The sequence below is a fragment of the Nipponia nippon genome, unplaced genomic scaffold (genome assembly GCF_047370975.1).
Source record: "Nipponia nippon isolate SJK-2023a ecotype South Korea unplaced genomic scaffold, ASM4737097v1 scaffold_2, whole genome shotgun sequence".
Classification (NCBI taxonomy): Eukaryota; Metazoa; Chordata; class Aves; order Pelecaniformes; family Threskiornithidae; genus Nipponia; species Nipponia nippon.
Genome location: NW_028262336.1, coordinates 19,491,388 through 19,779,745, shown reverse-complemented (window position 1 = coordinate 19,779,745; position 288,358 = coordinate 19,491,388). Strand labels below are relative to the sequence as shown.

The 288,358-nt window shown below is 37.9% G+C and overlaps 1 protein-coding gene across 4 annotated transcripts; it reads right to left on the bottom strand.

The window, feature by feature from the left end:
- Positions 1–84,317: 84,317 nt before the first annotated feature.
- Positions 84,318–250,082, bottom strand: GBE1 (1,4-alpha-glucan branching enzyme 1). Of its 4 annotated transcripts, XM_087758415.1 has the most exons (20): positions 249,885–250,082; positions 212,665–212,834; positions 203,058–203,173; positions 187,978–188,103; positions 185,926–186,061; positions 183,420–183,510; positions 182,065–182,274; positions 169,679–169,760; positions 166,462–166,515; positions 157,131–157,162; positions 154,677–154,792; positions 154,307–154,434; positions 150,856–150,954; positions 148,593–148,703; positions 145,415–145,586; positions 113,091–113,275; positions 111,845–111,973; positions 95,912–96,031; positions 94,063–94,125; positions 84,318–85,534 (listed from the first exon to the last, which is right to left on the bottom strand). In XM_087758415.1, exons 1-20 carry the CDS (start codon positions 249,986–249,988, stop codon positions 85,478–85,480), a joined length of 2,301 nt encoding a protein of 766 aa, XP_087614541.1. In that variant the 5' UTR covers positions 249,989–250,082; the 3' UTR covers positions 84,318–85,477. The 4 variants fall into 4 exon arrangements, with proteins under 4 accessions (XP_087614541.1, XP_087614542.1, XP_087614543.1 ...); XM_087758416.1 differs by lacking the exon at positions 166,462–166,515 and having other exon boundaries at positions 249,885–250,081; XM_087758417.1 differs by lacking the exon at positions 94,063–94,125 and having other exon boundaries at positions 249,885–250,080.
- Between the last annotated feature and the right edge of the window lie 38,276 nt (positions 250,083–288,358).

The following is a 288,358-nucleotide window of genomic DNA, read 5'->3' as shown; positions in this document are numbered from 1 at the left end:
TTAACCAGGAACATCCCGTTGTCCCTTGTTAGGCACATATTTAAAAGCAGAGAGCTGATTCTTTTGCTCAGACACAGGCAGTGCATGGCATGCAGAAATATGTTCCATGTATTTCATTAGTGTCAAGTGTCTAGCAGCAAAATTTTCCACTAGGTACAGACATTTGATCGACTTGCAGGCATGGACGCATAAAAACAGCTTCATCAGTCCAAGTGTGCTGCTACAGAGGTCTGAGATTGTATCTTCAGACATCACTGAAAACGGCAGACAAATAGTACTGGAGTAACAGCACATGATTAAAGAGGTCATCCAATCTGAATACACAGGCTATGCCACAGACTGTCACTTACATGAAGAACAGGAAGCATTTCGCACAAACCAGTTCTCGAAACATGCCCATGGCTCAGGATCAAACAAACAAACAAACAAACAAAGTCACAGTGGCCACTCAAGAAAGGGTGGAGAAATGGCATTAAGAAGCTGTTTAACAAGAAAGGGAGATTTTGTGTGATTCACACAACATTTTAAAAATGGAAGAGCCCAATATTTAAATATTACAGAAGTGTAAGGGGCACAACTTTCACAGAAATTATTTCCAGTTCCCGTTTTCATCTCTTTCAGAGAAGATGCTGATGTTTTAATGCCCAGAAAGAGAGCAAGCTTTTTATTTCACTGAAAGAAAGTGGTAGGTGAAATGAAGCACAGTGAGAAGCGGCTATTTCCAGTTCTAGCACTGAGAGTACCAGTGCAATCCTACTGTTCTTCGCCCATATTCTCAGAGAGAGCCCCTTGATCACAGCCATCTACAGCTTTATCGCAGGGAGTTGAAAACAAGCAAAGAAATACAGGACATTTAAGGAGCAAAGAGTAAGTTACAGAGAAGCTAGAGAAATTTTTGAGCCAATCTTTAAGTATCAAGCAGTAATAACATTTCCTCATCTCCAAGTGATTCTGCTTCTCTGCATAAGAAGTGGTACAACGAAGAACAGGCAGCCAGCATGTGCCAGAGCACAGAAATGCTCATGTTCACACCCAGGAGACGAAGAAAAGCTTGGGTCACACACACTAGATCCAGGAGTTTAAGTTGATGCTTCTTCATCAAACAATTTGAATAATGCTTCTTTTGACATGTAGATTGCTTCTTGAAAAAGAGCTGCCATATCCTTTTTTTTCTTCTTTTCACACCACCAGAAGTGGAAGAGCAATTTCATATCTGATTTTCTATTGAATTCTTTTCTTAGTTTAGTAACAGCAGCCAAAAAGATAAAGCACTGAATTACTCAGTTCCTCATTGCTTATCATTGTTTTGTAAGGAAAAGGTTGTTTCTCAAGCTACCCCAGCCCATCCTCTTTTCTGAAGAAATACTGGCTTCTTTTGGGCTGCTTTTTTTCCTCATTTCTTTCTCTTAGCATGAAAAAGAGCCTGATAACAAATGTTCAGGCAAACAAGCATTTTCACAACTATAAATATAGAAGGAAAATAGTGCATTTCTCTATAGCAAGATACTGAAAAACTCTGTTTACGTGTATACAGAACAATATAACTAACAAAAGACAACATATCTGACTTTTCAAATTTCTTTACTAATAAAGATGGGTATCCTGTTTTTTTTTTTTTTCACATGAACACATGCCTCCGGAAAGTTACATCTTTAAAATACATCTATAAATCACCATCAGGAGCTGAAGTACCTGCCCTTTGCCATTTCTAGGGAAGAACCTCTAGCTGAAAGAAATAAACAAAAAAAATGGTTGTTGGGAAGTTGATATCCTTCTAGCTATTTCAGTAAGTTATCTGGAGAGACAAAGACCTGTTTGCATTAAATATAATGTTTTGTGCAAATAACTTCAGAGAACCTTATCTTAGAAGTCCATACACTTTGTACAAAGTCCAACCTACAGAAATAGAAGGGAAAGGAAAAAAATGCTTTCTAAATAATCAAGAACTTCAAGGCTGCATCTTTGAAACATTGGATGGAAAACGCTGTTTGCTTGCATAAGAATCTGTCTAGTCTATAAATTTCAAAAGTATTGTTTCTTATATTATTTGCAACTATAAAATGTAAAGCTGTAGCTGAAGGTTTTTACAGGAAGCTAAGAGTTACTGAAGTTTAAATGGCCTTAAGCTCAATTAGATGCTTTGGAAAATTCTTCATTTGATATGGTTGTTTCACACTAGCTAATCAAACTACCTGTTATCAAGGTTTATTTAATTAATTACTAGTCATGTACTTGTTTTTGTGCAGCTCAGGAAGCTTTGGCAGTTGTCGAAATTAGGCCAACTTCCCTTGCTTGAAAAGTCTGAAATAATAAAACCAAACTCTACCAAGTATGAACCTCAATGTCAAGCTGTGAATTTATACTTGTGTAAAGTGAAAACAATTAGGACCACTACTTGAACTGCCTAAGGCAAGAGGGGAAGGAAAAAAAAAAAATAACTAGAGCAAATAAGAAGAAAATCATAATGAACCCTGTAAGGAAAGGATTAAAATGATTTTAGATTGTTGTTCTTCACCTATGGGCCACAGTCCACCACCATCAAGAGGCTTTCTGTGCCAGACAACCTGTGTGGTTTCCCACGCACAGCTGCAGGGACCTCCTGCAGTTCTGCCTCGTTCCCCCTGCCCGAGCAGCCCGGCACGTGGGTCCTCCCTCTGTATCGGAGCCGCGGGCAGGGCAAGAGGCAGGACTTGGTACCCTCAGTGCCAGCCGTGCATGCTGTCTGGCCAGCCAAGCCGAACAGGTAGCCATGGAGCTATCAGTGCAGCATTTCTGGACATAAATCGCAGGCTCTCTCCCCTGCTCAGGAGGCGAGTTTTGACAACAGGCGCAGGAACGCGGTGTCCCCAGAAGTGCTGCCTTTGTGTAAAGATCGGTCACAAGTGAAAGGGTGGAGGGACTGACAGAGAAAATGCATACATTCTGTTGCCATGAGGAAAAAGGCTTTAGAGAGGGAGAAGAAATTACCAAATTTCTTACATTTTTCAGTGTTATAATACATTTTTGTCCACTCTCAGCTATCAGTTCATTATTTCAGCTCCACTGCTACCTGCCATGTTATTCAAGTACTATACAGTAAATTTGTGCTAGGTAGTTTCCCTCCTTTCTACTATTCATATTTCCTAAGGAGACAGCGCAGTTCTTTCAAGAAGAGGCATTTAATTCACAGCTCTGCCATGGGCTCCCTGTGTGACCAGAGACAAGCCACTTAACCTTTCAGTGCTTTGGTTTCCCCTTCTCTAAAAAGGGAAGAATAAGAATGCATTTCTTACCTTTTATTTATTTTGTCTGTTTAGACTCTGCCTTTTTTAGGGTGAAGGTTATCTGCACTAAGTTACACTACTGCAGTATTTATCAGTATAAAGATATCAGTTGCTCGTGTAAAATAGTTCAGAATTTTTATTTTCATAGATGAAGTTCATCACTATCTGAGTGAGTGCAAAATGTTCAAATGCTTTTCTAAAAAGCAAGTAAATTGCTCCACACTGCCTATGCTTACAGATACTCTGCTGTCAGCCTCTAACAGTGGCATATAAGCAGCACTGTGCCTGGATTCCCGATTCCTGACAGCTGAGAATCTTACAGCCGGAGAGGGGATTAGGGACTGCCTTGTCTCTGAATTCCCCAGCTTTCTCGTTCGGCACATTGTTAATGTGATTTTAATGTAGATTTGCCACTGCTATGTTCTTGCTTGATGCAGTGGTAATAATATGCAGAGCAGCCATAAGAAACACAATATTTCTTGTTTCAGCCCAGAATGTGTAACAATTTGGGGTCTTAAACTCTTAGACTGCTAGCACTTTAATCCAGCCACCAACTTTTGTATCACAAAGAAAGGAAAAGAAAAAGGGAAAAAGGGGGGAAAAGGGGGGAAAAGGGGGGAAAAGGGGGGAAAAGGGGGGAAAAGGGGGGAAAAGGGGGGAAAAGGGGGGAAAAGGGGGGAAAAGGGGGAAAAGGGGGGAAAAGGGGGAAAAGGGGGGAAAAGGGGGGGAAAAACAGAAAGGGTGGCTTACCAACTGGCTAAGATTCCTGACTCCTTGTTAACACACACCTAGATTCAAGCACACAACTTCCTCCTTCAGCATGGGAATTTGTGACCTTTTTTTGAGGGTGGGGGGAATGGACACAGTAGTCCATATAGAGACTTAGCATGGAAAATGGCAGAATTGCCCAATAACCTTGTGGCAAAGGAAAAGCATTTGTCTTTTATGCTATTGACCATGCAGTCGTGTCTACAGGCTTTACTGAAGATGCCATAGATAGTGTGGTTTTGTTCTCCCCTACATGAGACACCCCCAACCCCCCCCCCCCCCAATAACATAGGACAACTGTACGTGGCCTTGAAACCCATTTTACAGAGTTCAGCAAGGCTGATTTACCCTTCCTAGTAAATTTATACTAAGATCTTGGGGAAGACAGAGGAGAAAGTGAGTATGAGGGGCTGTGATGAAGAAATATGTCTCGTCCAACTACTAGTACTGTTGAATTATTAATGTGCTTTCTAACAAAGGCTATAACGTGGATGACAAGAGCATTAGCAATTAGATATGTCACCACTACAAAAAACACTTTTTTCCCTATTCTTAAGACAGTTGGGACTTTCTTATGGTTGAACTTTAAAAAAGATCTCAGCCTGTACTGAGCTCTTTTCCTGATTTTTTTTTTTTAGCTTCACACTCAGCTTTATTCACCATAAAAATTACTAGTACAATCTGAATTTTGTGTCCAAGATTGTGACTTACATTTGCAGAAATAGCAAAGTTCCAAATCAGAGGGATAATACAGAAATCATTTTAGAAAATTAGTACTGTAAATTGCTGATGGCCCAGGTTTCTAGCAATTTAGGAGGCTGAAGGTTCATAGCTCCATTTGGCAATAGAAGACCACCTTTGAAGTTTGGGTAGGAAAATATTTATTTTAAGAATTTCAAATCCCAGCTTTATTTTTAATCAGCCAAGACTTTTGTGTTTTTTCTTTAATTCTGTCCTCTGTCAGCTCTTTCTGAAATTAGCAGACCTGATTAAGTGACAGGTAGAGCAGAAATTCTCATGACATTCACAAGTATTCACAAAAATCAGAGGCTTAGAGTTGGGTTTTAACTCACATTCAAAGACTTTAAATGTTAGTCATCCTGATTTATAAATTTGTTTGTTAGAATTCACATTTTTCAATGTAAAGCAGTCATAGAAAAAATAAAATTTGGAATCAGCTGGACTGCAAAAAACTAACCAAACCTGCTTTAATATTAAAAAACTTCATTGAACTAAAATGAAAGAAATATTTGTGTTTTATATAGAGATGCCTGGTTAGATTGACCTGTTCAAAGTTCTACCTGCTTCTTTGTTCAAAGAACAATGATGCCATTACCATAGGAAATAGTTCGGATTTTTTTTGATCAAAAATGATCAGTATTAATAAGCATTACGGTTTGATATACTAGTAACAATTTTACAGTTTTACATGCAAGCAGAGGTTCATTATTTGCTACAAAGCTGAAAAAAAAGCAAAATTTTTGTTGGGTGAGATCACGCACGCATTCACACATGAAATATTTCCATCAAAAAAATCTATTAGTGTTGGAGAGGACGTTATCCTGAAGTCTGCCTCTTCAGAGCATTCTGAAAGCTGGGAACTCCCTCCTTAACAGAGAACGGTTCTCTGTTAACAGAGAATTGTTTTCTATTAACAGTGAAAATGAAAGAGCCTGCAGTTTTCTTCTCAATACAAACAGCAGTGCTAATGCTACATTGCTTCAGGCATAATTCCTAAACTAGACCTGTGGTCCATAATCCCAAGAACCACAACCAAAATAATTTGTTATCAAAACAAAACAAGGAAAAGAACAAACAGAAGGCAGACATGTATTTCTAAATATTTCTTTGTAACCACATATTATCAGAGGAAAACTGTCGAGGCTAGAAACAGCAGAGAAAAGCTGTTCATTTAGTAAAGAACTGTAGATAGTAAAATGTAATTATCACAAAAGCAAACTTTACTAAGGGGATAACTGTGGGACTGTTAGAGTAAAAGGTCTCTTTACATTTTTAATCCGACAGGCTGAGAGTTCTCTGGAGAAAATAATTTTTAATAAAACCACAGATGCAAAAGGTTCTTTTCAGCCCGCATTCTCCACTGTGCCTCTCATAACAAGCTTACAAAGCAAATTAAACTTATTTGTTTGCAGTAGTGACCACGTGTGGAAGATGAACAAAAACCTTGCTCAGTATACATTGGCAAAATAATATAATCAGATTTTGGAAAATAAAACATTCTTGATTCACAGGCTGAACTGCTAATCTGGATTCAAATTCTTCCAGCCTTTGAAAACTGTGATAACTCCTTCAACTCACTTTTAGGGATGAAGTAAAAGTGGCCAAGAGGAGTAATAAAAACCAAGTTCATTTTGTGACCAGTTTTTTAACCTTAAGCATAGATCTAGGATACAACTAGATACAGGAGATAACAGAAGTACCACCTCTTTAAGAGCAACCATACACATACAGTTTCTGCCTACATTTTCCCTCAAGACTAGTTTTCACAGAAGTATCTTTAATACTGTAAATAAATTTATTGCTACATTTTAAAGGGGAAATAAAGTCTTCAGTTTCTACAGTTTTATTTAAATATGGCCATCTCCATCTTTGCCATACTGATTACAAAACTATTATCAAGAGCTCCTAACTGGCTTTATTACTACTCAGACACCAAAAAAAAATTCCTAGCCAAGGTCCTCTCAGCTTTTGTCCCCTGCATAGGTACGAAGCTCTACTGAAAACAATGGAGGGACTCACACAAATTTCAAGGATCAGAGCTATAGATTGCAAAAGGACAAAAATAACGTTGATAAGAAATGTTGAAGATGCTTATTTGTTTTCAGCTTACTAAAAAAAAAATCCAAATGCAACGCTTTAGGACTAGAAGAAGGTTTGGAATAACCAGAAGCAATCTGTACCTCCACTTGTTTACTTCCGTTGGGATTAATTCTGTAAATCCCTGCTATGCATGTCAAAGTCCAGTCAGCTTTTTGAAGGTCCAAAAGGTCTTTTGAGAAAGACTTGGAATTGTTTCATCAGTTTAGCCTGTTCATTTGGGAACAGGCAGTTTGATGCTTTGAACATCCGCATTCATTTCTTGCTTTCCCAGTCCCCAAGGACCAGAAGTTCTTTGAACCAAGAAATCAGTGATGTTGCCTGTGTAGTTTGTTTAAAGACCAGCCTGCTCTTGGTAAGTGACCTTAGCTCAGCAACAAATGTTTGATTAATAAATCTGATGACATTGCTTCACATTTCTTCCATGATTCGACTGCTCTTTTTCAGGCAAAGCTCCCACTGAAGTTAAATGGAGTTATGCTCTGGTAAAGATGGTTGTTCTTAATTTAGTGGTTTGTTTGTGGTATCTTAATCACCTTTTCTGATATGATTAAAGAGCCACCATTGTCTTAAGTTTCAGGGCCATAACATCCTATTGATTTTTGAGCAAACTCCCCATTGATTTCAGTAGGAAGCCCTACTTTTAAAAGAAAAAAAAAACCAAAAAAAAAGAAAAAATAATAATCAGTGGCCTATTATGTCCCTTAGAAGGTAAACAGGACAGGAGAAATCATTTGAAGATGTTTCAGGCATTACAAAGGGATTTTGTTTCAAAACATGAGGAAATAAGATTACTGTATTGTCTGAACTTTCTTATTGATTTCCAGGCACAGACAATGTATAAAGAACAAATATACAATGTTCATATTGTCTGAGGGGAATAAAACCTACTGAAATTATTGTGCTAACCATGTCCAGTGCACAACTGTAACAACAGCTGTTTGATGGTGAGCTTTCCAAGGGCAGAGAGTGACTGTAGTTTCATCTGGATAAGTAATTTCACAGCTAGACTTGAACAGAGAAAATATCTTTCTTCTAACCCATAATCACTGTGATTTTAAAGTTTGTGGGGTTTTGGTTTGGTTTTTTTTTTTTTTTATCTTTTTAAATAGAAATAAATAGCTATTAGTGTGCAACATTTAGGTATAGAATACAGGTTTTTGGCAAAATAAAAAAACCCCAAACCCTAACAAATATAGAGAAAAACTTCAACTTATGTTACTATCAAATTTTCCCGGGGGGGGGGGGGGGGTAGTAGTGCACTGAAAAAATCTTGCATGCTCTTCCTGCAATTTCATCTCTTGTTGGTGCTGAGAAGACATTGTAATGAGGAGCTACAAGACTCCAGCACAGACTGGTTCTCTTCTCCAACAGCATCTCTGAACCTCTCTCTCTCAAAGCCCAACAAAACTTTATGGTGCATTAACTTGTCAAATAAAATCTCTAATATATGCTCTTCCATTTCTTGTTCATGTGGTGTTTAGCTTCGCTACAAAATAACTGTCTTCATCAGGTTATTCTTCACGTTAATGCAGGTAATTTATTGTGATCACTAGCATTGTAAAACTATCGGAGCCAAATGGATGATAGCTATCTATCCCACCCAGGAATAGTAGACTCATATATAACGAAGCATGGAGAAGAAGGAGAGGCAGCTTGGGTCCACCTGCAGCCAGCTGTGCATGTTGTATCAAATAGCAGTTAAACTCATTAGTAAGCCCCTGTTGATACCTTCTTCCTCCATTTGCTGCTATTTCTACTCTAACAAAGACTCAAAGAGGGGGTGCGCGTGAGCACTACATAAGTCCTTCTTTGCACAGTCTACAGCCTGAGTGAGCACATTTAATCCCTTGCGTACAGACTGAGGTTAAGGCTGTCAAACTACAGCTATATTTCTAAAGCTGAAAATTTCAGTGGTTACTGTCTGAAATGAAGAATCAAGGTCTCTAGATGGGACTATAATAGACACACTTCTCTGTATATTGACATAGGTAGGTCTGTAACATGCTCAGCAGTAGGTTACATGTTACCTCTGACAATGTCAAACAGTATTATTCTCTCTACTTCCCTTTCTTTATTTGTGCTTGGATAGAAGATATTTGATCTTCCTTCCTTAGGAAGATCAAATTCACATTCAAATTACATCAAGAGGGGAGAGATTTATTCCTTTCATGTCCTGGTGTGGTAGTAGCAGTCAGAACTTAGAAGGAAAAGATTCCTGTCCCTGAAGAGTTTTCTAAGGATCTCACATCTTTGCTCCCCCAACCTCACCCCTGCAATCAACTGCAGAAAAAACTTAAAATTGTGTAAACTGTACAAAGGAAATAAAAAATTAAATAAAGCTATTAGAAATTTGTTAGATTTTTTTTTTTTTCATTTAATTTGTGGTGGGTTTGCCAACAAGTCAACAAATATTTTTTTTTTAATCCAAAAATGTAGTGAAACAACAAATGAATCTAAATGAACAACTAATTGCTCAAAATGAAAGCTCTATGTAATCAACTCCACCCTATGAAAATACTTGAGCACCCCTGTGAGTCCCTGTGGTAATTTCTCTCCCTGTCCCAAGGGAGAAATCATTGAATTCAATATGGCACTTTCTTCCCCTTCTAATCAGCTGCTATGACTCTCCTAGCTGCCCAGCAAGGGCACCCCTAGACACACACACACTTCCATGGGACAGCTTCCCTAGGAAAACATAAAACTCCCAAAACGGGAGAGAGAGAAATTGCTTTTCTAATACAGTGGTGATGAAGCTACCTTACAGACCTTTCTTCAAATGCTATGTGCTGACTATTCAAGGAGAAAAATAAAAATGATTGAGATGTTATTTTGTCTCAAACTGAGGCTGAAAATGCAGTAACATCTCCAATAAAACTCTCCAGGGGATTTTCAGCTTGCAGTCCTAGCACAATTTCATGATCGATGATTAATCCATGGCTTCCAAGGTCTGTACAAATTCATGCACATGCTACCCCAGGACTGCTCAAAAAATAATGAAAGATGCTGTCACAATCTATTAGCTTACAGATGAGCTTTTGAATGAGCTTTTAATGACAGATATACACCACAGATTATAATAGTTCTGAAAATGAAGGTGAGTCAGATAAGTAAAGGGAATTCACACAATACATGTTTTAAGACTCTCATATCAGTTTTGCATTTACCTGAGAGACTCAAATGGCTCCTACATAGCAGTTATGGAACTCCAGAAACATAGTACATTTCAGGACAGTGCTGTTCTAAGAAAAAACACATGTAAATATTCAGAACATTCTTCACACCACAACAATCCAATTCAGAATTCAAACCGAAGCCATGTCCCGAATGCATTGCACCCAGAGATTGGCCTTTCCTGCGGCTCTGAGACTGCCTGAAAGCAAATTATAACGTGATCCTAAGGAAAGAGGAAACTTTTTTTTTGTTTGTTTTTCAAAATATAATTCCTCTGGAACTGTGGCTGTAAAGTCACCCCTTGAATTTCTTTAAATTTCAAACGCATCTCCTTCCTTGAGTAGTAGTGTTTAGTATTTAATAAGAGGGAGAAAAGGTGATTCCACTTTTTAAAATACTCCTGGTATAGGTGGTGAATTTTGAAGCAATCTACTTGTTTCTGCTGTTATCTCAGAATGCAAGTGTCACAGAATAATTCTGCTGTTATTTTTCCACGTTACTTCTTGACTTAAAAGACCTGACTGGTATACATTCCAAGGTTGCTCATTTCCACTGCAATTCTTCTGCTTTCAAGCTTACATAATTTATACCGCTTTGTCTGCCACCTTCACACCCAGGTGTTGTCTTTAATATTAAAGTAATATAAGCAACTTTTAGGCATGCTTTATACTTAATATCATAAGGCACGCAAAGTCCTTGGTTGTCAAAGGACTACAGATCACAAACCAGCTTTTTTTCTTATTTCAGTTCTGTTTGGCTCTAAGCTAAAGTACCCTGTCTCATATTCTGTTGTATTGTTTGCATTTGAAAATCATAGAGAAGCATGATCAAATGTCTCTGTAATCATACAAGATGATCTAACTGAAAGAAAGATCATATAAGCTATTGTCAGAAGCAAAGGACAGGTTAGTGAAACATGATAAAACAAACAAAAGAGCCAGCAAATGAATCAGAAGAATTACCCCATCATACAGTGTCTGTCACTGAACTAAGGTTACATAGCAACAACAAAACTGTCTTCAAATACTCCACCTAGGTAACATCATTGATTCTTCAGTTCAGAAAGATGCTGCTCTTTGGGGACTAGATATAAATGCTGGTGTTCAGAGCATAAAAGCTCTTTGCTTCAGAAAGGAGCACGCAGGTGGATGAAACAATTTTGAGACCTTCTCAAAAGACCTTTTGGCCTGTTAAGGAACTGGATGGTATTTGCCATGCAGCGCAGGGATTTGCAAAGGAGGCTCCCTTGGGGTTGAAACATCAGGAGCTTTTGACTCATGCTAGCCGTGGCCGTGGGCCTGGCCACCTGGGTGCAGGGCAGAATAAGGAAGCTTTGCAGCAGAGGAGGTTACTTGGCACCAAAGCAGACAAGGCAACAAAGGGGTGCTTGGGACAAGAAAAAGAGACTACTTAAAAGGAAGTCACGCTTTCAAGGGAGCACTGGCTCTTCTCGAGGTTCTGGCCAATTTGAATAGGGTCTGGCTGAACAATGATAGATATTGGGTTTACTCTCCTCTGTCCTTTATAATATATGATAGATTTTCCTAGAATGCACATAGACACAAATAACAAGCAAAGCTTACCATTTCTTGAGCCTTACATGAGAATCTCTCTGACTCTTCTGAAAGACAGCATAGTGCCACACAAGTGGATGTCCTTAGTAGATTTTTTTGTTGTTTGTTATAGGAGAAGGGGAAGTCCTTTTCAGTCTGTTTCTCTGGCGTTCAAATAACTCAGAAGAGAAAGTCGCAGGCAGGTGCTGACTTATACGACTGCCTGTATCTTGCTTTTATTTCTGGTTATTTGTTACTATATTTTATGCCTGTTTACCTGTTGATTAGGAAAAAATGCAATCAAATATTACAACTTTATTGAAGAACTGAGCCCTAACTAATCAAAACGACTATACTCAAAGACTAAAAAAGAAGCACCTCAACAATTTGAACATTAGTATATGTCAATAACTTGTAAAAGATGGAAAAAGCTGACTTTCCATACAGACTCCTATAGTAAGAACCAAATTAATTTTTAACAGCTTCATTCCCCTTCCCTGGGTTTACAGTGTCTAACCATTGCTGTGCACATATACAGTAATGGAAATGCACACAGGTAGTATAAACAAGAGGTTCTTCAAGATATGAAGGGCATTTATTTTTATTCTGCACTGGTATTGAGACAGAACAAACATCTCAGACAAAAGAAAATAATTTTTATGACAAAAGCGAGAAAGGGCAGAAAAAATTAACTATTTTTCTTCAGAAGGAAAGAAGTTTTCATCTAGGACACCCATGTTCCCTGACACAAAAGAACAGAGTACTCATTTTGAAATAGCATTCAGACTTTATCATGGCATAGCTTCACTTTTAATAGGGATGCATTGCATTCTGAGTCTGCAAAGCTGCACATGAAATTAGCTTCTTATTTTAAAAGAAGTGAAGAAAATTGCGCATTTTCAAATGTTAACTATGTCTTAAAAGAGAAGCTGCATAGAACTCTACCTTTGGGTAGAGTTGCTGTGGTAAGGCTAATTTCTCACAATTATACAGTATCACGCAAACCCCTGGGGATACTGATTCTACTATATTTTATTGTTCCTGAGTTCAGTGAATTTAAAGAGACCATTTTACCAATCAAGCTAACAGCAATTCTGAAAATGTCGTAGCAATCTGTATTCTTTATTAAGCATACATTTGCTGACTAAACAAATGACTCTTGTTTATTTCCATAAAATAACAGCTCTGATGCTGTCTTTGTCTGCAAGTCTATTGCATGATTTGCTGCCACAAAGAAATAATAGTTTTGGCAATGAACAAGATCCAACTGCAGAACCAAACCTTAATTTCACAGAACCCACCTGATCACACCCATCAAATAGTTATATTCTGCTGTTCTTTATTAACAATGCTGAACGTTTAAGTCTATTAAGATGCATTTCATTACCTCGGCCAAATGCAAATGACTTTCAACCTTTTCAGAGCAGTAAGATTTATCGTACAGTTTAAAGAACGATTGTGCCTTCTTTCTTATACAAACAGGATTTGTTTTCATGAGTACCTTCCCAGCAATTTAGTAGCTATAATTCAGCGGGCTTGATATACTCCTGTAAATATTTGCAAAAGAATTTGAGTAACAGCCCTGGCACATCTACCTTGAGTTACTGAGAGATACTTGCAGGAATGCTGCCACGAATCCCATTGCAGTTAACGTTATTAACTAGTGGAGTAATTACACAGTGAAAATACCATACAGTGCAGAGAGTAACTCAGTCTAAAACTCCTATTACAAATAAGGATGACATTTAATGATAGGCCATGGTGCAAGAGTTATGGCAAAAGGTAATTTTTATGAGCACATTTTTATCCCCACTCTTCGATGTTTATACATCACAGAAAATAGGCTATAGAATGAATAAACTTAGTGTAAGCATATTAATGTGCCCTAGCATATGTAGATCAGAGAGGAAATACAAGTTCTGATCCAAGTTCAGAATGCATGATTTTTTGTAGGACTTTTGTAGCCCGAGAGGTTTGTTTCCTCATTTGAGTGGAAAATAGTCTGTGCTAGTATGGCATAAAAATATCCCTCAAATCACAGCAAAGAACCATAATACTACAATCACTTCATCTTCTATTCATCACCTTCTGTTCCTTGTACCCACCACCACCCAGATATGATGGCAAACACAATGCTATAGTCACTGCTTCTTCCATCCATCACCCTCTGTTCCTTGTCCTCCCCTTCATTATGAGAGATTAAGAACAACTCTAGTAAGTAAAACTGATAGTGGAAGCACATATGCAGTAGGTCCACCCCACTACGCTAGTAATTACTACATAGAGATGAAGGCAAAATAGCTACTCAGGTCCAAGCACTGATGTAGATGTTCCCCAGTCACTGGCAGGGCTGCAGAGTAGCAAACTGATCCACAGTAGAATCACAGAATCGTTTAGGTTGGAAAAGACCTTTAAGATCATCAAGTCCAACTGTTAATCTAGCACTGCCAAGTCTACCACTAAGCCATGTCCCTAAGCACCACATCCACCTGTCTTTTAAATACCTCCAGGGATGGAGACTCAACCACTTCTCTGGGCAGTCTGTTCCGATGCCTGACTACCCTTTCAGTGAAGAAGTTTTTCCTAATATCCGACCTAAACCTGCCCTGGTGCAACTTGAGGCCATTTCGTCTTGTCCTATCACTTGTTACTTGGGAGAAGAGACTGACCCCCACCTTGCTACAACCTCCTTTCATTGTAGTTGTAGAGCACGATAAGGTCTCCCCTGAGCCTCCTCTTCCCCAGGCTAAACAACCCCAGCTCCCTCAGCCGCTCCTCGTATGACTTGTTCTCTAGACCCTTCACCACCTTCATTGCCCTTCTTTGGACACGCTCCAGCACCTCAGTGTCCTTCTTGTGGTGAGGGGCCCAAAACTGAACACAGCATTCAAGGTGCGGCCTCACCAGTGCCGAGTACAAGGGGACGATCACTTCCCTGGTCCTGCTGGCCACACTATTTCTGATGCAAGTAATGCAACAAAAAAATATTAAAATAGATTATGACACTGATCTCACTGGTTCAGTATTTGTTTTTTCCACTTATAGGTGCCCAAAATGATCTCAAGACTGTAGTAATACTTATCCAAAAACGAAATTCTTTTGACATAAAAATATTGCCCAGAACTGGAGTGCCCAACTACATAATTTTCCATACTATTTTTTTTTTTTTTTTGTCAGCCTCAAAACAGAACTTAAGTAAAGATTCTGCAAGCAGACAAGCTTTTAAAATGAGTAAGGTCATGCCTGTATCAGAAAAGAATCCTTTTGACTTAAACGTCTCTCTGTGTCCTGGTTTCCACTGGAATAGATTTAATTTTCTTCTTAGTAGCTGGTAGAGTGCTGTGTTTTGGATTTAGTATGAGAATAATGTTGATAATACACTGATGTTTTAGTTGTTGCTAAGTAGTTCTTACACCAGTCAAGGACTTTTCAGCTTCCCATGCTCTGCCAGGTGCACAAGAAGCTAGGTGGGGGCACAGCCAGGACAGCTGACCCAGACTGGCCAAAGGGCTATTCCATACCGTATGGCATCATGGTCAGTATATAAACTGGGGGGAGTTGGTTGAGGTGATCACTGCTCGGGGACAGGCTGGGCATCAGTCAGCGGGTGGTGAGTAATTGCATTGTGCGTCACTTGTTTTGTATATTCTTTTATCATTATCATTATTATTATTATTATCATTATTTTCTCTTCCTCTGCTGTTCTATTAAACTGTCTTTACCTCAATCTGCAGGTTTTACTTTTATTTTTTTTCCAATTCTCTCCTCCATCCTACTGGGGGGGGGGGGGGGGGGGAAGGTGAGTGAGCAGCTGCGTGGTGCTTACTTGCTGACTGAGCTTAAACCACAACACTCTGACTGGATTTGAAACAGTAGTCTGAAGTCAGTAGATACCTGGAGCTATTTCTACTCTTCAACAGCCTACATAAGTTGTTACTCCATTTGTTTTCCTGGCACCCTAAAAGAAATATGCATTGCAAGCCTAGAGGACAGACTGTGTAATGTCATCCCTATAACTTTGAAACTCTGCTCTAAGGCTCAAGCATGGGAATTATTTGAAGCTAATTGGAAGAAGGAAAGATGCATTGGGTAATAAAATGAAGTTAGAACAATATATGAGCACCAGGAAGACCATAATTACTCAGCACTTCTTTGAGAAAAATCTCTGCCTTCATTTTCAAATACCAACTTTCTAGAACTGTTGTGGCAAAATTACCCTTGAAAATAAATCTGATTACCCACTTAAAATATATTTCCATATTAGGAAGGCTGTAGACTTGTAAGGCATAAAATGTTAACACATAAGAGTTAGGTATATTAATAGTTAGTCAGAAATTATTTCCCTAAATGACTCTCCGAGCCTCAGACTACCTTCTCCAAGAGAAAGACCTTTAGCTAATCCTTTTCACAGTAATGAGGTCTCTGGAACAAAAGCCTATTGCTTAGTTTGGGGCACAAATGGCAGTGTAGTCTTGTCTGGTTTTCAGGAGGATCCAGGGCATCAAACAGGAGCCTGGCTTTCCTTTACTCAAACCAAGTGTGAAACTACTCCTCTTTCAGACCCTTCACCTTCACTGCCAGATTCTCTGCCCCTGGTAGCTTTTTGGAAAGACCAGTAGTTACATGGGCCCTGAGCAGCATTAAACTGGGCACAGAAGGACCTTGCAGACCAGCTCCATAGCCTTCCTTGTGCTCTGCCTTTGGGCTGCAGATCATCATAGAATCACAGAATCATCAAGGTTGGAAAAGACCCTTAAGATCATCGAGTCCAACCGTCAACCTAGCACTGCCAAGTTCATCTATACCATGTCTTCAAGCACCGTATCTATCCGTTCTTTAAATACCTCCAGGGATGGAGACTCAACCACTTCCCTGGACAGCCTGTTCCAATGCTTGACCACCCTCTCGGTGAAGAAGTTTTTCCTAATATCCAACCTAAACCTCCCCTGGCACAGCTTGAGGCCCTGTTCTCTCGTTCTATCACTCGTTAATAGGGAGAAGAGACTGACCCCCTCCTCGCTACAACCTCCTTTCAGGTAGTTGTCGAGAGCAATAAGGTCGCCCCTCAGCCTCCTCTTCTCCAGGCTAAACAACCCCAGTTCCCTCAGCCGCTCCCCATAAGACATGTGCTCTAGACCCTTCACCAGCTTCGTTGCCCTCCTCTGGACACGCTCCAGCACCTCAATGTCCTTCTTGTAGTGAAGGGCCCAAAACCAAACCCAGTACTCGAGGTGCGGCCTCACCAGTGCTGAGTACGGGGGCACTATCACCTCCCTGGTCCTGCTGGCCACACTATTCTTGATACAGGCCAAGATGCCATTGGCCCTCTTGGCCACCTGAGCACACTGCTGGCTCATGTTCAGGTGGCTGTCAACCAACATCCCCAGATCCTTTTCCGCCAGACAGCTCTCCAGCCACTCCTCCCCCAGCCTGTAGCGTTGCATGGGGTTGTTGTGACCCAAGTGCAGGACCCGGCACCTAGCCTTGTTGAATCTCATGCAGTTGGCCCCGGCCCATCGGTCCAGCCTCTCCAGGTCCCTCTGTAGGGCCTTCCTACCCTCCAGCAGATTGACACTTCCACTCAACTTGGTGTCATCTGCAAACTTACTGAGGGTGCACTCAATCCCCTCATCCAGATCATCAATGAAGATATTGAACAGGACCGGCCCCAACACTGAGCCCTGGGGAACACCACTCGTGACCGGCCGCCAACTGGATTTGGCTCCATTCACCACCACTCTCTGGGCTCGGCCATCCAGCCAGTTTTTAACCCAGCGTAGAGTGCACCCATCCAAGCCACATGCAGCCAGCTTCTCCAGGAGAATGCTGTGGGAGACTGTGTCAAAGGCCTTACTAAAGTCCAAGTAGACAACATCCACAGCCTTAAAAACCATCAGTTGGCAGGGAACGTTGTGAGTCCATGAGAACTCACTGGAAGGAAACAACTCCTTCCCCTGACAGGGAAGATCTCATGTGCTGCAATAATCTGATTTCCAGAGAGCTGAAGTCCCTACTAGTGTGACTGAGTCACCAGTAGGCAGTTACCCTACCTCTGTGAAGATCAGTCGCTAAGGCTTTCTGCAAACCCCACAGCCACACCTGCCAATGTGATTTGAAGTAGAGACTTCAAGACATGCTTCTGATAAACTCCAGCCGGAATGTAAAGATGTTTTAACTTGTGCCACTTCTGCAGTGCTGTAAATCCATATTGTTCCTTTCATTTTTTTAACGAATTCTGAAAACACATGGATAGCATTACTGTATTCTCTCACGTAACCAGCCAGGTTGCTTTTAAAAGTACAGTGACTGTCAGGACAGAATTAATATGTGGTACCTAGTTATGTGTCTTAATATATGACAACTTTGGTTAGGAAAATTTTGATTTGTTAAAGAGACAAAAAACTGTGAACTCTTTCTTTGGAGAGGTGGTGAACAATATGATGCTTTTAAACTTGTATTTAGAATCTTTTAGCCCAAACACCTTCACAATTTTCAGAAGTAAAACCCACATAACTCACTCTCTCTGTGAACATTCCTTTACTGGACCAGAATGCAATAATTACCAGGTGCCCTATGCCTGGGTAGCAATTACAGGAATAGACATTTTGGCTAAACCTACTAAGGAAAACTCCTGAACTAGAGAATTCCACAAGAGACCTTTAACTGCATGTCCAGCCACCTTCTTTCATGGTCTGGTTTTGACCTGAAAGGGAGATTCTTTCCTGGAGTTAGTATCTAGCTTGCTTTCTTTTTTGCTAATGACAGATAGTTCTTTGTTGTTGTGCTCATTTTCCAGGCTTGATACATAAAGCATATTTTACATACTGGATTAAACAAGACAACAAGAAACACACATTTTTACAATGTGATATACAAAAGCTTTGGCCAATCCCTCCCTTTATTTTGTAGGATTCCAGGATAAAATTAATTCAAGTGAAAGAATTTCAAACACTTCTTTTGCTGAAAAGAAAAACCTTACATACAATTTGAAAGTAGACATGGATACAAATAATGGATTTTTCCCCTAGTGCTATTTGAAGGACTACTATTCTGGCTATTCAAACTATTATTCTGGTTTTGTAACCCTATCTGCCCGTAATCTATAAATATGTACAGTACTATTTATAATAAAATATTCTATGGCCACCTGATATATAAGCACTATTTCAACTTGAAGTCTGTATGCACTAGACATCACCAAAAAAAAGGAGGAAACAATGAAAATTTGAAGTTCAACATCACTTCATAAGGTTTCCTTAGTCATGTAATTACATCAGAGAACACTGAGCTAGAGCTACAGTAGCTCGTATTAATTCTGTCACAGAAACACTTAAGTGGGTCCTCTACCCTGCAATCCCTTCCTACATGCATATTATTCAAGTCCAATAACTAATTTTGCTAGAATAGTACAGAAGCTTTCAGGTATCTGCTTAAAGTTGTCACACTTTTGCAGAGCAGACATCATGTTATTATTATTTTTTTCAATAAAAATCATTGCCATGATCAAAGGGAAAGTTTAATATTATGCCCCCAAGGCCGATTTAAGGGTTGACTCCAGATTGATGTCATTCCCTGTGAATTTACTAACCTTTATAAAAGGAACAGTTAAGTCCAAGTACAGCAAAGACTTTCAATTCTATCTCACATACAATCTGAATGCAAAAAGTGCATTAATGAAACAATATTTTACATTGTATGATCTTCAAAATCTGAATGTGATATTTAAAATGTACTGGTTAACCTTAGCTATAGCTTTTAAATTCTCAGCAACAGAACTGGCTGGTAGGTATCAATGCATATGGCCAGATGGAGATTTTTACATTTCTGCATAAAAGCACTGGAAAGATGTGAAGTTTTCCATGCAAGCTGTTCCACATGCTGACTCCAGAATAGAGTTTTACTGAGGGGAATGTAAGAGGTTATGAAAATGAGGTGCCTGAATCCCTTAAAGGAGGCCAGAGTTATTTTGGAGACCTGCAATATGCCAGGGGTATAAAGTTTCACGCTCAGAAAAATGGGGCATAAATCATTCCTTTCTTGACATCATGAGGACATTTGGCTGGACTATGATCAGAGTATATGAGGTAAAGTGCTGCATGCTGACAAAAACCTAAGAAATCCAAGTAAGATTTTGCAACTTGAAGACTTGCACAGGCATTTGTTAGTATGTTAAACTATCTCTTTTTTTTTTTATAATCATCATAGCACTGTTCCTAGGTCTGCACACATAAAAATATAAAATAATTTTATTTGTGAATTATGTATACGCCATGATCTCCCTTTTCCCACCTTTGGTAATATCAAATTACCAAAACACAAACAAGCAATATACAGTATTTCATGTATTTCATGTCAGAGAAATGGATTAGAATCATTATTATATTACAGTCTTAATTCTCCTGGCACACTAAACTCAGAAATAGAACTACCCAGACCCTATAACATCGGCTGCTATTCAAAAACATGCACATCAGTTACTGTCTTGTCAATCCAGCAAGCATATCTTGCTACCCATTTAAACCACTGCACAACTGGTACTACAATGGTGAATTTGGAGTGGCAAAACAAGGTTGTATCCTTTATAATATATATATATACACACATGATCTTGGAAAACATATAAGAACGTAATAGGCACCTCAATAGATACATTTTTGTGTAATGTGAGGTAGACGTCAATTTGACTTAACCTGTTTTGCCCTTGACTAGATTACAACCCTCTGCAGAATTAAATAGTGTTAACGAGCCTTGGACTATATTCAGAAAGCTAGGCCTTGCAAAAAAGGGAGCTTCAGTTCAGCTGAACACTTCATTATGAGGGTATAATAAAGTACAGAACATGAATGTATCTGGGGGAACAGAGTGGTAGCTAATGAACCTCTTCAGAACCAACAGGCTCGACACAACAATGCCACACATTAGTGCTCTTAGAAGATGGCTAGATTGACCAGGGACCAGAGGAGAGGGGGAAAAAGGGAAAGAGAAGGGAAGGAAAGAACCATTTCCTAGTAAAGCATTCAAAAGACAGACATTGCTATCTTGTACCTACCTTGAATATAGGAAATACAGTTTTTAGTTTGCAGCTGCTCAATTTAGTTCCCTGCCATTTCACTGTCATAAGAGAAAAGAATTAAAATGAATTCCTGAAAATAATCATGCAGGACTTCTCACGGTTTTGTGAGTTTGTTTGGGGTTTTTTGGTTTCGTTTGGTTGTTTTGTTTTTTAAATAGACCAGTTAGCATCAATCCAGTTTGATGAGCTCATATGAAACAATAAATGAAACTCCCACCTTTTCCAACTCACTTCTATGCAAGCCAATTGGATAGTTTAACTCAAAAACACTAAAGGAAACAAAGACCCAAAGCAGCCACGATCCAATTAATATTTCTTTTGTCTTCAAAGATATTGTATTAGGGTACCACACAAGCTAAAAACTTACAATAATCTGCTGTACTAAAGAAAATTAGGAAGAAAAATAGGATGACAATATAATACAACAATCCATGAACATTTTTAATTTTTCTTAAGGCAGCGGCTGTTATAGTTTTTTCTCATGCCATGTTCTGTTCTGTTTCTGCCCACCATTAGAAAGACGCTGTCATGAGCCACATCATATTCCTCTCAGGTGTGTGGTGTTTGGGGTCCACTAGCCCTGGCCATGCCAGGCAAGGATGGCACAATGATGGGACTTCATCAGCTTCTGGACCTTAACGTTCCCTGTCTTGTTCTTCTGCATTCAGATAGATAATTGTGGTCTGACCATGTCAATGCTGCCACTACTGCCATGCTGTTGCAAGATCCTGAAAGGTAAAGCCATGAGTTCCCTCTGCTTGTGCTTTGTATTGCACGTGTACTTGCCACCAAAGCTCTACCAGCTCTACTTCACCATCTAACCCTGGTCAATCCACATCAACAAATCCCTAATCAGCAGGTCCTCAGAAAACCTGAGACAGGATGGAATTTCTTCTGTCATTTAAAAGCCACCAACCTAAAATTTAATTTAGGAATGTCATCAGCATGGTATCTGAAGCTGCTTTAGAAAGATTCAGCAGTATTGATTGATCCTGATCCAGGCCTGTTTCTGATTTGCCTGGACTTCATAGCTACATAAAAGAAAGACATTTTTCTCTCCTGTAAAGGATTACATTGTCAAAGAACTAGAAATTAAACCCTGCCACCTTCTCTGAGGGGCAGGTTCAAGCCTAAGACCATGGTCTCAAGCAGTAAAACCCCCAATGTCTTTTAATTTCTCACTGGGTTCCTGGGCTGAAATTCCTTGTGCTTTCCTCAGCTCGGCAATCTTCTTTCGCTGCTGTTCTCACTACAGCTCAGCTTCTTTCCACTTTCCAGAAGAGCCTGCAGCCTCCTGAGCTGCAGTTTTCATAGAAGCTGCTTTCGAGGTGGGAGCCTCATGGAAGCTGAGGGACATGACTCTCCCCTTCATGGACTGGTACAGCCAGTGGCTAGTGAATTCATTTTCCAGACAAGCTGTTCGAGACCAATGGCGGAGCTAACAAGCTTGCCTGTCTCAGACATTCACAGGAGAGGTAAAGACTGCTTTTCTGGCCCTCTCTTACCCTAAAGCATGCTAACCTGGTCTGCTTTTATAATGAAAATGCCCCCCTCAATGCTTTTAAAATTACAATAATAATACACATAGGTTAGGAAGGTTTAAGAAAGGGGCTTACAGGTACCTGTTCCTGTTATTGATGTTCAGAACAAAGCTTCAACCAATGAAAAAGTGCTTGCTTTTCCATTTTTGTTAAAAATCATGGAATAAAGAGACTGATCTATTTTATTCCTCTGGACATTCTTTAAAGTACGGGTGTCTAGCTTGTGGCAAAAGAGAAGCTTAGCATATGGTGATTTTTATCCCAAAGAAGACTCCTTCCCTGCTGTTTGAGGATTCTTTTTTCCTTCCCCCAAAAAACAACATTTGATAGCTGTCTAATTCCTGACTGAACTGCACACAGTTGCTTCACACCATAGAGTGTGTGACCCAGATACGTAGCTTACTGCTTTGCAAAGCACATTCTCCTGCACTGACAGATAAATCAGTTTCTTGTGGCTGCTTAAAAATAGCAGCTATAGCTGTTGGAGAAGTTCTCTGCAAGTGCAGCCGAAACATGAAATTGTGAGAGTAATCCACCATGTTCTCGACAAGCCAAAGGAGAGCCTGATGCACATGCTATCACCAACCCCCACATGCAACCCCACTGGCATAGCAACAAAGCTGGAAAATCCTCGAGGTACAGCGAAGTCTGTCAGCAGCACTAACATGATTAGTTAAGGGGATCTGCTTGTTTTCCTCATGCAGACGTGTGAAACGCTAGCGTCGTTCAACTTGGGCACTCCTCTTAACTGGGTCATCTCTGCTGTAGGCCCTAAGTAGACATAAAAGCCTTCAATCCATGCTAATGCTGTCAAAGCCAGCCTGATAATCTCGTCACTTTTCCTCAGGTGTCAGCATAATTGGGCTTGGCCAAGAGGTAACTCAGCTACCTGTGTCTATGCCATAGCTTTCGGCAAAGGGTGCTTGTTCCATTTTGCTCTTATGTCATGTTCCATTACAGATGAGCCCCTGAAGTAGACCTGAATAGGTAAAAAAGGCTTGCCCAAATGATATTTTTTTCCCCACACTGAGAACGTTAAAGACCAAACAGAATGATAAATAAGCGAGAAGAAAAGAGTCTCCTTCCACCTAACCTGACTTAATACAACATTTCTTCTCAGACGTTTCCCCAAACCTTTTGGGACAGGAAGCTCTGAAATATAAGCAACATTATAAAAGAACCAGTGGTAGTAGAGGTGGCTTTAGAAACTAGTGCAGTAAGAGGATCTCAATTGCAATCCTTTACCTAGCCAATATACCGTCTCTATCTTATCTGTAAAATGAGTATTGCCTGCTTTGGGGGTGTGGTGGGTTTTTTTGTGAGTTGGTTGTTTTTTTTTTTTTTTTTCCAGAAGAATGGGGAAGTAATTAAAAAATGGAAGCTGGTGATGGTGACTGCCTAATCTTTGCTACATATCTTCTCTTCTGATGTGAAAATAATAATTTTTGGTTGTGCATTTTGTGTACCATAAGGCCCACAATGGGTGTCTTTAAAGCCCAACAGGGGGCTCAAGTGAAAAACCCGAGCTGTGCAAAAAAAGTCTTCAGAAAGCTGAATTCATCCACTGTAGTAATTCGGTCGGTAAGAAGAAGAAAAGAGGTAAGCCATTGTCGGTAAGTGTTTAATCACTCAGGATGAGTAGGAAGTACGTGCATATATACACACTAAAGAACAATACTGTGGTGACTGATTCCCCTGAAAATACCATATTAAGCTCGGACTATCTACCCATTTGATTTGATGGATATGTTTTCTAAATTCCAGCATATTTTCCTTGAAGCCTGTGTGCTGGTTTTGGCTGTGGTAGAGTTAATTTTCTTCATAGTAGCTAGTACGGGGCTGTTTTGGATTTGTGCTGAAAACAGTGTTGATAACACAGGGTTGCTTTCGTTACTGCTGAGCAGTGCTTACACAGAGTCAAGGCCTTTTCTGCTCCTCACACCACCCCACCAGCGAGGAGGCTGGGGGTGCACAAGAAGTTGGGAGGGGACACAGCCAGGACAGCTGACCCCAACTGACCAAAGGGTTATTCCACACCATATGACGTCATGCTCAGCATATAAACCTGGGGGAAGAAGAAGGAAGGGAGGGACGTTTGGAGTGATGGCGTTTGTCTTCCCAAGTAATCGTTACACATGATGGAGCCCTGCTTTCCCAGAGATGGCTGAACACCTGCCTGCTGATGGGAAGTAGTGTTGTTTTGGCTTTGCTTGCGCGCACAGCTTTTGCTTTCCCTATTAAACTGTCTTCATCTCAACCCACAAGTTTTCTCTCTTTTACTTTTCTGGTTCTCTCCCCCATCCCACTGTGGGGGGAGTGAGCGAGCGGCTGTGCAGTGCTTAGTTGCTGGCTGGGGTTAAACCATGACAGCCTGTCAGATCTTGAATATTCACAGTAAGCTAGTCAAGGTGAGCTAAAGGCAACAAGAAGAAAATCAAACTCCTTTGACAAGTTTTGTGGCACATGCTGCAGACAGGAGGTCAAGTTCTGATCAGAATAATCTATTCTGACCTTAAAAACCTTTTGAACAATGTGAAAATACTAGTATGCCTAGGTTTTTCTCCACACTGCATACTGTCCAGAATGAAAACTTTAAAATGGCTCTCCAACCATTATGAGCAAAAGTTTTTTTACCACTTGCCTGTCCCAGTCATTTTTAAATTAAAAGTTAATTAAAAATTGAATAAAAATAAGCAAGCATAACCCTTTTTACTTCATACAACAGCAAAAAGTAAATATTCTTTCAGTTACAGCACACTAGATTATATGACAAATGCAAAAAAAAAAATATTTTTTTCTGCTGCTTTTCATTGAAGACACCATTGGTTTTTTTTTTCAATTGCTTTGTATCTTTACATACTGTGTAATGTTATCCCCACTTTACTCTTACCAGGGAGATCAGTCAGCAGAACTCATTCCCCCACGGGTACTAATTCTAGTGGCTTGTCCTGCATGCCAACAAGAAACAAGCCAGCTCTAGTCTGGAAGCCACAGTGATGTGGAGTTCAATCAAATTGAAATGCAATGTTTCCCATGCAGCTTATGGCAGGGTCAGCCCTGAATTCATGCACTTGTGAAGCTTCCAGATCCCAGCTGATCATCTCTGAGTGTGGGCTGAACAGATGCATGACTACCTCTGTCACAGGAATACTAACTCACTGAAAATGATGCTCAAGTTATACAGAGGCTGCATATTTGTAGTCTACTTGTGAGTCAGTTCTGCTTGCTGGGAACTGGCATCTTAAGATGGCTTCACAAATACTCCTTTTGGCAGCTTTAGCCGTAAACCTCTCCCTCCCTTGTATCTCCTATATCGTTCATGCTCCAGTAGTACCACCCATGTCAGTAATCAGTAGGGTCTGTGGGAGCTGTGCAGTAAGCCTCCAATTAAATTGATACTACTATTGCAACACTGGTGCAAAGGTGGCCTTAGTGGTATCCAAGCAATAAACCAGAAAGGAGGAAGAATAATTGCTGAAATTAATTGCTGTCAAAAAATGGAGGAGGGGGGTGGATAAAAGTGTGCTCACTCTTGCTATACTGCAAATATACTGTTAACAGCTAAATTTAACCCCTTTCAGAGCTGCCTCTGAACTCAATAAAAGCAGGTGCAGACCCTTTGAATGCAGTCTAATCACTTCCATGATGAGGATCATCATTTCCAGTATCATTATCAGGACAATTAATGGGACCACTGTAGTTGCTAGCATCTTTCACTTCATTTGTGGCAGCATCCATGGGCACAATGCTGCTGAAGCTAGTTCCTCAACTAGATCAATGCAGGATGGTTATCTGCTCTCAGCTGACAGATTTACCTTAAAGTCTTGCCACCGTAACTAACTACCAGGCATTAAGCCAGCTGCAGATTGTCCGTCTTTGAAAAGCAAAACCAAAGAAAAATATCAACCATTTCATTTGAGATTGCTTCCATACAAGATCATTAAGCTACAAAGATGTCTTTTGTTTCATATACTGTATGTACAAAATCCAAGAGGACTCTTTTACTGGAATTTTTCTGCTACTTTTGATGAATTGCCAGAACCTACATGCAGAAAGGAGAATGGCTAATAAGTAGCAGTAATTTACAGTTCGGTAAGTATCTTTTACTCAACAGTTAGAAACCTACAAAATATTAATAAAAGAAAACTTCAGCGTTTTACTAAATGATTTCAAGAATCCCTTCAATAAAATGGTCTGTCACTATTGACTTCAAATCAACATCTAGCTTTTAGCTAATACATGCTTCATTGATAAGATTTAGTTGTATTCCTGTAAAAGGCAATATTTATTTAATGAAGCCTCACAATATCTTTTTTGAACCAATAACTATTCACATTATCCTTAAGATGAAAAAACAAGGCACAGAGTTTCTGTAATTCACTGACTTGTCCTTTATTAAACCATGGCATGGTTACAGCAACCCACACGACTATCACGCTCTACCAATAATTCTCAAAGCTTTCTATTCTACTAACCATTTGCATGCAAATTTAGAGCACTCAGGAAAGATAGAGTTGACAATATTCAAAAAATCTTCAACACACGGGTGAAGCAAGAGAGTTAGTTTGGAACCATCTGCCTTGATGCTCTCTGATGACTCAGAAAGTTAGAGTTTCAGAAAGGCAAGAAGCTCTTGCACTTAAATAGGAGGTATTTAAATTTTTTTTATTCTAAAATAAAGAGAGAGAAAATGCTGTGCTGCTTGGCACTGTGGTAGATGGTTTATATAGTAACTCATTATAAGTACGCAGAAAATCCCCAAATCTTAAAACCTGTGACAACTTAGGTTAATTTTATCTCTGGGATTCATATCTAGTAGAAAAACTAGTAGCTGTATCAGTCAGTTTAAAACAAATCTCCTTAAGAAGTGATCATATTTTTTATTTTTCTGCAGCTCTGGAAATGCACATTATCTGCACAACTCCATTATTACTGCAAAGCTTTAATCTCATTCGTATATTCTGGTTGTTCTCCGATGCTAAACATGCCTCTAGCAAGGCAGATCTCAACTTATTAGCACAGATTTTAATCATTTCTCTCTCCCTTTTCTCTCTCATTTTATTTTTTTATATTATCCCTTTACAAGTGCTTTCTTTTTTGGTTAGACATTAAATTTAAGTTGATGCAGTACATAAAAACCTGCATTATATCAACTGGCAATAAATACATTTAACTTACAGATTTATTTCTTTACTAGCCATGTGTTCTTCCCCAGTCACACTCCAAGGTTTATTGTAATACATCTGGCTAAACAATCTCAGTTTATTTTTGAGTAAAAATATGGATTCTTGCTGACAGCAAAATTTTATTGCAGAGGTATTGGAAAATAATGTCTGTTCACTATAACAAGCTCCCCTGAATCCATGCTATCAACCAGAAACCTGTTATGCGCCATTTGTTTTGTCTTTCCCCCATCCCTCTCTCTTAAGCAAGTGTAATTGGAGCTGGAGAAAAAAGGCATCCTTGAAGGACAGATCTCGAATGGTCAGCCTTCAAAAGTGTTAAGCAGTATACATTGCCCGTTTGGATGCTATCAGTCAGCGCACCTCAATTCCCTCTTGTATGAGAAGACTGCCTGTCTCGCATTTCAACTGCATTTTGACAGCTGAGTTTCCTTTTAGGTCTCTGAAACGAGAGTATTTCCTGACCCAATACACCTGTTCCCATTAACAAAAAAAAAAACCCACAAAAAACCAAAAAAACCAAAACCTAAACACGTGAGCAAGGAATTCTTTACTAAGACAATTCATCTTGAGCTCAGAAAACATGGGCTACATCTTTTGAACATGGCTGGATACAACTCCCTTGACGTAAGCACCAAGTGTCAGAGAAATACACTGGTCCAAATTCTTACTTATTCACAGCAGGTTTTATGAGAGAGAGAGATTTATATTCCTTATTGAGCATATTGAAGTGTAGGAATACATATTTAACTGATCTGAACTACCATGACAGTAAGAGTTGGAAAGCAAGAGTGAGCAAGCTCAGCCAGGGATGTGGTACCAAGTACACTCACTCACTGACTCTAATATAATTGTGGTGGTACTTAAAAGAGCAAAGACAGCAGCAGAGACCTTTAATTTAATACATTACTAGAAAGGGGAAATTTTTGTCATAAGCAATTTTTTTACCATAGCTGCTTAACTTCCCCTAACATTGACAAGATAAATTTGCCCCAAGATCCTCTGAAGAGATAATCTTTGCCCTTAATTACACCTTGTATTTAAGGTAGGTTTTTTTTCCAACAAGAGATAAAAGTAAAAAAAGTCACTTCAGAAAAATAAAACCATAAAATTTTGCACTTTACAATTCCTGATTTATATTAGCATAAGGAAGAGAGAAACTTTCACCATCAACAGAGCTGGAAAGCAAACAAAATTTAAACAAAAAAACCCATGACTGTTTCCAGTATGAAGGCCACACACATGTTGCTTTGAATCATTCCGAGCTCTCCTTCCTGTGTTTTCTGTTTTTAGTTTACTTATACTAATTTTTTTATATAAACAGTTTTTCCATGTGAGATAGTCATAGCATCCATACTTCTGCTAGAATAGAAGATGCCTGTGAACATGTAAAGAATGATCAGGGAGAAATCTAAGAAGGTTCAAATAATTTTTTTAGACCTTTAAATTATTCTCATTGATAATATTTTAAGGCTCCAAGACAAATCTGCTTCTGTGTATTACTATTCCTCCTAGAACTCCTCTGCCCCATTGGCAGGGCTGACAGGAGTTGAATTTTAATGATATTCCAATGACCTGAATTTTTCCTACACCGTTCTTTTTTTCACATAGAACCATTTTAATTTCCCTTGTATCTTTTAAATGTATGAGATTACTATAATAGACAATAGCTGATTCTTAGTCATAACAGACAGTTTGTCAGCGAATTGACAAGTTACAGTCCTACCCACTCAAAGTGGGTGACAGTGGCACTGGCTGTAGTGAAAGTTTAATGTATAATATAATCTCTATAGTGTGCCAAATGATCAAAACATGAAGAAGCATTACTGGACAGAAAGTCACCTGCTTGGCATCCCCTATTCATAAGCAGTGCTGAAGTGATTACGGTACTCTATTCCTTCATGTACCGAAAATATTCATGTACTGCTTAAAATGTTAGCAAGTATAAAAGTTGCCCTTCCCTTTTCACACTGTTCTAGGAACGAGAGCAGTTGAAGTGATGCCTGCACTCCATGCAAAAAATCAGTCACTAGGCCATTGGCAGGGGCCAGTGGGCTCAGTTCTTTGTGGCCTCCAGATACCTACCTGACCTTTATAGGCATGCTGAAACAGATCCATAAATCTATTTGGACACTTACTTCCTAATGATTATTATAAAATGGGATAACTCAACGGTTCTGTTTAGCTCATAGGTCACTATCCGACACCTACCGTAACCGAACTCATCATTGTTGAGGCCTGCTGTCACCATTCAAATACAAATAAAATAACCACAGCTGGCAGGACAAGCTGCAGGAGTTGGATTTGGTTGCCACAGGTGGAGTGATTCTAGCCCTCCATGTTTAGCAGCACTTCAGCTCACCATGCTGTAATTATTCAGTCTTCTCTTCCTTGAGACCATCTCTCTTTGCTTTGTCTCTCATCTTGGTTGTCTTAGTTGGTTGTTCTCAACCCATGTAATCTTTTACCAAGGAGAGATTTAGGAACACACAACAGAGGATGTTCCAGCAGTAGGGGGCTTCTGAGATATTTTGGTCAGAGGTGATTTATTAAAATTCAAAAAGTCCAGATATTCTGCAAATAGATGCAGTAGCGCCTGAGATGTGTTATACAATAATGATTCAAGGCATGTATACTTACTCATGCAACATATATTTGTCTATCATAGAGATAACTTTCTTCAAAGCAACATAGCTGTGACAAGTTGATCATGACAACTCGAGTCGGAGAGGAAAACAGGAAGCTTTAAAGAATGAATTACCATCTTTCAGGTGGCTGTGTACTTTGCCTTAAAAAATATTGTAGCATGACAGATATGTATCCTTGTGTGTCTACATACAGAATCTCTTTTTCCTCAGTTACTGGTATTTATCAGAGTCTATAAAAGCAAGTTTTCAGGTGCTCTTCATATGCATGTATCATCTTGAATGCATGCTCTGCTGTGTTGCTTCAGAATCACAGGACTTTCGTTCTTGTGTATATGGTCAGTATAGTAAAGATAAGAACTAACTACGAAGAGCATCCTATTTATCAAATATTAGGAGAGATGATGAATCTAGAGCAACACTGATGGATTTCTCAAAGCTTTCAGAAGCATCAACCATATGGAGTCCATGACCTGGACCCACAGACTAAAGTGGAAATAACAATAAAACATGAACAGAAATCCACTTTGAAATTGAAGTTGACCTGGTGAATGTTAGTTGTCAGCCGCTTTAAGTTTAATTCCTAACTATGTGTTCCCTTATGAGTAACTATCCTCCAGATGGGAAGCTTCAGCATCAAGTTCTGTTGGGACTATTTCAAATGCACTATGTATGCACTGAATCATAATCAAGTCTCAGTCAGACAAATGTTTAAGAACACATTTGAAATAAAAGTGAAAGCAAGATAAATTTTTGATGTAAAGAATAAAAAGCATGACAAGAAAAAATGGCTCAGTTCATATTTGAAACTAAAAGGAAATTCACCAACTCTTAACATGAAAAGTCAGATATATTGAAAAGTCAAGATATTTTATCATAAGATATGATAAAGGCAAAAGCGTGTCATTATTATTCTTTATACCTGAGAATACAGATCATTTCCACGTTAGAGGTCTAAAAATCTAGAGGAATGTCACCTGACACCCTCATCCCCATTTATGCAATTTTGCTTAGGAATTTCATAATGAACTTCTAATTTACATCAACCTGATATAGCTAAAATGCCAAAGATCTGGTTTAATATATATTTTAGCCTGTGCAAATCTGGAGGGTAAGAGTACTATACAATGAGTATCAGAACAATCAAACTAAACCCATGATACCTGCTCTAAGATAGCCAACACAGATGATGACATTGGCCCTTTCCTCTCATGCTGCTCTGCAATCAAAAGAGGCAGATCACCAGATTCAGGGAATCTACCCCTAACCCAGGATCTATTTTATCAATATGAATAGCCTACATTTTTAATTGTAAATATCTATTTTAAAACTTACTAGACAAGCCTAGAAAGGATCTGACCTTCTGCTACAGTATACCTTGAGCAGCCACACACTCTAATATAGAATGAATTTAAGGCACTAGAAGCATAGATCTTATTCATTGCTTTGGATCTACCTGTAAGAGAAAAGGAAATTTCCAAAACATCCCTGCAAATACAGCTTGAAAATCAGGCTGATAAATCTATCCTGCATGAATGCTAGCTAGTACCAACAGGACAGGGAGCAATGAATTCTTTTAAACTGAATCCTAAGTGTTGTTGACTAAATATGGATTCCAAAGGAGACTGTAAAAAGTAGCAATTTATCTTTAAGTCGCTTAAGAGATGCTGAGTTTCAGATACCAATATAGAATTGCCTGAGAGTTTCTTGCTGATACTGTACATATTCCAGATTATAACAAAAAAAGCCTCATCCTTATCTACCATATTTATTAAATCGAACAACGATCTATATTCAGACTTTTAAGGGCTTGCCATTCATCTTCACTAAATCTAGGAAAACGTTTCCATCTCTGTGTCTCTTAGCACAGGCAAAGAATTCCACCATCCCCAAACACCCCCAATCTGCAAAATGTGCCTGTGAATTAATTCAAGCCTTATGAAAAAAAAGTATTTGTTTCTTAAGAGCAGAATGTCTGTACAGAATGAAACAGACTCTGTGACAGCAATAGTGTCTGCTTAGGTAAAATGTCAGGCAAAAGGATGCACTTCATGCCACCATGCAGCTGGAATAGCACATAGTGCCTCTCCAGTTCTAAAGCCAGTATCTGTATTGTCCAGAGTTCCAGGTTTTTCTGAGGAGTGGCTCTCCTATTCCTTCATTGTCTCATATCTTTCAATACAAGTCTATTTAAAAGCCTCCAGGCTTACAGTCTTAGTGGAGGCTGCAAAAGTGGAACAAAAAAACATTCAAATACATTTTAAAATACCAAGAAGTGCTTCATGGGGAAAAAAAAAGCACATGAAAAATAATTTGCAACCTGTTTGCTCACAGCATTCTTTTTCTTACTTTTCTCTTAAATGCAATAGCAACAATAGACTGACTCTAGAGGATTAAAGAGAGAAAAGAAAGAAAGCTGGTATGACCTTAAAGTCATAGCTCTTTGAAACACCCACTTTTCATAGATGGCAAGGAGCTGCTGTTAATAATTTTATGACGTTATTAATACCTTACATTAAATTTGACCTAAATGACTAAATCAAGGCTCTTTAAAATCAGGGTTATGCCTTGATCTAGTACCATATGAAGTCACATGCCTAATTTCACGGTGGTGAGTCATCCCCTCTTATTCAGTGAGGCTATGTCCATAAAGAGCACTGCAGCAGTACATTAGAGACACCCAAGCTCATTCCAGGCACAGTATACATCTGTGCAGAGCTTTTGGATTTCAAATGCATTGCAGCTGCGTTAGGAAGGTATCATACTTTGCTGAACTTGCATACTGTTTCTGATTCTAAAACCAGAATACTGAATACTGCTGCAGGGGTCTGATGAAGTTTGCTGGGCTATATACTAAGGCATCTAAATAAAACAAATCTGACATTGTTCACAACCTCATTTAAAGGCCTTGTCTGCAGTGGAAAACTACATCATCCTAGAGTATGTCTTGCAGAAGGAAGAATTCCTAGGAATTAGGAGAGTTTTAAATGCACCATATCAAGAAGGATTACTAAATTTAGCAGTATGTCAGATAGTCATGGTTAATTCAAGGTTTAGTCTTTGCTAACACTGAGCATAATCTATTTGAAGAGATTGCTTTTTCTCAAAAGAAAAGAGCTTACTGTCTTAACAAGTAATGACTAATCCAAAATATATTCCTAGCAAAAACAAATGAAGACTCGTACTACTATAGGTCATTAGGTCAAAGCACACTGTAGTCTTCACCATAATGTTTACCTGAACCTAAAACTAAAATGCCAGCCTTTACTAAGATTTCTGTTGTGTTATTTACTACATTACCTAATGCCTATAAAAAACTTTTTTTTCGACTGTGAGTTTGCTCTGTGTATGCAGTCACATCTAATACTGCCTTCATTAGCTGACCCGAGTGGGTACTCCAGGTTGACGTGATTTTTACTAAAGGGCCAGGATTGGGCAGGTCACACACGCTCTGCTAACTCCTCCAGCTCCCCGATGAATGCAGAAAGAGAAACCTCTGCAAAGGCAAGTAATTACAAAGCTGCATAAAGCTCTGAACGGGGTTGTACACTCCTTACCATCCACAAGGCACAGAAGCTAACAAAAAGAATAATTCCAAGTAAGAAAGAATAGACCAAGCTAACAAACAAAAAAATCCTTTCAAGTTTTAGCCCCATTTAGTCATTCTGTATGTAAGACTCTCTGTAGATGTAGTACCTATAATGTCAGCTTTAGGGGTATTTCATATTCAGCCTTCCGGAGTATGACAGTGTGCAGTGATTTATATGTAGATTCCATAGCAGTGAAAATCAGGACAAGAGCTACTATTCAGACCTTTGACAGAAACCAGCCAAATGTAATTATAAATGGAATTAGGAAGAGTCATCTACTTCTACCCATCTATTCTGAGATTTTATTGGGAAAAAATGGTAAGGAAGATAACAAGCATGCTGAGAATCTCTGTTAGGCATTTCTACACATCTTCTACTCTGCACTCTATTTTTTTTTTTTTTAAAGGTTTTCTTTCAATACTGCCTGCCTGAAAGAACAAATCTTTTCTATCTTTCTTTTAAAAAACAAGTGTATAGTTAGGTCCTAAAGGGGTAGAAAAGTCAAAGCATAAATTATAGAGAAATGAGCTATTTACTACAATGTAGTAATTAGAAGGCTGAAGTTTCTCCTTGTTGCTACTCTGTGCACATATGATGATCCCAAATGAACAGCCTATATTTTCAAACACCACACAAAGTGAATTTCCAGCCGGGCTACAAGAAGATTGGGAAAAATCACCTTGCAAGTCAGTTCACTTTATTTTTAAAAGCTCACCAAGGTCACAAGCCCAAGGAAAGCTTAATTAAAGTTGATGGAAGATGCAGAAGCGAGGCAGGAAGAATAAGATGGCAAGAAAAATCATTTTTTAAAACATATTAGATTACGTGAAGCCAGAGAGGCTTGACACCATCGATTTCAGAAATGGGTTAAAGATAAGGAACCAAGTATTGTAGGAATTACAATGAGGCAAAGTGGGCTGGGAACATCTGCTACACACATCCACTTTCTAATTCCAAGAGATACAAGGAAGGCTAAGATTTAAGGGTGCCTAAACCTAATAGGCTTTCATTAGGAGCCACATACTTGACTCCCAGGGCTTCGATGAAAAAAACCCAACAGGTCAGTCATGTTACCGAGCAAAGGTTTTAGTCTTTCTTGTTGTTAATTGCTAGCAAAAATCACAATATTTTTCCCCCCGTACACTGTGCTACCTCACTGTTTTACACATCCCACTCTACCTCCTGCCATTAGTATTGGAAAAGATGTAATCATAATTATTTCCTGTCCAAGAAAACAAACATAGCTTTACAGCAAGCTGAGAAGCTGCCTCAGGAAAGAATAGAAAATGAAACAACCCACAAGCTAAACTCGCACTTATTACGCATAAAAATATTGGCAACACATGATACTTTCATGAAGCTTCTCCTCCTCCTCATTGTTCAGTAACCAAAAAAAAAAAACTTCAAAGGTAATAAGGAGTTATGTTTAAAGCAGTCTTTTATACAACTGCATCTTAAACTGACCTGGATGACATAAGCTCAATGCTCAAAGGTGTGATCCCTGTCAACAGAGCAATTTTCATTGTCTGCATGAAGATTTTGCATCTAAACTTCTAAGACACTCGACCCCTCTCAGCACTCACCGTCCACTACTGCATTCTGCTGCAGTTAGCAACACAACAGAGGGACAAGAGCCGGGTTCAAAATAAAGACTAGAAACACCTCACGTGCTGTCTGCCAGCTATAGTTAGCAAGGCCAATTACAAACTTTGGAAACCAGCATAAAGGAAAGCTTTCTAAGGGTTTGTGCAAAAACACAGAGGTGTCTGCGAGTCCACGCACCACTGAACGGCAAAGTGCATTTGTAGAATGAAGATGAGGAAGGGTCCTCATCCAAGGAACTCCCCAAAATTTCACAGGAAGTTTTCAGATGAAAGATGAATAGGATTATTCCCTTGCTTTTTAAATGGTAAAACACTGATTGCTCTTTTTGGCAAAGCATTTGAAAATGCAGTTCAGTATTTTATAATGCAGAGCTAGAGACTCTTGAGAAAGCAGAAGAGCTGTCTGATGCTAGCATGTTAACTGCTTTTTAGCTTGAGGCTGTGCTGGCTAGAGGAATATTAGATTTGCAATCAATTTTGCTGGCCCCTCTGTTGTTTTCTAGATGTACATATTGAATACTAGTTTAAAACAGTAATACTTAATCTGAATAAAATATTAGTAGTTAAGAATTACATAGACATTTAATTATTAAAAAAAAAGTGGATGAGTTAAAGGGCTATATGTACACCAAAATCTACCACACCTTTCCTTACAATGTTGCTTCCCTTCAGGAGAATGCAATGCTTGCTTGATACAGATGAAATAAGAGAATGAAGAAATTACATCCACATGAAAATACTGGAGGACTTTGAAGTGACCTGATTGCTCTTAGAATTACCTGTCTGATTATCAGCCAAGGAAAGAATTTAGCCAAATACCAATATTGTAATAGGTTCAATACTACTACAATTATGAAACACATTCTCACTCTTAATTTGGCCACACTGCCTTCTCACGTTCACCACCAGTCAAGATACTCCCATTACTACTGAAGGAAGCCATTACCCCTTAAGTAGCATGTGAACTATACATTTTGCCATTTGTCCCGTGTATAGGCTATGTAGAGCAAACAATTAAGTACAAGAATTGTTCACATACTTTTATGTTTATGAATCTGACTGAAGCCTGTAATTATTTGGAGATCTTACGTCAGCAACATTTGGCCTATGATATGCATGAAAACTGTGTTTAGAGAATTAATATTGCCATTTGTAGTAGGTTACCTTGGGATATGCTTCCGCTCTTTCCTTTCTTGATGATACACTTCATTATATTTAAGTACATTCATGGAGGAAAGAGACTGAAGCAAAGGCAATTAAGGGAAGCCAAGTTAATGGATTAAAAAGTTTGAGGGGTTTGGATTTTTTCTTTTAAGATATTCCAAAACTATGTCTTTCTGGGCCCCTGTAAATATATCTGGCCAGATGTTTTGGATTATTCTAAGAAAGTTAGCTGCAATCCTTAATGTTCATATTGTCTCTCACTGCAATGATACGTAGCTGTGTCACTTGGAGTCCAGCCTGCTTCAAAGGTTTCTGCTTCAGCTGACATGGGGCTCTGCGATGAGGTGCCTGGACACCCAGATGTACCTCTCTGTATGGCACAGTGATGCCTTTGGCAATTCCTGGCCTGGCCACACATTCCTGGCCCCATCATGACTCTCCGCACCATAAGGTAACTTTTAATGGGGGTACCTGGTGAGCTGACCGGAGCTACCTAATACCTCGTTCAAGAGGAGTCTATGCTTAATGCAAGCTTGCTTGCTGCTGTAGCTCAGGGAGCTGCTTGACCCAGACCGCAGTCTGAGGGCAGAATTGGCCTCATCACAGACTCCTCTGTCAGCATGGTGCAGCGGCTATTTGCTTGCATATAAAGAGCATGCATGAATATTTTGGTCTTCAGAGTCCTACTATTCACCACTCTTCACCAGGGCTGCTGTGACAAACTAGCTGATTGACTGTGTGCCCAGTCCTCCCTGAGGAACTAAAGGGAAGTACCCATAGGCATTACAAGAATAGTATCTTCTTGCTGAACCTCTGGAAGAGTGTATTTCAGTGCCGATTTGCTTGGTTCAAAGAAGGACTCTTTCTCTTGATATATCTTACTTATTCATTGGCAGATATCACCTGCATACAAGTGGCATAAACCAGCAAAGGCAGGGAGATGTGCAGGAAGAGGGTGGGAATTTCTTTAAAGAGATTGTCCTTGTTCTAGTTTAGATATTCAAGGACAAGATTCAAATTGTTATTAACACCAGGTCCTTCTCAGCCCATCAAGATAGTTCTTGTTGGGAAGAAATATATAATGAATAGACAGAAAGAAAGCGAGATAATATAGAAAAAACACAATGAAGATGGATCAAAAGTCACCCTAGGGAAGGATATCAAAGAATTTTTACAATGGGACTGTTAAATATCTGATCTAGAGTTTTCTGTGATTATTCTAAAAAGCAACATATTACAGATGTCTCATTATTGGAGATATTGAATCGGTATATGGAGTATTGAATTGGTATATGGAGATATGTAATGGCAGTAGTTGGGACAGCAAGGAACTGGGTTTCATAGAATCATTTAGGTTGGAAAAGACTCTTAAGATCATCGAGTCCAACTGTTTACCTAACGCTGCCAAGTTCACCACTAAACCATGTCCCTAAGTGCCACATCTACCCGTCTTTTAAATACCTCCAGGGATGGAGACTCAACCACTTCCCTGGGCAGCCTGTTCCAATGGTTGGTAACCCTTTCGGTGAAGAAGTTTTTTGTAATATCATGGCCCATTCCTACTCTGAGTTTTACCTAGGGAAGAGAGAGGGAACAGGAGAAGAGAGAGGAAAGTGCCTTCTGACAAATTTAATTGGAAAACCAAAAATCTATTACTTTCACTTTTACCTGAAATGGATTTGGTATACTATGAAACAGATTTCAGCTTACAACCTAAAAATCTATTTCTCATATACTTTTGTACAAATAAATTTCGCTCACACGAATACAAATATTTGTGAAGAGATGAACATAAAAAGCAGGAAAACATGGCCAGCTGTTTCACTTTCCAAATAATTCCAAATATTTGTGATTTATTTTTCCTATTATTTGCCCAGCTTTAAGTTGAACTTAAAGCCTAACTATTCACAAGCTTTAGGGGAAAACACAAAGATTTCTGTTCCAGGTGGGCTACAACAATGCTCTGTTTATTTCACAACAAAGAAGTTTTACCATTTAGTTTGTTGAGCTCTATAATCCCTTACTAGACTCTAAATACTGCACCTTCATTAAAAGACATAACCTTTTAAAGACACCTTAATTTTGCTTCTAGATATTAAGCTGGCACAGTAGACAGACAACTTTGGCTTCTTATGTTTTTCACAGGACAATTTATTTAAAATCTCCCATGTCAGGATCAGGCAGTTCTCTCAGTACTCCATAATGTCAAAATTTTCCACTGAGCACTGCCCTTATAACCGTAACTCTTAACAGTGATGATTAAATGAGAGAGAAAAGCCACTTCTACTTTGTCTTTAGTTTTGATAGGGTAATGGATACAGTGTAATCTTAGTGAAAACCAGAGATGCAAAGCATGGTTTAGATCCTGCAAGTCATTTCAGTACTGGAAATAGATGCTTTTTGGAATAATGCCCAGTGAACTGCAACTTTCACAAAGTCAAGAGACTGTTCTATTAAATCTAAAAGGTTGGTTTGGCTGGTATACAGTAGATATTAAACTCAAAGTACAAAAGTCAGATTGACTTATTGAGACATTTATCTGCTGGAATGATAGTCCACCTTTCACTCTGTTCTGAACTACTGTGCTCCTAATCAGATCTTTATGCCTGTGGAGGTATATGAGTGACACAAGGCAAGTGTCAACCCAGAGATCCTAAGGCGCATGGCAGAATTATTGTCACTTACTTTTCCCCATTTAGGAACTAAAAGCACATATAGTGTTTAAACACTTGACAGGAATATTCTTTTCTTTCCGGGACTGACTTTTATGCTGCATGACCCATTCCTCTCTCTGGTATGAAGTTTCCTGCTCTGTTATCCATGGTGAATTATGGGGAGGAAGGCAGAAAGTGTTCTAAATTCTACCAAAACCCAAGACGTATTTCCATAAACAGAGGAAAGGATTTGCTATGAAGCAAGTTGCCTGTTTTTTGAGCATTTGTGGAGGACTTAGCCCATTATCAGAAACCCCATCAAGGATGCTGTTTCATTGCATCCTGATGGCTAATTCTAAAGGGACTTCCATGGCCCCAAATAGAAGTTTTCACTCCACAACATCCTAACCCTCCTCTGAGGAAAGAATCCAGTTGTACACCAACCCTTTTCTCTCCCTAGCCCTTGCATTTCTACAGAAAAAAAAAAAAAATCTTGCAAACCGGTCAAGAGCCACATAACAGCTGAGCTGGTTACAGAGCGCCCAGGTTGCACTGTGGAGCACACTCAAAGGTCATATTGGAGAAAAATTATTGGACTTGGTCTTCTCCTCTTCACCAGACACAAAGACATGTAAATCCTCCTCCTAGGCTAGCATCTCACAGAAATAATCGCAGAGCCAGGTTTTACCCTTACTTGGTAGTCAGCAGAGAATACTAAGTCATCTGATCTCACAGGTGTTGGAGGTGCCACTTGACCATCTCCACCTTCATTTTCCTTCAGTCTCAGATTGAAAATGAGAATGAAAATGAAAGAGGAAATTAGCCCTTAGGTCACAAGTATGAACATGTGAATGGGATCTCTGTCGCCAGTGCAAACAGCTTATTTCTGCTCTTTCTTAAAAGCAGTCAGGAAAAGTAGTGTCAGATTCCTAAACCTTGTTCTTAGTTTTAATGAGCAAGAGAGAATAACACTGAAAGGACTTGTACATTTCAAGTTGCAATACATCAGGCTGTCAAAAACATTGGAATGCTACATACCCTAATCTTTCACTCACTATAGTGCAGTCAGTACAATTATGTTGTTGCAGTAAATTGGGGAAAAAAGTATCAAGAGTAAATTAGTGTATAAAAGCTAAAAATCTGCATTGCAGGTTGTCCCATTTCCTATTAAAATTAAATAAAGGAATATTATGAAATAATTAAATAAGGATGTGACTTTTTAACAAGCCTATTTCTCCTTTCCGCAGCATTGCAAATACTTTTGGTGCACAGTCATGACATAATCTGTAATACTATCAGTGACAAGGAAAAAAAAATGCTAAAACTGGATGAGACCTGTAATTTTAGAACCAATATGTAACAGCAAACAAATCTGATGGAAAATGCCATGAATAGTAATTGTTTTCTAGCAAAAGATATGAAGGTCAGGAAAAACACTGGATAAAATTTAAAAGATGAGAATACATACTTGGAGAAAATAAAAAATTGTCATTCATGCAGATCCCTTTCTCAGTCAGCATAAGATTTTCTTTGCATCTTTACAGTGCTAAGTGTACTCTTCACTAAAAATAATTAATAGTAAATAATTTGAAAAACCTTACCTCTTTTCAGGTCCGTGGTGTTTATGACACTTTTCAAAATTGCAAGGCTGAATTAATCTACCTCTACCTGCTCACAGAAGCTCAAGAGCCACATGCAGTACTTGGATACTCCATCACCAAGATCTCTCTATCATATTAGAGGTACAAACCTAAACGGACGTGGACAAATACAGAAATAAATGAGTAAGACCCTATTTGGTCTTGTCATTGTTGTTAAGAGGAGGAAGGTGAGAAGAAAATATTAGAAAAACCGGCTGAGATGACGAATTTGAAATTTTTTCTAAAATTAGTCTATTGTGAAAAAATAGACTACCTTTTGTCAATGATGGAACATTATTTTGGAAGCTGAGGGGTGTGTGTCCATGTCCCAAATATAATTAAGTTCACAGTTTCACAATTGGGCTCTTCGGGGGTGTTATAATATATAAACATTAGTACAGCTTTGCTTTTTTTTTTTTTTTTTTTTTTTTTTAAATCAGTAGCTCAGTAATAGCACTTACTTCCACCAAGGTGATCAAAGGAATTACCCCTAAATTCAGTTGTCCAGAGTTTATATCTCAGAGAAGTTTTGGATTTTGTTTTTGGTTTGCTCCTGAAGGACTTTGCAGTGAGCAATGAATGCTAGTCTGCTAATGATTCTCCATGGCTGCAGTCTATTGCGGCTCTGGAACAGATGAAACCTCTGCTATGATTCAGTTAGTATTTCTAAACATATTACTCTTAACTGTTGTTTTGGAGTCTGGTTCTACTTTCACTCAGTCCAATGGATTGCTAGTGAATCCTCATTAACTAATGCTATTGTAAAAACTTACCTTCTGGCAGTGCTTTTGCAGCTATAGTGATTTAAGGACACAAGCCAGACAAAGTTTTTAGGATTGATGTTATATTTTATTGGGCCAATATTAATCTATATCCCATTATTTCCACCAGCACCATTTATCCATAGAGAAGCTGGCGCTAGATTGGGATTAACAACTCAGTGCTTCTCCTTCTCAGTGTAAAAATCACAGGACATTCCCTTGGGTAAATCACATTTTTTTTCTGAGAAGTTGAACAAAACTGTCATAGGCTATCATCTACAAACACAAGCGTTAGCTGAATGCAATGTAGATGTTCTCGTACCTACCCTAAACGGTGAGGCAGCTTCATGCTGTGGTGCAGTCCACAGTCCCAGTGCCCTCCACCCTCCAGCCACTGACTTGGCAGGAGATCCCCTGGCTGCCCGCCAGTGCCATGACCTCACCTGGCTTCACCACAAAACCACATGAGGTATAGGAAGACTCATGCCAAACTCTCATCCTTAGGCAGACTTGGTGTGTAGCTGAGGTAGGTAATTCGGGAGCACAGGACTTCTTGATCCCACATTGTAGATAAATCTTCAGTTTCCTTGTGTATCTGTTTCCAGACTGAGTTGAAGGACTATTGTTTCCCAACTAGACAGGCAAGTGTTTATGTGGATGAATTATGCAGAGAGGCACATACTATGGTAATGGAAGCCATAAAAAACCTAAAACCAGTTGCTTCTGTAATTAAATCATCCATCTCAGGAGAATCAAGAAAAAACTGCAAATGGACACTTTTCAAAATGAAGAAAAATTAGGTGGTAAATAAATGTTTAAAAAACACACAGGTTAAATGAGTTTTCCTTTAACAGACTGAGTACCTTGCTCTTAAAATAAACCAAACCATGAAAGCTGAAGTTATTCACTTAGCACTCACTTGGTCTATTCTGGCTGACTTAGAATATGAAGTTTAGAGATTTAAAAACAGATTTGAATGGGTTTTTTAAATTATTGTTGATCAGTTGTGTTTCATCATATGAAAACTCACAAGACAGATGAATGATAATTAGCCATTTCATATTTGGACTGGTTGGTGCATTATTTGCACGCCTATAAAATTTAACAAGTCTTTGCTGTTGTTCTTGTCCTTTTAAGAAGTCTAAAATGGCTTTTGTTAGTTCACTCTGGCACCCTCCTACTTGAAAATATCTTTTCCAATTAGATAAGGCGGCTTTATTTCTATGCAATCACGTCACTGTGCAGATTAGGGAAGGCATTTGATTATATTGGCGAACGCTGCACAAGGGGCTGCCTTCAACATCAACATTTAATCGATTTTATAGGCACGAACAATGAAGTCCTTGAAAAGCAAATTCATACTGAAGTGGCTAAGCCTTTTCTGTACATCTCTCTAACTCCAGCATTCAATTCCAACTAAGAAAGATCATATTCTTCATGAAGTATTTTTCTCCTCTCTTTCTGGTGATTAGGTATAGAATGCAGTAAAGTGCCTGACGTACCACATTAAGAAGGATGCTAAGCGGTTTACAAGTCTCAGTAATTAATGACTATTTTTATCACAGAGAATATAGACTACTTTCTTATATCTATCTGAAACTCAATATAAGCCTCTATAAGCCTCCAGGCTGCATAATTGGTGCAATAGAGCTGAAAATGAGATGGAGGATATAATACAGCTCAAGTAATCCTGCCTTTAGCTGAAATGGAACAGTGGAGGCTCTGAGCATCCAGAAATGTTGTTTCCACTAAGATTTAAAGCCAGCCAGCTGTCGGTTGCTGCAGTGAAAATTGTAGCGTTATTTACTTTCTTTAGTATACTTCAAATATTTAAAGTAACACAACCATATTTATGGGCATTTTTTATCTCTAGCAACTTAAGCAATGTATACTTTCACATTTTTTCTTGTTAGGGGACAAATGAGTGTATATTCTTCATAAAAGTTTCAATTCAAGCACTCTGGAAACTACCTCAGGTTACAACATCCTGGAAACGAAGAAATTGGTTTTACCTTCTCTATGCAGTAGCTGTGAGAAATAAAATCTTTTTTTAAATCATAATGGGTTTATAAAGGGTTTAGAGAACAGGAGGGAACATTGAAAAGGTTTACGCAGTGGTGACATTTTAAGATTGAAAGAGAGTGCTTGTTATACAGAGACCTGATGAAATCTGTCAGGTTGGGATTTACTGTTCAGCACATTTACCTCAGATGTAAAAAAAAGAAAAAAGTTTTTAAAAGTAAAATAAAAAAACCCATTAATCTCACCTTCTCTTTTCTTTACAGTTTGCATTGCAGACAAGATTGGAATGGACTGATGATGATAATGACAAAATCATTAGTCTACTTTCTTGTATTTCTTCATGTCACTTATTAATAAATGGTACATATAGTATATTGTATCTCCTTGCTTTGTGAGAACATTGGAAACAATCCCCAAATGCAATGTTCTGGCTGAAATAGGGATATTCAGTTTAGTTTTCCTTGATCCCCCCGCCCCGGGAAATCTTGGTTATTTTAAAGTGATAATAGATGAAGTGCAGTCTATAACCTATGCTTTTGGATAAGGATTATCTTTTTTTTTAATTGTGTGCAAGGAGCCTAGTGGAGTAGAGCCCTGGGGCACCACTGTAAAACAATCACTAAATAACATTAAGCCTATGGCAAGGGAGTAGGAATCCATATCATCATTGTACATCTTTCCTCCCAGATCCACCCTCAGCCTGGAGTCTAATTCTTGGTCTGCTGGAAATGCCATCTTTTGATTACAACAGAAAAATCTTGTTAATGTTTCTGCCATTGCCACAGTCCTACTGCATTTGTCCTCACGACAGGTACATTACCACATTCTGCTTCATCATCTGCATCACTAAAATAAGAACGCCAATTTTGTATCTCAGAGATATGTGGTGTGCTTTAATTAATGATAGTCATGCATTTTGACACTGCTGGACTAAAAATGATGTGGAACCACAGAACATTGTTATTGCTGTTTAATAATGTTGAACGATACTTAGAGCTTCTTTAGCTTCCTGACTTCTGCTCAGAAAGTGCAACCACCTCTCAGAACAGAGGACTGATAGGCGATCACTAGGCAGTGTGCGTCATCCAAATAGGCTACGTAAATAACCTCTCTTAACACTTTGGCCACAGTGGGCCTTCCTTGCTTCTAAGGGAACTGCTCTCATGCTACAAACCATCCTTCATGATCACTTACACGCCAAACTTTTGTCCCTGGACAACATCGTGAGACTGTGACCAGAGATTGCTGGAAGGAGAAGCTGAAGAGGCGGTGGTACCAGGTCACTCACCGTCACTTCCATGACCCAGACTCAATTCATGAAGAAATGGGTTTCAAGTAACTGAGACCTTAAGAAGAAAACAATTTACCCTACAAGAGAACATACACCTCTCAGTGCTTTTAACCCAAGCATGGGTGGGTTAATAAAAACACATTAATCCCAGAGATCCTGAAACTCTGTATTCTGCTGATTTTGGCCTAGGCAAAACATCACTCAGACTGATGAGAATTTAGTTTCAAAACTGCAGAGATGGTGAGACATCCTGACCTTAGTGGATGGACAGAAGGGTCTTTCCTTGGTATCTGAATGTGCTGCCTCTCACGGCACAGCATGGACCTTAAAAGGAAACCTACGTATGTCCTCTATTAATCTCTTCTGTGTACTGCATCTTTTATGTATTATTTTGCCTTTATGGATTACACTGCCGAAGAATCACTAGGTATTATGCAAAGAGATAATATAGAATGTTATGTTAAAACCTGGTTTATCACACTTACATTAAGTCAGTGTTATCAAGTATGTTTTGGTATTCACTGTGGCATAGAGAAATACTTCTCCTTTTTTTGTTAAATTTTTGCAGTTTTCCCAGCATCAGATTTGAACTGCTTTGCCTGACTGGTTTCTTCAAACCCCAGGTGAACTGGGAGTGGAGAAAAATTTGTTAAGCTGGAGATTTTGTGAACCTCACATTATTTTCTTTGGTTCACAAAGCCCATTTGACTGTATGAAGCATTTCCTCCAGGAATTTAAGACCACTCTTTCTGAGAGGTGACTCTACTTGTAAAAGACAGGCTTGTGAGCTACAGAAAGTTTTGATCATGTTTTTGGAGCTATAGGTGACCAAGGGAACAGTGATTTGGTTGCAAGGAATGCAGTATTGTCAAAGAAAACCTTCAATTAAAAAGAAAAATTGAGGAAGTAGGACTGAACATTCACTGTCTAATAGAAAAAATGATAAGAGCTGTCCTTATGAGGACCATGTTCTCCACTCATGTCTTGAAATAACTCATCAAAATTTGAATTTTATTATTAAAATCTCCTCTAATTTGCTCTACAGGTCCTTATATGTTTCAAATTTGCATATTTGAATACTCTCCTTATCTTTCCACTACCATCTGTTTCTCTGGACTTCTCATCAACATTATCTTCTCAGTACCACATGATTTATTTGTCCATTTCTTTCTCAATATTTTCCCTTTGTTTCCTCACTGTATTGACCTGCTTTTAAGAACAGATTCTCTTATTCCAAAAAGGCGAATACAACAGTGTACACATTAGAATTAAGTTTTCAAAATCAATCCACAGGGGAAACAGACACAAAAACCTTTGGCACTGTCATACTACTCTCCCTTCCCTGCAAAAAAAAGCTTAAGATGACAATATTGCTGTCTGGATATATACACACAGACCTACTGGGTTTTAACATATCCTACACCTTTATGTGGCATGCTGGGTGGCATACAGAAAGATTGCTTGTTACACTTGAAGTTTAACAGACATCTGTTGCAGGAAAAAAGTTATGTTAAAAGTATTTTTTAAAGTTTACTTTATAGAATCAAGTCTTGCAGGTAAGTGCAGAGTTCCTAAACCTCAATTATACGGAATTGTACACTAGGTTATCCATTTCTTAATGTTACAGAAACTTTAATGTTGGAAATTGTGCCACTTGCTCACAAGATAATATGTACCTGCAATTTTTGAAGCAGACTGCTTGCAGACCTGCATCACTGAAGATGTATTTGACACATCAGGGTGGAGCTAAGGAGAAAGGAAAAAAAAAGGAAAAAAGTTATCTGCAATCAGGAAATAATTATGGGAAGGTAGTTATTATATATTATGTAATATATTAGTAAAGAATAGAATTGGTATCTGCTGAGCCTACGGGTGGAGTAGATGCCATATAAACTGTACAAGGGTGGTAGTCCAGGCAGCGCGTGAATAATCTGACTAGGTCAGTGTGGGAAGCTGATCTAAAGAGGCTCAAAAGGTGGGAGGCTAACGGGAAAAAGATGAATTTATTTTCTCATAAGAGTATCAGGCCCAGCTTGGTGCATTCAGTCTCCTGGAGTCCCATAAACTTCCTCTGTCATATTGAAGGACAACAAGGTCTCACACTGCATGCAGAAGCCTAGGAGAAGTATTTACATCTCAGCTAGTTTGACCTTGATGTGTCCATAGTATAAAGCCTGACCTGCCGGAATGGCAGTCTAGGTCTGCCTTCATAAACTGTCCATCTCCTGTTGCCGCATGTGCTGTTCTGCGGTGGCAAAGGCAGGGGACTGACAGCTCTGCTACCCCTCCCCACGGAGTCAGCGGTGCCACACATAGCAGGGGCAACACAGAAACCAGCGGGGAGCTAACACACACTGCCAAGAAAGAAGGCAACTTCTTTTACTTTGGTGAGGCTGCAGGCTTGGAGGCCAAGGGAAGGAAAAATGCTGAGATATTTCTGCTGTTTACCATGTGGAAATTATTTACGTATTTTTACCAGCCTGGTACTACATATATGTATATATGTATACATGTGTGTGTGTATATCTGTAAATAAAAATAAAGAGGCATGGTGCACCTGTGTGGATGCATCTGCACAGGAGAAGAGATGTGAGCATTGCCCGGTGCAGAAGAGCTGGGGGCCGGCTCTGCCACCACAGCACTGCACAGTGCAGGAAAGGTCATTTAAACTCAGGTGCTGTCATGACATTGGCATAGGAATACAGCACCTGGGGCATCTCCACAGACCACCATGTTGCTCTGGAAGGATATACTGCGACAGCCAGGCTCAGCTCTGACCTCCCTCTGTGCGTCACACTGCAATGGAGCCCTGTACTTACCTTCGGCAATTCAGGCATCAAGATGCTGTCTTTATTTTTGTGTTTTTGCTCAAGAAGGGCACTTCTGTATAGCCTGAACTGGACGCAGTAACTTCTACTTTGGTGTCTGGGATTTCAATTAGAAGGGAACAGGGCTTTGATCAGGGAGAGGGAGGAATCGGGAAGCAGGTAATGGAGTAATCCTCTCGTGAAAGAAAAAGGGCACCGACCTCTCCTCACCTCTTCCAGCAGGAGCCATAAGGAGGCTGGTCACACTTAATGTGGCTGCTGAACAACAGGCCTAGTTACCATCTGCACGCTGACAGGAAAAAAGCCAAAAAAGTAAACAACCAGTATTTATTTGTGTAATTAAAGGAGACTAAAACACAATAGAAATATCTAATCTCCACAAGAAATCCCGTAACCAATTTCCAACATGATTAAACTCGCATTGTTGCAAAATGAAACAATCTAATCAACAGTCTGTGTTCTAATTATGTCTACCTGATCTCGAAATATTTCTGAGCTTGTTTATATCCCCAGGCCTTTTTATCTTGACGTATTGTAAAATCATTTCTAAAATGAATCAAGTAATGTTTTTTTTCTTTCCATGGCAGGTACAGCATTGCGAGCATAGGGAGGTTCAGAGACCACTGCTATGAAATGATGATTGAAAATCTCAGGCAAGTGGGGGGAGCAATGGAGAGGGAAATGAAAGTGCTCAAGGGGAAGAAACATACCTAGTACTGGAAACGGAAGGAAAATACACTGTATACAAATGAGGGTATAGCAGACTAATAGGGTGAGAAGAAACTATGCAGTGCAGGAAAAGAAGGGAGAGCAGAGAGATGAAGGCAGGGCAATCAGAGGCACCTAGAAGCAGGACGGAGGTAGTGGAGAGAATTCAAGGCTCTCTTTAAATTACCATTAAGTTTAAAAAATTCACATTTCTATCTCTTTCTCACACTGTACTATTTTATTCATTTAAGCATTTCCTCAGACCTCATCTTTGCTCTCATAACCATAGGAGTTCAAACAGTTAATGATGGTTGGTCAAGGGAGAGATGGACGAGAGGTGATATATGAACACAGCTCTATAGTTAATATTGTAAAACACGTATTAAGTTACCTCCAAAAGATAGCGAAGGACAGGGACTCTGGAGAGTGGAAAAACTGTCTTCCTATTTCGCTGTACAGCAAAGTGCATTACAAGGTTTTGATCATGATACTGGCTTTTGGGTGCTACTGCAACATATAGAATTAACAAGCATGGCATGGCAGTGGGAAAAGACAACATGCTTTAAATTTGAAAGACTAGAGTTTGGAGCCTTAATACTTTTACCAGCAGACTAACCACACAAATGATGAAGAGGGAAAAAGAAATGCAAACTTCAAGGTTTTATTTGCCATTATAAATTCTTATAAAACCCAAACTACTTAAAAAACATTTCCCCACACACATACACATTTTAATTCCAAGGTTATGATTTAAATCAAACTTGCTTCCTGGAGTGCTGAAAATCAAAAGGACCTCTAACACACAGGCAGACTCCCAATTAGAAAAGCTCCAGACAAAACACTGCACACTGCTGCCCCTCATTTCTCTAGTAATAGGGACTTCAGGTAAGAAAATGGATAGTTACTTTTAATCAATATGACAACAGCAAGACCATTTGGACAGGGGAAAAGGCAGAGGAGATACCTTTTCAACTGACAAATAAGCAATTTTCTGCACTTCTAGTGAAGGCAAAGATTACTACATTTTTTTTTAACATGCATAAACACTTCAGAGCTTCATTGTGGAAACACTAGCTCCCCTGCTTCCTTGTTTCTGTGGGTACCCAGAAGAAGATACTGCAGGAGAAGATACAAGAATTCCTTGTTTAACATATGTGGAATAAAATTCCCTGCATGAAAGCTCTTTACTCCTCATCTTTTTAATTTTAGATCCCTGAGATTTAATGCCTTTCCCATTGTTAGTCACTATTAATGATAGCAACTCTCTATTATTGAGATCAATATCTGGGAGGGTGGTCTGTCCTCACTGAGAAGCAGCAGGGTTCTGAAATTTCGGCAGGCTTCCTCTGAAGCACATCTAGTGGCCCTTCAGTGCAAATAGGTATTCAAAGAGGCAGCAGCTGGAAAACTGATGAGAGAAAAGAATATTATTTTGATAATGGCCTCTATTTGGGGATTAAAACAAAAAGAAAAAGAAAAAGAAAAAAGAAAAAGAAAGAAAACCAACAACAGCTCTATGAGCTGTCCCCAGGAAATATCCTGGATGCAGCTTCAGAGCTAGAAGAGAGAAAAAGCCTGTCTCAGTCTTTCATGTTTACTTTGCACAAGCCAGAAGCACGCAGTAAGATTAAAATAACTTTTTGTGTGGACTAATTGGCTTTGTTGAGAACCCACTGTGTGACACACACGTCCCACAGGAGATCTTCCCAAGGTCTAAAGGGCCTTGGGTGCCCGATCCAAGGACAAAGGCAGGAACGGGCTTGGAGAACAATTCGTTATGGGGGAATGCGAGCAGGGATCAGACTAAGATGCTCTCCTCAACAGCTGAGAGACAGAAGAAAAATGAGAGTAAAACAAAAAATGGAACAAAAAAATTGTCTGGGTTAAAAAATAAACAAACCACAGTTTTAGAACAAGGCTAGCAATTCCCAGAAGTACTTACACAACCTAAACGGCTTTCGTTCAAGTATACCAGTGCCTATAATACAACACAGAGACACTCAGACTACCTTTATACTAGGGCAGGCCTGATTATAGGTAAAAACGTAATTGTGGCTGCACAGAGCTCAGCATCTAATCACTTATCTTTTTTTCCTCACCTCATCTCTTTTGACTGCAATATATATATATATGTGTGTATATATATATATATAACTTGAAGTGCTCAAATCTCATTTATTTGTGTACTCCACCTTTAAGAAGCTTTCTGAGCTTATGAAGCTTTGCTGTTTCTCCAAACACAGAGAGACAGAGAAACAGGCTGATTATAAACTTCCAATTATGCAAAAAGTTGGTGTAGTTGCTGATGATTTATATGTTGTTTGATCTTTTATAGGTCATCTTAAAAGTTAACATTTAAATTATTTGAGAAATTCTGACTCTTAAATTGGCTGTTTCAATAACATTATTGCTGCTGACTCCCTCGAGTGCTTATGCTCTTAGTTTCCTGATTTTAATTATTAAACCACCACCGCATGTTGCGTTTCTCTGTAGCAACAGAAAGGTTAATATTCATAACCGATTTTTTAGGTTATTTTTAAAGGTAGGTGAGAAACAGTGCAGGGGAAGATGGAGGAGGGAATCAAGTTTTAATTACTTGTTAATATCACTATCTAGGCTGCAGAGCTGATTGCAGCTTTGCTCCTTCCCAGGCTCCTTAAGTGCACACCCAGAAGTGCAATTCCACCGGAGGCTGAACCCCGCTCCCTGCCTCTCCGAAATTACCTCTGTGCCAGCTGCTTTCAGGAACCTGTGACCAGCAGCTTTTGTAACACTGGTCTGCTGAAGTAATAAATGAAGCAAGATATTAGAAAATCATTCACAAAAAAGAAAGCCTGTACACATATGTAATCTCATCTAATCTTATGCTTCATTACAATACAAATAAAGCAGACCAGCTTGTTTCTTCGGTTAGGAAGGATGAAATCCAACTTCCACTCTCAGAAAGCCATGGAGCTTGCTGGAGACCCAAGCTTCTCTCTGCTTTATTCCTTAGTGTCTCCCAGACTGACTTTTCTTCTCCTGAGGGAAATCTAGACTTAAACAACCACCGCAATTTCTTCCCTGCTGCCTATTTCTGATTCTCCAGAAAGTGCGAAAGATTTTTTTTTTTTTTTTCCTGCAAAGCCACACTGAGAAATCTTCCTTTATCTCAGCCAGGATTTCCATCACAGACCCTACTATACATTTATTATTAGAATGTAATATTCAGTCCTTTCTGAATAACAGGCATACTCAACTACATCATTTATAGTGAAGTCAAAGTGAGAAAGAAGAGAGGAAATGGAGAAAAACCTTTCAATAGCAATCTTGCCTCCAGTTTTTTCTTCAGGAAAACGTAAGAGCAGTTCATATAATTAGTCACATCTAGAACTTGAATCAAAGCTCAGAGTTGCCTGAGACAGATCTCTACATGTCCCTGCACAACCTCTCTGTGTTCAGATGGGGAGGTTCCTGCTGGGACTTCTCTCTTCCATTCTGCTCTGAAAAGAAAGTTGTAAATAGACCAAACTTGTACCCTCCTGTCTTTTAAGCATACAGAGGAAGTTCAGAGACACATACTTATGTGCCATTTTAAATCTTCAGCCCATTTGAAACAAGACCAGAGGCCACCTGTTTCAACTTCCCATTCTCTCTCCTTCTCTTGCCCTCAGAAATGCACAAACAGGAGCTATAGGGTATAAAGTCAGGTTTTGCCTAGGAAATTAAGATGAGAAAACTGCAATCTAAAAGGTATCCCAGCAGATATTTATGGATGACAGAGTAGGATGCATACTATAATATTATTTTCCCTCATCTTACCCAAAGGTTCAGGATCATCTTTGTACTAAAAAAGCCCTGGATCACAAGCATTACTCAATTCAAATTCAAAATTTAATGTTTACTTGGCACTCCTGCTGTATTCAATCACGCAAAAATGCATTCTAAAGCACATTCTCCCAAGTTTTAAAGTGATAAAACTACAGCCCTGCCACATAAATGAAATGCCCATTGCAGTCCTTACAAGAACCCCACATTTAATTGATGAAAGAGCAAACTAAGGATTATAGATCTTTTTGGTGAAGGAAAAAAAAAAAAAAAGTGGAGGTAAGATGATGTTTTTATTATCTTGTAGGATTCTTACAGAATTCCTTTCTACAGAATGAACACTATTACTGCTACTCCGTCTTTCTTTCTTTTCAAGCAGAAGTTTCTTTGCTTTCAAAATTATAAAGCTTTGTTTTGCTACCTGTTAAGATACAGGCAGGCCCTAGGAACAAAACTCACTGCTGTGCACTCAATTCCTCATGTTTTAGATAGTTTCTATTGTCTATATTCAGAAGAGGACATTTGCCTATGGCTTTGATTCATTTATTTTTCTTTACTGTAAAGATGATGCAACTATTTATTATGCAGCACCATTTGAAAAGTCTTTTTCATGTTCTACATCAAAAAGATGAAATGAACAAAAACTGAAAGTCTTGCTATATACACGCAAGATAAAAATTCTAATCTGTAAACTGCAAGCCCATTTTAATTTTTTTTGGGGGGGTCAGGAAAATGATGAAACTAACGTCAGCTTATTCCCTGTCACCAGTAAAACCATGCACACATGCCCATAGTTTCATGCAGAAAGTTGAGTTTTAACTAAGATTACATACAGTTAAGACAAAATACTTACAGAGATACTATTGTGATGTTTCTCTGAAGAATTTGAAGTGTTATTTCTGCTCTGTCAAAGACCTCTAGATGGCATACTTTAGTAAACTTTTATGATTACACGCATTTTGGCCTCAGTGCAGTTTACAGTGTTTTCACCAATATTTTTGAATTAATTACTGTAATGACTGTCAGTTTAATGAGTTATTAAAAGATATTCATGCTTTTGTAGTGCAAATTGTAGTGAAAAAAGAATAAATAACATTTCATTTATTACAAAATTTCCTAGAATAAAATATATTTCTCTGCCTGAACAGCATTGCAGGCTCTAGGGAAAATAAAAACAACAGTATTTTCAAGCAATAAAATATTTTCTGGAACAGGACACACATCTGCAAAAATTATAGTAACCTATCTTCCTCCTGAAGTCAGTAAGGTCTTTATGAATAAGAACTTCACTAAGTTTGAATAGTTTATCTGGTAGGGATCTCTGAATGGTTTTACAAGCAGAACATCTAATAAACAAAATGGAAACCTGCTGCTAGGTTCCCTGCTTAGCATTACATCAGAATGCTGCATTAATTTGTAGTAGACCTCCAAATGTCAGTATTGTTAGATCAGCAAATACAAATTCCTGTATAACACAGGCGCTCTGTCACTGTTACATGGAGCCCAATAACTTGCATTTGGCTATAACCTGTCTTTCCATGTTATACACTTTGCAGAATTAGATCCTAGCAGTAAGGCAATCTGTCTAGAAAAGGGCAAGTCAAAGACATGCCTGCTGTCATTGCCATCAAACAAGGTGATAATCTCCAACTATATATATACACACATATGAACCGAGACTTTTCTGTGCCAATTCAGCACACGAAAACTGGACCCAAACAATGTGATTACTGCATGGTTCATCTCTCTTTTATCCAGGATTATGTCTATCTGGGGCTTCCTGAGTCACAGAAAATCAATGCTAGTACAAGCTCTCTAGGACATGGAGTAATCTTACACCCACTCAGATTTCCTACTGACCAGTGCAAGGTCTGGGCTGGGTCTCTCATGCTTGCACTGCTTCCAAGCCCTCATTCATCAGCGCAGGTGGACTGAGGGCTGCACGCAATCATGTGCTGACTGCTTCCAGATCATCACTACACAACTTGCCTTCTCTACATACACACACTGCTTTCTCACCTCCACTTGACTTAAGGTGACTCCTCAGTCACCTCTTGTACTCCTTGCTCTCACCTGCCAAGCTCTTCACTTCCACCAAAGTCCTAAATGCTTGGAAAAAGACAACAGAGAAAGCTTTTCCACCTCCCTCCCAGGCAGCTCCCAAATATTTAACTGGATTATAGATCCTGACCCCCACAAAGCTGCCTAATAATAATTGCTCTGGGGCAAGTCTGCAACTCTACGCGCTTTGTTTAGGAATACAGATTTGAGATGAATAGATTTGAAAACCTACCCCAAAAGACTGAATCACTGGTTAGTTATGTTTGATTCAGTAAGTACATAAGTGTTCTGCTTAGCTTTTTAACCCCCCAGTTAAGCCATATATGCCCTCTGCCTGTATTCTAGCAGGTGGATGCTACTGCATGCCTTATTCAGAATAACATAGGAAAAGAGAAATGAACAAATGCTATATAAAAGAAGAACAAGCCAAAAATACCCTGGGGTTATTGCAGACTCCAGCAGATTTTTGCAGGTGTTCTGGGCTTCAACAGCACAGCGAGACTTTTTCATTCATGTTCTGCCTGCTTCCTGGAAAACAGCATTGATGTGAATATCCAAGCTAAAGAAAACAAAACCCAATGTATATTTCAAAAAGAGAACTGGCTTTATATCCCATAGATTATTATATAGCTTTGTTCACAAACTGTGCCTAGGCATCTCAGGCACGTTGAACTATTCAAGCATAAACAGAGCCAAGATTATTTATAGTTCTTTTGTGTCATATTGGATGAGGCTATGTTGCAATTGGACAAACAATAGAGCCCAAGGTGACACATACTATAATATTAATAGAGGGGAAGAGGGGGAAATTACCAAATTGAAGTGCTGGGAAATCTACAACCTATAGCAAGAACAACCAATGTCATAAGAAAGTCATTCCTCTTTAACACCACATGGATTCAGGTTCCTTTTAATCATTTTGTCTAGTTGTGTACTCTGTTTTATGATGGTTTAATTGTAGCTGTACTTCAAATGTGGTGCACTGATGGGGGACAGCAGGGGAGCATTAGGCATAAAATTTAACTGCAAAGCTCAATGCAATCCTAATTATGGTGCTGCTATGACACCTCCGTAATTACTCATTCTTATCCACTGGCTCTACTAAAATAATTCACAAGACAAAAAGCAAGCTGAGAATGCCAGCATTGTCACTGCAGTCCAAATCTGGACAGGGCTAAAACATGGTAATGATTGGCTTTTCGACACCCACATGCCTCCATAGAATTTACAGAAACCTTATTTTAAGCACTCAGTTTCCATATGATTCAAAGGTCATCTAAACTAGCTGGAAGGAAATGTGAGAGTGCCTAAAATCTCATCTTTCTCAGGCATCTCTATGATCTGTATTAGTTGTTTTTATGAAGTCAGGATCCACAGTCCTGCAGGACTTGGGAACCTTTTGAGCACACGTAGGCAACTTACACTTTTCCTCTTAAAAACAGCTAGGACTAGAAGTGGAACTTGTGCCACTATTTTTCTTTTCTTTTTATAACAACCTAGGAGCAGTGCATTTCATTCATGGACAAAATAAATAAGCATCACCATGCCTTTGTTCCTCTCTAGATCAGAGTTGCAGTGACAGGGCTGGTATTCTCAGCTTGCTTCTTGTCTTGTGAAACACTAAGCGGAGACAGTGGATAGGGAAGAGTAATGATAAATGTGTCATAGCAGTGCAGTAATTAGGATTGCACTGGGCTTTGCACTTCATTCGGGAAGGACGGATCAATCTTCAGTCCTCCCTTTGCCTGGGGAATGCCCTTATCACGGGACTGCAGAGACAATCCTTCACTCTTTTTAAAGACTGGCCAATCTAGCCTCCAGTTTTACAATTAGGATACTTTCATGGGAAAGTACAGGCAAGGGTCCGCATTCCTCGGGCAAAGGATCAATTAAAACTTTGACCTACACATTGTAATGCAAGGGGTATGTACCAGGTCTGGGGAACCCTCTCAGTACTTCCTCCTCCTCTTCCTCCAGCCACATTTATCCTGCAATGGAAGTTAAATCAAGACTAGACAACTAAACACTGTTTCATAAAGGCAGCAATCTTGGCCATACTCATAAAAAGACCCTCTAGCTACCTTGAATAGTCCACTAAAAAACATAGGTATGGATTCACAGGCCTTTCAGTACTGCACTCTTGTACTTGTGCCCCATTTTACATGCTTCTGTGTTTTATAGCTTATGTCTCAAAGTATCAGAGCTGGAGGAGCTACATAACTCCTGATAACCTGTAACACGCACATATATGTGTGTATACAAAATAGCAGCAACCTCTTCTATCACAATAAGGTTAAAGAGCATTTGTTTTGACTGTGCAGTAAAGGTCGAGGACAATTGCCAAAACTCTCATTGCTGCATTTCAGTCTTTCTGTCCTTTAATTTTAGATCCTCTAAGTTTAGATCGGATACAAACCCGATTGGACCACGAAGCAAGGGATCTTTACATTTTGGGGAGGATAATAAGAGGTACAGATTTCCTCTAGTACTGATAAGTCCAAGTCATCCAAAAATTTGAGAGCTTGGTTTGAAATAATTACCTTAAAAATAATTTGGAAACAGTGAAAAAAAAAAATTCATATTTTAAAGTTTTTCCCCTTTAAAAGCAAAGACTACAGACTTAAAAAAAACCCAAACAAACCTAAAAACAGATTCTCCAATACTAGCATACAACTGTGAAACTGGAATAAGACACCACATACTGCAAGAATTTAAAATAAATCATAAGTTTGCAACACTGTTCCTGCTTAGCTCATTCATTTCCAGAGTGCAAGGTTGGCTCATAGGTACTGACAGCAAAGGTTAGATCAACTTCTGAATCTGCTGTAGGGTGCTTAAAGGATTAGTACCAAGGGACTTAATACTATTGAAAGTACTTGATTCTCTCGGCTACTTCTAGGTTACGAGGAGCTTCTTCCGTCTGCCTACACAACAGCAAAATATCTAATCAAAGGTAAAATCAGGTACGCTTATTTCATTTTCTGATTCTTTCATGGCTGATTTCTGAAAATTGAGACCCATTTCACTTAGTCAAACTTCTGAACCAATCTGGACTCATAAGGCGCAACTGTCGATCAATATATTGGAGGCCGAGGCCAACTAAAACATTAGAATGTGCATTGTTGACTCTAAATATGGTTACTGTGAAACAAATGCACAGTCATTTTTAAAGTAACAAAAAAATTTATTCCTAGATCAAATTTTTGCTTAAAAACCATATGGACCCACACTTCTATTATATATGTGTATACATGTATAAATATACACACACACATGCATGTATATATACAATATTAGCATTCCCTGAAGTGTTTTCTAAATGTGAATTAAAATTAAAAGATTTCTTTTATGCACACTGATAAAGTGAGGCAAAGGACGTTTCAGCACTTCACTTCTCTGAAGTCAGATTAAGAGTCATCTGACTGCCTACAGAAATCTATAATGTAGATGGATATGTGAGAGCTAGTGTGGTGGGTTGACCCTGGCAGGACACCAGGTGGCCACCAAAGCCACTCTATCACTCCCCCTCCTCAGCTGGACAGAGGAGAGAAAATATAACAAAAGGCTCATGGGTCAAGATAAGGGCAGGGAGAGATCACTCACCAATTACCGTCACAGGCAAAACAGACTCAACTTGGGGAAATTGGTTTAATTTACTACCAGTCAAACCAGAGTAGGATAGTGAGAAATAAAACCAAATCTTAGAACACCTGCTCCCCACCCCTCCCTTCTGTCCAGGCTTAACTTTACTCCCGAATTCTCTACCTCCTCCCTGCCAGCAGCACAGTGGGATTGGGAGTGGGGGTTGCGGTCCGTTCATCACACCTTGTCTCTGCCATGCCTTCCTCCTCAGGAGGACGACTCCTCACACTCTTCCCCTGCTCCAGCATGGGGTCCCTCCCACAGGAGACAGTCCTCCACAAACTTCTCCAACATGGGTCCTTCCCATGGGCTGCAGTTCTTCATGAACTGCTCCAGTGTGGGTCCTTTCCACAGGATGCAGTCCTTCAGGAATGGACTGCTCCAGCGTGGGCCCCCCATGGGGCCACAAGTCCTGCCAGCAAACCTGCTCCAGCATGGGCTCCTCTCTCCATGGGTCCACACGTCCTGCCAAGAGTCTGCTCCAGCGTGGGCTTCCCACGGGGTCACAACCTCCCTCGGGCCTCCGCCTGCTCCAGTGTGGGGTCCTCCAGGGGCTGCAGGTGGATATCTGCTCCAGCATTAACCTCCATGGGCTGCAGGGGGACAGCCTGCCTCACCATGGGCTTCACCAGGGGCTGCAGGGGAATTTCTACCCTGGCACCTGGGGCACCTCCTGTCCCTCCTTCTTCACTGACCTTGGTGTCTGCAGAGTTGTTCCTCTCACAAATTCTCACTCCTCTCTCTGGCTGCAGCTGCACAGTTTTTCCCCCCCTTCTTAAATATGTTACCCCAGAGGCACTACCACTGTCACTGATGGGCTCGGCCTTGGCCAGCAGCGGGTCTGTCTTGGAGCCGACTGGCAATGGCTCTGTCGGACATGGGGGAAGCTTCTAGCAGCTAGTCAACTAGCTTTCATTATAGTCAGCACAGAAGTGCAGGTTTATTCAGAGTACGATTGATCTCAGTTGAAGGTAGAGGTCTGGATGAGACTAGAGGTCTGAAAATCTGGTAAAAGAAATACCTCTCTTGCCCATTTGCAGATCTGTTTCATAATATGAAAAATGGCAGCAGATTTACATTAATTAACAAAGAAAACAAGCAAAAATCAGACATGTTCAGAACTTAAACGTACAAAATTTACTGGATTCACATCTGTCTTGCTTTTTCTTAAGATCTAAAAATCAAATACTACATCATCCATTAAATGGCATGTTGACAGCTCTCCTGATTCAAAACATCAAGAAATCCAAAGTTGACTAAATTTTCTTTACTCTCAGAAATATCATTTCTGATCTGAAGCTAGCCATGGAACACAACAAACCAAAAGGGATCTGGCTCAGGAAGCTGTGGACAATTGAGATGAGACTGGTTAATGAAACACAGCCCTAAATACAGTCAGCAATCATCGCATTACACATCAGCAATACAAATATTTCAAAAGTAAAGATGTCATTAAGAAAGCTTTTAAAAATATATCTATGCATAATGGAAAAAATTCCTGAAGAAGTACATTTTCCATAATTTCTTTCTTTTTTTTTTTTTTTTCCCCCTAAGAGTCTGGGGAATATCCACTTAGTGCCTGTTACCTCTTGTAAGCATAGTGGGGAAGGACTGGATGACTGAACACACCTGTAGCAAACAGGATCATAAGGAAGAGGTTACAGATTCATGCAGATACCTTCAGGAAAATTCAACACAAACAGAAGAGGAATTAAAAATGTGGGAAATTTTTTCTGCAAAATGAATGACATCCATGGTTCATGTAAAGTGTTCTCTTTCATTATTAGTTGTTCACAGATAAAAGGTAAAGTGCACAAAAGAAAACTCTTAAACCTGAGTTGTTTTGGTAATACAGAACAGAAATACAAGTCTAAATTTCCATATGTCATTTCTTAAGGGGACGAAAGCTTCCTGTCTACTGTAGAAATGTTCATATACACATAGGGGGAAAACAGAAATTAGCAGAGGTGGCGACCTCTGCTATTTATCGAAGAAGGAAAATTAGATGCACAATAAACAGGTAAATTTTGCCTCTTCTGTAGGAACAAATCATCCTACTTACCCTTTAACAATCTATCACAACTTTTTTTACCATCAGCTCAAAGACCCAGCTGAGGGGATTTTGATATTAACTACAAGTTGCAAGCTACAAAATTCAGCTATCAGTTTGTTTCTTCTTCTTCTAAAGAAAAAAAAAATAATCAGAACATTCAAATGCTCCTGTTGGCTTTATCTTATATTCCCTAAGTAAAACTGAGATATTTAAGATCCAGAATAAATACTGATAGTACTAACTAGTAAAAGCTAATGGATGATACAGGCCCCATGATGCTAAAAGTGAATGCCAAAATGCTCCAGCAACTAGGCCATTAGATTTTCTACCCACTACGCTGCCAATAAGGCAAATACAATTATTTCATTTATATAAGTTTTATTCATTTATATAAATAACTCCTGCTATTTACAAATAATGGAAGCTTAAGCTACTCAGTGTACAGTAGGCCACTTGGAGAAACAAAACAAAAATAAAGCACGATGCAGAAGAATAAAACAATTGTGCAGTTATACAGCTTATACGGAGAGTGACAGTGATTTCTGGTTACTGCAGTGAGCGCACAGGTGAATAAAATAACTGCATGGATAAACAAATGTTCATAATATAATTTGGACATTGAAAAACTGGCCCACAGACCAAACCTGCACAACCTTGAGCATAAACAGGCTTTTTTTTCCTCTTTTTTTCTTTTTCTTTTTAATTCCTGCATGTACCAGATAAAGCCATACTACTCACAGCCAGTGACTAGAACAAATGAACTGGTTCAAAGGGCTGTTGTGAGGTGCTCTCTTACTATATGATGAAGTACCATTTTTCCTTTGCATGCTCAGTGCCATCTCTAATCCAAAGCAATTGTTCTAAGGTGCCAGACGTATACAGCATGACAGCCAGCAACAGCAAGTAACATTAATGCCTGCTTCCTCCTGATATTAAATATTGTTGGACAGAAAACTCATGCTATATTCTGCCTGTGCTCCACCATTCCAGAAGAAGTCATAATAATCTCAAATGTTGCTCCTCAAATAACCACAGTAATTCTGTAACGAACGTGGCACTAAGGAGAGAAAAGTAACGTAGATTCATTCAGTAAAGAATATAATAGAAAAGTAACACAAGCGGGTTTAATTATAAGGAGGATGCTTTAGTTTTGGACAGTTCACAAAGTCAAATTTTTGCCCTGTCATCGCAGTAAAGATGTTTTCGCCGATCACCAAGTAGACCTTGAACCACCATAATTTACAATGCAGAACGGCAGTGTGAACGGAAGTAGTTGCTGCTATACGCTGAAGTTATTTACCCTCTGCAGCTGAGGGCAGTAACTTTCTCAGCCATCTTATGCAAGCTACCCATGCTTATGTAGAAACCCAGGGGACAGAGTGAAAAGAAATAAGTAGAGGGTTTATCAATAAGTGTTTCTAGAATCGTTTGCCAGAAGATGGCAGACTCCATACGTCACGCTCTGAAGTGGGCAAAATAATAGAAAAACCAGTGAATTGACTGGATATTGGGTTCTCAGGCTGCATGCCAAAGGTCTCTGTAACCTCACTAGTACTTCCCTGAGGTTAGAGAAATTAAATATTGAAAAACATTTAAACATGTTAAAGCACAAAATATTGAGGGGGAAAAAATGGCTCTGTTGGTAGCTCAAACTACCTTTGATGAGCAGGTACTCTAGCCTCCAAAAGATCAGTGTAAGGTGAACCTTGAAAACTCAAAGAGATTTGCTATTGGCTCTTTTCTTGTCTCTGCCTGGGGGATTGATAGGTTAAGTGGTAGAGCAAATGAAATTGCCATTAGGAAGCTTGTGAAGAAAAATTAGCAACTAGGATATCAGTACTCACATAACTAGGGCTTAGAAGGACAAAAGTGAAACATGAAATTATCAGATGAGCTGTTCAATATCACTGAGGAAATACCCTCTTACCAGAAGAAACTACCACACAGACACAGTGACCTGTTTTCCACCTTCTGAAGCATGATGGTTTTCTCCCAACAGTAACTGCAGAAACATAACTTAGATTAATCTAACTGGAGAGACATTTTCTTATAAAAAAAGACTGCCTCTCTCCAGCCTGAGGTGCAGATGAACAGAATGAAGCTTTGCAGCTGCTGTTTATTGGAGGGGTCAGGAGCACCTGGGCATGGAGGAAGACCATCAGCAGAGCCCCCAGCCTGGGCTTCTACCTAACAGCAGGAAAAATGTCTCTCATCTAATGCACAACTTTGGGGCCTCTCAGCTGCTGGAAAAATTAGTGCAGCTTCATTGATCATACAGAAGTTATCTCAGTATAGGTGTTCTTCCCAAATCTTGGACTATTTTGAACTAGCAGAGGTTGGGACCAGCTGTGCTACCATGCCAGTTAAAGTGATGAGAAACAGTTGGGTTCACATGTGCTTAACATGGGAGGGACAGCAAGGTACCAGAAGTCAGCATCAGTAGATGAGAGAGATCAAAGCACAGCTGCCTTTTTGGTCAAAAAAGGGCTTGATTTTGGTCATCTATTTGCAGCATTGCCATCAGCCGTAACCTTGTAAAAGTCACTTTTTTGCTTGGCTCCTTTGCCTTCCCACTTGTAAAGCATCTTAAGAGCTGCTGCTTATGTGATTAGTGCTATCTGAAACCTACAAGTTATTATTGTAACCTGCAAACTTTCATAATTAGATTTGATGGATGCAATTTTGATTTAGAACTCTGTATTTTAAGTCTTTTACATATCTCAATAGAAGCATAGCTCTTATTATTAAAGAAACACTTGAGTTCTTTGTTGTTAAGCATACAAGACATATCTGTTCCCCACTAATATCTCTGTGATGTAGAATTTAATTTACTTTCCACCATTTTACTTTTAATTATTGCAAGACTCCCAAGCAATAAACTGAAGCAACATATTGATGGGACGAGCCCTTTAAATGATGAGACATAATAATTATTAATTACAACTTAAAAGTTCCTAGCAGCACTTATTTGCTATAAATACTAGCTGACTTCAAAAGCTGGAAAAGACTGGTATTGTGCAACAGTCAGTTAAGTAGATATATACTGCAGATACCTTTGTTAATGAATTTGATTATTAATAGAGCAACTCTCAGGTTGAAATACTGACTCAAGTGTAGCATCCACATTTTTTTCAAGGACAAATATATTAGCATGTACGGGCCACCTAATTATATAATTATATTGCAAATTATTATTTTCTCTGGTATCGTGCAGTGTATAGCGTATGCGGAGTTCACATTTTTACACTTTTACAAACAGTGCTCAGCTAGATGGCAAAACTTTAAATCATAAAGGCAAACAATCTTTTGCATTTCTTTGTTATCTTTTTTTTTCTGTGGAACATGACAGAATTTTATTGTTAGCTTGAAAAGAACAGGATTGTAAAATAGCATGCCTGTCACAAGTAAATCAACAGAGTACCCTTCTTAAAACACATTACAAAAATGCTTAGCAAGTTTCTGTTTTAATCCCAAGCACATTCGGGAACAGATAATTCCTTTTCAGAAGCAATGTCTCCACAGGTAGAGAAGTTTTTTTGTCACTTTTGTGAAAGAGCTTTTAACTACCTGCAGTTAACTGAGTCTTGCACATACACATTGGGAAACAATTTGTGAGGTTTACTGAGTCTACAGCATAGCTCACACAATAAATCATTCCTTTCTCTATTTACTTACCCCACCTTTAAGCCATGGTTTGTTGGTGGTTTTATTTCTTTTCAAGAAAAATGAAAAGCACAGAGATATGGTCTTCTGGTACCAGTGAAAGCAGCATGGGCCAGGGTTTAGGGCATGTGGTCAGAACATAACTGGATTTTCTTCTCAGCTGTACCAGTTAAACAGTAGGAGACTGGTCAAGCCATGTCAGCCTCTGTCTGGCATTTGCATCAATGTGGAGGCAAGTACTTTTCCATTTCTGTTACATTTTTCTGAGGAGTGGAAAAACAAAAACTGCCATATAGGAATAAAATATCGGGTGACTGCTTTGTAGAAGACCAAACACCAACTCATGCTAAGATAAAATTAAGCATGCATTTCCTAGTTTGCTTCTATTTGCAAATTAGATTAACTTTAGTAAAATCCAGTAATTTCCAGTTGTGGTCACAACTTTCTACAAAGAGAATGGGAAGGGAAGACAGATGACTCGATGCTTGAGAAAAAATGCAAATATTTGAATTGCAGTAGCACCCAGAGGTCCCAGGAAAGACCAGCAGAAAACTGCCTCTGTTCTGATGTGATGCTCTCAGTAGATAGGATGCGGGGAAAAGGAGTAGCTCTGGTATTATTTAGCTAATTAGTATCTTGGCTCTTTATTTTATACAAGACATGAAGGTTTTTTTGTGGACAAGTCAGAGCACAGAATACACTAAGTATAAAGCGTTAAACATCCTAAGGACTTGACTGCACTGGCTGCTACTGTGGGCTCCAATATTTTCATGTCTGAGAAGGGTGACACTGCAGCGAGGAAGATTTTTGCTGCGTTGTTACCTCAGTGTTTACCGGGGTAAATATCACTCAGAAATATATGCAATGCTAACTGCAAAATGAATTTGTGATGTCTATTTCTGCAAGCCAAGCCACGGAAAATATTGACCATACACCCTTGACAGATCCTCCCTCCTGGTCCTTAGCTCTTGACCCTGTGAAATTCTGATACGAAGGAAGATTAAAACAAACATACATACATATATCTATATATATGAAACAAATGAGAGGAAAAACGTCCACAGGGCTGGCACAAGAGTGTGGTACTAACTGTACAGGTATACCAGTCTCCTGAATTGTATTTTAAAAGTGGCTTTAATGCCTTATGAAAACTTTAAAGAGTTCTCCTTGGGGAAAAAAAAAAAAATCCTATTGAGAGAGACAGAGGGAATCCTAATCATATTTCTTCTCAGTTCTTCTCCCTAACCCCAACTAGTAGGGGATATTTGCATTGAAACAATCTCTTTTTCTCCTTCATTCATTTGATCAGCTGCTTATCCCTCACCTGGAGCCATAATCTCTTGTCTGTAGCTTCATAATCTTCTACACTGCTAAAAGGATTAGGCATCCAGGTGAAGCATAAACAGCAGGAACAAATGATCACATAGGAAACAAATAGTGTTCTGACTTTTCAGATGCCACTTTCCCCACTAGTAATTAAGTGAAAAGAAACCCTAAACCACTACCACCTCTTAGAAAGTAAAGAAGCAACCCTGCAAACATACAGAAAAAAAAAAAAAGAAATCCAAACCTTAAGACATAGCTTTTGAAATAACTCTCCCAGAGTTAAAACTGCATGAAACTATAAAATGAGTAGTATAAAAAGAGAATAAGAAGATTAAAAAAAGAGAGAAAGAGAGAGTTATTATTCTAATGCTTTAACAAAATTGCTGCAATCTTTACAATGCAAATATTTTTCATTCTGAAAATAGATGTCTTTTTCTCTGGGCTTTCTAAAAGAATGGCAAAGCTGAACTGGGGGTAGGAAGATTACATTTTCAGCCTATAGTTTTCACTGGGCAAGATCCAGTCTGCCTCTTTACAGCCCATACTCATTTCTTTTATAAACTTATAGAGCATTTCTGGCACCCGACTTGTTGTTTTTTTTTTTTTTTTTTTTTTTTTTTTTTTTTTAAAGCCAGTATACCTACTGAAGTAAAGCATGGTGTTGCCATACCCTTCCACCGTGATTGAAAATCATTCTGATTACTTGTGCTCATTAAAAATGTATGAGAGAAACATTTGTAAAATTCAATATGCTTTTCAAAACTGTAAGATCTGAATCTAGGCAATTCATACCCTTTTGACACACCCTTTTCATCTGATATTTGAGTCTTTTCTTTTGCTATTTATTATTTCACTGTTTTCCTTCAACTAGACTTCTGACATTAAGCTCAAATACAGCCCTCACTAACATACTGTACAACTGGAAAATCTTCAGAAATTGCTTTGATTGTCTAGATTTGTGAGAAAAGAAAAATTTACTTGAATTGCACTACACTTCTTTATTAAGCCTGGATATACAATAACCTTTACAAAAGCAAAACAATGGCAGATAAATATGACTTTTTGATTATTCAGTTGTGCTTATATGTTGGAATTGGGTAGTCTTTCTCTGAAGCAGACAGCATCACCTGGAAAATGAAGCCACTGAAGAAGCAAGAGTCAAGCTATTCAAAAACACATACATCTTCGTGATACCTCCCCTCTTCCCTTAAAGTGACAACCTGCTCCAACTTACTTATCTACCAATATTGTCTGAGGCTTAACAAAGTGTTGATTCCTTCCCTATCAGTTTAATAGGCAATAGATCTGCTTCTCTCCATCACTAGCCTATGGAGATGTACAGTAAATAAAGCAAGCAAGCTAAAACCTATTCCCGAGAAGTTTACCATCCGTTTCATTAATTAGAATAGATTTCAGTAAGCAAGCAGACATAATAGATGGCATAACGTTGTAAAGAATTTAAAGGTCTGCAAAAATTCCAGTCAAATATAGATTGAGTTAACATAGTTTTAGTGATCTAACCAGTCCCTTCAGTACTCCTGCTGACAATACACAGGCAGTGTCTAGAGAGCTGTCAAAAGACCCTAGCTGAGCAGACAAAAATGAACACCTGAGCCAGGGGAGCTGATATTTGCCTATGCCTACATTTCTTCTGAACAGGTCTTTAAAATCTTATTATTTAGCAAAACCCACTGAAAAATAACACCCAAATGGATTCAAACTTTATCTGGCAGTCCTCCCTACTACACTGTTACAGACAACTTCAAGCACTCATTGTCAGGCATAGATATACCAGAGCATGAAATTGGTAGCAAAAATTCAACGATGTAGCAATGGTTTCGGCAAGACGGAAGATGCAGGCTGATGATGTGGCGAGGACCGTTTCTGGTGGTGTTATACATAATTAGTACTTCAATCTAAGGTTAAGCTGATTTCAACACAAAAAAACCTGCAACACAATAAATTGAATTGAGTGATGAAAATAATGCAAAAAGGACACTCACTGGGGGATTTTTTTTTTTTTCTTTTTCCTGTGAAAAGGACACCAGTCTTCCAGGAGATGCATTGGCTGCCTGGAGGCTTACAGGGAAAGTTACCCTACCTACGCTATTTGTTTTGATCTAAAAAAATCCCTCAACTCCCGCTGTGGTCAAAGGCACAGGAACCTTCTGAACGTGGGGACAGCTGTGAGCAGGGTTTGCCACATGGGCAGCCACAGTGCTGGGCTCATTCCCCTTGTTCCCTGGAGCAGCCTCAGGCCACTGACCTGAGTAAGCTGCAAAGCTCATCTCTTCACCTGGGTCGTGGAAATGGCAAAATGACTTAAAAGGCAAGAGCTGCAACTAAAAAAGCTACAATATAGAACAAGCTGCTTTTTTCCTTCTTCGCATTTTTCATTACTTTAATCACAGGCTATACCAGAAAAGCCTAGGATCTAGGACAGGTGTTTAAATGCCACACATAACTCCAACCAACTAAATATCTCAGAAAATTGGAACATCATCGGTGATCGCTGAGGAACTAATTAACAAGGAAGGACAAAAGTCACTGAAAATGTGCTATTTGACCAAGAATTGACTAAAAAACAAGGTGTGGAAAAGAGAGTACGTGTGTGTTAATGGAATAGTCAACATTTGAAGGCTTCAAGCACCTAGGAAGGAGACAAAGTTTTACTTTCTCAGAATGCCTTAAATAAAAATAAAAGTTATACAAATACAGAGATCATTACTAAATAAAAATCTGGTCTGTTTTTGAGTAGCAAAGCTTTAAAATATTTATGTTTAAACATGAAAGAGTTAAGGCATCAGATTATGGAAAAGAAGAACTTAAATTAAGCTGGGCTTTATATTAAATATTAATTGTTCAAACCCAAATTTGACATCTATGCTATTAAACCAAGAAAATGTTAAAGATGGATATGCCATGTAAGTGACCTGAAAAGTGCTGTTGCCCAAGCACTTAAAAGTTGCTGAAAATAAGGATCTTTTAAAGGTTACAGCTTGGACACATTTACGTTTTTCTGAGTACGCATACAATTCTCTTAATGCTAGCTTACAACATTTTAACAGCCATGTGAAGTTCAAGAACAAAAGACTAGGTAATACATTATTTCCTAGCAAACAGAACAGGCAGTTCTTAACAAAAGTTTGACAACTTATTAATTAGAATACAACAGAGAAAAAGAATTAAAATACACAAGAGGAAAAAACAAAATTATAGCATGACAATTTGACTTGATATTCAACACTTGCACAGGATAAATTTAATAAAAGCTATCAGATTTATGTTGCTAGAGAGTGGATATTCAGTATTCTTGAACATCAAGTAATCTTTCTTAGTAAAGAAGAAAGAAACAGTGTTCTTATTGAATTCTCAATTGATTTGTGCTACTTTGCTGCCAACACAGACAAACACAACAGATTAGTAAAGGGGAAAATGCTTATTTTATATATCTCAGGATAAAATGTGATCCATCATCCATGAAAGCACACGCTGTGTGTCTCAGCTAAAACTGCTTCTTGCAGCTGTCTGGTCTAGACTGTCACCTGGTCCGTCTTGGCAGGTTTGGTGCCTCAGTGGGTATCCTGACACCTATTAGTGCTGTTTGGGCACCGCCCCCTTTTGTTTTGGTGTGCAATCAAGTAAGTTTGGCTCAGGCACAGGTGTAAACAGAGAAACATGCATGCACAAGAAGGGAATAGGATGGATGAAAACAATGGGAGAACGAACGGGACAGGCAGCAGGGAAAGTAGCAGGGAGTTCTCCATGGTATGGAGTTATGATCTTTCCTCTTTCAGTAAAAACTCCAACTCAAATGCTGAAGTCTATTTAACTCTCCTCCCCACCCTCATTTTTTTTTGTTTTAATGTTGAAAAGTAATATGATAGAAGTTTTTTATCATTTAATTCAGGTAGGTTCCATTTCTGACTTGTCACCTTTGGTCAACAAATTCAGAAAGTATCCCCCTCTCATGCTTCACTCACAGTCTTAAGCGCAGTCCACAGTTTCATCAAAATTCTTCCTGTCTGGGTTAAACCAGTTTGTTTTCAGCTTCTACCATTTTCCATCAACGTTCATCATGCTGGAGTACTTTGAATGTTCACCCGTGTTCCATGCATAAGCTCATGGTGAAGGTATCATGGTCTGCATTGAAGCACTTGCTTATCAAAACATAGGCCTAGATGTAGTTCAGGGGCTCAGTACCAGGGAAGTTTTAATGTTTCCACTGACTCTATTTCATTTTTTTTTCCTTTGCTCTTTTAATTAGTCTAATCTCTCTGTTTACAGTAAGTAGCATGTTAGGTTCTTAAAACCATTGTAATAGTGAAAGTAAAATCTTGACTATATTAAATAACGTAACTGTATGTCTGCCCAAAAGGCTTGCTAATTCTGACCAGCATAGCTTTTTCTGAGAGCACACCAACAGGCTGCAAATAAGAGTATGTGCACTGAGAATGCTTTGTTATCATGTAATAACAGTGATAGGTTTGCACGCAGACTGATCTTTTATTGAAGATTTAGGGAGATGTACTGGTAACATTTGAGGAAAGAACTAAAAAAATGGAGGAAAAAACAGAGAAAAAACAAGGCGGGGGGGGGGGGGAAGGGAGGGAAACAGAGGCTCATATAGCCAAAAACCTTATTGTCAACAATACATATCAGCCTGGAAATCGTGCCTCAAGAGAAACAATGGAAGTACCAATACTTATCCCATTCTAAAGACTCTGTAAATCACTAAAAGAAAAGTTTTACATTATGGAACTATACTGGCCTAGCAGGGACATGGAGTAGGTGAACTAAATAATCAGTTTCCAGGATCTTAGAGTAAGGCACTGGAAAGCTGAATTTCTAGTTTATTATGTGAAGGTTATATTGCTTGTTAGCTCAAGTGTTTAAGCTCTTTTTTCCTTTAGTTAAAAAATGTTAAATTTTGTAATCCATCAATCCAACCATCTCAGAGTTGTTACTGAAGCTAGAAAACCTCAGAAGGCAAGGGAAAAAAATTGAAAACAAATTAATGTGGGAAGATGAGATAAATCAAGTAGTGAAGTCAAGAGTAAATTATCAAAATATCTTTTATCGAAAATGAGTAATTTTTTTCTACTTCAAGAGAAACCCATTAATTTTATTCCTCCCCACTCCTTAGCATGACTGTAGTTCAAGCAGCACAGTATAAAAATAGGCTTATTAAGATTTGAAATGTGTTTAACTCTCATCATAAGTACCACAGTCTTTCAAAATGTAATTTAAAAATATATATAAATCAGGAGAGCATAAAAGGGTTTGCACTTGACAATAATTAAGGGGAAAAACTTAGTTATAATTGACAAACTGTAAGCAAAATGGAGCCAGAAAATAAATAGCATCAGTTGGATTCAGCAATGACTGACAGTACTGTGACTGCTTTCATTGACCTTAAGTGAGATTTTGGGGGGTTCCCTACAGAGCAATTCTAGTTTTCCTTCAAAAGACAAGATGTAGGACTTCCAGTATGATTTAATGTAAGTCAAGCAGAATGATTTCTTGAATATCTGTACTTCAGTTCTATATGATACTGGGCTCTCCAGTCCTGATTAAAAAGGAAAACAAAATGAAAAGTATACAACATACACTCAACTTTAAGGCTTTTATCTCACTGGCATCCCTCAGTTAAGCAAATGCTTAAAATTGCTTTTAGACTGGCCAAACTGAAGTCATGGGGCACGGCAGCACCTCATTGACACGCAGTGTGTAATGGATGAATCATTTTGCAGTGGCCTATACCGCACGTAGACTTCTTCATTTTGCTTATTCACTTCAGCACGATCCTGTGCATCTCTCTCCCCTTTCCTCTCCTGAAGATGAGAAAGCAAGAAAAAGTTCCTTAGGCGAAGGCTGCATTGTGCTAAAAGGAACGTCCAAGGCACTGCCATTCCTGAAAGCAAGTACCTGAGCGCGCGAAGATCCCACAGCCAAAACACAGCACTACACAGGCGGACTGGGGGAAGTTAGCTGTAGTGGTTATCAAACATGACGAGATAACAGGCACACCACTTTCAGTGACTTCTGTGGACAGAGCTTGTTGGGACACCTTGCAATAAAATAACGAGGTAAATCACAACACAGCAGATTGGTGATACAGCTAAAGTAATAAGAATGGTGAAGGCAAAGTAATAAAAAAGATGTAATAGTTTGCCAATCATTATCAGCTCTTATTAGATGATCATTATTTGACTGATATATATATCAGGATCTGTAGGAACCTAAATTGTTTCATAATCTATATGCAGTTTGAAGAGATAGGCAAGTTTGAAGAGAATTTTAGTGCTAGCTTACAATAGGCAGAATTTTAGTGCTAGTTTACAATATTAAAACACCTCTTCAAATTTAGTAGACAGTCTTGAATCCTACCTTCTACTTCGTGTAATTCTGATCCTAAGGTATTAGTTATGGTAATGACATCTTTCTATTACAAAGACAAAACCACAGCCTTAAGGAAGAAATATAGTAATTCCCACTGACCTAGAATTTGTGATCCCAGAACTTTCCTGATGGACTACATTCACTCGCTTAAGGAAAGCTAGTTCAATGAAAGATTCAAAAGAAAGTACTGAACAAACGAATGGCTTTGAAACTACTCAAGCTAGAGCATTCAGGATTACACAGAGTCAATGGCTGCTTTAGCAAGTTGTCAGGACAACAGTTTCACTTTTTATTTAAATAAATATACTTAATGTGAAAGAAACATACCAAGAAATACCACAGCCATGTGGTATTTGCCTATTTTCCTTAATTAGTGTCAAGCCTATAAAAAAAGCTCATTAGTAGAATTCCCCAACAGAAAGATCAGCCTTTTCATCCTGTTCCTGAAGAAAAAACTTTGTAAATAGCCTGATTGATTGCATGTTAAGAAAGTTTGTATTATTGATTTATTTTGCAGAAATGTCTAGGAATTTCCTAAGTAAACCAGAACTTTTGTGTTAGGTCTGTTCAGGCACACAAAAATAAGCTGTTCCTGACCCTAAAAAGGATGGAATCTAATAAATATCGATGCAATCTTCTTGCTTTCAAATAGAAGAATTAAAGATATATATTTGCATGCACATACATATGCCACACATACACTTAGAAACATACACACACGCTTTTTGTGGAGAAGACCCTGCTGAGGGCGGGGAAGAAAAAACCTTGGCCAGGATGATGACGCAATTTGACTGTTCAGCCAAACTAATACCACGGACAGGACTGCAAGCAGCACCACCATGTGCCCCTTTGAGACTGCATGGATGTGCAGGTGGGCTACAGAACAGCCCTAAAAAGGGGAGGACAGGGGATGCAGACACAGTAGGGCCAGGTATTGTAGATCACAGAACAAAATCGATGCTTTAGTATCACTTGCACTTTGGGTCATGGCATTGCTAAGCCACAGATGTAAACTAGCTACATATACGAGTTAAGCTGTGTCACCTGGAAGCCAAACGGGTGGCTGAGGCCATTGGAGGGCAAGGAGTCCAGCTTCCATCTCACTCAGCACCTGAGGCACAACCTTGGCTGCTCACCTCTCCGACAGCTATCCTGACCCACAGAAAGAGAGAAACCTTAGGCGCATGGGCTGCCTTGTTGCATTAAAGGCTGCTTTGTTGGCACATGTGACCAACAATTTTGGGGGGACTAGAAATCATACCCCAGATATCTCACCTCCCACATGGGTGTACTAATTACTAGGGCAGAGAATCACAGTGGTTTTCTGAACCAACAAGCATTTGGGTATTTCACACCAACCTCACCACTGCTCTGTAAGAGGACAGTCATTTTACACCTAGGTCCATACCACATTAACACTGAGACCTCTAAAAACCATGATTGGACCCTTGGCAAAACTAATCCATCAGTTCTGTTCTGTTCTCTTCTTCAGCTGTTTCTAAATTAATCTTGGAATTTTAGGTCAAATTAAGTGTTTCAAGTATTACAAAACATTGTGTTTTACTTTGGTAACAAAAGAGAAAAACTATAATATGATCCTTAAATATTTGTACGTTATCGGTGTGCTAAATAACTCAATAAATTCAATTATTCACCCAGAGAGGAGACACTGAGCTCTACTTAGAGAAATCCATTTTAGTTATTGCTGGATTTTTATGAAAACTGAAGGATGACTTTTCCTGGAGGACTGGAATGAGAATGACAGCTTTAATACTTTTGCTTAACCCTCTTAAAAATTTTTCAAGATAAATTTTTTTAAGCTTTAATGGAAGTTAAACTGTATTTATAAATAATTTTTGCTTTCTGTGGTATCAACTGAATACATAAACAGGGATTACTCTATAAGCAACAAATATATTTAAAGTCAGTATTTCCTAACTACTATGTTGTAATCTATACTTAGCAGGGCCAGAACCTGACACTGCGCTGGAGAAGTTTGTGTCTGAGATTCCTTACAATATCAATAAGCATGACTTACTGAACTGCTGTTATTCAGCCAGTGTGCCTCTATGAGCATCAGATTCACGGGACCCCTGTAACCATCCCAGTACTGACCTCTGTGTGAGGTTTTCCAGTGAAAAATAATACTAACTTTGCCTCCTGCAGGTCCTTCCATAATCCTGATTTTAGTGCCTGGCACAGGGCTACAACCATTTACATAGGCTTTGGATTAACCAAGATGCTTGGATAACCTTGATGATTTAGTTTAAATGAAATTAATTTTTGCTTATGTTGACTAATGTTTGGACATAAAGGTATATTTGGTTTCAATAAAGCGCATGGATATCTACAGTAGGCACATTTAGTGTGTTTATATAGAAAAAAAAACATTAATCTTAGGGAAATCAGGCAAGGTCTCATATGCAGTGCCAGAGAGCACACTAGCTATATATCCCAGTATATACAGCAAACACATCCTTTGAATAGGAATAGCTTTATATTTACTGGTATACATCACAGTTTCCCTGGAGTTACCGAAGATCACAGGTGCTGGCCATGTGGCAGACCAACTTGTTGCCCCTGCACCAGTTTTTCCCTTGACTCCACAACAGTTCTTCCCATGTGACTTCTGGGATAATCCTCACCCTGCAGCCACCTGATGCCTGGGCAATGCGTCCTTCCAGTGACCGGGTATGGGGAGCACCTGGAGGCCTCATTTACCTACTCCAGTAATACACTTTTGCCCACCTCTGGACCTATGAGTGGCTGTGCACGGCTAGCCGGGCAAGAACCGACTGGCACTGAAGCTCCAACTGGGGAGCTGCTGCAAAGAGGGCTGACATGGTGAATACCACAGCATAATCTTTTATGGACATAATTTGCTAGAGCATGCAACATTAGAGCACAACGATAAAATGCAGCAGAAAATAAGCAAAATAAAATATGTGAAGGGCATCAAGGGCAGTACTCATCCCATCTAACTCACAGGTGGGCCTTTCCTGACTGCAATGAAATAATGAGGAACTTAGTAAGAGAAAAGCATTGCAAGATCTGGAAGCAGTGAATCCTTGTATCAGCAAAGTACTGTAACATACCTCCTGAAATACATCCTCTGTGTGCCAGATCTCTATCTGTAAACTGGGACAACATCACTTTTACTTCTCCTGTGCTTTTGTCGAGGACACAAATTATTGTCCACGATCCCTTATGCGAACATAATGTTTGTGGCACAAGGAAGCACCAATCTCAATGTGGACTAAGAACTAATTCCTGGTTTTGAGCTTATGGCTGTCCAAATGGGAATGGCAACCCTCAGGTGCAGCAGACTGGAAATGAAACGGAGTCTTGAGGGGGTGGGATGAGTTAACTGTTTCACTATGTGCTGCTAAATTAAACAAACAAACAAAAAAAAACAGCAGCAGAAAACCCTCAAACCATAAAACTTGTTAACTTTTAAAAATCTTCTGGCATATGAAGACAAATTAGTCTCAGCTAAAAAAACCCTCCCAAATCAAACTACAACTGCTATCCAAATATCCTGTTGGTAATGATGTTGTGCACTGAAATGTTACGTATACTACTTCAATTTCTAAATCTGCATTTCAGATGAAAAAGTGCAAAATAAGGTTTAGCAAATTAGATAAAGATTTTTCTACTGACTGCAGTTTCTGTTACATTAGACAAGCACATTATTTGCCTTAACAGGCAGAAGAACAATGACTGAAGGCTGCTATGATGCCATAACGGCTACATTAAGATAACTGTAAAAATAATTGTAGATTCACATCATCAGCTCTGTGTAAATATTTTCAGAAACATTTCTGTATCTTTAATTTGATTTGCAGTGTTACATAAAGAACAAGACTTAAGCCAAGGAATATGGACTGACAATAGTGAAGTCTTACAAATTTATAAATAATAGTACGGGCCTATCACACTACATCTATGATAGCAAATATTTTAGGAACAGATCAACATGGCTGCTGCTGAGCTCCTCACACTGCTATACATACCTTTTGGGCAGTATACTATGGATTAGATGCAGTCTTCTATGCTGAAAAGTCTTCCCTCCACAGACAATTTGAAGCTTCCTGATAGGAAGATTTATTAGATGCTCGTGGGAAGTCCTTGCAGTAGGTGGAGGCCATGCATGGAAATACTGGGGTCTAAAACTACTACACACCAAGTGACACTCAGGGTGCTTTTGGAGAAGAGACTGTTGTTTAGTTCCACCTCTAAGGAATCCACTTTGTCCCAAAACTGCTCTGGGAACCGAGTTAGCACACGGAAAGTGGAGACTATCAGGTAACTCGCTTCAAAACTGTGTATTACTTCTCTGATCCGAATCATTGTTGTAGACGCAGACTTGCAGAGATACCAAACCATTTGCAGCACGTTTATCTTTCTGAACTCTACTACCACTCTTTTGTTATCAACTTCTAAAAGGTTCAGGCCTTTTAGGTAATGCTTCTAGAAAAATGTCATGTAGTATTATTACACATCACTTGGTTAATTAAGCAGCATCGTTTGCAGAAATATTGTGCAGCAGTAGGTTGATGTTGCTACTGATATGACTTAGAGATGCAGAAAAGAAATAGAAGTGGGTGCAAAATACTGCGGAATGTGTGCTTAAAAAATAAAGCCCAATTACTCAAGTTTCTGTGGCCAAGGGATACATCAACAGAAGATTTAAACGCAAGAGAAACCGCTTCACCGAAGATACCTACCAGATACATCTGGATACTTACTCCCTCCTTGCTCCACATGGATTCCTTTATCATTTGCAGTCCATCTCCAAGCAAACCTGGCTTCTCCATAAGCAGCATTATCACATAGATACCTGCTGCTGGCTGCTTGTGTCTTCTGCCAGCAGCAGTCACCATGAAAAACAGGATGAGCACCTGATTGTTTCCAGTAAGAACTGGAAGAGAGTTAAGAAACAGTAAATGCTCTGTGTTTGTGTGTTCAAGGTTTCATGTCCTTGCTTGCTTTGGCCATTCTGTCACCTGATTTCTTGACATTGTACTTGCAATCACTTGAGCAAATGCAGTACCTGCATACTGGTATGGATATGACCGAACCCCTTGGAAGAGATAGGAAGAGGGTGGATTTGATTGTACCAATCCAGCAGGTTGTGGCGGGATTCACATCAAGTCTGACTCTTCCACTGGGCATCAAAGCAACCTCAGCAGGTGATGTGTCTTCACAAGCCCTTCATACCTTTATACTTTGTTTTGCTTCCCCCAGTGCACTGTACCCCGTGAGCTGGGAACGGATTCTCTCAGACCTTGGGCAAGTCATCTGCCACCTATCAACTTTTCAGAGTAGAGATGTATGTGGCACAAAGGAAAGAGACTTTGAAATATATGCAAGGACATACTCAGACTTACAATTTTTCCTCATGGGGAAAATTCCTTACCAGCAACATGCAAGCATTGCTCAGCAGATGATATGGAGGAATAAATTTAAGAAGCTGAAGATGGTTCACTTGCACATCTCTGACTGCAGCTTACATCTGCAGTGTTACAGTAATTGCTGTGAGAGCAATGGCTGAAACGTTACTACCAATCCTTTCAAGTCAGGGACAGCCCTGAAAAGGAGCCGCCAAACCAGGGTGACAAAATCTCTAAAACCTGGGGAAGCTAGGAGTTAGAAGCTGGGCCCCTTGTGACCTTTAAGGATAAAGTAAGACACAGGCCAACACATTTATTTGTGCTGCAGTCCCCTCTTTCTCCAAGCACCCAAAAGATTTGGCCTTAATAGATCTTTTGATGGGCCAAACCCCTTGCAAATACCTGCAACAATATATTCACATTGTTGGGTGGTGGGAGCCAGAGACATTGGAAGGGATAAGGACACAAGGGCTGCTCAGAAGGTCCGTATGGTTTGATGCAAGACAGAAAATAGCTAGAGGCATGCAGGACTAAGCATGGCACAGTCCTGTGAGGTGGCAGGACTCCGCATGGAGTGCAAGCACACCAGGCACCTGCCTACCTTGTCCAAAATAAATAGAAGATTCACAAGCCCTGTTCAGGAAAAAGCAAAAGCAGACAAGACAGGTTGAAAGCTATGCCTAGCATCAAAGCATATCATGGCTTGAAACCCATCAAGGCTGTTAATACTAAAGGTCAGTGTATTTAATTAGTCATAGGAATGTCTACCTATGAGTTACTGCCAATGAAACATCAGCAATTAGCTTTCATGTCTAAACAACCTTGCACAGTGTTTTACATAACACTGTGTGTATCACCACTCAAGTTTAAATGGGACTATTACAATCAACCACTATAATAAGTATGCACTGCAAGGCAAGAATTTCCTGAAAAGAGCTTCTATAGCAGCAGCAGAAGCATAAAACTCCGGGATATTTGTTCCTTTCATGTTTTGTACCAGAACTAACATGAAGATTTCTGAAAAAGAGTAACCCTGTTTGTGCAGTGATGGAAGATTAGGACTCTCCTCCTTCCACTCCATCAGTACGTAAATCCAACAGAGAACTGGATAATTAGATTTTTTTCTCCTTTTTTTGTGTCAATATGAGAATAGCTGTCCCTAGTTTATTTCTAGCTATATATCAATATAGTTTTATGTTCCCTTTAATGTCTGTGTATCTGTGTTTGGTGATAGCATTTCTAGGGATGCATTAACCATCAGTGATACCTTGTGCTTACTACATCCACAGGAAAGATTAAAAAAAAAAGAAAAAAGAAGGAAAAAGCTAAAATTGCATTAAATATATCTGATTTTTTCATTATCACTTCCTACCAGCTATCCCCAGTGAGGCAAACCATATTCAGCTTGTTTTAAAATACTTAATCACATTACTGAATGATTCTTTGGGGATTTTAAAAAACAAACCAAAACACAAACAGGTCATTTCCATGAAGGACATGTGGCCACTGTGTTAATCCATGTATATGATGTACTGTATTACACTTGTTTGAGGAACGGGGGCTGGTAGATTCAGGAGGTTATTGAAAACCAGAAGGAAGAGTTCTGTGTAATAGCAGGCTGTTACACAGCACAACTAGAAAAAAATACATATTGGATGCAGCATAGTCACCCCCCAACAAGTTGCAGGAAGACTGAGACACCAATTGTAAAGAGCCCATTTTCCAGCTAAGGTTACATATTTTGGCAGCCTTATGCCATTAAAGAGAGTTATATTCCCACCAAATCAGTTTTCCAGTCCAATTCATCACATGGCATCACCAGCATTTGTGCAAGGACCACCACCGGGACAGCTTGACCCATCTGGGAAAGAAGATGCTGAGGCCAGCAGCCTGGCCAAATCACTGCCTGCCAACCCTCCCCACAACAGGCAGAAGTTGCACAGCTGATTTGAATTTTAGAAGCCAAAGAAGGCCTATAGAAAGCTAACTCTCTAGCCCTATCACTTTACATGCTCATTAAAAAAAAGTTTATTTTCAGAAGAACAGTACAAGGATTCCCTTATGCAACGAATTTAATGCAAGCCCCCTCCATGCAGCTGCTTACACTAACAATATTAGAGCTCTTAGTGTCCATGCTTTGCACATAATGCAAGCATTGATTTTCCTCAGTGTTCTTATTTTTATAGAACTGTTCTGGTAGGGTTTTTGACAAGTATCTTTCTATGAAAATGCTCACTTATCATAATCCAATATTTTTCATGGAAACATCCCATATTGAAATCTTGGAATGTTTTTTGCCTTGGGAAAATAGTTTTCTGCACAAAAAACTGTTCTTTATGTCACACAGCCCTTCTGCTCCATTTCATAAAGTGATCAACACCAGTTCCTTCAGATAAACAATCCTAGATAGAAAAATACATTTCAGTTTTTGGACATGATGTGTTTACATAATTGGCTTTCTCATGCTAGTCTAAAGACATGCTTTTTTTGCTTGCCAGACAGGGTTTGCTTTTGTCTGACAAAAACATGCCACAGTCAAAGATTTAAAATGATTAGTGGAATTGCAAAGGCAGGAATTTAAGTGGCATTTAACAAAACCACCAAACATTTTAAGCCTCCCTTCTTATCTGTACCCTAGAAACCCTCAAACCAAAGCTAACCCCAACTTATTACTGAAGACTGGAAACTGTGATTGCCTCAAACATTCATAACTAGTATTTACGCAGGTTACAGAATACAGAAAGACTCAAAGAAAACGTTGTGTTTGGTCTAATACCACTGTAATGAACAAAGAAAAAAAATCCAAACAGAAGCAGCGGTCAATACATGAAAGGAGCTTTGTACAAAAGTAATGGCTAAAATTTCATACATTCTGAAGATGAGGTTTTCATTTCAGTTAATTTTCCATATCTTTACTGTACCAGAGGGTAGTGTTTTGATTTTTTTCTCTCTTAATAGTGAATAAACTTTTATAACAGAATTTACATTAAAAATTACTTACATTTTGAAGTAGAGAAGTATTTTTACACTTTTCTACAAGGGTAAACATGTGCTAGCAAGTCAAGACTACTACAAAAGAACTGGTCCAAGAATTTTTATCATGAAATGGACTGAATACATAGACTTTGTCTGATCATTCACACAGGTGATACTTTAACAGCAGGAGAATTAATCTACTCCAGTTATCTTGCTCTACAACCCAAGTAGGTGCAAGATACTCAGTATTTTGCAAAAGGCATCTAAGCAAGGTGGGGATTTACCCGCTATCTTTCCCTTCAAATAACTTTCAAATGACTTCAAGTGACTTCCTCTTGCAAGCCAATTTCCTTCTGAGGTGGACAGCTCACTCAGTTTTTGGTGGAGGTGGTGGCTTTAACCCAGCAAACAGCCAAAGACCCTCACAAGCTGCTTGCTCACTCCCCTCTCTTCTGGGATGAGGAGAAAAGAGAAGGAAGGTGAGAAGGCTTGTGGATCGAGATAGTGACAGTTTAACAGGGAAAGCGAAAGCTGCATGTGCAAGCAAAGCAGAAATAGGAATTCATTCATGACTTCCCATCAGCAGGCAGATGTCTGGCCACTTCCTGGCAAGGGGTGAGTGGAGGAGTAGGAGAGCAGGAAACAGAAAGGCTTCACACTGTGCAAGCACTGTTCAGCAACAGCCAAAACATTGATACATTATCAACACTGGTTTAGGCACAAACCCAAAACACAGCACCACAGGGCTGCTGTGAAGAACATTAACTCAATCCCAGCTAGACTCAGTGCAGCAGGACAGCTAGCTGCTTGCCCCCAACCCCTCTCTCCAGTAAAGAGAATAAAAAAAAAAAAAAAAAAAAAAGAGACCAGAGTTGGTTCCTTTGCTACAAAACACTCAAGCAGACTACTGGAAAGTAGCAAAACAAAAAATTACTATGGGGAAACCACTATGACATTACAGCATTTGCAGCTTAGTTTCTTCAGTTTGCAGACCTACCTTTCTTCCTAAATGCGCTGTATCTATATTGTCATAAACCCCATACCGTGAGCAAAACCTGAATATTCAACACATTAAATTTACATCACGCTATCATAGGCTGTCCTTGTTCTATACATTTAAATTGTGATTTGTGAGGCATAGTCAGAAGAAACAAGCAAGTTTAGAGGGAGTTCCCTCCTAGCTTTTAACAATACAGAAGATTATCTTGCAGTCAAATAGCATGGGTGATTACTGTTGCATCAATTTTAATCCTCTCCTAATATTTTGAGAAATTATTGTCTTTGTCTTAACTTTAGAAGGCAGTTTTCAGAACTAGTTAAATTGAACACTTATATCTTTTTTCAGGGTTCAGAAGAGCTTTGTAAATAGGCAAAAATATCAGCTAAGCTGAGACCTATTACTTCAATGCCTACATGTTCTTACATTTTCTCCTAATTCATTTTAGGCTTTAATTTACCATGAATATCCAAGAGTTATTTATATTTAAAGGGTACATGCTGTACTCACAGGCATGAAAAATATAATTTGTCTCATCTAATGAGTCATAATTAGCTTTTGTTTTTTACCTTTCCATAAGCAGAATATTTTTAACGTATTCAACTGGAGTTATTTTTACCCAACGATTTATATACTTCTTTTTAATAAGAGCAGTCATATGTCAGCCTATCACTATTACTGCAACTTATTTTCAGATAAAACAAAAATTAAAAAGCCTACATAAAGGAAACAGTGCATGAAGAAAAATATTTCTCTCTAAATAAAGGCAAACATGACCAAAACTTTTTGGATTTTTTTTTTTTTCTAATGCTCATGAAACTTTCAGAAAGATGCCGTTGCTCTCCTCAAGAATTTGAATACATCTCTGAATAACCTGGAAATCTAAAGAGAGTGAGTGGCATAAGAGACAGCTCTCCATTACAGCAAATAAACCACAGCCTCAACCTCTTCAAAACACTTGCACCATATACTATGGGATGTGAACACACTCCCATGTGCAGAGTCTTCCTTGGCAGAAAAGTTCCCATTAGTTGTTAGAAAGACATCACTTATAGGCTGATTTTTATGAAACTCAGATCATAGCTAAGGTATGATGTATTAAAATATGTAAAATACTGCTTCATCTCTGTAGCAGTTCTACGACGACGACAACATGCTCAGTTTCAAAACATTACTCAATGCGGAAACTCTTAAATGCTGAATACTTAAATTCCTCAGGAAGTTAAATTATGGAGCAGAAGACAGACAGATCATAGATCTCAACATATCCAGAAGAGAATATCCACATTCATTTAAGTTAAAGGAAACAATTTCTGCTGCTCATTCAGTTAACCCTCACCTTTCACTACTTAACTAGCAAAGTTATTTTTGAGCTCTGAGAAAGGAGACTCTATTTAAATAAAGAGGAAGTTCTTCCTTTAACCACTAATGGGCAGTTAAGAACCTGGAGTCATGAAAAAAATGGGGAAACAAACTTCTTCAAGCTGCTTAAAAAGCATCATTTGAAAGCAGAACTGTGACTGACAGATTAATATAGAAAAATATGACCTTGCATTATGCCGAAGTACCATACAATTGCTTACCTAGTGTGGTATCTTACTGTTCATACAGCTGGTTTCCCTTTGTCAGAGGATTAGCTACACCATATCCCTGTCTTTCAGAGCACACAGTTAACACATTCTTTACTAATCTGAATATAATGAGCAAGACAAATTTCATAGGACAAAAAAATAAACAGAAAGGTCAAACAGTTTTTCCATTAAAACCTGTTTTCCAGAAGTACTCACCATGCTGAAATAACCACTCCATTCCTCATCTTTAAAATAAACCTCAGGGCAGTAAGACTTGAATAGCGTGAGGTGGAGAAAACAGCAAGGAAATCAAAACTTAGTGCCCAGAGAATATGTCAGTCTAGTGGATGCCTGCCTGTTATTGTAAGAAGCACCTGGGCTGGAGAAGAACTTGAATTATTCAGTACAAAGAACCATTCTGCACACATGATGCAAGATGGAGGGAAGGTCAGCCTGAGTCTTTACATAAACCAGCAGGTGAGGACAAACTTGAGTTCTCATTGACTGTCAGAGAGACTGTGGAGCAACAATTTCTGGGGCCAGAGCTACCAAGAATTACCAGGACTCTTCCAGGTGACAGGGAAGTATATATTTCTAAAGTGTGGAAATATAAATCCTCATCAGTCCTTTACACTAAGAGAAGTTATCTTTAAAGAGATTTTTTCCACGATGCCTAAATCTCTGTGGAGAGCTTTGTGCCCAGGGATACACTGCCATGGACCACTTTGTCTACTTCCATGACGGAGCTAAACTATCATTTGACTGAAGAGTGCCGATTTGAGGTGTACCCAAGCAAGAAAGCTCTGGAGCTCATGAGCTTCTCAGAATGCGTCTGAGGCTTCAACCAGTCATGGTGACAGGCAGTTACAAGCCTCAGCGCGTAACAGTAAGGAGGGACATTGGTTAAGTCTTGCAATTTGAGTGTGAAACTAGACAGAAGGTAAAATGGCAGTAGCTGCATTCCTCTTCATAATCCACCAGAATACAAAGAGCAGAAGGAAGACATTGTCTCTCCATGGGCATTGCAAGGGAAAAATCTTCCAGCCTCGCAAGACAGACAGGAGCACACCCACCACTGGAATGTAGACACGGACTCCAAAAAAAAGCCCTAATTATTATGCTTCCTATATTTACACGTTCATCTTGAAAATCTTGTAGTCTGCTTTTATTAATCTATCACTACATAAAAGAAAAATGCAGGACAAATATTCTACCAGTCTCATTAGACTGTTTCTGACCAAGACAAGTTCCTGATTTCAAGACGGAGCAAAATCTAATATGCTCCTCCAGTGTTAAGACTACTGTACAATCCTTTTACAGCACAAGCAATGAAACCATATGTGCATTTGTTTTATCCTCCTCAGAATTTATTTTGCATGTAATTTTACAGTTTATACTTCACATCATACATTTATTCCTCCTCTGGAAAAAAAGGTTTGACAGACACTTGCCTTGCATTACATTTTGAAACCTGGAACTGATGCCAGTAAAAAAACAAACCACCCTATAAAACATATTAGATCAGTACAATGTAAATATAACATGTATTAGAAGTTGCTCGTTATTTCACTACAAGGAAAACAATCTGGAAAAAAAAAAAAGATAATCAGTTCCAGTTGCTAGAACGGTTCAGTGTATTTCTTTAAAGTTTTAGTGTAACAGGAATGCTTTTTATTAGCCCATTACCAAACAATGATCAAACTGGTGTAGAGGAAAATGAAGCATGATCCTAAACAGTATTACGGTGTTCAACTGCAATATAAAATTCTCTGTCACACAGAGCATAGCAGACTGGGGATGCTCATAAAGTCCTTTCAGTGTGAACTCTATAAAAGACTGTTTTCCATCATGTTGCATTATTCCATCATATCCCTTACTTTAAGTAAGCCACAAGTAAGCGTTCCAAGAACCGTGAATAGATTTTCAGTGTTGGCACAACTATTCAGTAATTTACACAATGGTTCACATAGGAAACTAGGTAAAATTATGACTTGGAAATGGTCACAGACATCTTCCTCTCTGGCTACTTTAAAAGTTAGAAAATTCAGATTTGTACAAAAGACATTCATTTCAGAACCAATTCAAATATGTTTTTAAATAAATGGAACAAGAAAAAAGCATGTCTCATTAATTTGGTATTAATTTTCCAGAATACTCTGCAATACATTTTCAAATATACAAAATCTTGCTCTTTACAAAAAAGTTGTAGAGATCTCACTTGAATAATCTTAGCAGCACTCCAATAATTAACTACCTTGATTTTATCGAACAAACACATTAGTTTGATCACTGTATTTTGAGACTGCTTCTTCATGAGAAGCAATGTTTCAAAAGTTATAAAAGTGCAAGAACATCATCATGTTCCAAGCTGAAAGGCAGCTTCTGGAAATAGTGAAATCAGTATTGCAAGGTCCTGACATTAGTGAAATAAATGCAATGGGAAGAATTACATTTTAAGTACATCTTCCAGTGTGGTATCATTGCAGTAAGAACAAAACACTCTTCTCACTGAAGATTTTCATCATCTAAATAAAACAGTTGTGTCATTTTTTTCAGCTGTAGCAAGTGAGATGCACAGACTAAGTGATCTGATTGGGAGCAAATAAGCAACACACACAGTAGCATCAGCAGGTCACCAGTCAATCGGCCTGCTCATTTTGCTGATCAGCATTTTTATGCAATTTTAATTAAATAAAAAATGGCAAAGTACAATACTCTCAGAGGACCTTCTCATCCATTTGGATAAACATTTCTAATTGCATGTTGGACTTCACTGAAGAAGAGGAGCCTCAAATTAGGTCCCACAAACCGTTAAGGCTGCCTTTTAGCCAAAAACTTCTGTTTTATTTAAGCAAACTACTTACTTTTAGTAGGAAGCATTAATATATAACGAACATTTGAATTCACTATCAAAAAAGAGGATTATAAGAAATTACAAACTTTGGAGCAGGATCACTCTTGTTATTCCTGATAAAATTCTGTAAACAACAATTTAATTGAGAATATCTGCTTCTTAGCAACATCTTAAGTGTAATTTTGTACTACTAGAACTACAAAACCAACGTTTTATTTTCTGCCTCTTTTGTAAAGTTTCCTCAAAAGAGGTTCTAGCAAGTCAAGAGCTCTGCAATTATATGTGAATATTAATCTTACATTTTAAACACCTAATATTACTATATTCAGTTTCAGAAAGTTTCCTTAGAGCAAGTTTTGTTATACTTAGTATTAGTACAACGTATCAGCACTTCTTCTATAACTTGCTTCTTCAGTGATAGTTATAGAGATGTCATTTTGAGATATCCATATTCTGAAGCACAATAGCCACTCTGCTTGGAATGTACACCTAGTAAAAATATGACAAGAACAAGAACAGCTGAAAAAACCATCAACCTCACAGGACACAATTTCTAAATAACAGTAAGCAAAAAAACATGTGAAATTTTAACTGTTAAGAATTTAACATTTGTGCAATGTTGTGGGTCATATTAATCACATTTAAAGAGTGATTATTGACTGCTTAGTCCCCAGCACTTGAATTACACAAGATAATCTAAAAGTTTAAAAGGCAGCTTCATTGCAATCTCTTCTCTTTTTTTTTTAAAAATCTTACCTTGATATATTTAAAGTGGTTACCAGTAGAGGGCCTCATATGACTTACAATGACCAGTTTCAAAAACCTGAGGATACCTAGGTCAATAGACCATACAATGATAAACGACAAAGTTTCGCAACAGCATTTGAACACTCTTCTGCTGTGAATTAAAGTTGCTGCAAGGTCTATGATGTCATTTCATACAGGTAAATACCAGCAACATGACACAGCAGTGTAGTCTTCTCACTCCTGGCACCTATGGAGTTTAGTAGCTGAGCAATAAAACCCACTGTCAAAAATAGACCGGTTCAAAATTAACCATTAAATTATTGCATTTTGCTTTACTCTTTTTTCCTGATTAGCATGAAAAAAATCCAAACATATATAATCAAAAGACTTCTCATAGATCACAAAAGAACTTGTGGCAATATATTTTACATGACATTCCTCCCAAGTGGAGTCGAGTCACAATCTGAAAACAAGACTTATATGCACTACCTACCAATTACCTTGATATATGGTACTCCATCAATTGTCAAGCATATGAACATGTTTGCTGAACAAGTCAATAAAAACGCAATTATAAAAGATAACATAAGATTGAAGATTATTTGCTTCATTCCGACAATATCCTCTTTCGGACTATCCTCCATCCCTGTAGAATGTCTAATATTCTGCAATTTCAACTATGTTATCTGCAAACTAGAGCCTGATGGCATGAAAGGCTTTCATAGTTTTCAAAATGGAATAAAGTAATAAAGCAAAAAGCTTTAGGAAAAGGAGAAAAATGAAAAGACCAGCTGATCTTCATTGAACCAGACAGAGCTATGTCCAATGCTTCTTGAAAGGCAGTGAACATAATGATTTCCCCCAAGGTTTTGGTGATAAATAGCTTCTATAAATCTGTGCAGGAGAGGAAATACTTAATGAAGACAACTACCTCAGAATGTATAGATCAAGGAGAGATTTTAAAGTAGTGTATTGAGAAATTCAGTGCTCTGGGTTTGTATGATGAAGGGAGAAGGAACAAACAGAAATAAGCTTTCTAAGAAACAATGTGTAAAAAAGATACTTCAGTTAAGGGAACAAAAATTAACATTAATACAGGACACAGCAATTCTCAATTATATTCTGGTCAATAACACATCAGATCCTAGGAGGAGTAAATTAGTCCAGTTCCTTTAAAGTCAATTTACATCAGGTGAGAATCTGAGAGCCATGTGGAAGCATCCCACCCCTACCACTTCATTGCCAACCAGAATTTTAAAATTGGGTTTAAGCAGAATTTCAGAACTTGTGCAAATGATTGTATTTAGACTGATGAGAGAGATGTTTTCTGTTTGCCGTGAAGAGATGCAACTGTCAGCTTATTACTCTAGTAACACCTTTTTTTCCTTACCTGAGGAAATTAAACATGTTTTAGTGTTTTTTTGTGTCTTGGTGGGCTTCTTGCTAAATCATAGAAGAGCCAAATATGGCATTATCTCCTAATCTTATCAACTTATTTCATTGGTCAGTGTAACCACCTCTAAAGCTTAAATAAAACTGCAAGAAGCAACAAAACAGTTAGGGCAGTAACAATGAATAAATATTAATAAAAATATATTATTATTAAATATTAATATTAATTATTCATTCCACTGCTGTACAATTTTTTTACAAGGAAAAATACTACAAAAGTATTAGATAATTCTTGTTACAAATATGTCAGGATTATTTCTGCCCCCCACCCCCAACTGTATTTCCAGAAATACTGCAGTGTGTACACAGAATATTTGTGTGAGGGAGAGGGGACGAAAAATGTGACCAAATAGGTAGGAAAGATTGCTTGTCTTTCCTGAGGCAAAGTGCAATCTGGAAGATTATCTGCCCAGGATCCCAGCAGGGTTTTCAGCCTTCTCAGTCCAGATTTCTCACTTCTGCTCCTTCCTCTTCTGACACCCCGAATCCCAGAGCTTCCTCAGCCTTTCCACTCCAGAACTACCTTTCTTTCACCTGAACTACCGCTCTTGTCGTAACATATGCCCATTAATTTAAATTTATTTTCTCTATCCTTTTCCTGAGTCTACTGAGGTGTACCAAGTAGACTGTGCTCCAACCATATGCTACAATTTTCCACAATGTGGCACAGTTAAAGTCAGGAATCCATTATGACAGGATAAGTCGAAATGCAAGCATCTTATTGTATGTTTGAGTCCAGATATTTTCAAATACATAAAAATATGAATAATCCTTAGCTAAAATCTAATTAGTAACATTAGGTATATTTTAACGGATGTCTCTATCTGATTTAGATTAAGAACTCTGCTTGCTTATAATACTTTAATCCATTGTTCCAGTTCATATCAGAACACATACAAACAGTACTTAATATTACAAAAATAAATGTGCAATAGCATACAATAAAAGGCTAACATCCTAAGACACTAAAACAACCATGCTTCTATTGTATTACTCAATTCTGTCATCCCTAAATACTGAGAAAACATGACAACCACAGTACTTTTTGCATTTTCTAGATAAAGTACTATGGATTTTTTTTTCCCTTCTTTATTTTGTCTTTAAATTATTTAGGTCCAAATTATAATACAGAATTTTAAAGATAATTCCAACACATTGAAATGCATTAATGAAGACATCTGTTCTGAAGGCATCTGTTCTGACATGTTACATGTCTGTGACAAACTCCATGCCGTTGCACTTAGTATCCAGCATAACCCCGGTCCTTTTCAGTCAGGCTGCTGCTACTCAGCAAGCTGGTTTCTAAGCTTTACTGATGCATGGGGTTCCTCTGCAGAATCTTTCTTCACTAATTTTTATGAAGTTTCTGTTGGCTGAACCCTCAAATTTATCAAGATGCATCTGGATTGAACCTCTAACATTCAACCACTCACCCTAATTCAGTGTCATCCACAAATCTGCTGAGGGTACGCTCTGTTTCATCATTCCAGTTACTGCTGAAGACTCCAAACAGCATCAGTCCCAGCAGTAATTCCTAGGGCACTCTGCTTGATACCAGTTGACAGCTGGACACTGAGCTTCTGATTACTAAAACTGCAGCAGGCCAGCCGGTTTTTAACCCACCTAACAATTTTATCCAGTCCATATTTCCTCAGCTCCTAGGTAAGAATGCTGTAGGAGACAAAGCTGAAAGTCTTACTCCATTAACTGTAGTAACCTCATGCACACAGCTAGAGTAATTTCATCACAGAAAGCAATCAGGTTGATCATGCATGTTTTGCCTTCACTAAAATCTAGGTTGGCTTTCTGATTGACCCATCTCACATACCCCACCTGTTTGGATATGGATTCCAAGAGAAGGTGGTCCTTGACCTCTCAAGGAACTGATGGGAGAGGCTGACTGGCCCTACAGATCCCTCAAGTCTGCCTTTTTGCTTTTACTACAGCCTTTGTTCAGTTGGCAGAACTATCTCCTGACCACTATGATTTTTCACAAATGATAGTCAGCAGCCTTGCAATCACATCACTGACATCTTTCCAAACCTCTGGGTGTACCCTGTCTTTAAGAGGTCCCTAACCTATTGCTCTACTATTGCTGCTTTCTTTTCAATAGTGTAGTGGCACACAAAAGGGTTGGGGAGCAAGCTTTACCCTTGGAATCTGAGGCAAAAAAAGGCATTGAATACTCCTGTACTCTCCATAGTGCCCATCACAGGTTTTACTACTCCCTTTGCCAAGGGACTTGCATTTTTTCTTAAGCTGCTTTTGCTATTAGTATGCCTTAGAACCCCCTTCCTGCCGCTCTTTATTATCTCTAGATCGTTTTTATATATAGTACATGGCCTGAGATATATACCTACCTATAGATAGATAAATATAGTAAAATTATATAAAGGTGTCTTCATTAAAACCATCATAGGAAACCGAGGTATTCATCAGTAAAAGACATTATCAGAGACACATCATTTCTGATGTTTTTCCTGGACCCTAGGAGGAGGGTCTCAGAAGTTTATTGTCTTCCCTTTTCCTTTCATATACTGTCACTGAATTATATAGTTCCAAGTACCAGCTTCAGTTCTGTTAATCTCTGCTCTTCTAACCTGCTTCTTTCTGATCACAAGTTTTATCCCATTCATGTTTCCACCATTTCATGAGGCTCACTTGATGAACATAGACAGAAGTGAAAACCCTAAGTACAGAATACTAAAGAGAATACATTCATAGCTAACCAACATCTTGCCTATCAGTCTGTCAAATAATCCTCTGAATCTCTCTTCTGTTTCAAGCTTTCTGTGTTCACCTTAAAAGGCCCTTCCTAGCTCCTTCCTCCCCAACAGGTTCATCCATGTTGGAAAGGGCCTCAGGTGGCCCAAACTCCCTGCTGAAAGCAGGGTCAGCTATGAGGTCAGACCAGGTTACTCAGGTCTTTACATACATCAATGAATTGGCCCTCTGCTTTTACACCAGCTGCTACTTATTACCTCATGTCCTCTAAGGTGTCACACGAATTCTGCTATTTTAGGAAATTGTGAAGACACCTAAAACCACACAGAGGAAGTATCATGAGGCCTTTTCTGATAGGGGAGTGGAATACAGCAGAGGGAGAACATCGGATCTGTTTGGGACAGAGTTAGGGTGATTCAGCTGTGAATAAAAGTTTTTGACAAAGTTAATATTCAAATGTTTAGTCATCAAACTATCATTGAAAGTCTTTCTATTCTCAATGGAGTATTCAGCAGGAATAAAGTGGAATAATTGTGGTTGACTTCACAGGCAGATGTGCTAACAGAGAAGATGATGGAGAATAAGAATGTTGTTTGTAAGTCAAATACATACAAAATTGTTTTTTATCACCTCTGACCTTTCTATACTGCATGTTCATTTAAACCATGAGGCAGTTACACTGTCTGAAACTAGGCAAATCCCACACAGATCAAGGCTTCTGGCACTAAAATAGTACAGCCACTCTAATACAGAGACAAAAACCCACTTATACAATCAACCTATTTTCCACCAACATGCAAGGTGTTCTATCAAGATCACAGTCCATTCATGTAGGCTATCTCACAAACAGGGAAGAACAACTACTACTACTACTACTACTTGCCAGGAACATATATGATGCTTTTCAGCCATCCAAATGCTTATTCCTTATACTTTTTTTCCTGTAAATATCCAGGTAATTTCAAGAAACGAGAGATTAGAAAAGCTGAGTACAGGAATACCAAATACATGAAGCACTTGTGAACAACAGCAGTTGTAAGCAGGAAGCTCACCTTAGATATTTTCGGAGAGGACTACAATAGACAGCCATCTCCACATGTATCTAAAACCCCACAAGCAAGAAGTTCTGCAAATGACAACCGTTACTTTCAGATCTGTCAGACTAGATTCAGTACCAGGTGCAAGCACAACTGAAATTGGCTGGAACTGCAATGAACTACTCTTCATCCCACTTTCAGGGCTGGAAAACACCAAGCCCTAAAAATCATTTCAAGGTCATTTTGCAACAGATGGGAGAATTACTGGAACTCAGAGCTAGATCAGGCACTGCAGAAAAATATTTGATAGCGCATATTGCAGCTGGTAGATGCAGAAGGCAATGTCACAAGAGTCTGTGCCAACGTTTTCCCAAACTTTTAATTAAAATGAGGGCTTTAGACAATCTCATGTCTCTGTATCACTACTAATTGTCAGACACTGACACTATTCTGAGAATATAATTAACCATCAATGAATAAGATACATGATAGCTTTTGCTTTCTGACTATAATTTGTTATACAAAACCTCAGACTTTTCAGATTTCATTTTGCTAGATATTGCATATGACAAAGAAGGTATGCTTAAAATAATGTGGAGTTCTGCCTTCCAATTTGTTTTTCAATTTACAGCTGTACAGCATGAATATGCAGAAAATAATTTCTCAGACTGCCTTGCTTCATTTATGCAAAAGGCCATATACTGCACAGGCTGTATCTCAAGATTTCTCCTCTATTATCTTCTGCACTCTTTCTTTGGGTTAAGAAAGAGTATTTTAAAAAGACAACAAAACCCCCTGGAAACACAAACAAGTAAACTAAAAAAAATATGAGACAATGAAAGAAAATGACTAACAGAATAACTTTAGAATCGTTACACTTGATTGTAGTTTTTGTTTGTTTAAAGAAGTCAAACGGTCATTGAATATGAGCCAATAAATTTATGTGTCTTAATCATCAAGAGGTAAAAATAACAAAAGACCTTGCTGGTATTAAAGTCTTACTGATTCCCCTAGTGAAAACAGTTAGTTTTCTAACTACTATCTGTGCATGTCAGAGGAGAAAACAGCTAAAAACTACATCAGTCCCTTAAAATTCAATACATAAATCCTTATCATGAAAGTTATTCAAATGAGTATTTTCAAAGCTAAGGTCACTAAAAGCTTTTTAGATCATTTCAGTCTATGTGAATATTTTAATTTGTCAATAGACTCAAGGAAGCAGGAAGTTGCACTTTAACATTGAATACTATACATTAAGGTCAAGGTTAAAAACCCAACCCAGCAATAAGGATATTCTTAAAATAAAATATATAATTTCAGTTTCATTTAATGTGAAAAGATATCAGTGGAGGCCAAAAATAGAGAATCAGAAAAAAAACCCCACAGTATTGGGGGCAAGGAGAAAGGAATATTTTGACATCTATTTATTTTTTAACTAATTGGAAAGAACTACAGAAAGTAAATCTATAAAAGCTGAGATATGTTAAACAATTATGTTTCTCAATAAACTGCATATTACTTTGCCAAGGACACAACATGCTCTCCAATATTCCATTTAGTCTACTTATTACTCAGTTCTGTTGGTGCAAGAAGCACCAAAGTATAACCCCCACCATTTTCATATAAATCCTAACTTTTGGTGTGGTACAAAAATATTCAAGTCACTAGGACACACATTGATATCTAGTTACATTTTACAGTAAAATTCAGTCAAATCAGGTGCCTTCAAAAAGACTGACAAAACATTTTGAATGAGTGTTTAATAAATGGTTCTTTTTCTCCCCCTCCTGCCCCAAATCTAAGTTGCACATCCAACTACAACAACCAAGTAAGGTATCAACAAATGACTTCGTACATAAAGGGGCACTATGATCTGACAGGAGTTGAAATGCGTGCAGCACTTAATTTACATCTTGCAAAGAGATAAGACATAAGCAAAACTGGAAGTTTCTAGAAGCATTGAAAAAGCACACAACTTTTGTAAAATATACCTCAAAAAAGACTATTAGGAGAATACCACAGCAGAGACGTAAACAGAAATGTAACTGTGGTAAAAAGAGTCTATTTTTATAATGACAAAGTGGTTAACAGCTTGTTATTAGAAAGTTTGATTATGTGGAAATTTATGTAGATTTCATATATTTGTTAACAATCCAGAACAGAACAAGCAATGAAATGGAAAAACTAGATTATAATTATTTAAATCAGTCATATCACAAAGGACATTTTTCATGCATTTTTCTATGGAGTTTTCAAGGTGTGCCTCATGATTTTGAAATCTGTCCCTCTACAGCATTACTAAACAAACCTGAATCATCATCTGTTCATCAACAAAATTTTACAGTGACATGCCTAGCAGTGCTTACAAAGCTTCCTCTTCATCCAGGGTTCTTTGCTCCAGGAATTTCATATCTCCCTTCTTCTTATTTTGCAATGTCACTTTGAATATTTCTTTTATTAGGTGATGTTTCTAGAATGAATCATGTCACATCTAATCTTCTATTTTTGTAACACATTTGTGTGCTATTTAAGCTTGACTTGAGCAGCGTAATTATTGCATGTGATTTCATTTTGTCACAGCCCTCTGGGCATGTTTTGCTGACAATGTTTACTTACACACCTTAAGGAAGGTGCATCTGTCATTAAAAAAATATATTTCTTTGAAGTTTGTGGTGGAGGAGGAACTAAAATTTTTGAAACAAGAAACTTAAGTCTCATGCATTATGTAAAGAGAGTAAGACAATTGTTAAACAGCAGGAAAAGAACCTTTATGAGGTTACTGGGGCAGCATCATACATTTTTTGAAAAGAAATTTGAGCGGAAGACTTCTGCTTGGATTTTAGAAACTTCAGCTAAGACTAAAGCAACTCCCAGGGATAACTAATTACCCAAGAACTGGGATGTAATTTGCTGTTTTATGGTAAAATAGCAGCTAGAGGTATTTACTGTAACTTTTACTCTTTCTTACTTGGAGTTCTATCTTACTGAACTTAGTCAAGTTTTCCAGATTTTTTTCCCCAATTACTTTTACTTGGTGTCCTTTTACTAGCATTTTACCTCTATGTGGTGCTTGTGGCATCTTCTGGGGTGTTGGCTGAAGGTGGTCTGTGAATTGGATTGCTGAAGGACATAAAAAAAAGTTAACATGACCCATGCTGCTGGGTTTCTTTCTGACCCAGAAGTGCCACTGCCATGCCACAGTTTATGCTGCAAAAGTGCATTTGCTGCTTTGCTTGTCACATGCTTTATCTTCCACATGCTCCTAGCAAATTGCATCTTCACATTTTGTTGCATTTTTTTCTGTCTTGAATGACTTGCACGCACCATCTAAGAGTCTAAATGTGAAATATACGTTCCAAATTACAGTTAATTGGCTTGCAAAAGTTAAGTTAGTGGTAGATAATTAAGATGCCCTCCAGTCACCAAAGCAAGATATTTGAATTGGACACACGAAGCAACAATTCTGGAAGCATTAATTTACTACATAACCTTCAGGAATGAGATCGTAGAGCCTTAGTTTCTTTGTGTGCAAATGAGCATATATACTTACCCACACTATGAGGGCATTGTCACATACAGATACTTAAAAAAAAAGTTCCCAAGATCCTTTACATCAAGCATGATAAAAGCACAATAATTCTTTCATGTAATGAAACTATTTTAAAACAAGCAAACGAGAGAAATGCCAGTACCCTGAATACATTGAAACAGGGTGACTGCGAGTGAGAGAGAGATTAAAAGTGACAGTAATTCTCAGAAGTTTAGATCTCATGAGAGATGTTAAGATGTGACACTAGAAACTGATGTCTCCATTCTGTCATGGAAGAGAAGTCCACACAAATCGGTGTAGATACTCCATATTTGTAGCCTGTTAACATTACAAGTATAACTTATTTACAGGCGTTTATGTGTATAGATATACCGACGCATAGAGATACGCACCACTTCACCCACGTATATCTTTTAGATATGAAAATCTAGCCAGCAATATAAGCGTTCTCAGAACTTTCAGTGAACTCTGCCTTAATTCATGGCCTTTTTGAATATTATTCTGCTGTGCTTGTGAACATATGCACACATAACACATATGTGAATACATATGTAAAGAATGGGAAATGTGTATATATGTATACCTATAAATGTATACCTATACATATATACAGAATGGGAAAAATGACATTTTTAAATTGTTAATTGTGATAAGTGACTATGATTTCAAGAGTAATGAAGAAAGGTAGAGTTTTTATTAGTCACCATCTCAGCTAACAGAAATTGTACACAAGGATATGTCTCCCACTTCATCTGAAGTGATTTGTGGGGAAGTCTTTGTCCATTATTCATATCACTTTAGGACTGGAAATTCTTGAAATTCTTGATGTGAATACAGAAGGTCTGTTCTGTTTTGTGAAGTTTTTCTGTAAACTGAGGAGGAGAAAGCCAGCTGGCAAACGCATCATTTACTCTAATTCGTGTTTGTGGGGTTAAGCAAACGATTTTAAGAAAGCAGTGCAAGATTCAGTTTCTACAGAGCTTTAAATCACAAAGCAAGCATGAAGATGGAGTTTCTCAGACATGAAAATAAAGCAAATGATGATATTAAAAATGACAATTCAAAAGCACATTAGAAGGTTTTCATGCATGTTGGCAAGGAACATTGTGTGCCAGACGCTAAATTTAAATTTTCATGCACTCTTGCAATGTCAGAAGAGAAAAATCAGTTAACATTATAGGTCATAATCAAATCATAGCATTGTATCTCTACCATATTCAAAGGCTAATTTCAGAAAATAAATTTTAAAAACCCCACCACCCCCCAAAATACTCCTAGAATAGACTCCGTATTTGTCCAAAGCATTTAAAAAGTTATTCAGATGAAATTAGAATGAAAAAAAAAAATCTTACTTACCATAAGTGAATTAGGTCGATAATTGTGAGGATATTCTTCAGAGAAGTACTCTGTACTGTGGTCCAGCCTTTGATGCCCTCCATATTCTGCAGCATCAGAATCCAGAAGGATTTTATACTTAAAAATGATTATTAAGGAACTATGCTAAATTACTGTTAAATGGGAAATAAAGCAAAAAACCTAGAAGAACTGCTGCAATGTAATTCATGCTAATATACTCAATATAAAGCAAAAATAATAATAATTAAGAAATCTAAGAAAACTTAAGAGTGCCAAAATATACAGAACACAGTCATGCAGAACATATGATGTTTTGTCTTGAAAATTTCATCATGACTTCTAGTAAAGAAAGTACCTTCCAGTCTCTTCTGGAATCTTCCATAAATGATAAGTTTATAGCATTACAGTAGATATACACTTTATTTGATGAACTAGACCAAAAATATATCACTAAACAAAATGAGTGGATTTGAATTGCATTTAAGAAGTTACATAATTGTGACTGTCAAAACCAATCGGTCTTTAGCAATATTTCACAGTCTGTCAGAATCGGATCAAGTGTTAATGAGAAAAGCATATAATTTTACAGAAGAAAACCCCACAGCTCCTTTGAGAGTTTTTCAGAAAAGTGTTTGAATTATTATAGCACAGAGGAACAAAAGAAAGCTTATATTTAATAGAAGACCTTTTAAGACAAACATTCTGACTGCAGATGTTAAAACGGGGTGAGTTATTTAACAAAGTGTAACAACGAGTTGGAATACCTGTACAGATATTTAAAAGGATTCAAACAGCTTTAGCAAAAGATAAAATAACATTGAAAGAAGAAAATCAGAAAATGTAAGGAAATAAATGGGGAAATAAAGAGCTAACACATATTCAAAAGTCAATTTCTTCTTATTCTGGGACAACAACAAATAGAATGTTTTAATCCTATGATTATTTAAAGTACCTTTGAATTTCTTGTTTGGACATAATTAAAACATCTTTTTTCCTCCTGAAGTTACAACAGAAAGCCTCAATCTCCACTCCCTGCTGCCCAAAACATACAGAGCAGAAAATAACAGTACTCTATAATCCACAATCTGCTTCCTTAATTTTAAGTCATGGAAGAATCTTATTTTGCTAGAGATTGTATTTAATAGGATTAGAAAAGAGTGAAGCAACACTCTTTGAAGTCAGTTGTTCTTAAACGGCTCTTGGGCTTCTGTGTTTGCTCAACCTTTTGAAAATAGGCCCGCTCAAAAATCGAAGGATTTTGATATTAACAGAATTGTTTTTAAGTCTTTTTACATTACTCTCTATCAGATGAGTTTAGGAAATTTCCCAACCACCAGTCTTACTGATTTAAATCTGTAGCAACAAGAAAGACTGAAGCATCACACAAAACAAAAAGTAGCCTAAGCTAAAAGTAACTGCAAGTTTACTCTGAGATATTTCAGTTTAGAAGATTGCACTGGTTTGCTGACAGAAGGCAAAAAAGAAAAATAGATGGACATGAGGAAAAAAGCAAAGCTGTCAATTAGCTACCAAATCACTAATGTTAAGTAACCCCTTCCCCATAAGCATTTGCAGCAAAATGAAAGGTCCAGAACTGCCAAGTTAGTTGTTGATTTCCAGAGGGCAGGTGCCCAAAGGGAGAAACAGCAGATCACCACATTCTCTGGCAAAATCTTTGTGTTTGTTACCTTTTTAAAAAAAAAAAAAAAGTTAGGAAAAGTATACTTTGCCAGCTTTAGTCCTCAATGCCTTACATGTGCACTACAGACACACCTCCTCCCCCTTTTTTTATAAACACATTCAAATTACCATTCATTTGTTGTCATGTACAACATGCAAAAATACAAGCTACAACTTGTAGTTACTCTCTCCAGTGCCCTTTCAAAACTAGCATCAGCAATGGCTGCTACTATTCCACTGTATATTTTATTAACATGGCAGGGGAATGTCTCCCTCAAGCACTTCACTCTTTGCTTCTGTGATCTACACTATACATTAAATTTAATAATTTATCAATGTTGCTGAAAGCCCTGACACCTCTAATGATTCCTTTAAAACTATTTACAGCAAATGCAATTGTTATGGCTATGCTAATTTCAAAACAATTTATCCCATTTCCTTAATCCAGGCTATAAAAGCATGTCTGGCAGTGCTCTCTAGCAATACAGAGTTAATATCACTGCCTCTCCACACCTCGCAACATTGAATATTTGGCGTAAATACTGTTAACCAGATCCTGAATAATGAGGTCAAAAAGAACTTTAAGATCTTCACAAATTAGATATTTCTCAGGGAAAAATAACTAGTTTGGTAAACATGCCCATTTACCTTCCAACTTAAACCTCACAGAAAAGCTGCTTTTCACATTTCAGAATTTTACAAGCATCTAGGTTTTTGAAGACTACTTTCACAAAAACATTAAACAACAGTTGTGCATTTTAATTAAAGCACATAGCAGAAGTATTTTCTTTTGCAGTGGGGTCTCTTGTTTCAGCGACAGAGTGCTGGAAATACCAACTTGTACTTGGACTGAAAAAAAGCCCAATTTCTGTTCAGTTTGATGCTCTGACTAAATTTCCTAACCACTACAGTGGAGGAGAGTAGCAAAAGCAATGAACTCTTGTATAGATAGAGCTAGAAATGGAAAGGCTGTCATTATCTGCCACATTAATTACTGAATTACTATGCTTTTATCATGTTTTGAAATACATATTTTAATGCAATTTTTTATTTAATCTTATGCATGTTTAATGACACATAAAACACCACTAAGTAAATGCAAATCATAAAATAGGATAATTTGTATTTTGTTCCTCAACTCTTACTGTTGATAAAGGAATCCAAGTGCTATTTGTGGGGGTGATGGTCCAGCATAATTAAAAGCTTTGCAGAAGAGCAGATAAGCATTTCTACTGACCAGCTGTAAAACAATGTAAGGCTTACTGAGTAGTTAAAAAGAAACTACTCTTTTCTGTACAGTCTGGTTTGATTCACATAAACATCTATCACAAATCAAATACATTGAAATAATATTAAGTACATTGGGTCCTCTGTATTATACATGAAAGCCCTATTACAGAGATTACCTATCTGACAGATTACCCATGAAGTTAGAAAGTCTGGACACAACTGAGCAAGACTGGACATATAGGAACGGTAACCAAACATATACAAGAAGATTGTAGGTAATCCTGATGGTTTCATCTTCATCCTTTCATAACTTGTTTTAAAATCAGGATTAGGAACTGTTATAGTTTTGATTTTATTTTACAATGAAATGTTTAAGCACCCATACTTCTGGTTCTCTGGCTCTTTCCAGGCATCAAACTACAGCATGGGTGTGTATGTAAATATTTCTTTTTAACGCATATGTAAATCAGCTCTCATTTTCTCACTGCATTTCTCAATATAAAAAACAATACCTAAAACAGATTTCATTTTTATCCCTTGCTACCATTTGTTGGCTAAAAGCAAAGGATATGGTTATGGCAATACAGATGGGATAAAGACAAAAGGAAAAATTGTGCTGAAACACTTAATTTCTGTCTGTGTATAGATACTTTCAGAAAGTGAATTTAATCTAGAAAGAAAGAAGAATACGGACAACAGAAGACATGGGAACACTTTTGAGAAGCTTTTGATCCTTTAAGCAGTCTTGGGATCAGCTGGCTGTCCTGAACCAGTTATAGTGGCAATGATAGTAACACTGGCATGATCCCATGCCTAATCCAGCTGAAAATTATGACTATATGACAAGATTACTCATTCTCATTACATCTACATGAATTAAAAGATTTACTCACAAAAGTAATGGCTAAAGGTAACTCTGGATGCTTTGCTTAGGGTGTGCAGAGAAAGCTTTGGGTGTTTCTTGTTCATTTGTATAAACCACACAACTTTCCCATAAACCCTTTTTCAGTATTTCCTAAGAGGAAATTTCTGTAAAGGGAAATCCTTTACAGAATTAGCTACAGTATATATGCTGTCATAGTTGCACACAGCATACAAAAGCTCTCTCTTCCTAAGAAGCCTACATCTCATTAGATAGTTTCATATACTTACTTATTGTTCAAAATATATTAGTAAAAGCTGTAGAAAAAGCAAGAGATATATAACCAGGGCATTTGACACACCATGTAACAATGCAGGAAAAAAATCTCACTGCACTCCAGCCTGTAATTCGTTGTCATGGATTTTTGAAGAAAAAGAGCCTCCAGAATTCCTGTAACAACAACAGCCAGTTTGCACCCTCTACATGAGATCTTATACTACGCATTACAGAAAAAGAGAGCTTTTTAAACATGGAGAAATGGAGAAAGGAAATAAAATTTCTTAGGGAAAAAGTTTAAAAGTTTCTGTATCAATTTCGACCCAGAACTCTAATCCAGAAACAGATATTACAGGAAAGCTTTCTTCTTTCAAATACAAGTTATAAAATAGCAGACTAAAAGAAAAATTTTTTTCCTCAGTCATTAACAGCAGTGTGTAATACCAAAGTGCTGAAAATTTATATCATTATTGAAACAAGACACTAAATTAAAACGGTTCAAGCACTGTTCAAGGAAGAATTAAAAAATAAACCTCCAGACTCAGAAAAAAAAATCTAAATTTAAAATTAACTAAAAAGTTTCTAACTCAACATGTCTGCCTAGATGTTCTACATACCTTCTTCTAGAAATTAAAAATACATATACACTGATGAAAGCAGCATGTTTTCAGATTTTACCTCTTGCAAAAACATTAAGAAGCAGTGGTGACAGTAGAACGTGCAAATAAAGTGCTGGAGCAACTAGTCACTGTAATTTTAACATTAAAGTATTGGCCGCTGTAGTGGCCAAACCAAGGGTGACTCCATCTGATGCTGAGTGTTAAACAGCTTCTTAGTGTGGTTAGTTTATTAACTACATGTACAGTGATGGCATAAGGTAAAAACTCCTAAATAAAGTCTTTAATGTGTTGGATGTATTTTGACAAATCCAACCCTCAAATTCTTGGAAAATATTTTTGCCCATCTTCGATGAAAATCAAAGGCCAGCTTTCAAGTACTGGACCAGCATTTCTCCTTAGTTTTGTTTTAGCAACTAGCATACAAGCAGCTTACATCTGAATGATCTTCAATATTGTAATAAAAGGATTCTCAGAGGTCAGGTTGAATAAACTGGCATAGCAATGTAGAATAACTCACACCAGCATTTAACACCTCAATATCTTTCCAATTTTGCTTATTAAAAAAGTCACTAAGTCAACAACGTAGAAGACTACAAGTTACTAAGGAGCAACCGTTATGAAACGTGGATTAGAAAACCATCATTAACGCACCAAGATTTCCTTGTACTACTTTGATTTAGAAAATGAAACACAAAAATAGCTTCTCCTGTTTTTTTTTCCAGTACTTCAGCAATTCAAAATTGGAAACTACACAAGGCAAGCCATGAAGTTCACAAATGTAGGTTTCGTATTTTGTTTCAAGCTTTCATAGTTATCAATCACTAGCAGAAGTGCAAGTGCCCTTAGATGCACAAGCAAATACATATCTGAAATTACATTTTTTCTTTACTTAGGCACATTTTTATCTTTTTTAGGTACAAACAGAGATTCAGATATACAAGATATCACGTTAATTTTCTCTAGGTGAATCTGTCTCAGGAGACAGAAGAGAAACCCTCCTTGGTTTCACTTTCAGAACTTACTATATTCCCTAGGTAGGGCCCTGTGTGTATCTGTTTGTTCACCTTGAAAATGCAACCCAGGGTTATTCTAAGAAAAAAATGAAAATAGAGTTACTTCAGTTCAGGGTAGTTTATAGAATGAGTTAATTCACCATCTCTTTCTTCAAAACTGAAACTGACTGCACACAGAATTAGAGATATAATGTATGAAAAAGCCAAGTGCAATGCTTTAGAAGTGCCATTTTGTTGACCGTGACTTACCTCTTGTATGCTTCGACATAGACATTGAACTGGGAGTGGAGAGTCAGAGTCATGGAACTCATGCTTGCCTTCAGTGGTACAGCTGCCAGACAGAAAGCACAAACTGAACTTTCCACTACTCCATGTGTTCACCGGATCCTCATGTTCAATGTGAGAGAGTAGAGGAATCAGAAGGTGCATCTACCTTAACATTTAAGACGGGCTTGGAAGTACACTTTTGGAGCAGTTTTCCTCATCAACCATTATCATGCTTTGGTTCATGATTCAAAGCCAGTTTTTTGTGGCTGTGGGTTTTTTTTTGGGGGGGTGGAGGGTGTTGTGGGTTTGGGGGTTTTTTGTTTGTTTGTTTGTTTTTAAACCTTTACTCATCTTTAACAACTTTTCTGATAGAATTAATACAAAAAAGCTGTGAAAAGCTGCTATTTAGGAAAGCCACTGCTAAAAAGCTGCAAGGTAATGAGAGAAAAGAGCTCATCTAGGCAAGAAAGGTGACCTCCACTTACCACAGGAGTTTACCCACAGAAGGTAAGGGCATAGTATCATAAGCAAGTCTGCAGGAGAAAACACAAGGATCACAAGTCACAGGACAGGATCAGAGGGATGGGAACAACAACGACCCAAGCTGGAAGGGACCTCTGGAAGTCAGCTACAGGGTAAGACCAGATTGCTCAGGGCTTTATCCAGTAAGCTCTTGAAAACATCCAAAGATGGAGCCTGGAAAACCTCTCTGGGCAACCTGTTCCAATGCTTGCTTGACTGTCAGCCCTGTGGACAAGTTTCTCTTAGGAAGGGCAAGATCTCTGCTATTACACCTGTAACTAGGAAAGTAGTACCAAAGATTGCAATAATCCCCATTCCCGTTGGATACTCTGAGTTTTAGATTGGATTTACTGGCACCATGATCTACATTTTTCCAACAGCAAAAGATACCTCATAGGGAATGCTATTCATTGTCTGTTTTTCAGAAGTATGTAGAAAAGCTGTTAGAAAAGTGCCTAGATGGAAAAGCAATGAGGATGACAATGAAAATTATATATAACTCTGATGTACTGTGGTGTCCAGGCAGCAATTTTCATTGCCAAAATGCTACCTGTTAAAATAAAAGAAGATATCCTGGCAACAAGTGAAGACAAGAAACAAAACAAGAAAAAAGAAAGCCAGGCACACCAACAGCTGTAGAACTGACAATCGTTATTCTCAAGACGGATTGAAAAAAGAGAAAGGATACCAAAGACCAGAAATTCCTTGAAGAAATTGATTTTTTAAAAAGCAAGCTATGGGCACAAGCATAATTTATGAATTATTAATATGCATGCAGAACAAGAAATACAGCCACAGGCCAACATGGCTAATTAATGAACTTTTCATTCACCTCACATCCTAGAAAGAAGCCTAAAGAAAGTAGCAACTAGATTTTCAAGCTAGGCATAAAAGAATACAAAGATAATAACAAAGAAGTTAAAGGGACAAAGTGATATTCTATCAAGATGCATTAAGGAAAACAAGAACTCAGTCATTAAATGCACCAGGAACACAGGGAAGATGAAGGAAAGTACAGCTGCAAGGAAGACTGTAAAGAACCTGAAGTGCTTAGACCCTTTTGTTTTTAATAGTTCTTGAACATCACTGAAAAAAACAGGTAACTAGCACAATTAATCTCAAGATGAAGGGTACCTCTGTTCCTCCTCTCTACACACTCCTGATTTTGGAGAAGACAAAGGGGTCACCTACAACTGAGAAAAGCATACTAGAGAGTATTTAGATGAATTTTCTGATTAAACACCTCAGCCTGATGAACTTCAACTCAGGATATGTAGAGGATAGTTGAAGCCATTTAGCATTTAAGTCATGACACAGTACTGAAGAGAAGGGAGTTACTATACCTTTCTGCTTCAACCAAATATGGATGCTTTTTGCTTAAATTAAATGTAAATCTGGAGGTACATAAATCCATACCGGTTGGTAATCATGAACATAAAATGCTGATTTACCTTTGTTCCAAGACAATAAGCTTTGCAAAAAAAAAGGGGGGGCGGAAGGAGAGAGAGGGTGCACCTGTGCTTAATTTTAATAAGACTTCCAACACTGCAGAAAAATTAACAAAAATCAGTGTGGGATCTTATGGAAGAAAAAGTTGTTGTTTCTGAAATCTTTAAAAAGTTGCTTCTACCCACTTCATTCATTCATTCTGTCATAGACTTCATTCACTCTCATAGCAAGACATATGTGCCCAAGTGGTCCCACACATACACACAACGGTGATGACAAAGGATGTCAGTTACCGAGTCTTCATCAAGTCTCTTAGGTTGTTCTTGATTTTGTTATGATCTGTTCTTTGCTCCAGAATCTTGCTTACTGCAGTCTCCTCCTTAAGCATTAGGAAAGGTTGTGGTTCACTGTCTGCTTACCCTTGTTCACTTGAAACTTGTCTGGTTTCCTACTGAGCTAATGGGAAAAGGAGTAGTGTATATTAAACCTTGTTGCCATGCCACTGCTGTTATGTTGCAGGGTCCTCTGACAAGTCATCTGGGCCACAGCAGAGACAGTGACACTTATCCGAGTACCTACCTTCTTGTCTTGACATGGAAAAAAAAGCCCCTCCTTTGTTTTACTGCTAGAAACAGTATTTTCCATGATCAATACGGGCCATTCTTTTAATCCTCATTTTGTTGCTTCTGCTAGTGCTTTCACAAACACATTTCCATTCACATATTTTGTCCACACTGGTATTATTACTACTATTATTATTTTGCAGGTGGCAAAGTTTACAGTGGCTTCAAGTAGGCCATAGGGCCAGAGTAAATTCAAGAAACGGCCCACAGTGAAAGAGGGTATGTTCAGTTGGGATAAAGGCAAAATGCTACACCGAGAGGAATAAGAATTTTTTAACTGTGGGGTAACAAATACAAGACAAGAAGGAGGAAAGAGGAAATACTGAAAAATAGCATATCAAAAATGGAACATGTCTTGGCACAAACATCACATAGGATTTCAATTTTCAACACTATGAATCTACCTATTTCTCCAGCTTCAGTAAACTGCCAGAACTGTGACTTGCTTCTGGCACTGAACTTCAAGAAAAACTAATTCCAGGACAATGGCTGAAAAACTTTAACAAGAGAAGATCAAAAAAGTGACTGCAATGCCATCAAAACAGAAAGGAAGTCTCTCCTCCTTTAAAAATAGGACCAATAACAAACAGTACCTAAATTGTGGTAAGACAGATTTCAATTAAACATTAAGAAAAACATTCTGATAGCAGAAATGGTGACATACAGGAATAGATCCAACTACAAAAGTGGGGGAGGTTATTTTGAAATTACTGTGGTTGATGTAATAACTTAAATAGAAAACAAATCAAAGCCCCTTTCCTGTTCTTACCCCTCCTTTTAGCCATGTTCCTTTTGAAGAGAGGAAACAAGGTTTCCGTATTGAATTTTTACTGCAGACAGGCCTTGGAATCAACCTCTACCCCACAGAAAGGTCTAGTCAGTATTAAAAAAAAAAAAAAAAAAAGGGAAACTTATGAATGGTTTCCCTGTTAACGCTCAAAATTTTATCCGCAATCAGAACTAGAGAGAGATGAATAATCAGCATCTAGGTCAGCTATCTCCAAACCAAAGCAAATTAGGCAGAAATAATTTGTTAGCTCAAGCTGCCTGTTTCTCACGAAGAGGCTTCTGAAAGAGCATAATTTATGAAGTAAAAATCCGGCATGAGCATAGAAATGTTTTCCGTTTTCCTTTTTCCTTCACATAATGAAACTGAAATTGGGCAATAGCACATGCTGATCTAATAGTTACAGAGACTCACGGTGCTGGAAGCCTGTTTCTTTTCCTACGCAGATCAAAGATGCATTCCCACATTAGTACGCTATATTTCTTATTCATACCTATTAACCTTAACATATCAACTACCTTAATAGAAAATGGCATTTGGCTGATCCTAAATTAAGTCCTGTGTCTCCACATGCCAGATACCCCCTGAATTCTGACAGGCAGGGACAGTTACATAACTGCGCTTCAAAGCAGCCTGCAAAGCAGCATCTTTGCCTTCAGCAATTGCACGCCAGTGACTCATTCAAGTGACCTTATTTGCTCATTAGAAGCTCTAGGTACAGACTGCAAATGTCAGAAAGCCTGAATTAATATGGGGTTTTTTGTTGGTTTTTTTTTTTTGTTTGTTTGTTTTTTTTTTTTAAAAGTATATTTTTGCAGCATTTTGAAGGCAATATTTGTGATACCTCAGGTCTCATCTAGCTATTTGCTTATGGACAACTCTGATTTCAAATGTCTTTATGCATCCTAAATTCATGCCAACAATAAGTGTATGACTGGTATTCATTCACTCTAGCATTACAGTGCTTTGATATTTTATGCCATGTAAAAATGGTAACATTTGTAACAAAGTAACCATTTCTTCCCATGACTTCTTTTTTTGTTCTTGCACTTTGTAAGTATATGACAACAGGAAATGTCAAGATACAAATAGAGATAAGCTAGCAGTGATTCATGTTGCTCAACAACATTTATGGACTTTCATGCTCGCATACAAAATTAAGGTCTTGGTCCTTGAATGTCTCACACTAGGGTAACACCATCTTAGGAGAACAAGATGTAGAATGGAGCAACCCAACATCATGGGAAATCAGCCAAGACAGAAGACTGCAGTATAAAAGGGAAGGAAAAACTGACTCCAAGCTGGCTGTGACTCTTCCTATAGCTTTTGACTGGCTGACTGTTCAGGAAAAGATTTTCCAAACCAAGTGGGACCAGGGGAAGCCTGCTCTTCAGGCTGGTTCAGTAACTGCCTCAGAGTATCAAATTAAAAATCCACCAGTTTCTTAAAAAAACCCAGAGTAACAACAAACTCTTGTTTTTAAGTACTTCCGCTTCGTGTTTAAGTTCCAAAGGGATCGTGAAGAATTCCTTTTAAAGTGGAGAAGTTGTTCTGAAGATTTAATGTCACATGTGATCACAATTCCTAATTATAGGACACTTTTTTTTTTTAAATCTCAGGTTAAAAGGTTCCATTACAAAACCATACATAAAATTCATGGCTCTAATTGCAGGGCAAGACTTAGAAAGAAAGCTAGTCAACATTAAAACATCCCAACATATTTAAAGAAAATAGGTACTAAAGCTCAGCCTGCTGGATATTGGCAGGGAAGCAGAAAGGATGCTGAAAGCAAGTAGAATAGAATGGTAATAGTAGTTGTTAACTTTGAGATACGTTTAATTTAAACACTGATACCATAAACAGTTCTGCATTGTTTCTATACTATAAATGTTTGACTCCTCTAGGAGATGGAGTTGCAACAAGAAAGCATCGTGATTTTTTTTTTTGTTGCTTATAAGCCGATGCAAAGTATTGCTCAAGTCAGCTATTCTCAATTAATAGTTTAGAAATCTCAGCCAAGAAAGATTACCATGTCTAAAAGAAATGAACGCACATAATTTGCATCTCTCCTGATTAGGTGGAATATAAACTGGACTTCCTATGGACTTGTGTCCTTGATAAAATACTTGATACCCTTAACTTTCGGTTCTAAAAATAAGGCCAAATCCCCCTTGAAGTACCAAAAGCCTCTGTCTCGTTCATGCTCTGGAAATCATGCCATCCTTTTCTTTTGCACTGGCTCACTTTTACCCATCTTAGTAAGATTACAGAAATAGTGTAAGTTAGCCCCTGTTTATTGCTAACAGTTACGTAGTTACCAACACTACAGAAAATAAGTAGATCCCAACCTGAACAGCACAGTTGCCCACATGCAAACTTTTGCCATTTGATCTTGCAACCAGAGGAGATTATGAATAGAATACAGAATCTTTAGGGTGTGCTGCTACAAACAGAATCACAAGTATTACACATGGCTCCTCACCTGTGAGAAGTAGGCAATTTTAGTTACTCTTTCACCACATGCTGCAATACCTCAAATTTGTTGTGACTTAAGACCATGCACACAGTTCATTACCACTACTCAGCTAAGTAGAGGATGCTTAAGGAAGTACTATAACATGATTCTGCTTTTGAGCTCAGTTTCAGAGAAGTGTTTCAGTGACTATCTGCATCTTCTCCGTTCTAATGCCAAAGTATTAGGTATGTCTAGTTTAATTAAGATGAAGTTTCCTGAAAATAAGCGATTATGATGAGTATTAGGTATGTCTAGTTTAATTAAGATGAAGTTTCCTGAAAATAAGCTATTATCCTGATGAGCCTGTAAGTGCATTACATACCAGCTATTACTAAGATTTCAGCGTTTCTCTAATACTTCATGGTAGTTCCACAACTTCCAGGGCTTTCCTTGAGTTAGAAGCAAAACTTTTACACAGAGGAATGGGATAACGGAGAGCTTCTGTCTTATTATCAATGAAAAGATCCTGAGAATGCAATTGGTAGATAAGAATACTGCTTAGATTTCTCCTAGACAGAACACAAATGAGAAGTTTAGGTATGTTCAAGGTGTTTACAGACATCTTATTGTCCAAGGATTCTGCTAGCAACGGGCACTAAAAAGAAGTGAGATTTTTATGGTGTAGGCATCAGGGCACGTTGTCTTATTTGATGCATACAGTCAAAAGCACGTTACAAAAAGGAGCCCCAACGACTCATCCCATGTGATGGCCTTGGATGAGAACACAGTGACCTTTTTAGTATGGATAATAAATAAGCTTCCCAGATAAAAAGAGATCTTAATTAACATAAATGAGACTTTTATTTCAAAGGCCAAAGAGAAAAGAAAAAAAAATATTCTTATGCACCAAAAAAAGTTTTGACCCAAGTTAAACTTGTTTTTTTCCTTTTCACTCCTTTGTTATTTTCTCCTCTTTGTGCACAACAGTTTAAGAAGAAACATGATTTTTAGTTCAACAATCAGAGGCCACTGCAACTTCCTAAATTTTGTTTCAGAGAAGTCTGATGAAGATACGTTCAATCTGCTTTTAAGCTAAAACTACAAATTTGGGGCAGCTAAATTCTTTGTTCAAACACACACACCCAATGCTAGCAAAATGTCTTTATGAGATACTTTTTTCAACTGAGAGGAGTTTTTTTTTTCTCCTCACATGAGAAACACTGCTGTGTTCACCTTGAGGGACAATCATGCAAAACACTGCAGCTTCCGAAACCTGCAGATCATTTCAGGCCAGCTTCGTGAACCAGAATTTGCACAAACTCCTGCGATATATCTGCCTAAGTACAGGTACTACTCAGAATGATTTGCGTCTTCAGAATCCAAGATACTGGAAGGGCTAGAAGGTTCCTATCTTCAAACTTAAAAATCCAAGGTTAAATCAGGCTGAGAGCCAGCTGGCAACAGTTCCCTCCCAGTGGATTTTCAGGAATTTCCCCTGGTTCACGCACTGAACTGCAACAGAATAAAACGAATAAGGGAAGGTTGTTGAAGAGGTGATTTATGGGAAGATTCTACATTTGCAACTCCCAAGTGAGAACACTAAATTAAGATAACTACTTCCTCTCAGAGTTGCATACAGTACAATACTGTAGAACGGGACAGATGCTTCCTTAACCAAATGAACAAAGCTCTCAGCAGAGGTGAAGGTGCACTATGTTTCACAGAGAAGAGCAGTGGCAGCATATAGAGCCCTCTGCTCCTGCCAGAAGCAGAGGAGCACGTCACACACTGAGGACGGAGAACCACAAAATCTACTGTGTGCTTGGGGCAGGAGGGGTCAGTCAAAGTACTTGAACAAAAGCAAATACACTGTTGGTAACTGACAGTTCCATTAGCAATAAAAACTTTAGGTTAGTGAATGAAAAGCTAATATGGATCTTTAAAAGGTCCTTGTTAAAGCATAAACTGTCTGTAATATATGATGTAAATAAAATTATACTGCACACACTTAAAAAAGACAAGGATGTGTACTGATGCTAACATTAAAAATATAAACTGCAAATATGAAACATCATCTCTATGCGTTGTTTATCCCACACTTGTTTTGAACACACTTGAGCTGTTTTGTTAAGTTTCAGTATGGTTTTCAGTGAACCAACACAAAGTATGTAAAAAATCCCTGATCATCTACTGCTAAGTGAATAGCAAACATTTTCCAATGAGTTTCTGCTTACATTAAAAAACAAAAATTTTTTAAAAAAAAAAATCAATTAGCAAATGACTGTTTCTGGCCAAGATACAGCATAAAGCTGTTTCAATGCCCAGAGTGAATTAGCAAGAGATCAACTTACTGAAACCCAAATGGGCCTTGATTTGCAAAGCAAAACCAGAGAAAAGCAGGTTTTGCAATTTGCTTCAGAAGAGCTACTACAGAGCAGCCTCAGCTGAAACAGGAGCAATAGGTTTAGGATTCTATATGAACAGTAAATGCCTAATTTGTAAGGAAAAAAGAGATTCTGGGGTGTAAAATAGATATATGAAATGTTTCTGAAATGGATGAAAAATTTAGAGCACTGAAAAACCGAAGCTTGCTTATATTAAATATTTAGACAACAAACTGGTCATGAAAATATTTCCAACAACATAAAGAAAGCCCAAACAGCTTCAGAAGTGCCTGTGCACAGCTTAGTCCCATCTTAGCTGTAAGTGCCAAGGAGCAGAATTTTTGTAAGAATGTGTGAAGGGCATTTGCACACCCAGAAAAAACAATGCCTAGGTATTCAATTAATTTAGCACAAACCATAAATTAAGTTAGGAAAACAGCCTCATATATAATTGTAATCAAATACAAGCCTGATGAAGATGTGCTATGGAAAAGAGAGAAAATAAGTGACACAAAAGTTAAGAGTGAGAATTTTTAAATATTTCTTAAGCATTTCTGATAATTGAATCTCTAGCATCTTTGAAAAAGAAAGGCAGAAAGCGAACAACAAAATGTGGTCTGGATTTAATTGTATCTGTATAAGTGTCAGAGCAAAAAAGTCATGCTAATTCTGTTATACGTTGTAGACCTTAACATTGAACTTGCACCTTTTCCATCTGCAGAACTCAATTTCATACAAGACAGATGAAGTGCAGTAGCATCAACTTAAACAGGTGAACAACTGAAGCTTATGACAGTCAAGTATTGGTGTATCTCACAACATCAGATTAAGATTTTACTACTCTAATTTACTACTCCATTCTACCTTTTCCAGGAGATCCAGTAGCAGCATAGAGGCAGCAGAAGAACGTGCTGAAGATACGTTTGACATGATATTTCTAAACCAGAATCGTACTAAGTTCCTGAGATCCTGTAGGTCAATTCAGCAGTGCTCAGGAGTTAGAGTAATGCATTGAACTAAAGCAACTGAAATATGGCAGTAGTTCTCTGAAATTGCTGACAAATAGAAAGACAGCAGGCCAAAACTGGAACTGCAGTGCTTTAAACTGACACAGCAAGGTTCACTAGACTGACTGTAAAAGGACTTGAAACAAAATGAATTTGAGCAAATTAAATTCCTCTGGCAAGTTAGCATTAATTTTTGAATCTCTCTCAGTGCTAAGAATTTGGACACAAATGCAAACCCAGCCAATTACTCAAGAGTAATCATATACTGCTCAGCTGAGCTAAGAGCACATTCTCAGTCCCCCCAGTTATAAAACAGGAATTGTACAACCTTCCTGATGAAGGTTTAAGCTAATCCATTTTCCTGTGTAACTGCATGCTCAGCCTCATCTTACTGTGGTCACTTTCTGTGGTTTATTTATATTAAGTAGGTTTTATTTATATTAAGTAGGAGTTACTTGCTTTTTCATGCCTCAACATAATTAAAAAAACAAGGCATCACAAGGAAACTTTAACACGCTGTCATCAAACTGCAATTTTTACATTTGGTTTCTACAAAACGATCTCTTATGAAGAAGGCAAATTGCTAAGTTATTTTTTTGCTGTACACTAAGAATTAAATCAAGATTATACTGATGACGAGTAAGGAGTTTCTTACCTTTTAACTACAGCTTGCATTCATATTAGAAAACAGAAATAAAACTCGCTTTCAAATTCTAAAGGTTTTCTGTACAAACAGAACAGTAAAGAAAAGGATATTTTCCTGGAGTTTCAATACCCACTCTGTAGTCCACGTAACTTTGATACGGATGGAAGTTGAAAATAAAAACGAGGCCTGCTCTCTCAAATGCTATGACCTTATTGGATTCATGCTTTTCACTCACAAAGGCCTAGGCAAGAAAAAAAAACAAAACAAAAAACCCAATACTATAAAATATTTAATTTCTATCTGAATTAACAAAATAAAGAAAAAAAACACTGCTTCTATACCTCATTTCAAGTAAAACAGTCAAAGATTCAAGCAAGATAGATAAGGGCATTAACATGCAAACTGAAATTGTTTACCTACGTAATGTCATAAAATTTTTGTGATTACTAAACTGTAGTTTACTTTTTATAAGGCAATGTAAAATTCAAGCAGTAGAAGCATGTTAGGTATAGAGCACTTGAAAAATTCTTGCTCAAAGATTGGTAACGTGGTCTTTTTATCACATTTTCCTTTCACAAAAAATGCATTCCTTTTATCAAATCAAGTCTTCAATCTACTTTTTATAGGGATCAGCATCACATCTACTGTTAGTAATTTAGAAAATGAAGCACTGGATATGTTTTTTTGTTTGTTTTTTTTTAAATCTGTGTGAGAAATAGCTTTGATAAGCCACATTAGACTTCTGCACGTAACACCTTTGTTCTATTTGCTAAAGCCATTAATAAATAACTAGACATCCATTTAAAAAAAAATTCTTTAAAGTGGATTATGACTAGTATGAAATAATTAAACACTGAGAAATTATAATAATTGAGTTGCTTTGATAAAAAGTACAGTGCAGTATTTATGTAAAAAAGGCAAACACAAAAGTGATAGGTTGAAGACCTGGAGACTGTAACTTACACTATACTATACTGAAAGTATTTTCTCAGTAAGAAAGTAATTATTTCTATAAAGTAAATAGTCAGAACAGTTTACACTTTCCCAAAGCAATCCTTGGATTGGATTACAGAATTTTATGGTCTGCTTTATCCAATCTGCAGTTACTAAATAAAAATAGCAAAAATAATAGGAAAAGAGCTTGCTATGAAGCTAAAAGGAGACTGTCTCAGATTTCTATTATCTGTGGAAGATATTTCAGTGACATGTTTTGACAACTTGAAATATATGGTGGGGCACTACGCAGTGCATAATAAAGTGCTGTTTAAAATTTCTGCATGCAAATTTGGTATTGTTGTTATTCTGAACATGTACCCAACTGGTGACTACAAACTTATCATTTGGTATATAGAGCTTACCGGGGGAGATGCAAGCCAGCCAAATCTTTCCTCCAATTTATTCATATCTCTATCAAATGTATTTAGGAATCTATATCGAAGAAGGTGATCCTCAGTAAGATTAAATTGTCTTCTGGCATAGTGGTAGCTCTCATTATTCCCTTTTCTAGGGAAATCAAGCCATTCTGGATGCCCGAATTCGTTACCTGTATTTAAAAATATTAAGGATCTGTGAAATCACATGCTAAAAATACACTAAAACCGCATAAGAAAGACACATTAAAGTGTATTTCCTTTCTACAAGTGTTAAATTCCAAAGACTAACTGCATACAAAAACTGGTCATTATTAAAATCTTTCTCAGAACATTCATACTTGTTAACAGGTTGGTTTGGCCAATAAAACTAGCAGAGCATAATATCCATGGACTCCAGGGGAAGTATAAAGTGGTGAATGTATTATAACCTCTACACTATCATGCCATGCTTAAAAATTCCTCATTCCCATCTGTTAATAAGAGCAACAAATACAGTCAACCAGGATACAAATTTTAAGGTCACTATGAAATCTAAAAATATCACTGTAAGAGCATAATTGTTTTAGAGTACTTAACAGAAATCAGCAATACCATTCACAATGTCAACTTCCATAACCACAGAGGCAGAAATCACCCATTTTATCAATTAAACTTCAAAACACTCAAAAGACAAGCTGGATGCACTTTAACCATTTTTTTGTTAACTTTTCATCCTGGCTATAAATACTGTCATCACTGTTTCTAGTGTTATAAAAATAGCTATTAAAAAATGTGACTTGAATCTCTCGTTCCTCACTTCCTAGAACAATTCAATAAGACATCGCAGTTCATGTAGCAGGCTAGATTAAAAGTGAGTAAAGCACAATGCTTAGTGATGATGTATACAGCATTTGGTACTGAAAACAAGTGCCTTAAGGGGTGTGACAACTCAGGGATCTAACAGCATGTGTCAATTCAGCCACCTTGCAAGGGCAGCTCCTTTTCCAAACAGAAGACATAGTGTTACGAGCACCAGAGACATTTTTCAGACTGGGATGAAGCATGTTCCAGCTCTGGGTTCCCCTGTGTGTCCACCCGTTCAGGTCCCTTTGAGCATCTGCAAATGCCATTGGATTGCAGTTTGGTTTCCTACAGTAGTAATGCTTCAACAAGTTTGTCAGTCTCATCTTGATTATCTAGCCCACACAACTACTGAATAGACGTCACTAAGACAACGAATAGGTTTATCCAGACTTAGATCACAATCCATTAAAAAAACACAGAAAAAAAGCTGCAATTTAATCAAAGAAGAAAAGCTTAGCTTCTCTTATGTAGAATCCCTGAAGCAAGTCTCAGCTGTCAAAGCTAAAGATTCAGAGGAACACCTCATCTGGGACTCAGTATTTTGAATGACTTTCATGTATGCGAAATTTTTTTGTTTTATATACTGTCACTATTACAGTTTGAGACAAATCCAAAACAGGCTTAATGGTTCTAATTCGTGCTATAACCCACTGCCTAGCAGACTCTCAGTCACTTTGGACTATTCATTTTACACAGGATTAAAATGTGTTGAGTACCTTGAAAGTTAAACACGCAGTTCAAAGCCTATGACAGTTGATTCATCACAAACATTTCAGAGATTGCGCATAACACCTACTCACCATAAAACAGAGACAACAAGTAGTGTACCTGCAAATAAGTATGGGATGTAATATGATCAAATTTAAGAGGGTTTCTATTAAAAGAAAAGATCCCAACATTTCTACAAGCAGTTACTCAAGTTTTGTCAATAAACTGGAGTATTGCGGGCAGAAAAAAGGCAGGAACACAGAGAAGGCAAGCGATGTTTCCTGGATGGATACACGGCATGTGCAGCCACCATCTGCTGTCTCGCACGGCCTGGAAGGCCCTGAGGATACGGTCAGCAGTGACAGCTACGAATTTAAATTTTTCGAAGTGATTTTTGTGTATTTCCATGCTTCACGGGAACAAAGAAATGAACAGAACAAAAGAGAAAGGCTGAACATATATATTTAAGAGAATCCTTCACAGTGGTATCCGTTTTGTAAACGAACTGACAAGTTGTAAATTAAATTTCCCATTCAAAAGCTAAACCACTAAATTTCATATTCAGCTCAAAACCAGAGACAAATATAAAAGAATCAGAATCACAGCAGGACTTTGAAAATGACCTTGGAATAATGCTGGACTGAGCTCTTAAACTGTGCTAACAATATGGTACAGAAAATGAGGAAAGATATTGCTACAAAACAGACACTGTATCTAACCAAATTCAATATTCTCTTAAGAGCTGGGCAAGGTTATTACCTTCTTTCATGATCTGTGCACTATTGAAAAGATAGACTACATGAGATAGCTCAGTTAAAGATAGCAAAAAACATCACAAAGTCAGAGATCATAGCATCATAGAACCGTTAAGGTTGGAAAAGACCTTTAAGATCATCGAGTCCAACCATTAACCTAGCACAGCCAAGTCCACCACTAAACCATGTCCTCAAGCACCATGTCTACCCGTCTTTTAAATACCTCCAGGGATGGAGACTCAACCACTTCCCTGGGCAGCCTCTTCCAGTGCCCGACTACCCTTTCAGTGAAGAAGTTTTTCCTAATATCCAACCTAAACCTCCCCTGGCACAGCTTGAGGCCCTTTCCTCTCGTCCTATCGCTTGTTACTAGGGAGAAGAAACTGACCCCCACCTTGCTACAACCTCCTTTCAGGTAGTTGTAGAGAGCAATAAGGTCTCCCCTCAGCCTCTTCTTCTCCAGGCTAAACAACCCTCAGCTGCTCCTCATAAGACTTGTTCTCTAGACCCTTCACCACCTTCATTGCCCTCCTCTGGACACGCTCCAGCACCTCAATGTCCTTCTTGTAGTGAGGGGCCCAAAACCGAACACAGTACTCGAGGTGCGGCCTCACCAGTGCCAAGTACAGGGGCGCTATCACCTCCCTGGTCCTGCTGGCCACATTATTCCTGATACAAGCCAGGATGCCATTGGTCCTCTTGGCCACCTGAGCACACTGCTGGCTCATGTTCAGGCAGCTGTCAACCACCACCTGCATGTCCTTTTCTGCCAGGCAGCTCTCCAGCCACTCCTCCCCCAGCCTGTAGCATTGCATGGGGTTGTTGTGACCCAAGTGCAGGACCCGGCACTTAGCCTTGTTGAATCTCATACAGTTGGCCCCGGCCCAACGATCCAGCCTGTCCAGGTCCCTCTGTAGGGCCTTCCTACCCTCCAGCAGATCGACACACTCCTGAAAAGATAACCAAGGAAATCATACCTATATGTTAAAGAAAAACAAAAACAAGGGAAATAAGCAATAGAAGATAGCAAATAAATTAGACTAAACTAGCCCATCACTTCAATAGAGTATTTCACTGTAAGTAGAGCATATCTCCATGTTTCTACCATGTACTGACTCTCCCACCTCCACTTGCTTTGCCTATTTCCCCACCACAGTAACCAGTGCTGTTTGAACACTGTGTTTTGTTGTTTCGTGTTTGTTTGTTTTTTAAAGAACAGAAGTGTAGCAAAATACAAAACCAATGTTGATTTCTTAACCATTACTAATGGCCACTAAGTAAAAAAAAATAGTTTAACAGAGTGCAGCAACTTGATAGAAGAGTAAATTACTTGCTGATGTCAGAAAAGCGTGTTGAGGGTCTAAACACTGACTACTCGCACTTTAAACATCTGTTTCTACAGGCACCTTCTGGACAACACAGTCGTGAGCTTTTTGTACCTGTTGCTTGATTTTAAAAGGGTCTCTTGATTTCTTTTTATAGAAAGAAAAATAGAAGTTCATAAATTATGACAGAACGAATTCAAGTAGGCTTTTTCGGTTATGTTTTTAAGACATGGTATAGAGAAAAGGAACTAACATTTAGGATGCAAGCAGGCCTTATAATAAACTCTCGAGAGTGCTTCTGCACTTGAGATGCATTAAAGCTATGCATCCTTTAACAAAAAATACATATCACACTACTTTTTTTTTTAATTGCTGTTTTTTCCTACTTTAACTTTATAACAAATGAGGGGAGGGTCTAGGAAAGGGAAGATATAGGTAACTGACCAGCACTTACTTCTAGAGATAACTAATGGTACCTGTGAAGCATGCGCTGCCCCCTTTCCCATGTTCCACTTCTCATTTCTGACAAGAATCAGCAACATTCACTTCTTGATAATTTTGAAAGCCTCTAAGCATAGAAGTACTATTGGGATTTATTTTCCTGTAATTAATTTGCTGTTTGATAGAAGGGTCCAAAGTACAGATTGACAAGAAGCCAGCTGCTACAAATGATGCAAATCAAGACAATGGAACTAATGTGGGGGAGGCAGAGAACAAAGCTGAAATTAAGTGAAATTTTGATTAGAGAAACAAAGCAAAGACAAACCATTGAAGTGCAATGCATACTAATTTTATCTAGGAATTAATTCAAGTTTGCTATTTCCTACATATTGTGCACATTGGACAACTTTACTATGTACAAGATTTCAAGATCACAGTTCCAACTAGTAAATTAACTTTCTATTACTATAATGAAAATTTACATCACACTTGTTTATTAGGCTAGAAATGCATTTACACCACAAAGTAGTTATGCTGATGATGATTACTTTGAAGTTGTGCCCCACAAGTCATTAAAGTTTTCTTGGTCTCTCTTCTTTAGACATCATTACTAGCAATTCTCTCCCAAAGAATCAGGCTAAGCAGAACTGAAGGTATATTTAAAAGATGCAGCAGGCAGTGTCAAGAGATGCCTGTTATTCTGGTTTGTTTGTATTTTGAATTAAGTGTAACATCAAATACTTTAAAAGCAGTTAAAGCAAGTAGTTTGTTTGATACATCAAAGGTAAGAAGTTTAATTAGGCATATAAGGCTGAACAAGTTTTTAAACAATCTAAAATACTATAGAAAGATCCCATTTAAAGCTGATGAGCTGGAGACTGGACACATTGGGACAGAATTTCAACAGTTCCACCTTAACGTATTTCTATCAAAGTAAGTGGAGTTACGCCAATTTGCACAAGCCAGATAATCAACTCATCCAGGAGTTGCAACTGATTTGAATTTAACTTCACTACCTTTGTGAACAATAACAATGATGACAATGCAACAATCTGCAAATTATAAATAGAATCAGTGTAAATGAGATCTAGATAGCATATGCTATTTATCATTATTTCAAAAAATAAACATTTCAAAGAATTAATCCTAATTTTCCCTAGTTGTGAAGCTCTTAGATATTAAGCAATTCTGATACTTTGTATTTACTTGTGTTTGTACCGAACCTTCTTCAGCCCCTTCAGTAATTAAAACTTAACACTTATACTACCAAAACCAAATAAGAAACTTCATACTGCCTTCAAATTATGAGAGAATGAGCACCATTACAAGCATTCATTTAATCTTGTTGGCCATGCAACAATATAATAAAGTGAAATTCCAAATGTACTCCTGCTGAAACACTTGTGTTAGATGACTGGGAGACCTTCATATTTTTTTAGTCTCTCTCTAGCAGTGGTATTCAATGACATATTGGTCCCCAAAAGACTAACAAAAATCAATTCAGGCAAACAATTGTAATTCCTGCATAAAACACAAGCTAGAGGAAATATCACATATGGGGAAGTGGTAAAAAAAGAGGTATTGGTAAAATCAGTTGTGTGAGAAAAGTATTTTTCTCCCGTTTTCTGAAAATATCAGATATGTTCTCTTTCCAATCTATGATAAGACAAAAATCAGGATAAACATTGTATTTGTTTTGAAACTCAATCTTCTGTATCTCCTAGGGGAGAAGGGAGGGGATGCTTAACCTTGCCTGTGTTAAAGGACCAAAGAATGCATCTCCTCTGGTGTGATACAGTCATGAAAAAACACAAGCATGCCTCTAATGTATCAAAGACACAGGAAAGTATTGAGTCCTTATGGATTCTCAATGGTTATCCTAGGTCACACCAGGGATACTGTACTCTGTCCAGAGTAGCTGACCAGAAGAACCAGGCCAGTTACAGAATAACATTTTTAAGAATTCCCTGGGATGTGTGATTTGTTGCTCCAAGAAGAAATCTTTCAGTTTATTTAGAAACATAGTTTCTTGTTCTTCCACCAGAGTAACATTGATTTAATTTATATAGCACTAAATGAAAGCTTCTGTTATAATGACTTTTTCCTGCTTTTACAGCCTCTCTTTTCTTCTGTAGTACTTCTCAATCTCAACTGTTATCACAGAAAACTGTTTGGAAGTATGGCTTTAACACTATTCAGGTATGACACTCCAGCCCTATTTCTTAATATACCAGTAAACCCTATTGAATCAGAATTAAATGTCCATTTAGTTGCCTGTTTCCAACAGTGGCCAAAAGCAGGTGCCTAGAAAAGGACCAAAAAACAAAAGAAGCATCCTCTTAATATACTCCACCAGCCTCCATTCATTATCAGGACACAGCAATGATTATTTTTTTCTTTTTTCCTCCTCCTCCTCTTACAGACTATACTTTATGCATAAAACTAACATGGAAGCCTGTACTACATTTTCACACAGTCAGCATAGGAAGGTAGCACCTTCAAATGTCCTACCTATCATTTCAATATCCAAGCTTTTAAATAGCAAACATTCTCCTACTGAGGCTTTAAGCCTCCCCCTCTGCCCTGAGAAATCCTAAAGAAAATGATGGTGGTCCTCCCCAACATCATAAGGATCAAACTACAATACTAACTGCAATTTCTTCCAAATTCTATGATTAATTGTTGAAGCTCGGAAAAAAAAATAAAAACAAAAAACCCAACAAAACAAAAAACCCAACAAAAATCCCACAACAAACATTAAACAACCTTCAAGATAACCTAAAATAAATTTTCAGAATGTCATCCTTAGATATATGAACCATAGCTTTTTGATAACTACTGGTAATTGTGAAACTTCTTCTATGAGACTGTTCCATAAAATAAGATTTGTGTGCTGGGGACTATCGGTTCTGGCAAAATCTTAGTCAGGACAATATACTCTCCATCTCTTCTTTTGGGACTTTCATATTAATAAACCAAAACTGAGTCACAGAGAAACTGCTTATGGATTCAAAGAATTTGTGACCACAGCTAGGGTGGAGGAGACTTGCCTGTCATGATCCCGGAGACTCTGCAGATGACCCTCTTCCCCTCACTTATCTGTCTACAATTCATTTGAATAAAACTCAAAATATTTCAAGAACTCTGAAAATTGGTTTCTATTCTTAATTCCTAAGAAACGAAAACATAGATTTGCAAAAATCCAATAGAATTGGAAAGAATAAATTACAGCGTAAAAAAATTTACAAACCCATGAAAACTGTGTGTATATAAACACATTATTCATGACATGTACCAAAGCTTTTGGCAACAGAAAATTGTACAACATTGCTCAGCAGGAAAATATTAACTTTAGAAGTTATATTCATCAAGCCAAGTATTTTATTACTTTTTATACTTTTTTTAAAAGGGCATTTACTGGTTACTGACCTTTTCTTCGTCTTTGTAGTATACATCACTTGCAATAAATGCCTTCTTGTCAAAGCAAACAGATCAGCTTTATTATTCCCTCAGTCATTAAGGCAAACAGGCACAGGTTAATACAAACAAATCATCCACGAAAGCAAATATTCTGATATCAGACACATTGTTTAAATTCAAGAGGCTTCAAAATTTACTATTGCTTTTTTATAGAAGCCAACAAATGCTTACTGAGTCTGTGCTCTTGAAAGATACTCTAATTTTACACTACTGTTAAAAGGTCCAGTAGTCTGATTTTCCTATTTTAATATACTGGCCACTTCAAATCACATCATGCTATTGCTTGGTACACAATTAGTCAACCCTAGATAAATACAGTTAATCTGTACAGTTAATTTTTGAAGGGATGCTGCACCTGTAACCTCTAGTCTAACCTGCTGCACTGAAGCAGGATCAAGTCATATGAGGAACCTGACCCTGCCTCAACACAGCAGGCTGCGCTGAAGGTACATTTAAGTCCTGAGGAAGAGCTTACACCATAACTCTTGCTTTGTACTCTTACTCTTTTTAGTCTTTTCTCTCTGCAAGTACCTTGAAAAAATGAATGAAAACTATAAATGCATTGGTGCCTTTGGTAGATGCTTATAATAGAAATGTTAAGTCACTTCAAAATTTAAAGCTTTTTAAAAATTTTAAATAAATAAATTACAGTTCTGTCCCCTCTTCAAAAAACGTTTAAAATTAAATATAATTCTCTGGGTTGCAGTATACCAATAAATGACTTGCTTCTTTCCCATTCCCCATTCCTATCAAGGTTGGCCTGTCTTCACTCATTTCCTACTGAAGTTAAAAAGTTGGAGTTATCGTACTGTACAGTTTTATAATGTTGATAGAACAGTTCCAAGTTCTTAAAGGAGGTAATTTTCCAACTGTTCCAACAAAAGTTCCAACCATATTAAATAGCATTATTTAGTCCTCATAATTCAAACCTATACCTTCCTTTTGTCAGATCAATTACAGAAAAAAAATCCCCAAGTGACAAGAAAACAAGCAATTCCACTCAGAAGCACCAACTCCATATACCCATATTAGGGAAGGCTGGATGGCTGAGGAGCTTGCTTACATAGAGGAGCAGCCAGGTACAGGGATAGTGGACAGACCATGGCAATGCGTAGTATGATTTACTTTACTTTTCAACAGAAGCAGAGCGCGGGACAGTTATGCCAGCATGTTCGTATTTAGTAGAACTATATTTACGCAGGAAAAATATTTATCTGGAATAAATACTTCTTTTCTGTACTTATTTGTAGTGTTCCATCAAGAGTATTCAATGAAATATTAGCGGCACCACTGATAATAGTATTCAGTTCCTAGGGGCAGATTCATGTTTTCCCTTGAATGCTTTAGTGAGCAGAGCTCAAGAATTTTTGCAGTTCATACTAATGGACCATGGGAAGTCATCTAGGCTGAAAAGGACCCTGAGAGGGTAGTTATTTTACTAACCTACTCTTAGAAACTTTCAGGACTGAAAGTTTACATTTCAGCAGTCCTCCCCCAGTGTAGAACAATACATTTCAGACTTAAAATTTACTCCATGCTCACATACAGTATTCAAAAAACTGAGTACCAACGTAAACTATTTGTGTTGCTGTTACAGTTTCAATTTCGCTGTTTCTGATTAGCTGTATGTTGGTAAAAAACAAGGGACTGACTTGGACACTGTGACATTTCCACTATGCTCTATGTGTACATGTGCAGTATGCAGTATTTAGTTAACCACTTTCAAGAGTTCACTAAAATATTTAGGAGCAGAAATATTCCACCACACATTACAAAGGTTAAAAAAGAAAGAAAAACAACAACAAAACCCAACAAAAACATACAGAACCAATGACAAGAAACTTTCCTGAACAGAAGATGTGGTCAAAAGTTCTAGCTACATCTTTGATTGTGGCATACTGCCGGGCATTGACTGGTACCACAGCTGACAGGTCTGTGAGCTTAAAAAGGGAATCGAGGACCAGACTGGAACAGGAAGAGATCACACAAAGATGGGAAAAGTTTTGCCATAACACATTAAATAAATACCACTTCTCTTACTGGTGTCAATAAATCCACAATTTCATCCTCTAATTTTGAAAGATTATATAGAGGATTATGTTAGTGGAAGAGAAAGAACATGTAAACCAAAGAAAGAGACCACTTGACCACCATAGTATTTGATACATAGGAAAGTTAAAGCTTTTCATATAATATAAATCAGCAAATGGAAGTTGTTCAGTAATATTCTGTTCTTCCTATAGGAAAAAGATGTAGTTAACATTAAAGAAGTATGCATTTGTTAACAGCACAAAATAAGAAAATTTGAAATGAAAGTTTGGACTGACTAAAAAAGCAGCTCAGAAGTAAAAAAAAAAAACAAAACCAAAAACAAAACAACAACAACCAAAAAAGAAAAATACATGAGTCTTATTCCACAAAACTGGCAACCTAGCATTTTTATCAAGGTGGTGATAGGGGAAAAAAAATAGGCATTTTGTGAACGAAGGAGCACAATGAAGACTGTTAAAAAAAAAGAAAAAAGCAGACAGTACAGTCTAGAGTAAAACCCAATAGACAAAACAGAAGGCAGATTGTGAGAAGCCATGCAGATTATGGAGAAGTCATTTGAAGGAAAAGAGATATCAGGATGGAGAAGCAGGCAATAGTGAAAGACAAAGCAGAGCATCAGAAATACAATGTTTATATTAAATTGTCTTATCTGGGGTTGTAGCAAACTATGCTTGCATAAGGGAGAAGTCATGTCCAAAAAGATACTTAGTAATTTTCACTGCAAGTCAGGTTTTTCTGCATATGCAGAGACATCCACCTTAGTAGCCTGACTGCAGATGGCCTAGTCATGCAATCCTCAGAAAAGTAAAAAATGCACAGAGAATGTCAGCTCTCCTCTCTTCAGGCAATACTCAAGCACACACAGAGTCCACCTGCAACTGCCAGATCATCTGTTCCAGGAAATCACCTCCTTTCTTTTATATACATCATTATACGCACTACAAATATTTATATCTATGTAACAAATACTTCATACACAGAATTGATGCAATAAGGAAACAAAAAGGCAAATAGGCACTGACTGGGAACTTATTCCACTGTCCACATATCAGGCTGGTCATCCTTATGCCAAAGAAGAAAAAAGTGATACAAGGTCTTGCTTTCTTGAAACAGTACAAATCAGCCATCAGAGAGTATTTCTGGTTGCAGTTGTGAACATGATCTTACCTAGTGTCCGCAAAGAAGTACATTCCCAAGATTCCTCCTTAGAATCACATATAACCACTTTGGGCCCACATTAAAGCTTCTTTCTGCCAGCTGCCTCCTGCCCTCCACCTGCGGCTGACTCAACCCCGCCATACCGAGAATGGATTTATAAACTTCCTAAAAAACATTTGTTTTAATAGTATCTTCTCAAGACCTTCACAATTTTAAACACCTCTCATTTGCCACTGTTTTCAGTGGTATTTTCAAAAACAGAATTCTGTGGTTATTGTAAAGTCTTTGAAAAGGTAGAGCATCATACTGCTAGCTACACCACCTTTTCCTGAAAGAGATGGAAAACACCAATCACCTGAAGCAAGTAGGACCTGGGCACTGTGGCACAGCTCTTAAAGAGCACAGAGACCTACCTCTGATGTGCTCAGTCTCAAGGCTGTGGCTGACAATGTTAGACTCCTCTGATGTAAAAAAACAAAACCAAAAAAAAACCAAACCACAAAAATAACCCAAACCATACACACCAAAAAAACCCTACAAAACAAAAAACCCAACACCCCCCAAAAAAGACCCCCAAGCCCCCCCAAAAAACAACAAAAAACCCCCACCCCGCAATCAGAAGTATTTCTAAGTTGACATACCAGATATGTTTCAATGTAATTAAGAAAATGGATTTATTTTTATTCTTAATGTTACATAAGCTACATAAGCAATTTGTGAACTTTGAAAGTACAAGCAATATTCTGTTTGCACGACTTGGCTCTGTTTCAAAGCAACCTATTCCTGTAATGTCTCACCACTGTGAGCTTACATATACACAAGTATATATACAATATATAAAAATAAAAATATATAATATAAATTTATATAAAAATGTAATAAAACCACCTATTTGTTTCTAAAACCAATTATACACAATCGCTGAAATCTTAGATGTAACTAATATCTAACTTGAGTTGTACTTTAGGTATGCAAGAATATTTGCTTAGGAATTAGTTGGAACAAACAGAAAACAGGTAAAATCAAGCAGAAAACCAGCTACAGCGCTAAGTGTACTGCATGTGAGCTAGTCCTATTATGAAACATTTCCAGTTTGTTAACATGCTCTCTATAGAAGACTCCACTGCAATGGTGATCACGCTATCCATGCGTTTTTCAGTAGCGCGCTCACCATTTTGGATGTGCTACCTGCCTACTCCCCCCTGAACCTCTCAAGTGAATACACATATGCAATAGTACTTCATACTGGTAGATGATCGTTGTTGTTTTCAAATGCATGTTTTCTAGATTTATATGAGGGTAGCCAAGCTGAAAACGTGGCTTGCGCTTCTAACACAAGGTAGCGGTGTTGTGACGGCGCTTACCTGAGGAACTTATTTTGCATTCTCTGATTGCATTTCATTGATATCTATTCCTACAAAGACCTGCTTCACTTACAAAGTTACACTGAAGTCAGAGAAGCCTGTTTGCGAGCATGGTCCTTAGCAGGTCTTTCAGACAGGTATCATATCACATGTCCTCGCACTACACTTTGGTCTGAGATACAGAACAAATGAGAAAGTTTTGCAGAGCTCCTGAAGAAAGCGCTAGAAATCTGATGTATTTGTGATAGATGCCAGCACATCTCATCATGGCACGCTGACTGGCCTATGAGCTTTCTGTGCTTAAATAGCCCAGCTTTTACAATTCAGCTCAGTTCTGATGGAATGCATAATTAACTGACTTGCTGTGAATGAATGCAACCCCTGTACAATTAGGTCTGGACATAGTTTAGTCTCTGAGATAAGTTGTAAAGTTCGAAGGTCTTCTCCGAGTCCTTGGACAAAAAAAAAAGCGAAGAAACCAGCACAGAAAGTAAGAGTCAATATCCTAACCTCAAAATAAAAGTTTCTAGAAATAAAAGAGTACAAAATTTGATATAAACTTATAACACTCGTGCAGAAAATCTTAATGTTAGCAGAGAACTTCACCACGCTGAAGTGTGAAAAAACAGGAAAATTATTCCAAAATAAGTCATATATCACATTTGATAAGAAACTTTTTGCATTAAAATCCTCAGAGATTCCTAACTCAGCAATTACACGTTATGGCAACATGCAAAGAAGTTTTTGAACATAATCACATCTTCCAATTATATACTGTTTAGAAAATACTAATGGTAAGATACAGACATATTTTCAAAGTGTTCATTTGAGTGTTTTAATTATTATGGAGTTTGACAACACCACTCCAACATCATGCATGTAGTGCTTGGCTAGTAAATCTAAACTCATTGTTAAGAAGGAAGGCAAACGTTATGACCCAGAATTGCATATTAACAATGTTTCGGAACACAGAAAGCCTTCCACAATGAGAAGAGTTGCAAGCATTTTAAAGTCAGGTTTCTTTTACACAGTTCTCTCAATTTGTTTCAAGAAATAGACTTGCCTCAGTGAGCTGATAAAAAAGCACAGCCCTGGCAAAATCCAGCATTCCTACTGTTCAGCACAGTGTATTTTCTTTCTACAACTACTTCAATTCCACTACTTAGCAGGAAGACATTTAAATTTTTATTGTACTTCTACTCTCAGCAAAAGAAGGTACGAGGCTGATGCGAAATAATCATGCACTGAGGATTTAAGTTTATATCAGGTTTGTTGTTTGTTGCCTTTGTGTGTTTTTTTTTTTTTCCCTAAATACACAGCAGATGAAAATAAATGCCAGCTACTGACACTGAAAAAGATTGGCCAACTATCCCCTTTGCTTCAGGGCTACTGCTGTGGGAAGAATGAAATATTAGCCATCTGTAAAATTCAAACTTGCTGCAGAAAATATACAGAATCCACATTTTGAGTCATATGCTTTGCTAATGGTTTAAAACAATCCTGAGATAGGATATATCAGTTAATCTGCTTTCCTATACACTTATTAAAGTAAATGTGATGCCTGAGATAATTGAAGAATTGAATGCGGAATTGTATGCATAGGCAAAGGACACCAAGTGTGGGCAACAAATAGAACGCTTCATACTACCACTTTCAAATGCTCATACTAAACTATTTTCAGACAGCAATACACTGCATGAGCTACAAGAAGTAAAAGGGTCCAAAATATATCCCAGCTATGTATGCCTGAGTTCACCAGTTGACAGCTAGTTTGTGTCACCTCAGTTATTTAACCCAACAGCAGAGTTTGAAGAAGGGAGAAAGTAAGCGTCAATCAGACCCAGCAGAAACTGGAAAGCCATGTTTATAAAAAAGGCAAGATGCTGCATCAGGAGCAGTAGAGGCCCTTGCTGAGTTTAGGGTTAGCCGAGTTTGGACTACCCTGCTGGTCACAGAAGCAAAAATCCAGCGGAAAGTCTGAGCCAGCAGCCACTGCCTCCTACAGCTGTAAGATATTGCATATCAGGTGCCCCATGCTGCCTTGTAGGGAGGTAAGTAACACCGCACAAGTCCAGCCTAGCCCACTTGGGCTGCCTACAGCGATCAGCAGAAACTGCTGCAAGTCCTCCAAGCATAGCTGTTGATCCACAAAATTACAACATGCCACTGAGAAAAAAGAGTGATGTTGCTCTCATTTGTAGCCCATAGTCCCACTTGAAGCACCGAACAGCACAGCAACTGCATAAGGTATTACCTTGGGAAAGAGTGATGAGATTTACGTCCAGTTGCTAACGCACGCATTAGTTTTCTAGCTCTATTTAAAGACGAAGCAAAACCACCAACCCCAAATCAGAACACAACACAGTATTATGCATTACTTTTTTGGTATTTCCACTCAAACCACCACAGTGTTTCAGTATGATTTGCTGGCGTTTTAGAAGAAATTTAGTAACTCAAAATATGTTGCTATTTAAAAAAACATCTAACAGTAGTTCAGATAGGGATTCTCATTAATCAGACAACATGTTTAAGTGGTTAAAGAAGAATGACACTAACCAAAGTCAAAACTGACTATTTAAGTTAGGAAAATACAAGCCTGCCAAAACCTCCTTGTTGAAGCATGAGTATTTTGAGCAACCTGAGGAGTAAAGGGGAAGCCTCAAGAGTTTCAAATTCTTATTTGCACTATGCCAAATTAAACAGTACATTTACATTCAGATTCATTTTCCTTCTGCTTACTAGTAAATAAATAGATGAAAACAGTACTATAAACAGTTTACATTCTATCAAGTGGAAATAATTTCCTGATTTTTCATTTCACAAAAATTTGACTTTTCATCTTAATTTGAAAGAAAAAAAGAAAACTAGCTTTGAAATATACCCATATTCCAAAGAATGAAACTGCTGCTTTGCAGAGCATGTTTCAAAAGCAGTATCATCAGTGGTTCATAAATATTTATGTTGGTATAAATATAATCAGTGTATATATCAAAAGAACATTCCCCATCAATTTACCTAATTTGTGTATTCATTGTTTGAGAGTCTCTTTTCCCCTTCTTTCAACTTGTTCATTGTTATCTTTAGGGTTTTGTGGGGCATTTTTTTGGTTGCCCCCCCCCCCTTTTTTAAAGGTACTCTTACATAAGGAATGAAAGAAGGTGACTGCTGTACTTAAGACTATAACCAGACACTCGAAAGCAATTTTTCTAAGTGATGGTTATTAGTTTTAGCGTATTTCCAATGTGCTAGCATAATAATTGTCTGGTGACAGCATAATCTGTTGCAAGATCTCTGCTCATTACAGTCAATCATAACCAGGATGCCTAAAGCAAGATCATTTGTATTGTTGGGGTTTTTTTGACATTGGGTTGGGGTTTTTTTGTTCAGAAAGAACAGTTAGAGATCGGTAGTCAGGGTCTCTGGTACTTTGCCATGCTACAAAAGGGGCAGAAGAGTCCCATCTGCCTAACTGATGATCGACTGAACTACTTATGACTATCAGGCAGTATATTGAACTAAGAAGTCAACTGTTCAGTCATGAAACAGAAAAGGTATGGCGCAAATTGAAACGCCTTGCCTGTCTGTAAATGAGATCTTCTAATGAAGGTGCACAAAAGGTATGTATTAATGAGCAAAAACCTCCAATGATGTAGTTATGACCTGATCAAGGCAGTAATTGCCCTGGTATTCTCTCTCCCTCTCACTGGAATAGGGACCAAGTCTCACACAGTTTTCAAAGAGTTATTCTGAACTTTTTGCAAGATGTGATGTGTCTGTCAAATAGAGGGTGACTGCACCTGCATGATGTTAAAAATCAGAATTCATTTAAAATCACTGAGATGTGGTGCTTCCACAAAAATACTTAGTCTTGGAACACTCACTACATCAGCTCCTAAAATTTAGTATAGATATGCAATTGCTTCACATGGATGTTATGCATACAAAGTGTTTTATATGGATGGAAGTGTTACAAAATTTGATTTTAAAGCATCTTAAACCTGATCCTTAAATCATCTTTATTCACATCTCAGAGTATAAAAACCAAAAAAGTAAAAGTTAAAATAGCAACATAATGCTTTCATATTATTAAAATACTTTTGAGTGTTTACAACACCAGAATAGCATAAAGAAAGCCTGTAATTAAGAACCAGTCTCTGAAGAGCATTACCTTCTTATGCTAATCTACAATTAATTACATTAGACACTGTGAACTTCTGATGATGTGCTTTTAGACTATGAAATAAAAAAAAACCACAAATGAATTGTTCTGCATAGCACAGAGTTAGCAACTTTATGAAGCAGGTCCCTGTTTGAGTTAGTGAGGATGGTGCTGCCAGTATGGGTGTGCGCGTGGAGAATGCAACTACTGCGAAGGCTAGGGCAGACCATTACAAGTATCCTGATGAACAGATGGGCTAGATTTACAAGCGTAATTTAAAGATAGTCTCGACTCACCTTTACATTAAACCAGTGTAAGCACAATTGAGAAATGGGTGAAAGGAAAAAAAAAATATATATACAGGCAAGAGAAAATAGAGGAAAGAAGAAAAACGATTTAGCAGGTTTAGATAAAGCCCATCAGGCAATTGCCCAGCAGGCAATAGCTTTGGAAGCTGAAGCGAAACATTGCTTTTCAGATAAAAAGAGGACTTAGAGAATTGGTACTGATGGCACCTTTGCTACAAGTAGCAAGTGATTTATAAAATAGTCTCCAAAAGCTGTAAGATTAGAGAACAATTGTCCAGTGAGGCCTTCATCATATTTTTGTTTGCATGTGGGGAGACAGGAAAAAAAAAAAAAATCTTGCAATATTGAGAGAACAGGCTTAAAACAAGATCATAGAATCATAGAATAGTTTGGGTTAGAAGGGACCATTACAGGTCATCTAGTCCAACCCCCCTGCAATGAGCACGGACATCTTCAACTAGATCAGGTTGCTCAGAGCCCCATCCAACCCGACCTCAAATGTTTCCAGGGATGGGGCATCTACCACCGCTCTGGGCAACCTGTTCCAGTGCTTCACCACCCTCATTGTGAAAAATTTCTTCCTTATATCTAGTCTGAATCTACCCTCTTTTAGTTTAAAACCATTACCCCTTGTCCTATTGCTACAGGCCCTGCTAAAAAGTTTGTCCCCACCTTTCTTAGAAGCCCCCTTTAAGGACTGAAAGGCTGCAATAAAGTCTCCCCACAGCCTTCTCTTCTCCAGGCTGAACAACTCCAATTCTCTCAGCCTTTCTTCACAGGAGAGGTGTTCCAGCCCTCTGATTATTTCTGTGGCCCTTGCCTGGACCTGCTCCAACAGGTCCAGATGCTTGTTGAAACTTAAAACATAACAGGGAAACAAACTAGACTATAACTGAATGTTACCATGTTTTCTTCGAAAAATCAGTTGTAGCAGAAATCATCTTTTCTGCATGTTTAGTTAATCTTCCACATTCTCCTTCCCTTCTACTTGTGAATAGGGCATGCCTTAAAGGAACAACTTTAAAAGACATCAGAAGATTCACAAGATGCACTGACTAAAATGGCATTATTCTACCCCCCTTCCTTCAGGTAATCATCCTCACCACAAGCAGAAGAACTAGAGAAAAGATTTTGGCCATTTGCCCGCCAATAATACGTCTTTTGATGAAGAGCTTTTAAGAGGTACTCAGCATATCATCAGACAGAGCTTCTGACAATTTTTTAATTTCACCTACCAATTTTCACGTTTTAGTAGAGAAAATTGTTCAAATAACTAGGAAATCCAAGACCCAATAAAGCACTCCAGCATTTCCTGATGATTGGCATATTACATATGTAACTCCAAATACACATCAGCCCATACATTACAAGCGCTAGTATGAGGTATGTGTACATGAGTCAAGCAGCATGGGTTCACAAACAGAAGCAGAGGACACCTGCGGGACTTCAAGCTACTGGTGATGGTTCTTTCTTATTTAGGAAAGCCTCAGAAGAGGTAAAAAAAAATTCAAGAACTTTCTATAAATAGCTTGTTGAATTCACCACGTTGCTTCATGCCACCAGCTTTTACGAAGGAAGACACTATTCAGTATGTCTTATTCCTCACCCAAAGCCAACAGGAAAGCCTAAGCTACGTATTTTGCTATCTCTAGCTGCATTTATATTGACAGGAAGATGATGTCAGAGTATACAGTTAGGTTCGGGACTGAGACACCAAGAGTGAGCAAAGTGACCTGCCTGAAGTGACTGGCATATACGTGATAGAACAGAAAAGTACTTTTTATTTTTTTTTTTTTATTTTTTTTTTTTTACACAACTCCAGTTTACTTCCTGAATTTGAGAAAAGATCAAATAGAATTTTGTAATATTAAAAAGAAATTAACCAAAACCCTCTGGGGGGCTTCACTGGGAACTGATCAAGTGCTCTTTCTTATTGGTCTGGTGCTGCAGGTGGGAGAAAAGTTGCATTTTGGACAGTGTGTTCTTGTAGCAGCTGAGGAAGGGACAACTGACCAAGCGTCTTCATAGATCAGAAAGCTAACTTTTGTCTAGAGTCATTCACATAAGAAAGGAAGGTATCAAGAAGCAAGACTGGTTACCTATCTTAATATTTGTGGTTTTTTCTAACAACTTTGTTCAAAGGAAGTTAGGAAAAAAGTGAATAGTTGTAAATGAATGGTCTAGCACTGTGAACCTATAAGATCCAGTTTCCAAGAAACAGAGGTTCGCCATGAGCTATCCCCTCACTTTGTTCCATTATATTCTGCCTCTGTATCTGCAGATTACAGCTAACCCTTCTGGTTTTGAAATTCAACAATTTGCTATACACACAGATGCAAATGACAGTATTCACCTGATACTTGAAATGCATTTAAATTAGCCCTAAGACCTGAATCAGCTGAAGACATAGCAAAGCTGGGAACCTTTCTAGACATAACTAATTATTTTAGGTTTTGTTTGTGACACCAAGTTAATAGATACAAAATAAATTTACACTGATAAATGAGAATCAGAGCAGAAATTATTTCTAGATTACATTACAGCTGCTTAAAACATCATAGAATTTTAATTTGTTTTTCAGGTTTTGAAACAAATACTTCTGAACTAGCTACATAAAATAATATAAGCAATCTCGTCTAAGTAGCCACCTCCCACTTTTTTTTCCTTGACCAATTTTTACCAAAAGAATATTTTAACACATACTGATCCTTTCCCTACCCCAAAGTTTCATGTAATTGCTAGAATTTATTTTGTATGCATGCATTATTTTAAAACATTATTTCCAAAAATAGTATTCCATTTCACTGAAATATGTATGCATTCAAAGTACTGTACTTCATGCTGTCATTGCACTGTATACAAAGAAGTGATACAGCTTGCTTAGGGTCCAAGCTGAAAGTGTATTGCAACCATATTAGGAGGCACATAATGCTTTTTGCACCTTGAAGACAAAAAATTCTTTGTCAAAGGAAAAAGTAAACTTTGATCTCAAAAAAATAAAAGCCTGCTTCAGTGTCAGAAAAGTGTTGCGTTACAACTGCTTGAGGAAAGCCAAATATGTACAAACACTAAGATGATTTCTCCTCTCCCCCTGCAGCAATACTGTATGGAAATTCAAAGTGACAAAAGCAAAACACAAAACAGAGACAAGAAACCATTAGAGATTACTTGCACAAAGACATTTTGAATTGGACATATGAAATATTTCTCAGTAATGATTTTTCCTTCCTTTTTTTTAATTTAAAAAAATAAACTTGCTGAAGTGATAAATGCTTTGCATGAATCTTATTTTAAAAAGGGGAAAACAATCCACTGAAACAAGTAAAATGACATCTTTATCTGCAAAAAATTATTTGCCAATGTCATTACTCATTCTTTTTTGTTCTATTTCATTCTTTTACACAGCCACACTATGCTGGTAGCTTATTTCACTACTTGTTTTCTTATTTAGATCTTAATGGGAACATTTTATTGTCAGAAAACAACGTATCCTTTGAAAACCTGATACTGCATGGTAACAGTGGGAGGGAGGAATAGAGAGACAGGGCTGTAACATGAGACTAGTAAAAACTTCATGTGTCCCTGAGCGTAGCCTCTCGGTATCTCAGATACGGCTCACATCATCCCTCTCTAAACTGGGAGATGAAAAAAAAAAAAAAATCTTCTTAGAGAAAGAAAGATATGCTACAACTTCTAAACCCAATATACTCACTACTGCTTTCTACAGACTCTTCTTAATATATATTCCTTGTAGAAATACTTTAGCACAAGCATTTCCATATTTACAGTTCAGCACTGAGGAGGAGTGGAACATAAGCCCTTACTCACACATCATACTGTTTTCTGTCACTTGTTCAGAAGTGCCTGGTCTCTCTCAGTGTTTTCAACACATTCATAAAACAGAAAACACCACAAATCAAAAAATTACCGAGAGAATATAGCACATAGACAGCTCCTTTATTAAGATAAATGAAATTTATTTCTACTGGCCTCTTCCTCTATTAAGTTTTCAGAGACAAGCAATGGATTTAGTCCGCTATTCTTATATTCAGTGTACAAACCAAACAACAGAATTCCATGTAGGAAATGAAAAATTACAAATACAGTCTTTCTGGTCTACAAATATAAATGCAACTAATAAATATGAAAAGGGAATTCCACAATTTTTCTGAAAACTTCAACTATGTCTAGGTTAAACTCCAGAAAATGAAGACTATTTTAAATTAAGAGACTCCCTGCATCATTTTTAAGACACCCCCTTCCTTCACTTAAGTAGAAAGGCAGGTTATCAATAAATAGCTGACAATATTTCTAAGACTAACCACAGCCAGCACCATCACAAGAGCACAGCATTACCCATTTTCCTCCCCCCCCCCCCAAGAACAACAAATTTCACATATCGGAAATTTGCACAAATAAGGCAAATTCTCTATACATCTACTGAAACGAACATGTCAGTATTCTGGCATACTTTTCAACATACGGACTTTGAATAGTCATATTAAATTTGAGATAAAAAAGGCATAGCACGTCTTACAGCATAGCTTCTAAAACTTAGGATTAAACTGGGGGGGGGAGGCAGGAACCCTCATGACAAAACCAGAAATAAAATAGAACCTAAAACAAAAAACACACACTTCAGCTGAGGAGATTGGTCTGGCTAAACTTCCAGTTTCTCCTTTGAAAAGCACCTGCAGGCAGGAATAAGAATTACCCCAAATAGCACCTCCTTTACTTTGGTCTAGATCATCTTTACTTCTCTGAATCAGTGCTTTAGCACCAAGATGCTTGCAAGTATGACATGTATTAAGATAACAGAGTGCATGCAAGGCCCACATTGTGATAAAAAGCAAATTTAGAAACAAGGTAACCTAGGATTTCAAACATTCTATTGCCATATAGAATATTTTCAGTAGTACTTGCTGGGTTATATATTTTTTTTCCCCTCCAAAAGAAAAAAAAAAAGATTGAATTATTAGGAAAGAGACGAAAAGCTAGATGAGGTTTAAAAATATATTGAAAAAATAGAGGGTTTTAAAGAATGAACTATGAACTATTCACATATTCATAAAGGTCTGCATAAAAGCTGCCTAAGTATAGATAAATAGAACACAAGGGAGAATAAAGCACAATATCACAAATTAGGACTTACTGATAATAGAATATACATTTACACAGTATTTTGGTACCTATAAATAGCTATCACTCTCACTATGCTAGCTTAGATGAAAGAAAAAAATCCAAGTTATAGAAGTCCATCCAGTTCAGACTTCTGCACTTTTCCCTTCAAGCAATATTATGCACAATTCCTCACTTTCTAAGATGGTGTCAGCAATTATGAACCAAAATAAATAACCAATCACATAAATAAACAAATAAGAACAAAAGCTCAACCTGAACCAAGCTTTTTGTTTGTTTTTAAAAGGTCATATACACATATTCCCCCAGTCCTAGAGAGAACACAAACAAAAGACAACTATGCAGAAGTCTACAGTAAGGGAAAAAGAAAAAAGGTGTTTTACATGCACATCACAATCCCAACATTTGTACTTTTCACAAATTTAAGGAGTACAAGGTAAATGGTGGAAAGCATGCTGCTGATCCAACGCTATATATTAACACAGATTAACATTTTCCTTTAGATTTCTTTTTTTTGCATTATTATTTTGAAATAAGACCATATATTTCTTCATTATGAAGACAAGGGTTGTGACATTAGGCTGCACAAAGAGCTGACCTATCAGATACAACCATCAAGATGATCCAGGCTTTCCTGCAGTGCTTTATTTTGTATTAATAGTTAGCCTGATAAAAAAAAATGATGACCTTAAGGGAGCTGTTTCATAGTCTATGGACTGACTCAAGCCAAAAGTGGATTAATTGATTACTTCTAAATAAGATCTCTAAAAAAGGCTAGTTAAGAAGCTAGTAAATGGAAATACCTTGCTTGCAGGACTTGCTCTGAATTTCACAAAAAGATCCAAATAACTGTCCCAATTGAGTAAAAGTTCTGGGCTTCTGGCCATAAAAAGACTGCACTAGCACTCTTGGCATTGTGAATAATCCTTCGTTCTCCTTGTGATGTTAAGTCACTTGCCCTGCTTCTCCTCCAGCCCCGCACTTTTACGTAATACGTTTAGAAAGTAGCCTTTTATATTCAACAAGACATTCCAACTCAAAAGGTACGTGTTCTATTCACCAAAAGAAAAAAAGAATCTAACAAAATTAATTTTCTGTTCAGCCAAAACTCATTTTATCTTCTTCCTAAACTCCCTAATTTACTCCACTATAAATTCCTCCTCTCCCTTCTTGAGAGCTTACTAAAATCAGCTCTATATTCATACACAAGATTAACCTCATAGCACGTAACTCTGAAGTAAAACTAAAATACCTTATTTTCACTGTTTTTATCGATTTCCATAAGCTCACAGAAATAATTTACCCTGAATTATGTACAGGAATGCATCTTTTTAGTGGGAAAGATAAAGTGACTGTCCTGGGTTAATGGAGCCTGCAGCTCCACTCCAATACTGACCTGATTGCGTGCCTCCTCCACCCTCATGTTCTCCTGGTCTGCCTTTACCTTGCATGCGTTTCCTCCCTCCAACACCAATACGTAGCTACCTCCCTACGACTGTGACTATATAAAAGCATTTTTTCATTAAATCTCTTGGCATATGGAAGCACATCAAATGGGTAAGAGCGCATTCAGATTTTCTTTTTACAAACCTCAACAAGGTTATAATAAATTACAACAGAAATGTACTCCAAAGCAAAGCACGTAGTCTATGCTTGCAGTTCTACTGACATTTGAAGCCTCCATTGTTTGAAATTTCAAACTGAAGATCTCAAAAGACGTCTGAGAAAGACAAGTCAACATTTATAAAGAATGTTTTAATATGCTTTACTCTGCAGAATTTACCACTTCTTATGAAAAATTGCATAGAAAATATCTTGACCCTTGAAGATCAATGCAAATTCAACTACAATGTTTAAATTCCTATTCTAGTAAATTCCTGAGTGGGCCTCAGATTGATGGCCTCAGACAATTAATGAGCAGATTTTAAGCTAATAAGCAGGGCTTGTGAAAATAAGAAGTTCTTGAACTCAGAGACATCTTTTTTTTTTATTCCAATGTCATCACAGAACATGTTATCTCAGTTTAAACTACTACATTGATTTGGGGAATTAATGACACTACTGAGATGAACTCATTTCAAATTACCACAACTGCACACATTAAAATCCAAATTAGAATATATGCCTAAGGATCTTTTATTCAGATTTACTAATACAAAATGTCACCTGCTCAGTCATGTCTCCAAACAACAATTCCTTACTGAATAACATGTGGGGTTTAATTCTAGTTGGCTCCGCATTGCCTGAAACCAGTCTGAGAAAGAGCAATGCATCACCAAAGGTAGGGCTGCTGATTAACCAATTCTTATGCATGCTCTTACACCAGCTCACTAGTTTAGTGTTGCTAAATTACTTGATTGGAACATAAAGGAAAACACAGTTTGTGTCACCTCTCTCTCTTTAAAAGCCAGCCTACAAAGTATAAACAGGAAGAAATTTTTTGCTCTTTGGTAGATGGTTTTGGACAAAATAGATCCATTTTTCTCTTGGTCATACAATTGCTGAGCCCTTTCCAGATTACTGAGTACAGACAGACTGTAAAAAGTAGAAGTAAAACACAGCGGGGTGTGGTGAAAGGCTGCTGTAACTTCTTTTCAGCATGGGGGGTTTCAGAAATAAGTAATTTAAAACAAAACGAGTACTGGTAAATTATCACTATGCCACTGGACCTGTTGTTTACGAACAGAGGACTCGAGAACTTCCTTTCAGTTTTGCACCATGTCGCCCAACGGAGGACCCAGAGCATTAGAAGCAGAAGTCTATAGGTTAGCTATAATAAGTGTAGCCAATCTATCATTCCGAATACATCCAGTGATGGACCAAATCTTCACGTGACCATAAGAAAAACACAAACATATCCCCAAGAGTTCTCTCTACTCAGAAGAGGGAACCAGGTAGATATTTTTTTTCTTCTCTGAAACAGCATTATGAACAAAATCATCACATAAAGGCATTTTTAAATACCTTACAATGTCAAGGCTCTTCTAAAGCCTTAACAGTTAACCAAGAGTTCATAGGATGAATCAAACTTTTAAAAATTTTTAGAATAATTACAACACGTAACATTTTAAAGCACTTCAAGACTACATAAACAGAAAACATTAAAAGCATTGTTTTGTTAACCACAGCATACTGTAAGATGACTACACTTAATTGCTTACATGCTGAATGAATCATTGTGCAAAGAAACCTCGTTTTATATAAATACATATATTTATATCTATAAAAATCAATGTATTATCAAATTTACAAGAATTATCACACTTTCACACTAACAAGCAAGAATATTCTGTCCTCTACAAAAATCTTAATTTTAGACATCTGAAGACTAATCAAAACAGTTTCTTGTGTACAAATATGTGCATTCAGATGCACAACTCCCAAAAATTTGACATACATTTTTTAAGATAGAGCTTTTACTACAGTTCTTACATTCTGAATTAAAAAAGCAAAGGAGTCTGAAAGTGAGGTAAATCTATTGATTTTAAATTTATTTCAATTCAAGGTGAAGAAACTGAAAACAAAAGATAACTTAGTCAGAATATTGTAGTCTTTAGATCTACCTTTAACTATTGCGTATTTTTTTTTTCATACAAGACAGCTAAGTAAAACTAATCAATGCCATCTGTATATAGTTTAATTATAGTTTACTGAAAAGAGTTTCTGAACTTTGTAGCTATGGAGGAAAAAAAAAAAACAATTATGAACAGACAGAATAACAGCCAAACCCTGCAGTTAGAAATCCAGAAGATGTTGAAAAAGCTTTTCATAACAATATGATTTTGTCATAATTTCTGTAATAAATTATGATTTTGAATCCTTGAAAAGAGAAATTCCTCCAAAAACCTGTGCTGAAAGTGTAAAGTTATAATCTATAGAGGCCTATTAGTGTGATCGTTTTTCAAAACAACAATAACACAAAAATGAAGACTGTCATACAAACAGAAAATGGAATCCTTGTTTCTAATATAACTTCAATATATTTATTTTACAACTTCATTTATTATTCTTTAGCAAGTCCTCACATCACACAAACCTTTATATCAGTAAACCAGGTTGTATGCACTCACACATGGTGACAGAAAAGATGTTACAAGTCTGAACTGTGAGCTGTAGAATCATACAAGATGCAAGACAACAGATGGAGTCTTAAGAACAAAGCTCGAGACATTAGCAGAAGTCTCAATAACAGAATCACCATGGTTAAATGATGGTACTAAGCATAATTAAAAAAATCAGTAGTTCCCAAAATAACTTAACTCAGGCTTAAAAATCAAATCTCCTTATATCAGTAACAGATAACAACCAGAAAACTACCCATTCTTTAAAAAAAAAAAAACCCACCTTGTAACCTAGACAAATTGTCAGAATGGCTTGATTTACTACAAATCCACTACACTAATAATACTGGAATATCTGATACCCTGCAGACCAAGACTTAGGAACAAACTAAGGAAACATTAGCATTACTCTGAAAGAAAAAGGAGTACCACACACAGCAGCTACATCAATTTAGACAATTCTCTCTCCTGCACTGGAAAATCCTATCCAGATCTCAATCCACGAACACAGTTAGAGCAACTGTTGATTCTTGAGCAGTTCTGAGGATGCTGCCGACTATGAAGGCTTCTGTTTCAAGGTTCCTGACTTGAGAAACCATAGTGTGGACACTGATGCACCATCACATGTATAGACTGATGCTAGTAACCATTTTATTTACGTATTTAATGACATACATGAATGTATGGAGCTTTCTTCCCTACCCTCTCAAGGTGGAAGTACAATCAACTCCCACAAGAGATTTCTAGTATTTGAACATACTTAATTTGAATCATAGAATCATTTAGGTTGGAAAAGACCCTTAAGGTCATCGAGTCCAACTGTAAACCTAACAGTGCCAAGTTCACCACTAAACCACGTCCCTAAGCACCACATCTACATGTCTTCTAAATACCTCCAGGGATGGGGACTCAACCACTTCCCCAGGCAGCCTGTTCCAGTGCTTGGCAGCCGTTTCGGTGAAGAAATTTCTCCTATTATCCCATCTAAACCTCTCCTGGCGCAACTTGAGGCCATTTCCTCTTGTCCTATCGCTTGTTACTTGTTATTTGTGAAAAGAAGGTGGGACAGAAGGAAAATTAGTTTGTGTGTGTGGTTTAATTTTAAATTATGAGACAGTCTCTCTTTAATTGCTTTTCTCCCAGTTACTCTAACATGTTTTGAGCAAGCATAGAAATGAAGTTTGTTTCAATCAACTCTAAACGAACAACAAATATTAACGGTTTGCACCTCTAGACCTTCCAGAAGATACTCTCAAAGCAATTAATGAAGCCTAATCTATATATTTGGATTCTTCCCCTGCCATTGCCTGCCCCAAGTTGTGAGTGGGGGAACACAGGCTACTACGGAACAAAGTTGCATGTGGTCTATCACTACAGGACAAGAAGTCTGTGCCAAACTGTAGGAAAGATTTCACATTACACCATTCTTGTTTTCTACCTTAAAATTAAGATAATTGTTTTTGTCAGACTGCCATGAAATTAAAGCACCTGGTAGAACTGGCAGCACAGAAAGCACATTTGCCAGGTATACTAGGTAAGCATATTAAGCAGGATGATTTCAAGCTATGTAACCTAATCTGCAGTCTTTACCCACTAAGCACTTAAAGATTGTTTATCAAAAGGAGTTGACTGAAGGGAGCTAGTTTAAAGAGCATTTGTTCTTGCAAAGCCATTTTTTAGGTCATGGTCTAAAAAGTCACACTGTAACCAGTGCACAGGAGTAACAAGCATAAGAAAGTGTACAGAAAACAAAGTGTAAAAATTCGAAGTGATTTGTTTGCAACATGTCTAAGAAAACAAAACCCCCTAATTTATGCTAAATATCCTTGTTCCTGATATAACTTCTTTTTATCTAGAATAGGTAGCAATAAAAGTGTTTCAGATGCGTTTTAAGTAACATACCCATTTATATTGTACGTTATGCTGTATCATTTTTATTTCAAATCGTTAATCTTTAATTCTTAAAGTAAATTGTATGCACATTTCTCACCATGATATTGGTGCTACTGATACAAGTTTTGCACCATTCCTTTTCTTGTTTGTCAACATATTTTCAAATCCTTATGTTACAAAATCCTTTAGTTTAAAAAAAAAAACCACAACAAAAAACAAAACCCCCCAAACTAAATTTCTCTCTCCAAAATACTCAAAGCAGTAGATGATGCATTTTATTTTATTTTTAAGGCCAAAGGGAGAACAAGGTCTCATCATACCAAACCATTAGAGAAAAAAACTGGTTTAAATCCATTCAAAAAAACCCTAAGCATAGTGAAAGTAGATAAACTACTGTGTAAATGAACTAACAAGTGGGAAAAGGAAGCTTTACAGATAGCTTTGATGAGATTAGTGAAACAGAGGTAAACGTCAACCCAAACAGTAACACCATCAGTCAACGCTTATGACTGCAAAAAATGTTCTAGCTACTGCAAATTACTTCCTATCTTCCATATATATATATACACACACATTAAAAAAAGTTGTTTTGCAGGGAGAAAGACTTGCTCTCTGGAGTCCTAATTAAGAGTTGTTTTACTATAGAAAAGTCATGAAAAATAGTGCTAAGAACTAATTTCCATTTAAATAAACAGATTTGAGTTTAAGCCAATTTAAAATGAAGAAGCAAGAAAATGATTGTTAGCAAGCTGAAAAGCAAGATCTTACAGTGGCATAAACAAGTAAATATTTGTGCTATGAAGGATCCCGAGGACCTAAAATGCTATTTAAGGCCCCTTGGGCTGGATCTTATGTCTATTCTAGGCAAGAAAGCAGCTACCTCGTTTGTATAAATCTAGAAAGACAAACAGATGTATCTTGCAAGATAAGGAGAGAACATTCTCTCAAGTACACTGAAGAACTCGCACAGCTTTTTCCCATGTCCCACAGGGTTTCCCTAAGTGCAGGGCACAGGCAATGAGCAAGAGAAAAGAAAAATAATATTTAAGAGAGAGGAACAGTTACAGTTGTCTACAGTTTTACTTCAGGGACAGGATGGAAAATGAAGCCAAAGGAAAATGAAGGGACATACAGACAGAACAGTTTTGTAGTGCTAAGTTCAACTATTATTTTCAGGAAATATGTGGGAGTCCTTACGCTGAAGTTAAACATGGTCCAGTGGGTAAACAACAGCGGTTGCTTTATTTTCAAGGTGAGATCATAAGATTCCTATAGGATTCTAGAAGTCTTGTAACAACTTCTTTAGTCCTTTTTTAGCAATTGAGAAAGTAGACTCAAATCTTAAGTCTTTTTGTTATTTTGTAGGAGGTTAAAATTGACAATAAAGAATTGCAGTCAGATACAGAGGTTTTATTTTGCATTTGTTTTCAAATCCTCATATTAGAGGGGGCAAAGATCTATGTCTCCAAATATTTTTACACACACTTTTCTGGTTTTATTTAAGTTAGTATTAGATGCATATTGTATTTCAATACCACTACGATTACAATCCAAAGTACTTGAGTACAAATAGAAGGGTTTTTTTCCTATTATTTCCAATAATAAAATTACTTCCACTAATACAGACACACACTGTGAATGATTGGGGCTTTCTCTTTTTTTAGTGTCATTTAAGTTCAGAGAATCAAATGTGTATTATCTGTATTAACATCTTCGTGGAAGCTTAGCTGCGGCAGAGAAAACCCTTAAAGAAGCATCACCTGTGCCCCTACTAAAGCACTGTGCAGAAGAACTTCTAATTTTTGTGATTTCCTAAAGTTGTATGACATCTTCTGACCAGTATTGGCCAGTCTCAGTATTAAAATCTCTGTCTAAAACAGGAGTTGGGTTGAACAAACTACAGCTACATTAGGATTGTTGCTCCCTACCTGCTTTGAAAGCAGAGGACTTAGACATAGCGTAAGTTTCAGAACAATTGCTACTTTTTTATTACTACTATTAAACAAACTGGCCTTCCAGAGTGTTCATTCACTACAGCAGGACGTTTATTGTTGCCATGCTCATTTTCAGCCAAGCATATGGAGTTTTTCCCTTTCTAGGTTAAGTCTTCCATGCCAGATGGGCACATGAAGCCCCAGAGATTACTTGCAAAGCTGCACAGAAAACTGAAATACAGACTGGAGGAAAGCATGCTCCCAATGGTTTGTGTTACAAGGGAACCAATTTACTGAAGTGACAAAACTTTTTCATTCACATTTAAGTTTGCATACATCATTGATTGCCTATACTGGGATATAAGCAATTGGGAAGGAAAATAAAAGCCTTCAGTGAAAATTAAACACCCAGAAACATGAAAAATAAGAATAACAACTTCCAGAATTTTTGCAGTGGTTTCTTATAGACACCTGAAGAAGGACAGAGAACCGTCCATTGTGAAAAGTGAGAAAGACAGGAGAAAGCCACAACCAGTGTTTGGTGTTCAATGGGGCACAACTTCTCACCAAGAATCTGCTTGCACATATGGAGTACAAATGATACTCTGACACAGGTGTAACTAAATATTATTCCAGATTTTCAAAGAGAAATTCCAGGATACATTTGAGAACACAGACACTCCTGATACAACATTTTTTAGAAGTGGTTTGTTTTTCCTTAAGGTGAGCTTTCCTTGAGAAAGCAGCATGTTGCTTTGGTGCCTTTGTTTTCAGAAAAAGAAGGTACAAGGCATTTATGGAAGGACCCAGGGAAGCACAGAGGCACCCAGAGTGCCTTCTCCAAATATTGTGAAGGGAGATTTCCACCCTCCTCCCCAGCCCACAGGAGGCTTCTCTTCCTCACCCTTGGCATTTGCTCAAAACAAAGTTAAACAACTCCTTTGTCACTGTATTTGCTTAACTAGGTAGCATGCTGTAACATGCATTTTAAGTACACCGGATTGCAAGCATTCTGAATTTGTATGTTTTCTCCTCCAACATTTATTACAATCTTTTCATCTTTTACATATAGGAAACTATAATGTAGTTACTGAAACATTTGCAGTACTCAAGCATACACAACATTAATTGCTCAATCAACCTGCATTGACACACTGGATTTAACATGCCACATTGAATTACTGATCATTTTTCTAACCTTACCAAGTCAATCTGGGGCAGACGCATCTGCAGTTTACCTGGCGTATTTTTTAAACTCCTCCTTCCTTAACTACTGTAGTATCACTAGTTTGAACAGAAGCACACACATCATACCTTGCACATTTTGGTACCTGACTATACGCTTCATAAATATTTTATTAACTCTTCTTCACTCTTGGGAAAAATTTCTGCATTTTATTGAAAACAATAGTTTTACTAGTATACCACATAATGAATTGATTTGTTCTGCACAGAATTCGCTTTAATTCTTTTTAAGAAAACCCGCAAACATGGTATTTTTGAGTGTTCTTCTAATACCAAGGAAGAGAACATGTATCAGTACAGACATGCTTAAATAAAATGCCACCACTGCCTTATTAATGTTCTCCAGTTTTTTAATTAGAAAAATGTATTTTTTAAGTATACTATCATGGAAGAAGAGCAATATACATCCAACAATCCCCTTTAACTTGATAATATAAAACATTTAGCAATAAAAGTTGAAGGCAATATTAAGCTAAAACTTCTATAATTTTCAAGTGTTTCATTGTCAGAAAACTGATATGGTCATTTACAGCATGCTTTCAGCCTTTTTTTCCCCATGAGACTATCATAACTGCTATACAGAACTTGTTGCACCACATAATAGAATTGTGATTTTTACTATAAAGTAAGGATTATTTTACAAAGCAATTAAGGAATGTGAATATGGTAAACAGCATCAAACAAATAGCTTTAGCATTTTGTATAGAACTAAGAACAACATTCAGCTTTCAAGATGACTACATAGAACTGTAACTTGCCGATTAAATGGGGTTAACTATTGGACGTTCTTGTAGCAATAGTGCTTAGGAAGCAATGCAACAGTTGTATTTTGCAGCTTACGAACAAAAAGAAAGCATTGCTAACTCTTACTATTGCCCTGCTTCGATAGCAGGATGTGCCTCCTATCTCTATGATTTGTCCTTGCCTACCTTATTAAGCCCCTGCTCTTCACTAAGCAGCCATGAAATATAATTTAACTGATTCTAGGTTACTTCCTGACAATTAAGAACTGAAATAAGCACAGAGCTATCTTTAGTAAATTCATTGTTACTCTAAAAAGTTTAGGAGAGTAGAAGAATAGAGATGAAAGGCAACCCAGCTATATAAGGCAAGGCTCACCGTCTGACAAACTTGCAGAACAATTAAAATACCAGTCTGAGCTGTAAATCAGAGTAACCTCAACTAGACCTTGCCACATTTCTGAAAGTTATCTCTGTTACAATTAGGAACCACATTGATTTTATTTTCTTGTCTTATAATACATCTTACAGACAGAAAAACAATGCACATTACCTTTTGTACTAAATCTTTATAAAGCATTTATGCTCCAAACTTCAGCATTGTGATAAATACTGTGGATGTAAGATGATGTCAGATCATTTTATTTCCCTGCCAAGCATTCTGTAGATGAGAAAATTAAAGACTTGTTCCTAAGATTACTTACCCATGAAGTTCAGATAGCTCTCTCCTCCAAGTGCATGAGTAATGAGACGAATCATTTTATGAAGCTGTATTCCACGATCAATAACTGGAGTAAGAGGCGAGAGCACGCTCATGTTTGTATACATCTCTGCATCCATCAGTCGAAACGCCAATGTCTTATCACCAACAAGTGCCTGTAACAGTTAAAAAAAAAAAGTGAAGAAAAACCTTGGGTGTACTAGAAACATTTCTAATATTTTATTAAAGCAGGCGCTTTATATCGTAAAGGGAGGACCACGAAGATTGGCAAGGAGTCAAGGACACGGCTCAGTGTGCACGATCTAGTCCCTGTTCAAAGAAAACATCCTGCCACCGCCAATAATCATCAGGTCACAGTGACCGTAGCTTCTAATAACTGCAATTTTGTATTGTGTGATGTGTAATCACGTGGACATGATATACATAATCTGCTGCCAAAAAGAGGAAGTATGTAAACTGAGGCAGGGACATCCCTGAGCAGAGCCTCAACTGGATGCTGGACCCGACTATGTTTTCCCCTTGCAACCCTCCATGTGGTTACTGGGGCTCTCCACACTGATGGGAGTGCAAGTATATGATCAATAAAACAACAGCTGCCTAACCCTTGTTGTGGTCCTACATTTCACCTGATGGGATTGAACTGCATAATTACTTCGAGAACCTTTTTGCCTACAGATATCAAATGTGAAATGTTAGTGTCAACTCAATAAGCCACAAGTGACCTACCATTTTGGATTCTTTATAGAAAATAAGAAAGCAAATGTCTCAAGTAAAGTTTTAGGATGTACAAATAAAGGGCTATTAACAACACTCCTGATTTAGAGATGCAGAGTGAATATGAAATATTAATTTATATGCAGTCAAGAATGTGATTGGTTTTCTGTGATTTCACACAAGAGAAAAAACAAACTAGTAATTGTCTAAAAACAGTGACTGAATTACTAACTTACTAGTGTTTACTTGAGAAAGGCCACACAAATGCTATGTAATAAGGGTTATTCTAATATATTAGCATGCATTATTATATTATACTCTACAATAATTATAGAGTATAATATAATAGATTATATTACAGATAATAGACTATTATTATAGATAATATAATAGTTTATATTATTTTATAATCTATGATTATATTATACACTATATTATTATATTATACTCAGGCATTATTATATTATACTCTAGCATAAAAACTCACTAGATTCCAGAGAGACAGATGAGTTGTAAACAGGTCTAGCTGAAAAGCACCATCAGCCTTTAGTTTTCCAACTAACAATATAACAGCATATATAGATGATTCCTTCAAGTAAAAAATAATCTTTTAAAAAAAAAATCCCTATGCAACAATGGCAAGACTGAAGACTGCAATGAACAACTCTTCTCTGGACTCAGAATGTGGCATTTTTTAGTGTCATTTAATGTCCTCTAATCTTTCCATTAAAAGAGGAGGTAAATGTTCCCTATTCATGTTTTCTCTGCCAGCCATGATTTTATAAACTGTTATCCTTCCCCCTTCAATGATCTCTTTTCTACCGTGAAGTCTTAGTCTATTTAGTTTTCTTCTTACTATGAAACCAATCCATACCTGCTATTATTCTTACTAACTCTCTTACAGCATTTTTTCCAGTTATGCTGTATATCCTTTGAGGTAACAGCACCAAACCTGACTCCAACATTCAAGATGCACACAAATCATTAAAGACTACAGTGGCATACTGATTTTGCTCTTTGCTCTCTATTCCATTCATAATTCCAAGCACTGTATCTGCTTTTTTGACAGCTATCAGCATTGAGTTGCTATTTTCATACGCTTATTATAACCACAAGGCTAGATTTTCTGACTGGTAATAGTCAGCTTGTAGACCATTATTACATACAAGAAACCAGAATTGCTTCAGCCCCTTATGTGCATCACTTCAAGTACCTCCACACTGAGTTTTATCTGCGCCCCCATTTTGTTTCTCTATCCTGCTTTTCACATATCCTGGTGTCCATCTGCAATCGTCATAGTTAGCTTTTTTTTTTTTAAATTCAAAATAAATAGATCTTCTTCCCAAGTATGAGATTCTAAAACCAAAATACATAGTGATACAGAAAACAACTCAATTGATGAAATCCAGCATGAAACAGAACATTACTGTTGCTGTTCTTTTATTTCATACTGTAGGATGAAGAATCAGCTCTTATAAAAGCAAATAATCACAGAATAATATGCATTTCCAAGTAATACCTGAAGTTCTTTACCAGGATTGCGACTCTTCTCTCGTGCCTTAAGTGCACACTGTGTAACAGTCTGAGATAAGAATGTAAATAGGTACACAAAAGGAAGCTGATAAACTCAGAATTATCTTTTTAAAATAAAATATAGGTCTTGTTTTGGACACTTCTGTAGAACTTTATTATAGAAGGTATAAGAAATAGAATGTCAACCTCTATTATGTAGAGGAAATAGTTGAAGGTAGGTTACTTAAACCTTTATCAGAAAATGGATTACATTTTTTAAAGTTCCTAATCTTAAATTCTCAACCAATGTGTTTTCTGATTCTTCAGAAACAACCATTACAAAAGATTGTGAGATGAGTGTTACCCAAACTCGTCATTACTTTTTCATTTTTCTGTATACAGAACCATTACCATTGCTTGTTTTGAATCAAACTGTTAAAGAGTATTTCATTTAGATCTCTAAAGAAGATTGGTGTTTGCAATCTTTTCAGAGAGGAAACATTTTCTTGAATGGAATACAAGTTGCAAACACTGATTCAGTGAACAAATTTGCTAAATTGTGATATTGTTCATGCTTATCATAAATAGTGCTCCAGCTTACTCTGTGGAAACTAGACTTTCGAAAGTATGGATTATGCCTTCCTATGACAGGCAGGCAAAACAAGAAGCTAGGACTCATTTCTTAAAAAAACCACCATAACAAAACTGAAAAACAACAACACTCACCCACTCCCAGCAGGATTCTTTTATTAAAAATAAGAATAAAAAAGCCACAAGAAAACCCAGACAAAAAAAAATGAGCAGTAGTCCAGATCTACCTGTCTCTGAAATTGTTGCCTATCCTTCTCAACTCTTGCCTCAATTTTTAAATTGAGCCACTAAGCCTCTAAATCTCATCTTTTACTTACTTATGTATAAACAAATAGATACAACACCTGATCATGGCTCTCTGCATATGCAATGTACTTTTCTTCATATCGTCTGTTTGTTAATGTATACACAATATTGCCCATATTCCAGTCTTCATCTTTCAGCTCCTTAATTATCTGCAGAAATAAGAAAAAGATCATTGAAAAATTACTTCTGTTTTAACTAAAAGCACATTACTACCTTTCTTCATTATCTTGGCACAGAAATTTCCAATGAATTGTGAACTGTATTACTTTAACTTCTCCTATTCCCAACTTCGGATCAATGAGCTTTCTCTGATAATATGAAAAAACTTCTTTCTTTTGAATTCTACTACATAAATATAATAACTAGAACATTTTGTTTCTCCTGTACTTCTACATATAAGCACAGACAATGGGACTTGGCATCTAGCACGTGAATCCTCTGATACAGTGGGCAATGCAATTGCTAGGAGCTGCAAGAGAGCACTGCACCAAAAACCACAAAAAAAATCTGTAGGCATACACATCTACCTACACATGGTATTGAAAGAAGTTTTGTATTTCAAGTAACCCTGGCATATGGCAGCTTCCAACTATAGCTGAAGCACTGGGCTGTGTGGTAGAGAAGGGATCACTGCAAGATAGCACTATGCTACTGCCATGAAGTACACGATGACATGAGAAGGTGCTCAATGTAGGGAGTTGCACACTTCCTGATCTGTGAATTCCCTGTCAGTTCCAAATCACAGGCTGAATACCAAAGCTTTGGAATACGAAACAAGCTTTACATTTTTTGTCATGCTAGCTCCTGATTTTTAGGAATTTAGATTAAGTCACATCAATAGGAATTTTCTGTCTCATATGACACTATTTCTTCCCTCTTCTAAACCTAGTCCAATTTCAGTGTTAGTCCTTTCTTTTTTCTATAGAACTTTATAGACCTCCATTGATCACTACAACACAAATACATATACATAAATATATAGACATAAAAATAAAGGTGATTAAAAGGCAATAACATCAAGATGGCTAATACGATGGTGTAAAATTTAACATTCTGATTGTAACTGGCCATGTACTCCTGAACAGCTTTTTTTAATAACTGTATAAGTTCTGGCCCTGAACACATTCAGGTCCCTATGCAGCATCATATTATGTACTAGATCAACCTTTAATGGGAACTAGTACAGCCACTGTTATGACAATCAGCTTATCTCACCTACTTTTACAGGCCCTTCAGAATTACTTCATGGAACCCTGGAGATCCTTCAGATCTACAACTGCTTTTAGGAAGTTGCCTAGAAAACGTACTATTAACAGGTACATACTTAAAAGCTGGAGAGAAATGAGAGCAAGCAATCTTAAGTTTAATGATGCTGTCCCTGATGGAAAAGCTGGCAAGCTTGTCTTCCGAATGAAAAGAAGGTTTGAAAACTGTTTTTCAATCTGCCCTCCGCCTCCTAGTTACAAAAGTGAAAAGATGCTGAAGATAAATTAATTTGCTTTTTATTTTAAGCTACTCACTACATTTATTGAAGCATTAATGCTCATATAAAACATTCATTGTTTTCAGACCATCATGATAGCCTGAGGGATTTGGATGCAATCTTCTACCTAACTGAAAAACATTCTCTAAAACATGAGTAGAAGCCTTTTGAGATCATTTAGCGTTTTATTCCTTTTCTTGTGATTCTCTGTATTGAAGAAAAAGTGATTTAAATCCTTATTGTAGTCAGTGTTTATTAGTATATTATTGTTCTTGAAGAGCATTTGCATATTTTTATTATTCTTTTTGTAACCCCACTGTACTGATTGCTGGTGTTTGTATAATTCACTTATGTTTACTTTGGTTAAACTTCCAGCTCTATGCTCAATGCCAACTACTATGCCCAATTTCAGGAGGGTTTGTTGCATGTTTCCATTTTTGTTTTGTTTTTTTAACTATATATGCATATGGTTAACTTATTATCTACCATGCTCAATATAGACTACACATTCTACAGCTGTTGCAAGATACAGGTTACTTCAAACAAAATTAGTCTATGTGTATCATATGAAGAAAACAAATATCAGGCAGAATGCAAAGAATAGCCCCTGAACTTACTCATCTTCTGAAATCTACATATCTTAGAGCTCTCATTTCAGCCACTAATACCTGTGTTCAAGCCTGTCAGAATTTATTTTAACAGGACATTAACAAAAGAGAGTAAAATTTGTCAGTAGGATTCAGAAGTGTTTTTGTGTATGCAGACAGAGAAACATCCCACTTTGAAGAGCAGAATGTACTTTTTTAAAAAGTTCTCACCTGTATCCATTTATCTGGAATAGCCATGGCTAGTCGATAATCAAAACCCCCTCCTCCCTCTGCAACAGGACGACAAAGAGCTGGCATCCCAGAAACATCCTTAAATAAAAAACCACAACATAATTTGCATAGCATTGTAATTATTAGTTCAGATTTTCTACCATACAGTAATTCTTCTATGCAAACATTCTGTAAACTATAAACAGCTTCACAGATCGACCTGGGTAAGGGAGAATTAAAAAAAAAAAAAAAAAAAAAATCAGTGAGTGATTACTACACCCAGATTTGCTGTTTGAACACAAAAGTTACAGGGAAAAGCATTATGACTTTTCTCGTCAAATACTCTACTACAAAATATTTTAATAGAGTAGATATTTGAGGGGGTAGAAACCTCAGTAGATGCAGAACTTGAAATAATTAGCTCTCTTGAGCTCCAAATAATCAATAGAGTAGAAAGCAGTCAACAAAAGACAAATTAAACCTCCATTTTATTTATTGATGTTTTGCATAAAGAATGGCATAAAAAGAAAAGGCTGAATATAAAGTACAGTAAGGAAGAAAAATACAATCTCTACTCTTTTCCTAAATGCACAAAACCAAAACTAATGATCCAGCTAGCCCTAGAAAGTGACATGCTCTTACTGCATAATTTTCCAGTTTCATATTGATGAAGGCTGATCATTCTTAAATTTGTAATTCAAAGTTCTTGAAATATTTATTTCACTATTAGGCAATTATATCACATAACACTTTTTCTAAAGTTAGCTTATCTGTATAGAAAATGCGAATCTCCAATCATTGCAAAATATCTATCAGTACTCAATTTTATTAATTTATGTCAGTGAGAAGCCATTCCACCACAATGGATTAACATACACCTCTTGCACCTACACAAGAGAATTTATGAGATTAAATTCTGTCTAGAACCAGGGCTTAATTAGGAAGCTCATTCTGGTTTTCTGGATTCAATCCAGTTGCTGCATTATACTAGTGAGAAAGATACTCGCACTTGAAGTTATACATGTACACACACACATGCATTCATACTGACAGAAGTAAGGAGACCACCCACTCATCATGGAGCTCACGGATGGCATCCTGGGGGGTGGAAGGCAGGCCTGCCATCCAGAGGGATGCTGACTGGCTGGACGAATCGATCCACAGCAAGCTCAGGAAATTCAGCAAGGGCAATTGTGGAATCCTGCCCCCGGGATGGACGAACCCTTGTATCCATACAGGCTGGGGACTGCTGGGCTGGGGAGCAGCTCTGCTGGGAAGGCCCTGGGGCTCTGGGCCAGCAGCAAGCTGAGCATGAGCCAGCAGCCTGCCCTGGCAGCAGAGATGGCCAGCACCATCCTGGGCTGTATGAACAGCAAAGCCAGGAGATCAAAAGGAGGGGATTATCCCCCTTGACTCAGCAGTCATTAGATCACACAGAAAACTGCATCCACATTTCACATGCTGTAAATACCAAATAATGAAGCAAAAATCCTTTCCAAACTTTTAGATATTGTAAAAGGAAGTTCAACAGCTCTCCTAGATCAGTCAGAAAGGATAAAAACAGACTAATGCTCTCCAAGTTATGCAGGACAAGATGATCTGAAACAAAAGCCTTTCTCTGTGATGCTGTGATGCTTACCTGGACAAGGTCTGAGTCTGATACTTAAGTAGCTCCCATCTACTTTAGTCACAATTTTGATTGGGAAGATTTTTGGGAAGTAAAATTCCAAATTTAATACTATTTATATCTATCTATATCTACAGATTTTACCTGAACACTAAAAAAAAAAAAAGACACAGTGTTACTTTGTTCAGTATATTTTCCACCAAATGTAAACAAGCCAATGCCTAAGTGTTTGTTCAAACCTTAGTTTGAAATGTGCTGTATATAAAAAAAAAGAAATCACAGCAGTAGGGTTTTTTTGCCTGTTTGTTTTTATAATTCTTCAAGCATGATGTAATTTTACTTAACATTTTTTTTCTTCTCATTATACAAAACTTTAATCACAGCTTTATTTAGAAGGCCAAACTGAAAAATAAGCATACAGTCAGTAATACCTAAAAACTTGAAAATTACTAAGGAAGTGAACATACAGAATATTAAAAAGCTGTAAAAATTATCAGTCAAATAATTAAGGAATATATTATAATTAGTTATAGCTAGACAAAAACATTTTTCTCACACAGCACTCATTCTATCATCATTATAGGCCAGCAGACATTCTTCATTGCCTTTTGTAATTTTCGATTATGTCAGTAGTTTCTCCTTCTGAAATTCTCCTTTAACCATGCAGCACATTGACCAATTCTATATTTCGTGTAGCAACTCCCCCAGGCAGAAAAATGATGTATTGAAACAGAAGCAGTTTTCAACTCAAGCAAGATAAACTGAAGACACGTTTTATTAAAAAAACTCTTAGGCCAGGTAATACAAGCAGACTGAACTCGGCATTTCATTGGTAGGAATGCTTATAATCTAAGACTATCTAGAAAATGAACAAATTTCACTTCAAATAAGCCTACAGCTCAATGAAACGATCTCAAGTTTACTACAAGCTCACCAGATGCTGTTTTTGATAGCTTGTCATTAAGCTTTTAGCAGTGGTTGTCTATAATATAAAACTTTACCATAAGTAAGAAAGAGGTTAAGCGATATTTTGTTTTCTGAAGATAAATAGGAAACTCTTAAGGAATATGAAAAGTTTTATTAGAAATCCATATAGCCCCCTAATGATATCAGATAGATGCAACTTTTTCTTTTAAACAAAAATAATTGAACATAACAAAAATCCTCAAGGTTTACATGATTTTCTCTTCTGGATAAAAGAAAAAATCAGTGAAAATGTACCTACTTATAGAACTTTAATGCTCTGGGGTTTCATACTATTAAAAATTCCAAGTGCCAACAATAATATTTTTGCAGTCAAAACAGTTTAACTGATCTCAATCAACTCAAGTATTATAGCCTATTTACTCCCTCAAAAACCTGGAGAAACTTAATACTAAATTTAAATTAGCATACACAATCAACATTTATAAATTTATCACATTTATTTTGAAGGGGAATTGTCAATTATGCCAATATAATTCAAAATATACAAAACCACACTAGGGTTGTTAATCTTTAGTACCATGAATCACTAGTGACAAATGACAGTCATACAAAAGCAATAAACTGATAAAAACAAATCTCATTATAAGTTCAAGGAGATGAAGAAAAAACCCACAAACAAACCTCACATTAATGACCCATTAACGCAGAGAAAATTCCCAAAGTGCATATTCCAGTTGTTTTTCCCCACAAGGCAAAGTCTGTCCACTAATTAATATTTCTCAGCTCATGTCGGTCCTTGAGTACCCGAAGTATGACTTGATAATTAACAGGAAATTCACATCCCAAAGCACACTAATCAATATTAATGTAATTGACAATGGCAAATTCTGATCTTACCTCTGCTATGGTTATGCATTCTGGATGCAAGAATTTGATCATGTGGTTGGCCAACATTAGATAACACAAAGCATCTTCATCCACATGTAGGCCAAAATATTCGCTGTAATCGCCACTGAATCCTGTGCCTAATAAGACAGGAAGTTTTAAAGGCAATAGTTGCTTTTTTAAAAAAATTACAGGTATTTTGCCATATGCAATTTTTTAAGCACCAAATTTATTCATAATTTCAGATCTACCCATATAGCAGCACAACAAGATATTAGCAAATCTGGAATTTTTGGAGCATTCAGTGAACGTCATAGCACTACTTCCACAGCAACAGAGCTGCAACAGGACTGCTGAGATTAGAGTTGATCAAATTACTTACCAATCCCATGATGGTGATACAACATAGATGTAACACCATCAAACCGGAAGCCATCAAAGCGATAGTCTTCGATCCACATTCTCAAATTAGACAGAAGGAATCTCAAAACTTCCCAGCTGAAATAACATGAATATATTTTATAAGCTTTAGAAACCTTGTGATCATCTAGAGTTCCTTATACCATGTTCCCACTTGCATATATGGTACTTCTACTGGACATTTTACCATTTCAATGACTTCTTCCCTGTTTTTCATTAGCCTTTTCCTAAACTGTTTGTCTTCCTTAAATCTTTGTTTTTTACTGCACATAATCTTAAGACTGCAGATAGGGGTTTAGGAAAAATTGTCAACCATCTATATAGACATCTAAATAGGCTAGTGTTTGAACACATATATTACTTTTTAATACCCATACTTGCCACTGTACTTTTCCTTTGCCTCTCTAAAGATGGTTATACTCTCTGGGAAAAGATTTTATAGAAATGGAAAGAAAATTATAATAGGTAAGATTTTGTCCCCAACATTTTAGATTTACAACAATTTCTAGGCATAATAAAAGTTGAAAAGCTGTCGTCCCCTGCCCCCCTGCCAATTATTTACAAGTCACATGTCACCAGTAGATTACCAAGTCACCTACTGTGTTGCAAATTTACACATTTAAAGAGCAAACCACCTTATGGAAGTTGAGGATATTTTTTTTTGAAGTTCAGAACAACAGGAATGGGGTATAACACACACACATACACACACAAAGCATGGACACGAAATCAAAAAGAGGTTCCAAAGCAGGTAAGCACATAGAGGTATTTGTGAACAAAATTTGTATTGAAAAACAGAGTAGTTTCAGGAACAGTCTTCCTACTATTCATCACCTCCTCTCCCAGGACACTGGTCTCAGTAGCTTCAAAGACCCCCATATCTTGTTTCTACTGTTCACGCTCCATGCCACTACCCTCTCTGCCACCCTCGGCATGGGCTGCCTCAGGTGCATCTCCTGCAAGCTATAGCTCCAAAGAGCTCACCCATCTCAATCAGCCAACCACATGAGGTAGTGAAACTTTTTTGCCCACATCTTCAACACTTGTCAATATTATGATTTCTCTCTAATCAATTTCCCAAGATAGCACAACTACAACCCCACTTACTACCTAGTTTCTGTTCAGAGAAGAGTGCAAGCTACACAGTAGCATGCAGGGTCTCACCAACCACCCTCTGGTGGGTGAGATGGAAGGGGTACACCTAGCACAAAGCACAGTCAGCATCACTGTTGCAATTTACCTATGCACATAGTAGGTGTACAGCACTGAAGGAGACCCTTTCTACATTTCACTTTATCTAACAGACATCAGAGGCAGCAGACTCATGAGGCAATTATGACACAAGGAATAAACTCCATTTTGACAAAACAAATGTCCCCACCTTCCTTCCTCCAAAAAACTTCCTCATATGAAGGGTTCTTTAAGTCTGGAGTTAGTGGTATTACATGAAAAGATGGGGAGGCTGTGGACATACTATAAAGCTGGTAAAATCCTGATCTCACCAAATAGCCAGTTCTTTTTCTCTCCAATAGGATTACAATTTCTCTTTTTCATGTACCACACACAGATATACACTTGCGCATATAAAGACCGAAATATTACCAAATCAAAACCTCCAAATTTAGGAAATGCAAATCAGTTCAAGGCAAATTGCCTCAGTTCAATACCTTTTTCTGGGCATGCATTACATGACAAGATTTTTTTTGTTTCATCCTTGTGTCCCCCCCACCTCACCTCAAATCATCCAATTCACAAGATAACACTATACTAGGAAGATCTCGGGAGCTTGTCTCCAGAAACTTTTATTATTGTTTCTTCTCAGGTGAGATGATTTGCAATGAATGAACAATAGAGAGAGAATGCTCTGACAGTGGAAGGAATAGAAAGGTATCAAAAGTCCTACGAACTGACAAGCTGGTCACAAAAATACAACTTTGTGCAAATGCTCGCTGTATCTTTTTTCTGACCCAGCATCAAATTTACAGAAAGCTGTCTGCTGCAAGCTAAACACTGTGAGCAAAGTCAAAGCAGTAGCTGTATTGCAATAAAAATACTATCTCACACAGAATTAAGATAATGCATGTACAAAGAGTAGATTAATTGCTACAAGCACCAGCCAGGCTTAAACGTTATTTCTCCTCATTACAGACTGCTTGACTTTATAACCTTAAAGTTCTTAAGATGGTGAAGAGGATTTGTACATTTGTAAAACATACACGGAAATACCAAAATGGAAAACAAATGTAATTTTTTCCACCATTGTTGGCACTGAAGATTTATCTTCGGAAAAAGATGGAGAGCCAGTATGAAAATAAATTGTAATGACTTTTACATGAAAAAGTGACTACAGATAAGAACAAACAAGATGAATTTGTTGAACCAAAAGATTAGTTAGCAAATTGATGAGATCAAAAACCTGAGCAGGAGCAGCAGATGTTTTCCAACCATCTGATTGCACATGGGAGAGAAGAATGTAAATAAATAAGCAAACAAGGATATTAACTCTGATTCTAGTCTAAACTTGGAAAAATTCAGTTTTAGGATAATTTCTAGGAAGGATGTCAAATACTAGCAACCATATTGACTTTTACAGAGATAACTACACAGCTCCAAAACACAAGCCAGAACAACAGTTTTTTTGAAACATGCAAATCACACAAACCATACAAAGGTTCACGATTTCACCCAAGTCAATGTTTATGGGAGCAGCAGCATTAGAAATAGAAGTTGACAGAAGCAACAAATAACTTTGCAGAATGCCAGTAGAGGCCAAAATCATAGCATAATTGAAATACATCCACCATATAAGCAATAACTCAGGAACATTTCTAACAGAAGTACATCCTCATAAGTTTCCAAACAGATATGGAAACAGGATAGCATTCATTAAGAATGTAACTTCTTTTGGGCAAAAGCCATATCTTAAATTATATCCTAACAGTCTCTCACATTTTTGCATACCATAAAATTGAGAAACTTCTTCCATTGCATGCATGATCTAAGAGAGGAAAATATATGCCCTATTATCATTAAGGACCAGAATGATTTACACTGTAAGAAATATAAGTAATTCAGAATTCACTCAGACATCATTCAAAACAAAGAAGGTCTTTGCAGAGAAGTCTTGCTGTTTTTTTTTTTTTTTCCTCCCCCTTGGGGCCAATAGCTCACACATTAAAAACCGATTTCTCATTTGAAAAAGTGAAATGAGCATATCTAGCTAGATGACCTGGTTTCACAAGGTGATGAGAAATGTAACAACTTTGCTATACTAGGTCAGCAGAAAACCTGTGAAATTGCTTACAAGTCACACTCATTATTTACTTTTTTCCTCCTGTACTCATAAAAAAGTAAAATAATGACTCACTGTAAGAATTCTAAATTCCAATCCATGATGAACATCAAATATTTAGATGCAAGCAAGTAATGCATTTAAACCAGTTAATTTCATCACTATGGACAAAAACATAATATTGGCTGTACCTAAAACAGTTTGAAGCTGCAATTCTTGAGCCATATTAATGTTGACATTCAGGAACTGCATTCATTAATATGTATTATAGAAAATGAGTGGAACTGCTGACTGTATAAGAATCTAGACTTTTATGATATTTACCTGTTTTCAATTCTTAGTGTTTAATTAACTTAACACATAGTAGCATTGAATTGCTAAAATATACTTTTCAGATTATCCCCAAACATTTCAACAGCTGACTGGCTGAAATTCCACCAATGGTTGCTAAGCATAAAGAAACTGGCACCCAGTCTGATAATGCTAACTTTCAGTGAATCTGGTCAAGTTATTTTATAAACTAAACATCCAGATTTGATACAGAGACATTCCTTTTTCACCGCTGTTAACCAGCGTACACCAGTTTGCCTGTCTTTTTAGATGCACTTTGTTTGATCAGTGATACAAAAGGGTAACCAGTCTTCTCCAGTTTGGAAGACAACAACAAAAAGAATCAACTCTCTGTATTTCAACCTCCTTCATTTACATGGAGAAGTAATTCCTCACTGTCCTCTATGTAATATCGTTGCCAAGACCCCAAGCCATCTCTAGCCATAAAGGATTGAGAAGTCGAAGCACTGCAGCAGGTGCCCACTTTTTAGCCAAGGGACAATCCTGGCACACTCCTAGACTGCTCTGGATACCTGCACTCATAACTGTACTTAATGCCATTCTGTGGGAACATACACATCTCTCTATCAGTCAACAGAACGTGATACAGTCATTAACAAACCAAAAGAGCTTTTGCTTGGTGATCCAAGCTGCATTATGCCTCCAAAATGAACTGTGCAGACTAAGAGCTATCTTCCTGGGGCACATGATAATCTGTGAGCAGAAGGGGTCAGCAGCAGCATGTCACTTCCCCATAACAATCCCAAGAAGAGAGAAGCATTGAATTAACTTTTTTCCCCACAGTAGCAACCAGAGGCACTGATGTAGCCTGTTACTTTTTCTGCACCTAGGATTCCTGAAAGTGCATTGCGTGACTGTGTCCTGTACAGCCAGAAAAGAAACAAGACGTTCTATTTCAGCAATATTAAGCTTGCTCACATTTCAAAGTTAATATTCAGACACAAAATAATTTTTAAGGAAAAAGCTTATTTTGAAAACAAGTAATACTAATTAATAGTAGTGGCGCAGGTATCAATAGGTGAGAAGTTACAGGAGACTAAAGCTTTGTTTAACATGCACTGAATTTTTAACATTATTTTAAAATAAACAGAAGACAACTGACAAAAATCCTGAGGACAGAGTCCTCTCTACATTCTAGCTTTAAGCTGCAGGAGAATTTATCTGGTAAAAGTTTTCAGAACAGCTGCAACATTCTTGCAGCATTCTTGAACTATTCGTCACAGTGCCACAGTATTTTCGATATTATTAAAATAAGTATGATGAAATTGATTTTTTTTAACGTCCCCACCATAAGCAACGGACCCAAAAGACAATCAGTGTGGTCATGATCCCTTTGGTCAAGCAGTTCAAGCTGTTGCATTGCAAAGGTGATCTGGGGGCCAAGAGAGAACCTACAGGCTAGATGCCTAAGTTGAACGGTCTCTACTTCTTGTCCCACACAATCTTGAACATGGATGAGGCTTGAAATTAACACTTTCAATAGCAGTAGATTTTTACTCACACAAAGCTTGGAAAGATATTACACACACTGCATGGATTGTAACTGCACTTTCTTGAGCAAGCTAATGGGGATAGTTCTCAATTTTCTAAGTGTCCTATTGCTACTGACTGAAGACTTCCTTAACAGGGAGCTTGGATCATTAAAGAAGATTTATCTATATCTCTTTCAGCCATATCAATGATAAAGAGAGCCACTTTCTTCTCTGAATTTAAAATAAATATTAGCTTTAGATCTATCTCCCTGATTTTTTTCTCAAATTTATCAAATATCTTAATTACTACCCCACTGTCGTCTTCTTCCCCCACTTACTGCTTACAATCAATTGCTTATCACTTCACCTCTGTTCTCTGCATTGTGAGGTTTCATTTGTTTTAAAGAGAAATGGATCCATACCACAACCTTTCTGTTTCACTTGATTAGATTATGTTTGTTTTGCTACCTGTACAGAATTGGTAACACTGAAAGTGGACAATTTCTATACTGAGACACAGCAAAGATGTTGACAGTGCCAAACAAAAGACTTAACCTTTGAACTTCGGTCTGCAAAGCAGCTTTATCTTTTAAATGACATTTCAAATAAAAAAGCATTAAATAACACAAGTAACGGTGCATCTCCAAGTTTTATCTTTCCTTAAGGTCCAGTATGACACCGGAAACATTAAAAAGTTTCAATCGACAATTAGATACCTTAGTCTAAAAGTTTCATGACCAGCTCCCTTACAGTTAATGAAAAGTCCTCACTTCGGAGATCTTGATTGACATTGCAAGCTCTCAGGACCCAACCATGGAACAAAGAGGACCCACTACTGATGAAGAATGCACATAGGTCACTGCAAGCGGACAAAAGGTTTATGACGAACTGTAATTGCTATGCAATAAAAACTTTACAATTATTTGCCTGCTCAGGTTAATGCATGAGTAAACAGTACTCTGACATCGGCAAGGGAAGAAAGGCCTATATTAAGGACACATGAAAGAATCTGAACTATAAGGAACTAAATGAATAAAGAAGAATGCTACACATCTGAAATCAGAAAAAGACACACAGAGCTGAGTACTAAAAGGCAGGCATTTGAAAGCATACCAAATCAACCTCAGGTGGTACAGGGACAACATCCCACTGAAGCAGCACTAGATTACCTGACTTGCCAAACATCAACCCATTTGTGTCTGTCCCAGATAATCACGCTCCTACTGAATCCCAAAGAGCAGAGGTTTGCACCAGCACACAGCAACTGTTCTAAACTGGTCTGAAGTACACAGCCTACCCTGAGGCCAGAAAGGGATGCAGTCCTTATTACAAAAGTCTGGAACACTAGATCAGTAATTAGGATGGGGTCTCAGTATGGCCCTGTGACTGTGAAAAACTTCAGTACAAAAGTTTCCTGTATTCACAGCCAATACTGTGGCCCTAGGGAAGGTTTTGCTACCCGAAGAGACAATGAAAAAAAGCTAACCAGCCCCCATGGACTTAAAGCAGAGACTTACAGGAAGACGTCATTCCTAATATATCTTGTCACAGTGAGGTGACAAAATGTCACATAAACTGGATGTGACCTGTTAACAGTCCCTCTCAGTCTGTTTCTGGTCAGGTATTTGAGTACCAATCCCAGCATTAAGTCTACCAGCTGTGAGAAGAGCAGTGGTGGCAGCAAAACCCAGCACTTGCTCAGATCAATGTCTATGAAACCTTCAGACATGTAGTGAGTGGCATCACTAAGCTAGAAAGCAGTTTCCACTGGGAAATACAGATCCCTCTGCACAGCAAGGCAAAAGATCAAGGCTTTTTGCTTTGCTTTTGTTTTCAACAAAAAGGGTGCTTAAAGCTACTAATGGTCACTGATACCAGTTTTCCCAGAAGGAGCTGAACTTCTGATGAACTGCTTAAGCAGCTTTCCCAACTAGACCAGTTGCCCTTAAGCAGCTGATTCCCAGAAGAGTGAAGTTTCCAAATGGCTTGAGATTAGGGTAAACAATCTCACAGCTTTCTAAGAAACTGGAAAACAGACAGGATAAGGTAGACACAAACATTACCAGATGTGGGTAAGCCAGTCATGTTTTTAAGGAAGTCAAGATTCTATCTTTCCATATTCCAGGATGGTATTAGGTCACATTAGAACACAACAGTTTTCAGGCATGTACTTCTCACAGCTACTAAATGCCTCTCACTCACAGAAAGAATCATATCAAATTAAGATGAAAGATGAATGGCTGTCGGAATGAAAGACCTTTCACCACAGCCACTTGCTCTCAGCTGTTTTGAGCATTTTTACAGAAGGATACAGATCTTTGAAAAAGGGTTGATAGGAAAAAATTGCTTTCAGTATTTTTACAGGACATTATTCCATTAAGTTGGACAGTATAAGAGGTAAAAATGCTAAAAATAAAACCCATTAGATGACTAGTGCCTTACCGCCATGAGCAGTAAAGAAGTAAGAGGCAGTTGAGACCTTCCATTAATTAGAAATCTGTGCTGGAGAAACACTGGAATCTTGCATTTGTAAGATTAAATTAATAGCAAATATGTAACTTGGGGACATCTAAATCCAGGAAGAAGGTTTTATTCTAAGCCACAGAAATTGAGGATTTATTTATGCCATCATAATTAGAAAGGCAATGATACTACATTATTACAACACCTTATCAAATAAGTCACTGAAAGACTAAAAGTTTCCTGTAACAGTTAAGAATAATGGATACTTTTATCAATACTTGCTGCAGAAGACATCTTTGCTTAAGCATTAACATCTCATTCCCTGAATTAAAATGGAAAAGCTCAAAAGTATTTCAGAATTTCAAGGCCAGCCTTCAGGAAAACAGTCCTTAATTAGTTAAGTAGTATTATGAAAAAGTCATGAGAAGGTGAAGTGAAAGAAGGATTACTTTCAAATTTGGAAGCATTTTTTCAGTGAAAATCTGAAGTCCTTTCACAAACTAAATCATACCGGCTTCTATGAGGCAACAAAAATTAATACTGGTAAATTAATTGTGTACAGGATTGCACGATTATTTCTATACTGCCCTTTTCATGGGCAAAACTCCAATACTGCAGAAGCCACTGAAATATATATATACACACACACACTTATACTTTTCTATTTAAAAATTCTAATAAGCAGAACACTGGTTATTATGACAGTGACATCCAATAATCAAGCTGTAACTTGATATTCTGAGACTGAAAAGTGAATAAATATAAAATACTAAAATACTAAATACTAAGAAATAAAAATAAAATAACCAAAATAGTTTTCCTGGTTTAATTATAGTTTAAAATATTTCATTTAAACTATAGCTTTTCATTTTTTCTTTGAAGAGTAAACAAGAACAGCAGCATTGAAGATGCAGGGGATTTTCCATTTTAGTTAAAATTGGAATTCTAGAGTGCCATACCAGACAATATCCCTTCTGGAAGCAATAATCCTGATCCCCCATAAGCCCAGGGTTATGCAGGGAGGAAGCACTTTCATCCACTATGCCGTGAAAAACATAATAGCAATATGCATTTATTAGACTTGATTCATATCCAGTAATTACTTAGGGAAAATTATTTCTTAGAGATAGGCACATCCTTTATTCAAATACAAGCAGTAGTTCTGAAGTCCCCCCAAACATATTTAATTTTTTTTCCCCTCGAAATTCTACTTCATCTGTTGGCACAAAGCAGCACTATATAGTAAGGTCCTTCAGGAGCTATTGGCACAGATGATACAATACACAGTTAAATTCGGGTGACTGAACAAGTGCTAGGTAAACAGTGATAGATAGTCTAACATTTTGTCTAGGGGGAACAAAAAAAAAAAAAGATGATAGACGGTAACTATTTCTCCTTCTTGCAGGTTCTCCCAGCATCACTATAACTGACCCTGGGGACACACTGCTGCACATCCTTGCCGATTCCTCTCGAGCACTAATGAATGCAAGTAAGAGCAGCCCCAGTCACACACTATGCAAACTCCACTCCAAGCACCGAATGCTGAACGTCTGCCCATCTAATTCCAGAAAAGCTATATCCACTGTACACGGAGACATGTGCACACACCAAGAATAAGTTACAGCTATCTAAAAACCGTTAAGCTTTGCACACAAAAAGGCAAGTTTTCTTTGGCAAATATCAGGTCTGGGCTCAACCCAACAAGAAGGTAAGATTCTGATGCATGGGTCAAGGAAGTCATTTTCTCCTCTGAATTTCCCAGTTTTCAAGTGCTTAGAAGCTTGATGAATGTTTTGGAAATATCCATAATTTCAATTTAGCAGGTTAATTCTGCATTAACTGTCTCTACTGTATTTTGCCAACGAATTAAACATGTTTATGAATATATTCACATGACTTTACTGAAAAGCCATTTGCACAAATTCTCTCCTCAAACTATGGACTATATATAGGTTTATTATATCTAGTAAGCAGCGCAGTGTCCTAGAATTAAATTTTTCAGGCAAGTCCTATCTATACCTGATAAGAGTAAACTAAATAATATCAAATAAAGCATTCAGGTATTTGCCATAAAAATTGAAGCAATAACTCAAGTATTACTCAGTAAAGGTTATGTCCTGCAAAATGTGAATATAAGAGCAGCCTTGGAGGCAAAGAAGATACATACTTATTGCAATGAAATTTAATATTTTGATGCTTTTTTGCTCAGAGGACTTCCGTAAGTAAATAGGAAAAAAAAATACTGAAGACAACTACCTGCAGTTTTAACAGAGCCTCCAGGACACACACATTTAAAACAGAGAATGTCTCAAAAGTAAAATTACAAAACCCTTTATAGTGCTGATAAAGCCTACATGGATTTCAGCTATGATTGGATAGCATTAGCACTTCTACCACTCATGTTCTACACAAGTAAATTATACACTAATAAAAAAATATCTTTGAGAAAACTTATAATGCTTTTCTCCCAAAATAAATTTCCTAGCAAATATTAAATTTGTTTAATCACATAATCAACCTGCAAATTAACAAACAAAATTTGTTGTTCTGTGACATCCAACTAAATCACAACGTTTTTAAAATGTACTGTCAGGATTTTGCATACAATTTAATGCAATTTACGACTTCCATAATTGAACTGAGATCTCAAACATTTCAGAGTAGTTTACTGTTCAACACTGGGTTCACTTTCAAATTAAACCTAAATGCAGTGTGGAAATAGCCAAAGTATTACATATCAGATGACTAAAGATCTTAAACAGACCATTAGCCTGAACTTTCCCCAGAAAACAGTACCAGAGTTAGGAAAGGGACTAGTGAAGAATCAAACTTCAAGAGATATTTAACTACTTTGTTGTGAGGTGCTTTTTTCTCCCCTGAAACAGTATGCTATTATACACACGTATAAGAATAGAAAACGATTTTCTTTGACCTTTTATATTCCTTATATAGGAAACCAAAATTATATTGCAATCAATTCATTCAGTTAACAGTGACAAAACATTAAATATCTGGCAAATTATTAACATTTTTAAGCTCTACTTCCCCAAAACCCTCTTATTAAAAGCCTGAAACAGTGTTTTCTGTAAACCTGATTTCATTTATTACTTTGAAATACTGGTTCCCAAACTGAGACTTACACAAGTGACTTCAAAGGGACACTGAAGAAGTGTCTGCTTCACTACCTGTCCCTCGATGTTTCCTATCTGACCAGCTGCTCCCAGCCTTCTGCCTGGAGAACCAAACAGCATCTCCTGCAACCATGCAGTCCAGCCACAGCTGAGAAATGCTGCTGTGACCTCCACCCAAGTCATGGTAAGATTTTGAGCACAATCTCTCTCTCTAACATACAGAAACCAAAGCTACAGCTGACAATGCACTAGCCTTTCTCTTTGCTGGTGGTAAACACAAAGTGTAAGAATGCCAACCTAAAACCAAACACACACAAAAAAAGGTATTTAAAGCATTAGTATTATGCCTGTACCTTCCAGATGAAAACACAGACTGTTTTCATTTGAATTCAGGTGGAAGTTTTAGTTCTTCTAATGCTAAGGAATAGCAACAGGAATTTAAGAAGCAAAGAAATAAAGTTCTTCATAAAAAGAGAACATTCTGAAAACTCTCAAGCAAAAGCATTGAAGAAGTCGAAGCAAGAAAAGCAGACTTGAGAATATTCCAGCATTACGTTAAATGTATCATCACATATGTGGTTTTCCAGAAGTTAGGTGCACTGATGATTGAGAGGTCTTTTCTGTGTGTAAGAGACAGCGAACCATAGTTGCTACTGTGGTAACAGAAAGACTCAAGTTCATATAATACCAGGAACACACTAACAAAACCTTATCAATCTACCATTCAGTGTCCATATATTATTACGGATTACTTTTTTTAATAGATCACTACCTTGAAAATGCAAAATCAAAATATTAATCCTCAAGCAATGAAGTGTCAGCTACTTTTTATATATTAAATTTTAACATAGCAAAACCAACCCCATAAGGAATAGTTATTGTCATATACAGAAGCCTGAAAAGGGAACGACTTTTGCATTTTACCATCCTAGGACTTTTACTTAGAAGAAATTATCTGAATATCCTTTTACTTTAGTCTCTCAGAGGCTGGCACACTGGACCCCTGAAGTCTCAGCTGCCTTTCTGTATTTTACTGACCAGAAGTCTATCTTTCCCTTCCTCCCAACTAGAGAGCTGGTAGCAATGCCAAACCTGTAAAAGGAGAAGAAAATTTTAAGACAGATAGCTGCGTTAATTATCAGTCATCATCCAGTACAGACATTACAGGAGGCTTCCGAGATACTGACTCCATGTCCTGAGTGGTAATTTACTGACTTCCTCCCCTGGGGAAGCAAGGGGGAGCGGGGTGGGGTGGGGTGGGGGGTGTAAGGAAAGTTCACTCTTTATACTGATATTAGCTAATACAAAGCTTAAATTACTTCCTCTCACTCTTCCAGATTGTTACCCTCAGCATAAACAATTGCTCTGGATCCAGTCCAAGATGTTCTTTTCAGCACCACAGGACAAGACTGCTCAGTTACATGACAGACTTTGTCACGAAGGGCAGAAAAGTTTGTACAATGAATCATCACCTTTACAGAAAAGGAGATTTCCAGTGGAAGGCTCAGAGAGCCTTAAGACTATCTTATATCATCCTTAGTACAAGATTCAGGAAATGACTGCAGAGGTACGCAGCCATCTGGCAAAACCAATTTACACGTGCATCAGTCTCTATTTTTCAGCAAGCACAAAATGCAAAGCTGTTGCGTTTGCACAAAACAGCATAGACGATCAGAAGTACAGGGTTCATAGTAAATAGGAATCCATTCTTAAGCACAGTGCAGTATTTCTCAATTTGCTGCACTTTTTAAAGTTACATTCTTCACGAGCGTAATTAAAGAAAGATATTAGCTCATCTTGCGCTGTGCCAATAAAGTTGAGAACTTGCAAATGTACTGGTTTCTGTATGCTTCATAAATACCTTTTCACATAAGAGAACAGAAAAACAGGTTTATACGCAAAGACGCTTAGTTTTTACCTCAATTTCTTACTAGATACTACTGTTTCAGCTATATAATTTGTACTTCATGAAGAGTAATACAAGAACAATAAGCACATTCATAATAGATTGTTGCAGTAACTTTGTTTAGTATATAACATGTTGCAAGATTATTATTTGAACTGTCTCTGGCAAAAATAGCTACAATGTAATTTTTGTATTGATTCACAGCTATACTTTGTTTTATCTATGATTCTACTTTTAGAGAATTTTAAGCACCTATTTTAAAACCTTTTGCAATCTAAATATATGTTTTAACATATCCACTATCTTTCTATAGCCACCAAATTTAAGTTCCACTAAAGACATGCGGGAAAGATACTGTGCCAAAATGTATTCAGTTGCACTCCCACTAATCCACTGCGACAACAGAAACCTCAGAGAGCATCTTGAAAATATTCAGAGTTAGAATAATCAGTGTCGTTATAGTAGATATAAATTACAAAAAGCATATACTACTGTCTACAGCTTATTTGGAAAGCTGCTTAAAACCAAAACACCCCTCCACACCCCAAAAAATTTTGAGTACTATATTCGTGTTTTCCGCTCAACACAGAAGTGGAAACTCACAAAACAAGGCAATAGTATCTTTTGATAGTTTTAAAATCAACTTGTATTGCTGAAAGATGTCCAATTAGTGCACTACACCTTGTGTATTAATCACAGAACCACAGAATGGTTTGGGTTGGAAGGCACCTTCAAGATCATCTAGTCCAAGGCCCTGCCATGCGCAGGGACATCTTTCACTAGACCAGGTTGCTCAGAGCCCCATCCAGCCTGGCCTTGAACACTTCGAATGATAAGGCATCCACAACTTGCCTGGGGAACCTGTTCCAGTGCCTCACCGCCCTCTTCGTAAAAAGTTTCTTCCTTACATCCAATCTAAATCTACCCTCTTTCAGTTTAAAACCATTGCCCCTTGTCCTGTCACCACAGGCCTCGGTACAAAGTCTCTCTCCATCTTCCTTATAAGCCCTTTTTAAGTATTGAAAGGCCACAATAAGGTCTACCCAGCACCTCCTCTTCTCCAGGCTGAACAACCCCAACTCTCTCAGCCTTTCTTCACAGGAGAGGTGTTTCAGCCCTCTAGTGATTTTTGTGGCCCTCCTCTGGTCCATGTCTGTCTTGTGCTGGGGACCCCAGAACTGGATGCAGTACTCCAGTTGGGGTCTCATGAGAGCAGAGTAGGTGGGGGGAACCACCTCCCTCGACCTGCTGGCCACGCTGCTTTTGATGCGGCCCAGCATACAATTGGCTGTCTGGGCTGCAAGTGCACACTGCCAGTTTACATCTCATTTTTCATCCACCAGTGTCCCCACAGTCCTTCTCAATCAATTCATCCTCCAGCCTGTACTGATGCTGCGGATTGTCCCAGCAAAGGTGTAGGACCTTGCACTTGGCCTTGCTGAACTTCATGAGGTTCACATGGGCCCACTCCCCCAGCTTGTCAAGGTCCCTCTGGATGGCATCCCTTCCCTCAAGTGCATCAACTGCACCACTCAGCTTGGTGTCATCCACAAACTTGTTGAGGTTCCACCCAATCCCTTTATCTATGTCATTAATAAAGATATTAAATGGTACCCGCCCCAGTAAGGACTGGACCCCTGAGGGACACCACTTGTTCCTGATCTCCATTTGGACATATTAATCTACCAGTATAATTAACACACTGGAAATATGTATTATTTTTAACATTAAGGTTTTTCCATGAAATTCATTATTTTAACCTAAAATGAAACCACCTGTTTCTACTATAGTTATCTATTTCAAACCATGTTTCAGTGCAACTATTACTGATCCTGGCTTAAGAGGTAGCAGAATGATAGCAACTTCTGTTTAAAATGTAAGTCTGGAGTAGAAACTTCATAACCTTGTGAAAAACAAATTTTGTTGTCTAGGCCAGGATAAAATATAAAGAAAACTAAAGCTAAGATTCTCTGAAATATTTTAAAACAAATTTGCCCTTGCATATACTGACAGCTCAGCATTACAGGCAAATGAGTTGCTCATATCTTGCACTTTGTGAAGACATTCTTTCTAATCACATCTTTTCTTTATTTTTCCAAATGAAGATGACGATGGTGTTGTGCTAAGAGCAACTGCAGATGCAACCTGCAGAACATTCACTCTTTCCAGTACACAGTTAATTTATTTATAAGAATGCTATTTTATACCACTTTCTATAAGTCACTAACTTTGTTAACCAATGTTGGATAGGCATTAGAAAGAACATTCAGTTTAAAGTTGTTTCTATTTATTCATTTCCTGATAAACTTTCAGTTTCCTCCCCACTTAACCCAATGACAAAATAATTACCTTGGAATTTCTTATAACATAGTCAAAGTAGATTTTCATCTTTTCCAATACCCTTATCCAAGAAGGTGGTGGCAAAGGAAGCCTAAAAACATTGATAATGTATATTTTAGTCTTTCGTAGTTGACTTCTTTTTTCTTCTCCAAAAAGCATTCACTTCGTAAATAATCTTTGGGGTTCAAGCATCAACCCCAGAACAGTCATAAGCCCCCAACTGCTACTTAGGCTTTGGTTTAAATATTTACTTCCATTTTGTAGGAAATGAAATGCAGAATTTCAGATTACAGGGTAGTAAAAAAAGCCTAAAAATCTGGAGTAACAAACATTAAACACTCAAACCAGAAGACGGGGGGGGGGAAGCAGTGGAAATCTTTTAGAACTTTTCTGTTTTTTTCCAGTGTTTGGCTGACTGTTTGATTACTCAAATTCACTAATTCTTTGAACACAGAAAGTACCTAGGGAATCTAATGCCAAGAGCTAAATTTCAACAAGGAAAAGGAATTTCACCTATCCTTATTGTCCATAAAGACCAACCGTATGTTTAGCAATTTGAAAACTTGCGCTATTTATTTCCTTAATTTAAACAAAACCAAATTTAAGTACTTGTTTGTGAATGTCCAAGCTTAATCCATTTCAAACTAAACCCATCAATTCTAAATTACATAATTCAGAATAAAAAGTGTTTAGTCACAGCTATGAGCCAAACTTCTAGAACTGCCAAAGCTCATTCTTTTAGACAACCTTGGTACATGAAGCAATGAAGCTTATGTAAAAATTTCCTTTGCATGAACAATTCTATTTCTTATTATTACTTATTATTCTAATTATTTACCATTCTGACTAATGTGGTGCCACAATAAACAAAACAAAAACTTAAAAGTTTGTCTTTTTTTTTTCCTTCAGGGCAGAAGGGAGGGGAGGGAAGGCAAGGGGGAATTTAGCATTGTCTCCACCTGCTTGCAAAAGGTCATGGAAGGTATGGAAATGTAACACTGACCAAAACAAATAATTGCATAGTCCTCATAGGGATAATTTTACTTCCAGTTGCAGTCTAATAACAAATGGGTTCTTTCCTCAAAAGCCACCGATTTCTCTTTTACTTACTGTATTAGAAAACTGTCTTAGAAAACTTAGGGATACTAATAAGCCTGTGCTAAGATGTGTTCTAAAATCTCATGCTCTAATCAAAGGTGTGCTACAATGTTAAGAAAATGTTACTAAATAACAGCAAGGGGTGGAAAAAAGCTGATCACCGTAAAACACTGAAGAAAACAGTAAGTAATAATGTCAATCTTTGAAGCTTTGTGGGTTAAAAATACAGGCCCTAGGTTCTAGCTGCACTGGATGATCACTTGGACAGGGTGAAAGGAATATGGCTTCCCTCCACATCATGAAGCAACAAATTCTGTTGTGTTTACATAAATCCCTCCAGCCAAGAAAAGGTGATCTAACGTGTTTATTTAATCAGGAAAATGACAAGTCATTACTTTACTTTCTTTACGTATCTTAAAGGAAAAGACAATAAAGACAGCAAAGAGCATTCTCCTCTTCACTGTGAAGCCCTTTTAATACACACACTCACTTAAACAGCCTTAGCGCAACGACTAAATATATTATATATATACAAAACCCCCATGCTTTTACTTAATAATTCTCCAGAGAACTTCCATTCTCAGCTCTGCTTTAACAGATTAAGATATCTACAGAAGACAATTACTAGAGCACATAGCAGTGATTTACTATATGGATGTGCCTTTTCATTCTTGTGTTTATTTGTTCATATATATCTATCCTTATAACTACATTTGACAGGACTCCTATTGCACAATAATTAGACTGAAGAAATCAAGAGGAGTAAGGTCTACAGAGTATTACTTGTACACTTACTTCCCTCACTCCCAACTAAACTCATTAAGTTAATCGTAGTAGAATAACTTGGAAAAAATTTGTGTCAGCTATCTAAACTAATAATGGTCATCTCTATGGCGATTACTTTCTTTTGTTTCTAAATAACTTTATACCAATTTTCAAGAGATTACAAGGGATTGTAATATAGATATATAAAAATTTTGGGTGAAGAGTTAGCTTCTTTATCAAACAAGAGAGAGAGGAACCAAGACAAACAGATGATTGATTGCGATTCTCATTACAAACTATAGAGAATTCTATAAAACTACCTTTTTACAAGGAACAGCCCAAAATAAATGCTGGTTTTGGAGAAAAAAAAACCTGAAAACTGAACTCCAAACCCAGTTTAGAACAATTCGCTCTGTTCCTAGGGATAAAGCTTTTCATACCAAGTTGGGTGAGAGTGTCGATCTGCTGGAGGGTAGGAAGGCCCTACAGAGGGACCTGGACAGGCTGGATCGTTGGGCCAGGGCCAACTGTATGAGATTCAAGAAGGAAAAGTGCCAGATGCTGCGCTTGGGTCACAACAACCCCATGCAACGCTACAGGCTTGGGGAAGAGTGGCTGGAGAGCTGCCTGGCAGAAAAGGACATGCAGGTGGTGGTTGACAGCTGCCTGAACATGAGCCAGCAGTGTGCTCAGGTGGCCAAGAGGGCCAATGGCATCCTGGCTTGTATCAGGAATAGTGTGGCCAGCAGGACCAGGGAGGTGATAGCGCCCCTGTACTTGGCACTGGTGAGGCCGCACCTCGAGTACTGGGTTCAGTTTTGGGCCCCTCACTACAAGAAGGGCACTGAGGTGCTGGAGCATGTCCACAGAAGGGCAATGAAGGTGGTGAAGGGTCTAGAGAACAAGTCTTATGAGGAGCAGCTGAGGGAGCTGGGGTTGTTTAGCCTGGAGAAAAAGAGGCTGAGGGGAGACCTTATTGCTCTCTACAACTTCCTGAAAGGAGGTTGTAGCAAGGTGGGGGTCAGTCTCTTCTCCCTATTAACGAGTGATAGGACAAGAGGAAACAGCCTCAAGCTGCGCCAGGGGAGGTTTAGGTTAGATATTAGGAAAAACTTCTTCGCTGAAAGGGTAGTCAGGCACTGGAACAGGCTGTCCAGGGAAGTGGTTGAGTCTCCATCCCTGGAGGTATTTAAAGAACAGATAGATACGGTGCTTGAAGACATGGTATAGATGAACTTGGCAGTGATAGGTTGACGGTTGGACTCGATCTTAAGGGTCTTTTCCAACCTTGATGATTCTATAGAATATTTTCTTATTCGTTAAGACACACCTGACATGATACACTATTTCAGTTCTTCAGACTTGTCCTGTAACCATATTAGCCAGAACAGAACCTAGAAGAAAAATCAGCAAAAGCTACTCCCAGTCCATCCATTACTATTACAATGTGATCACAGTAGAACCAGTTTCTGTATCTTCATTACAATGTCACCAATATAATTTTGTAAGTATGAACTCTAATAAAATTTATCTCAATAACACATTGGTTCCAAAGTCAAAGTAATTTTGGCATTTAAATAACCCTAAAGAGAACATCCATATAAAGTTGAGTGAGTCCATATAAATCCTCCCTAAATTTTAGCAGAGAATCACCAACATAGTCCCATCGAAAACTGAATCTCAGCCAGTGGCTACAGCTAGTAAGCAATTTGGCAGGACAGAAACAGCTACCACCTGAAGCAGCAGGCTGGCCAGCTCAGTTGAATGCTCTGACCTCCATCTTCAGTTTCAGTCAACTTCTAGGGACAGGAACTTAGTTTTTATGCTAGTCCATGAAATGGCATTCCTCAAGAAAACACAGCATCCCTTTCAAAACTGAAAGTAATAGATCAACATGATTATTTGCAGATCATTTCTGATCTGTTGGCCATAAATACACTACTGACTTGCGGAAATGCATACAGCATTTTGATAGTTTATTGTTTTCTACTTTGTAGATATGGTTGGCAATTGTTTTGTCCCCTGTTGTTACCAATTTTCTTCCTCTGTCCAATGAGCTTTCCAAAAATGGATTTCAAGTGGATCTGTATGTTATACAACATATACACACTAGAATCAGCAAAAAAATTACAATTGTCTTAATGATCCCATCTTCTTTCCCTGCCATGAGCAGTACCATGCCTAATTTTCCTCCAACCTATAACTTCTTTGGATGAAACCCTATTAGAAGAATGTCAACATTTCCCATTTTATTTGCAGATTTTCTTTAAAACCTCTACCCTCATCTCAGGTTTATACAACCATGCACCCTTTTCCCCAGCACAATCTTCTATTCACAACAGATACTGCTCATATAAGCTGCTGCAGTAATCACATAAGAATACTGTGAAAGTTGTCAATTTAAGTGTAGATTACTAAATGCAAGATCATTATTGCATTTAGACTGATGAGGAATGATTCTCTGCAGCGTGTTGAATCTCGTCTAATTTTAGATCTTTATTGAAATACCATAATCAACTTCAGGTAAGAGTGACTGCGTCTATTCAAGATATGATTGAATTAAATTGGTTACAAGTGGTGACCTCTACATTTCAAAATATGCTACCTGACAAAATTTAGAACAATTGGCTCCAATTTTTCAGTGTGCCTTTCCTTCATGTATCAATATAATGCTTTATTACTACACCAATTTTAGTGCAGCTACATTTTAAAAACTTCACACAAAGCTGCAATTGCTATGTTGGAGGTTAATATGGGAAACTGGACACTTCAAATAAAGTTACACATTCTTATGTGAAGCTGTGATCCACCATCTGTGGATTTAAAGCCTCCTAGTCTGTTATATCAATCTAAGTATAGCGCAGTAAAACAATTAAGCTTCTAGATGTGCGTCTAATTAAAAAATTAAAGCAATTCTACAGCACATCTAGACTGCATATAACTCATATGCTCATGGCTGGAGCTTTTTTTTTTCCCCACTATTATTTTAATCATTCTGATCATATTGCTGTAAGTTCCAATATATCATCCCTTCTGTCAACGCTTCCAGTACTCATTCTCTTCAAGAAAGGCAATTTATTAACTGCTATGTCCCCATACTTGAAAGTGCTTACTTGCTAACATTCACAATGGTTACTGAAAGGAAGAGAAAACACAGAAACAAAGATTTTCATAGACATGAAAGGTCTTAAAGTTTAAGTTTTATAAAGTACTTTTGTGCCTCTATAGTCACCCTCAAAGTCCAGTCTATTAGAAGCAGACTGCTAAGGACATAAGCAGGCAGTTTTTTTAAAGTCAATCTGTAATCAAAGTAATTACATTTATAAGCTCGGGGGGGCGGGGGGGGGCGCGAAATTCACTATTACATTACAAGCAGTGCTTTCTTAAGAGAGTCATTTAAAAACAATCTTTGCCAGCCAAATCCAATTCCAATGCATATTATGGGGATCTCTAAATACAGTGCTTTCCTAATTTAGTGAAGGAAGACTGGCAGAAAAAGAATTAAAATCAGCATAGCTGAAGGTTTTACATCATGAACACAACTTATACCCCTGTTCCTACTGTAATTACCCTACAATCAGCAATGTACCAAAAAACATCAATTGACTGAGAATCTAGGTCATTGACAACTATCACTGCATTACCTTTAATCTAGCTGGAATTATGGCCAAGCTATCTCTCCAATGAATACATACTTTTGACAAACATGACCTGCCACTGGCTGTCATTACTACTGCAGAAATGCAGCTAGAAGAACATCACTTGTACCTGACGACTACATCCTCAGAAGCTGCAGAACACTTCAGTGACTATACCTAAACTTTGGGAAGTCAGGTCTTTTGTATACAATACATTAGTTCTTCAGTAATTTTCCCCTCCCACCCTTCCCCCTCCTCTCCCTCCTGAGGGATCAACTGTGTCCCAAAACCTGTATAGCTTAAACTTCTAAGGAAATTGCTTAGTTGAGAAAAAGCTGCAAAAGAGTCTTTAGATTACCTTTCTCACCTTGCATAGCTCTGAAGTTACAAAGACGGGTTTGTCAGTAGCTCAAAGATTCAAAAGGAAGAACATGGAAAGGTGCAAAACTGTAAAAGAAAGCCATATGGAGTCTGAAGAGGATAACCCAGCACCATCAAGGGTCTGTTACAAGTAGTGGCAGCCTCCTTTCTCCCACCTGACCAATGCCTGCCTGGCCAGCAGAGACTCTTCACATGTCTTATTGGAAGCTATGAGCATACTAGCAGTTTTTAAGTCCTATCTATCCTTTGTGCATGTTAACTAGTAAGTAATAGACTGCAGTCAAGTATACCCTCTTTGCAATCGAAAACACCCATGAATAAAGTGACCCCGAGATGGACAGTAAGAACACACATATGTTATCTGCATTTTGTAATTCATGTTGATGTGCCAACTTTCCTGAAGTGCATTAGGCAAGGAATCATAATCTTTAATATCTTAGTACTCCATAAAGCATCAACTTACATAAATTTAAAATGCTAAACGTGCAAGTGTGATAGAGTAGCATCATATCCATTTCTTCTTGAAAATTGACTGTTATAAACCACGGAGATGCTCCCAGATAAGGCAACAAGTTTCCACTTCCACAGATATTTAAAAGAGCTCAACATTGAATTGTAGGTTACTTAAGCCCCAAAAAAATTCTCTGGACAGCTATGTTAAAAGAATTATGAGCCCAGACAGGTACCCCTACTAACCAAACGCTTATCTCTGAAAGCTATATTTCCCAATTCATTCCACCTAGTAATATTACCCCAGTGGCAGCTAAAGATTGGGAAAGTTTGCAATCAGAGCAAAGGAAAAAAATTTCAGGTAAAGAACAGCTGTTTCAGGAAAAATTAAATACCAATCTTAACAGAGGCTGCTAAAGATGTTAGAAGATCAACATGCCTTTAAGGAGTCAGATCCTAAAGTGAAGTAAATTACTATGTACTGGCATCAGTAGACCTTTTTTCTCCATAAAATAAAGCATGAAGTCTATGCAGGATTTAAACACTGGGTGGCAGAAAAGGCCATCGCCTCGGCATCCAAATATAGGTGTACTGTGCCATTTTGCATGCAAGAGAGCACCCGAGATACCCACGTGAGGCTGGAACACAGGATCAGGAGGAGAAACTTCAGGTGACCCACACCGTTCTTGAGGGGCAGCTGGAGGACAGGCCATCTAAACCAGAACTAAAACACACGCTTTGGCACCTGACAGCTGCCCTATTTCTGCTGCACTGACAGCAGGGCTAAAAGCAGTTTCTGAACTATAGGGGTTTATAATTCACTGTAAGAAAAACTGAAAAAAGGGTAGCACACTGAGCTACGATCACCTGCTCCACCAACAGTTCAGAAGACCGAGCTGCAGAGAACATCTGGTTAGGCAGCAGGGGACCAGCATGTCACCCGTCACCCTGATGTATTGTGGCTTGTGGGACACAGGGTTTATACTCTGAACCCTATCTATAGCATTTCAAAGCACACTTGACATGGATGTCACTTGAGACTTCATAAAACTGAAGGAGGAAGAAAATACTAAAGAAAAGAGGAGACTTCTCCCATTATATGGCTTAGTTAAGTAAATTTCATTTCCTCTACAGCACTTACAAGCCTTAATTACCAAAACAGAGAATATCACCAACAAATACAAACAAGACAAAACCTGTAGGTGGATGAGCCAAAGGATTCTGACTAGTTATGATTTGGTGCATTCACAGAATGATCAAAGCATGGACACAAAATCCAGTCTAAAAAAGGCACTGAAAACAGGGCCTCAAAAGAGATGCCAGGGTTGTCTACTGGTCCCAGAACCTTGTAACTACTAACATCATTTCTCACTGATCGAACTGCTGCATTCAAGGAAGCAGGTCTTTGTAATTAAAACCAGAATGCAATTCAACCTCTGACTTCTGTGCCAAATTCTCCTAGATTGAGCGAGAACTTAAAATTTTGGCTAAGTGCTCAGGTGAAAAGGGTCAACAAAACTTAAGGTGTTGCATGATTTCTACCAAGTTTTACTTCTACCATTATTCCTAAAGGCTCACAGAAATATATGAGTATACCTGTTGTCCCTTAGAATTGGATTAAGCAAGTGTAGACTCTAACAAAGCCTAATGAGAAAAGCGGAATACAGAGCCTTAAAAATCAAAACAATTCTCTCAGATCTCAGTAAGCCTAGAAAGGTAGCATCATTTACACATTTTAATTATGTAGTGCTTGAAAAAAACCAACAACTTATCTTCGCTAGGTAATACCTTGTTCTCAATTCCTTTTATATTATTTTGCCTGATTAGGATTTTAGACACATTTGTTATGTGGAGAAATGAATTTAAATCAAAACACAACCAATCACTCTACTTGTGATCCCACCTGGCCTCCAGGGTCTACAGCATCACTCCTAATGAACTTGGCAGCTGAATAATCTTCAAATATGATTTTACGAAAGAAAAATTGTTATAGGTTGCTTGTACTAAATTAATTACAAGCAGAATCCTTAGTTAAGATGGGAGGGTGTTTACATGTATTTTGAGTGAGCTATCTTAAACAGGATCACAATAGAGACAAGGCACTTAATTTACCACAAAATTAACTAGACAGTGCCAGCTAGATTACAGGTCCAGAGCTTGTGGCATCCCTTTTACCTTACAGCATTTCCTTTTCATGAATTCAGGGATAGGAAAGCCACATTTTTAACAGGAACCAAGACAAAAAGATAGAAAAGTTTGTTTTTAAAAAAGTATTATTAAAATAAACTGCAATCGTCACTCAAGCTTTGTGGTTCTGTTTTTTGGGTTGGCAGCTAAGGGGGGCGGGGAGGATGCATACAGACACAGGGACAACGAGGAGGGGATGGAGATGAAGAGGAAGATTCACCAAATTAACATGTTTGAGGAAAAAACTGCCCAGTCCCAGATTTTAGAAAAACTGGAAAAATATGCCAAAGTTATGAAAGTGGAAGTTTATTTGAATTAGTTTTTGTTGCTTTTTTAAAGCAGAATTTATAATACTTTTCTTAAAAAAAGTTATGCGGAAAATATTCTGTTACTTATGCAGCTATTTTACCTCCAAATTCTCATTATACTGAAATTGAGGTTTTATTCTCAAGTGACAACACCTTGAAGAGCAAAATTTTTAAGCTGCTGTTTGCAATTTACCAAAAAGTTCACTGTTTGTACACCACTTGTATAAACATGGATTAAAAAAAAAAAATACAATTCTGCTGCTCATTAAGTGTCTCAAAGATCACAATACATAACACGCTTTTATCTTCTTAAGTTGCACTATGGTGCTAGAGATGCAACATCCAGGTTGTCCTTTGAACAGTTCTACTACTGCTTTTCTTGGAGCTACTCTCTACTGCAGTGAATATTACCAAAAATATAGTATTTAAAATACATCATGGATATAGTCCTTTTTTTTGCATGGATATAGATCTTTTGCCACCTTCTGTTATAGTAAGTATTCACAGTCTCCTTCCCAGACAACTGAATAACCTTGCAAATGCTGTGAGACAAAATTTACTTACATCTTGGCTTTCACAGAAAATGTAGACAGACTAAACTGATAAAGCAATTGTTTCTTAATCTCTTTCATGGCAGAGAATTAGTTTCTCTCAATTCCAAAGTAAATTGAGCATTCTTTGCATTTGATGTTTAAGTACCTGTAGATTTAACAGTTCTTCCTGGTACAGAAGGGAAGGGATTTAGTACACGCACTGTGCAGGAGAGAAGGCTGTATAGCTGAAGAGATTTGTCTCAGCAAGCAAGCTTTTCTGTATGCCATTCAATACTTTGTGTTTGGTGTCATTTATTTTCAGCAAACTTTGGACATCTGCAAGCAACTCTAGTCTCTCTCACAGATTTTTATACTCCCCTCTTTCAGACTAGAGTTGCTCATTTACTGGCATGGACATTAGCAAGCATGTCAAAGCCTAAATGGAAAAAAAATTCAATAAAATGTCAGTTCTGATTCTTTCCCAAATTTGTTTGGGACCTGCACACGCAAAAAAGAGGAAAAAAAAAACCAAACCATTTTTTAATCAGTTCTGAGCAACCTAGAATAAACATGATTGTTCTGCCTTTTAAGCCTTAAAATTTGACTATAAATACACACAAAATATTTGATGTTTCAGATATTAGGACTAAAGAAGCCCTTAATGACTAAAAATAGTTCACTGCACAGCTTGCTGTGCTTGATGGGGAAGGAGGGGCTTCCCTAAAAGTTTAAAAAAGGAAACCCAAATTTGTTGTTGCATTTCACTAGAGGGCAGGGGATGGGGAATGACATACAAGGGACCCTCAGTCATCCAGAGCATTATTTTTACTCATCAGTAGAGCACAGATTCAATTTATCTGGTCTCTGCTATTTCCTAATCTCTTCTCTCCCCCTCACAGCTCTTTCTACTCCCCCCTTCCAGCATTCAGTCTGGTGTCTATTCCGATCACATAGGATGAAAAGTAATTATGCAGCGGTGTCCATCCCCAACGAGTACAGGCACATATCGCTGACTGAACAGACCCGTGAAGGAAGTTCCTCAGTTCTGAATAAATGCTTAACATTGCCAAGTGCTACCTAGAAAGCAGCTTGCTGTTTCTTTCATTTAGAAATCCTTCCAAAAGACTCAATAGAAGCACCACTTTCTTTCCCAATCGGAAGAACCTGCCTCTGCTTGGAACAGAGAAAAGTCCATAACTGCATTCAATTTATTTTCTTACTAGAGGAATCTGTACCACGCACTTGTTTATACACAACCATAAAATGAAATAAGGTGCAAAATACCACTATATTGATATTAAAGCTTAAGATTATCTAAAATAGAATTTATTTGAAATTTAAAGATTAATAGGAAACAACTAGGAAATTATTAGTTGTATTATTATTATTATAACAAATGCATTTGTTATAATAATTAAAATCACAACTGAAAAAGGCCCCCTGAATTCATCAGTTAAATTGTCCCATATGAGAAGTAAATAGAGATCAGCTCATCCTGTTAAGTAACATAGTGCGTAAGTCACTTAATGCACTGGTCACTTGGTTTAATTGAAATTGTGAGTTACTGTGCAAGAGCTTCCATTAAACCTATGCTAAGTAACATTACTTCTGCAATAGTGACCTTCTTGAACAGTTAGAATTCCCATAAGCTATGAAACTGCCAACCTCAAGAGTATAGCCTATGAGTACAAGAAAAATCTTTTTTGGCAGCTAACTAAACATATTTAATTCTGATCCAAAGTTTAAGGACATCTGCAACATAAGCATACCCAGTCAATGGCAACTCAATGCAAGTCAGGGAGAAAGACAAGGGAAAATAGTAAATTGAACTTGCAGCACACAAAACCTAACAACTAACAGATTAACAAGAAACTAGAACTCTACAGTTGCTAAGTGATGAGCCACTGAAGGAACCACTCAAGTGTAACCCTGAAAGGGTTAAACCAGAACTTTGTAATTGATAAGAAGGGCAAACAAGATTATCATGCACCTCAAGGGGAAGAAAAAAAAGCAAATTTATCATGGAATAAGAGGTGAGTAACACTGTACAGAATTAAGAAATGCTTTAAGGAGATTATGGCATTGTGCAAAACTTATTGTGGGATGTTTAGGGGAAGAATCAAAGACAAGGAAAGGGAGGAATCAAGGTGGTTCGGGGATGAACAAACATGGGAAAAGTGGAAGAAGGGGACTGAAATAAGCTGGCTGCCTGTGCCTGTTTCTCTACTTAAACCACTGAAGTATTCAGCATATGAGATAAATCCCCTGGCCCCCACTACCTCATAGAATACAAAGTGAGCAATAATAAATGCTAATCATCATCTAGCATTAACACGTGGTTTGCCGCACACTATATTTATACTACTTAATTAAGTGTGCCCAAACTGGGTCCCTAGAACTGCCTACTGAAAATGACCCCTGCTCTGCATTAACTGTTGATTGATCTCTGGAAGCCCTTTGAGAATGGAGGTAGTTGTCCTGGGGCAAAACTTTTGCTACATTTCAACAATCTGACAGTTTGACAATAGATTTCCAGAGCTTACAAGTTTTCTTTAGCTTTTCTTATTCTTTTATTTATTTTTATATATAAACATAATATAAATTATATATTATATGTAATATATAAATATAAAATATGAAAACAAATATTTTTATAATCTATAAAATATATGCTTAAATATAATATATGCCTACATAAATATTTAAATAGGTATCTATATACAAAAATATTTGAATCTATTTTAAACTAAAAATATAATATATAATAACTCCATAATATATATATAATACATACAATGCATATAGTATATAATGTGTACATATGTAGCCATAAATGACAGAAGAATAAGAAAACCTAAGTACTATTATTTAGTGTTAGATTTTAAGTGTTTAGCAAAGTAAAGGAATTTAACTCAGCATATCGTAACTGTTGAACAATCCAAATGACTTCTCCAGTTTGGCAAATAGTGTAGTTTTAATAAAACTGGTAAGAAGTAATAACCACTAACACACCTGAAGTGACATTTTATACTTACTTTGCATAGTCAAAAAGCCTGCTGTCCCAGAGCTGATGAGTTCCTTTGGGACCGGAATGGAAGAAACAAGAATCTGTACCATCAAATTTGTTGAGACCATCTTCAGAGTTTTTTGATGCATGGCTGTGCACAACATCCAGCAGAACAGTGATGCCCATTGAGTGAGCAACATCAATCATTTCTTTCAGGTCATCTGGAGTTCCATAACGGCTATCAGCATGAAAATGCAATATGTTATGAGTGATACAATCTGAACTTAAGCTGACAGTATTTAACATTACTCATAAAAACTACATCAAAGTCAGAAGTTCTTCATCAGCTAGTTTCCAGTTGTATACAAGTTATTTTTCAGCCTCTTAAGTAGTAGCTAATGATTACAAACTGAAAAATAAAACGATTTAATTATAAAAATTACATCATGCACACATTTTGCGGAAATAGTTTCAAAGTTTTATTCTTCCCTTTTAATCTGTTAATACATCAAATTCAGTATAAAAGATAACTGATACAACTTAAAGCTTCTATTTAATATTGAACACTTCCTTACTTTGTCAGAGACAGGAATATATTTATATTATTGGAATAAAATAACCCATGACGACTACAGAAGTAAATGCACGTTCATGAAAGTTCCCAAAATACACCATCTGCTGCTGTCCTGCTTAGTTGTTTGTTTTAGGTACTACACTATTTTCCAACTTATTTTTAAATAAATTTTTGTCTCCTGTGTCTGACACACCTTTCTTTCAACTAATTAAGCCAGTTAAAACTTTCTGTCTATCTAAATTTAGCCTGGTTGTCACTTGAGCTTTACCAAGATGAAAAAAATCACAACATTCGGGTTTATCATAATTTTCTTAATAATCACCTGAATTCGTTTGCCATCTATTTTCACCCTAGACCTCAAATCTAAATACAGTCTGTTACAAGCATGGGAAAGAGTTCCTATAGAACACACAGAGCCATGATTTTAATCAAGTTTATTATGAACAAGTAGTTTACAGTTTTCTATCATAAAAGAATGATTTACACATTGTGTTTGTGTTGTGGAATTCTTGACAGTAACAAAACCCATGCATAAATACTGCTGAAGCTGGATTAGCTGGAATATGCTATGACAGCTGAAGTTACTTATAACCTTTTTGTTAGTATCCTATACAAAGTGTTTCACAGAACAGCTGATCACTATGCCAATTGATTTCAGATTTAAGAGGAAGCTAAAGTATATACCTAAGTCATTACGTTCTCTTTCCATTAAACACTTAGTTACAAACACACACATACAGGCATACTGATTTCAATGGATGAAGAGTAAGGTAAAAAAACAGAGAAGATGCTGAGGTGCTTAAACCTACCTTGATGCTGCAAAGAAGCTTGTGACCTGATAACCAAAACTGGCATAGTATGCATGTTCCATAATAGCCATCAGCTGGACACAGTTATATCCTATAAAAATAGAAGAAATAAAACAAACCCCTGCCCTAAGGATAGTTAGAAGAGGATTCAACACCTGTAACATTCATTCCAGTCTTCTCTCATTTTAGGTGCTAACTCATGATTAACAACTAAAGACTCCGTCTCTTTCAAGAAGTAATTCTACCTAATAGCTTATACTTACAAGAACAGGAACGGTCTATTTGTCAAGTGAACTACATGTAACTAGGTGTATTGAATCTCTCAGATTTAGAAAGCAGTAAGTGACATGCAAATATAATCTTAATTTAACTTCAGAATATTAACTAGGCCAATCTGCATGTCCTGAACTTCCACTTCACTTTTGAAACTTGCAGTCAGGGGATGTGGGGGTAGCCGCTGGCTACACGTACTATACCTTACGCCCTATGGAATCTTTTTTTACCGCTTCAAAAACGCTTTTTTCCAACTGTAATGATTACATTTCCCCTTTACAAGAGTTTTTCAAAAAAGAGAACACACAAAAGTAATGTGTTTTTGTTCTGAGTTTACCAGAAGAACCAAGGTAGTACAGGAGGATCGGGGACGTGCTGTCTCGTGTATCACCTAAGATAGTTCAGTACAATATTAAGGGAGGGAAACCTAAAGGGAAAACAACTTACTAATGGTGAAGCCACAGTACTTGCCACACACCTTAACTAAAGCTATCTTTAGTATCAGTGAATAAGTGCCCTAGATAGCTAGCAAGTGAGGACTATCAGCAAAACATAACCTTCAGGTTTAATCTACAGTCTTTTCAGACTCCCACCACTACCACTTCACTTTATTAGTTTAACCAAAATCTTCACTTCATTCTTTAGTTTAGACAAGATACTGGTTTCTTTTTTATTGATCTTGTTTTTAAATTTCACAGCTATAAAAGAGTTATTATTAGAAGACAGTTGGCATGAGCTCAGGAATTTGTCAGATTCATTGCTGTTTTATAATTCAGGCTCATTGCACTTATTCTTATTTACAGCATTTTTATAAATAAGCAGCAACATAGCATCAAATTAATCTCATTTGATTTGCTTGCTATTTATTTTCCTATTTGTCATGCACATATTTCTGCAAACTATTAATATCTTAGCATTCTTAAATATTGATGTCTTTCAGCTTGTCCTAACAAGTAGGACATTCCAAAACCCAATCTAAGCACCCTTAAAAATACATTTAAAAAAAAAAAAAAGACTTAATTCCCACAGTATTTACTTAATGTCAATAAGAACAAACATTATCTATCATTGCTGTATACCCTACCTAAATTTGATATTGCTTTTATTTTGTGCTCTATCAGCCTCTTCATGACATTTTTCTTCCCCAAAGAAAAATCTGTAGGTACAGCAGAAAGCTTAATTCTGTTAAACATATTGACCTCCTGGAATGACCGAAATTCTTTGGCAATAAGGAAAGAGTCAGATACACAATGTGGAATCCAAATTTACTTTTTGTTGAGGGCCTCCAGATGTGCAAACTCCCTCATGTCTCCTGCAAGCTCAACTTCACTGAAAGGCAAAAGCCACATTCTGTGAAACACTGACCCACCAAGTAAACCTACAAGAAAAACTTGTCTTCTTCAGGCACTCTGATAAATTGGGGAAGGAAGAAAAAAAAAAAAAATAAAGAACACATAAGCACAGCCATCATCCACAGATGTCTCAGCCATGGATGTCATGATTATCTTACAGTTGAGTGTAACAAAACATATTTCATCACAGGGCAGTAAAAGCCAGGAAGTTCTAATTTTGTCCATTATAGAAACAGTGCAAAGACACCACAGGAAAAAATAATCATCAAATAGAAACTGAGGTGAACAGTTTTCCTATGCTTCCTCAGATAATCACGCCAGCTGTTCCATACACCTCCTACAATATACTAGGAGTTCTTTTTTAAAAGAGGATTTCTCACATTTAAAGTTTCCATATTCTGATACTTCACAGCAACTGTTCAAGGATAAAAAATTTAGCACACTTATTCTGGCAAACAGAAAGCACAATCCTTTCTATCCAGATATTTCTTTATTTTTCCTTAGAATCAAGATTTATACTAGTAGAACCAATTAAGAACACAGTATTTTCTGAAGACTGTCTCACAAAAATGGGTCCTTTTTCAAGTTGAAAGCAAACCATGCCAAAAGCAAACTGCCCTGCAATATTTATCTAGGCTTTTGCAACCACATTATACTTAATCTGTGGAATGAATTTTGATTCACATATCCTATTTCAGTCTTCATTTCTTCTCCATAGATTTCACTTGTGTATAATTTTTGCTGCCCTAAGAATCTATTTTTATAGTCCATGTAATCTGAAAATGCAGAAAACCTATAGACACTTGATATAATTATCTTTTCCAATAAGAGCACAGGTACATAAAAATTTTATCTATGCAAGTATCTCTGGTATTACTTACCAAGATCCTTTATTCTAGGTAGTACATTGTATGTGAAGTTTTTATAAGAAGCTACTTTCCCTTCTGGGGAAGCAATCCCCACATGAGATTCATAGATTCTTAGGCTTTTTAATCTCTTGGGGGAAGGATGCTTGTGCTGTAAGGAAAAAAAACAGTTGTCATTAGGATACAACAGCTTGGAAGTGTTGTCACAATCACATAATTTGCACAAGGTGAAAAACAATTTACAGTTTGTTTTGTTTTTCCTCTAAGAGCACAAACATTTCAGAAGTAATTAAGCATTCTAAACTGTTAACGCAAATGTCTATTTCAAATTAACATTCTTCATGAACAACAAACTGGACAGCCATGATTCAATACTCTTATACCCTTTTTAAATTACATTGAAGTGTACAAACTTATAGCAGCCATTGTACTATAAAGTTCTTCTGAACTATCACAAAGCTTGTTTGAAAATAAAAGATAATAGAAAGATGGGGTTTTATTTTTTAAGCATACCTGCTTTTTGCAGAAATTTGAAGTTGCTCTGCCTTCTCCAAACTAAAATTATTTATAAATATTTTAGTCCTAAAGAACACAGTTCCGCAGCACAGAATCATCTATATTCCAATTACTTAGGATTAGAAAAGAAATTAAAAATCCCAAGTACACTATTTTAGATGGGTGAAAATATTTAAAGAATACAGAGCAACTGAAGTTCATCACAAAACCTCCTCCTTACACTTGAAGAGCTTACACTTGATTGGGATTTTACTTTTTGAAACAAAAGTCTTGTCTGAAGAAACTTAGGAAAACTACCACTTAAAACCTATTTTGCCCCCAAAGTTTTTTCTGTTCCTCCCTCTCCCAATTAAAAAAAAAAAAAAGGTTTTATATTCTATTTGTTTGTTTAATATTTAAGTGAAATTTTGAAAAGTTAGTGTAAAAATGCACATACATGAACAGTGAACAGAAATTAAAGGAACGAATGTGAAGAACAAGAAGTTCTGGTTGAGGTTTGTTCCCTGTAATTTACTTCCACTGGGCACCTCTCCTATTCATAAAAGGACTCAATTTTTTTTTTTTTTTTGACTTTAAGGCCTTGTCTGCACCCTAAATGTTCTCACCTCCTTTTCACTCTAAGTCTCACAGATCACTGCATCTCCAATTACCTTCCCATTCCTCCTCTTGCAGAGAATCTAGCTGTCACACAGCATCATAGATACAGGGTAGGTCATTAAATTCCTACAAACTATACACCTAAATAAGAAAGTCACTATATATTATGTATGGGTTTAAGAGGTTTTCCATGCAAGTTACTCTTTCTCTGTCAAGCAGATGCTTTGTAATTTGAGGTGGGTGCTAAAATTTAACTCAAAACAGAGGTTGCAGCACCTCTAATACAGAATACTGCATACCATTTTTAGTGAAAACACCAAAAAGTGCAATAATATGAAATAACATTACTCAGTCTGAAGTTTCTGAATGTTCTCCTAGGATATTTTTCATATATCATGTAAAGAGTTTCCCCCCTTATAGCAGTGCATGAGAAGCAAGAGGGCTTTAAAAATCAATAAATGTTTTTTCCTGATATAAAGAAACTAGGATTTGACTGAGCATGAGCACCTTACTTTTGAAAGCTTTTTCTGACTTCATATAGCATTGACTTATTATTGGAGTACTGAACTTTATATTTGCAGCTAACTAATTCTTAAACCCAATTCTGATAACTCCTTGCTCTCCTCTGTACCAGGAAGGGGCATCTAGTCTTGAAATAGTTTTTGAGCTTGCCTAGCATGTGGGAAGCCAAGGTTAAAATAACACTTTAATGGGTAATTATTTTTTAGATAGTCTATAGGAGAGTGAAAAAGTAGCTCAAAAACATCCATTATTGAAGTCAGCTGTTTCTGTCAAAGCCATGAATAAAAACCCTTCACTTCTCAGGTAGCTACTTGAGTTCACTATCTTCTTTTTGTCGAACAATTTTTTTTTTTCCCCTCTTCTAAGCAGGGATACAAAGATGACACAATACATGGTATTATACGCCTTTTGAAAATAATATTTAAGCCTTACTATATATGACTGTGGTGGATTCCAGTGTACCCAATCATAATTCACTTTGTCTTCATCACGGACTACATATCTTGCCCAAGGTGAAATACGATAGAGGAGTTCGCCATTTTGAGCACGAATCACCACCTATAAAATAACCACAACATATGCATGCAGTCACATATAATTCATATAACACCTTCTATGTAAACCATAGTGGAAAATGAAATAGTACACTACACAGAAATTTAATTTAAGGAACACTCAAATATATAATGCAAGTCAAGACAAGGAAGAATAACCCTGTTCACAGAGATGATTTGCAAAGGGATAGCAAACCAGGCATGTCAGACACAGGAGTGATGTTCACAAGCAAGAGCTGAAGAGTGAGGATATATATGTAAGCTTCATATAAGTAATGAGAGAAAGAGCCTTCCCCAAATGGATTACTGTTAGCTTCCCTAATTTTCCTTGTCATTGCTATTTCCTCACCACATTCTTACAAATTTAAACAGATATGCAGTATAATGCCATCAAGATGAGAACTGTGATTCGTTTATGCAGCAAAAAAATCTAGTAAGCCAATTTTAATATCTTAATTCCCTGTTCTCTTCTATGCCTTGTGAGTCCTGACCAATATCGTATAGACCAGAACCACAGATCAACACAAGCAGCAAAGGACAACTTTCAGGTCAAGAAAAGGGAAGAGTAGAGGGAAAAGAGTAACATTTAAATTGCTGGGTTTCTTCTGCTGCCTTTCAGTTTCTCTGGATTCCTTCATCATTCTAATGAAAAAATAAAGTATTATTATCTGTTTTACTTTCCATATTTGGTTTCCTCTAGTTTGTAACAAGAGATGAAAGAGGACCATTCTTCTCATTTCCTTCAAACAGCTCATAAAACTTCACCAGGAAGAGTGACGAAACACAAGAAACCTAGGAACTCTTTTGGAGTATTATGATTTTACACAACAAAAGCAAAATTGAAATAATTACTAGTATAATGTTGTACCAGGACCTTGCAGAAGACATTGTATTTGAGGAGTTGGTGATCTTGAACATGCCATCTCTGCTCTATTGAGTAATTAATGTAATCCGTAACTTATAACTTGGGAAAGGATATGAGAATCAAGGGGTGGAAGGTAGTATTGCTGACTGGGAGAGTGTTGCATGTTTAGGAGCGCAGGACAAACAGGTCCAATAGTAACAATGTAGAGCCATAAACAGGTGGCGCTAATCTACCATTTTCTGCAAGGCTTGGGTTTACACACTTAGACTTAAGAGTCTGCTCTATTTTAAGGTTCACAATCTAAATTTTCGGTTTTCCTTTTTATTTTAGAACTTAACTTTCAGCTTTACTACGCAAAGATATAAGGAAACCTTCCACTTTCTAAAGAAAAGGATACATTTAACCAGCAACAGAAGTCATACAATTTAACCATGCAAATGTCAGAAAATCTCTAAAAAAGTGGCAAGAGCACTTATTCTAAACAAGTATTGGGAAAAATTATTTGTTGCCTTCTTTACAGCGTAGGTCATCTTAAGGAATATTTTCCAAGTATATCCAGCCATGGCTGTATCTGGTTGAACCTCACCATGACAGTAGAAACTTCAGTTTTGCTCATGTGTTGCTGTCATTTTTGAACATCATGAGCTGTGCACAGAGAAAGCATACTCAAGAGGAACATAGCTAACCCAGAAAAGGAATCATCACGACCCTGAAGCTAGTAAAGACAAATCCTGTTTTTCTCCCATTTACAAGAGCACAATCAACATAGTTTCCTTAGACCTCTGTCAAGCGATCCCTAAAAATTTCAGTTCTTATTTTCTGTGCTTGCTTAACTCTTTTCTTAATTTTATGTGAATCTCATTTACTGAATCTTTCCTTTCCTTAATTACCAAGCTCTATACTCGATCAACTTCTTATTCCACTCTCCTGATATTGTAGGAAGTTGAGTTACAAGTAGAAAGACTTCAGATAATATTTTCTAAAGTTTGAGACAGAACTCCCACACCATCATGCTTAGTTGAGGCATGAGCAAAAAAAAAAACCACAACCTTCAGGAAGTTGAATGGCACCCCAAAACAAATAGCAAGTCAGCCCAAGACTGGCAATAACAACTCTAATGGAAACCATCCAACAGCTTTCATTCCCATATTTGCTTTTGCATTTCTTGAAACAGTTAATTACAAAGAAACAAAAATTGTAATAAAAGGAGTAATAATATAAAGCGCACACAAAACTGACAGACAGATAAACAACTCTTGCTCCACTCACCCCAAACTATTACTTGTGGTCCATTCTCCGCGGTATTCAGATATAAAAAGTAGCTGCCATGTATATTCTGCACCTGCTGCTACAGTTTATATATGCATAAAGAATACTGAATATAGTCATTACACAGCCCTTTTAACAAAGTACCTATGAGTCTATTTAGCAGATACTGTACATTTGCTTCAAAATTTGGTTTTGGGTGGTTTGGTTTTTTTTTAACACTCATTTCAAGCTAATTCTTAAAAGTTATGATTCATAACCTAAGCTAGCCACCACTTAGTTCATCAACATTTTATAGCTGAGTTTACATTTTCTAGTTAACCCAACAATCTTCTCTAAAGAAGATACATAAAATAAAAAACAACCCTTTGTCATTAATCCAATTTCATATTACAGTTATGTACCCGCATTATGGCTTATCCTTGGCTTTCTTCAGCTTTATGATTTAAGTCACCTTTAAAACGCTCACCAATATGAACTATGTAAAATTGTCAGGGAGAAGCAGCAAAGCTGGTCACTACAGAAAACACTCCAGCAAGAGGACAAGTGCAGGAGGAAAAAGAAAAAACCAAGTTTCCTAGGCAAAATAACACTTCCTCCTCAGTTTGTGTGTTTAAACTGTTAATAAAGAAACAAAACTAAGTTAAAAAGAAAGAAAACTACATATCAAGAGAGTTACATTTACACTGCCCAAATTTAGAAGGACAGAAAAGCAAACAAAGAAAAAACAGATGAAGAGAACTTGCCACCATCTACATTAAACATCTCTTTTTCTGAAACATAAGATAGAGCAGTATTTTACTATCAAACTGCATAATACATGGACAATATGCCGATTTTTTTTTTGTTTGTGGAGAGGAGGAAGTCTCTTACAACAGCTAACCTGTTTAGAGCTCTGTACTAAAAAGTCTTTTTTCCCCTTCTTCCCCATAGTTTCCAAGTTGGCTTACACATTAGAAATTTCTAACACAAGATTCTGGAAAATTCAAAGTTAGTCATGCAGAATTTTCCTACACTAACACGAGTGGTAAATACATCCACACAATAATATCTAAGAACTCAAAATCCTTTATGACCTTTGAATGTCACATGATTCTGGCTTCCAAGTGCAATATCAGTATAAACACATGTAAATAAGTGCTCTTACACAAATAAACAAGTGTCAAAGACAGAATGAAAACGTCCTTCAAAATTTGACATTAAACAGTCATTTTACTCTAAAAATGGACAGGGCACAGATATACAATTCATATAAGCACAACTATAAAACAACAAAAAGTGAATAGCTTAATCTAAGCTGCTCATCTTTTGTATGTAAAGGTTAGAAATGTGTGTTTTGTTTGCATTTTCCATTATAGGGATGTTGGGTGTATTTTCAACATCTCTGTCTAAAATGCTCAGCACACCTGAAGTTTAGCATTCGAAACCGCTGTAATTAGTGCAGCAAATTTCATAGATGAGTACACCCAAGGTAGTGAAAAGACATCCTGGTAACCTGAGGTTTAAGGTGTCAATGCTGCTGAAGTGATTAATTTTGAAGAAGTGAGAACTTTCAGATCTGAATAAAAATCACTAGAAAAAAACTGAAACATAATAAAAGCAAACATATAGCCAACAACGGCTGGCTTTGAAGGTAAGTAAAAACTGGTGTGCGAAGTTGCATTCCAATTTTCAAAATGCTGGACTGCTAGAAGACAAAGCAGGACCTAAGTCTCACAAGAACATTAGTATCAAAGTGACAACGTGTTCCATGTCTGTCTCCCTAGAGTACAGGGAATTTATCCTGCAGCTTACTCCCCATTTGATAAAACTAAGTACAGTGCTTATGGGTCTGTTTTGATGATGTTTAAAACTCCCAAAAATAGTTTATTACAGTTAAGGAGAAACCATCACTCTGAGGGCAGTCTAGTGTCATACAGAATGATATGCTCCAATAACACATTGGAGCAATTCAGAAGCTGAACTAGGTTTCATTTAATTTAATGGTGCTTCCAATGCAGGACAAGTGAGATTCAGGGGCCTCGATTTTCAGAGACATTGAAAATTTTTGAGACTCTTGGGTATCCCACTATTCTTCCTTTCCAAAATAGCATGGGTCTTCCATATCACCTGCAGCACATCTGCCAAGCCCTTCTGGATGTCTCAGGGCATTTAAAGGAAAACTCGGCGCTTACGTTCAGGCAACTTCCAACCTATTGTGACGCAGTGAAATTTGTTGGCTTTTTACGAACAGAACCCACACGTTTTTTCTTAAATTATCAATAAAATGTCTGATAGTTTTGCAAGTCTAACAACTTCAAAAATTTAGTCACAAATACAAATTTAGATAAAATGTAAACCTGTGTGTAAAATGGAGCTTAATGGGGTTGTACTATTGTTACGACAGATAGAACTGTGCAGTATCAGGCCACAAAACACCATGTTTAAAATTTGTATGTTTATGAATATCCCTTTTCTTTCTGTTTGTTTGCCTACCTTCATCTTCTCTTCACGTCAGCTTCATTCTGCTACCTCATCTTCCAGTGTATACATACACAGATCTTCAGAATGGTGTGGGAGAATAATTCAAGTGACAGTTACATACAAGATCAGACAATTTCTCTGCCCAGCATCCACTCATTTAGCTTTCAGTTGCTGCATCTGAAGCAGACTTTAATTCCATGAGTGAACATTGTATTAAATTATGATGTGTTTCCATAAGTCATCTGCCTCTCTTTCCACTGATGATGATACAGGGTCAAACATTAGAAATAAAAATGAGCCATGCTGTCTTGATAATTCCTTATTTTTCAGATATTTATTTTCATTTAAAACCAGCATCTGCTCCCCTATTTTTTTTAAAGAATACAGAATTAAGACTGATATTTTTGCATTGAGGAAATTTGTTACCCAGTGGTTTGTCATTTATACTCGAGTTGAGGAGAGGAAAACGAGGAGGCGATAACTAGATAACTGATGAATATATGCAAGCCAATAAACTGCTCTGAAACACTGTATTATTATTTCATTACTTTAATAGCTTGAAAGCACTTGGAATGATTGTTGGTATATGTGGCTTTTAATACAACGATGAAATTAAATTGGCCATCAAACCAACAATAGCTAACATAATGAGAGAGTGGACTAGCTTTAATATAAATATGGAAATGTCAGGGAGTTGTTAAGCTATTATTTCAATATTTTACAACTTATAGTATTTCATTAGCTTCATATTTATTCATTTCTGAGACAAGATTATCCAAATGTAAAAGCCACAAGAACATAGGTGGAAACACCACCTCACCTCAATAACATGCACCTCATTAGAAAGTAAGTTCAACCCAAAACCTAAGAGCATAACAGGATTAGGTCTTAAAGACTCGCTAGGAAGTTTATGTTAGATGTTGCAATAATGTAACCAGGTTTTTCCACTACATGGAATTTATTAGAAATTAAACATCAAGGTATTTCCCACCCTCAGTTGTTCTAAGAGTGCATGGGGAAGGAAAGCAACTGCTTGTACACTAACACGATTTTTAGAATAATATACTAAAAATATACTTTGCCTGTACACCTTAGCTGCATATTTTTCTTCCACAAAGCATATCCAATCCTGTGTTTAGCACCCAGGATAGAATACACAGTTCTGATGATCTTTTGCCAGTGGATGATGTAAATTGAGCCCATTTACAGAAGTAAACAAAAACCACATCACCACCCCTGCCTTCCCCACGTACACAGAAGAAGCCACAGGGCAACTACTACCATTCTCTTTCTACAGGTCATACTGGTTTGTAAGAAGAGCACCAGAATCTAGAGGCAATGTTTTTATACGTTTGTATCTTGGGCCCACAGTAGAACGCTTTCCGGTAAGGTAATGCAATCTGCTGCAGAACCCAGGACCAGAATGCAGAGTACCTTGCCTGACACAGTTTTAAAGAAGATTTAGATAAAAATACAAAAGCCTGACAAAAGTTTGGGATAGAACAGCATTGTTAAGGGCTTTATGCTGGAATTCTCATTCAATGTGACAGATTTTAGAAACCAGATAAAACATTTCCTTCTTTAATAGCCTCAGAAATAGAAGGCAAGGAATGAAGAAGTGAACACAGGTTCTTCACTTCAGCTTCCCCTAGCCAGGAATACCTTCCCAAATGGACCCTCCACCCAAAAATCAGTGAGGGAAGATGCATGGAAAACAAGAAATCTTTCCAGAACTCACCTTCCACTGAAAAACTTTACCATACTCTATTCCTACCGCACCAAATAACCAAGAAATGAAGCGTATCTGCCAAGGTACTTGCAGTCACTAAAGTTATTTCCTAACAAGCGATTTGAGTATAAACCTTGAAAAGACGTTTCTGAAAAGAACAGGCAGTGTGTTGCTTCTGCCAGGCTGTTCTCCTTCCTAAATTGCAAATTGGTTACACTGGAAAGAAGTAGTAAGAGAACACTAATCACATTACTCCAAATCTCCCTTTCTCCAACTTTTTTTGCCCTCATCCATTTCAGTATACTGTCAAAATTAAGTCAGTCAAGACAAAGCTGTCTGCTTCCCCCCCCCCCCCCCAAGCAATTTTCTGGCAAAGAAATCTGCTAAAGAGACAAGCATTTAAATCAAATATTGAAAAAAATACTCCTTAGCTATCGGATACATAGTAATATTTGTCAAGTGGTTTATACATTTAACAAAGTTCTGCAGAGGAATCTGTGTGGTTCAGAAGCCATTGGGAGAGGGGTCTATTTGCTGTGCAGATTATTTTTCTGTAAATATATCACCAGATCAGCTATTAGACTCTAAACTTATTATGGATATTTAATATTTGTTCACAATTCCCCCTTCTTTCCCCTTCACTTCTCCCCTGGGGAAAGAAAATAAATTTTAAAAAAATCAAGATAAGAAAGAAGGAAAAGCCTATCTTCAAAGCCAAGTCATGAAGTCATGCCTTGATTTTCCAAAAGAGGGAGATATAGCTCCATTTGTGAATTAAGCATTTCAATTGCAGTGAAGATCCTAAGAACATGTTTAACTAGTTTACTGTATGAGATTAAAAAGGAAGCTTTTGCTGTTTTTTCCATTTCCATGATTCTCTTAGAAAACTAAGAGAAATTAGTAAATACTAACAAAAAATACAGAAAATACTATAGTATTTATTTGAATATAAAAAAATTCAAAAGATGAAGACAGTAGCCTAGTATTATAAAAATATCTATGCAGACAGAGAAATACACCATAGGAAAATCAAACTGTTAAAATCCAGGAAACCATAGGAGAGTTGTTAAAAATGAAAGCAATATCACATGGAAACATTCCCAATAGATTTCAACAGGCACAAGTGTAGAGACAATACAATACTTAATCATCATGAACTATCCCAAAAGTACATGATGTCTACAGGAAGAAACAATAGGCTTTATAACTGTTAGCTACACAAAGGTGGCATTATTAAGTATTGAGGGACAACCAGTTTATTTTTAGAAAAGGAAAAGCACCACATGTATCTGTGCCGCAGGACAGCATTCAAACTTTCCTTTCAGTCTAGAATCCAGATTTTGAAAACCTTTTTCAAAATCACATTAGTAAGTCAAAGGTAAACTGGAATCTCTAAAGTACACAGTTCAAGAAATACTTCCCCCACACACACTCTGACTTAACCAGAATCAAGTTACTGTAGCAACAGTGATGTAGCTTAAAGACTATAAAAACTTGTATGCATAATATAAAAGCATTCATATATGTATTATGTAACTGAGAGGCTTGGGGTAGGAGAGCACGATTTGAAAAGCAACCATAATAATAAAGCACATTACACACAATAAGTGTAACTTATTAGAGTTGTTTCAAGCCATGTCAAGTAGAAAAGAAGCTGCTGAAGTATGTAATAGAGGCACCCAAGCATTAAGTATTACTTATCTCAACTATAAAGCATTTGTATAAAGGACAACTGCTGCATAATGCACCTTGCAGTTGGGTGGTTGTGGCATAGCGTGCTTACTTTTTGATGCTCCCATTCACGGCTGTTTCAAACTGGGGATAAGGCAGGTCATGCTCAACATCTCTGCTTCCTGTCACATACTCCCATGGTGTCTTTTAACTGCGGTAGCCTACAGCCCCAAACGGTCCTTCCAGCATCCTCTCCCTCCTCTTGCTGTTCTCTCCCTGCCCAACAACTCAAGAGTTCCCAACACCTCAGGTCACACTCTCTTTGGGAGATAATAAAAGAATGCAGAGAATCATGATGTGTTCCCTCTAATTCTGAGGTCATCTGTCATGAATGAGCTCACCCGTCCATCTCCATGCATCGTTAGGTGCATTAACTGCTTTCTGATATTCTAAAGTATCATACTTTGAGCACTTTATCGTAATGCCTCAGAGAAGTCCTCCTCAAACAGCTCTGGTGTTGGCTGTACAGACCATCTGACAAGACTTGGGCATCCAAGGTGTGGAATAAGTCCATTAGAATACCAAAGTTTATCTTCCACTTTCTCCTTTACCTATAATCTTCTCTTAACTTTTAGACAAATACAGCTGAAAATTCAGAAGTACGTACCAGTATGTCACACTAAAGGGAGCGTCAGAAGCTTTACCTAATCAGTGGCCCTATCTTCAAAACAAAAACAATTCCCCTAAAAAACACAGCCATGTTTATATATACTTAATATGGACGCTCACACTTTAAATTCCATTTCAAGACCCCTTCTTTAAAATATCTCTCCCTTTTCCTCCAAAAAACCCCACGTTTTGCTTTAACACACACCTAATACCAATTGAAACAATTAGTCTTCTGTATGGATAAACTAAAAGGAAAGTATTTTTAAATAGCAAAACCTCCTACCAAAGAATTGTACAGTCTTCAAGTCACAGGAGAACTAAGCCTGCCAAAATAACTGAACAAGAATATTCTGAAGCGCTGAGCTCAGCCTGCAAAAAAGGCTCCAAAGAGCAACAGTCCACTGCATTACAATGCTTCATCATTGCTACAACCTCTCCTATGAGTCCACGAGTAGTTGCACATTGTTTACCAAATCCAAACAGGCACAGTCAAGAGACCATTTATCTCCCAATGAGATAACAATTCTTCCTGCTAGTAAACCTAATATGTAACCCAAAGAAGTCTACAATAACTTGCTTCACAATCAAGCAATGAAACATGAATGGCATCGCCACAGATTTAACTAATGCTTTACTTCCCATTCAGCACCACTGATGTCTAGAAATGTATATGCTAGAGGACTTAAGTCCTTAAAGTTCAAAATGCCTGGAACGCCATGTCTGCTCCTCCTTGCATATACGTTATACACCACGATGCTGCAGATCATTTGTTTCATTCACCGTTCAGCTTTGCAGACCTGGTGATTTTTTTTTTCCCCCCATCCTACACACCATTTAAGACATGAAATTTAAGCGACATGGAACTTAACATACTATGAGCAAGGACATTCTCCACCCCATTTGAGACATGAAATTTAAGCGACATGGAACTTAACATACTATGAGCAAGGACGTTCTCCACCCCCCCCAGCTGAGGAGAAAACAAGAAACATTAGAAGCGTTTATATCTGTATATATAAGAAAACAGTGAACTTCAGGGAGCTTCTCATTGAAATCAAGTTTCATACCTCTGCTAGTGGTACCCAGGACTCCCTTTGTAAAAGCTGCCTGACCACACATAACCTATTTACATCTTATGTTACAGAAAACCCACCACATCTTTAACACTTCTATACCTAGCATTCTAACCACCAGCCTGTTATCTCATTATTAAAAAGTTTCCTAGGTTTTCACATTCTCATTAAAAACACCTTCACATTTTGACTGCAGACTGCTTGAAGCGCATGAGACCTGAACTCAAAGCCAGTCTGATACTATGCTGCTGGAGTTCCTGATCAGTCAGGTCAGCTGCAACACCATCTACTTCATCAGCGACAGTAATTACACTTGATGAATTTTACTAACAGTGGTTCCCTGACACTGATTAACCTACCTGCTCACCATACTTGATTCCTTTTCAAGGTTTACAAGTTAAACACAGAGCATGCAGTTGTTCTACAAAGTATAGGATACAGTGGTAAAAACTGTAAGGATGAAGTTTTAATAATATTCTTCGCGACTAACTTTCTTCTCCCCAGCACCTCATGGGTACAAATGTACTTCTAGGTACCTCTAACCATAATTAATCTGTTAGTGTTCCGAGTCAAAGTAATTCCTCCTTTGCACTCTTTAATATTGAAGAAGATTATATATTTGGACTGGAAAACTACTCAAAACCAAAAGTAGTGAACTTTTAAAATAGTTTGTACAAACTAATAAAAAAAATTGTGACTGTTCTTTATGTCAGGCCCAATTTTGTATTGAACTTGGCACCTATAGCTACTATTCAGCAATTAGTAAAACCACTCAAGCATGCAAGAGTCTGGAATATCCATAGAAGAATAATGTGTTAACAAGTGCACAAGATAACAAATCCAATCACCTCATTACAATACAAGGCACTCCCTCAAAAAACTATAAAGTTTACCATTTAAATACGTATACACACACAGAGATATATGTGTGTATATATATGTGTGTATATATATGTGTGTGAAGGTCGAAAGGATACAGATTTAGCAAATGATGGAATGCAGAGTTTTTAAAAAGTTTCTACCATTTTCTGAGGTGACCTTTCCAGGGAGAACTTGTGATTTGTTCCCTGAGCTGTATATGATTAGTTCTGTCAGCATACACAGAGAAATCACAGATCTACTGTCATTACTAGAAAGTTGAACAATTACTACTATTTTAGTATACCCTCTCCAGCTTGCAGAAGAAAACTTAGTGGTTCCGCTATACAGATCTTCCCCTATTCAATGTTCCAGGGCAGCAGGTAACTCAATCATAATTGCCAATATTTTGGAAGTACTGATCTTACCACCTCTTCTTATTTAGCTGTATGAAAATATTTTAGAATTTGATCATTAGTCATGAATTTGGAAATCATTTTCATCTAGGTTTGAATTCTTACTGGCTTCTATTTTCCAATTGTTCTGCATTTTCGATGTTGTTCCTTGGCATTTCTATAAAGAATATTAAGCAAATTCCCCACTGCAGATATTAAGATCTTTATTTTTACCAATACTGTCCCCACCCCTAAACTCCACTGACTATTTCAAAATTAGGTTCGTAGAGACTACAGTGAAAACTTAATTTACAGGTATTTTTAAGCAGTTGTAAACTCATTTATAAATAAACAGTAAAAGAACAAAGTGGAACACTGATTAAACTCCTGCATGCATGCCTATTACAACACATGACAAAACTTGCTAAGGAAGCCTAACCATGTTAATTTTTCTAAAAGCTTGCTGTATACTGTGAAAGATAATTAAGAATACTCTGGTAGTGAAGGAAGAATTCAGTCATTTTCAACCATGAAAGAAGATAAGCACACTTGCCCCTCAACTGCCATTGCTGTTAGAATAACAAATATGTTAATGTTTAAAGAAACTTTGGTTGTCCCAGACCATCTTTCAAACTGCCCCCATTAGAATAAAGAAACAGAGGTAAAGAGGCTTAATTTTTTAAAGCACAAGGTTTGGTGTTTGGTTCGTAATCTGTGCTCAGCTTATGACGTCTGTCAGAAGTTTAAAAAAAAAAAAAACACCACACAACCACAACAGCAACTATATTTGTTCACTTAACTCACTCTAAGCTCCCCACTGATCCATGGAGAAAGAAAAAAGTGCCCTTTTCTAGCAGGTAACCTTATTTTGTAGATGGATGTCATAATCCACAAGGGAGTCACTCAGCTGTTATAAGCATCCATCCCTTCACACAGAAATGTATCAGAAGATCTATAGCAGTTTTTTTTAATTACTCACCTTCTTCAATGTTTATATTTACTTATGAGAAGACTGCCTGAAGAGCTACAGTAGACAGTCTACTACTATTGAAAACAGGGAAATGTTTGACCTCTGCTCTTCATTTATTTTCCTACAAAAATATTTTGTGACCTGATCTAAATTAGTGTCACCAGCTACACTCCCTCCATTTCCCATTCTGGCTTAGAAATTACTTATTTAAAAGGAATGACCTTGTCACGATTTCAGAACTTGGCATTCGCCTGTGTAGAACTAAAGATGAAAACAGTGTAGACAAAAGCAAAAGATATGGACCTTCTGGATGAGACTTTTTCCCCCTAGTAGATTAATCAAAATCACTACATAATGTCTAAAGTGAACTATTTTAACTTAAATATTTAAGAATACTATTGGTAAAAATCTTTAAAACCTGTGATTCCTTTATGCTTCTTCAGTAAAGCAAAAGAGGGAATACCTTCATTACTATGAAGAAATAGTTTTTGTTGCCTAGTCTAGTGCACACAGACAGACAACAGTGCCTGTGTATTTAAACATTAGCTCTGCAATCTGCATAGTAATTTCCATCTACAGACAATCCAGTATTCTCAGCTTCTGCATGAACAAAGAACTGCAAAACTATGCTCTACCACACAAATCCTCGTGTTCCCAAAAATACTCTCATTTAAGAACGATCATAATTAATAGAACCACGTAGTTTGAAGAAAACTTAAAGAGCAGCAGTTTTCTGAACCCGTTAGTGGAATGAGAGAGGATAAAAAGATCAGTCATAGCATGAGAGTAACGTACATGCCTACCACGTGGAATATTCCAACCTCATTCCAGCTTTTGTGACTGGTAAACCATTTTAGAACTACCTTAACTAGAGACTTCTTTTCATGTTAGTTATATCATCTAAATACATTGAAAGTACACATTGTGATGTGTCAGTTTCAGTTGTGTAGGCACCATGGAACAAAGTGTCATGAAAGAGTATTAGCAAAGTTACAGATGAGGTTACAGATGAGGTTGTGAGCAGTTCCATACAGATAAAGTCATCAATTATGATTATGCACACTCGTGAATCAAGTTGCTAAGTCTTTGCACTTTTTTTTTAAGACAAGAATATACACACTCAAAAGCAAATCCATCTCACAGGCAGACAGAGCAGTCCAGCTACATGAGCCTGTTTGGCAATCACAAATTTTGAGTGTCAGTGTCAAAGGCATATATCTTTGTTTAGAACTGACTATGTAAAAGCACAATTAAAGAAGTGGCAGCGTAAAAAAAAACAACTAAAAAAAGGAAAACAAACTCGCATTCTGCTCTGCCAGCAAAAGTCTCACGGCTTTTCAGAAGACTCAAGAGCACCTACAGAACTACAGCAAATCATCTTACTAGCACATCAGTACCAAGAGTAATCAGTAGTCAAAAATTCTGCATACTAAACAAGTTATACACAATGCAGTCTTTGCTTTATGGAGTTTATATTTCAAAGAAAATAGTAAATGGAAAGAGTGAAAGTACTATAAAGAACCTGCACTTCAAAAATAGGAGATATGACCAGTGATTATATAGGTAGACAGAAAAAATAATCTTAAGTTTTTCCAAATGTGTTTAAGAATATATGCTTTTTGCTATTATGTTAATAATTATCAACACTCCTCATCATTCACACCTCTTATCTCTACACTGAGCACAGAATATTCTACAGTAGGTGAGCTCAATAGTTTTGTAGACAAAACATAAAAGGTAAATTCAGCAACAATCACAAAATCTAATCTACTTACATCATGTAATCATGGAAAATATTAAGTAACCATTCTGCAATCTCATTCATTACTGCATAATTACTGTATTTCTGAGTTGAAGACAACTGTTTTCTTTCCTGCTCTGTAAAATAAAAACAGCTTTCTCATCCCTGAATGATTATTGCTAAATTTCAATTTATCCATATTTATTACTGGAATAATTTCATAGGCCATAACAAAAAGCATAGAGATAAGCACACACATTGAGTAAGCATTTCCAGAGCATTTTTATTCATATCTTTGTTTCAGAAGATTAGTTGTTTACCTAAGCTGATTTTCAGCAGAAAAATGAGGATTTTTTTTTCCAGTGTGTTAGTATTGTTGATAGGAGCCCTGAAAAATACAGTAGTATTTACAAATGCTTCCAGTGTCTTCATTTTCCTAGTCTATAGATTATTTCAGTACATTTCTTTCCTTAACTACTCATTACTGCCTCACATTAGCATCTGATATCTCTGAAACTCAAGCTCTGACTGCAACAATTCAAATTTTCAGAAGTACATCTTGGACCGAAATCAGTATTCACCTAGAAACAAGCAACTCTGCTGATAGTTAGTTGTCACTATGTATATCTGCACTAAGCATAACAACTATAACATTTGACAGCTCAAAGAAACTTTCCATTAATTTCTGGAAGAAAGGATTTTATGCTTATGGATATTCACAAAATACAACTGATAAAATAACTAAGTTTTCCCTGCATCTGTATTTAGTTTAACTTACTTAACCTAAGCCTACTGCTCAGTACCCTTAATTCCTAAGTGATAGGCAGATATTTCACAAGATAGCACGTACCACTAAAGCAACACAGAGATCACCTAAAAAGACATAGTTAAAAGGATCACAAAAATTACCAAGGTATTGAGATTTGAATAGGATCTTAATCTTGAGTAGGTGCATCAAATACAAAAAGACTTTACCTATACATTATTATTATTATTTTTCAAATTATCAATATGTAAATACTGTTTTCATCTTGTAACAAGATACAATACACTGTATCCACATATGCCTGTTTCTAAACATCATGAAGAGAGTTAGATGTTAATGTTTCATTCATTGAGGTCACTTTGCACAAGTAGATAAACTCATTCTGCTTCTTAGAACAATTAAAAGAAGATAAAGTTATTTAAAAGAAGACAAAAAGGACAATTGAGTAAGAAGGGTTACAAGAATTGGACAGAGTAAGTCTAGAACCAACACCTTTAGCTTTGATCCATGGGGCACAGGAGGATAACCATCTTGTCCAGGTGGAATGAACAGCTCCCACTTCCCATACTCCATCTTCTTATATGGATGAGAAAATGGATTCCAGCCATCTGCAATTTAAAAAATAAGTGTATTTATCTTAAAATGTGTCCAATTACAATTCAAAGGTGTAACAGTATTTTCCATCTTTTTCAGAATAAACTTCAGTGACAGCAGATACAAATACTTTTACATTTGATTCTACCATACACATTCAAAAGAGGTTCAATAAAATGTATAATATTTTCATTAGGAAACCATACTCCAATTCGACAATGATTAAATTATTTCTACTTTACCTTCTTTGATCAAAGCAAAACCAACCTCCTCCTCCCCCAATAAACACTACTGATTTTAATACCACAAAATCATGGCAGTATGAAAATTAATGACTGAAAAGTAATGCTTAATGTAGAATTAAAACAAAAAACCTCACATGCTAAACAAGCCAGTAGAAATATTTGCTACAACACTATGGGGGAAAAATAATTAGCAGCTGTTGATTATCAAGAGAAGTGAGTTTGGACAAAACATAACCAAAACCAATCTCTATAAACTGAACACTCAAACCAGGTCTGGATACACAGGCTGCTCGTTGCCTCTATTTTGACAAGCTGATGTCCTATTAGTAACACTCATTAAGCATATATAATAGGAAAAATAAAGGGGAAACTGCAGACAGACTTGGTAGCAACAGCTAGGAAACCACACAATACGAGACCATGACAACAGAGTCAGGAATTTGGCCTGAAATGCCACAGTTTTATTTAAGTAAGTCTTGAAGAAGATTCCATTTTCATCAAAAAAGTTTAATGAACCTAACTTAGATTCCATAATTCAAGATTCTTTGTCCTCTTTGGATTCACTGAGCACTGGAGACATGCAGGGTTGGTCATTATGACACGCACAACTGAATAGACATCTGCCAAGATGATCTTGTGTGTTTGTATGCATGTTCAAGGTTAACTCATATGAACGTGACTGAATATAAAGCTTCTGAATAGACCGACTTAGGCAATGTAATCATTTCTAGGCTAGAAGGAAATGGCAAGCCAAGTTTGAAAATTACTTTTTTTTCCTTGAAACATGTCTGTCTCTCATAGTTCAAGGCAGAGACTCCTAAGCTAAACTAGTCACAGAAAATTGAATTGCAAGACATTAAAGCAACACATGCTAATCTTCCTTCATGCTAATTTTTTTTGTATGCCATGTCCTGTAGTTTAAAAAAGAAAAAAAAAAAGAGGTGGCTTACACCTCAATAAAAGAATAAACTGCCTTCAGTGACTTGTCTACAGGAAGTGCAGTGCATGATCTTAGGCAGGCATTCTGTAACAGCTAACAAACTGTTCACACCCTGAACTGTAGTTCCATGACTAGTTTAAGGTAGTATAAAACAATATTGCTACTAAATATGGTAGTCCGGGTTAAAAGCAATTCAATAAAAAACTGGACATGCCATTTGAGCAGGATCATCACTTTTAGCACCACAGAAATAACAGCAGGGGAGGTAGAGAAGTGAAGAAGTTATCTATATTCATCAACATATGTATTTTCCAATAATATATATGTATTTTCCAGTAATAAAAAATATTATCTCCTGTGCAACAAAAAGATAACCTTCTCTAACAGTATATGGATGTCTTGAATTTCAGAGAAAGACTACACTGCTTTCAAAGTAACTTGCTAGTTGCTCTTACACAGCTGTTTAAACCTGCGAACTGCCAATCTTTAAAGAAAAAAACTGAAAGGCACAAATCGAACAGGCGAGAATATGACAAAAAATAACTATGTAAGACGAATATTCTAGTACCTATTCATTTTACAGTAGAGAGCAACATCAAAACCAATGAAGAGATTATTATAATAAAGTGTTTCCCATGCTCAAAAACAGAAATATAATTAACTCAGTACTCTATTTAGATGATAGTTTTCATCACTATTAAGGTATTTGGTTAGTGCAGACAGAAAATACACACATTAGCAGAAGGAAAGTATTTACTGAACTATTGCTTGATTAATAGCAGAAGAGCTTGTATATTAGTAAGATATAGATGGGTCTTCCCCTGCAGTTTTACTCCAAAGTTTCAATCAAAAAATAATTAAACAAACACTACTAACATTTACTAAGGCTACTAAGACCAACATCAAACAAACAATACCTTAGCAATAAAGCAATACTCCTTAAAAGAATGTCAAAACTGCAAACACTATATATAGTGTTTATATGCTGTAATACATATATTTATTTCATTGCCAGGAATGGTAAAAAGACAGAATACATCACTAGGATTTTATGGCTTAGGAAAAAAAGTAATATAACATGGTATGTACTTTAAGTTACAAGTCTGTCAGTGATCATAACTAAGAAAAGGAGAGGGGTACATCAGTCATCTAAGGGCTCCTGAATGCTCCCAAAGCACTCAAGGTACTTAAAGGGCAAAAAAGGAGTTGGAGGTAGAAAGTAGGGCAATATATTATGCATAAACTAGAAAAATTACATGCTTATTTAGAACACATTTGCATAATCCAAGTGGCACTGATACAGACCTTAAAGCAAAATGCATGACAACTGAGGGGTACACAGCCAGATAAAACCCTGGAAGCCTACTGGAGGAACTGAAGACATCTGGCATAACTTATGGCTGTGTCTGGACAATTACAGCACATTTTGTCCACAGCAGGACCTTTACCTGGAGTACAACATCAGAAACAGTAGCTAAACTTCAAATACCAACACATGGTAAGAACCCTATATTGAATGCTCAGAAAGAGCATCTTCAAACAACACTGCACCTTTTAACACAAAAGCAAGAACAAAAAACACACAAAGATGGCAGAGTTAAAACTGATATTTTCTTTTAAATTGCAAACAGCTAAACTGTCTGAAATAAACATTTCAGGCAAAAACAGGAAAACAGAAGAAAGATGAAAAAAGTAGCAAATGTCTTAAGAAGTTGCAAAAAGACTATTTTAAGGAACCTGTGAGGATTTATGATAGTCAAGACCTTCTTATGGGAATTACTACCAACTCTTTCAACCTTCTTCCCCCCACAGATGTCTGATCATCTTTGCTGCTTTTCATGAAACTCAAATTAAGCTGTAGCTCTTGATTACAATGCATGAACTGAACCCAATATGTCAGGTGATGACTTGCTAATACTGAACAAAAAAAGTTACAGCAAAAGTCTTAGGCCCAGTCTCTACAAAACTCACTTGGGAAAATTGCCTGAAGTTGAGTTTGTTATGCACACCAAGAGCACTGAATGCTTACATTATTCAAAAAAAAAAAAATTCTCATGACCTCTGTTACAACCACCTCTCCTCCCTCCTTTAGAGGCGGAATGGCTGCAACTCTCTACCCACTTAAGTATCTCTGCTCTCCACAGGCAGCTTTAGCAATTCTGTCCAAGCTGATTACACTTTCCCCTCCACCTGCTAACAATACTGGATGGTCCTGTTAATCCGTTCTCTTCTCAGCCACAGTCGTTCATTACTGGGCGTCCATAATTCATGACTTCAGAATAAACACAAAGCAATACCCATCTGTCCCTGATGCCTGATGGTCCTACTTAAAACCATTGTTTACTACTTACCCCTGGAGAAGAACTCATTTAGGAAGGTTATAACTGAAAAATACTGCTTTGAATTAAGACAAGAGGCATAAAAAAAAAGTTAAAATACCCTGAAAATTGAAGGCTTCCTTCAAAGAGGAAGTGGCTCAGGCTTCTCTCAGTTTTACTGCTTAGCCTTCAGATTTTTCAGCAAAACATAGCCGAAAATGCTGGGGGGGGTACGGGACACGGGGACGACGGGACCGGACACACAAGACACGAACAAAAAAAACAACCAACCAACCAACAACTGAATAGCAGACTATGAAAATATAGAGACAAGAAGAAATATCTTAGTTTGAGGACAAGGACTTCAAAGACTCTGCCAATAGCTACAAACAGAAAAAGGCTGACAAGATTGACGAGCAGAAGTTCAAATAATCACCTTGAATATGTTGTAGAAAAAAGGACACCATCACAGAAAACCCATAAGCTATACACAAAGACAAGAGCTTCTATACAAAAGTTCAAGCCCCAGGTATGTCTTAGTCCAATGTGGAAGACATCTTGAATAGCCTACCACTTTTTTCTCTCATCTCTGTGACTAGATGTTCCAAAGCCAGACAATTATTTAAACATTACATTCTACCTCAGCAACATAAGGCACAAGGGAACTTCTTGATCAGATCTGCACCCTTAGCATGCCAAAGAATCATGAACTGAGCTTTAATCTAGAACTAATTTCACCACTATAATGCCTTGGACTCTACCATTTGTCATTAAAAAATCAATTTAAATGCAATACTTCCAGCTAAATCATAGAAGAAGATTGACTTCTTGTTCCATCTCCTGGTTTTATTTTCACATTGGCAAGTGTATATAGCCATACAGCTCTGAGGCTCGTGGCTTAACTTGGAGTTTCATATCAGAAATTAACACTGCTCTTGCTTCACACAGGGGAAAGGAGTACTTTTCGCATATTGACCAAATCATTCACTTGTTCCAATATAAGAGCTGATACATTAGTGCAATGTTGTAAACATTTTTTCAAAAGTGAAAAGCTTCATAAACTGAGATGGAATTCTCAAGTGCAATAAACTCATCTCTTAGGGCAATTATATTTCTATATTCCACATACTTCTGATCAACGGAAAGATGCTCAAAGAGAACAGAGTCCAGCAAGCATTCACACATCTTCCTTGAGGAAAAGATATCAGACAAACAGCAGTTCAGACAAGGGAAAGGCATCAAAATCCAACTATCCCACAAGATACCTTTATACCATTTGCTTGGAATATGAAATCAGAACATTAATGGAGAGATTCTCCGAGGACACTATACTGTTCTACACAGTGGCCAATTAGGTCTTCCTCCTCCTACATTGCCTGATTTCCAACAGCTCAATAGCAGGGTCATTAACATAATTGCTTAAAAAGTGATTAAACAGCTCAAACACTGCCATAAAAACAAACGTCATTACTTCTCAGATAGGATGTCTCCCTGGATGTTAATAGCAGCTTATACTTCAGTTTACTGCCTTCAGTTGTCTGTAGCCACAGAAATATAGCACTATTTGACTTTACTCATGAAATCTAGGTATTTTCCTATAAAAAGCTTTGAAAAAAGTAGCAAGAAGTTCAGTATCATATCACAGTAGATTCTAGACTCCATTTAGGCAACAGTTTGAGTCAAGTCTGGGGAAAAAAATAAATCATTTAAGATATCAAACATTTCTAATCAGCTGTCAGATATCTAAATTGTGAGGGCTAGTGGCTTAAGCTCCCCTTTCTTCGCTCTGAAGGAAGCCTATCAGAGTTTAAATAATAACTAAACCTCCCCCCAAAACCAACCAGCTTATCCTCCCTCCACCCTCCAGCCCCAGCAGCAGCCTTCCCCACTAACACAAGAAAATGGAAGCAGAAACCAAAACAAACAGATATTCCAGACTGATCAACATTTTAGATCCAATGTTAGCTGGGAGGGAGAGGAAGGCAAAGAAAAGAAAAAAGGGAACTAAAGAACAGAAACCACGAGCATGACAATGTATTATATTAAAAACCGACTTCCAAATTAGCATATACATACTTACTCTTCCAAGCTTCTTAAAGCCAGTAACTTTTTTTTAATTAAAATATTGTTTACAGATAACATATGAGTCTCTGCATGGCCAAATACAATTTTGAGTGTTCTAATTCCCAAACAAATTCTGTGGGTTACCCTCAAAACTTGGCAGTTCAGTGACTTATTTTGAAATAGTTGAGTGTAAAGTAGCAATAAATTGCCAGTAGTCACCAAGCTCCTCAGCAATATAGCATGCAAATAAAACACTCAATGTGTTATCACAGAGTTTTAAGGTAGCTATAATGTTGATACTGCCTCTAGTATCAGAAATTCAGATGACTAATTGCCTCATACACTTGATTTACTGAGAGGCTAAAAGCACTAATTGACAAATCTTAACGTTTTTGGATGTGTATTTAATACTTCTTAGATAAAGCATTGTATCAGAATATCAGACATATCTTTCTGTCCAATTATGGAGTTTTAAAGAGACAAAAAGAACTCAGAGTATTGTGATTTTCTTGAATTTATGTTTTTCACTCTCCAATTCAAATACAGATTTGTGTGCTATTACTAGTTTCTAGCTTTTTTCCAGAATGCACAGTGATACTAAGAATTATTCTACAAATAGGAACTATCCCATTTGTTACAGATGTTTTAGAATTAGGTACAAAAATACCGTAATTTGGGCCAAAATACCTTTTATCTGCTATAAGACAAAGTCATTCACAAAAAACTTTACATTTGCAGGACTGATGCTTCGCATGTATATAATTACAGAAATAAATTATTCATGTTTATCTTAAGCATAGTTCATCATAAAGCTATTATTAACTATCAGCTTAATTATAAATTCTGAAAGAAGTTTAAGTTCTCTGTAACACAGCCTGCACTTGCCATTATAATTTTTACTAATTTTTGATCCTCAAAAACTTATCAGATTAAGTATCAGGGACTAATACTTTGTGACATTTCTTGTCTTTCCACTAAACATCTAAGAGACTTGCAGACAATACTGTTAAACAGTATGTGAGAAAACACTGCTATTCATCTCCCTACATGGTAACTAAAAAACAAAGCATGAATTGACTGTTTTTATATTACATGCCATCATATTTCAGGTAAAAACCTAAAGAGCTGCTGTCATTTAAGTTCTATGTTTCTTTGTATAAGACTTCCAACTTCCCCCCCCCCAAGTCATTCAATTACAGTTCCCTTTATAAAAAGCTGAGTTTTATAAAAAAAAAAATCTTATTAAAAACAATCCTGATATTCAATTTAAATACAATATAATCATAAATTTAGTTTGAGACTTTAACCTGCTTGAAAACTTAAAGAAAGGTTAAAAGGATTCAGTTTTAATTAAACATATCTGTAGCAACCTGAATCTAAATCTTAGGGTTTTGCAACCCAATTTCTCATCAGAATATTATTAAAGCTACTCTGAATTGAATGACAGTCTTCCATTCCTCTAGGCTTTCTGAGTACCTTATCTTCCCCTTTGGGAATGAATACTACTATGACTGATGAATATGATATATAGGACAAACGCAGTTTTTCCACATTGAAGTGAATTTTTTTTTTTTTTTAGTCTTCTGACTCCTTACTGCCACATTTCATTAACATCTAGATACAACTATTCTAAGATATTAGTCCTAAATTCTGCTTCATATGATGTATTACATGAAATATTTTAAATGAAGGAGAGTTTAGAAAATCATTGCAGTTTTTAGCTACTGTGTTCTGGTGTATGTGGACTTCCCCTGCTAAGCTGCCAAGCCAATTTACAAGTTATATCCTCTTTTTAAAATACTTGTTATTAGTTTCATTAAAAGTCCGTTTTTAAAATGGTTATTAAAATACATATTTAAAATAAATGTATTCTAGTCTTCAACTGTGTTGAGCAATATAACTTAAAGACTATTATAACCATCACAAAAACCTTGAGCAATAGGTGGGGTTGCAGGGACTAGAGGGGAGTAAGGAGCAGAATTTTCTGTGTGTTTATACATATCAAGTTGAGCTATTAAAATATCCTCATCTAGCTGTCTTGCAGTCAGTATTGATAACTGGCATCACTCATCTAGCAGTAGGGGAACTATATTGTGATTCATTATCCAGTTTTGAATCAGAGGACATATCTGATTCCCATATTAAAATTCCAGTACTGCACTAACCTATTTTATCAATGTCTATTCCAATAAAAAAACCCAAGGAATATTTCAAGGAAAGCTACTCTATCATTCATTAGGTTAACCATATCAAACAGGAGCATGGTTGAAAACAGTGTTGCACTAACTTTTCTGTTTGTCTTCTGCATTAAAACCAAGATTTTCCTGAAAATAGTCATTGTCTATAGACTCAAATTACAGTGAATAGTGGACACAGATCCTCCCGCTGAGTTCCTAAAGACATGAACATACAAATTGCTGACAATAAAATAGATGTGTGTTATGACTCTGATGTTTGGAAACTGAAGCATAACGTGACTATTTAAACAATTTCTTTTGCTTATTCTATTTATAAATATATGGATCTTGGGACTATGAAACAACTGTACTAAAACAGTAGTGTTTGCTATGAAGCATTGAAAAAAGTCTTAATAATGGATCTAAGAGACACTGCCAGGGTAGTCCATTTATTTCTTTATTACTGCATACATTTTTTAAAAAGCATAACCATAGTACTTTAGAAAGGACCACCAGATACTACACCTAATGGCATATGTAATGAGTCTTATTTTAAAGTTATATAAGCACATACAATTTCAAGTTCATGACTTCCTCAAATACAGAGTTTGCCCTTTTAATAGTTTCCTCAAATAGGGTTAAGTAAGATGGAAAACCCAACATTTAACTTTTTATTTAAGCAGAAGTAGTTAACTGCCTCAAATTGACAATTCATATACTTTTTTTGTAATATAAAAAGATACACTGAACATTCACCAGGTAAGTATTTGCACAAAAAAATAGTTGGGTAAATAACACTGCATACTTCTGAAATGCAGTTAAACTAACAAAATCATTTCACAGGTAAAGTCCCAGTTCAGCAAGAGCCAGTAAGAAAATTCCTAGTATCCTGATGGACTAATACCTAACCCTGAAGAAGGGATAGAGTAGAGAGGTGAAAGGGAAAAAGAACGAACCCCCCCAAAACCTCAAACAAAAAGGAGAGTGGAATTAGTATCACAGGATTTAAGAGCAAAAATGCATCTGTCTTCCATTTAAGAATTTGCAGAACATGATTTGAGTGTAACTAGCTTCCTAAACGGGGAACAAATTTATATTTGTCTGAAGTTTTAAGTGAATCAATGTTCTCAAAGCAAAGCAATGCAATTCCTCCATATAATCCTGACATCTTCCTGTTCTACTAACATCCTTCTCTCTCCTCCCCTCAAAACAGACCACCACCTACTCTTTCGCAAGTACATTAGTTTGATTTTAGGTTACCATTTTCCTGCAGGACTTTTGTCTACAATCTCATGATCAGTGGGAATTTCAAAGGGCCTTGGTCCTTGGACAACACTGCTGTTAGATCAGCCAAAGATAAAGCAAATTATTCCACTGAATTCGCCTTCTCTGCATACAGTTTTATAGAAGCCTAACTGTAGAGCTTTAGGAAGAACCTCAGGTATTTTAAACACATGCAGCCTAAAGCTGCAGTGTGATCAGGCTAGATCCTTTAGACAAGTCACCGCCTTATGGGTATTAAGATAATAAATATATATACATAATACTGACCGTATAACAGAAACACATATGTTCTTAGGCTATTACAATGTAGAGTAGAAGATTATTAGTTTAAGTTATGAAATGCCACTACACCAGTCAGCCACTACATACATTTTTACTATCAGAATTTCATCATCGCTACAAAATTGTCTTTAAGTGAAGAGGGTATTGATCTAAAACACAGTACAGGAGAAAAGAAATATTCCTAAAAATACTTACTGAAGTCACCTGTGAGAAACACTGCTTCTGCTCCTGGTGCCCACTCTTTGCAATATATTCCACCATCCACAAATTGGTTAACTCCGAAGGTTTTGTAACTTTTTGAAAATTTATCAAGGCCGCCTTCATTTTCCTCAATGTTCTTCAAGCGGTTATAAAACAGAGAATACCTTGCAATGAAAATAGATAAGATTTTTTTAGAAAGTTTAGTAAGTGACTTTCTTACATTAAGATTAACAAGTGTAAGAACATAAACATGGACACACTCTGTCACATTATGTCCTAAGGCTACAATATTGAATTCACTGTTCTCTATAGAAATAGAAAAAAATGATCAAATACAAACCATACAATTTTTCCATGGTTGTTACACAGTGCAAAGTTGCAATCTTCACGTTTGTCTGCATTTTCTCTACCTTATGGGAACAGTTTACACTTTAAGTCTAAGACTACAACTCCCAATTGGCAGTCAAGAAATCATGGTATTACTACACAACAGGAGAACTTCACACTCTGAACAGCCTAGCACTTTTTCCTCCATCTTATTAATATCGGACACAGGCCTCCTAGGGAGAATTGTATAGCCCTGCTACATCTCTCACAGCCAATTTTAATAGACAATCTCAGGACACTGAGAAGTTTGCAGTACAGCATATAGTAAGTATGAAGGACAGTCTGGCACTCACAGAAAGCAGCTCCTTAGGCAGCCTCTCTACACAGGCCATCAGCAAGACTTTGCAGTCCACTGGCACTACAACAATTTGGAAAACAAAATTACCACTTCATGGAAGTAATTATTTGGTCTGTACCCTACCTACCCCGGTAGGACATGGAATGGCCTAAACTGCTAATGTAAAAATGCACTAGTAACAGCTTAGAGGTTTTTGTTTGTTTGTTTGTTTTTTTGTTTGTTTTTTTTTTTAACATATTTTGCTATGTTTTCTCCAAGAAGCTCCCACTGATTCAAGAAACACACATCAGGTGCACAATATAAATAAGGTGGTCAACTGACTCCTAAAATGTGAGCTATTATGTGAAGAATCACAGCTAAAAGCTTCAGTTGAGAATTTTATTAATGCTACCTGTATGGTTTGTTTTGTTTTAAGTAAGACATCCCCAGTGTGTCTGTGTTCTTCATAAATGGAAAATAGTCTTCTGAAATGTATAAAAACTAATAAGAATCCCACCAAGAACAACTTGTCTGCCTCATTACACTTACTGTATTTTGAAAAAAGAAATAGAAACAGTCAAGAAGCAAAACAGCACTGTGGGATGGTACCTTGTTGGTTAGGAAAAAACCCACAAGAAGTAACATAGTCTGTCTGCAGTGTCAGAACTTAAGACATCACCCTGTGATTTGTTTTCAAGTTTTGTTTTAGAATTGGCCCCTAATTAGTTCAAAGCAGAGGATTAAAATGTCTGTTTACTGGTTAAGGTAAAATAACATTACTTATATTAATTTAGAGTACTGTGACTACTTTCAAGATTAATCTCCCAGCAAGTTTTTATTATGAAGACTGATGCTCACCTTTAAAGACAGCAAGATTTGAAAAATGCCTCAGGACACACTATAGCAAATACTTTTATAAATTTTTGCCCATTCACCTGCATCATTCCTTTAAAATTTGCTCATGGGTATAATCCTCAGAAGTGCATTACTAACTACTACTGCTCTGAATCAATTTCATTTATAGTGCTTGAGGGAGAATACTTTGTCAGATTTCCAAGTAGAAGTGTATTACATATATACACAAACACAGCTGACTAACTTAAGTTTTAACCAACTGCAATCACAGAAAGATTTATGTAAATAAAGTTTAAATACAGAAATATAAGCAAGTCAAACAGCCACAAAAGTTCAACATACAACATTTGGTAAAGGCAAAATTACTCCATTATTGAAGGGTTCTCCTTGGAAAAAGTATTTTTATTTGTATAGCTATTTTTTAAAATTTTAAGCCTTCCTTTAAAATATATCAGTTATACAAGAACACAGTGCTATCTGCAAATTCCAGTTTCTCAGCCATATAGAAGCTGTTTCAAAATTGCTGCCTGTCACATGTATTATTAACTAGTTCCAGCTGAAGCAGGAACCCTTTTGTATATGCTATAGGTAACCAGCAACTCCAGAAGAGATCTAACTGAAGTAATGAATTTGACACACTTAAATACAAAATTAAACTCCCCCCTTGGTACAAATACATTTTCACAACTTTAAAAACACCTTTGGCTGGATGTGCTATTTCCCACATTCAGGAAGAAGAAGCAGCAGTAAGCTTCATCTTTAAACAAAAGTCAATCATACAAATCTTTGAAAAATGGAGAGGAATGAAGTGATACATTTATTAACAGAGAAGAACAGCATGTCACAGAGAAGGATGGAAATTTCCATGCAGAAAAGAAAAAGGCTATGATAAGCTTCACATAACCTAGAGGCACACACATGCTGACTGCCTAGTACTCTTTCTCAATGAGTCCTCCTAGCAAAGGAGGATCAACCCCATTCATCTCATTCCAAAGAAATAAGCAGCAAATTAATTCAGGATTTGAGACTGGGTTTATGGGGTGGGAGGGATGAAAACGGACTTTCAGGAAGCAATTATACAATTTATGTCTTTGGGAAAAATCACTGTAAGCTCTGGACTCTTGTTACAGAAGCACTAAGAGTGCATCCAATGTTTCAATTTCTCTTTCAGTAAATTCGAAGTTTAGGCAAACAAAAAGACCAAGACACTTAGCGTGTGAAATGATCATGAGTGTAACTGTAAAAAAAGATTACTCTTTTTGCTCACTTTGCAACTGTGGTAAGCAAGATTGCATGCTCAATGAAAACGATTTCTTTTAGAGGACAGTGGTCAAGGAAGATTAGAAAAGTTGTTGATCAGGTATAAAACATTATTACAATAATAGCTTTTTATATGGGACAGATTTTGAGCAAGTAATACAGCATCACGTACATAAGAGTACAAACGCTCCTTCAATTTGTACATAAGCACGCTGCTTGTGATAGAGCAAGTTAATTCAGGTATCATTGCTGCATCATCATTCCAGAAATCATGATTATTGAAACAACTAGCGCTCTCCATAATTGTTTTTAAATTATATTCTAGAAAGCATTCCGTTTTAATTTTTTAACCACCTCCTGAAATTATCAACTATAGAATTGTAGTTTACTCTAAGTTAATGAAAAACCCACTAGCTTCTGAAATAGAAAATTACTTGTGCTGTAACTATTCTAAAAACTCATCTCATGAGATGAAATGCATCTGGACACAGAACAAGGTTACCTGTGGTAGAAGATCTTGTAAAACAGAAGCATAGTTCTGTATCCTGTTGCTGCTTTAACAGAAAGGATTCAGTAAGTGCATGCTCATGATCCAGATCTAAGAAACTTAAGGTTTTGCTGTCACAGAAATTTTGGCTTTCATTTCTACATTGTTGAAGCTTGTTAAACATTTTTATCTTCCAAACTGAAACGCCAGGATTACATGCAGAAAATGACAGGAAAAAGTTTTTTGTTCAACCAATTCCAAAGACTTATACTGTTCACTAATAGCATACAAGTGTTAGAAGAGGAAAGGTAGACATTAGATTGAAGAGACTGCATTTCGTGATCCCCTCAACACTGAACGTTTGTCATGTTCAGTTATGCATATGTGCTCATATGACATACATAGACAGACTCTGGACACACAGGACACGTTTCAAAGGTGAGACAATCTTGTAAAATTTTGGACAGGTGAATAGAGTCAACAACAGTGTCCAGAGCTACAAGTCAGGACAAAAGGCTGACTTCTGCTTTCATGCTTTAAGTCTTCACAGCTTAATGAGTGACTGCAAAGTCTTAAGATTTCTCTACTTCCCTGCATTAAAGTTGACACTGAAGAGGATTACAAGGTAAAAACTGTACCCAGGTATGCCTTGAAAAGTACAACCATTACCTTTGGGACAAAAAACTAAATAAAGCAACAAGAGGATCCACAGAACTTCAGGTACAGGGAGTTTGAAGCAACCAGAAAAAGTTGTACATTAAGTCCCCTACTACGGCCAGGTACAAAACCACGCATCTGACAAGCGTGGACAGCAGAAGGGGGCTGCTTTTGGTGTATTCCTTGCTCCCGGAATTCTTATGAAAAAGCAAGCTTTTCAATTCAAGTCACACTATCCATTCATGTCACCTCTGTTAACAGACCAATGGGTTTCAAAACTAAAATACCGAAATTAGGCGTTTTCTTCAGACTTACTAGAAACAGAGACCTTACAGTCTTAGCATTTCCCTAACACACATACACCCAGCTTGAAAAAAGACATTTGTTAACACAACAGTACTTTTACACCAGCATTTTTTCCCCCTCCTCTACCACTATTTCACTGTGAAATACTGGTAATCGTAAACATCATTTGAAACAGGGTCACAACAGCCTTTTCCTATTGTTACATTCATAATTTGTAACACAGCATTGCTTTAAATCCCACGCTTTATACGCAGCTTTGTTTAAACCCTTACAACAGAAGTGTAGGAATTAGCTGACTTTCCATAGAAACAGGATTAAAACATCAAACACGAATTAGTACAATGGCTATCCAGAAAGCAAGTATCTTGCCAATAAAATAATGTTCATAGTGAAGGAGTAAAGACAATATTAACTCGGTAGCCACTTCAAGGGTTTACATTTCAGGTGAGCACTTATTCCTACACACTTCTTTCACTAAAACACCCTCAAATATTTTGTCTTACGAATACCTAGAGATCTAAAACTTATACAGTAGAAGTATACAGTTATGAGAAAAAGATGGCCTGAAATCTTTCAGTTCAATGTAAAGCTATACAGTTCATATCCAAAGAAATAATGTTCTATTTATTTGGTAACGATATATATAAAACCCTCCTGATGCTGCAGTTCCTGTGACCACTGACTTCATTCAGCTATTGATCCCGTTAAAAGTCTCAGGCATATGTTAAAATTAGTAGCTTCAACATGGAGCACAAGAATAAAAAAAAGTTACGCCTCCCCTTCCTCCTCAAAGTCAACTGCCTTAGTGAAATAAGACTTTTGGCAGACTATTGAAGAAGTCTGATAGCGAGTCAGAATACTGAATTAGGGCTCCACATAAAGCCTTCAGGTCTTTATTCTTCCAAGCAACCAGAGGTACTAACTCCTTCCTGGCCACCTTGTAAAATGACAAAAAGGTATTCTAGAATTTTAAACTTGTAGATTTAACCAGATAAGCTTTAGTTTCTTAGGCATCACAGTAATCTAAACAGAAACTAGTATAACCAAAAAGGCCTTGGCAGCATACAAGATACCCTCATTTCAGTCTGGTGCTGAACTCCAAGATGGCTGCAAAATTTCAAGACATTTTTATGCCCATTCTCATACCTTTCTCTAAAGTTGTAGTTGTTGCAGTTTATAGAACAGTCAATCAGCTTATTTTAAGACCTCTGGTCACCACTGAAATTAGTAATTTTAGTCCCTCTTCTGCTTATGACACTGATTTTAGTAGCTATTCATCTTTTAGATTCTTTTTATCCACACCAGCTTGTGTGTCAGAATTTATTTCTACAATATTGGTCCAGTATTAATGCTAATTTATTCAAAACATGAAAGCAAATAGGAGAGACTTTGATAATGGTATCTGGTGTCCATATGGAAAGCCCAATCCTGAAGATACCAAAGGGAAAACAATATGAAAGAAAACTACCAGTAAGGTACTCTGTGGCCAAATCCTCCCATTTTCCAATAAATACAAAACATTTACAGTAATGTCAGTGTTAAAAATAAAGCTATAGTCCAAAAGACAAGAAAATAAAACTCAGCTACTTAAGTCTGTCACATTTCTTTACATTTCTTCCAGCGTAGGTGTTGGAAAGACTAAAATATCAAAAGGAGAAAGGGAAAAATGGTTTGTTCCCCCCCTTCATTTAAACAACAAAACTTAAGAAAAACTGTTTTAGATTTTGAAATACCACTTTTAGATCGAGATACCACTTATCCTGTTTATCAGCTTAATCCTGAAGCCTCTTAGGGGAAGGCTGCCTCTTATTTTCAACCTTCCACTCTTCCCTGCCACAGAAGTAGCTGTATCAGCATTACAGTAAAACAGGGAATAGGAAAGCAGAGAGGCCATCAAATCCTGTCCTGTACCATCACTGACATACCAAACACAACACTATTCATCAAGATACTGATATTTCTGAACTCCATTTTCAAAAATGTCTTGGGTCCCCCCCACATATATTACTATGACCGGAAAACTGCTACAGCGCTTTGCTGAAATTGTAGGATCTTCCTAACATCCACACACAGCAGCTCTGTTCAAGGGCTAACATACCATCATCCTCCGCTCCAAAATTACACTGACCCAAAATTCTCCTACAGCTTTCCAGTCAGTACTAAGGGGTAAAGAACAGGGCTCTGCTGACTTCTTCTGGGCTTTTTTGATTTTAAAGCATCTGCACGTCTTGTAAACAAGAATGCAAGCCATCACATCTCTGGAATAATATTGAGATTGCATGCTGTGTTCAGAGTTGTTGAATGAAGCCCACCGTGACAGTGCAGGAAGACTGGGGCCAGTGGTGGGGAATAAAAAAAGTCAGGCAGTGTGAAACTCATTCACCTACTGATGTGGATAGACCATCAAAACATTCCCTGTTTTGGTACAGATCCACTCTATCTTATGATCCCTGTGGACAATCAAAAGGGTCAAAAAAACTGTGACAAAAATCCAAATCAGTGTAAATGCACCACACTTCCACCGACATAATACCATTTACAGATTATTTCTCTATAGGATGAGGAATAAACTGTCACAACTTTTAAAGGTTTATTTTTTCTACAATAATTTATTATTCAAATAAAGCCACACTTTGAAATTTGTCAAATAAGATATTGAAAGTTGCCAATTTTAGTTCTGATAGTCTACTGCAGGAACATGCAAAATGATTAACAGCTGGTTTTGAATTATATACCAAGAAAAGCTCAGGAGCTGCAGTTCTCCTCCTGATATCACAGGCAGCCCGTTCTTTAGAGAACGATGCCCAAAATCTTGCAATGCTGTCATCAACTAGCAGTGATGGGTATCATCTAAGTGCCTACATTGAACATGTAAACAGCAACTGCTTCTTTAAAAAACCTTGATAGCTATGGAAGAAGAGAAACTGTGTGAATCTGAAGATGTGATGTTAACACTTAGGTCAAACTTATGTACTTAAGCAGCTCTTACCACTATGCATCTAGTCAAAGATGTTCATCTGCAACAGTAAAATTTGTGCAGAAAACGATGTTATAAAAACAGAGTCCCCTGTGGTCTGCCACAACCCTCAGAGTAACTAGTCAAATTCAACAAGCAACGTGCTGTGGCACTTCATAGAGCCTGCCTATAAAACAGGCATTCCTGCCTCCAACTTTGATCTGATACATCGTTACAGAACCACATGGTCCAGGCTCATTGGATCAGGGCACTAGCTTTTTGATCTCCACACCGCAGTCCACTGTGTGCAATAAGTATCTTTAACCACTATTAGTAAATCACAGAAGAGGTAATTGCTACCTCATGAAGCACAGCTGTAAGGTCTCTGATAAAGACTGTGCTGTACTCACTGAGTTTTCCTGGAAAGCCAGAGCAAAATTAATTTCTTTCAAGGTAGTCAAAAGGAGGAACACGTGGGTATATGAAACTGCACAATCCTGAAACAATCATCACTAATAATCCCCATTTCTATTCCTGCTGTGACCCCTACCACTTCAAAGAAGAAAAACAGGAAATGAAAAGATGAAAATAGAAGTTGAAAATGTAGATGCAACATCCCTGAATACTTCAAAATAAAGCGCAAGGGGCTGTTCACAAATTACCTTTTCTAATATTGCTGCTATCACTTTGAAGATGCAGTTACAGACCCTTTCATTGACAAAGTCAGTGCAGAGTCCCTGCTCAGATTAGCGAGTCCCTGATTTTCATCTTCTCCTTTACCATTAGTTATTCCCTCAAACTGTCCTCATTCAGAAGCTCATAAGAGGATGGATTGAAGGAAGATAGGAGTAGGATGGAGCAAGTTCTTCCTAAAGCAAATTTCTGCAGTGTAACAAATCAAATGCATCAGACCGTGTTGAACTAGAATTATGCAGCAGAAGCAAATTCCTGTTCACAGTTGCTTCTTCAACTTCATTCGTCACTAGTGAAAGTGTATCAAAACAGATTGATTTGGATTTTATTTCATTCTTTTCTTTTTCACCTCCCTTTACTCACTTTTCATTTGACTGTTCAGAGTATTACACAAAGTAATTGCACTTAAGGAAAATAGTAAGTAAAGGCACAGTAAATATCAGATAGGTATGACTACTTCAGAACAGCAGATTTACTGTATTTTAACTTATATCAACTTTATAGTTTTCAATGATTGACTTGCACTTTCCACATAGAGAAGTCCTGTCCCATTCAGGTAATCTTCTTAATATACATTTAAATAGATTAAGCAACACCTGAACACATTACCTTTGAAGCACTAGAAGAATTCTGAGGTACGCTCTAGAAGTACAGGATAGCCATGGCTGATGTTTACAGAGATCCAGAAAGAGACAATAATTTAATTTTGCTTTTCTGCAGGTTAAAAGTGTTACATGTTTCTGAAATCATGATCTTAAGAAGCCTGTGCGTGGCTAAATCTGAATTTCCCAGAGGTTCTAGTTGCTCTATTCACTACACAGGTACTTTGCCTCTCTCCCAAGTCTGTTTTCAGCTGAAAATGTGTTGAATTGCCTCTAAGGATTCTGCAGGTTGTCCAATGATATTATGTTCCTTTCAGGTGTAATAAAATCAACCATGATCCAAATAATTTGGGGATACAGTTATTCGAATAAGGAACTTGCACAGTTAAACCATTTCTGCTACGATTCCTACTGAAGAAGTGCTTTTTTACTAGTTATTTAAAAGACCACCCAGCAGAGAACTCCTAAGAGTGAGTAAGAAAGGCAAAAATTTCAAAAGCAACTTTTCCAGTTTTTCTCTACTCTGCAGATAATGAATGCAAACATGCAATTTTTCACTTCTTCCTGCCCAAGAGACAGGACAGCTCTGCTCTGTGCTTTTGTGGTGTCCCCAGGAGATTTCTTTCAAGTTTACCCAAATGAACAGAGGGAGGGCAAGACATTCAGTAGTGTCTGCTATTGCTGAATCCCATGAACATAGTGGTTTTTCAATAGCTACATCCAAAAAGCTCCTTCAAGTAAATGCATTAATTTGAGCGTCATTATGACTTCCCTCCAACTAGAATAAATCTGTAATATTGGAAGCTACACTGGAAATAGAAGCGGAAGCAGTTTAAAAAAAAAAGAAATGCAATAGTACCCACAACACCTTACTTCAGTAGTTACTTACAATTTCCAGGCACTTTCCATGGTGAGCAAACAGATGTAAACTCCCAACTCTCTTTGGATGTTCCACGATTTCAGTATGGAGAAGTAACACAGTTTTGTGTCTCAAACTAAATGCAGTATATTAATTAAGAAATATTTGCTTGGGGATGATTTATGAGTAATCACTTGCTCTGTTGAAAGTTATTCATATAGGACAAGCGACTGATGCAGCATCAACTTTTTTTTAAAATAAAGTGCAGTGACATGCAAGTCAAGCTCTAACAACATACAGTCTAGTAAGTAGGAGCACAACAAAACATCAAAACTGGCAGAAACCAAAGTGAAACTAGAGTTTTTCTTGACATCCTACCAGCAGTTGCTATTTCTAACAGAGATGCAAAGACCTATAAGCTATGAAGTCTAATAAAGATAAATACATTTCAGTACTATTTTAGCAAGAAAATTATTTGCTGACTTAAGTTCCAGCACTGTGCTTTCTGCACAATACACAGAACTAGAAGCAAGCCTCTTCCCCGCTTTAAACATTAGGATAACTTAGTGGCTTCACCAGCATTTGACAGCTGTAATGTTTTTGCCATCAGCTGCATAACGAACACACACAGTGCTCAATTCAGAACCAAATGCAGGAGTGATTACAAGACATATCAAATGCAAACTTAATGCAATCATTTACTAATAATTGCTCCACTGACTTATCTAAACCAATCCCACTTCTAAGAACACCCTTCCCCACAATATTTAGAGGCTGTCTTACTCACATCTGCATTCATTTGTTCATCTATCACCCCCTTCAGTTTATTAGAAACACATGGATGCACCTCACGGGATAAGTGTAACAAATTACTAGTGTTTAGAAGGAGCAAGAGGCAATTTCTTTCCATCAGAAGCCTAGCAAACTAGAGACATCAATTCAAGCAACAGAGAAGAAAGCAGTGTACACATAAGTATTAACATTCACTACAAGAAAGCCATTTTCTCTTTTACCCTCTACTGAGACAGAAGGTATATAGTTACTTTTTTTCTTAAACTAAGACACCCCCCAAAAAACCACAGCCACTCCCAAAAGCCTTATGATACTAAGCTGTGTTACAACTTCCCAGAACAGCACAGCGATGTACATTCTGTATCTGACAAAGCTCTCAAGACAGCTTCCCTGTCATGAAGGAACAGTCTAAATAGAACAGCAATTACAAAATAATGGGAGTTCCGTATTTTTTTTCTTTGTATATAAGGAAAGAAATTTACCAGTAGCATACTTCGTTTATTTTGTTTTACATATCTGAACATTTATCAGATAAACTCTTTAGGTACGAGATTTCTTCCTTTAACAGTCATTGTCTCACTATCTCTCTGCTAAGTAGTCTTAATTATGCATGAATTGTACACTAAAAACCCTCTTTTAGCTACAATAATTTGCTTCTGTTGTGATGATACTGAAGCAAGCTGATGGAATTCTTTTTGAATTAATGTAACTACAGAGAAACTCCATCATATTTGAGCAGAAAGCTGCAGAAGTGTAGACAGATTTCTTTCTCTGAAGCAGTAGACTAAGACTGCGTTAGCTCATGTTTCATATTACACAAGAGAAAATAAACTGAAAGGTCAGTTGAACAGTTACAGCATTGCCCTTTTCCAAGGTAATCAGCAGAGCATGTAGCAAAGACGTGAACACAAGCGTGACTGGAAAGACAGTAGCTGATAAAGAGGCTTTTGCTGCCAAAAGTATGTGGGACAAAATACCACACTCACAATGCCCATCAAGAAGTGCGGCATACTGCAGGCCCTACTTCAGTAACTCTGATTTATTACTTTAATTTGAAATTGTGTTCTTGTTAAAACATTCAGGTTGTCATATTGCCAAAACATACTAGAATGAATATGTAATACTGAACATCAATCACATTCTCAGGTAAGCTACAGGAACAGTATCATTATTAATTTGTTTGTAATATGGACACAATACAGTCAAATTGAAGAGTCAGTGATTCCCACAGCACTAGTACAAAGTTGGAATCAAAACACGAACTAAAAGCAGTAGCTGCACAAGAGGCTTCAGGGAAGAAAGCACAGAATTTCTTATAAAAGAATTTGTAACATGCCTTTTGGTGGGCAAGTGTTATTACCTCTTGAAGGTCTTCAGTAACCTGGAAGTGTCAGTCAGTACCATTTCTGAAGCAATTATTTGTGTGGTGAGAACCAGACCACACACCTCCTATGGGTTGCAAAAGCTCTGCACATAGTGACAAGATAGTTTGGACTTCAGTAACTATTTAATTTAATTTTAGTTGTTTAAATAAAGCTATTTTGAATGTTGGGGGAGGGGGGGGTTTATTAGCTTGCCACAGCAATAAACACAAGCAGCCATCTGTTTCTTTTCAAATGTGGATTTCAAGTCTGCCACATCAGTTTGTCTTCCACATTCTTAGTAATGCTGCAAGTAACATTAACTGGCATAAATGCTAAGAAACACTTCTCTTTCTAAATAAACACCCAAGAAATTAAGAATCAAAAGTTTTAGTTGTCTACCAAACAGGAAAAAGCTTTTAAGTCAGAAGTCACTTCTGATTATTTCAAATAAAACACCAGAAATTCCTCACTACCTTAGCCACCCAACCCACTTTAGCAGGCACATTATGTAGAAATTGTTATTTGAATTTCCTAACAGGAAACCACACAGCTGCTCTAGCTACAGCTCCATTGTTAACTTCCATAAGTCTTCCTTCACCTCCTTTTAAATATGTTCCAGAAATTAAAAACAAAGTCTTGATTTAATGGATCAGATCAATGGCTTGTATATTCAAGCAGTTCACTATTTGAAAGTTATATTAGAAAATTAAATAAAAATCTTCTCATCCCCTGATAACCAACCAAACAAAAATCCCTTACTACAGGGCTGTTTCCTTGTCAAACTTTAAACAGATTTAAATGGATAGCCATCTTAAGAGGCTGTCAAAAAGATGGCTAGAGGAAAGGTACCCACAGTAACATCCAGCTTCTTTACTACTGCACCAAACCTTGCTCCCTGTAACAGTTTTCCTCTCATCTAGTGCGACCATAAACCTAGAGTATTCCACCCAATTAAATAACTAAAATTGAGGCTAAACTAATGGGATTTAGGATGTGCATGTATTCATACACCAGCTAAAAAAGGTGGTTTGTTTTCCCTGTCTCATGCACACAAATATACTCCCAATGTAGGTTTCTTCCTGGCTTTTAAGTATTTGTTGTCCACTTTTAGATTACCTCTGTATTTTATTGTGACAAAGAAAACTTCACAGTACTCCAGAAAAGAAAAGCATGTGTGATATTTTCACATATGAAGAATAGATAGAAAAACAAGTGCTAAACACGGGATAGGAAGGAAGGTCTGCTTTTGTTGCTGACCACTGTGCCAGTTTTGATCAGTCTTCATTGGATCGATCAAGCAGTGTTTTCTGTTTAGGCTCAGTAGCTGTATGGGGCTATTCATATAGACCACACATTCAACTCACCAAGGACGCCTGGTCTGCTAGCTGGGCTCCCCGTAACGCCAATGAAGAAAAGCAGCCCTTTTAGAACACAGTTTTAAGGAAGAAAACATTCCCTCCAGTGACTGGCAAATAGGAGGATCTGGAGGGATTTGGCAGGGGGGGGGGAACACCACTGAGCTACTTTACCTTCTACATTATCACACCAGCTTCAGGTGCCTTAGCAGGAGCACTGCACTGGCTTCACAGAACAAGCTTGTCTAAATTTAATTCTTAACTGCTTTCACTGCAGACAGACCAACAAGGAAAGCCAAGCACTCTGAAACATTTATACAGTCCACAATGCAAAGTGTTTATAATTTAGTATCAACATGCTAGAAGTGTAACTAGAACTTGTGGACATAAGAAATGTCTGTAACTAGTCCCAGGCAATCAAATCTATTCCCACAGAAGATGAGCAAGCAAAAAGCATGTATTGTTGTTGACTGCTGCTGTGAATAGTTGTATACAACAGCTTACTTCATTCGTGGCCAAGCATTTTCAAGGTGCAGTCTAAAAGCTGTTCTTTTTCCAGACTTCAGTAAGAATGAGTACAAAGATAAATACTAGTCATTAACTAAGTTGCACCATCATCTAAAAAAGTAGTAAAAACATCAAATTCTCAATGTTATTATACCATATATTCAAACCTCTTTAGAAAACAGAAGAGTTCAGATTTTACATAGTCTGGCTACTCTGAAACATTAAGCTACTTGTCTCCTTGACACAATCTTTAATCTGACTAAAACAATACAAATTGCTGCATGCCAAAAATTTGTTAAGCACTTTACTGCAGAAAGAGCACTAGTCAGCAGTTGTTGGATTCATCCCAACCACATACCCATTTTCACATGATTTAAGCTCATAAGTACATATGACATAGCTTCCAAGACACCTGCCTTCTGGCACGATTGTAGCTGTATTTGATGTTAGCAGGGACAGTCTGATAATCATAGAAGTCACCATTACTTTGCAGCCTCCAAGCATGTTTATCTCGTCTATAACGCGACTCGTCTGTCACAACATTAGAAAGCTTATGATTCAAGTTTTGAATGGATATGACTAAAGAAAATTGTAAACAAAACAGAGGGGAGAGTATTAACTAATACTGCACTACTATGCAAGACTCCTAAGTCACCTACCATAAATGAATAAAGACTTAGCAAGGCAGTGAAGTTCACAGGGTTTTCAATATCTGAAGTGATGAGGCAACTTGGGACACACAAAGCCACCTGCAGCAGTTCAGGGGTGGAGAAGAAGGAGGAAGCAAAACCCCACAAACTTTGAAAGCCTGGTATTGCCAGGGTTAGTCATCCTGATACGCGGCACACCCAAGTGCTACCACAGTCTTGCTCTTCGAAAGTACCAGTGCTTCAGAGATCATGGAATATTAACTCCCAGTATTAGACAAATGTTAAGAAATACAAGAATAACAAGCTATCTACTGGGTAGAGAAAACATCTGTTCTTAAAATTTCAGGTTCATCTTGTTTGCTTAAGACTATATGCACCTTCTAAAACAACTACTGAAGTTAGAGAAGTCTTTTATAAGCTTTATTTACACAGAACTTTTTGTATAGAAAATTAATATTACTAAGCATTCACTTACTTCTGATGGATAAACTTAAGCAGAAAAAAGGTTGAGCAATATAGTAATGGACTGTATGTTGGATAGGATTTCCCTTTTTAGTAATTTTCTACCCTATGACATTCCTATGACTATTTAGTATGTTTTTTCCTCTTTATAGAGGATTTTAGACAATTTACACTGACTTGCTTTAAAAGTTGTATTTTAAAGTACAAAATAGGAAAAGCAGTGCACTTGACTGAAAAATATAAATATGTACATGATTATCTACAAATCTGGGTGTTTACATTAGCTATATACACATACAACATCCCTTCATTCTCCCCTCTTTCACCTGAAACACCTACAACAGAACATAGAAGTAATATCTCTTTTATTGGAACTAAGCCTAGAAAAACACTACTAGCTCCAATTCTCAGCCTGGAGAGCCGCCAAAGTAAAGCCTACAAACTGAAGCCAAGCAGGACAACACGTTAGTCCCAAAGCTTCAGTCAGCACAGCCTCCTTATTTGAGGTCAACTTGATATGCACCAGCACAAGGGAATAACAAAGGAGGAAAACCATGAGCCAACAACTTTAGGTATTCACAGTTTGCCAGGAAATTAACCTGTTAATTTATGAGCTATGCATCAAGAATGAAGCCAATAAAGACTTCTGAGGCATCATGGAAGAAAAATATTTTGTTAGGTATGCAAAGAATTAAGATGTGTATTTTTTCATCACAATGTATTCATTACATCAGAGTAGCTTAGGTTTTTATTATTCCATAAATAAATCTATAACCTGTAAGCTGTATACAACCCCTCAAAAATTCCATACTTAAACCTTTTCTTCTTCTCCTGAAGAACCTGAACTTGCATTCAGCTTCTACAAGGCTACACATACATTAGCACCTGTAGGCATGATCTCCTACTCTTTCCCTCCTAACCTGCACAGTTTGCACGCTGCCAGTTAGAAGCCTTTTTCAATTGTCAACTGAATTGGTACAAAATAAAAGATTTCAGTGTAAAACATACGCAAAAATTGACAGAGGGGGTGCCAACTAGATAGGAACAAAAAAGTTTCCCATAGGACCAGGGCCCCAGAGAGGGTGCAGAATCTCTATCCCTGTAGATCTGACACCCAAAAGAACAAAGTCCTGAACAATCCAGTCCCAATTCAACACTGGTCTGGTTCTGAGTAGGGGGCTGGGACACAGACAGCATTCAGAGGTCCCCTTCAACCAGAGTTGTTCTGTGAATGTTTAGTACTTTACACCTACTGAAGCTCGCCAGTTCTGCTAAAAAAAAAAACCTAAAGAACATGGCAAGATATATAAAATCAACAATGCAGGTAATGGCAGAAATACTACAAGCATTGCAAATGCTGAAGCATTCTAATGTATCTTAGATTACTGGCAATCACATACTCCTCCCCTAAGCTTGTATTAATTAAGCTTGTGAATCTATGCACACAGATAAAGGAATTCCATGATGCTAAAACAGACAAAAATATGGAGAAACAGACCAGCTGCTACCTTGAAACAAGTTTTGCAATTGTTGTTAGGCAATTTTTTCCTCTAATACCTTATTACCATATAAGTTTCTGCCATATAATTTAAAATCAGTTAAAGTAGTTACTGACATATAAGGTGAACTTTTACATCAATATTACCTGTAAAATGTTACAATTACAGTAACCACATATTCACAAGGAATTGATATACCTAGTTATTTCTATTTTAATTCCTTATATACAAGTTATAGAATTGCATAGTACACATTATACATATATGTGTGTGTATACACACATACAAAGTTAATTTTAATATATATTATTGTTTCAAAGCATTCTGGAAACATAGACCAATTTAATACTGACAAGAAATTCTAGAGTTTTCAGCACCGATGTATATAACACTGAGTGGAGGATTATGGATGCAAGATTGTATACATACTAGATATTATCCAAGACTACAGATTTTTTTTCTTCTTCTTTCTTAACCTTTTTAACCAAATATTACTGGTGCAATTTTTGAGTCTTTCTTCCTGGATAACTAATTAGAACAAGAGACAATCCATACCCCTGAGTATTCTGCAACAGAGGGTGCCAGCCTTCAGGAAAGGTAATGCTACCACGTCTCCTTCCTGAACTGAAGCACAGAACTGCTGTTCAACAGTGTTTTATCTCTACAGGAAAGGGACCCCTTGTTTTCCATCTCACCAAATTAACAGCAATGTGAAGCTACCACATCTTACCTTATGTACCTTCCTGCTACTGACTGCCAATCCCTCTGTAACTGCTACCGTCAGCCTCTCATTTATGCCAGCAATGGGATTCTTAATGTGAAATGGTGTCAATATACAAATTTTACAAAACCTAGGACCTTACCCTACACTTCAGTCAGCTTTTGGTAACTTTAAATCAAGCGCATCAGCCCTAATTCTACAAGGCTGAACTTAAAAATCCTGAATAAATCAACACGGGTGGGAGGGAAGTCCTTTACAAAGGACACCAGTCTCCAGGATATAAAATAACTTAATCCTAAATTTTCAAGACAGCCACAATGTTCTTTGTGGCTTTTGAAGAGGTGCCCATTGCTGTTGGGGGCAGTTCTGTTTAACATGCCTTTCTTCCTTTGCAGGCCTCCCTTAAGCCAAATCAGCATAGCTCTACATCACCAGGGAGGGAACCAGACAGTTTGACTCACTACAGTGTGATGGCTAGAATTAGTTTAATGCCCACACATTGCATAGATACTTACAGCCCTTTGCTGTGTAAGAGACTATCTCCCTCATTTTAAGATCTTTTAAAGGAAGCCTGGATTCTTAGAGTAAACAAATGACAGACTACAAGAAAAATTCTTAATTATTCTCGCATTTTTCTGAGCTGAGCATTTAATACCTCTAAGAATTTGCATGCTAAATGAACTATTATAGTCCTTTTAAAAGTTAAGCCACAGACCATCAGTGAGTGCACTGTTTGACAAAGTTTACAGATACCTTTGTTCAGAAAGCCCTAGTTTGCCATCCCAATACATTATGTTACACAATAGACTTACATTTGGTTATGATAAAAAGCTTTCAGCAACAGACCTGACAGATAAGACTCTTGTAGAAAGGCCCTTCTCACTACCAGTCCTTTAGTACAGGTCAGACATGTAAACACAGGCCAGAACCACGGCCTCTTTCCCATATCCAAAATATCACACAGCTGGTGCAGTTAAGTTTCATGCCCCCCATGGAATCACAGGAGCAAGAGCAGCTCATTCAAGGTTACCAGCACACAAGTTATAGGTGCTCCATCACGTAACTGTGAGGAAGACAACAATAAGCAAGTCTCAGGTCTAAACTGAACATATGGTTTTTCCCCCCCTTACATGCATCGTACGTACAGCTGAATAAAAGAGATTTTCAACTTGCCAGATGACTTCTTGAGAGAAACTTAAAATTATCAATTATTCCTAAGTAAATTTATACTTTCAGATTGCTTATGAGAAAAATCCACGATAAAAAACAAAATTTTGAAGGCACATCAGTATATGTAATGAACAATATGAACTAAAACTGATCTGGGCAATATTGAAGAGCTCAAACCACTAATTCATCCCTCTTTTGCAGCATTAAAGAGTTGCTAGAACTGCACTGCACCTACGTAACACTTGAATTTTGGGGGACTTACATTTATACTCTAACACAGCTAATATGGACTTCAACTTCCATACATTATATGACACCGTTCTTTTAAGACCCTTTAACAGCACACAGGACCTAGCCAGCAGAGCTGGCTTCCCCACCAGCCCTCCTTTTCAGCTCCTCTGCACCGCAGGCTCCTGGCACTCCCCAGCTCAGGGGCAAGGGCCAAGCAGGGGCCCACAGCCAAGACCTGACCTGCTCTTTGCCCACAACCTTACCTTTTGGCAAGGCCTTCCCCCTCCCCTTCTTCACCTCAGTTTGGAGCAAAGCCAGGCTTTGAACTCCCCAAGCAACAGGGCTACTTTTCTCCATACAGTTCTCAAAACAAGCACAAGTGCCCATCATACAATTTTATGCATCTAACATTTCAAATAGCTCACACATAGCCAAGACACAAAAACAAAAGCCATGAAAATGAAATTAAATCCATTCTGTTAAAAGTTTAAGGTAGCATGAAGGGAAAAGCTGTTCTTTAACTCATTATTTACATATTAAACTATCAGGCAAAACAGGTAAGCAGTTTCAAAATAAATATTTTGGTAGAGGCAGATGCCTATTAACACAAGTAGCAATGAACATGACATAGCAACTTTTTACAAAACAAACAGAATGCAAGGCCTACACTTTAAATCTTGTCCCATTGCTGGTCAACTAGCTCTTTCTAGACCAAATTTCAGCATCGGGCACCCTCTGTATTTGCTTTAAGAATAAATTTTGAGTAGCAACTAGTTGTCAAAGTGTTGTTTGGTTTGTTTTTTTTTTGTTTTGGTTGGTTGGGGTGGGTGTTTTTTTGGGGGGGGGGGGGGGGGCACAGTGTGAAAGCAACAGAAACTATCCCAGCTTGCTGAAGTTTAATAATTAATTTCCTTTTTGTTTGTTCTCCCAGAAACATAAATAAACCTAGAAGTAATTTTAACTTGCACCCATGACAGCTATTCTGAAGACCACTCAGTGAACTTCAATGTTTGTTGACTGCAAGAGTCCAGAAAATCCTAGCTGCTTGGACAGTTCAGAGAAATTCAGACAGAAACAACAAAAAACCTACAAAAACCCATTCCCCAAAAAGGTCACACAAGACACATGTACACAAACAGTGCCCCCCCCCCATCAAATCCATTAATAGCATACCTTGGACACAGCTGAATAACCAAATTCGTCTCATTTCATTAACAACTTTGAAGACTGAAGAACAAATGCTGCCATATTATATGATTGCTTGTGTTTGCAATCTCCATTATTTGTGAGCTGTATGGTCCCATCCCACCAGCTCCATACAAACTGACAATATCCTCTAAAATTCTAAGTTTCAGAAGTATGCAGTGTGTTCTGATTAATGTATTTTAATAACACTGAAACATTAAGAGTTATAACTATGATACACAATCAGCAATTGTTATGATACATTTTGCTCCAGAAATACTTTTGTTCTGAAAGCATACTTTAAGACACAACCCAGAAGCACCATAGACATTACAGGTTACAGGAACCATGCATAAAGGAAAATCAGTTCTAGATTACTACTAAATATGTAAGTTTTTGATTATAATTTCCATCTTTCTGAAATCTTTTTCTTTCTTTGTAATTAACACTCTGGAGGGAATTTCCTCCCAGTATCTTGTAAGCTAACCAAGTGCTGCACTTTGCAAAAGAAAGATTTATTATCAGCCTCAGAATCCCAAACTCCCCAAAGACTACGAAGTGCTTGTTTGCACACCCACAATACATACTACAGATTGCTCCCTGTGTAAAAAGTACACAACAAATGCTTACAAGGCAGATGAAAAATGGTTCTGGTGGCAGGAGAAAGCATGAATGAGGTAACTAATGTAAACAGCAAATAGAAGATGCAACAGAATATCTGTCAAGATCTGATAACACACAAAAAGTTCGTATATTTTACTCTTTCATAATATTTAGTTACTTCAAGATTTGTCTGCAATAATCATGGGAGTTTTGTATTGTCAGAAATTTATCATGACATCTGTTTTGTTTGCCTGGATTTCAGTAAGGTATAAACATCTCCCATAATATATGTCATTCACTGGAGTACTGACATGATCCAATACAAATTGCATCATGAATAGTGCACAAGCTATTCTTTTAAGATTTGGCAGTCAGCTGTATTTCCAGGAATTTAAGAAAAAGTAGTTACGTGATTCCACCTACTAACAAAAATTTCTTAGTGATATCTAGTCAGGATATCAGAACAGTAAGATTTAGTGAAGAGTCACACTGAAATACACCATTATTCTACCTGAAGGTTGATAGTATCTCACACACGATACAATGATGCAATTATTCAAGCTCCCTGCATTTGACCAGCTCTCTCATCAGCTATCACGGCAGAGCACAAAGGAAGGAGCCAGCAGAAGCAGTACTCTACCACAGAAGTTATAGATCTTGCATGATCTGCAATTACCATGTCACTGCAATAGTCATCATGAAAAGTAATACTACAGGTTGCAATTATAACTTGTTTGTTCCAGTCATCTTATAATCACCCTAACTATTATTAAAAAACCTACCCACAAACAACCCCCACACCACAGACTTCCTCTTCATAGCTGGAAAACAGAACACAGCAGCAGAGTCTGACACTTTCAGAAAAGAGATGTAATCCAAGGTTTTGCCACAACCTCTAGAGGTGGTCTGCAAATCTTCATCCCCTATTTCCCTTTCCCTCTGCTCCCAAGTTTGCCTGGACTCTCACCCACCCTTGTCCATTTTCTTTTTGTTGAGACAATTAAGTTTTTAAAATGTTGCAAAATAAAGTTATTTGACACAACAGGAATTCAAATTTATATTACAATAAGCACTGTGTGTGTACATGCATGTGTGTGCATGAAATCCCACTGGCTTCTGTCAAAATTTGCTTTGGCTGTATTATGAAAGGTTGAGGAAGCAAAGTATATTAGAATCTTATGGTAGTATATGCAACAGTATCCTAACATTTTATCCTCAACAGGTCACCATCTATCCAGACTTCCAAGTCAATAAAGTTTTGAAATATTAGACTTAAAATCTGACATCCTACACTGCAACAGACCAGCTTGTTTGCCAGGGATATATTTATTAAACAATCTTAAAATTGTCTGTGTCATTCAAATAAGGTCATACATAATCTTGATACCTGAAGAATAGAAGAAGCAACAATAAAGCCAATAAAAACCATTGTGCTTATATAGCCCAAAGCACACAAATCAAGAAGTACTAGAACAGAGCACAGTTTTCTCACCAACTACCAAGTTCTTTAAACATGCTCGGGTCAGGGGGAGCACACGTTGCACAGCCTGGCAAACAGTTAGTAAGCACTTGAGTTACAGACTCTTATTTACAGCTATTTAAGCCCTCAAAGCTTCATTTTATCCCCCCCCCAGTCTATAGCATGTCATACTCCATGAGCAGAAGGAACTACACATCCCCCAGTTACTTCCCACTTTATTCCCTATCACAAAGGGACTTTTCCCGAGTTCTTCTGTCAAGACCACAATTTTCTTTTCAATTCAGTTTCCTTATAGTTTCTTTCATAGTTTACAAGGGGATTAGTTGATGAAAGACTATCAGTAGAAATAGCAGGAGAACAGAAAATCAAGGCAAAGCTTCTAACCTAATAAATGATGCATTCATTGCCAAAACACACGTACAACACTAGTGCCATCCCTACTGCTTTCTAGATGCCTGTTTACATCTTACAGACTATTAGATTTTTATATTACCAGGTGAAAGCTCATACCCCACTGAATTTCAAGGTTTCTACAAAACCTCTTTCTCTTCTGCACGGGAAAGCAAACCACAGCAGGAATACCACGTTGATGAAGCACAGCAAGACCCAGAGCACTCTTGACTAACTGTTTTTAACTTCCCTCCTATCTTCTCCAATAGAACTGTTCAGGAAATCTCGGTCTTGGTCAGCCTATTCTGCACAAAGCTTTAGAAAGCCAGAAAAGTCATTTACAAGCTGCAGGGGACTGAGTACTTTCATTGCATTGACATTTGAGGATCAAAAACTTCAGCAAAACAGATTCAGGAAGCTAATCGACTACAGACAGATATTAAAAAACAACACCCCATACCTCCACAAAAAGCCCTTTCTGGTTTAAAAGAAATAAAACCACCCAGATGTCTGAAAAAATTTACTGAGCTACAGCATTACGAAGTATGAAATACATTACAAAGCCAGCCACAAACTACTGTTTATTCCTACTTTTCTGCTGGACAGTTTCTTTGCCACAAGAACTGTTGGTCCTTCAACAAAAAAAAAAGCTTATCCTTATTTTTCCTCCTGATCATCACTTGTGCTTTTGCATGATCAGAAACATCAAAGCTAGGGTTTGGAGCCATCATACCAAAATGACATTTCTCTGTGCCAGAAGGAAACAAGCGCCAGCCTTCAACCACTCCGACAAGGTGGTAAACAAGTTGATTTAGTAATTTTAAGGTTTTATGCCATTGTTTCTCTGACAAAGTTCTGTCTTACCATCCTGCTCCAACTAGCAGCACTCACTGGAGATACCAGGAGTAATGCTACAAAAGAAATCCCCACAAACACCAAAACACAGGACAAGCAATTTCTGGTCTTTATTCTCCTGCTTCTTCTCAACCAGTCATCATCGCTATGGCGCTTAATTTATAGAACACCAAAGGCTAAAACCTATTCCTGTTCAACTCAAGATGTATGTATTGTGTTTGTATTAAACACTATAACAGACATGATGGTAAGCGCCATGTTGTCTGACACCTATCATGGAGTGATACTGTCAGAATGAATGCCAGAAAAGGTTCCAGAGTCTGAAAGCCTTCTCCCCTCTGACAAATGGCTGGATTTTTTGCGGTTCCTGGCAGACAACCCACAGAGCCTGGGAAAGATGACCAAGAAAAACTTAGAAAACAGAAAAAGGGAATAATACAACAAAGAATCTTGACTTTCTCAGCACATCTGTTGTTTTGAACAAGCAAGAGCTGGACAGATGAAACTGAGTTTAGAAAATGTCACAAAGAAATAAAAAATCACTGCAGTTTACTACTGTCCCATTGCTTTCCTTAGCACAGACTAAATGTTGTTGCTTGTATTAGACAAGCCTCATTAAACATTTAAAGAAAACCTATCTGTGAAGAAATCTCGGTGGCATTTTTACAATTACTTAAACAGCCATACATACATAGGCTGCTGACGAGTCAATAATACCAAGAGCAGCCTTTGAAACTGATGACCCACAGTAACCAGTAAAGCCAAATACCCAAAGCCCGGTCTGCTTCCTCTTAGTGAAGTCCACAAGTTGCACAAGTATGGTGTCAAAATTTGTACTTCAGTCACAGCAACATCTAACAGACTTATGCAAGTGCACCTAGAAGCTGTCTCTAACCTTTCAAAATGTGAAGACTATTGTTCTAAAACCAGGTTTACATTAGAACTTCTTGTTAATGTATTAGCAAATGCTACTGGTGAGCAATACGCTTTTTGTGCAAAAATCCTTAGTGCAGATGCCGTTAGACCAAGGAATTCATCACTACCAGTTTTGTCTGGGTTGGAGTGGGCACCAACAACAATTTGTATTCTCAAAAGCACACTCTTGCACCTATACACTGTATTCACTGTACAATCACTTCTCCAATATTGTATGCTATTCTGGCAATGTCTTTCTGTGGACATTTTCTGCTTTCTGTGGACTTTCTACTTCAATACCTACCTTTTTTGGTTTCCCTGCCAAGTAACACAATGATTATCCAACCGACACCCCAGAACTGACTAAGCATTTTTAAGAAAACACTGTTATAATTGAACAACATTAACTGACAGGTACTGGATTTGCAGCAAACTACACTGATCCTTGCTATGTAAGGACAAACAAGCTGTTCAGAGGGATACCTGGAAAAGAATCAGATCTTGACAGACTTGGCATTTCCTACCTCTGTAGGGCCTGGGAGATGTTTCTGTCAGAAGTCATTATGGTCAAAGTGTTCTAAAATGACACTTAAAGGACATAATTGCCACATACAGCTACCCTCATTTTAAGTTGGAAACCACTCAAAGTCAACCATGACTGTTGTTGAAAGCTTAGTGGGATGCCTACTTTGATGACAATACCTTATTTATAATATTAGGGAAGGTGACACCTTACTTGTTCTGCAATTCAAAGACCCACAGCTCTGATGAAGTTTTGCTTCTGGTATTAAAGAAAGTAGGTTTTTTTTGTTTATGTAATTGTTTCTACTATTTACTGTTAAGCAAAAAACCAAATAGCTTGGCCAAAATACACAATGGCTGATAGTCACACTCAAAGACATCACTCGTTATCTTATAATGCTCAGTCCATAACTTCATGGTCCAAAAGAGATTCTATTCAGAATGCAAAGATACTTTAATCCAGTCATTGTTATTGTGCAGTTACAACATTCCTGGTTTACTGGCTGTGCTAAAATAGTTGACATCCAAGCGCTTTTTAGGTCCAAATTTGTTAAATTTTCAAGTGAGAATAATCATTAGGTCTATTTAGGTACCTAATGTTTTAGTAAAGCTTTTCACGTCATTTCCACAATTCACAAGTTGTAGCTGAAATACATATATCTCCATATACAAATTGACTATGCTCTTAATTTTACCAATTGTGGAACCTACAGACACCTTCTACCAGTTAAAGGTGTCAAGGACTAGATTAACTTCTGTACTATGAACACTACTTTTCCACTCTTATCAGTTCATGGAAAAAGTGGCAGATTGCTTTCCTCAGAAGGAAAATTGTATTTTTGAAAAATCAGATTTACAGATCAAGTACTCTGCTGCCATTAAGAACTTTATCAGCATCAAAGAACTTGTATTTTTATTACTCAATCCAAAAAAAGTTAAGATAAGCAGTTTAAGTTTAAATAATACATGCATGAAACCTGTTGAAACACACTGTACTGGAGCCTTGCAGAAGACATTGTATTTGAGGAGCTGGTGACATTGAACAGACCCTATCTGCTCTGTTGGGCCTCATACTCTGGGCCTGAGAAGTCTGAATGTTAGCATGAGTTGCCAGCCACTGCATGGGAACCTGCTGGAGTGCCCCATGCCAGTCTGAGGACAAAGTGAATTTGAAACTAGCTTATGTGCCATCTTCAGCCCTAAAACATGCTCAGACCTGCCTCTGGAAAAAAAAATAAAATCTTAAAATCAGAGAAGAGACAGATCACACTATGAATCAGCATTCACTTCATGGCAAATTCTGGGGATAGAGGGGTGGAATTTGTATACAAGTAACACAGCTAAATTTCCCCACATAATGTCAGTACCTGGCATTATCACTCTGTAGATTAAATCTGGTAGTTAACATCTCTAACCTCCCCCAGTCTTGCCCTCCTGCAAACTCGAGCTTTTTATCCACGGTGTACCTTAGCAACATGAAAAAAACCACATTTCATACATTACACTTTTATACACTGACATTATAATCCAAGGCCCCTTTCTCAAAAAAGAATGCACCACACCAGCTAATAAAACACCTTGAACTCTTGAGGAAAGTTCTACATACACCTATCACTAAAATTATGTGGCATCTAAAACTGTGAGGGCAGGGGAGGGAAACGAAGCGGTAGTCTTCCATTTTGAGGTGGTTTTATTTACCTTAATTTACAGTGTTTAAGTGAAATAACAAATAATCAGATTTATGAACTCATACTTTCAGGATAACAAGAAGTAGCTAGAAAAATATTTTCTGTCCAGAATTTTTTGATGATATAAAGAAAATCCAAAGAAGTTTGGCAAATAAATCTAGATGCTAACAAGTGCTATTTATAATTTTCTGTCTGAAAGAACTAATCACTGTAATCACATTCAAATTACACTGCAATAGCATTACTATTAAAAAATCTGTTTGCTGCTATTTAAAAAAAAAGACTGTTAGGAGCCTGATTTTTTTTTTTTTCTTAAAAACTTCCCAATTGTTGTAAACAGGATTAAAATAAAGCAGCAATATTTTGAAAAAACCTTTCTGGTGTTTATAAAACTAAGCATTAAAGAACTCACTCTTATTAGAAAACTCATATCAAATATGCCACAGATTAAGTCAATGAATTCCATAAGCCATAGTTAAACTTGCCAATGAACCCCAACAGAGGCTGGATATATAGATGTGCTAGCTAGAAACTCCTCCAAAAAAGCTCAGTGTGTGTATATACACTTGTGCATTAAGTATATAAAGTGCAATTAATAAAGATGTTTTAATGTATTTTCTCCAAAGGCTACAAGAAAGCTGTACAGCAAACAAAAGAAAAGCTAGCTTTCACACTCAAATAAAAAAAAAACCAACAACACAACTTTACACCACTGAAAGCTAAGATACAGCTAACTACCTTGAATTTTGCACAGACTAAGAAACAGCTACCTGCAGATCAAGTGACATCTCCACACAGCCCAGGCACTGGCCTTTCTTTCAAAAGCTTCAGGGATCCCCTCTTTTTTTTCCTCCTCTTGAAAAGAGGAGGAAAGGAAAAAACCAAACCTTTCCGATACTGTCACCAGTACCAAAGTGCTACCTTAATTGCTTCTTTTTTTAAAACCCTTATCACTTTAGTCTTTCTCCCTTACTGCCTGACAAAACATTGTAATACCTATTTTGATTCGCTTGTTTTAAGAAAGGGAAAAAACTGCTTAGACAATGAATACAGACCAAAGTAGCTAACCTAAACACTATGCTTTCCTGCAGCATCTCTCTCCCATCCCTTTGGAGTTTGTCAATGAAAAGATTATTTTCTTATTGGTGCTACATGCTTACAGTTCAGTATTGCACAAGTACCTGCTGTTGTTCAAAACAACTGCTAGCCAGTGTAAAGTAGCAAAGAGCTGAACACAAAGACGGAAAGACGGGGCAAAGAAGGTAGCATCCTAACTAAAAAAATGGGGGCAAGTAGATACAGCTATTTAGCCTCCTAAAAACTGTGCCAAAGCGAGAAGATAGTACAACCACCATACTACTTGCAAGATGAAAAATGTAAAGTTATTGCTACAATGTTTTTTTTTTAAGCTGTATTTTTCTAAATCACTTCCTCTAAGCGAGAATGAAAAATTTACGGAACACATCTGATCTCTATTGAAAGAAAGGGAAACAAAAAACCTTTTCCAACAGACTATGCTTCACTGGATAACCTCACACGCATGTTCAGAGAGCCCATGCCATTGGCAGTACTGGACGCATACTGCCTACTCCTGAAAACTGAAATATTTTAGTACAAACAATATCCATGTATTGAACTTGAAATATATGATAATCCATGAGCTTTCCAAAGATTGAGTTAAAGCCTGGGAGTTCACGTCAACCAAGACAGAGGATTTGTTTGTTCAGACAGTAGATTTGAGTCACCTGGCTCATTCAGAAGTTTTAACATGTTCTCCACCACTTCAACAGTCTCATAGAACAACTGTAGTCTAGACAGACCCTGAAGTTGTAAAGCATGTCTTTTTTTCATCTCTGTTCCCTCCTTTCTTACAAAGGAGGGATTTTTTCCCCTTTTCTCCTATATTTCTCCTAGGGATGTTATGGGTTTTAAGGGGTGAGGAGGGCAATTGCAGAAGGGTGGGACAGAGAAGAGGTAGTATCAGATGACAAGTCCAATCAAAATACAAACCAAGGAAGGATTTGAGAACTGACAAAAAGTATTTATTTGCCTTAAGTTCTTACCTTTATACACAAAGTATACAGATTGTGATACTTCAGTGGTTCTCTCCAATTTCTTCTCAAAAAAAACAGTGGATTTTAGCTCTAACCACTGGAGAGCCCCTGCACCAGCTCCTGTCCCAAAACATCACATCTATTTCACAAATGCTTCTATGTGGAGTCATTGCTACTGTTTGTGTAACAATACAAAGTTATTGTGCAAGTATTTGTAACCAGCATGCTGCCCAAACTTTCTCAAAAAAGCTGGCACACCAAAGCAGTATGCAACACTTTTAATTTCTATTAAACTTCAACAATTTCCTAGAGGAGTGGCATTTGGCAGGAAGAACTATTTATGTAGGACAAATTAAATCTTACTGAAAGCAATCAAAGATTCATAATTTCAAAGTGAGCTGCATAAGTCTTAGAATGGAAAGCATTAACTAACTTACGGTTTACCGATCCCAGTCAAACCAGGAACATTTATACTGTGGATATCTACCACAATAGGTATCAAACAATGATGTTAACAGTAAGACTTGCTTGCGTGAACAGGGATGTCCAAGGGCATTTTAGACAGCCTAAAACACCCAAGGTATCTGCTTAAGCCTGGCACATGCAACAATTTATTAAACTTTTTTTTTTGCTGGGATAGCAGGTACAGTACAATCAGGATACCCCCTAAAGCTGCTAAAATGAGCTGCTGACTCCTATGTTTATGCAATGAATTCATTTGAGATGGTCAATTTCCAAACAGTTGTGGTAGTGCAGCATGTTTTCATTTCAAACGTACAGTAACTCAGCATGATTTTAATAGGAGTCCTTTAGACAATCCCCCCGGCCCTCCTGCCTTTCCTCCACAGGATCTTATCAAATGCTTATACACCCAAAAACTTAGATCTGATGACAGCGTCACATTCACATGCGACCATGCGGAATGCCTGGAGGCACATACCCTGCACAGGCGTGTAGCCTGCCTATCAGTGACATGCTAGGAAAAAGAGTACGCTCAAAACAGAAGTCTGGCCCCCGACAGAGTGGGCACAGAGGGACTTGCTTGAACAACCATCTAATGCATCGTTTTGTCAAAAAAAAAAATCCCCACGCCAACTATAATAAACTACCTACATCCACATTTGTGACCAACACTAAAAGTTTATTTTCCACTTGTCCCAATACAGTGTCTCCTAAAGAGCCTTCCCTATCAGCTCCCGCTCTCAAAAAAGATGAGTGCAAATGAAGATCAGACTCTAAACATTGCCCAGAAATAGAAAAATAAATCTCTTCCAGTTGCACATCTTTGCGGTGATATTTAACCACCGTTCAAGATCAATGAAGTCTGTCTGCACACGTTAGCTTACCCACATTCCTATAAGCCTTTTCCTGACCAAAAAGGTGGGGTTTTGGTTTGGTTTGGAGTGGGAGGAATCAAAGAAGAAATACTGATACACTTGAAGTCCACACTCTCCCAAAGTATTACTTTAGAAGGGTTTCTCTACTTTCCTACTCCTACCACAAAGGAATCACCCTTACTTTGGTGCCTCATGCCAGCATCACTTGGAAGTGGCAGGACTTGGATCCCAACCTCATTTTGAGGACTGTGGAACACGAATGGAGACAAATCGCTCAATGAATGCAAGACTATTTCACACAAGGGTCAAAACTTATGTTTTCTATTCCATGAGCTAAGCACTTAGAAGTTGATTTTGTGTGTGACTGAGCATCACTCAGTTCCTTCTGCAGATCTAGGCTACGTTTTTTGAACTTAGCATAACCTTCTAGCAGTGGTACTCCTACTTTGGGGAGAGTAGGTCCACCCTTACCCGAACATCATGCCCCACTGGGAACTTATTTTCTCTCTCTAGTGCTAAGCGCAATGGCAGACATGCTAGCACAAAGTCCAGCAACAAGGCACACCAGAACAGCAAGGACATGTGTGAACCGTAACTATACTGTGCCTGAGCAACAGCACCAAAGAAAGGAGGAGGGTGTCAAATAGAAAGCATTAGAGCTACCACTACCTTCAAGTAACATTAGTCAATAGAGTTGGAGCTGCATGTTTAAAGAAACTGTCAGTAAGGCATTTTTTTTTTCTTTTGAAGTATCTCAAGAGAGTAGGTTAAAATAAATTTAGCATTAGGAATGCCCAGATTAATAGAACAGTTTGAAGATGTTCACATAAGTGAACTAGTTGACCTGGGTCATTAGACATGTCTTCAGACATCTATTCTGAGATATTAGATCAAGGGCCTACGCTGGATTTTCATCGCAAATAATGTCCAGATAACATTCATTGGTAAGGTGCTTCCAACAGCTACACCAGGCAAAACAGACTGTTGTTCTAAGCAGCTTGGAGGCCTATTCCTCACAGCATGGTGAGGAATCATCACTAATAATTAGCCTTCAACTTGTTAAAATAAGGTGCTATAAGAATGTCAAATAAATTGTCAGATACTTGGGGAAGAGGCAAGCCATATTACACCTAGAAACTTTTTTTGCAGAATTTTTTTTTTCCTCCAGAGGAAAACTCATGTTTTAAACATTTTAAATACAAAAACCTGATCTTGTTGCACTTGACACATTGCCTTAAGACATTATTTTCTTTTCAAGCTAATGAATAACTATATGAAGAAAAGTTTCAGAAGTACAAAGTAAACTGAAGCATGAGTGAGAGGTTTTAGATCTCTGACACTGCACAAGTGAAAAGGAGCTTCTTTTGTGAAAGACAGAAGATGAAGGAGCAGCTAGGATTAGAAAGCATAGTGGGAGTAAATAGAAGGTAACAGGGAGACAGAGGGGAAAGAGAAATGTGTATACATAAATATTGAAATTGAACAGGGGGAGAAAAGCATCTTCATGAGATAGGATGTCAATTTAAGACAGTCCTCCATAATAAGAATGCCTTCTTTACAGCTTGGAAGTAGTAAAGAAACATGCATAAATACTTGAATTTAAAGTATTTGGCAACACAAAGCTTTTCCTCACTATTACAATGAGACAGTAATTAGATTCCTGGTCACATAATCTATTGTTTTAAAATTCTGGGAAAATTTTCAGAGCCCATCCAACATCCTCAGACATGCTAACACTATGTAACAGAGCTGAGGGGGCCTCTACTCAGTTTTTCAGAGAGTGCTTAGTTTTAATTCGCGTACAAAGGCAACTGCCTTGCTAACAAAACACAATACCTACATTTTAATAGCATCCTGCCTTTTTGTAAAGCTAGCAGCTATTAAGACAATTGCCAACTTGAATCTTTTGATGAGGACTATGACCATATTATGCATATACTAGATGTACATTAGCCTGTGTAACTACTTCCTAACAGACTTAAAAATTAAGGTCATCAGTGATGCAGTAAGCTGTGCTTGTCAGGGTTAGTAATTCCAATGCACAAACGCATTCTAAAGACTACCATAATGCAGAAGCATATATTCCATTAAACTGACATGTATTGGTTTCTATAGGGCTCTAGAATCATTCTGATTAGCTCAGCAGAAGTTAATGGAACTTCTGGGATGCCACCAAAAAAAAAGAAAAATACAGCACTGTATATAACATTGGTTTTTTGTGAACATTTAGTTTTGCACACCCAATACAGCAGCCTGTATGAGACAAAAGAGAAAAGGAAAATCCAGTTTTTCAGAGTTCGCATCATGGCTCCCTACACAGATAACACATAGTAGTTGCATTAATTCTGTGACAGATCTTACTCCAGCCTTTCCCTCCCTCCCCATTATCATCTAAAACTAGGATTCCAGCTGGGTCACTCTTCAACTTCCATTCCCAAACTTGCCAGACCTCAACAGCTGCCTTCCTACTCAGTCCTATCAAACCCAATTCGACACCTTTTCATTTTTAATGAAAACTACCCACCACTGAGCATCTCTTAAAATAGAGAAAAAAAAAGACAGAACCATCATAAAGCAGCAGTAATCTGATATTAGGTAGATACAAACAGGAGAATGGCAAGTATTTCCCTTCTGTAAGAGTGGAGGGATCTAAGAACACTATTAGAAACCTATGAACCAATTGACAGACATCTTGTTAATTAATACAGCTATGAAAGCCACTGAGTAGATGTTCCAGTCTTCTCAATCAAAAACTGACCAACACTTCAGAAGAAGCGAGACCTTCTCTTTCTCTCTCAACTCATACCTATGACCAAGCACTATAGCCAGTATTTTGTCTGGCTGAACAAATCAGTGTCCTGTTTGATGCTTTCATCAAGATAAAGACTGAAGCTGTGCAGCGGTACATTTTTACTTTCTTACTCTAGAAAATGAACAATTAAAAAAGCTTTCACTGAGGACTACGTAGTCAGTAGACTACAGAGGCAGTTACAGGGGCTGGTAAAATATAATAAGCCATGCATGTTGTTATAGCAGAAAATTGTAATGGGCAGCACTTTCTAACACCAGTTCATAACTCTATAAAAAATGCAATTACACCACAGGCATTAATGGTTTTAACAGAACCAATTATGTTCTAAGAGGTAAAAGACTAAAAATACATATTAAATTATACAAAGTCTTTAGCCTAAATAACACTTGGGAGTTAACAAAATACTTGTGGGAAAACATATCACAGATGGTCAAACAATGTAACACAGTGATATCCTATGCAAACACTGTCACTTGGGGGTTTTTTTTATTTGTTTGGTTTTTTAAGTAGATTCTTGTTTCAAGCTCTGAATAGTATGTGATTTGGGTCAAGGCTGAATGGTTCACTATATATACACATTGAAAGGATTGCTCCCCTCCCCAAAGAAAATACCCCACCCCTCAACTCAGGGTCAAATTCAGCCATTCAGAAAAAAGGAAAAATTACAGATTTCTATTTTTCCCAAACACACCATTTGCAACAACATGCCCATGCATGACAAACAACTGAGGAGGGATGGTGTCCAGAAGTCTTTCTTCCCATTAATCACTCATTTAACTATGGTAGTCCACACTCCATGTTTAGGACCTAACTAGGTCCTAGCATCACATTTTAGGCATCACTTACATAGCAAAGCACTTTGTTCCCATCAAAGCACCCATTCAGTGCTTCACAAGGCTTTATTAAAAAAAAAAAGGAAAAAAGGCAGTTGTCTAAAGCAGGAAGTTATACTTTGAGATGTTCAAGGAGACAGTCCTGGAAACCAAAAGGAAAATTCTCAGAACTTGAGGCAACATCATAGAATCATTTCATCATGAATCAACATAACTATATTACACTGTAGAATCCAGGCTGATGTAAGTAAAGTCTGTCTATCCTTCAACATCCCCATCCCACAAAAAAAAGGAAAAATAACAGAACATTCAAAGATCTCAATATTAGGCACATTGCCATGCAGACATGGTCACCCTCCTGAGGGTAAAGGGGCACAGCACAGGGTAGGAGAGGTGGATGTGAACAACTCCAGCAAGATAGCCCTGCACCTGCTCAAGGCACAGGTGAGCAAGGACAAGCTAAGGCCTCTGTAGAAAGCTAGCTTCTTGTTCCTGGTCTGTCTTCTACTACCTATGGTACACGGGTTGAGCCTGAGAGCCCTGGGTTTCTTCAGACTAGAGAAGAAAAAGCTAACTTGGGGAGGCATGGGTTGCTAATATCCACTTACAGTCTTAACCTATCTAAAGAGACAGGTGGGGGAGGAGCACCTAGAGCAAAGAATGAGCCAGGCTCCCCTCCAGGGTACACAGGAAAAAAGACCACAGGCAATGGACAAAGTTGCAGCAAGGGAAGTTACACTATTAAGAAAGAAATTTTTGCCATAAGGGTAGCCAAACACCAGGAAAGGCTGCCCAAAGAGGCTGTAGAAGCACATCCTCAGAGATTCAGTACAACCCAACAAGGTCCTGGGCAACCCAGTCCAACACCAGAAATGACCCTGCTTTGAGTGTGAGAATAAACCACCATAACTAAGTTAACCGTGCATCCTACTACAGTCATGCATAACCAGTTACAAGATTTTTCCACTAGCAATAATCTGGCTATGCTAATGCACTGCTAAGGATAAAACAGCAGACAGACTCAAGCCCAAAGGGTGAGTCAACAACTTGCTGATATCACTGCCAAGAATAGACCTAAATCTTTTACTTCCCCTCCCTTCTGTAGAAGAACATACTGTTACTAAGCAAGACAAAGGGAGGACTATTTTTATATGTTTTTAAAAAGCTTTGTTTCTCAAGCATCCTTAATCCTCTATCAAAATCCCCAATTTTTATTTTTCTAGGAGATACACAGAATGATAGCGATAAGCTACAAAATTCCCATCAGTCCTTAATTATTTTGTTTAATATTAAGTAAAGTCAACATCATTACAAAATTTAAGAAGAAATTTAGACTACTACAGTAAAAGTACCCATACATATTGTATTGGATCAAGTCTGTTTCACTTCTGTTCTTTCCCAAAGCTTCCTAATCCAAGCAAGTAAATCACTTTTGGTGCTACAGGGTGCCAGGCACAACAGCTGCCTCCTGTCCCCTTTGTCAGGAATAACTCAACGTTCTGAACTGAGACTACCTGTATCTTTGGTGTTTAAAGTAGCAAAAAAATGCCACTGGCTGGGAGTATCAGCAGCAAAGGTAGAGAGAAAAAGCCAGCCAGGACTATCAGAAGCAATAATGAACAGATTGTTACTTATTCAGCAGTTGAGTAGTATCATTCCTATCCTGCTTCTCCTACTCTACAAGAATAAAGGAATTGTTAATATCAAATATATATTAAGAATTAGTCCTCCTGCCCTACCTATGATGAGACCATGGCAAGCAGTTGACCAACTCCTAATACATAGATTTCCTCAACAACACATATTCCTGGTTGCTTTATCATAGCCTTTCCTACACTACGTGTGGGATCCACCTGATCCAATGGGTTACTAAATGGGAGGCCCCACAAATGTACAATCGACATTTAAGTCACCATGTAGAATAACTGCTACCTTTCTAGGGGCATAAGACTTTACTGCCAGTAGGATTTAAGATTAATATGTGCAACTTTACTTTGGATGCATGCATGGACCTTCAAAGGTAAATACATTTAAATACATTTCTGCTTCCAGACAGCTTGCCAGATTTATTTTGCTTTACACTTTTACTTGAAGGATTAGTTATGCAAGTGCCATACCATTATGCAACTGTATTAATCCACACAGCATTCACCTCAAAGACTGTTTTCAGTTCTAAATCCCATCTCAGAAGGTGCCAGGAAAGACACACAACACACAGCAACGGATCAGACATGTGGACCACCTTCATACAGTGACCAGTTAAACACACCAGGATCCTTCAGCCTGCAACAAAGATCATAAAGCTGCACACTGCTCAGGATTTCATGGGCACAGTCAGAGCTGTGCCGGGCTGTTCACCACCTCCTCCAGTAAAAGAATTGGAGGAAAGTAAGCAAAACTGGACACTCAAAAAACCCCAGAGAACCGGTTCTTCACACAAGCAGCAATTAGGCTGCAAAACTCCTTTCTCCTGGGCACTCTTGATGCAATAGCTCTAGATAAAAACACACCTGGAGCTATTAAATAGACTGAATCACAGTTCATGGAAGCTGGGATGAGCATGGCATGGAGACACCAACAGGCATTTCCTTGTGCTTATACTCTTCCTCCTTGGCACTCTCTACCATCCACAGGATGAAAGACAGGGTGGGCTTGGAATAAGACATTCAGTTTATCACAGGTTGTCACAAAAGTTTTCCTTTATTCTTTTAAACTAATTAACAGTATACATGTTTCCACATTAATTATATGCTAAGTGACCAGTTTGAGTTTCAGAAGCCAGGAAGGGACAAGATACAAACAGAATCATGTGAAGGTCTGTGATTGAGATGAACGAACTTGGGAAGCACACAAAAGTTTTGAAAACTCACTGTGTTCAGCACAGCCGTACTATTCTCAGAAACACAAACACCATCATCCATGATGTGCTCATTTATATAGCAGGCACATTTGGGAAACTCAAATGTTTTAATGAATGGTTTTATTAAGAGCCAGATCCACCCACTTATTACTTCCTATACCCTGACACCCCACTGAAAGAATTCGGTGTTTTACAGCACTGCATACATTACCACAAGCTTGCCAGGAATCATTGTTTAAAACACTCAGTTTTTCTATCATTAAGAGATTACAGTTTGAGAAAATGCTCTGTAAATCAGCCTAATAGTTTATTCAATCCTTAATCCTATTTTACAAGATCTAGTCTTACCACTGTTCTCTGTCAGAGCCCAACAGGACACTTGGTAATGCTAAGTCAAAATCACTATGTGTAACATAGTAAAGGAAAAAAGCTAAATACTTTAAAAAAATCAAATTCCCCGTTACTTCCCTCCCACATACATAGACTTTTCCAGACTTCTGGGATATAGGGCATTAGTCAGTACTAGAGTTTTGATTATCAGAGGACTGCTAGTGAAATGCAACATATAAAGTTGCACCATAAAAACCCCCAATTCCTGTTTCCAAACAGCCAGTGAGGTTTTATCAGTCTCTCAAGGCCAGCCAGCCGCTCCACTCTGCAGGACACGGGTCGCCCCTGCCCGAGCCGCTGCTGGCAGGCTCTCGCCCAGGCCTGCCACCCACCCCGGCCAGAGGGACGGCGTCGCAGCCCCCGGCGAGAGGCAACAGAAAGGGATGCTCAGCCCGGCAACCTGGAACCGACCTAACGCACGCTCTGCTGCTTCATCCTTTGCAAGGCTGACGAACAGCTGAGCTGGGGATTCGGGGTATCTCCAAAAACGCACCTAAAGGAAAATTCTCCAGAAAACGGAGATTCAGGAGCAGTTTATTTACAGGTTACCGCAGGTGGACTGAAATACATTTTATGAGCGACAGCGGCCCGGCTAACCGCCCTCCCGAGCTGCCCACGGCGCTTCCCCCCGCGGCACACCTGCCTGCGCCCCAAGGGCCAGGCTCGCCTGCGAACCACCACCCCCAACCCCGCCGTGACGAAGCGAAACCGCTTTCAGGCGGGCCCAAGGGGGACAAGGACGCCCGAAGCGCCGGAGAGGCGGCGGGGTCGGGACGGCCTCCCACAACGCTGGGACGAGGCCCGCGATGAAGGCCTCCCTGCAGCGGCGCGCCATGCTCGGCTCGGGAGGCCCTGCCGGGCCGCGGCGGCGGCTCCGCCCGCAGCGGAGGCGCCTCCGTCGGAAAGGCCGGCACGAAAGCCCCAGCGCCGGGTCCCTCCCCCCGCCGCCGCCGCCACCGGGGCGGGAAGCGGAGCCGCCCCGGAGCTGGCTGAGGGACGGCCCCCGCCGCGACGGGGAGGGGAGAGGAGGGAGGGGGAGGGGACACCGCCCGCCCCGCCGCTCCCCCCGCCCGCCCCGGCGCCCCCAGAGGCGGGCGGTCGCCGCCTGCTCGCCCGGCGCCCCTCGCCCCACCGAGGCGGCGCTCCCCTCCCCGCGGCGCAGGCCTAGGCCGCCGACAGGCGGGCGGCCCGGGGCGGTACCTGCGCTGGAAGTCCGTCTCGAAGGGGGCCAGGTAGGGGTCCCGCTCCAGCAGCTGCGACAGCTTCGGCGGCTGCGGGGGCTGCGTGCTGGCGGCGGCCGCCATCTTGTCCGCCGCGGCATCCGCGCCGCGCCGCGCCGCCGCTATATACACCCGGGGAGGGGGGCCGGGGCGGGCGGGCGAGGCGCCCCCTGCCTCTCACCGCCCGGCGCCGCCCACCGGCCGGGGCAGCCCGCCGGGGCCGGGAGGCGGCCGCCTCCGCCGCCCCTCCCCGCCCGCCGTGCCAGCCGCCTGGGCCGCGCCGCGTTCCCCTGCGCTTCCCCCCCCCCCCCCCCCGCCCCCGGTGCCCGGGGCGGTGGTGTCGGTGCTCCGGCTGCCTCGGGGACTGCGGAGCCGGGGGTTGGTAATGTTGGGGGGACTCGTGTCCCTGCCCCGCCTTGGCGCGGACGAGCGAGGGGTTTGGGTTGCTGGGGGGGGGGGGAGCGTGAAAAGAGCCGTTCTCCCCGAAACGGTGCGGCGTGTGCGGGCAGGCGGCGGCCTGCGCGGAGAGCCCGGGCCTGGGCTGCGGAGCCAGCCCTGAGGCGAGGGGGTGCTGCCGCCGCCCTCGCTGCGGAGCCCGCCGCCGGAGTGCCGCTGCGGAGGGGCTGGGCGGTGAGGCGAGGGGGCGAGCTGTGCTCCCTCAGTAAAGGAAATGAAAACAGAAGCTGGTGATCTGGCCTCCCCGGCAGGGCTGGGCGCAGCCGGCAGGAGGGGGCTGTCTGCCGCCGCTCGGCGGTCCCCAGTTTGTTTTCTTAGTGCCTCTTTGATGTCTTTTTCAGTGTGTCTGCTGCCGGGTGAACTCTGCATTCCCACACAAAAAAAAAAAAAAAACAAAACCAAAAAGCCACACACACACCCCCCCCAACAGATTTGGTGCCATCATGAGTGCTGGAATAAATTTGTGGACTGTTTGATAGGGTGCTGGCGTGCTCACAGACAAGCTCAGCAAAACAAGACTGGGAGCATCCGTGAGTTCTCATAAACACCGTATCTGTACAGCAAAATGTCACTTTACCGGACAAATAAAGAATCTTAAACAAAGTAAGATTAATTCAGTTGATCCTAATGCAGCTCTAAATGCTGAATAGCACAGGTAGATTGCTGTGGAAATTTTTGACCTAATACCAGCTTGTCTCGGTTTTGGATAGGCCACCACATATCCAAGGCAACTAATCACTTGCCTGGCCATGCCTCTAGGCCAGCATTTAGCACTTTTATTTAAGGTCCAGCAATTTTGCTTTGTTTAGACATGTAGTGAGAACGTTTATTTAGAGGCCTCTTTTGAATGTTTTTTTCAGCCACCGTTTATAAACTTTTCAGCTCCTAGATACCTTACCTCTTTTCCACAACCATCTCCTAAATTGTTATCCTCAGTTTGTAACTTATCTCCTCTATCTTGGCTTCCTCTGAATTTTAGTGCTGCTTTCCCTTCCTGTTTGCCAGATAACTAACAGCACAGTGTGTAAGGAACACTAGCAGTTCATTTATTACTTTACCAAAAATTGGCTACAGTGAAAGTTTCCATAATGATTTGTTTCATCAACAGTGTACGTTTAACTATGCTGTATTTCCTTCCTTGCAGCAGTTTCTAACTACACACGCAAAAATCCAAGTATTTTCTACTTTTTTCCTTATGGGGTGCAACAGGTATTCCCTGTCCTAAGAATGAGTAGGGCAATACTGATATTGTTTGCTATAGCAGTGGCCCCAGCAGGAGGCCCAAGCAGTTTTTGGCGTGGTTATTGAAAGAAGTAGCATCTGTGCTGTAGCAGAACTACCTATCATATCCAGCTCTGATAGATCCGGATAGATCTCTCACTGGAGACTGAAAAACTGTTTTTAAAATTACCTGTGCTTCTCAAAACTTTGCATGGCAGTGGTTCCAGTGCCTGTGCTAAACTGAAGTTTAACAACTCTTAATCATCTTATTCTTGCTTCTTGCATCATACTATGGGCATCCTGTTCTTTTGCGAATGTGTCACTCATTCTCACAGTTAACTACTTTGGCAAACTAAAAGGCGACAAATTCCAGCTCATTATGAAGAGCCAGGAAATTGTTTTTTCTACAATAGTTAGGTGTTACCTGTGCTGCTGCTTTGAGGCTTCCAGTTGTTCAGTACTGAAGGGGTTGCCTGCTGTTTATGTGGAGCTAGGAGGGCAATTCCTGCAACCTTTGAGTTCACGAGCATAGGGAACAGGAGCTTCAGTCTTAGCACAGCCTCTTTGGTTTTCTTCATTGTCAGAAAGCTCAAGCAAGTTCACAGCACCGCTACCAGCTATTTGGCATAAACACGAGAGAGAGTTATAAATCAGCATTAGCAATTTGTGTAAACAGTAGGAATATAGCTGTGACTTTCGGCTGCCTGGAGACAGGGACCCCTTCTTAACCTTCATTTGGAAGATTTTAAGTAGAAATGACACAGTATCCAGCCTCACATCCAAGCAACCTTGAACTTCAGGAAGTTAAATTCTGCAAATAGCCCCTATCCCTATAGTAGACAAAGCCCAAATGCTATATTTAACACTCTGTGAACTGGGAAATTGATAACCATACCATTTGTATCTACTCATGTTCCAGTTTACAACTTGGGCATGATTTTATCTGCCTGCTATGTCACAAGTAACTCAAAGATACTAAGGCATGTATTATTGTGATCATCTGTTACACCGTGATCTAGCTGAGACTCAAAGGACAAGTTTGGCTCTCAGGACGTTGCCATTTATTCCTCTACCTGGAGGCAAAAATGCCAGTTCAAACAATTAATATTGTCCCAACAGCTGAATGCATCTTTGTGCATTTGTTAGAGATTGATACAAAGCTGACAGCTGCTGCTACCAGTAGAAATAGGAAGAGTAATAACTGTGTAATAACTGCTCCTTTTTGGGGAGTAATAACTGTGTAATAACTGCTCCTTTTTGGGGGACAGCAGGGGATCTATAGGTGTCTAAGGCATGTGTCTGGCACCCAGTTACCACTGAGGCTGGAGTATATCAATCCACTCTAAACTAGTTTTTCAAAGGATGCTCATGCTTAAGTTATGTATACTTTAAAATGTTGCATAGCAATGCTGAGCAGTAACTGTATAGTTACAGTAATTATTATTTTAGTTGTTTTTTTTTTTAAATATGCAAAGTTCAAATAGAAATCAAAGAACAGTCAAGATCTGGAAAGTGTTGAAGGAAGAGAAAAATGGCTACTCTTGTCATGCAGTATATCCACTTTGAAATTCACTAATATTTTGCACTTATTTTGCAAACAATGACAGAGGTGTAAACTGTAGGAACTGCATTAGGGAAAAATCTTTTTTCCTTAAGGCACTGGTTCAGATTCTCCCTCATCAATGGTGTCTGTTCGTATCTCAGCCAGAATGGATCCCTGTGGTCTGTGGCCTTGACTGGCCCTTGCGGAGCCAGTTCCTGAGCTCCAGGTGCTTCTAAACCAAGTGTCTCAGAGCAGACCTGGTCCCTGGTCCTGGCCTGGCTCTCTAACACGCTTCCAGACCTGTCAGAGTCATCTTTGGGGTACAGGATTCGGCACTACAGCTGTCATGGACTACTGCTAATTTCTAGACTGCCCAATCCCACAGCTATGAGATAGATAGATAGATAACTCATACAAGAGTTCCAGTGTGGTTCCTGCCATGCCGGTTCTCAGCTTGCGCAGAGCAGGAATATGATGAGGGTTTGCTGGAGTTACCGTGTAGCCTGCAGGGAGAGAAAAAGGGCAATGGCCAAGGATGACATGTGCCCAGTTTTTAGTCCAATATAGACATAAATGGGGCATTGCAAACATCCATACCTGGATGCTGCAGTGTGGTCTCAAATACCACAAAGTACTCATTAGCCTATTCCATCAGCTGTGCTCCGTTTTAGCTGTGGGCAGTCTAGACTCCTAGTTTAATCTGTCTGGGAAGAGATGGCAGGTACCAGAGACAGAAAGATTTTTTTTAACTCTGCTGTTCAGAACATTTAAGAATTACTGATCTCTCAAAGTGACAAGTCACAAGGCATGTCCTTTGTATGTTTAATTTTAATACTTAAAGGCTATATTCAATATGTGCCATCATTTCAGTCTGGTCAGAACTCCTCCCAATTCCTTTTCCTGAAAGCCTTTTTACATTTGGTGTGGTTGGCCCAGTTTGCTTGCTTGCAGGTGAGGAGATGTATGCATTTTTTATTGCCATTGCACCTTTTAATGTCTTAAAGATGAGAAGTAGTCTGTGGCCAAGGACTGAGAAACACAGGAACATGAGCTCTGCCCTGTGCCTATGCTGGATCTCACAATGGGCACTATCAAGAAAAGGTGTTCCCGTGGAAAGAGGCAGCTGTTCAAAAAGATTCGTGTTTCATTATTCCAGAAGAAAGAATTCTTGAAGGATTCCCTGTGTCCTTTGCAGAGGTGTCAGACATCTGAGCATGTTACGGTACACATTGCAGCTTCCCACCTTCGGACTGGTTTCTGCACATTCAGTACATAACACAAAATGGAGTTCAAAATTTGAAAGAAAACTAGCTTATTTTGCCACATTGGGCAGCCATACCTACTCCTATTATTTGTTCATGAATCCATAAGAAATTAATTGCACAGTTGTCATCCAGATCCAATACAAATGCCCTCCTTAAAAAAAAAATCTGTTAACTTCTTTTTAATTATCATTTATCTTGGTAGTCTTCTCAGACAGGTCAAACATTGGGAATGGAGATTAAACAAGCTACTTATCCCTGTCTTTGGATTCTCCAAGGTGAGACACACAGAAGAAATGGTCAGTGTTGCACAGCTGCTGCCAAAGCTAGACCTCAAAAGCATGTCACAGTTCCATAATTAAAACTGCACTTCTAGCAAGGATTCAACTGTTTGATTACCTATGAAGAACAAAGCACATATCCTTGAAAACTGCAGCAAACATTCCAAGAATCCATTAGTATATCTATTAATTAGTTTGTAGGTTTGGGGGTTTCATTTTTGGGTTTGGGTTTGGATTTTTTTAAGAAATGTAGGGTATTCATTGAGACTATCTTTTAAGGTCTTATCTCTGCCCTGACATGGTATTGGGAGCTTCAGATAACACATATTTAAAGATCGAAACTAACGTACAATCTGAAATACTAAAAAGCCTGTTTCAGGATTGTCAAATTCCAGTAAGCGCACTTGATCGGAATGCCATTTGCACTTACCATGCAGAGCAAAATTAAAACATTCCAACAGTCTGAAACTCCTAGATAATGGCTGGTTCTTGCTTTCACAATATTGCAGTATTATGATTTGGTGTCCTTATTTTGTGTAACAGAGTATCAAAAAATGTAAATATCTTCCTTAGTTTTTTACACAGTAATCAAGACACTTCAAAGTGTGATATCAATTAAAAAATATCAGCAGATGTAGAACAATATTTGTTGTGAAAAAGCCTATGAGGCTCACTAAAAAAAAGATTTAACTTAGCAGAAAGTCTTTAGTTTCTTTACTTGAAACTTCAAGTAAAGAAACTAAAGACTTTTTTGTGAAACACTTCACAGACACAAATTACAGGAAAACCTTTATGAATATCATAATATTTTTTGGATGTTGTATATACTCTGTTGTATTTATGCCTTCTATATGTATTTCTCAAAAGTAATTACTGCCAATAGTAACAACTTTCTACAAGTGCAAATACTGCTGTTTCCTGGTATTTGTGTATGTGTTTGTGTTGGGGGGAAGAACATAAAACATTTGGGACTCTCTCCTTAATGCCATACCCACAATATTTGGTAACTGTCACCTCTGTCTTACCAAAGTGTGTTTAACACTTAGGAAATAAGTAGCTTTAGCTCTCCGGGATAGTTGTCCCAGAGGAACATTCCTGCTATCATTGCAGCGGGCTTCTGTAACAATATATTGCTATTAAACAAGCAGCTTATTAATGCTAGCCAAATATTGTATGGTTTATATCCAATACACTTAGAATTAAGAATGAAGCACCACAGCTTCAGCAGCAATTTTGTTTTCTTTTATTGTTCATTGCCACGTAGTTCCTAAAATCCCTGAGAAATAATCTTAACTAGGAGGTCTCTTGAAGGCTGGTTGCATAGTCTCCTCTTCCTCCCTGAAACACTACAGGCATTTAGGCTGTCTGGCCTTTTACTCAGAAAAGAAAATGAGGTTGCCAGATATTCGTTCAGAGGGTAACACATCTAATCCTGGGGGAGGTCAAGTGAGGTAAGAAGAAAGGGAGAGATGCATATTGCTAATGTTCTGACAGCTCTGTCAATATAAATTCCTGTGTGTAGAACTATTTTAGCTTTCAAAAAGCAGAATAGTACCTAAGTTGCATTTGTGAATTTATGCGTGTACTGAGTTCACCACAGTAAAAGCAGATGAATCTGGTGCAAATTGTGGATGAATTGCAGAACTTTCAGAAGTCCAAAATGCTTTCTGCAGACAGTCTTTTAGATCTTGGCAGTATGAGTTGTGGTTTAGTTTTTAATGGCAGTCAGTGGCAGTTGACCAAATCGGTTCTCAGGTGCAACCAGTAGTGTTTGGAATGAACAGAAAGATGGGACAGGGACAAATTCCTTAGTGCTACTCTCAAAGTCTTGCTGTAGGCAGAAGGGAACACCATGTATGGAACTAAGAATTTACTGTTACTCCAGTAGATCTTTTAACATACAATTGTCCAGATTATCTAATAATTATGGAAAAAACCCCACCCTCATTAATAGTGTCATTTAAATTGTTATACAGAAAACTCTATAGCACCTATGCCTTTTCTCTTAACATTATGCTTCTCTCCCCAGTGTGACTCTAGGTCCTAAGGTTGACAGTTTAAGTCTTTCTTAGGCAAGTGGGGGCATATGTGCAATGACAAGGCATTGGCCTCCTGAGGTCTTTGTCACACACAGCTTGATGTTCACGGGAGGGGTGGGTGTCTCCCTCGTCAATTTTGAGGTTCCCCGCTGAAGTCTGACAACTGCAGAACAGCCTCTCCCAGACGCAGTTGACATTAAGGATGCTGTTGACTGTGCAGGGCTGTCGGATCCTTTCCCCCAGCCGCACTCAGACACAAGCTCATGCAGGTTTAGCAACAGTCACTCAGCCACTAGGCAAGCAATGGCAATGGCAGAAAAATCACATGTACCAGGCTAAAATTCTCCTTTTTGATAGGCGCTCTGCTAACCACTGGCTGATCATTACGTGAGTCCAGCAGAGATGTTGCAAACTCTCCTATGACTCAGGGCTTCTTAACAGAACTGAGTGATGGCTCTTGAAGGCGATAATTTTTTCCAATGTGGTCTTGTGTGATGGTGACACTTAAGGGCCCGAGGGTATAATGATGTGTAATCATTGTACAATCACCAAAGCTGATATAACAACTAAAATTACAACTATGGGGTGTAAAGTTAAGTTTAGGTTTCTGTAGATGTCAGAGACCATAGTCTTACTTTTAAGGTAATGATGTAATTTGTATCTTTACATTGTGTGCATGCCTATCATTGGGCATGTTACACACTATGAGATAGTTCACAGTGATTTCTGGATGTATATGAACATAACTAATTCTACATAGATAATGGCAAAATGACTGGAGCAATTTTGTAATCACATCTTGGTCAAATTCTAATGTAAGCAATTGTGAAAACATTGACAACTAATATCCTTGTATATGTTATGCATGTCTTGGGCTGTTGTTTTTCTGGAATCTGCCTGAAGAGACTGTGAAGAACATCTATCATGTTCAATAACCCATCTTCATGAATGCACATCTTGTATCTCAGAAATGCTATAGCTATACATCTCCAAAGTTAACTGATTAGCTCTAGTTGAATAATCATGCAAGATTATGTATTATAAACATAAATAACAGTTTGATACCCTATCAGCTTAGGGCCTCCTGATTTCCACTATTTTCTACACGTCTTAAAATATCCCCAGGTGCAGTCTTCACAATCCCAATGATACAGAGCTACACTTACAGGTATGCAATCCATTGCCATAGGTGATTGTATTGTATGCAACACAATTTTCTGTAGGAAATATTTTTATACTGTGGTGATTCACCTTTTCTTCTTAGAGCACTCAGAATTCTATGTTTTATAAATATAGAAAGTTTCATCCAGGACAAACACATACACACACATTTTTGTTAGGAGCATAGATATTTGTAGATCAGTGAGAAGTATATCTGCCTTCACACAGAGAAACAGGTTTTCTCTTGCTTGCAGATGAATCCTTTAAGTTGGATCCTTTGTCTCTTATTTCCTAGGTTCGTATTTTGCTCTTGTTTTTAAGCTCAGCCATGGCATTTGAGTTAAAAGAAAAGTAGTATGGCTTTCACTTTTCCTATATGCATATATCATAACAAAAATACACAGTAAAGCAAACTAAGCAGTATGCAGTTTACAGTGTGCATACATTTGGAAAGGATTGCTTCTACTATGCTATCTGTGGAAGATAAAATAAGCAAAAATTATTATTATTAATTTTAGTTATCCAGGCTAAAGCACCTCCTTCTGTATGAGTTTCTGAGGATGTCCAGATTAATTAGTTGCATTTCTGTTTCCTCAATACTTTATGTTGAAGTACATAGTAATGAAATAACGGCTTCACTACTACATGGTAAGAAAATTTACTTCATGTTATTAGATAACTTCAGTAATCCTCCATCTGTTTTTGTTTTGCTTTGGTTCCATCTCTTCTTTGTAACAAACAGCTAAACATTTATATTTTAATTCAAATAGCAGTGTTTACAATTATATGTAACTTTTCACCTTAAGATATTAATTACAATCATGTATTATACGGGTAACTTTCGGTTTTCCAAGTTAATGTGATCCCAATTCCATTAGAATAGTTTAAAGGCTGATGGCCCTCAGTCAGTGTTCCTCAGTTTCGAACACCCTTCCTTTCCGACATCACTTTGAGCCTTTGTTTATCTCTCAAAATTCTCCCTGGGTGTTGGATTCAGTCGCCTAATCCTACTCAAGAAATGGTTGATATCACTGCCCAGTCTGGTTTTAGTTTAACCTGCCACTCGGTGCAGGTATTTCTCACATCTATGCGATCAGCTCCTGCAGCACGGCATCATGCATCAGCAGTCACGCTTCTCACAGCAGTTCTGGTTTCTCCTGCTTGAATATTCATCTTGTTTGTTTGTTAGCACTTCATTCTCTTCCTCGGCCTGCTTAATCAGAATAGCCTTTTGAATTGCACAGATCACAGCCTGTGCCAGGTGTTCCATCTTTTTGCATTATATTGTCTTCTCAGGCAACATCCAGGCTCTTCATTTGCCACTTGTCCCGTAGTTCCACCAGGACGGCAGGCCATCCCCAGTGATCAGGTTGTACTTTGGTCTCTGTAAAGGTGAGGCACAAGCAATTTACTGCCTTTTTCCTTATGCTAGTGTTCAGTTAGTGATCTGGTAGGGGGCTTGTTGGAAATATTGTCTCAGTACCTCATCTCTTCCCCAGTTTTCCCATGTTGTTTCCATATGCGTGTTTGTGCTAGGTCTGACTTGTTTTCTTACTATACTATCTCCTACCGCTGCATATGTGCATGGACTACTTTTCTGCTTCTTTTTACCTTGTCTCCCCATTTTGCCTCTTTTCCCAGAGAAGAATATTTGAGAGTAAATGCTGATGAAAATAACATTTTTTACAGCTTCTAAGTTATACGCTCTCATGGATTTTTGTTTGTTTTTCTTGTTTACTGTTATTTAGTGTCCCCTAGATCACTTCTTCCCTCATATAGGTTGCCAGCTCATTCCATACTGTGACAGTATCTATAGGCCCTAAAACTAAACGCATTTTTGTGTCCAGGACATCCACTACAGCTCTTTAAATGCATCCTGGTTCTAATTCAAGGCTTGTCCATCTCTACTGTGTACACAATTTTGAACAGAGCCTGCCAGCTTTTTCTGCTTCTAATACATCTCTGCTTTCTTTTGGCTTGTGATCATCCAGATGATACAATATCTTTCAATTCTGGTCTCCTTTTTGAATCTCATACAATGTTATACATCCACTCTTAGTAGGCAGTTGCTACTGCAGGAGCAGAACGGGCATGTCTGGTAAAGGGTTGAATTTGCTTCTCCTTCCTTGATTCCCCTGTCAGTCTGCCTGGTTTTATCCTTTACAGATAAGCCATAATAAAAACAAAATCTGTACTCGGCTGGGTCATGAGAAAAGAGCAGAGACAGAGATCACTGATCACCTAGGACTATGATCAGAGGCTTTTAAAACAAGTATCAGCAAACTTTGGGCTTCCATCCAGCTATCACCAGCTTGCTCAGACTGCTATCTGTTTTTTCCTCTTTCTCTCAGATTTTCAGCAAACTGTCATCTTCCACCACAGAGACTGCCACTTACCCAGGCAAGGTTTGCCTGGAGCGAGTCACAGCCAGATCACAGAGCGATGTAACTACTGTTTCTCTGCTTTCCTCAGATCGTTAGTGATCCTGAATCGCCTGGGCTGCCCAAAATTCATTTGTTTTACTGTAAATGAGATACCTGCCAGGACACAGGAATGCACACCCACTGCATTCCTGGTCTTCTATGATGACTATAGGCTTCTGCCTACAAAAGTTTTTGCAGAGGGTTGGTTGCTTACCAACGTACTGGAAGGCTTCACAGAAGGGTTTGCCCACATTGTCCACGGAGTTGTTACTCTCAAAATCTTGGGTACTACACGATATACGTAACGCTAAGAATTTACTGTTAGTCCAGTAAATATTCTAACAGTCCAAATTACCTGATTACTATAGAAAAGCCTCACTTCTCTGATGTTATGGTCAGCTTTCTGGTGTGCCTCTAGGTCATGAGGTTCCTGATGCAGATGAGAGAGGGGGCTCGCTTTATGACAAGTCGTCAGCCCCTGAGGTCTTCATGAGAAGAACAATGATGTTTGTGTTGGGGGTTCTAATTCCTCAGTCTTGGGTATGTTTGGTTTTATTTTTAAAACCTTTTCCTTATACCATCTGCTTCCCTCTCATTGATTCCCAGCTAGTTGGAATAGTGCACAATATCTTTAGTCCAGGGCTCTCAGCAGGTATCTGCCATCCTCTGCAATTTTATTCCACTGTTGTACAAATGTTAACTCTACTAAAATCGGTAGTTTCACAATATAAAACTATAATTCCTTAGTGGAGAATCCAGGAGACAGGTTAGAGAGCAGTGGTTGATTTTTCAAATTCACGGTAGTTTTGATGAAATACATAGTCAGCAGAGCTGTATAAAACTGGAGGTCGTTGCATCGTTAAGTTCAAATTTGTCATTTAGCTACTCAAGTAAAGCATCTATAAATGGAACACATCATGAACATTTATAATGTTGCAGTACAAAGGCCCATTTTACAGTCTGCCTGCAATTTAGTAGTTTGCCAATATAGAATATAAAAAACTTGAGTCCAGTCTCTTTCCATTTGTTCTGGTTTTGCAGAATTTGCCAAATTTATGTTAAAATTCTGACACAGGTTATGAAAAGACTTATATCCATGACTGTTAGGGCCATGAGCAAATCAGCTGATTGTACACTACTCTCTTACATTAACCAACTGTTCTTAGATAAAGTAGAAATACTTAAATATTCAAAATGCTCTGTCCTGGTGAAAAATTACAAATATTTTAATGTTTTGTTTTATTCCAGCTCTTTTTCCTCAAAGAATCTGAAATATGAATAATTGTGGTAGGATAAATGACAATACATGGACCAGTGGGTATACTGAGTCTCTGGAACCCATCTGCCATTTACTTTGTGTCATCATTGACTCTTATAACACAGTGTTCTAGGCAAAATTATTGTTATAGATATATATTTTTGCATTAATATCAACCTTCTATAAATTTAACAGGTTTTTTATCAGTGATACAGTTCACTGTCTCTGGTCAGTCAGGTCAGTAGTAGTCAAATACCAGACATATTAGCACACTATAAGAAGGAATCCTTTCAAAAGTCTTTCATGTTTTACCCCCATTAAAACTTAGTCTCACAAACCACGCTAAGATCCTCTCCTGACATTTTCCTGTTGGTCATTATCTGACTCTTTCACCATTTTCAGTTAAGGCATTATTTTATGCAAATTAAGAGATTTCTTCATTCATAAGGTCATTGTCCAAATTGTTAGAATTATTTGTTCTATTTCCTTCTGCTGCTGCTTCAGCTGCACACAGTTAAAATACTGAATTGCTCTTACAGTTCATGAATTATCTGTTGCTTCTTGACCTATGCACTCCTTCAGCTGTCTCCTCAGTAACTCCTATGTTGTCATCTGTTTCAACACATGCACAAGAAAAACTCACAAAGGTTTCCATCCTGGGAGCTGAGTCATTCTCTAAATCAGGACCGTCATCCTCTGAACACAAATTCTTCTTCTGCATAACTTACCTATGTGGTTTTACATAGGATGTTTTAGCTTCTCTTACTTTAAATTACTTGTGTGTCTGACTGAAAACCACATAATTTAGCAGTACCCACCAAAAGTTTCTTGTGTGTTCATATCGTGTTACATAATGCCAAAACCTTAGTTATCCTTCTCAGTTCTGTGTTCTGTTCCCTTTATTTTTTAATCAATTGTCGTTTCAAAATATACTCACATCCTCACTGGTTTGGTTTTTGTACATACATCTAATTTCTGTGAACTGTAACTACTTTCCTGTCACCCAGGAAACCTCCAGTACTCAAGGAAGATAACCTCCTGTACAATCAAATTGTTATTCCAATCATGCCATTAAAAGACACTCATGGTGAATATCAATCTGACTTAAGTCATCTGATATACCTAACATTTAAAAGGGCTGACTAATGAGGACATGTATTAGACATCCTATAAGTGAGGAAAAAGCAAGACTAACTGTTTATTTCTTATCCTTTTCTTAGCACTATAAAATACCGTACACATTCTTTGTATTTTTAAATGAACAGACTTGCTTTTAATCTTGTCTCTGTGCTTGCCAAAAACGTATACTCTGGTAGGTTGAAACCACTTTAGTGCTACTACAAGTTATTAACACTATGATTTTTCCTGTTTATGTCCAAATTTCTGGGTTACTTGCAGCAGTGAATAAGAGACTTCTGAAGACCTCTGTGTTTGACTTGTATTACATTGCTTGAAATAAAGCTTTTCAGCTGATTTCTCCAGGATAATTTTTTTCGTTTTTTAGGAATTTTCATGCCAGCTCTGTTTTTATTAATACTGCCTTTATTAAATTTTTAATCTCCCAAATTAATATCCTTTTTTTGTTTTTTTTTCCTTGCTTTATTTGCTTGCATATTTATCTTCTCCCTATCACTTGTCCAGCTCTTTTTTGCTTTAATGTGGGTTTCTTCCCTCTTTTTTTTTTTTTTTTGCACTAAGTCATGTGGCATTGCTATCCTTAAGGAATTTAAAGTTACACAGAAGAAAATTGAGACCCATGCTGATGGATGAGACAGGCTTTATGGCCTCTCTGTGATCTCATTGCATGTTGGTAAAGGGGCAGAACTGTGGAATACAAGATACAAGTGTCATCAAAATATTTCCCTGGTTTTGTAAGGAGTTGCACAAGGAGTCATTCCTTTTCTGTAAAATGAAGCATGGGTATGCGTAAGTGCAAAAAAAAAACCCAACACTGCCAACAACAGAAAAATAACTGCTATATGTTGTTTTTCCAATTTCCTTTCTATAGAAGGAAGCATGGATATTCGTATTAAAAAAAAAAAGCCAACAACAAGAAAAACTATCACCTGTTGTCTACTGTTTTTCTTAAATCTAGAAATGTTTTGCAAATTTAACTTAAATCATTAGTCAGGTGTCTTGCCCCAGTTTTTCATCTTCAGAATAAACTGACGTATTTCAGATTTTAGCACCTGTCCCACTTGTTCATATGATTTCATTTGTATGTTGGGGACCAATTTTTCATAGACATCAAGACCTCATTCAAAACTGACACAACAGCAGGGAACTAAGGTGGGTTCTGTTGTATTTCTGTAGTAAATCACATTCATTTTATAACCTATTCAGTACTCAGAAACATGAAAACAAGCCTCTCTATAAATTTGAATCAGGTACATTGTGCCTTTCAGGTTAATGTATTTCATGTACTGCTTTGAGTGCAAGTTTGCATATTAACTGAAAGAGGCTTGATTAGTTTTATTCTCTTCATTCTTTTCTTCTCAAAAAAGTCTTTTGCATTGTGTATTAGCTCTATTAGTAAAAAGTATAAAATTTTCTTTGATAACTTTCTATTATGTTAGAGAAGACTCAGTAAAGCCTTTAATTTCTTTTGTCTTACATTGTAAACCTGGATAGTTAAGGATAAAAAAATCTTCTTCCAAGAATATAGTATCTGCATGTAAATATAATACTGTCATTTATAGTTAGAGATAATATGCAGAGGTTATAGCTGTGTGAGCTATTTAAAACTCAAAAGCAGCACAGTCAGAATGTAGTCATGTTTGGAGGAGCAATACATAAAAGTTGTCTCTCAAGAACATATCCTTCTAAAGGGTAACCAAATATAATTATTTCATGTGGTGCTGTATAATTGAGACGACTTGGAATTCCCCCTCTTGTAACACTTTGGAACTAGCTGTTAAGTTTGACAGGGTAAGGTTAAATCTTCTTTTCCTATCACGGGTTAGGAAATACTTTTAGTGCTAAGAATAGCTCATTGAAGGTGGATGGAAAGTCTCCTTTTCCAATGTACGTATTGATTACCATAACAGTGAATTTATCTTTGCTGACAGAATGACATACCTTGCTGCTGTATCAATGAAAACTGAGTTTCTTGTTTATTAAAACTGTCTTTTGCCTGGAATAACTAGGTCCAATGAAGTAAAAACAGAGAAAGTGGAGCAAGATTTTGTAAAAATATGGTTCTGTTCTAAGCAAAACAGCACCTATTTCTTTTTAGAGAGAATTTGAATTGAATGCAGGACTTCTGAGTCAGTAGATGATCTGATCCACTGTTGTTCTGGACCTCATATGACCCTCTGCTGAATTACTGGCTTTGCACCAATGTCACTGACGGCAGAAAACACGTTAGTAAGAAAACTCACCAGTGTGCTTGAACCTTAGAACTTGAGGTGAGCAGTGCCAGGGACATCTGTGGCCTGACGGCAGGGGCAAAACACTCCTTTCCTCCTACAATGCACGTGTAAAACTCTTGGTAAGGAAGAAAGGCTAGAGAATACGTACATCACCAGATCTGTATATACATCACCAGATCTACATCTCTCTGTTTCCACAGGAGCACCCTTACTCTTTCCCATATTCTCTTCCCCAGCACAGAATCACTGTGTAACCACGTTTAAGATGTATGCTACAATGACTTCTTCTGTTCAATCTAAAATAATTTTTTTGACCCACCTCCCAGAATGCAGTGCACTGCGAGTAAAATATATCCCTAAGAAATTAGTAATATATGCAGCCTTACTTGACTTTCCTTTCAGCTGCTGAAATAAGATACTAATTTTCTCTAAACTGTACGTAGATGGATGTCTAGAGTTTATGAAGTGCCAAATGTGTGACTTGGGGATTACTGCCAGAGTTGCAAGGCAAACAAGAAGCTGCCGCGCACTGGATAATGACAGTGCTTGTATAAAATCCAGTTAAGGATCCACTGTTCCTAGTAAGAAGTGCAATGCATCTGTAGAGTTTTTCCAATAGAACGGGCATCTCCAGGTCATCATCATCATGAAGTGACAAAGTATAGAAGAAAGATTTCAGTATACCTTTGAAGCACATGGTACTAGGGGAAAAAATGCTAAGCGAATGATCTCAGCATAATTAAGAAGAAAATTAGCTAAGGAGTTTGTTATTCAAAGAAAATGGCCAACACTGCTGCTGCAGAGGTGAAGAAAAGTTAAAAAAAAAGTAATGCGTAATTTAGACTGCTTTATTTTCATGCTTTTAATAAAAATTTGCAGTATCTTATTGGAACTTGGCCAATTTTTCAACAAAAACCTAACCAAAAATATGACATAATTATTTAAATGCTTAACTGTGACCCCCTCTGGTATTGAAGGGAAATACAAAGGATTAATTCTTTTAGAAACTTTTTCTCCAGTTTAAAATCTTTTTTCTGTGAATTTTAAATCTTGTCTGTGCATTATTTTTGGTCTGTAGGTAGCCCACAGATAATCTGGCACTAGCATTCATATCTGGAAATTCGAGTTCCTTTGGCTTGTTTTGATTGAACTTGCATGATATTCCTGTTAGCTGTGGATGCTACACCATTGCTGGTGCTGGGTGTTTTGGCATGGCTAGCTCAAATGCTGTTTTGAGTGATTTTTCTCGGACAGTCATTTAAAATTTGTTGTTTCTATGAGGCTGCGATCATCAAAACGCAAAAGGAACAGTAAATTACTGAGCATGTTATTTTACCAATTTGACCAAATATTCCCAGAAGTATTTTTCAGCATTCACTGACTGGCAGATAGCAGTGCTTTTATATCCAGTAGTACTGTCTCCAGTGGGACAAGAACAGTTGTTGGACCTTGCTTCTTCCTAATCTCGTCAGTGCACAGTCTTTCTGAGTGACAGGGCTCTGCCCGCATATTACCGTAGCACAAGTCCCCCGAGATGCTCTCCTTTAAACCTGATGAGCCTACAGCATCCCATGTTCTTTATTTCTGCATTTAAATCTCCTTCTCAGAAGTGCATCCCTTAAATGGCTGGACTTCAATAGATTAGATTTCATTCGATTCTTCCTAGTTTGAATGTCCTACAGCTACCGCTTTTTGTCCGAGCTCCAAAGAGGCATTTCTTTGTTTCTAACTTTATTAACACAGCGAGCCAAACGACAATTCATCTCTGCATGACTCTCTGGGTAGTAGACCAGTATGCAGTGACTCGCAACCTCTCCTAGAATTGTTTTACAGAAAACAGCAAGATGTTTCTCCATCTGTATCTTGCTGTAAAGCTTATCCACTCCAATGCATGAAGTAAGTCAACTTGCCGCTGGTATGCCAAGCAACATGGCCACTGTCACAGGTCCCCTGCTCAGCACCCATCGTTGTGTTTTTCACTGCTGCTCTGGAGATGCTAGCCACCTATCTCCTTCCCAGGCTGGGTTTGCCCTGAGTTTTGATTGTAAAACTTAAAAGTGGGAAGGTAGGGCTGTAACCTGGAGATAGGCAAAGTAGGTCATTCCTCCGTGAACAGTTCCATCATTTCTCTTTTCATAACTCTTGATATATTCTTGGAAATATCGCTAATCACAGTCTGATTCCCTGCTTCCTTGATTCTTTGATTAATTTCAAGCAAATTCATCATGAAAATATCGAGCAGTTAAACTGAAATACGTGTAATATTAATGAAGCAGATGTCCCCCCAAGTTCTAACAAAGTCAGAGGCACTTATCCTGCTGGTTAGCTTTCACTCAGCGTAAGGAAGGATCAAATTATGACCCTTTACTACAGTTGTCAGAGAAACCTAAGGCTGTTTATTTTAACTACTACGTTAACTAAACATGATTGTTTTTAATGGGTTGATTCTTGGTAGCATTACAGATGGCAAAAAGCAATTTTTTTTGGAGGACCTGATCCTTTAGCCACTCCAGGCATCCAGCTTATGATCCTCCCTTCTCAGAGAAACATCTGTGGGAGAAGTGGTGGCAGTCTGAGGCCTCAGAAGAATTCTCAAGGCACAGCTCACAGATAAGCCAGTTTACTGTAGTTCATTTCCTAATCTACTTCATGCCGCTCTAAGGTGTTATATTCATCCTTCTCACCCTCAGGACTTTTTTTTTTTTTTAACCTGCCATACTGAAAGGCAAGTTACAGACCTTATTTAATCCTGAAGAGCAAGGATGTTAATTGGGTTGAAAATGGTAATGATGCATCTAATTCTGTCTTATCTGCGGTGCTCTTCCTGCTCTCAGGTGCACCTGAGTGCACCTGCATCCCAGAACAGAGGCTTGAACACATATTTTTCTGTGTTGCGCCCAGCTCCTCCCTTGACCCATTATCAGTGGCACATTACACAGTGAGTCAAATGTGAATCCTGCAATATTTCTCCTCATTCTGTTTCTGAGTAAGAGAAGGTATATGCTCCAGACTTTTTTGATATTTATTGCCTCAGTTAAAGCATAATTAGCTCCATGAAAAGGAAGGGGATTAACCACCTCCACTTTAGCTGAGACCTCTATCACCCTTTCATTTCAGGCTTCTGTTTGGTTCTTCAGCTATTTCAATTACCAGTCAAGGAGGGTTTTAAGTCTGCAGCATAATAATACTTGCAATTACTAGTAAATAGCATTTTACAGCATTAACTAGTCTGTCCTTACCACATCCTTTTCAGGTAGGCAAATAAATGTTATTATCCTCATTTTACAAACACATTGATTAAGTGACTTACCTAAAGGCCACACATCAATTTCAATGTCAGTGACAAGATTAGCACAGAGAAACTTCTGCATTGCAGTCACAGAAAAAAGTGATCTGTATTATCAAGTCCACCCCCACTCCGAAACAAGCAATCACTTCTCAGATGTGTAGGCTAGATAGCATTTACCTGCTTCACATCCCCTGTATGCCCATATGCTTTGCCCACCTGATAAGCTGCTCCTTGATGACAGCTCAGAAAGGTTCCCAGTATGTCTCTTAACATGGGAAGCTTTTCTATCTACCTCCTGGTTTCAACCCAAGGGCTGGAAAGCACTGCCTGGAGAACCTGTGAAACTCCCACATCGGTGGCTGAGCTTGTGGAGGCAGAGGGTGAGGGAAGGAAGAGGGGCTCGTGCTGCTCTCTGAAGGGCAACATGAAGATGAGCAATGATCTGAGTAAGCAGCAGAGGCAGGGTTAGGAAGAAATTAGGAAGATCTTCCACCATTTTAAGGGATTTTTTTTGCCTTTCCAACCAAGCAAATTTTCAATTTTTAGGTTGTGTACAACAGGTACAATTCTCTTTTCTATTGCTGCTGTAGCTACTGTTTGGAAATTGTGGTAACTGCATTGGTAACATTGGAAGTTGAGTCTTCAGCTCTGAAATGCAGTAGCATCTCTAGTCCTCAATCTGTTCAGCTGTTGGGTAAATTGCTCCATTTTAAAGCTTCTGCTTTGAAATTTGGAAGGAATTTTGGATTTGATCTCCATTGTCTGGTTTAGACAGACAGATTGTGTCTGTGTTCATCTCCTAACTGACTGAGATGAGCAATGCAGACCTTACTGTATGCATATGTATGACAAATGAAAGTATAACAAGTAACATCATAGCACACAAAAATCTGTTAAACAATACCGAGTTTCTAATGTTAAAAACCTGCTCTGTTTACAGGCAGTTATTTCTAAGGAAAAATGTGATGGTGGCTGTATTTGTTTCCCCTCCAGAACAGGTCTTCCATACCTGGAAAAACAAAACAGAGGAACTCAGGACAGCATTTTTAACAGCTAATTAAGGCTATCCACATGTAAGGGTGGCAACATTTTGTTCTGATTTAGGTACAGTTCACAAGATCTTTCTGACTCAACTTCTAAATGTGACAGAAAATCAAAATAATTGTAAATCTTTTGAACCGCAGTAGTATAGTTTGTCAGCAGAGTCACAAATCTGTCATTAAAGCCCATGGTGTCATTTCCCAACACCTGATTTTGACCTAGTCATTGAAGCTGATACTGTGCCAATGTCTGAAAGCAGATATGTCAAAAAATTGTCCAGCATTTATGACAGATACTGGTATTTCAGACCAGACTCCTAGGCGATGAATTATATTCTTAATAAGCATACATGACGAAGTTAAATTTAGAAGTAGAATTTGAAATAGTTGCCAAGTTTTTAACTGAAGGTCATTTGTACTTCTTTTTTTTTAACCCATGCACATGTACACTCACAGGAAATGCGTGAACTTACCTTCAAAATACCTCAAATACTAGCCATATGAATTATACATTTGCCTTTTTTTCTGGCTTTTAAAAGATTATTTCTTACATAAAACTAACATCATTCAACTTATTGCTTGTGATGCTGTATCAGAATTATTCAATAGGTTTATGCCTGTCAGAATTTTATATTAGTTCCATTATTCATTAACAGCAAAAAAATAAAGCATCTTTCTAAATGAATACTTAAGTGTGTGTGTTTTCTTGGCACTTCATTGGCTTGATCATATGTGCAACTCTAGTCCTTACTCTTCCACCTCAGCATTATTAAGGTGTCATATACAGAAGCAGTAAGTTTAGCTGCATTAAACTGTGATAGAGGGTTAATCTCGCCTAGTGAAAAAGCAAAACATGGCTGGATGGCTGTAGGTGTGATTATGTGTTCTGAAGCCTGATAAATATTGTATCACGCCACAATTTAAGATGCTCAAGGGCTTCACGACCTCAGTTGCGTTTTAATGATGGCAACTCTGTTCAATTATGTACTCTGGTTTCTTCAAAAAAAAAAACAACACAAAAAAAAAATGCTTCAGTCTTTAAAATGATATTGTGGTACATCTCACCTGCAGGGCTGCTGCAGTATTTGGGGTATGCTCTGTTGTCTTCAGTGGTAGTTTGGGTGCTAAGAAATGGAAACCAAAGGCTTCTATGTTGGGGAAAAAAAACAACATAACTGAATATATAATCAAGAATAAAACGAGGAAGTAATAAGAAAGACAATAAAATAATGGAAGACAGTATTTGCATGAAAATGATGTGTTTTCTTTAGCTTGAACGTTCTGTGGAGCAAGTAGCATCTAGTGTTTTCTGAGGTGCATTGCACTGCACAGTTGGAACCTCATTTGTGGTTGATCCTTAGGTAATACCACGAACATGACTGTTGAAAAGAAGTTTTCTTACAGTTCTTTCTGTTTTGTAATTTATTTTACTGGGCTTCTCATAAACTCTGTACTACCTCCTTGCTAAAAGAAATGAATGATTTTGACTAGGCACTTGGATTCCAATTTACTAAAGCACGTAGAGGCAGGCCTATGCCCATCTTCTGAAACTTTTAACAGTCTCATTGCCTTTGATGAAACTTCTCACATCATGGGAGTCACAGGCATGCTTTAGTGTTTCACTGGCTTAAGACATTAGCCATCTTTCTTTGCATTTATTTCTAAGACCCAGCTTCTTAAAGCTGTACTGGGTCAATGATACTTCAGCATTTTATCATGTTTTTGGCTCAGTTTTCTTACTCAAATGTTCACTGATAATTCATCTCTTTCTTTCACTTCCAGAATCCACTCATGCTTTTAATAAATACCTCAAGTCAGAGTGTATAATGAAATGAAATGCTCAGCTGTGCTTTCAAAAGTAGTTAAAATTACCTAGTGAGCATAGAGTCTGGTGCAGAAAGCCTTATTTTCGCTTTCAGAAGCCCTTACAAACAAAAGTATTTGTGTTTGTCCAGAAACACAGTTTGTGCAGGAACTGTGGGTGAAATTCTCTTTGCTTCTCGTGCAAGAAGTCAAGCTGGCTGATCAAAACTCTCCCTTGTGGCCAATCTCTGATGTATTTTGAAGCTTATGATTGCAGCATCAGATCAGTGATATGTTACCTTTGTTTCAAAAGAGCAATCCTCTGTGATCATTACTGCCGCGTTAGCTAATCATTTTAAATTAACATCACACAAAACAATTTCAAAATACCAATTCATATTCTTATCCCCAGAGTTCCAATTTTAAATATGGAAAAAGTGGAGTCAGAAAATGGGTATTTGCAGGAAGAAGGTGCCTTATATTTCCCAACCAACCCCTCTGTGGTGGGTTGACCCTGGTGGGATGCCAGGTGCCCACCAAAGCTGCTCTATCACTCCCCCTCCCCAGCTGGACAGGGGAGAGAAAATATAGCAAAAGGCTTGTGGATTGAGATAAGGGCAGGGAGAGATCACTCACCAATTACTGTCATGAGCAAAACAGACTCGACTTGGGAAAATTAGTTTAATTTATTGGCAATCAAATCAGAGTAGGCTAATGAGAAATAAAACCAAATCTTAAAAACACCTGCCCCCCACCCCTCCCTTCTTCCCAAGCTTAACTTCACTCCTGATTTTCTCTACCTCCTCTCCCCCAGCGGTGCAGGGGGACGGGGAATGGAGGTTGCGGTGAGTTCATCACATATTGTTTCTGCTGCTCCTTCCTCCTCCAGGGGGGACTCCTCACACTCTTCCCCTGCTCCAGCATGGGGTCCCTCCCACAGGAGACAGTCCTCCACAAACTTCTCCAATGTGGCTCCTTCCCATGGGCTGCAGTTATTAATGAACTGCTCCAGCGTGGGTCCTTTCCACAGGATGCAGTCCTTCAGGAGCAGACTGCTCAGCCTGGGTCCCTGACGGGGTCACAACTCCTGCCAGCAAACCTGCTCCAGCATGGGCTCCTCTCTCCATGGGTCCACACGTCCTGCCAAGAGTCTGCTCCAGCGTGGGCTTCCCACGGGGTCACAACCTCCCTCGGGCCTCCGCCTGCTCCAGTGTGGGGTCCTCCAGGGGCTGCAGGTGGATATCTGCTCCAGCATTAACCTCCATGGGCTGCAGGGGGACAGCCTGCCTCACCATGGTCTTTACCATGGGGGCTGCAGGGGAATTTCTACTCCGGCGCCTGGGGTACCTACTCCCCCTCCTTCTTCACTGACCTTGGTGTCTGCAGAGTTGTTCCTCTCACAAATTCTCTCTCCTCTCTCTGGCTGCAGTTGCACAGGTTCCCCCCGCCCTCCTCCCCTCTTCTTAAATACGTTATCCCAGAGGTGCTACCACCATCGCTGATGGGCTTGGCCTTGGCCAGCAGCAGGTCCGTCTTGGAGCTGGCTGGCATTGGATCTATTGGACATAGGAGAAGCTTCTAGCAGCTTCTCCCAGAAGTCACCCCTGTAGCCCCCCCACCTACCAAAACCTTGCCATGCAAACCCAATACACCCTCAATTATCTCATGGTGCTTTTCAAATAAATGATTTCATGTAACTCACAACTTCCAAAGGGATTTGAAGGTTATTGCATTCCATTCATTTCCAAGTAGATTGGATACTAAAAATAAAAAGTAATGACTCAGAGCTTACCTTTCCTGACTCTGGAGCTGAAATTGTAAATATTTAATAAGGGAAACTCACTTTCCCAGAGTTTTAGTCTTCTTTGTCTTTCTGTATAATAAAAAGCAAAATTAATTTCTAAGCGCATAGCTGTCCAGGTATCACACTCATGGATAATCATGTTTCCATAGTATAGATGCACAATCCCCATCCTGCAAAAACATGAGGATTTTTACTGATGATAATAGGCCCAATAAAGACAGTAAGAATATAACTGAAGAGCTACCATTCACTGTTGAAAAAAATCACCTAAGTATATAATCTTTCCCTTCATGCAATGCAATGGCTAAATAGACTGACAAAACCTGTTACCATATACTTTACTGTCTTAATATCACTAGAACATCTACAAACATGATATATGTATTATATAGATTACAGCATATATTTTAAAAATATATGTAATATATATGTCTATAAATATTATTAATGTACTCTTGAGAGCAGTGGGCACGGTGCAGCATTTGTACTTTAGCCCACTTTTCAAACAGGGAAAAATACAAAGGCATAAGGCTGACAATCTTAGTTCTTTCTTTGCAAGGTCTGAATAGCTGAATATAATTTGTTTCTAATTCCGATTGTTAAAAGACATTTACCTAGAAAAAAAAAAACTATTGGGAGGAAACAGATGATGCTTTGTGCATAACCAAGTGAACAAAAGAATCTTTTTACCAGGAGCCATCATCCCAAGGAGACGCTGCAGCTTCTTTGGAAAATACCTCTCAGAATAGCACAATATATTTGGCTCAAGGTAAGAGAGAAATAAGGGTGTGCTGGCAGGGAGAGAAACATGAATACGGAGTACAAGGGAGCAGGTACGAATAAAAATGCCGAGCTGGATATTTCAGCTCCCTTTCCAATCATCTTTCCACACTGTCAGATCCACACAGACCTCAGGCTCAGATCCTTGGTCTCTGTCTGAATGATTTCAAAGACGCCTTTTTTTTTTTTTTTTAAGACAGGAAAATATTATTTTGTAGAAACTAGCTGGCATAGAAAGAGTAAGAAAAAGTCTCCATAAATCTTTATTGATCCCAACAGCTCCCTGCCAAAAGCAAATGCACATACCATAGGTACTGGAACTCCGAAGAAGTTCTTAAAATGACTTACACATAGGAAACAGCAAGGGTGTTCTCTGGGCCTCACCTCTTCACTAGGAGGTAACGTGAGCCGGATTATGGGAAATCTCAATTCAACAGCCCCCAGGGCTCTGATTACGTACCCTACTTCTTACCTGGCTTTCCCACGGCAACACAACCACGGTGGAGCCTTGGCATGGAAAGTGCACTCGGATTGCTCGGTAAGTGCACGAAACTCAGAAGCTGCAGGCTGCCCATCCTGTGTTAATCCAGCTTGCTGTTCTCAACACAATCAAGTAAACCAAAGCATACCCTGAAAATTCTCACTGCAAATTAACCTGGTTTTTCCTTCTGCTCTGTGGTTACTGTAAGAAGACATTATCATTGTCCTTTTGCTCTGCAAAGTACAAGAAAATGCTTTCTGCTACTAGCATTAAGACAGAGATTTCCATCTTTCAAAAAGCAGGTAACAGAGTACATCACTAGTAAAAGACACAGCATAGTCCACAAATATGTTTACATGACTACCATGTTGCATGTTGAAGATAGCTTTAAATCACCTCATGTGGCTACTGCTGTCTGACTGCTAAAGGCGTCATGAAGATCGGCATGGTGCAAAACTCACCTTAGCATCTGGTTTGATAGCCAGAGCTGGCTAATGTTGAGCTCCTGAAGCTAAATTGCCAGAGTTACTTACTTTAAAGCTATCTTATGAACTTCTGCACTCACCTGCAGTTCACATATCTTAGAGATACGTTATGGATGATGCAACTGCTATTCTTCAGATTTTTTTTTCCCCAAGTATACTAGAACTAGGACTGTAATGATCAGCTCTGGTTCAGACTGGTTCTAAATAGGTAAAATTGCATCCAGGATTAGATTTTAGTTTAAATTCTACAACAGATATAAAGATGACCCATGAAGTTCACAGAGACATCTGGATTTCCTTAAAGTTCACGGATGATTGAATCTTTTGGTTTGAGACTATTTATAGTTCAAATCTAGTGGTACTTCCTAGAAAATTCTTGTACCTGAAAAATGCAATTTCTCGATAACGTGCACTGCAAGCTTGCTTTACTTTTAACTTTCCAAACTTTGTTAAGGTGAAACAGACATGAATAAACTCTTCATAAAGAGATAAAATGTAATTTTTTCTTAAAAATACATTTCCTCCACAAGACTTAGGATGCCTTGGGAAGGCTGAGTGGATGAAAGCTGCTATTTTTAATTAGCTGGCTGTTTCTGCCTAAGCATGGTAGGAAATGGAGATGTTTACATGCTTTTCTGTCATGTATTTCTCTGCATTTGGGGGAGGGCAAGAGGAAGCTTAGAGAGTGGTAGAAGGACCCAAGTGGAGCAGTCTTAATGGAACAGTTATAGTTTCATTTTATCCTCCAAATGGTGCCAACCTAGGTTATATCTGCTGGATCTGTATCCCTTGGCTAGGAATCTAACATTTAATTTCTTTAATCTCTCCCAAGACAGAGTAATGATGTTACCAAACCCTTCCAAACCTTGTGAACTACTCACAACAATATTATTAGCGTTATTACTTTTACTCTTCCTTGAAAAAAACCAGGTGATTTGGGAGTCCAGGCATGAAAGCCAAAGTGTCAGAGGTACTCAGAGGTACTGCTATCTGTTTCCTTCTGCAGGCTTGATAGGTGATCCTCGAGCTGAATAGAAGACAGTCTCTTGTATTCCCTGATGGAAAATTGTCAGTGGCGCTAATTAAATAGTGTGCACGGCTCCAGGTTACAGCAAGTCACATATCACTTACTCACAGTCTATTGTTGTTGATTGTAATTTTTATTGTTTAGCTATCTGTTTGAAATTGTCATGTGTAAGATAAACGCAACAATTTTCACAAGACCCTTCTGCATCAGCAGTCATACTTAGCACTTTGTCTCTACATCTTCAAGTAATACCATGCCTCATTATGTCCACGTACAAAATGAGAGAAAAAAGGTGAAATTACTTTTATGAAATCGGACAGTAAATCAGTAGCAGAACAAGGAGAGAACCCAACCCCTTCTCCCTCCCAGCGCCCCTTGCCACTTGCCCTGTCTCCTGGACCAACTTGCGAACACGTTCGGTGACTGCATGCTTGCTGAAGTGCATTTGTGTGTTTTGTCTTGTCAGGAATTTAATTTCACAACATCACATGCTACCAACACAAGCGTGTCATTGCAATTTAGCATGCATTTTGTTGGTGTGTTCTATATCTCATTAAAGTCTCATCTCCTTAGCCAATAGCATATGCTACTCATCTGTAGCAAAGCTCTTAAACGTAATGAAAAACGCATAATCAGAAACAAGAAAGCAACTGTCAGCCAGCAACCTACAGCTATGCAAGTTCCACGACACTGCTGAAAGAAACAATATTGCAAGAGCAATCCTTTTCAAACTTCTAGCATCGTTGTGTGACAGGAAAAAAATGTTGGGCTCGGGGATGCTCTTCAGTCATTCCTGAGCTGCTCAGCGCCATTTGTAGGATTCTCAGATCACCAGACAATGCCATGCCAACGCACAGGGGAAAGATCAATTTCTAACTGCTTTTTTTCAACTGAGAAGAAAGTTTCAAATTATTGATGTGCTGCACTGGACACTTTATGCTTTCAAAAATACTAATTTAAATATTAAAATATTCTGAAAATACTTTGAGAGTATTAAGCCTTCTTCTTAAACCTGCTGATACGTTTTCTTTCCCCCAGATTTTGATTGTTTTTGTTTTGATTTGTGATAGGAATTTTAGCTTTTTTCCTGACAATAGGAAAATACGCAGATACTTTTTTAACAATACTTTTTAATGAAAAATAATCATTATAAAATAAAAATAAAAGAGTTAGCGGTGATCAATAGCAGAAAAAGAGGTTAGTCAGGTTCTGTCCTCAGACATGTGAAGATAATTACCATGAATCAATATGAAATGCAGCTGGGTTAGGTAACAACCCAAGTTTAGAAACAGGACCAGAGGGACAGGCTCTAGCTTCTCAGTATTGCTGCTGATACTGTAATTCCTAAAGTTAGATGGAAATAGCACTGATGATACCTAAAAAACTCTGTCCAAGCATGTGGGGGTCCACTCCCAGGTACCCGGTTGCAGGACACAGACCTCAGGTGTGCTGGGGGCGATGCAGAGGGGAGCCGTGGCCGGGCAGTACCCTGAGCTGGGGGCACCACAACCAGAAAGTGTTAGAAAGACGATGGCCGGGCTGGGGAGGCTGGGAGCATCTGGTCTAGGAAAGAGAAGAGCTGTGTGAGGACTGTGAGCAAGCAGGATGCTATTCTCCCACAGTTTCATTCCCCGCCTGTGAGAAATAAAACCAAGCACAGGGTTTTTATAAGCAGTGTTGGCAGTGATAGATTGCCAGCCCCTGTTTCTCAAGCATACGTGAATGCTTGTCACCCTGCTGACAGGGGCACTAATTCTGCCCCAGGCACTGTTTTGAGAGCCCATGGTGGCCACAGCCAGCTAACCCGAAAGGCAAATTTTCATGGGTCACTATCAACTGGGAGGTCCAATAAAACAAAGGTAACTTTTACCTCTTCACTATTAACAACAGCTTATTGAAGACATGTATCTTGACTCCAGTCCATCTCTAATTAAATCTAAATTAAATTTCACCAAGCAGAATTACCAGGGCCTAATTTTTAGACTCTGTGATAAATCCTGCTTCCTCATCCTGACTAGCTGTTCACTAGAGACAAAGATGCACTGAAGAACAAATAATTTTGTCCTTTCTTGGTATGTTAGCTTATGTCACAAGAATTAAGCTAGTAGGTTTCTTTGGGTAGGCAGTATAATGCACCTCTATATTTATGCACGTTTTAATCGTGCAGACCGTAACATATCTTTGGAACTAAATCAGAGTTCTTACCATGAGAAAATAGCTATATATTCAAAATTCAAACTTTTCTATGTTTCTTTGGTGGGCAGCTTCTTTAAAACACTCTCTTTTCATAGATCTTCCCATATTGAAGCTCTATAAATGTGCTAATGGTTGCTGTGCTAATGGTTGCCTTGGTCTCACTAAAGTTTTTTCTTTTTTCTGTGAATATAATCTTTCTTATGCATGCCTTCCATCTGGAAATAAATTGCACTGAATTAGATGGACCTTTTTAAAAGTGCACAACTTGATGTTAAGTTTTAATGAAGCAATCTTTTTCATTCATTATTTTTTATCCTAAGAGGCTCTAAATCTTAGTCTGTTTCTGCCTGAATACACATAGATTACTGCCTTATTTTATCTTCATATTTATATATTCACTTTGAACTAACTTAGGTGAAACCTAAAAAGTTTTTGAGGATCATGTATAAATTGTTTTTCATATGCTCATTTCTTTCCATCTGTAAACATTGAATGAATAACAGTCATTTTGTGAATCAAGCCCTGTAATTTTCAGTAACAAAAATGATTACGATTTCATTAATCATTGACAACAAATTAATATTGTGAAAACAAAATGACTGTATTCTTATGAAAATACCACTTTCTTTATAAAATTTAGAAGACGACTGATAATTTTATGTGCCTCAGTTTCTGAATGCCCAACTTAAAGTTGAAAGACCCAGAATACCAGATGGAAAACAAGATTGTCTAGATGTAGTCAGTGGATCAGTCTAATTTGTGCAATGTGTGGTGCTGAAATGTATGATGACACTTGCAGTCCCTGCCACAATAAAAGGTCACTTCCCTGCCTTGCTTGTCATTCTCAGTCTTCCTTACAGCCTAAAGCATCTGCCTGTGCTTTGTCTAGGCTGTCGGGTAGTCTGAAGTCCTTAAGCGACATTGCTTATTAATCATTAGCAATTATTCTGGATTTATTATATAAAATGATTAAGAAATAATCTATTCCAGATGTCTACACAAAGCTTCACGTGCTACATAGATATACTCTGAACTAACAAAGCTATTTCCCATGAATCTTGCTGCCTGCAGAAAAGGAGCGAATTAATTCCACACATCTTTTATTATTATTTATAAATTGATTCTTAAATAAAGATGCTTACATCTGCCTCTTGCTCCAGATGGTGCAATTTAGCTGCCTATGTTACTCACGAGTTGTTTTTGGTTTTAAACAAATACTTAACCCAGCAATTGCCTTATCAAGAATTCTCCATTTCTCGCAACTGAATCCTAAACTGCATTGCTGCTTTATTTCTCAGAACAGGGAGTTTCCTGTCTCAAAAGTCAAAAGTACAAGGGAAAAAAAAAAATATCTTTTTAATATTTCAGTGCAGCAGCCACAGTTGTAAAACTGCCTGATGCTGTACCCTCCAGTTACTAGCAAAAATTTAGGCAGCAAATTTAATCTAAAATTCTCACGAGGTCTGACAGCGTGCAGACATTAGGACAGACCTGCAGCAACGTTTTTTTTTCCACTCCTTTTTTTTTTCTGCCACATCACCTGGTCATTGAGTTGACATTTATGTTCCAGCCCCTAGGAGTATCGGTTCCAGCTTACAGCAAATCCTTCAACATATATAACAATGCTGTGTCCTTGTCCTAAAATCTGCCCAGGAGGAGGCAGTGAGCAGGCTGCAGCTCTCTGCCAGGACAGGCAGGTGCTGGATGCTGGTTTCCTAGTTAAGAACCGTAGTGGGATGGTGCAGCTGCTCCTGGGGAAACCAGAAAAAAAGCAATATGTATGGGATGTCCTGTAGGAATGTAAAAAACACAGCATGTATAGTTTGACAAGGTCCTTGACAAAGTTATGGCCCGGATCCACCATATGACTAGCCTTTATAGAGATCTTTGGATGTGATTCACCTGTCTGCTGCTATTATAAGCAGAAATGACTGAAATATCCCTCTAAGTTATGCTGTAGCTGCAATTTTTGTCGTGAAGTTTTATTACTAATAACATGTTTTGAAACAATATTAAATTCTAAAAAGTTATCGAATTATTTCATTTTGATTTTGTAAAATCTTATTCTTATAAAACCGAACTCTTAGACTTATTTTAAAATTTACAATGTTCTTGAGACTTTCATAATAAAATAAATATGTAGGTTGAGTGAACCCCTTCAGATCAGTAATACATAGCTAGCTAAATTAAAAACAGAATACGTGAAAGCTTTCCAAATTATTATGTTAAAAAATGATTGGAAACCTCTGGTTCAGGAAGCTTGGGGGGAAAAAATTGCTACTGCTTTCAACTATTTAAATGAAAAACTTCAATCTACTTCACCAAATTTTACTTGTGGAGTGATTTTGAAGCCAGCAATCATTTGAAAGGTAAAATTTAAATGAAGATAATTTTCTATTTATGTGTGCTCCTTTATTACTGTTGAGGGCATGGGGTTTTTTAAATTGTTTGGGTTTTTTGTGCATTTTTTTAATTGAGATAAGAAAAACATTTGGAATCGCTTAAACCTGATATGATTTACTGCTTCTATACCTAAGCTGATATATCCTTTCATTATGAAACTTTCTTGAAAGATGAAAAATCTCTTCACTCTCCTGTGTCCAGGCAAAAACAGTAGCCGCAGCCATCTAATCTTGGGGATGTGTGCTGAGCATCCAGGGTTTTCTACCAGAGTGGGCATTACCCAGGTCTTGATCTGATTTTAACTGAAGCTACTAACATAGCTGCTCTAAACACGGTTAAGCCCAGGAGCAGAACTGATACCTGAAGAATATGCAAGTAAAAACCATGTCACCATAGGCAACCAGTGATCAGGAGATTTGGGATCATATTTTAGACCTAGATGATCAAAACTTAGGTCTGTTCCAAGTAATTTTCATACAGCTAAGCATGTAACCTGAACTACTGAAGTGCCTTATTGAAAATCTGCTAATTCTTTGGGCTGGTAGTCAGCCATGAACAAGTGCAAGACAAGGGATACTTTAAGAAACTCTTCCTGGTCACCTCTTTTCTCCTCTTACAGTTAACTGGCTGTAGGACTGCACTTTCAGGCATGGAGAACTAGCACCGCTGTGTGTGGGCTCCAGTCTCAGCTGTGAAATGGTAGGGGAGAGGACCATTTGTCAGCTCAGAGGCTACAGTCAACTACACAAGAGCTCTGCTGCTCCTCTTTCTTGAAAGAGGGGCTTGGATCTTACTAAGCAGTAAGCCACAATTCACAGTGGAGACTGGAGACACTTGCCAAATTCTTTGCTGTGTGTGTCATTTTAACTTACTGATACTGGTAGACACTTATGCCCACATGCCTGGGACAACAAACTCGGAATACCTAAGCCCAAGGCTAATAGTCTTTGCAAAACCAGCTTAAATTAAACTCATACTCTCCCTGGGCTTTTTATACAGCTAACAGAGAAAGAAATGCAGGCTGAATTGCTTTCTGGAGGGATATAAGGTATGAGCTGCTTCCTAACAGTGTCTCTCTCGCTGCATATGCTACAATTCAGAAAATTGGACTCTCAAATTCTGTTCTCAACTAGGCATCTAGACACAGGCTGAATGAATTGTGCCCACGTCTCATGTGAAATTCAGCTTTTAGCAAATAACTGAAAAATATCCTGTTGTTAACCTTCAGGCATTCAAGAATCCTTGACTAGGTAGCATCCTGTCCCCCTCCAATAGGGGGACTTTTGTTAATGTGACGTGCCATGATATCCAGTGCAGAATTGAAGGTGGAAAATTCCCACCCTTTTGTGAGATTGAGGCGTCACGTCACCAAAACAAAACTACATTTAGCAAAGCACTGCCCCACTTGGTTCAGTATGTCCAGGCAACATCATGTTATCATCATTTGGCAGATACACAGTTTTTATAAACCTGCTAAGCTATTGCTAAGCTGTCGGTTCAGGCTATTTCCTCTAAATATCAAAGATCCATGTGTTTAAAACTGAAAATTATGGGGTTTTGACTCTGTGTTTTCCAATACACTTTGACAGTGGGTCCCCACCTTTCTTTCTTCTGATGCACTTAGGCCCTTTTGCAGTCAATGAATGATATCTGAAGCCATGATACAGAACCAAAATCTTCCCAGATACGAATAGCCAATTATAAAATGCAGCTCAGGGTTGAATAATTCTTTGCTGACCCTGCAAGGTGATAAAGTGATGGCCAGAGGCACGGGTTTCATTATCCATATCATTATCATAGCTCATATGACTCCCATGTTAATGCCAGCAATTAGTTTGCTCAGATTTTCTATGAGAAATTTTCTGTATGAACCTAGCAAACTACATCCTGATCACTTTGTTCCAGCTTTCTAAGATAGAGGCATAAACACTGTGAATGACCATATATCTATTGATTATAAGCTTGGACAGAGTTAACACCCACACAATAATAAGACATGTCCAAATGAGCATTAGGATCCAAGACAGATCAAGCATGCAGCAATTGTACCTATCAGCCTCATTAGCTAACCCTGACCATCCTTCATGCTTCACAGAAGTGCTTTCTGCATTTTAAAATATCGTTAATAAGGAAAAAACGTGTTTGGAATCTCAAATTATTGCTTCTATGTAATGTTTTTCTAATGTAGTTCTATGAGCACTTAAACTAGCTGTTCATATTTCATTTGGGTTGCCTCTCTAAACCATCAGATCCACTCCTACATAGCATAATGCTGTACCAGGTATGTCTTATACAAAATGAGAAGTGCAACAGAGAAACGCCTAGAGACAGCTATTTTCAGAAGTAGCAGTTTAGACTACTTAGATTATAACTTGCATTAGTTGTCTTCCCACACCAGGGGATTCCTTCCATTTATTCATGTCCCCATGAACTTCCCACATTTACCATCCCTTCCAGTCTTCCATATATGAAAAAGAGAAGTACTTTCCTGTAGTCCTTGTGCTTTGATAACTGAGGGGTCATCAGGAGCAGAAAGTTACTCTACACAGTTCACAAGCCTATCCAGTAGAGCAAATGGATAATGACCCCTTAGAACTGATCGAGAGACAGCAATCACATTTCTGAAATTCCAATGTTTTCACGTTTAGCTTTTCATCACAGTGAAATAAGAAGTAAGCTTCTCAAGTTTCTTTGCGATAAGGAAATTATACAAAACAATGGTGGAGTGTGTGTGTATTCTAATATTTTCTTTTTTGTTTTAGAAAGTATTAATTAAGAGGACACAATCCTGCCATGTGGCGTCAGGATACCCTGCGCTAGGATGTACAAAAGTAGCATGCAGAGGGAAGATTTTACTTTGTTGTTATTTTATATATATATATATGTCTCTGTGCATGCGTGTGTGTGTATATATATGTATCTATACATATATCTCCCCAGGAACATTTTTACCAGAGCAAGAACTTGAGCAGGCATGTGTCTCCCAAATCTCAGGCCACTGTTGCAGTTGCCAGGCTACAGATCATTAGAGTCCTTAACTTTCACTGTACCCATTTCAGCTCCTGCAAAACAACATACTGTAATGACACAAAGGGAAACATCTTTCAACAAAATTTCAGCTACCTGTAGCAGAATAGCTTCTGTATCTTTCTAGATATTGACAAAGAATAGGAGAACCGAAATACAATAGAAAGTGTTTTTCTGATATTACAAGACTATAAATGGGACAGTGCAGCATGAAGAACGATGCCCTAAACCAGAAGTCAGACTATTATTTTAGGTATTATACATGAAAGTATCCCTTCTGGTCTATCTCCATTTGTAAGAATGAACTATTCCAATGCCTGCTTTCAGCCTGTGATCCTGCCTTCGTGCCGATTTGAAACAGTATAATTTGGCAGGCCCTTTAAATTGAGATCCTAACTGGCCATGCTTTATGAGCACTCCCTTCAAGAAGCAATTCCAAAAGGAAAAGGGGAGAGAAGCCTGCCAGTGAAATAGAGTTATGGCTAAATCTGGGATACTCTGTGATATAAGTTCCTGAAAAATAAAAACAATCTCACAGAATACCATTGTGCGCAGCAAATGAGCCATGAGAAATTTGGTGGGAAGAATAAAGGTAATATACCACTATAACAACTCCAACAGCTTAAGGACAGCCTGTGAACTGAAAGTACATAACAGCTTTAGTAAAGTTGAAGTTTGAATGTCAGGAAAGGTCTTACCTACAGTCCTTTAAAACAAAAGGCATACTTCATCTTTTAATAAAAGTTTGATCTCCAACAATAGACTTCAACTTTCAGTACAGGACTGTTGCTGATGCTGAAAATCAAAAAGCATGAATTACTTTACTATCAAAAATGTCAGGATGCCTTCTTCTGGAAAAAGACTCGTTGTTGACTCGTTATCTTTACTTATTGCGTGCCACATGTACACAGCAACAGAACTTAAAGGTCCACTTAAATAGAAACAATAGTATTTGCCCCTCTACTGTGCTATTTCTCCAATGATTAAAATGACTACTGGCACATACTCTGAGGTCCATCTATTTTGTGAGTAAAATGCTGAGGGCAAGCACCATTTTTTTCCACAGACAGGTACTGTGTATTGCCTTTTTCCTCTCCTTTTCCTTTCCCACTAATGAGCAGAAGCCACCCTGGCCAAATGTGCTATTTTTGAACAAGTGGCCTTGTAATGCATTCCCTGTATGCAAGAATAAACAGATTAAGAAATGCTTAAGAGAGTGGTGTTTTAATAAGCAGTCAAGTTTGGCTTTGCCCCACTGTTGGTCGTGGGCTTTAGGGTAGATGCACTGCACATAGGTCAGGTTTGGATGGTTGGCAGAAGGCCCTGCAGAGCAGGCAGCAAGGTGTGTGTCTGAGAGCAGCTCTCGCAGGTGAGGCAGGATGCATCCGGGCCCAAGTGCTGCAGTGGCCTGATGCATGGACGCAGGCGAGCGCTTCGGCAAGGGGTGGGAATGTGACAGTCTTCAAGGGTGTTGAACATCAGTGTTAGTGTCGTGCTTCAAATGAAGGCTCAGGGATGCAGCACTATCCAAAAGTGAAAATACCAGAAGTCACTAAAGTAATTTCAGAAGTAGAAAAGGATAAAGGAAGACTATGCACCATCTGAAAATGAGGACATTTACTGCCAACATTACCCCCCACAAGAGTTAACATAGAAAAAATTACTTGCAATCAAATGACTGCATGTTCCTTGCTGGACAGTGAGGTGGTGTTCCCAGTCTGCTCTCCCTACTCCAAGCACTGAAAAAAAGTAAAAATAAAACATTTTCTAAAGCTCCGTTATAAATGAGGAGCTTTCAGATAGCTTAGAAGGGCTTGTTTGCAAGAACTCATCTCTCATAAAAGGCTTGTTGCTGCTCTAGGGAGGAGTAAAATAGCTACTGATGACATTCAAATCATGATCTGTCTTCTCAGCCATTAATTTTAAACATGATTCATACTCCATTATGCTCTGGAAACCAAAGAAATTATCCTTTATTGTGTCTAGCCATTTTTCATCACTATGTACTCATAATGACCAATTCTACTCTTCCCTTCTGATATGCGCTTGAAAATGTGCAGAAATTAACCCCAATGTTTACATTTGCCTTTAATTCAGCTTCATAAGGATTTCCCAGTGTAAATATATATTTATAAAATAGAACAGAATTATTAGCATCCAACATATATAAACAACATTAGCTTTTAAATTGCTTAAATATTACTGTCTGTAAATTAGAAACAAGTCCAGGTCAAACTTCAGGAACAAACACTACTGAACTTTGTCCTATTTAAACACAAATTCAAATAAAAATATACATTTTAATGACTGTCTAAGCCTATGTTAGGGCATTTTAATAACCATGGAAGTGAAGTCCAAAAATGGATGGGTTTGTAATATTCATCCTCGTTTGCAACATCAATGCATTTTTAGTTAAAAAAAAAAAAAAAGATAGATCACAAAAAAAGGTCCTGGCTTAAATTTTCAAAAATCCAGATGCAATTCCTTGTTTCAGCTTTGTGACTTTGCACAAATCATTTACTCTTTCCGTGACTCAAAATCCCACCTGTAAAATGGAGATTTTTGTTATATATTTCCAAACAAAACAGATATGCTACGTAAAGCTGAGACGCCACTTCCTTCACCTTTAAGAGACAGGGTGCATCTTCCTACCTTTGGAGGAGGTGGCAGCTCTGAACCCCAAGTTGAGGCAAAGTTCTTCCTCAAAAGCCTCTACTAGAGGTGACATTGCTGTGCTGTAACTCTCATTAAGCTTTATTCACAGAGTGCACAGCAGTGGAATATTATTTTTCATGTGTCCAGGACCTGCCTCCCCTCCCTGCCCAGTTCCATACTTGCTGAGGAACCACCAAGGGCAGTGGGGCCACCTGTGCTGGCAGGTGCCACATGGCCTGTGGCAGGGTAGCACAGCGTAACTCTCGGTCACTAGAGTATTACTCAAAGAAATAATGAGATAAGATCACTGAGTCAAGTCTCACAGCACGCAGTTCAGTTTGATAAATATCTGATGGATTAGGATGGAGAAGTAAATAATATTTATTGTCACTAGCTACTTATTAAACAGTAGCTGAATAAAAGCAGTAAGCAGAGCATGACATGCAGCATCCTCAAAGACAATGTAATTTCCATTCCTGTCTATGCAGCATAAGAGTTCATGGGTATCAGAGGTTGAGTCAATTGTTGCTGGGTTCATTTAAAAAACAAACAAACAAAAAAAAGCCTCATTACTCTTAAAATAATGGTGATGAGTGCTGAGCATAAGGCTTATAAACGTCTGGGTTTCTTTCCAAAGTAGAATAAGGAGTTACCTGTAGCAGTTAGGGATAGCAAATGATGTTATGCAGCTCATACAGCTTGTCACACATGAAGCAAATCCCACACCTCCCACGAGTACAAGCTTCAGAGAACACATTTCCAGCATAATCACTAAGATTCAATTTTAAATTAAGTTATTGATGGATTGCAAATAAATATGAGATTTGAAGTGGGGAAGCTAGCCCTATTTTTAAAACCTTGAAAGTGCTACAAGAAAAGAGGGATGATGTATAGATGTATTGGGTGTTGGCAGCAGTGGGGCTGCAGGGGTCGCCTCTGTGAGAAGAGTCCAGGGGCTGCCCTGTCCTGGACACTGCCAGCTCCACAATGGACCCACCACAGGACACAGCTGAGCCCATCAGCCAAACTGGTGGCACCTCTGGGAAAACATAGCTAAGGAAGGGGAGAAAAGGCTGAACAGGGAGAAAAAAGAACAAAAACAGTGTGAGAAACAACCCTGTGAACACCAAGGTGAGAGAAAGAGGGGGAGGACCAGGTGCTGGAGCAGCCTGTGGAGAGGACCACACTGGAGCAGATATCCACACTGCATCCATGGAGGACCCTGCGGTGGAACACCAACCACAAGGTTCCCTTTGTTGCCTTGGTCTCTGATTCTTACCCATGAGCTTTCAACCTGCTCGTGGCTATTCTTCAGAGACAGCTCTTCACAGTCTGTCCATTTCCTGACACAGAGGCCAACCCCTCCCCCCTCCCTACTTGCCTGTCCCTTCCTAACAGCTTGTAGCCATAGACAGCCACACTCCAGTCATGGGGTTCATCCCACCAAGGTTTCAGTAATGGCAATTAGGTCTTATCTTTCTAACAGCACAGTGGCTTCCAACTCCTGTTTATTGCCCATGCTGCGTGCATTGGTGTAGAGGCACTTCAGCTGAGCTGTCAGCCATGTCACCTTCCTGGTGGACCACCCTTTAATTCCTTTCAGGTATTTCACTGGTGTTTCCCTGTTGGCTCCTACTGCCTCAGGAGCCCCTGGCTCATCTCTGTAAGACTTCAAGTGTGCTGCAGTGTAGCCAGCACGTCTCAGAGCAAAAGGTTAACGGCCCTCACTAGCACCCCGTCTCTCTAACCTTGGCATGTCATCCGACAGCTTGTCGTGGGCAAGCCTGATACTATCCCCCTCCCCCTTCAAGCCTAGTTTAAAGCTTTGCCAATAAGCCTCACTAACTTGCGAGCAAAGACCCTCTTCCCCCTTTGAGAAGGGTGAATCCCATCTGACACCAGCAAGCCTGGTGCCACGTAAGCCATCCCATTATTGAAAAAACCCAAAACTGTGGTGGTGACACCAGCCACGGAGCCATTAATAGACTGGGCCCATCTGTTTCTTCCAATGTCACTGCCCGCAACTGGAAGGAGAGAGGAAAAAATTACCTGTGCTCCAGATTCCCTTACCAACGGTCCCAAGGCCCTGTAGTCTCTTCTGATTGCACTTGGACTATGCATTGAGGCTTCATCGCCACCCACATGGAAGAGCAGTAATGGGTAATAGTCTGAGGGCCGTACCAGGCTAGGAAGTTTCCTAGTGATGTCCTTAACCTGGGCACCCAGGGAGGCAGCAGACTTCCCTAAGAGGAGGGTGTGTCCGGCATATTGGACCTTCTGTTCCCCTCAGAAGGGAGTTGTCTACAACTATAACCTGTCTTTTCTTCCTCGTTGAGGTGGTCGTGATATAGGGGGGTAGGCCTTTCTGACCTTGGCAACACCTCTGGTATAGGTGGACCATCATCCACATAATCCATTGACTGGCCTTTCGTATCTGGAGCCTCATACC

Coding starts and splice junctions, on each gene's coding strand:
- GBE1 (XM_087758415.1), bottom strand. CDS start 249,988: ATGGCGGCCGCCGCCAGCACGCAGCCCCCGCAGCCGCCGAAGCTGTCG. Junction 182,275..183,419: donor AGCTTCTTTGCAGCATCAAG/GTAGGTTTAAGC, acceptor TCATGCTGATAG/CCGTTATGGAACTCCAGATG. Junction 154,793..157,130: donor CATCTGCTGCTCCTGCTCAG/GTTTTTGATCTC, acceptor ATGTTATTTCAG/CTGGGAAGTTTTGAGATTCC.